The 288,358-nt window shown below is 36.7% G+C and overlaps 18 protein-coding genes, 1 long non-coding RNA gene and 1 pseudogene across 24 annotated transcripts; 14 read left to right on the top strand and 6 right to left on the bottom strand.

Moving 5' to 3' along the window:
• Positions 1 to 2,094: 2,094 nt before the first annotated feature.
• On the top strand, positions 2,095 to 15,643 carry cbwd (COBW domain containing). The gene is made up of 16 exons (XM_051904234.1): positions 2,095 to 2,376; positions 2,665 to 2,781; positions 3,005 to 3,091; positions 3,383 to 3,479; positions 4,160 to 4,251; positions 5,439 to 5,498; positions 5,589 to 5,626; positions 7,425 to 7,471; positions 9,468 to 9,554; positions 11,571 to 11,615; positions 12,304 to 12,360; positions 13,054 to 13,105; positions 14,586 to 14,654; positions 14,821 to 14,886; positions 15,022 to 15,151; positions 15,251 to 15,643. The coding sequence occupies exons 2-16, from the start codon at positions 2,682 to 2,684 to the stop codon at positions 15,322 to 15,324; spliced, it is 1,101 nt and encodes a 366-aa protein (XP_051760194.1). The 5' UTR covers positions 2,095 to 2,376; positions 2,665 to 2,681; the 3' UTR covers positions 15,325 to 15,643.
• Positions 15,644 to 15,719: 76 nt separating this feature from the next.
• On the top strand, positions 15,720 to 20,652 carry foxd5 (forkhead box D5). The gene has a single exon (XM_051903652.1). The coding sequence runs from the start codon at positions 18,161 to 18,163 to the stop codon at positions 19,127 to 19,129; it is 969 nt and encodes a 322-aa protein (XP_051759612.1). The 5' UTR covers positions 15,720 to 18,160; the 3' UTR covers positions 19,130 to 20,652.
• A 718-nt stretch (positions 20,653 to 21,370) lies between these two features.
• Positions 21,371 to 45,709, top strand: pgm5 (phosphoglucomutase 5). The gene is made up of 11 exons (XM_051903651.1): positions 21,371 to 21,937; positions 24,538 to 24,700; positions 25,028 to 25,174; positions 25,268 to 25,393; positions 25,477 to 25,667; positions 26,734 to 26,888; positions 34,138 to 34,253; positions 38,501 to 38,636; positions 39,015 to 39,198; positions 42,629 to 42,766; positions 43,857 to 45,709. The coding sequence occupies exons 1-11, from the start codon at positions 21,680 to 21,682 to the stop codon at positions 43,944 to 43,946; spliced, it is 1,704 nt and encodes a 567-aa protein (XP_051759611.1). The 5' UTR covers positions 21,371 to 21,679; the 3' UTR covers positions 43,947 to 45,709.
• Positions 45,710 to 47,127: 1,418 nt separating this feature from the next.
• si:dkey-91m11.5 (PH_BCR_vertebrate and RhoGAP_Bcr domain-containing protein) lies at positions 47,128 to 96,306 on the top strand. Of its 2 annotated transcripts, XM_051903535.1 has the most exons (24): positions 47,128 to 47,283; positions 47,662 to 49,050; positions 69,237 to 69,415; positions 70,220 to 70,324; positions 70,491 to 70,676; positions 76,207 to 76,314; positions 76,413 to 76,473; positions 76,581 to 76,633; positions 77,970 to 78,110; positions 81,043 to 81,168; positions 81,283 to 81,444; positions 81,547 to 81,666; positions 81,954 to 82,029; positions 82,196 to 82,300; positions 82,407 to 82,481; positions 84,348 to 84,445; positions 84,554 to 84,673; positions 89,325 to 89,384; positions 90,486 to 90,595; positions 91,777 to 91,916; positions 92,081 to 92,215; positions 92,307 to 92,412; positions 93,949 to 94,111; positions 94,255 to 96,306. In XM_051903535.1, the coding sequence occupies exons 2-24, from the start codon at positions 47,682 to 47,684 to the stop codon at positions 94,342 to 94,344; spliced, it is 3,888 nt and encodes a 1,295-aa protein (XP_051759495.1). In that variant the 5' UTR covers positions 47,128 to 47,283; positions 47,662 to 47,681; the 3' UTR covers positions 94,345 to 96,306. The 2 variants fall into 2 exon arrangements, with proteins under 2 accessions (XP_051759495.1, XP_051759493.1); XM_051903533.1 differs by having other exon boundaries at positions 47,159 to 49,050.
• A 2,040-nt stretch (positions 96,307 to 98,346) lies between these two features.
• On the top strand, positions 98,347 to 134,708 carry specc1la (sperm antigen with calponin homology and coiled-coil domains 1-like a). Of its 2 annotated transcripts, none has more exons than XM_051902681.1 (17): positions 98,347 to 98,629; positions 114,274 to 114,439; positions 114,552 to 114,705; positions 115,695 to 116,026; positions 117,009 to 118,307; positions 118,396 to 118,603; positions 120,224 to 120,336; positions 120,754 to 120,929; positions 122,947 to 123,110; positions 123,210 to 123,349; positions 125,251 to 125,341; positions 127,115 to 127,204; positions 128,021 to 128,183; positions 128,384 to 128,486; positions 130,478 to 130,594; positions 130,820 to 130,879; positions 132,668 to 134,708. In XM_051902681.1, the coding sequence occupies exons 2-17, from the start codon at positions 114,311 to 114,313 to the stop codon at positions 132,755 to 132,757; spliced, it is 3,429 nt and encodes a 1,142-aa protein (XP_051758641.1). In that variant the 5' UTR covers positions 98,347 to 98,629; positions 114,274 to 114,310; the 3' UTR covers positions 132,758 to 134,708. The 2 variants fall into 2 exon arrangements, with proteins under 2 accessions (XP_051758641.1, XP_051758642.1); XM_051902682.1 differs by having other exon boundaries at positions 98,371 to 98,629; positions 120,263 to 120,336.
• An 884-nt stretch (positions 134,709 to 135,592) lies between these two features.
• adora2aa (adenosine A2a receptor a) lies at positions 135,593 to 147,441 on the top strand. Its single transcript, XM_051902683.1, has 3 exons — positions 135,593 to 135,915; positions 139,409 to 140,146; positions 143,405 to 147,441. The coding sequence occupies exons 2-3, from the start codon at positions 139,812 to 139,814 to the stop codon at positions 144,393 to 144,395; spliced, it is 1,326 nt and encodes a 441-aa protein (XP_051758643.1). The 5' UTR covers positions 135,593 to 135,915; positions 139,409 to 139,811; the 3' UTR covers positions 144,396 to 147,441.
• Positions 147,442 to 149,722: 2,281 nt separating this feature from the next.
• On the top strand, positions 149,723 to 154,619 carry LOC127517289 (uncharacterized protein C22orf15). The gene is made up of 5 exons (XM_051902684.1): positions 149,723 to 151,219; positions 151,713 to 151,799; positions 153,043 to 153,165; positions 153,256 to 153,327; positions 153,570 to 154,619. The coding sequence occupies exons 1-5, from the start codon at positions 151,195 to 151,197 to the stop codon at positions 153,704 to 153,706; spliced, it is 444 nt and encodes a 147-aa protein (XP_051758644.1). The 5' UTR covers positions 149,723 to 151,194; the 3' UTR covers positions 153,707 to 154,619.
• Positions 154,620 to 155,947: 1,328 nt separating this feature from the next.
• Positions 155,948 to 168,127, top strand: upb1 (ureidopropionase, beta). The gene is made up of 10 exons (XM_051902953.1): positions 155,948 to 156,234; positions 157,127 to 157,298; positions 157,482 to 157,569; positions 159,281 to 159,375; positions 160,593 to 160,754; positions 163,436 to 163,605; positions 163,688 to 163,769; positions 164,315 to 164,357; positions 167,439 to 167,593; positions 167,780 to 168,127. The coding sequence occupies exons 1-10, from the start codon at positions 156,131 to 156,133 to the stop codon at positions 167,861 to 167,863; spliced, it is 1,155 nt and encodes a 384-aa protein (XP_051758913.1). The 5' UTR covers positions 155,948 to 156,130; the 3' UTR covers positions 167,864 to 168,127.
• On the bottom strand, positions 168,047 to 175,056 carry gucd1 (guanylyl cyclase domain containing 1). The gene is made up of 6 exons (XM_051902954.1): positions 174,680 to 175,056; positions 174,205 to 174,286; positions 173,957 to 174,122; positions 173,608 to 173,699; positions 172,619 to 172,860; positions 168,047 to 169,399 (listed from the first exon to the last, which is right to left on the bottom strand). Exons 1-6 carry the CDS (start codon positions 174,684 to 174,686, stop codon positions 169,308 to 169,310), a joined length of 681 nt encoding a protein of 226 aa, XP_051758914.1. The 5' UTR covers positions 174,687 to 175,056; the 3' UTR covers positions 168,047 to 169,307.
• Positions 175,057 to 175,606: 550 nt separating this feature from the next.
• snrpd3 (small nuclear ribonucleoprotein D3 polypeptide) lies at positions 175,607 to 176,902 on the top strand. 2 transcript variants are annotated; one of them, XM_051902955.1, is made up of 4 exons: positions 175,607 to 175,713; positions 175,990 to 176,135; positions 176,393 to 176,585; positions 176,728 to 176,902. In XM_051902955.1, the coding sequence occupies exons 2-4, from the start codon at positions 176,010 to 176,012 to the stop codon at positions 176,790 to 176,792; spliced, it is 384 nt and encodes a 127-aa protein (XP_051758915.1). In that variant the 5' UTR covers positions 175,607 to 175,713; positions 175,990 to 176,009; the 3' UTR covers positions 176,793 to 176,902. The 2 variants fall into 2 exon arrangements, with proteins under 2 accessions (XP_051758915.1, XP_051758916.1); XM_051902956.1 differs by having other exon boundaries at positions 175,624 to 175,713; positions 175,966 to 176,135.
• Positions 176,903 to 177,035: 133 nt separating this feature from the next.
• Positions 177,036 to 183,220, top strand: p2rx4b (purinergic receptor P2X, ligand-gated ion channel, 4b). 2 transcript variants are annotated; one of them, XM_051902952.1, is made up of 12 exons: positions 177,036 to 179,105; positions 180,136 to 180,283; positions 180,401 to 180,472; positions 180,563 to 180,635; positions 180,719 to 180,815; positions 180,902 to 180,982; positions 181,161 to 181,302; positions 182,017 to 182,153; positions 182,245 to 182,338; positions 182,434 to 182,499; positions 182,590 to 182,697; positions 182,776 to 183,220. In XM_051902952.1, the coding sequence occupies exons 2-12, from the start codon at positions 180,236 to 180,238 to the stop codon at positions 182,809 to 182,811; spliced, it is 954 nt and encodes a 317-aa protein (XP_051758912.1). In that variant the 5' UTR covers positions 177,036 to 179,105; positions 180,136 to 180,235; the 3' UTR covers positions 182,812 to 183,220. The 2 variants fall into 2 exon arrangements, with proteins under 2 accessions (XP_051758912.1, XP_051758911.1); XM_051902951.1 differs by lacking the exon at positions 177,036 to 179,105 and adding an exon at positions 179,150 to 179,614.
• Positions 183,221 to 183,363: 143 nt separating this feature from the next.
• On the bottom strand, positions 183,364 to 189,078 carry p2rx7 (purinergic receptor P2X, ligand-gated ion channel, 7). The gene is made up of 13 exons (XM_051902950.1): positions 188,896 to 189,078; positions 188,566 to 188,713; positions 188,354 to 188,425; positions 188,125 to 188,197; positions 187,813 to 187,906; positions 187,504 to 187,584; positions 187,186 to 187,327; positions 186,556 to 186,692; positions 186,388 to 186,478; positions 186,239 to 186,304; positions 186,053 to 186,157; positions 185,829 to 185,936; positions 183,364 to 184,254 (listed from the first exon to the last, which is right to left on the bottom strand). Exons 1-13 carry the CDS (start codon positions 189,012 to 189,014, stop codon positions 183,703 to 183,705), a joined length of 1,788 nt encoding a protein of 595 aa, XP_051758910.1. The 5' UTR covers positions 189,015 to 189,078; the 3' UTR covers positions 183,364 to 183,702.
• A 1,319-nt stretch (positions 189,079 to 190,397) lies between these two features.
• LOC127517631 (taste receptor type 2 member 40-like) lies at positions 190,398 to 193,501 on the top strand. Its single transcript, XM_051903536.1, has one exon. The coding sequence runs from the start codon at positions 190,469 to 190,471 to the stop codon at positions 191,432 to 191,434; it is 966 nt and encodes a 321-aa protein (XP_051759496.1). The 5' UTR covers positions 190,398 to 190,468; the 3' UTR covers positions 191,435 to 193,501.
• A 6,574-nt stretch (positions 193,502 to 200,075) lies between these two features.
• gstt1a (glutathione S-transferase theta 1a) lies at positions 200,076 to 203,528 on the bottom strand. The gene is made up of 5 exons (XM_051904388.1): positions 203,360 to 203,528; positions 202,971 to 203,058; positions 200,903 to 201,053; positions 200,511 to 200,687; positions 200,076 to 200,434 (listed from the first exon to the last, which is right to left on the bottom strand). Exons 1-5 carry the CDS (start codon positions 203,469 to 203,471, stop codon positions 200,234 to 200,236), a joined length of 729 nt encoding a protein of 242 aa, XP_051760348.1. The 5' UTR covers positions 203,472 to 203,528; the 3' UTR covers positions 200,076 to 200,233.
• Positions 203,529 to 209,395: 5,867 nt separating this feature from the next.
• On the bottom strand, positions 209,396 to 211,459 carry LOC127518210 (uncharacterized). The gene is made up of 2 exons (XR_007931497.1): positions 210,728 to 211,459; positions 209,396 to 210,063 (listed from the first exon to the last, which is right to left on the bottom strand). It is a non-coding gene; the product is annotated as an uncharacterized LOC127518210 (long non-coding RNA).
• Positions 211,460 to 226,928: 15,469 nt separating this feature from the next.
• Positions 226,929 to 229,894, bottom strand: LOC127517951 (chymotrypsin-like elastase family member 2A). The gene is made up of 8 exons (XM_051904188.1): positions 229,765 to 229,894; positions 229,433 to 229,521; positions 228,455 to 228,552; positions 228,147 to 228,269; positions 227,914 to 228,050; positions 227,627 to 227,772; positions 227,140 to 227,292; positions 226,929 to 227,017 (listed from the first exon to the last, which is right to left on the bottom strand). Exons 1-8 carry the CDS (start codon positions 229,799 to 229,801, stop codon positions 227,000 to 227,002), a joined length of 801 nt encoding a protein of 266 aa, XP_051760148.1. The 5' UTR covers positions 229,802 to 229,894; the 3' UTR covers positions 226,929 to 226,999.
• A 2,028-nt stretch (positions 229,895 to 231,922) lies between these two features.
• LOC127517953 (chymotrypsin-like elastase family member 2A) lies at positions 231,923 to 242,247 on the bottom strand (annotated as a pseudogene).
• A 257-nt stretch (positions 242,248 to 242,504) lies between these two features.
• ela2 (elastase 2) lies at positions 242,505 to 245,134 on the top strand. Its single transcript, XM_051904189.1, has 8 exons — positions 242,505 to 242,577; positions 242,740 to 242,828; positions 242,992 to 243,089; positions 243,232 to 243,354; positions 244,243 to 244,379; positions 244,474 to 244,619; positions 244,762 to 244,914; positions 245,010 to 245,134. Exons 1-8 carry the CDS (start codon positions 242,541 to 242,543, stop codon positions 245,025 to 245,027), a joined length of 801 nt encoding a protein of 266 aa, XP_051760149.1. The 5' UTR covers positions 242,505 to 242,540; the 3' UTR covers positions 245,028 to 245,134.
• A 1,982-nt stretch (positions 245,135 to 247,116) lies between these two features.
• Positions 247,117 to 261,323, top strand: fhad1 (forkhead-associated (FHA) phosphopeptide binding domain 1). Of its 2 annotated transcripts, none has more exons than XM_051904434.1 (28): positions 247,117 to 247,252; positions 247,405 to 247,506; positions 247,686 to 247,892; positions 248,123 to 248,282; positions 248,839 to 248,933; positions 249,037 to 249,267; positions 249,960 to 250,083; positions 250,760 to 250,890; positions 250,993 to 251,061; positions 251,526 to 251,633; positions 251,718 to 251,783; positions 252,882 to 253,034; positions 253,142 to 253,337; positions 253,490 to 253,560; positions 253,650 to 253,748; positions 254,026 to 254,118; positions 255,189 to 255,543; positions 255,888 to 255,987; positions 257,038 to 257,144; positions 257,233 to 257,392; positions 257,535 to 257,628; positions 258,320 to 258,470; positions 258,590 to 258,687; positions 259,086 to 259,181; positions 259,316 to 259,542; positions 259,857 to 260,025; positions 260,426 to 260,506; positions 261,042 to 261,323. In XM_051904434.1, exons 2-28 carry the CDS (start codon positions 247,411 to 247,413, stop codon positions 261,219 to 261,221), a joined length of 3,717 nt encoding a protein of 1,238 aa, XP_051760394.1. In that variant the 5' UTR covers positions 247,117 to 247,252; positions 247,405 to 247,410; the 3' UTR covers positions 261,222 to 261,323. The 2 variants fall into 2 exon arrangements, with proteins under 2 accessions (XP_051760394.1, XP_051760395.1); XM_051904435.1 differs by having other exon boundaries at positions 254,029 to 254,118.
• A 6,084-nt stretch (positions 261,324 to 267,407) lies between these two features.
• On the top strand, positions 267,408 to 273,062 carry LOC127517968 (transmembrane protein 26). Its single transcript, XM_051904217.1, has 3 exons — positions 267,408 to 267,631; positions 269,459 to 269,603; positions 272,421 to 273,062. Exons 1-3 carry the CDS (start codon positions 267,438 to 267,440, stop codon positions 273,054 to 273,056), a joined length of 975 nt encoding a protein of 324 aa, XP_051760177.1. The 5' UTR covers positions 267,408 to 267,437; the 3' UTR covers positions 273,057 to 273,062.
• The last annotated feature ends 15,296 nt before the right edge of the window (positions 273,063 to 288,358 follow it).

Genomic DNA, 288,358 nt, shown 5'->3' on the forward strand with positions numbered 1-288,358 from the left:
ACATTTCTTGTTAAATGCAGTTATTTTGAATTAGTTTTCTTTTCTTTTTTTTCATTTTAATTTTAGTTTAAAATTAAAAAGTTTGTTATGTGTTTTTTGTCATTTATATTTTTTTATTTAATTTCATTTCTATTTTAATTTTAGTAATTTAGTACTTCAACTTGAACTTATTTTATTTCAATTAATTGTCAAGCAAAATGGGATCATTTTTGCAACCCTGTTACTAACATTTGGGTTTAAACGCCAGTTTTTTTATTATTCATTAAATAAACATCAATATATTAAAATAATTAAGTATTTTTTAGTTAAAGTATTTATTGATCAACTTATATTTTCCAAATATTCAATAAAAATGCTGTACTTATTTTGTGTAAATTAAGTGTTTGGTCCGTGAATACAGGTGCTGGTCATATAATTAGAATATCATCAAAAAGTTGATTTATTTCACTAATTCCATTCAAAAAGTGAAACTTGTATATTATGTTCATTCATTACACACAGACTGATATATTTCAAATGTTTATTTCTTTTAATTTTGATGCTTATAACTGACAACTAAGGAAAGTCCCAAATTCAGTATCTCAGAAAATTAGAATATTACTTAAGACCAATACAAAGAAAGGATTTTTAGAAATCTTGGCCAACTGAAAAGTATGAACATGAAAAGTATGAGCATGTACAGCACTCAATACTTAGTTGGGGCTCCTTTTGCCTGAATTACTGCAGCAATGCGGCGTGGCATGGAGTCGATCAGTCTGTGGCACTGCTCAGGTGTTATAAGAGCCCAGGTTGCTCTGACAGTGGTCTTCAGCTCTTCTGCATTGTTGGGTCTGGCATATCGCATCTTCCTCTTCACAATACCCCATAGATTTTCTATGGGGTTAAGGTCAGGCGAGTTACTGGCCAATTAAGACAGGGATACCATGGTCCTTAAACCAGGTACTGGTAGCTTTGGCACTGTGTGCAGGTGCCAAGTCCTGTTGGAAAATGAAATCTGCATCTCTATAAAGTTGGTCAGCAGCAGGAAGCATGAAGTGCTCTAAAACTTCCTGGTATACGGCTGCGTTGACCTTGGACCTCAGAAAACACAGTGGACCAACACCAGCAGATGACATGGCACTCCAAACCATCACTGACCGTGGAAACTTTACACTGGACCTCAAGCGACGTGGATTGTGTGCCTCTCCTCTCTTCCTCCAGACTCTGGGACCCTGATTTCCAAAGGAAATGCAAAATTTACTTTCATCAGAGAACATAACTTTGGACCACTCAGCAGCAGTCCAGTCCATTTTGTCTTTAGCCCAGGCAAGACGCTTCTGACGCTGTCTGTTGTTCAAGAGTGGCTTGACACAAGGAATGCGACAGCTGAAACCCATGTCTTGCATACGTCTGTGCGTAGTGGTTCTTGAAGCACTGACTCCAGCTGCAGTCCACTCTTTGTGAATCTCCCCCACATTTTTGAATGGGTTTTGTTTCACAATCCTCTCCAGGGTGCGGTTATTCTTATTGCTTGTACACTTTTTTCTACCACATCTTTTCCTTCCCTTCGCCTCTCTATTAATGTGCTTGGACACAGAGCTCTGTGAACAGCCAGCCTCTTTTGCAATGACCTTTTGTGTCTTGCCCTCCTTGTGCAAGGTGTCAATGGTCGTCTTTTGGACAACTGTCAAGTCAGCAGTCTTCCCCATGATTGTGTAGCCTACAGAACTAGACTGAGAAACAATGTAAAGGCCTTTGCAGGTGTTTTGAGTTAATTAGCTGATTAGAGTGTGGCACCAGGTGTCTTTAATATTGAACCTTTTCACAATATTCTAATTTTCTGAGATACTGAATTTGGGATTTTCCTTAGTTGTCAGTTATAATCATCAAAATTAAAAGAAATAAACATTTGAAATATATCAGTCTGTGTGTAATGAATGAATATAATATACAAGTTTCACTTTTTGAATGGAATTAGTGAAATAAATCAACTTTTTGATGATATTCTAATTATATGACCAGCACCTGTAGTTTGCTAAACAGCTGTTCTGATCTTTGTATAAATCAGGGCACACATTTGTTGTTAATTATCACCATATTTAATTTTATGCTTTATTTTATTGAATTGTTTGTATATTAATTTAAATACGTTAAATAAAGCGTGCAAATGTTCAACACGACAGTTTTACCATTCACATCAGGCACATAACATTAAATCCGTTTTTATATAGGAACTCTCACTAAGTCAATGCGCAGGTCGGACCGTGATTACAGACACACAGCATCTCGCCCCTCAAAGAAATATTGCGTTTTTTATTACAAACTGGACGACAGATCTTACTCTGCAAGTCACATTTTATAGGAATACTTCATCTAAAAGCTCTTATTTCGTAAAGTGTAAGTTGTCTTTTATTTATGTTTATAAGCTTCGAAATGAATGCATGGCGCTTGTAGATGTCTAGCGGTGCCAAACCGCACTGTATTGACAGCGAAAATGACAGCACATGTGTCTCTAAGATCAGAGTTCTTATCTGTCAAACATAGTGAAATATAATAATGTCAGATATATGTTCGACCTACCCTGAGTAATCTTGTCACTTAAGAATGAATGTCCTATCATATGCATTTATATATATGCCTCATTTAATCTGAACTCCAATTTGTGTGTTTCTGGATTCTCATTAGTTCAAAAGATCTCAGTAATGGAGGAGGAGGATGAATGTCCGGAATTAGTTCCCATCAAGGAGAAGCCTACCGGACCCACAGCTCAGATACCCGTTACCATCATCACTGGATACTTGGGTCAGCTTTTAAGCAGTGATCATGTCTATATCACTCCACTACTATAAGTGCATAGATAAAGCATACAAAAACCTTTTTTGAACTTAAAAATATGATTTATGTATAGTATTAAATTAAAATTTGCTCTATAATATGCAAATACAGGTTATTATATCCTTGCATAGAAGAAGCCATAATTTTACTCCCAGTGTCTTAATTTTATTTCTCTTTTTTCCATAAACAGGTGCAGGGAAGACGACGCTTTTGAACTACATATTAACAGAGCAACATAATAAACGAATAGCTGTCATACTTAATGAATTTGGTGAAGGTAAGTTATAAAATGAGCAAACTAATAAGAGATCAAAAGACCTCTAGTGTAGTTCTTATGCCTAGAATTTTTTTAATCCGTCCCTCTGGATCATGACCAGAAGAGGGCAGCAAATTCATTCTCTCTTTCCTCAATCAGTGCAGTAGAGTAGTAGGATCTTAATGCTCGTCAAGGACCCATATTTTAATTGTGATTTGGTCTCTTTAACATGTTCATCTCTTTGGATGTTCCATAAATATTTTGGCATATTTTTTGCACAGAAGTTACACAGAGGTTAAATCTCTCCTGCAGGCAGTGCTCTGGAGAAGTCTCTAGCCGTGAGTCAAGCAGGAGAGCTCTACGAGGAGTGGCTGGAGCTGAGGAACGGCTGCCTGTGCTGCTCTGTAAAGTACGCCCGTTCAGACTACCTCCGAAAACTGGGTCAAACTGTCTTTAAAGTATATGGGTGAATGTAGTGGGTGTGTGTCCTGTAGTTATGTGAAGAATAAATATAGTTCCATCTGGACCACACAACTATTGTTGGACTTTTAAGATGGATTAAATATAAACCCACTATTTCTGCTTGTCCATTACATTCCAGTAACTAAACTTTTGTCCTTGTTGTAACTACTCAATTTGATCCGCAAAACAAAATTGAGTTGTCGGAAATACTGGTTAACCTAGGTTTTTTTTTTTCTTCTTCTTCTTCAGTTTTGTGACTTTCTCATGTAGGTTATGAATGAATATACCTGCAAAGTTTTGACACTCTTAGGTGTTGTGAAATGCGGGTACCACATTTCTGACAATTTTGATGTTCGCGGGTCAATTTGTCCCCCAATTTCGTGGTTAACCACAGCTGCACAGACCCAAAATAAAAATAAAAAATTAGATTTTTAATGAGAAAAATTACTTGAGCTTCAAATCGACATATTAGACACTGTGACACTGAAGCATTTTACAATATATTAAAATAGAAAACTTATTTTAAATTGTAACAATATTTACAATTTCCAAACTTTTGAATGGTAGTGTATACTTGCATATGTTAATTTACGTCAGATAATACATTATCATCCCTTGCTTTTACAGAGACAATGGTTTAAAAGCTATTGAAAATCTAATGGAGAAGAAAGGAAAGTTTGACTACATCCTTCTAGAGACAACCGGATTGGCAGATCCAGGTATTTCATGTGCGCTAGCATACACTTCTTTGTAACACGACAAATTTCCTTGTTATGATAGCTAATGCATCCATTGACCAGCTTGCGCAAATGTTGCCATCTGTTATCTTTTTTTCTATGGGAGACTTCTATACGTTACATCCATGTTTACACAGATTTTTAGATTATGCAATATTTTATGGCTTAGATTGAATTAAATTCAATTTTAAGGAGTTGATTACTAGACTACCTTGTCTTAGTCCTCACTAGCATTTAGCTATTAAATGTAACATTTTTTACTTTGCAAGACAATTTAGACATCTTTGTGAATAGGAATTTTTCTCATACATAGCAAAAAGCACTATAAAACAATTGAGAGTGAAACCGAGATCAATGGAAAGGCTGGAAGATTCAGCATCTCTGCAGCCAGCCTGTGTACATGAGTGACAGATGTCAAGGGCCAGTGGCATGCAGGACCCTCAGACCTCAGACACAAGCCCCTCTTCACTGCTCTGCACTGTCATTAGCTGAGACAGGCCTGTCACTCCTGGGGGCCTCAGGGGGATAAGCCCCTCCCCTTACTCAGAAGATGCTTGTGGGCTGAATGGGTTATGTTTCTGATGTCTTTCAAGAACATTGCCTTCATTACACTTCTATCAAATATTTATACTGCTTTCTTATTCTACCTTGACATTTTGACAAAACTCCATTATGTGAACAAGATGGCCTCAAATTGTAACATGAAACTGTGAAATAACTTTTACAGGAAAAGTTGAAAAACATGGAAACAAACAAAATTTACCTTGTAGTTGAAAAATTTTAAGCCATCCATAAAATTTAGTTATGCATTTTAATGCGCATACCTACACCCACAACCCTTTTAAGTTGTGAGTTTTAAGGCAAGAAAGTGTTGAATAACTTGATAAACACGGCTAAACCTATGCTAAAATAAAATAAAACATAGAATATAACCAGATTATTTTTTTTTGCTGGACCTGAGTTCCATGAAATTAAATTTTGCATTATTTTTATTTTAAAAAATGTTAGTAGAATTATGGGATTTTTCCATTGTACTATACATTTACAGCGAATAGTGAAACAATTATAATTAATTATTTCAATTATATATATATATATATTATAATATGTATGTTTGTATATTTGTGATTTTGTACAATTGATTTATTTATTTATGTTTTGTAAACCAGGAGCAGTTGCTTCCATGTTCTGGGTTGATGCAGAATTAGGGAGTGATGTCTACCTGGATGGTAAGAACCCAAACTAATAAATGCTGCATCATTAGAAGTCATTAATGGTGTGCATGTCAAAATAACGCAGTTTCCTCATCTCCTACATAGGTATCGTAACGGTTATAGATGCTAAATATGGGATGCAGGTAAGTTGCTGATCCACACATTAATGCACACTGATGCACACTTGGACTCTATGCATCAACTTGTGTTGCTTTGCAGCCATAAACAGCTAACGCTAGAGAGCTATTTCACAGATTAAAGGGATAGTTCATCCAAAAATGAAAATTCTGTCATTAATTACTCGCCTTCATGTCGTTCCAAACCCTAAATTCAATCTGTTCATCTAAAAGCTAAAAATTAAAAAAAAATTCATCAAGTAAAAACAGTGTCAATAAAAAAAAAGGTAAATAAAAAAATTGATAAATTATAAGAAAACCTTTTAAAAAATGATTTTAATTTTATTTTATATTTTAATGAACACAAAAGTAATGAATCAGCACTACAAATGTAAAAACAAAAATGATAAAAGAGACATTATGATCCAGTTAAGAAGTCACTTTAAAAGGTTTGACATTAAATATCAAAATGTTTGATACTTCTTTGTTTTTAAAATAATTTGGACTAAAATAACAACTTTGGGAAACAACTCTGTATAAATGAATTACGTTGTGTAATACATATATACAGAGTATGTTATCTCTTTGCTTTAAATGGTCCATGTTACTTGAAGGCATTATGTTTGCTTGGACTCTACAGAAAAAAACATTTAATCTTCCAGTATCGTATCCCACTGAAATGTCTCCCCCCTTGCCGTTCCTCTTCACACTTCAGGCCGGGAGCAGGACAGTGGTACTGACACCTGGATAATAGGCTGCTATTTAGTGGTGTCAGTCTTGGCAAGTCAGTCTTTTTATTGCAGAGGTTGCACCTCTTGGCACTGCGGCCCTCTGGGGTTCTGTGAGTGCCTGTTGAGGTGAAGACAGGGGAGGGTTTGATAGAAACCAAAGAAATAATGGATATCAAGGCAAATCACTCTAATGGGCCTGTCACCCTTTGTCCTGATCTTTCATTGTCACTTGATATATTCAACCATATAAGAGATACTTTAGGGTGTGGGGGGCCCAGGTGAGGTGTCTCCTCTCAGGGTTTGACTTGCAGAGACATGCCCATCAGGTGCCCTTGTTTTCCTTGATCTCTGCCAGTCAGTTTGAAATTTGTGCAGACAGATGATGAGGCTTGTCTTGCTCCCAGAGCTCAATGTTATTACATATTGAACACAGACAATGAGACATCCCTCCTTCCAGTCTGCAGAGACGACTGGCAACATGTAGAATGAAATAAATTGGATTGTGTTCAATAACTGTTCAGAAGTTATAATATCATGGAAATTGGATTTCTTTTAGTGAGTTTGCATCTTGTGATCGCAAAATTGTCAGTTTGCTCACCTGCTCTGATGTTATAAAGACATTGTCAGGAAAGAAGCTGTACAGAAAGGAAACTTTTTTTTTTTTTTTTTGCTTTGTTTTGTTTTGTTTTTATAACCAGTGCATTTCTGATATTAAAATTCTATACTATTTTGTCTAAATAAATTAGAAATAAAAAAAAAACTAAAATATATTTTTTTTAATGCTACAAGTGAATTTAGACATCAAAACATTATAATGTGCACTAAGATAAATGGATATTCATTAAGAATGTTATAATATATATATGACATTAAAGATGGCATTTAAGAATGTTATAATATATATATATATATATATATAATAATTATATTCAGCTGAGAACCAGTATGGTTCAGATATGTTGTGCATCCCTGAAATATAATCAAAATAAAATGTATTTATACTATAGAAACTTGTATGATTTGAGACGTTTGTTGTTGTAATAGTTGTTTTGTATGTGTTATGTAATCATTGTCAAATCATTGTCATCTTGTAGCATCTAACAGAAGAAAAGCCAGAGGGTCTTATCAATGAAGCTGCCAGGTAAAACCTTATTTGATTCATTAATATCCTCCTGAGACACAGCCATGGACTTTTGTCCTCTGTAGAGGACATTATATTTTAATGAATTTCTCTGAGACCATACATGTCACAGTTTCAAAGAGCACATTCAGGGATTTTCAGAGATACCAAATGTTGACTGAATGACCAAATTTAGCACTCTTATGGATATATGACATCATTTTGTAATTATCATTTAAATCTGACTAATTTTCTGATTTTTTTTTTTTTTTTGTTGTTGTAAATGAACATATTTCTGTTACGAAATTGGGCATTGATTTCATACATGTCCTCTGTAGAGGACACCAGCACTTACAGCATGTTCATCAGACATTTTGGGGAGACACAACAAGTGAATAGGGAAAGAAATCATACAGTATATCAATAATATTCCTATGAAATATGAGATATTCTTATGAAAATGTTGCCAAGTTAGTACTCCCATTATTACACTTCTTTTTTCATTGCATGTTGCCCCGAGAACACATGAATATAGATGTGATGTATACTATAGATACATTGTACAGAATGGGAATACCCATTTATGGCCATGTTTACACATATATTGTATAAAGTAAAATAGTTTATCAAATCATTCTGTTATATCTTTCATAACATGGTTGAGAATCATCTTTATAAAAAGTTTGGTTAAAAAAATTTGATTGAATGAAAAACAGAAAAAACATTCTGGCTCTCATATATAAATATGATGTTAGTTAGTAGTGCTGGGTAGTAACTAATTACATGTAATCTGAATTACGTAATCAGATTCCAAAAAATAAATAACTTGTAATATATTCTTCTAAAAAAGAAGACTACAGTTACTTTTTTTATTGATTTCATGATTACATTATTCACACAGTGGCAGTAAATATCCATAATTTATTTGACTGAATTTGATTTTCCCTAATTGAATGAATGAATTTGTTTCTCAGTAATTCTTCCTTCATTTTATTTTTAAGAAGTGTTTTCTCAACATTGCACCATTGCATATCAGATCAACTCCTGACGTAATGTAATGTTTAATGCACTTCATGTTGCTGATAACAAAGAATGGTATATATTTTCTTCCTCTTTTTATTTTTATATCAAAATGGTACAAGATTATCCTATTCAAACCAATCTAATAAACAAGGTCAAAAGTAATCTAAAAATAGGAAGTCAGATTATATTACCTAAAATGTGTGATGCAATGGATTACTTTACTAACTGTAATTTTTGTCATGTAATTTGGAATCATCATTACAATAAATAAATCATTGTACATCATACAGTTCTATAAGAATCCAGAAGCCATTTTTTTCCCAATCACACCCAGTTTTTTTGAGCACCTCTTGTGTGGTCTTTCGAAATACTATTTGTGACTGTTATCTCTATTAAACATTACAGCTGGTACTAATGTTTGCGCAAAAACATATCCAATTCCAGCCCAGCTCCCTCCACCTCACCTGCTGCGGTCGGGGTGTTTTTGTTGGGGTTCGGAGGCTATCGGAATGCTCACAAGTGTCAGAGGCCATAAAAACCGCTTCTGCTCTCTGTTTATGTTTTCCTACCTCACAAAATGGTGGCGCCTTTTGAGTATGGCACGAACCATGCCACCCACACACGACTCAACAACAGGCAGGGGGATGGATGAAACACAACAAAGAGTGTTTACACACTTACACACACACATTTAGATACAAAGGGAGAGTGGGACATTGAACACGAGCAATAAAGAGAGTGACAAAAGAGAGAGAGAATGGGACGAGTTGTTCTCGTACTGTATTGTTCTATTGATGTATTATATGACTTTAATCACACATACTTGCGCACAGCAACTGTAGATGCACATAGAAGCAATTTGTTTTTTATGACGAATAATCCATATGCGACCCTCTGAGGTGTCGTCTGCCTTTGTCGTATACAGATTTAGGAAAGATGGGCAGCATTTATCAGGTGATTGTGAATGGGGCTGAATTCTGCTCTCTTTTTTTAGGCAGATAGCTCTTGCTGATTTGACCATCATCAATAAGACCGATCTAGTGAAGGAGACTGAGCTGGTGCAGCTCAGAGATACAGTGAGGTGAGAACTGTCAACCTTTATATTCCTATATGTTCTTATTAGGGATGTACTGATATTAAAATTCTGGCTGATAATGATTTTACCAATAAATGGGTGATATTGAAATTTTATACTATTATTATATTGTTTAAATAATTTAAAAAAATAAATAAATACAATCAAAATCAATCATTTTAAATGCTACAAGTGAATTCGGGCATCACAACGTTATAATGCACAGTATCCCAAAATGGATATTAATTTTGAGATTTGTTAAAGATTGCATTTAACAGTGTTATTAAATTATTAGTTATTTTAAAGATGTGCTTTCAGTGAATGTTGGTAGTACCTGCAAAGGTATAGTACTAATTCTACACTGGCATAATGTATTGGAATAATTAAAGGGTTAGTTCACCCAAAAATGAAAATTCTGTCATTTATTACTCACCCTCATGGCGTTCCACACCCGTAAGACCTTCGTTAATCTTTGAAACACAAATTAAGTTATTTTTGATTAAATCCGATGGCTCCGTGAGGCCTACATAGCCAGCAATAACATTTCCTCTCTCAAGATCCATTAATGTACTAAAAACATATTTAAATCAGTTCATGTGAGTACAGTGGTTCAATATTAATATTATAAAGCGACGAGAATATTTTTGGGTTTTCGAATCAGCTGTTCGGAGCGCTAAAGTCACGTGATTTCAGCAGTTTGCCGGTTTGACAAGCGATCCGAACCATGATTCGATACGCTGATTCATTATGCTCCGAATCTTCCTGAAGCAGTGTTTTGAAATCGGCCATCAGTCGTTATTTTGTTTTTTTTTGCGCACCAAAAATATTCTCGTCGCTTTATAATATTAATATTAAGCCACTGTACTCACGTGAACTGATTTAAATATGTTTTTAGTACATCTTCGATGATCTTCGATCTTGAGAGAGGAAATGTCATTGCTGGCTATGCAGGCCTCACGGAGCCATCGGATTTAAACAAAAATATCTTAATTTGTGTTCCGAAGATTAACGAAGGTCTTACTGGTGTGGAACGGCATGAGGGTGAGTAATAAATGACATTATTTTCATTTTTGGGTAAACTAACCCTTTAATTACTCACCCTCCTGTCGTTCCAAACCCGTAAGACCTTCGTTCATCTTCGGAACACAAATTAAGATATTTTTGATGAAATCTGAGAGGTATATGACTCGTCCATAGACAGCAATTTAATCAACACTTTGAAAGGTACTAAAGACATTGTTAAAGCAGTCGACGTGACTGCAGTGGTTTAACCTTAATTTTATGAGGCGACGAGAATACTTTTTGTGCGCAAAAACAAAACTAGAGTAATGACTTTGTTCAACAATATCTTCTCTTCTGTGTCATTCTTATACTGAGTCAGCGTTCTGATGTAGAACCTGGATGCGCTGAACGTAAACAGCGTAGGAGAATGACACAGAAGAGAAGATATTGTTGAATAAAAATTATTTTTGTTTTGTTTTTGTGCACAAAAAATATTCTCGTCACTTCATAAAATGAAGGTTGAACCACTGCAGTCACATGGACTATTTTAATGATGTCTTTAGTACCTTTCTGGACCTTGACAGTGGTAATTAAATTGCTGTCTATGGAGGAGTCAGAGAGCTCGGATTTCATCAAAAATATCTTAATTTGTGTTCCAAAGATTAATTAAAGTTTGGAACGACATGAGGGTGAGTAATTAATGACAGAATTTTCATTTTTGGGTGAACTAACCCTTTAAAGTTGCTTTTAAGAAGGTACCCGATTCATATCTAGGTACCAGAATATGTTAGATTCTTGAGGGTAGACTCATTGGATTTTCAGAAATGAGTAAAAACCATCCAGAACACCCTGACAACCACATAGCCACATCCTGACAACCAAACATAACACCTTAGTGTTGTAATCTTGACCTTCAAACTTCTCACATTTGCTTCAGAAACTGTAAAAATCTAGTTGTAATGATAACTTTATAGATGTCTTTGAGTTTGTTTTACATGTGCTCTGTCTTCTTCATTATAGATCAATAAATGGGCTCGTAAAGATTTTGGAGACACAAAAATCCAGGTGAGGTGATATGCAGAAACCACCAACACAAAACATGCACTTTATTCTGATCCATGGTAAAATGGTGTGCGTATTGTACCATGTTTTTAAGCCAATTCAAACTTTCTTTTTACTTAAAATATTGATCAGATAAAATACATACTGTCAAGACATTTAAAGCAGTTAGATTTTAAGACCTGTAATCTGATGTGTACACTACTATAAAAAAGGTCGGTAATTTGTTTTTTAATGTTTTTGAAGGAAGTAAAATGACAGTAAAAACAGTAATATTGTGAAATATTATTACAATTTAAAATAACTGTTTTCTATCTGAATATATGTTAAAATGTAATTGATTCCTTTGATGGCAAAGCTGAATTTTCAGCATCATTACTCCAGTTTTCAGTGTCACATGATCCTTTAGAAATCATTCTAATATGCTGATTTGATGCTCAAGAAACATTTCTGAGAACATTTCTCAAGAAACACATCACTTTATTGCATCCTTGCTGAATAAAATTTAAAAAATCTTTCTGACCCCAAACTTGAACACTAAACAATTTCATAAATTGACCTATGAAAAAAAAGCCAGTTTTTAGGCTTGTCCTACCATTAAGATGCTCTTTATCTTCTTACCTATTAATAACATCAAAGACAGACAAAGTAATTATATATAAATACAAATTAAGTGTATTTTCCTTTCTCTTAGGGTTGATCTGTCTCAAGTATTAGATTTACATTCTTTTGATACCAAAGATGGCACAAGGTAAGTGTTTTTGGAAGAATACTTGCAACAATTACAGTACTTGATTCTTACTGAAAGTATAGTGGCGATTCTGTTCACCAGAATTTTTTCCCAGAGGATTTTGTGCATCTGACGAGGATCAAACACTCCATTAGCTCATGCTAATGTTGATGACTTACACAAAAACAAAAAATGAAACACCCTTTTTAAGAGTAATTACAGTGAGACAGAGTAAATGTGAATGGCTCAGCCCAGCTGCAGAGGATTATAGCCGGTGTCCGCAGTAAAGGTACAGAAGCACATCCACGCAGACTGCCTTTCAGCCCCGACTGTGGCCCATTTGCCCCCCTCAGCACAGGCTGCTTGTCTGGGATGACCCCCCTCTGGTCTGCTGCCCGACGAATAATCCACAGAGCTACGTTTGCCCTCCCTGAGGGGTCAGAGCCCGCTCTCCCGCTCCCACACGCGCTTTCTTCTTCTTTCTTTCTGTATTAAGCTCAATCTTACTGTTAAACCCAAAAGCTCCTCCGCATCACACCAGCACCGGGATTAGGGGCTGTCAGTGTAGTCAAACCCTTTGAGAGGTTTTAGCTAAGACTGTACATCTGTCTGATGCATTTGTGTATGTAAGAGGATGTTGTTTATTGAAGGTATTTGACATCAATCAATGTGCTTGTTTCACATTTAAATGTCTTGAAATCTTGTGTTCTGCAGGTTAGCTGAAAAGCTGCAGCTGGTAAAAACAAGCCAACCACATCTAGACAAGGTGAAGATGATTTGTATTATGACATTTTGAATTGGCATATTGAATATTTATCACATCTGAGGAAAAAACAGTCCAGCTTCTCTTTGTACAAGGATCCTCTAGGGGTTTGTTTAAACTAGGAGCTTCATTAAATGTTAAATGTCCTCAACTTCCCCCTATCCTTGAACCAAACTCTCCATAGGAGTTCTTAATATTAGATGGGTCACTTTCCCGCATCCACCCAGTCTGTCCCACCCTCCCCCTTCAGAGCCAAGCTTCACTGCTCTTTTCATGTAAATGAGAGCCCTGTTTTCTCTTGTTATTCCACAGGAAAAAAGGAAGTGTGTAACTTTTAGCACAGACAAACAATGGTTTAAGTATCTGTAAAGGGCCCATGTAACGCCCCAGAGAACTACAGCAGAATGGGCGCTAAAGCAGTGCAAGTGTTTAACACCAAGGGGAAATTCATTCAAGTGTTGTACTGATGCTTTTAAAGATAGAGGCTTTATTAGTAATGTTTAGGTGTACAAACAGAAATGATTAAAATCCCTTTTAAATTTCTGCTGATGATTTTGTTGCCTTTTATGGCATAAAATCCACCCGATAGCACAACAAAAGCAGCATTCTTACACTACCGTTCAAACTGTTTTTTTAAGAAATTAATACTTTAATTCAGCAAGGATGCGTTAAAATGTGACCAGTCATAAGGGTAAATTTTTTTTAAATTGATATTTATACAGCATCTGAAAGCTGAATAAATAAGTTTTCCATTGATGTGTGGTTTGTTAGGATAGGACAAGATATGGCTGAGATACAACTATTTGAAAATCTGGAATCTGAAGGTGCAAAAATAAAAATATTGAGAAAATTTGCCTTTAAAGTTGTCAAATGAAGTCCTTAGCAACTTACAGAAATAGATTTTTTATATTTTTACAGTAGGAAATGTACAACATATCTTCATGGAAAAAGATCTTTACTTAATATCCTGATGATTTTTGGCATAAAAGAAAAATCGATAATTTTGACCCATACAATGTATTGTTGTCTATTGCTACAAATATACCCGTGCGACTTATGACTGGTTTTGTGGTCCAGGGTCACAAATGATCAAAAGTGACTGTAAAGACATTAATAATGTTACAAAAGGTTTAAATGCTGTTCTTTTGTACTTTCTATTAATCAAAGAATCCTGAAAAAAATGCATCATAGCACAACTGTTTTTAACATTGATAATAATCAGTAAATCAGCATATTAGAATGATATCTGAAGGATCATGTGACACTGAAGACTGAAGTAATGGCTGCTGAAAATTCACAAGAATAAATTACACTTTAAAATACATTCAAATATCTTACCAACTCCTAACTTTTGAATGATAGTGTACAGTACATTTGTAATGTCACTTGACTCGTTTGAAAATGTTTGTGATGCTCCTTTCGTATTTGGTGATCATTTCTGACAAATGTTTAATGTTTGGGTTATGTATTTGCTTTATTTCAGAGTATGCTGACTGTAACATTTGAAGTACCTGGCAGTGTGTCAGAAGACCTATTAAATATATTCATTCAGGTACAAATACAGCATATAAAAGCACATAAATAAAATATTTTTTAAAATGAAATATTTACACATTTACACCTTTACAAAACGTCTTGAAAATGTACTTTTTTTTTTTTTTTTTTTTTTTTTTTTTTTTTTAGAGAGAAATGAAAATTTTTTTTTTTTTCTTCTGTAGAACCTTCTATGGGAGAAGATATTTAAGAACAAAGCAGGACTGTCAATGACCGTTATCCGGTTAAAGGTGAGGATACAGTCATCTGTATATTCTTTCATTATGTCAGATGCCAAATAATCATGACTTCTTTGAAGAAGCATTGCCTTTATATATCAACAATATATCATGTGTTCTCAGTGTAAATGATGTGTGTTGTGGCAGGGGATCTTCTCTATCCAGCAAAAACAGAAGAAGGTGATGTTGCAGGGGGTCCATGAGCTTTATGAGCTGGAAGAGACTCCAGAGTTCTGGGCAGATCACGAGCCCAGACTCAACCGACTCGTCTTCATAGGTGAGTTTAGACCGTCTGCAAGTGCTTCCAGATATTAAGATAAATGCCTATATAGAACACTTTGTAAAATGCCTAATGATTAATCTCGTCTTAATTCAGGTCGAAACCTTGATGGCGAGATTCTGAAGGAGGAGTTCATTTCAGCCGTGTCAAATAAAGACAGCGTGGAGTAGATGATGCCTGACTGAAATTGTGCACAATCTACCAGGCCACGTATAAAACCATACAACACCAACAACCTCTAAATCATAAGACATTTGTGAAATCACTGAAAATGCAGCTGTTATTTGCAAACCACAGGGAGTTTGCAAATCTTGCAGCAGCTTAATAGGTGCTTATCATGCTCCATAATGTTTTAAATGAAAAAAGTGGTCAAATCTGACACTTCTCTTAAACGTGAAGAATGTATACTAAAAAATCCTTTAAAGGGATAGTTCACCCAAAAAATGAAAATTCTGTCATCATTTACTCACCCTCAGGTTGTTCCAAACCTGTATAAAATTCTTTGTTCTGCTGAACACAAAAGATATTTTACAGAATGTTTGTAACCAAGCAGATCTCGCCCCCCGTTTACTACCATAGTAGGGAAAAAAAATACTATGGTAGTCAATGGGGGGCGAGATCTGCTTGGTTACAAACATTCTTCCAAATATCTTCCTTTGTGTTCAGCAGAACAAAGAAATTCATACAGGTTTGGAACAACTTGAAGAGAAGTAAATTATGACAGAATTTTCATTTTTTGGGTGAACTATCCCTTTAAGCATCTCTATGCCACATTTCAAACCATGTCTTAAACACAAATTGTAATTTATTTCACATTTACATTATTATTTTTCTCCAAATACATGTCTGGAAATGCATTATATTTTGGAGCTAGCGAAAAACCCATAGTCTTTATTTTAAGAGTATGTTGTTATTTAAACAATTCATTTGGGTGATCAATTACTAATCATTTTACTTAGGCTTTTTCAGAGTGTAAAGTGTAAAATAACAGTAACCAGTAAAATAAATGTAGTCTTGAGTTACTTGGCTTACTCTTCTAAAGTGTTAAATTTGTGTCTTTTTTCAATGTGAGAACCATCTTTATAAGCACCCACTTAACACTTTCTGTGATGAGGTGAAAAATGGCTATTTAACAAACATTGCGAAAATTGGTTGGCAGTTTACTTTTTGTTGAGTGTCTCTAATGCAACATACATTATGATAACTAAGCAAAAGAAAGCTTAATTAACTTATAAATGTATACATTGAATGTAACATAAGCCGCTTTGGATAAAAGTTTCTTCAAAATGCATAAATGTAAATGTTAGTTCTTTACATAAAAAAAATGTTCACAAAATATGCCAAAATATGTTGCTGTAATATGTTATATAACATAATTTAATGATGTGCTAGCAACTGTTGTAAGAAATATTTTAATACAATTAATCACTATAAATTATTTACTGAATCTTTTTTGGTGTTATTAGAAACCTTAACATTCAATACAAACACTATAAGATCGTTGGATTTCTTATCAATGAGTGGTGTAAATAGTTCTGTTAGTTTACACAACTTTCAAGTACTCATACATTTACATGCATCCACTTCCACACCATCCACAGCTGAGGAAGTGGACGGTGGGCTCCGACCTTTTCATTTGCAATTGAGATGACTGTGAACAGTTTTAACACATATCCGCGCACAAGAAGGTTTGCTTTGAGGATTGCTGCGCTCATTCATGCCCTCCAATAAAACTCGCTCCTGGCCTGTAGCCTAAAGCTGCGCCGTTTCCTTTTTGATTCTGATGTTGATAGGCTCGTTTACCGGCATTCTTCTTTCAATGCGGGGAGCCGGGCCATGGCCATTTTCATGGTCACACCACCTGCGGGTATCTTGAGGTGACAAACCAAACGAAACCCAGGGGGTATCGAGGAAAAAATCAGTCTTTTAAACCGGTAGTTAGGCGTGGTGTGAAAATTCACCATCACACGTCCCAGCTCCCACTGCGCAAACCTGCTTCTGAATTGGAGAGGAGTCCTAAAAGATCGAGTAACGTAGCTGTCGTAATAAAAGATTCAATGATGTGACGCTTTTTTTTTTTTTTTTTTTTGTGGTCCGGATCTAAAACTCATCAATTTGATCCAAAAAAAAAAAAAAAAAAAAACGGTTGAAAACGCAATTTGTATAATAAGCATATTTCATTTGTTGAATTACAATTATGTCAATGTGGTTCAACTGTCTGTAGATTAACAGGCTTAAATTAGCCTATATTTAATCATTAGGCATATGTATTAAAATAAGAACTGATTTTTTATTTTTTATTTTTTATTTTTTTTTATTATTGTAAACATTATTTAAGTTTAAAAACAAAGCCAGTGTGGCATAACTAAGAAAAGCATTTTGGTGTCATGTAACAAGAAATGTAACTATAAAATAGACCCAAAACATAAAAACTTAGTTCAGGTCAAATAACGTCACAAAAAATAGGCCTATTAAAAATAAAACATTAATGCTAAAATATATATTGCATATAACATATGTTTGAAAATAATTACGTTATTAGCGTGTTGGCATAAGCATTTTAAAGATGACGTAAGTGCATTTAATATTTCAATTCTGAAGGATAAATGGCTTTTAATATTAAGGATAAAAATGTCTTGAAATCTCATTAAAAGCTCATAAAAGTTGACCCTATTAAAGTAATTAGCTAATGTTATCAAATATGGCTAATAATACACGTTTGTTGCTATACAGTATTAGTATAGCGCCCATACAGATGCTCTAATGGGATGTTTAGGAGCCACATCTCATCTGCGAATTGTTTAAGCAGGTCAAAGCCCCCCACACCTGCCTGCCTATCCTGAATCCCTGCGGTGACACTCCACTCCTATTGGTCTGACCATCGGCGGACCAAAGACAGAATGCGTGTGGCCTCTCATAAATAGCCCTCATTTCCATGAGTCCTGCAAACCGACCACAACCTTCACCAACCACAAGTCGCGTCCAGCACATTTGGGGTCTCCAACCATGACCCTTACACAGGATTACGAAGAAGTGCAGCGTACCCCCGTCTCGTTTGAAGACGATGAAATGAACATAGTTGGAGGAGACCACAGCGATAGCGACCGAGAGTATTTCATCATGCCTTGCGGCGACCCCACGGAGGTGGATCACTCAGGGTCCGAGTCTTCAGGAGAGAGTGAGAGTAGCTTCTCCACCACGTCCGCTCCAAAACAAACCTCCGCCGTCAAGCCTCCGTATTCCTACATCGCTCTCATAACCATGGCCATCCTCCAGAGCCCGATGAAGAAACTGACCCTCAGCGGCATCTGCGACTTCATCAGCAACAAGTTTCCCTACTACAAGGAGAAGTTCCCTGCGTGGCAGAACTCCATCAGACACAACTTGTCACTCAACGACTGCTTCATTAAGATCCCGCGAGAACCTGGAAACCCGGGGAAAGGGAACTACTGGTCCCTGGACCCTGCGTCTGAGGACATGTTTGACAACGGCAGCTTTCTACGCAGAAGAAAAAGATTCAAGAGGAACCAACCCGAGTTCACCAAAGACAACCTGGTGCTCTACCACCCAACGTTAAGTTATCGAGCATATGGGCGACCTTACTGCGTTTCTGGGCCGGTGCCAGCCCAGGCTAATCCTACTGGATATTTGCCAGTGCCGGATGGCATCATGGTGCCCCCTCCATATTTCCAGTATCAGACTCTCAACATTAAGGTCCACGAAGCTCCAGAAATCCAACAAAGGCCCGAGCCCAAGACTCAGAAGTGTTCGTTCAGCATTGACAGCATCATGGCTAAATCAACGGCGTCTCCTCACAAAAACTCTCCTCATCATCTCACACCTGACTACAGTTATGTATTTCCCAGGCCAACGTCATGCGTCACTCCAAGTTTGTTACCGGTGCCAACAAGGACTCCTCTGCTCAAGACTGTTCCTTTCACAGAAACTCTGCGGATGGTGTATCCTCACTGTTGAACTGTCTGGAGGAAAAAAAGAAAACTCTTGTCATTTTAAATAGGATTTTTCTGTCATTGCTCTTATATGATAGTTTTAATGTAAATAAATAAATGGTAATATATTTGCTAGTCCTGGAAAGTGGATGTATTAAAATGCCTGTTTAAATAAACCATCATTGTCAAAATTCAATTATGAGTTCTCGTTATTCGTTGCAATTATCTCGTGTTAAAGTTTTCAGTAGATAATTAAATGAAATAGCAGGGCTAAGTACGTTTTGCTCATTCAACTTTATCTTATAAAGCCAAAACCCTGGCTATTTTTAGATCGCTTTTGGAAAAAGGTTGCCTTTATACTGCAATTCAGTACATATTGGCCTACAGATTTCCCTCTGTCAATGCAAGCAAGTCATTTGCTACCATTTTATGTCCACTAGATGGAGACTGAAGCTTGTGAAATCAGTCGCATTCAATGCATTGATTTGAGTTGAGACGCATGTGCTTGATCGATTATTTCGATTGATTTGCTTTACTTGAAAAATATAGGATAGTAATCACTTTATACAATCTTATAGGCTATAATCTGTCATTTTCAGCATTAACAAATAGTTGTCACACTTGCGTGGACAAGCATGCCTAACCTCCTAAGTATTAGTATTTAGTATTTTTTCATGTCCTTACATTGTTTAGACTGAGCATAAGAAACAAATTGTTTTTTTTTAAATATATTTTATTCATATGTTATGCTATGTCCTAGTAAGTGGACTCCAGGACTCAGTTGTTTAAAAAATAAAATGACATGTATAGGCAAAATCAGTGGGACTTTTTTTTTTTTTTCATCGACCAATCAGGTTTTAGGATGTTTTAACCAAACTTTGTTTAAAGATGATTCTCAACTGTTATGAAAGATTTAATGGAAAGAATTGATATACCATTTTACTTTATTCAATATGTGGGTAAAATGCCCATACATGGGGTTTCCCATTCAATGCAATGTATCTATACATTATCTAATTTGCATATTAATATGTTCTTGGAGCAACATGTAATGAAAAAAGAAGTGTAATAATGGAAGTAATAGTTGGCAACATGTTTATAATATGTAATATTTCATATAGGAATATTGATATGTAATTTCTTTCCCTATTGTTGTGTCTCCTAAAATGCCTGCTGAACATGATTTAAGTCCTGGTGTCCTCTACTGACATGTGAAATCAATGTCCTGTTTTGTAACAGAAAGTCATATTTTGATTAGAAACCCCATAACATTTTCCTGATTTATAACAAACAATTTGAAAATTAGTCAGATTTAACTAATAATTACAAAATATTATCATATTTCCATCATTCAGTCATTTTTAAAGACCAAAGAGAATTTGTTGTCCCGGTGAAACCTCCAAACATTTGGTATCTATGAAAAGCCCTGAATGTGCTCTTTGCAGGACATCCAGACTTAAAACTGTGACATGTTGTCAGAGAAATTCACTAATATAATGTCCTCGTACGATGACAGAGGGATACAGGAGGTTAAAATAATAAGAAACAAAATAATTCATGAAACAATGATAATGCAAAAGGTAGAACACACAAATATGAAACCATTGTTTTGTCCAACAACAACAACACAAAATTTAATTAAAAATGCAACACAGCTTGCCCCAACCTGACACTTATGAAAAATATCCTTGTCCCCAGAACACAGTTTAAACTTTCATCCTTAGGTTACATTTGACTGTTGTTTCAATGTATTTCATTGTTGAGCTATTACGAAACATGATACAGGACTTTAGTCTGAAGGAGTGATTTCACAAAATTATTGTAATTTAAGAGGGTTTTGAATTAGATGTTTGAAACCAACCCACAAACACATTGTTAGAGAAAACACACATACCCTAACTGGACTTTTGACTCGAACCCTACTGAGAAACAGCTCTTGTGCCAACTTGCCCCGCTTTCTCTTATCTGTTTTTGGCATTGGAAACTTTACTCAGTTTATTACTTCTCTCATTCCTTTCTGTCTTGTTTAATGTTACATTTTATGAATGTTATGACATTTCTGCCTGTGATCCAGTGTGAGTCAGGTGAGAGCTGCTGTCCATCTTTGCGCTTCACGTAGATCCAGTAGGCCTGCACCACGGATAGTAGAGGCGTCCGATTACACAGCAACACACTGTCACTATTCGCTCCCCCACATCATGGGCTATTTTTGGCCAGTGCGTTAGCTCATTATATAGAGTTTTCTTCTACCCTCCCTGCCTTTTGGCAAGCAAACGTGCGCGTGACAGCTCGGGAGAAGAGTGTCGGTGAGCGCAAGACCTCTTTCTTTGCCTTTTCACCCGTTTATTCTGTGTTTTGTGCCACTACACCACGGTTTGTCCCGGTGCGATGAGAAGACAGCTGTCGTACACTAGTTTTCCAAAGAAGCGTCACGGGACGCGTCTCAAATAATCCACTCCGACTGAAGCGCACTGCTCGCTGCCTCCGTCAACTTCTTCTGTTGCTTTTGACGATATTTAGAACATTGTATCACACCTCATTAATTTTTTACGAGCCCAAAGCTTTGCAGAAGATCATGGAGACTAACCCTATACCCATTTTGACTATCCAAACGACCCCCTTCGACGACCAGAGACCAGGAACAAATGGACTGCGAAAGAAGACAGCTGTTTTCGAAAGTAAAAAGAACTATCTTCAAAATTACATCCAAAGTGTGCTGTCCTCCATCGACTTGAGGGACCGTCAGGGATGCACTATGGTGGTGGGCAGCGATGGAAGATACTTCAGCCGGGCTGCAACTGAAGTCATCGTTCAAATGGCAGCTGCTAACGGGGTAAGGTGGTGTTTATATTTTTTCAAAGTCATGTATTTGGTTGTATTTCTAGTTCTTTTTTTTTTCTTTTTTTTGGCGCGTGTTCATTTATTTATTTATTTATTTATAAATGTTAGGCCTAGATTTTGAAGTCTATATAAAAATGCACAATTTATTATTTCCTAATATATGTTATAGATTTTGTAGCATATATAATTAAAAATGCATTTATTTATTTATTAATTCTCTAGTCTATATAAAAATGCATTGTTTATTTATTAGGTTTTCTCACTTATATCATCAAAAAGGTAATATACCAGTTAGATTAATTAAAGTCCATTTATTTATTTATTGATAAATGTTATAGATTTTCTAGTCTATATAATAAAAATGTATTGTTTTACTTATTTATTTATTTCCTAATAAATTTTATAGATTCTGTAGTCTAATAAAATGCATTTATTTATTTAATATTTTATTATTTTATATATTATTTCTGATCTATATCATCAAAAAGGTAACATATCAGTTAAATTAATGATAGCCCATTTATTTATTTATTTCTAAATATTATAGATTCTCTGATTTATATAATCAAAATTAATTTACTTATTTGCTTATTTATTTACCAATTGGTATATTCATTAATATTATTGTTGTTGTTATATTTGATTAATATCATTTCAAGTGTCTTTAGTTACATGATATAAGTTCTATCATGATTTGTTGTATGTCTGGTGGACGTTTAGTTTCATGATTCAGCATAAAATGACATGGATTTATACTTCAAATACTTACATCTGTGTTTATATCATGTTCAAGGGTTCTTATATCTGGATTTTGGTATCCCAAAGCTTCGAGATTTGTTGTAAAACCCTGAAAAGAAACAAACTGAGCACATTATGAGAACGTTTCAGAGCTAAATCTCTTTTCTGGCCTGGTCAAATGTATCCTGTGTTATCTGTTGTGCCATCCCTCCCCTGCACACTCTTCCTGAAGACTCGCTGCTTCCCTTGTTTTGACATCTCATGTTCATGTCAGAACTACGGGGGAAACCCAGAACATATGGCCATGAGCCAAGATGCTTCATTAACTCTGTTCATCAACCTTTGTAGCAAATTTTATTGTGCTTCTTCTAATGAAGATATAATGTTTAGTTCAGTCTGAGCATAAAGCCTAAAGTCATTGTTCTGATGCTCTAAATTCTTTTATCCCATTTATATTATACAATACAGCCACATTATTCCTCCCTCAGTAAGTCTCTTTCTTTGTATCAGTGACATTCCTCCATACAAACTCGGTAGCTCTCAGAGACATGATATACAGACGCTGTGTATCCAAAAGCAGCACCTTATATGGATAAGCTGTTCAAAGAGTGCTGGGAATACAGTTCACACTCACTGAGCTTCAACTAAGAGATGCATGTAAAATCAATGGGATAAGCAAAGCATCAGTGTATTTGATTCACATATTACTTAAAAAAAAAAAAAAGGACTAGGGTCAGCGCACTTGCTCATCATTATAAATGCTTGAGTAAGAGATGCCAAATAACTCTCTATTAATAGAAAGTAGCTGATCTTGTAAAGCTTAATGAGTCACAAAGTTGCTGAGATGTCTGGGCTGCTGTCTTGTGAGCTTGAAAGACGGAAATAAGCAGTATCTGTCAATATTCAGAGCGCTTGACAAATGAGGGTGCAATTTATGGAAGCTAGGATTGTATGTCAGGTCTGCTTTGAATACTTAGGCATTGTTAGCCTGTATTGCAAGTAATGAACCCTGTACACGTCTGTTTAGTTTTGTCCCTGAGCCAGCTTGTCAATCCCACAGTAAAGAGCTACCAGACAGATGTAGTTGCTGATCTGGTATGTAGCAGTAGCCGTGACTGGCGCCTCTGAAGGGTGCAGGTTTAAAGCCCACCACATAATGTTATGATGACCCCTAGTGAAGGTCTGGAAGCAAAGAGGCTATTTAGGATCTAAAGTACACTTTTACACTTGTCATTTTGAAAATGAATGGCTTTTGTTCTTCTGTGAAACACAAAAGAAGTTGTTTTGAAAAATGTTTCAACTTTTTTTGTTCCTACAATGAAAGTCATAGGAGTCCAAAACAACACTGGACTCCACTGACTTTCAATGTATGGGAAAAAGTTTTACATTTACACATATACATATCATCTTTCCTAAATTAACCTAAAATATAATACTTTCTTTTAATACTTTGCAAAAATTGTACTTTTAGATGTACAACAGCTTGTTATTGGGACAGTACCCTTAAAGGGACATACTTGTACCTTATTTACCCCTAGAAGGTTCATTGTAGTACCTTAAGGCCACGTGTCCACCAAAGTGGACAAAACCTTTGGTGGACACGTGGCCTAATATGCACATTTTAATATGCCAGTTAATAAATATAAGTATAAATATGTACTTTTACATATTTACACTTGTCATTTCAAATCTGTATGACTTTCTTTCTTCTGTAAACACTGTAAAAGCTTTGAAAAATGTTTTAAAAGTTTTTTTTTTACAGTGAAAAGTCAATGGAGTAATGATTGGACTCCATTGACTTTCAATGTAATGGAAAAAAAAAACACACCAATAAAGCCAAAACTTTGATTTCAGATAGGACGTCTAGTCATTGGACACAACGGGATCCTGTCCACCCCAGCAGTCTCCTGCATCATCAGGAAGATAAAAGCCAGCGGTGGAATCATTCTCACTGCAAGCCACAGTCCAGGAGGCCCAGGAGGAGACTTCGGGATCAAATTCAGTGTCGCTAATGGAGGTGAGAACATTACAAAGCATAGAGACACCCTGCATGAGAGCACCTTCAGAATGATAATGATGACTGTACTTTCATTGTGTAATATATAATATCAGCCTTTAAGGGAATTGCTGTGCCAATGATGTCATGACCTCAGCTTAACGTTACCTTTGTGTAAACTGTCATGAACAACTATTTACAGAAAACACAATGAACCCAAGAGGAAGTATCTTCTATGGACATGTACTCTTAGATCCATTTTATTGTCACCCAACTTATTTTTGTTGGTTTAAAAAAAAAAAAATATTTGATGTTTTGTTGAAATCTGCCACTGTTTCCTGTTTCCAGGGCCTTCTCCAGACACAGTGATAGAGAGGATCCATCAGGTCAGTCGCACACTAGAGGAATACGCCATTTGCCCTGACCTCCACATCGACCTATCCCGCCTTGGCCGTCATGACTTTGACTTGGAGAACAAGTTCAAGCCTTTCAGAGGTTGGCGGTATAAACTTGCTCCAGTGTTTTTCTTTATTGTTATCACAAAGTTCATGTTTACACTCATAAACATGTTCTTTCTCTGTTTTCCAGTTGAGATTGTGGATTCAGTCGAGATTTATTTAAACATGCTGCGGACGCTTTTTGACTTCAGTGCCATCAAGAGCTTGCTGACAGGTCCAAAACAGCTGAAGATCCGAATAGATGCCATGAATGGAGGTAAACTCTAGTGGACAGTTGCAAATACCTATATGCCGATTTATATCTGTATGTAGAGTCAATCTTCATGTCGTCTGTTTCAGTTATGGGACCATATGTCAGAAGAATCCTATGTGATGAGCTGGGGGCTCCAGCTAATTCTGCTGTTAACTGTGTCCCTCTGGAGGACTTTGGAGGCCAGCACCCCAACCCTAACCCAGCTTTCGCTGCACCTCTGGTGGACTCCATGAAGGGGGGAGAGTTTGGCTTTGGGGCTGCTTTTGATGGAGATGGGGTGCTTATCTCTTATTATCTGACATTTACAAAGCACTTACACAAACAGGAAAAAAATGTAAAAACTTGATAGGAATAATAATCAAGAAAAGAGCAAAAGAATCAAGGCTGTTGAACAAAATTACTGATGGATTATTTCCAGCATCTTTGTCAGGGTCTTGTTTTGATTGCACTTCTATATTATTATTTTTTTGTTTTATCTGTTTTTATTCTATTTTATTTTTGCTATCTCTATTTCTAAATATTGCAAACAAAGTGAGAAACAGGAAATGAGAAAAATACATATACACTACTGTTCAAAAGTTTGGGGTTGGTAAGATTTTTTAATGTTTTTGAAAGAAGTCTCGGTAACATTTTAGTTTAGAGTCCAATTCTCACTATTAACTAGTTGCTTATTAGCATGGATATTACTAGGATATTGGTTGTTTATTAGTAATTATAAAGCACATATTAATGCATTATTCTGCATACTTCTATTCTGCATCCCTTAATCCTACCCATTACCTAAACTTAACAACTACCTTACTAATATTAATAAGTAGTAATAAGGAGTTTATTAAGACAAAAGGCGTTGTTAATAGTTAGTTAATACTGAGAATTGGACCCTAAACTAAAGTGTGACGGAAGTCATTCTTATGCTCACCAAGGCTGCATTTATTTATTTGGTGCTCTAGAAACAGTTTTATTGGTTAATATTTTTGTCAAAACTGTGATATTTTTTTCTTTGATGAATAGAAAGTTCAAATGAACAGCATTCATTGGAAATACATTTTTTTCACAAAGTCTTCACTGTAAACTTTAGTTAAATAATGTTAACAAAACTGAAACCTTATTGTAAAGTATTACCAAAAAAAAGTCTTACTGACCCCAAACTGTTAAATGATAGTGTATGTATTCTTCATCATTTTCAAATGATGCAGTGGCTGGTTATTTTATACAACAGATAAGTAAACAAGAAATTAATATCAAGTAACCTACATTTTAGATAAAATAAGATGTTGCTTGTTCAATCAAATTAGAGGACAGAACTAACTGTTGTATAATGGCTATGTTTGTCTCATCTACAGGATCGTTACATGATTATGGGACAAGATGGGTTCTTTGTGAGCCCGTCAGATTCACTGGCAGTGATGGCTGCAAACCTCTCCTGCATCCCTTACTTTAGTCAAAGAGGAATCAGAGGTTTTGCCCGCAGTATGCCAACCAGCACAGCCATTGACAAGTAAGAAAAACTTGCTTATTTACTGTGAAAAATAAACATATTTTTATCTAAAGGACATTCACAGAAATGTTGGTGTTATATGTTTTTGATAGGACTCCTGTAACATGTTCTCATATGATACAGCTGTTATTCACAGACATACCTTAAATTTAAAGGGTTAGTTCACCCAAAAATGAAAATTCTGTCATTAATTACTCGCCCTCGTGTTGTTCCAAACCCGTAAGACCTTCGTTCATCTTCGGAACACAAATTAAGATATTTTTGATTAAATCCGAGAGCTTTCTGACCTCCGATAGGCTGCAAATTTATTACCACTTTCAAGGCCCAGAAAGGTAGTAAAGACATCGTTAAAATAGTCCATGTGACTACAGTGGTTCAACCTTAACATTATGAAGCGACGAGAATACTTTTTGTGCTCAAAAAACAAACAAAAATAACGACTTTAATCAGTCTCCTACGTTGTTGACGTAGTAAACACAGTGCAGCGCTTCCGGGTTCTACGTAAGAACGCCGGCTCAGGATTGGCCAGTTTCTGCGCCAGCATCACACGCATGCGTTGTGGTGCTCACATGAACAGCGTCAGCCAATACTGAGCCGCCGTTTTGACGTAGAACCTGGAAGTGCAGCACTGTGTTTACTACGTCAACAGCGTAGGAAACTGACATGGAAGAGAAGAAATTGTTGAATAAAGTCGTTATTTTTGTTTGTTTTTTTGCTAAAAAACAGTATTCTCATCGCTTCATAAAATTAAGGTTGAACCACTGCTGTCACGTCGACTATTTTAACGACGTCTTTACTACCTTTCTGGGTCTTGAAAGTGGTAATAACGTTGCAGTCTATCGGAGGCCAGAAAGCTCACGGATTTCATTAAAAATATCTTCATTTGTGTTCTGAAGATGAACGAAGGTCTTACCTGTTTGGAACAACAAACAAGGGTGAGTAATTAATGACAGAATTTTCATTTTTGGGTGAACTAACCCTTTAACACATCAATTATATTACCTGTCATCACCAAAAGTTGGTGGTTAAGAACATACTACAAAACCACACGTTGAGCTCTAACTGTTGACTTTAAATTCAGCATGACTTGTACAGCATCGTGAATATTAATTATGTACATGAAAATTAATTATAACTGATTTGCTTGCTTTTATTCAGCTCATTGCCAAAGAAACTGGTTGGTTCTTAGTTTTTAAAATGATTTCACATGCCTTGCAAACATTTCTTTTCTTGACTTTCACTTTTTTTTTTGTCAAATTAAGAGACCATGACATTATCCCTGCAAGAGTCCAGAGCTGTTTAAAGAAAAGCCAGTCAACTCTAAAAATAATTGATAAGCTGATGATCAGGGAGGAAATCATCCATCAGGATCTTTGCACTATCTCAGTTAGTTTTCTTGTGCAAGACACTGAACGGTAAAAGCATTAGTGATGGGGCCAGAGGTTACAGTGTAGAGACTCACTCCCTAAGAATAACAGTGTTAGCTCAACCCTGCGCTCCTGCAGACACCATTCACCCCACTAAAAATAACTTTCAGGGTGCATCATGCTAAAGACCTGCCTGCTTTGAGACAGGATCTTGTGCTATGAGAAATTAATAGCGATTTCATACAATTAGATGATATTGGTTAAATGTAAAGTATAATTCTGGGGGTGTTAAAATATTTTTTCCTGTCCTACGTAGTTTGTAGAATATTTTGTGGCTCTGTGGTGCTATCAAACCATTGCCCAGTCTGACACAGCAACAGCTCAACCAATGGTGTCAGACGGGGGCTGGGTTATGTTTTGCTAACCAATGGGGAACAGGGAGTGTTCAGAAAACCTGTCTGAATACAATTCTAAATTTTTTCAGTTCTGTTTGACAGAACTGGTACACTTTACTGGTACACTTCTCTTCTATGCATTAAGTTTGCAACTTACGGCAATAACATGAACTTGATTAATATGAAATGGCCTTATTAAAGGGATAGTTCACTAAAAAATGGAAAATTCTGTCATCATTTACTCACCTTCATGATGTTCCAAACATGTATGACTCAAAAAAAGATGTTTTGAGAAATGTCTCAGACTTTTTTTCCCCTTGTCCATACAATGGAAGTCAATGGTAACCTTAATGTTTTGGTTATCAGCATTCTTCAAAATATATCCTTTTGTGTTTTTTACAGAAGAAAGAATAGCATACAGGTTTGGAGTGACATAAGAATGAGTAAATGATGACAGATTTTCATTTTTTGGTGAACTATCCCTGTAATGCTGGCAGTCAAATAGGAAGTGATGTTATTTAGTGCTATTTTGCTAATCAGTCATTAAAAACAGCCAGAAAGTGCTTATTGTGTCATAACACCAGAATTAAGCGTGATTTCCTCCCATCAATATTGTTTTTGTTCTGTGACTCATTATTCACTTCCTGGAGGCTTTGCGAGGTTGATTCAATGTCAGTAACATACTGTCAATGAGATTTTAACTACTGGTGTGGCTAAGATAAAGAAAGAGAGGTTGAGTCTGCATTTGGCCTGAGTTTGTACCTTATGAAGTATAGCCATAGCTAAGCAGAGTGTCATATTTTCCATTCTGTAAATGATAGTTAAGTAAGAATGGGTGCTCCCTGCCTAGAAACAGTTCTAGATTGTTTCCTTTCTCATTCTCACTTACATTGAAGTCACCTTCCAAATTTGAGCTGTTGCCTTCCAGGCTAAAGGTGCGGTCACTTTATGTTGCATTGACTTCCATGTGATGGTGGCAGCATGGAAACTGCAGGATATGTGCAATAGTTTTGGTTTTTTGTTGCATACTAAAGTTCAAGTTTTGTGCACTCGGTCCCGGATAAGCAGTGGATAATGGATGGATGGATGGATGGGCTGCAAATTTGTATGGCAAAAAGACTTCTGACCAATATTGGAGTAGTCATAAACCGACTTTTTGGCTCAATAAAAAGAACTACTTCACGTACTTCAAAGCTGAAGTTTCGTCTTTATACTGACATCTAGTTTTATGGATGTAGCATCATGCAAACACAAATGTTTTCAGTTGTGATGCCATTTTAGAAATATGATATGTACTTGATAAGAATGTTTAGAAAATTAGAAACCAATCAGTAATGCTTTGCCATGTACGCCATCATCATATCATTCTACAGCAAAGATGTTAGAAATTAAATTGTAAATTGATTGTAAAAATAAAATTAGACATTTAAATTAATAAAATGTATATATTTGCATTATATTTAATTATAATTATTATATTTTAGTTATTTTTTTATGTTGGGGCCAGTAAAAATGTTGGCAGGACAACTAAATGGCTTGAATGTTAAAAATATGCAATGTTGAGCCCTGCTTTATTAGGCTACTGATATGACTGGAGTCTTCATCTTATGTACATGAACATATATTTCAAAGATACTATCTAATTCTTTATCTGCACAACTGTTAATAAGGATAAACATACTGTTTAAATGTTCACACCATAAGTAAGTGTTCGTGCTGCCTTAAAAGATTATGTTTAGTCAACTCAAATATCCAAGTCCTCACTTAGTACAACTTCACATTTCATGTTGACTAAACTTAAAATTTTAAGGCATCACGGACACTTACTTTTTTTTTTTTACAGTGTATGTACATGAACATATATTTCAAAGATACTATCCAATTCTTTATCTGCACAACTGTTAAGAAGGATAAACATACTTTTTAAATGTTCACACCATACATTTTAATTCACAGCACCACTAGGAAAGAAAGTCAAGTCAGAAAAGGAACTGACCTTATTTAATTAGCTGTTGAAATCAACCATAATCAAGGCATTTTTATATTGTGAGTCCTTAAAAGTCAGATTTCATAGTGCTGGATCTGGTGATAATAACTGTATCCCTAAGTGTCTCTGTTCGTGAATCTGTATCATTCTGTCCAACTAATCTGAACTGTTTTTCTGAGGCATGAATGTCTCCTGGGGTGTGAGTTGTTGGAGCGAGGCGTCTCTGCTGCTGTAAACCTTTTTAGGCGACAAGCGAGCTCTAGGCTGTGGCTGTGTTTATACTATGGACCTCTCAGTAGTGTGTGTTTGTTAAGTGGCAGTGGAGATAATCTACTGGAGCATGTGTGCTGTAGGTCTGGTGTGTGTTTGCAGCTCTTTGTCTTTATACTGTATGTGTGCGTATGACTGTGTTTAAGGATGTAAGGATGGAAAGGAAACATCTGCCATGCTCCCTACACGTGGGAAGAGGAAGAGAGAATGTCCATGCACTGAGGATGAACTGTTGAAATATGGGGAAATTACACATGAGAAAATCCAGTCAAACTGTAATTGCAGTCCAGTGTGTTTGCTGTAACCATATTTTAAACTCATTTAATGATCTGTATGTTACATCCTGGGACTTTTCACAGTTTGTATCACTCTGCTTTCCTGTGTTTGCATATTCAGATAAGCTGTCAGTCTGTGCATTAATGGTTGGGATTTTAAGTGACTCTTTCTGCAGGCAATCGTTACACCAGTAGGTGGCGAAAAGGGACTGTTGAGTAAGTCATTGCGTAATTCACTAAGCTGATTTGTTCAACAGCATTCAGGAGCAAAATAAGCAACTATCTTTATGCATGAATCATTGAATCATTCACTGAACTGATTCGTTTAGCAATACTGATTTATTCAGGGCCCAAAAAAAGTGACCGTCTTTATAAGTCATTGAATTATTCACTGAACCGATTCGCTCAACAACACTGATTCATTCAGGAACAAAACACCAGTCAGGGTACTGTAGTAAAGTGACTTGTGACTTGCTTAATTTTTTTCCCCCCTTTTTGGCTCAGCCAATTTTCGCAATTTCATTTGGTGATGCTAGTGATGCAAAAATTGCACACTTGGTATGAAATTAAGCCGCTTTTCCACTGTCGGGCCGAACGGTTCTTATTGCATAACCGTTCCATTCCGTGCCGATCCGGGCCAGCTGGTACGGTTACAGTTACGGTTACATTTTCCATTGTGGGGCTGATAACGGTCGATCTTTGGAATGTAATACAAAAGTGTCAGTCGTTGCCTTGGTAACTCAATGGTTTACTGATGATATGAGATGTAAATAACGACCGCGTTATGGAGGATGATCAAATATTTCTTTTAATTTTATTATTAATTTGAGTTTACGTCGCTTCACTTTCACTTTCTAATAGAGTGCTTAGCCAGAGAAACTGGTAGCCAGGCAACAGACAAGTGACCAATCCTGAGTGGCGACGTCATTTCACGGATTCTACCAGCAACCGTGCCGAGAACGGTTTGTAATCGCGCAGTGCCGTACCAGGCTCAAGTGGAAACACAACTGGAACTGTTCAGCCCGACGGTGGAAAAGCTGCTAATCTTTCAACTGAAATATGCATAAACAGTGCATTATTTGTATTAAGGTATTCTTTCACTATTTATTATCTGTGTGTAATGCTACTCACTAGATTGGACTTTATAAGGTAGTCAAGTCCTTAAACTATTTGTTTATATTGTAATAAAGCAAGATTTCAAGAACTAATTGGTATTCAAGAACTAATGGGTATTCAAAGGTTCACTTTTCACAACAAAAGTAAGGAGTAAGGAATGTAAATGGAAATCATTTTAGTACAACTGGAGTAGTTTACCAGCTTAATTAGCCTGTCAACTCATGCTGACATTATGCAAGTTGATAAGTGGGTTTTATTGCCAGATTTAATTTATGAAACTGCTGCCGACTTTAAAACTCAGCTGAGCACGTTATTTTCCACATTTTTTCGTTCTTTTATAGACAGAATTGTTAAAATCCAGTCACACCCTAATGAACACATATGCATGCAAAATATTTCCAATGCAAGATTAGAGATAGCGCTGCTTGTGTTGGCCACAAATATGAGAATAAATCATCGAAAACAAGTCAACAGGTCAAAGATTCCAGTTTGCTGTCCGTGTGCCAGGCTTTCCATTCTACTCCGTGTCCCTTGAGTCAATAACACTTGTTTTCCCATATTTAGTAATTCCACCCATGAGTAAACAGCTGCATCATAACTCTCCTCATTTACATCGGTTCCCTGTCATCTGTCCCTTCATCTGATGGGATCTCAGCAACTCATTACCCATAATGCCAGATTGCAGTGTCTGAAAATAGTTATGAATCTAACCAACTATCCAAGATCAACAAACAGAGAAGGAGACTTGTAATTGCGTTCCTCCTCTTGTTTTCTCGATCTCTTTCATTTTCATAGTCATGAAGGATTACAGCTCCCAAACACAAAACTTGCTGTCTTAACAATAATGTAGTATGACAATATTTGTTCAGAAGTAGGCCTATATTTTCAGTTTCTGTCACAGCTCGCAGGAGTTTGACAGTATAAGCAAGTTAAACAGGTGTAGACTACACACCGATGATTAAAGTGCTGTTTGCTCCTCCAGGCACATGGCTGAATCTCAAAATAAATGTCAGCCAAAATGTCAGCATGGTTTCGTTCTGCTTTTTGCCTTATAAAGACACTGGATTGAGAAGACGAAATATGCAGTTTGATTAATGAATCGGTCCAAACGACAGATACTAAATGTACTACCAAAGAATGCGTAGAAAGATGAATGGCAATTACTTTGCTCAGAGTATATCAAATGATCATTACCTCGACATCTATCTTCTTTCACAGTCTATCATATACATATATTACTTAAAAATATACACTACTGTGCAAAAGTCTTAGGCACATCAGTATTTTCACCCCCCAAAAATGGTTTTAAGCTGTTTTTTATAGCTTTTGCTGTAGTGTGCAGTAGGAAATATCAGTTTACATTTCCAAACATTCATTTTGCCATTAATTGTAATAATCCCAGTGAGATTTTTGTATGCACAAGGAGTCTGACAACAGCCGGTGCTCCACACAGAGATCTGATCTCACCATCATCAAGTCTGTCTGTGACTACATGAAGAAACAGATGAAACTGAGACAAACTAAATCCAGAAGAACTGTGGCCGTGTCTCCAAGACGCTTGAAGAAACCGACCTTAGGTTAGGTTAGGAAACCTAATATGTGGTAATATGGCAAAATCTGCCTCTAAAAATTCTGCAAAAAAGATTGACTTTATCTGACAATCTTATTAGATTAGGTTACACCAACAAAAGATTGATCAAAAATCAGGTCAAATATAATGACATAACTAAATTATGCTGTTAGCCCCTGAGAAACGGTCTTTCTTTCAGATTTGATCTTGTCCAAATAAATTCTGAGTAGGATTGGACTGGAGTGCTCATGCTTCCTGTTTGTTTGCAGGGTTGCTAAGGCTATGAAGGTGGCGCTTTATGAAACTCCCACAGGCTGGAGATTCTTTGGAAACCTGATGGATTCTGGGAGGTGTTCTTTCTGTGGAGAGGAGAGCTTTGGAACAGGTGGGTGCCATCAGTGTCCGACTGTGCACTTCTCTAAGAGCATATAAAAGCCCTTCTCAAGCTTTTAGAGTTGAAAAGTCATCATGAATGTTTTGTCATTATATAATTCTCCTTATGTTGTTCCAAACCTCTATGATGTTATTTTTCTGTCAAACACACAAGAAAGCATGTTTAAAGAATCGTTTTATGTTATTGACATTTTTGGAAGTAGCTTTTTGTTAGTACATGCCTTCATGTCTGACATTTTGACCACATCCAAAATGTAGATCTTTATCGGTGTTCTGCTATAAAAGGAAGACAGGCTGGCGAATCATCCGAAATAGTGAGAAAGTGAGAGTGGTCTCTGTTGGCAAAAGCAAACTACTACTTCTCTGCTTTTCTCACAAAAGCACACAGGGCAGGGGGGCACAGAAGAAGAAGGTAAAGGAGTGAAAAAAGATTTATAGGATTGTAGTGGTTTTAGTTCTCTTTCAAAACCTTCATCTGGTCAAGATGCAGTTTACATGAAGTTTGTGCACCATCAGAAGCACTGTCATACAGCGCCTGAACAACCAGACATATTTTTTCAGTGACAGGCACTTTTTTCATGTCTCAGGGGTTTGATTTTATTAAAAGAAACAGAAACTAACAGCAACTAACTTTATGAACTACTAACATTGAAACTGTTTTGGAAATGTATTAAAGGCACAATATGTAAAATTTTTGCAGTAAAATATCAAAAAACCACTAGGCCAGTGTTATATATTTTGTTCAGTTGAGTACTTACAATACTCAACAATCCCAAATGTTTCCAACTATTTGTAAATTGTGAGAAAATCACGATTTTAACCAAGGATACGGGACGTGTACGGGAGTCGCCTGTCGATGGCGCCATATCTGCGTTACCCTCGGTTTCCGGTTTTATTTTATAGAAACCAAACACCAAAGACGCTTTAATATATTACAGGTTTTATTAGACAAGGGAACAACTGTTTGGTTACATAGACAGAAAACGAATTATTGTTATATAGCTCAACACGTTTAGTCTCATTGTTTAAATCTAGTTTTCTTGATTTTCCGAGAGTACCATGCTTTTACCATGCCTCAGAGAAAAACTATTTTGTCAAATGGCTAATATAGCATTTTCTCCATCATACAATACTGCAGTGTGCAACAAGTGTCTCACAGCAGCCGCCGAGCGAACGCACAGAGTAATGTTATAACATCATTTTCAACACAGTCAAATGTATCTAATATGATAAACAGCGCTGTGTTACCTCATACACGACCGGAAGAAGCAAAAGCGGCGACTGCGATCTCCCACTTTACATATCCCTTAACCTACCCGTCTCCGCCCCCTGGATCTCGAGTGTTCTGCAGTGAGGGGCTACTGGGTGTGTCCCGCTCGTCTCTCATTAGGAATCTCTCCACCGGAAGAGCTTAAAATAAAATATGAGACATATTCATAACATATTCATATTTCAAAATCATAATTTCCTCCACAGAATGTAAAATGTTGTGGAAATGACATTTGTTGGTTCAGAAAAATAATAAACATTTCAGTGATATAAGAAATTTTATTTTCTTAAAGGAATAGTTCCCACAAAAATTTGGTCATTTACTCACCGTCATATAATTTTCAACCTCTTTACAGTTGTTGTTTTTTTTTTTTTTGTTTTTCTTTTCATGTTTTTTTTTTTTTGGTTATTATTTAATTACCTCTTTAAGTCCACTAGGCCAAAAGTGCCTATAACTCCCATATGTGAAGGGGAGCCCCTGTCTAGTATTGAATGGTTGTGTTTTGGTTGGCATCTGAATGTGGAATAAGCAACTGGCGCTGAATGATGTTGCTGGGCAGACAGACGCTTGGCCCTGTGGGCGGCAGGGTCGATCTGTAAAGCCTTTGGGGTTTTACACCGTCACAAAGACCTTGAGTGAGACACGAGGCATTGTCTGTAGGTGTCAAAAGAGCAGCCTGCTCATTATTCACCATGATCTGACTTTGCTGTGGGATTGTAGTGCTGTCATGGGTCACTTGTTTGTATAGCGTTTTCTTTTTTCCTTCCTGTCAGTTGAATTTTCACTAAACACTTTCTACTATGCTAGACATACATACATCATTGTACATTTGGTACAAATTGAGTGTGTTTATGGAATATTAGCAATTTTCCCTTTTGGCTGTGAACCAGGTCATTTCTGCGTCACACTTATTGTTTTGTGAGCTGAGGGAAAGTTAACAGATAATAGTCTGACAAGTTGATAGATTTTGAAATCTGCTTTTTGAAGTGAACTTTATTGTGTTTTATTGATTAGGGGTCAAAACTAATTGTACAACAATGTTACATTGGCTTACAAGTGTTTTTGGCTGCTAATGTGATATGCGGTAGGCCTGAGCATTTTTTTTTAGTACTTCAGCATTAGTCACACACGGAAAACAGCTGTCGGATACACTTCTTCTGACATATGATTACATGAAATAAACCAGATAAAAGAGCAAAAGTCATGGAGAAGATGTTGAGCATAAATGAAGCAGATGAAGAGTTGACCAGGGCAGTGAGTGAGGGCTTTCATTTTGTCATTATCATCTCCTGATTGAAATCTCAGTGTAACCTCTCCTGTTCTACGATGAGCAGGATTTGAATCAATGTTTCCTGGAATGGGAGGAGGGTGCGCTAACAAGGACGCTAACCTGCACAGCTCTTTACTAGTTGGCCTCCGTTACACCCACCCCCTAAACCTCACTCCTATCCAGGTCACAGCACCAATGTAACCCCTCCAGTTCTAGTGACATCGCTCTGAGGAGGATTCGAACCAGCGTTTCTAGCATGGGAATCAGGTTCACTAACAAGGACAGTAAAGACCGCAGCCATTAGCGTCAGTCGCTAGCGTGCCTCTTGGGCCAGGGGAGTGAGGTTTATCTGCACAGCTCTTTACTAGCTGGCCTCCGTTAAACTCTTATTCCTAAACCTCACTCCCATCCGGGTCACGGCACCAACGTAACCCCTCCAGATCTACTCACATCACTCCGAGCGAGGTTCAACCCGGTGTGTCCAGCATGGGAGGCAGGCGTGCTGACAAGGACGGTAAAGACCGCAGCCACTAGTGTCAGTTGCTAGTGCGCTTCTTGAGGCAAGGGGAGTGAAGTTTTCCTGCACAGCTCTTTACTAGCTGGCCTCTGTTACCTTCACCCCTCTAAACCTCACTCCCATCTGGGTCACGCCACCAACGTAACCCCTCCAGTTCTACTCACATCACTCCGAGCGGGATTCAACCCGGTGTGTCCAGCATGGGAGGCAGGCGTGCTGACAATGACGGTAAAGACCGCAGCCACTAGCATCAGTTGCTAGTGCGCTTCTTGAGGCCAGGGGAGTGAAGTTTTCCTGCACAACTCTTTACAAACTGGCCTCCATTACGCTTTTACCCCTAAACCTCACTCCCATCTGGGTCACGGCACCAATGTAACCCCTCCAGTTTTACTGAAATCGCTCTGAGCGGGATTCGAACCGGTGTTTCCAGAATGGGAGGCGGGTGCACTAACAAGGACAGTAAAGACTGCAGCCACTAGCATCAGTTGCTAGTGCGCTTCTTGAGGCCAGGGGAGTGAGGTTTACCTGCACAGCTCTTTACAAGCTGGCCTCCGTTACACTCTTACCCCTAAACCTCACTCCCCTCCGGGTCACGGCACCAATGTAACCCCTCCAGTTTTACTCACATCACTCCGAGCGGGATTCAAACTGGTGTTTCCAGCATGGGAGGCGGGTGCGCTGACAAGCACGGTAAAGACCGCGACCACTAGCATCAGTCGCTAGTGCGCTTCTTGAGGCCAGGGGAGTGAGGTTTACCTGCACAGCTCTTTACTAGCTGGCCTCCGTTACATCAGTCTGAAAATCATTGTTTTTTTTTTTTTAAAGAAATCAATACTTTCTTTGAGTAAGGATGCATTAAATTATTCAAAAGTAACAGTAAATATGTGTTACAAAAGATTTCTATTTCAAATAAATGCTGTTCTTTTGAACTATCTGTTCTGAAAAAAATAGTGGTTTCCACAAAAAATATTAAGCAGCACAACTTTTTTCAACATTGATTTAAAATGTTAATATTTCACAAGATTACCGTTTTTACTGAATTTTTATTAAGTAAATGCAGCCTTGGTTACCATAAGAGACTTCTTTCAAAAGCATTTAAAAAATCTTACAGAAGCACAAACTTTTGAACAGTATTGTAGATGGAATATCAAAAATATGAATCTCTTTATATGTCTCTTTCAGGTTCAGACCACATCCGAGATAAAGACGGGCTGTGGTCAGTTCTGGTATGGTTGTCCATAATGGCAGTGCGTAAGCAGGGGGTGGAGGAAATAGTGAGAGATCACTGGGCCAAAATGGGACGCAACTACTTCTGCAGGTGAGCTAAACCCAAATAAACATCTTCCCAAGCAAAAGTTCCTTCCCAAACTTTACTTCTAATATCAATCTACAGGTCTCTTGGGACTTTTCAGGATATTTCTTTGTGTATACATACAGTACCCACCCTCTCAATGGCTTTTCCTTTGAGACTGTGTAGGCAGCATCTCTTTAATGTGTGCCTGGACTGTTTTTCCCTTTCCCATACATGTTTCCCACATTCACCATATTTAGCTCTATTTGTAGATGTCATGTGAAAATCTTGGGAGCTCTCCAAATGGTCATTAAACAAATATTTATTACTGGGTTACATTTGTATTCTTTCTTTTACATTGATGTACTATAGTGTTTGTTGGATTTATTTCTTTATATCTGCCAGGTTTGACTATGAAGGAGTGGACGCCAGGGCAGCGTATTACCTCATGAAAGATTTGGAGGCTGTTATCATTGATAAAGCTTTTACCACTCAAAAGTTTTCTGTGGGCAGCAACGTCTACAGTGTGGAGAAGGCTGATAATTTTGAGTACATCGACCCAGTGGACGGCACTGTGTCAAGGAAACAGGTCAGTTCAACACCTTGAGATAACATGAGAGATGGCCCATCAAGTTACAGTCACATTAAACTGAGTTTTATTTACTTCCAGTCATACACATGCAAACACAGGAGACAGAAATCACTTCTTTATTTTATGTTGTTTATTTGGCAAAATATTTGGCAAAATATTGTGCAAACACGATCATGCTTTAAACTGACTGCACAAAAGTAAATGAATCTTTACAACATGTGCATTTAATTAATTTGAACTCAACCATTATAAATACTTGTGATTTGGAGATAAAAACAAATGTGTGCATCGGTCCCACAGTGCACCTTATTCATCTGAGATAATGGGGAAACGTCAGAGATTTTGCAGCTTAGTCGCTCGTATAAAGAGCTGCCAGGGGTTTGTTGAGTATTAAGGTTTTATGTTCAGCAATTATATGCTGTTTAGTGTGGCACGCGCCCTATTGCGCACACCGACCACCCAATGAACACTGGCTAGAGTGGGATTCCTTGTTTGGGCATATACATTCACACCTAGCTGCTTATGTGTGCACGGTGTACACTGCCTGGTTGAAATGAACAATACACAAGTGCCGAGACTCTGTTAAAATTTTCATTCAGCTGCTCTGTCTCTCTCACTCCTTTTTTGGAGGATGTGCTAAAGCACACGGAGGCGCACATGTGCTTGATAGTAACAGGAGAAGGATGTTTCAGTAGATGCTTTATCTTTATCTGGCCTGGATTTGCTGTACCAAGACGCAGAGCCCTTTAGTGGTCTGTGTCACACACACGTGTGTTTGAAGTTTACCCAGCTGACTCACACTGTTCTGACCAGGAATGTGTGGAAACCACCTTCTCCCTCTCCAAAACACAAAAAAGAATGTAGTTACAGCATCTACCAGCAGGGGCTAACTGGATGCCAAACCTTGACCTCTTGACATTAGCATTCATCCTTTGCCTTTCGTCACCTCATCTGCTTCTCATCTCATTTATATCCTTGTGATTTTTTTTAAAAAAGTTTGGGGTCAGATTTTTTTTATTTTTGGGTGGAAGAAAAATATTAAGCAGCTGTTTTCATTATTGATAAAAATAAGAATTTTTTATTTTTTTTATTTCTGAAGGATCATGTGACACTAAAGACTGGAGTAATGGCTGCTTAAAATTTGAATAATGTTTCACAATATTACTGTATTTTTGATAAAATGTGAATTTAACACATCTGATCTAACCTTATGATTTGGTGTGATTTCACACTGGTGACATGGGGTCACGGCCTGTCGTTCATTCACTGGTCTCCCGTTGACCGTAGTGGCGCAGTCACTTCAGTCATCCGGCCGGCGTCTCCACAGCTGAGTGTGTATTATTACAACAGACATTCCTCCCAGCGCCGGATTGTGTCAGCTGTCCTGGTCCTCTCTCTGCTGGTCTGTGGGGGGCCACCGAAGAGAAACTCAGCTGTCGGAGACCATGACATACGCAGACACACACACCAACACAAATATTATATAAATAACAGTGGTTCTGGTTTTGCTTTGGAATTTTATATTACACATGGACACTGGACATCCTTAAAGTCCCCCTGTAGTCAATAATGTTATCCTTTAAAACTCATCTTTGATCACCAAAATGACATATTTAAAAAATTTTTTCCTGTGAAAAAAAAATCTTCATGCCTTAAAATAGCTTGAATGTAACTCTATACCCTTGTTTCATTAAGTATACGCGGATACATGAATATGCAAATTAGCCCCACCTCCAATCAATCACATGAGCTCAAAATACCTGATCCACGCACTAGGTCAACTTTACTGTAGTAAACGCTGCACAATGGCAAGTGGAAATACTGGTTTAATTCAGCCATATATGTTTGAACTAGAAACTGATTCAGAAGAAGAAGTAGAAGAGTGAATTATACAGGCTCTTATACAAGTCGATGTATCAGAATGGTAGCCTATACAATACATGTGTTTTATGTATCACTCTCTATAACCTTTTACTTGACTATGTTATCAAACAGCTAATAATGTGTTGCTAATGTTACACAAACCACGTTCCCGTTCGCCATCTCGGAGTCAGACAGCTGCCTTCTAACAATCAGTATCCTTACAAACGCTTTGAACAACTCAGAACATCAGTGGAGAAAGGTCTATAGTTCATCTTAACTTGAGACCCCCCTGCTTCGCTCATGACGGGATTGGTTACAACATATTTGTGACGTAGAGAACTGGCTGCATCCAAAAATCGCATACTTCCCTATAGTAGGCGAAAAACAGTATATGACAAAATAAGTATGTCCAAATTCACAGTACTCATAAAAGAGTAGGCAAAAAGTACCTGAATGGCCTACTTCTTCCAACGAGATTCTGAAGTGATACGATGGACACTTTAATATCCCATGAGGCCACGGGAAAGGATTTGTGAATGGCGGTGAATGACGCAACTGGTCACATGATAAGGACAACATGTAGTACATCCAGATTACATTCATACTACACACACTCATACTAGAACATACTTTTTTAGGGGTCATGAAGTAATTACTTATTCAAAATAAGTACCCACTCAAGAGAGTATGCGATTTCAGATGCAGCCAAGGTCTTTGGTTCACTGCAGTTCATGGGGGTTCTTTAAAATTAAAATGTATTAATTTTTAATAATGAATCTATCTATCTATCTATCTATCTATCTATCTATCTATCTATCTATCTATCTATCTATCTATCTATCTATCTATCTATCTATCTATCTATCTATCTATCTGTCTGTCTGTCTGTCTGTCTATCATTTGTTATGTTCATGATTGTTGAGGATGAGTGCATATCTGTCAAATCTTTCTATTTTGGTTGCTTACTGCTTTCAAATGGTAGATTAATAATCCAGCCGAACAATATTACTGTTTGACTGGGTGAACAGCGTTTGACATACACAACAAAAATATGGGGTGTTCCCCCCCTTTTCTAAAATAAGCTCTGTGGTGGTCAAGGGAGAAACTTTCTTGTACAAGCCACACTTTTTGTTCTTTTTTTTTTTCTTTTTATCTAATAAGAATGAAACCTCATCTACTCTTTCATCTTACTTGCTATCTCTTTAGTTATTGTCACAAGTCACTCTGCTGCTGAGCAGTGGATCTGGCTCAGAAAAGAGTTTTTCCTGTCATCTAGTGGACATTATTATGAACTACAAGTGTTGCTGTTCAGGAAGTCCATGTAGTAGAGCTTATATCACATTTTAAAAGAGCTTCTGAGGAATGCGAATGTGTCACATTGAATGTTTTACATTTTCACGTACAGTTTTATTTATGCTTTTTGAAACGACATTATGATATACCGTACTAGCTAATGATTCTGGCTGGTAACTGAAGATTGTAGGTTCAACAAGCAACTTTATGATTAATCAGAATTATTAGCACTATAATGAGCTGGATTTCTATTTCTGTACTTATCCTGCAGGGCCTAAGGATCATCTTCACAGACTCATCCCGAATCATCTTCCGGCTCAGTGGTTCTGGGGCTGGAACAGGGGCCACCATCCGCATCTACGCTGAGAGCTACGAAAGAGACCCAGAGAGACACAACAGAGAGACTCAGGTGAAGACTTCACTCTAATTTTCCTGCTCTTTCAACACAGCATCAGTCACAGCATCACTGCTTTAATGTAGTAGTGATTTGTGTTGAACCAGTACACTGCCAAAGTGCTTTGGAAGAAATAAAAAAGCTTAGTTATGATAACAACAGCCTTAATAAAAGTGTAAGAGATACCTTCCATGTGTGTAATATTTGTTAATCATAAATTGATACATATAGTGCTTTATTGCTGTGATAACATCATTCTAATCTGTTGTTGATGAATTTTTGCCACATATCAGTGATAAGTTACTTCGTTTTTGTTTTGCTTGTAGTAAGTGATATGTCGTCTACTGTATGTGGAAAAGTTAATTTATAACTGTCATTTGACCAATCAGAGCAGATGTAAGCTGTCGGAAAGGAGGGGTTAGAGAGATCAAATCATTTATCAAACTGTTTCAGACACTGTGAGAAAAGATGTGATGCTGCAATGTATATTATGAGAATATTAAAGTGTTTTTTGGCCTTGGATGCATGTAAACCTATTGTAGGATATCTCCGAAACAAAATCAGGAACCTTTAAGATAGCATAATAGGGATACTTTACAGTTACAGTGAGGCACCTACAATGGAAGTGAATGGGACCAAATTTTGTATGTTTTAAAAGCATAAATGTGAAGCTTATACTTTTATAAAAGCATGTAAACTAGTGTATTGTTTGAGATGTAAAGCTGTATAAATCATTTTACAGTAGTTTTAGGTGTTGTCATTGCAACAAATTGTAAAATTGAATGTAACTTTACAGAGAAAAGGTTAAGTATCTTTCACACTAAAATAATGTTGTATATGTCTTCTGGCTGCACTGTTGAAACAGTGAGTATTAATGTTTAATGTTTATGGATTGGTCCCTTTCAATTTCATTGTAAGTGACTCACTATAATTTTTTGCTTTCTTTTTTAAAGAAAAAGAAGTACAAGTATAAATTAATTAATTGTGGTAATCAGCATGGATGCCACAAATGCTGTCGTTTCAGCTAAACCCAGAATGTTCCTTTAATGCAGTTTGCCATGATACTGGCAGTCTGTTTAATATGCACTTCCTTTGACCGTTTTAGGTTGTGCTGGGACCTCTCATTGCTATCGCTCTAAAAATCTCCAACATCCATGAACGAACTGGACGCAAAGGCCCCAATCTGATCACCTGAGACCAATCCAGCAGCACACACCAGGGGCCAAATTCACCTTCCTCACTCACCGTCTGATCCGTTTTGTGCATTTGTGCCTTTTACCCTCAACGCCACAAAGAATGTGCCAACTATTCATTTTGCTGCTCTTTTATCATTTCTCTCCTTGTTTTCCTTTCTACCCTCTCATTTGTCATTACAAGGGCCCCTGTATGGTTTTCTCTTCTTTTGCACATTTATAAACTCATGTAAACCACTAAACAAATCCAAAGGGAGCAAAGCATTTTCTTCATGCTTATGCAAAGACTCCTTTCCTGTGTTTAATTCAACAAGAATGAGGTTAGAAACAGAACATATGTAGACCACTTTGGTTTTGAATCAGCTGCATGGGGTCTAAACCTTAAACCTTGTGAAATTGGTGTAACTGTATGCTTTTGTTTACAATGTGGCTGTTACAAAGAAATGTATTCAATGCAATCAATGAAATGAGGGAGCAATGCTGTTCAATATTTACTTATTTCTGTGGAATTCACATTAGAAACATATCATAATCTGTAGAGCTGGGGCCTCATTTACAAAATGTTGTGTAGAAACCGTCCTACAGTACATTTGAACAAGATCATTTCTGAAATGTGAGTACGTGTGCTTCAGAGAACGAAAAAACGTGCATGCACCTCTAAAAGCATAGAAGTTTTCCGTTTTTAGTTAAAAACGTGGTCGTGTAAAACGGCCCTTATAAGGTCAAATGTGACCCTGGACCACAAAACCAGTCATAAGTCGCACGGGTATATTTGTAGCAATAGCCAACAATACATTGTATGGGTCAAAATTATCGATTTTTCGATTTTTTTTTTGCCAAAAATCATTAGGATATTAAGTAAAGATCATGTTCCATGAAGATATTTTGTAAATTTCCTACCATAAATATATAACAAACTTATTGTTGTGAGTGGATATGCATTGCTAAGGACTTCATTTGGACAACTTTAAAGGCGATTTTCTCAATATTTAGATTTTTTTGCACCCTCAGATTCCAGATTTTCAAATATTTGTATCAAATATTGTCCTATCCTAACAAACCATACATTAATGGAAAGCTTTTTTATTCAGCTTTCAGATGATGTATAAATCTCAGTTTCAAAAAATTGACCCTTATGACTGGTTTTGTGGTCCAGGGTCACAAATGTGTGTGTACGGACGTTTTATAAATGAGGCCCCTTATGTCCAACAATGAACCACTAAAATAATAATCATAAAGATTGTCTTGAAGAACGGTTGTGTTATAATTCTACGTCCAATCTTGTAATCTGCTAACACTGGTATTGATTTGCAATTTTCTGACCACTTTCTGAAATGTCCGCCAGGTGAACTCTGTGGTGTGAATCAAAGTATGAAATGAGTTAAAGGAAAGTTTGGCTATGAATTGTTCAGCTTAAATTATGCTTAGTAGTTACTATTATTTTGTTGATATTTCATTTTTAAAACCCTGCATGAATCAGTTGTTAGTGTGTCAGATGGATTATGTGCATTCCATAGTGTGATGAGAAACATGCCTCTAAGTTTATTATTATTTTTATTATTATTATATAACACTTAAGGATTTTTGAAAATTGTTGATCCCTTAAAAACACTTTACAAATTACAACGACTCCAAGGTGAAAACAAATGCTCCCTTTTAAATATTATTTTGATGGACGATAGAAAAAAGTAAATAAATACAATGGCCTAGCTGTAATTAATTTTGTATCCTAAAACGTGCATAAATAAACTTTATCTTTTGTGTGTCCTGGCTGCTTGTTATTGTCATACAATCGGTGAGTTCGAAGACTCCTACATGTTCTTGCTGTCCATCTTATTAATTTAATTTCAGAGAATTCAGTCAAGTATAAATGAATCCTGGATTATTTATTAGATTTAACAATAAAATTATACTGGCAAAACATAATTTAAAATTAAATAAATGTGTCTTAATTTCCTTGTTTTTTTTTTAGGTTTAAACATAAAGAAATACCATATGCATTGCCATTCAAACATTTAGTGAATGCTCCTCATTTTTCTGATTAAAAATGCTGTAAAAACAGTAATATTGTGAAATATTATCAGAGTTTAATGGAAAGGTTCAAAGGAAGTTAAAGGTTCATCATGGGGATGCCAATATGGATGGAATTATTTTAAATTTAATTAAAAAAATTAAAAAAGTCACAGTATTTTCAATCAAGAGAGGTTTATACTTAAGACAAGAACAATTCTTATATTTTACCAGCATACAAGAAAAATAAAATAACCCTGAAAGTGTAAAGAGAAAGACTTCAGAGCGACTTGATGTAGACTCCTGCACAAATAAAAGCGAAACAAAGCAAGGGCAGAATGAGACGGAAGGAAAGCTGAGGAAAATCTGCTGAAGACTGCAATTCACAACTATTAGCTGGAGGGTGGGAGTAAAAATAACTAAATATGATATTAGCAGAAAGAGCTCATGTGTAGGCCTCTGTGTGTCCGGTTTATGTTTGGAAAAAAAAAAAAAAAAATTCTATTTCTAAATCCTAGAGTCGTTTGAATTCAAATATTAATAGGTGAGAAATACAATACATAGTGTATTTCTCCTGCAAAGTCAAACAGGATTCAGTTGTGAAGTCTAGTTCCATCTAATAAAACACACTGACAGACACACAATATAAATTCATTATCTTCTTTTGAAAGGTGATATGGGGAAATGGGACCAAGACGAGGAAAACTAGTATAGGCCTATATAATCAAAAGGTTTATCTGCTGTTTCATACAGAAACGCTAGATGGAGACAAGTTCACATGACATCCACTAGAAAATTTCACAGTTTACAATCATACTGTCAGGTGTATTAGAATAAGTTTAAACATTTTACAGAAGCGATTTTTTTTTTTTTTTTTTTTCAAATATATTGACCGGGTCTTGATAATGTGAGGTAACTTATATCTGGTTTACAAGTGAATGATAAAACAATCAAATGCGATAAATCCTACACGATGACGAATGTTTCTTTTAATTCGTTTTGGCGGTTGCGGTAACGAGTGAAGTGGAAAATAGCCCGCTAGTTAAGGGTTACAAACAATTTTTGCACGTTTTCTTTATCTTTATTGCTGAATAACCGAGTCTGTGTCTTTAAACTGAGATTTGTCTGTGTAGTCACTATTAATCATGTAGTCGTCTAGTCCCACCTCTTCCTGCAGCAGCACTGAGTGTGTGAGAGAGAGAGAGAGAGAGAGCAGAAACAGTCTGATCATAAGGAGAGACGGACAGCGATGCCAGCGGTAACCCTGCAAGAGTACGGCGCATCTCTGAGAAATATCGACGTTTGAAAGAATAACAACACTATTTTCCGGTAACTTCTTTGGATACATAATTGAAATGAAATTTCAGCTTCTAACATGACTGAGAAGTGAATTTTGTACTCGAAACTGTGTTTGTAAAGGATTTGCAGTCATCGTTTGCCATATAAATGGCATGAAACGCGGATGTCAATAGATGTTTGAAGTGCACATGGATGTTAGGCTACTTCTCTGCATGTTGTGTTTATGGAGAAAATTGTGCGTCTGTCCAAGATCAGTATGTGTTTATCAGATATTGAGATGATGCTATGCATGTACGCAGGACAAGTTATAATTCAGCTGTAGGATATGAAGTTATAAATCACCATGGCTTTGGGTGTATTCTTACAAACAAGTGGATTTTAATGTGTCATTTTTTTCCACTAAAAAAGTAAACCAGCAGTAAGCAATCATGGTAGAACCTGTTGGGTTCGTGGAAGCATGGAAAGCTCAGTTTCCTGACTCAGATCCTCCTGAGATGTCTTTGAACTCTGTTGGAGACATTGAGCAGGAGCTGGAGAAATGCCGAAACTCTATTAGGCGACTGGAGATGGAAGTGAACAAGGAGCGCTTTCGAATGATCTACCTGCAAACGCTTCTGGCCAAAGAGCGGAGAAGCCATGACTCTCAGCGTTGGGGCTTCAGTAGGGTCTCGCAAAGTGAGCATAAGCCGACGTCAGTAGACGTCCATCATCAGAAAGCTGATGGAAGCAGGTGTCCCCCAGCCAAACTGAAGCACATGACCGCAGCAGAGGAGAGTCGTGAGTCTCAGCCTTGTGTTGAGGTGGTGGGATGTGATATTTCAGAACTGGACAGGCAGAAAAACAGAGATGGAGAGACTGACTGGATGTCTCCATACAAAAAAAGGAGTGTTGAAGCTCCACTCAGACCCATTGCTGGACGTGGACCTGCACACCATGAGGCAGATTGCGTTTCAGAGTCTCCACCGAAGGAAAAGGTCACAACGGGGTTGGGAGTTGCTGCACTTAGGTCAAACTTTGAACGCATCAGGAGAGCCAATTCTCAAACATCTAGCGATGGGAAAAGCGAGAAGCCTTACTATGTCAATATGGAGTACCACCATGAAAAAGGTCTTGTTCGGGTCAATGATAGAGAAGTCTCAGAGAAGATAAGTACTTTGGGCAGTCAAGCTATGCAGATGGAGCGCAAGAGGTCTTTGCATTCTGTCCCAGGTAATTTGTCCACTGCTTTCGGGGACGTCCGTAAACCAGAGCGTTCACATGAAAGAGCAACCGAGAGCGGCTACAACTGTGAGTACGAGGAGGCTGACCTGAACCCTGGGTTCCTCAAGGACAATTTAATAAGACTTAATGGAAGAAGAGCACCTCAGCAGAACTGGCAGCAGTCGGACTGTCAACCCTATACGACCGTTTATGTTGGGGGCATTATGGGAGACGGAGAGGATCTACACTTGACATGGCCCAGGCGGTCTTACTCACCTGGGAGTTTTGAGGATGGATACACACCAGATTGCAGCTCCAATGAAAACCTGACTTCCAGCGAAGAAGACTTCTCCTCAGGGCCGTCCAGCCACGTGTCCCCGAGCCCCACCGCCTACCGAATGTATCGAGAAAAGAGTCGCTCTCCATCCCAGCACTCCCAGCAGTCGTTTGAGAGCAGCAGTCCTCCTACCCCACAGTCTCAAAAGCGTCTCAAGCAACAGCTAGCGCTCTCCGAGGCCAATGTTGTTGGTGTCCGCAAGAACTGGCCCACTGACGGAAGCTCCAACAACTTCAGCAACAGTTTCCATGGCGATTTGGGTAAGACAACATTCTTGTAGTGTTTACTTTACTTACTGTTCTGTATTGTCTGTTTGGTTGGCCTTTCATAGGATTTCACTTTCCCACAGTGGGAACATATTAAGAAGAAAAGGCACCAAGATCCCTTATAATGACATTTTATGCTTGTTATTTGTCTTTTAAGAGGTCTTTAGTCGCTGTTGTGCAACCCTGCTAACATGAATCTGATTTTTTTTTTTTGTCATCACAGGGGGGTTTCAAAGTTTCTAATTTTGATGCCAATTATGATGACCCCCTTCTGAAGCATTCCCTTCCTAAAATATATTGGCATGTATATAAATGTTCATTCATAAAGAGTCAGTATATTGTGTGACAAAAACTCACAAAGAATTGTTTCCAATAGGGATGCACGATATATCGGCCACCATATTGGTATCGGCCGTTATATGTTCATTTTTAGTGTTATAGTTATCGGCCCAATAAGAAAACTTGGCTGATATATTAAATGATGGATTATTTCCTTCAGCTGAGACACTTCAGATGCATACTGTTCACCATGATGGTTTTAAATTGCTTGAAATATGATTGCAATCACTTCAAAAAGGAAATTACAGTTCAACATGTGCAGCGCAAGTCTGTCATATATGCTACATAAAATTATAATGAGAACATTATAATTGTGTGCTTGGGACATGACTTTTTATTATTATAAAAAGTCATGTCCCATGTCCCAAGTCATGTTATCGGCTTTCAAATATTAAGAATTATCGGTTATCGGTATCGGCCAAAATTTTCATATCGGTGCATCCCTAGTTTTTCAAAGTTTAAGATTTGGCTTTTATGTTGTCACTTAACTAAATTTAAAGCAAATTGTTAAAATATTATTTAGAAAATGTTATTTTCATTAATTGGATGGTATATATTTTAAATATTAATGCTGGAAAAAAAAAAAAAAAAAAAAAACCCCACTGTCCTCAAGCACCCCTCAAGTTTGAAACCCCCTGGACTGTCAGGCAGATAATGAGGAAAATCCATTTTTTGTTTGTAGTTTTCTAACAACAATACCAATGCTCTATTATATTTCTTCTTTGTGTAAGCTCTCCATGTGGTTTCTCCCTTTCCTTATCTCGCTGTCATGATACGACTGGTCTGATCTGCAGTGTTTGAGGCCAGAAGTGGCCTGAGGCAGTGCAGTCGCTCGCTCTCTGTCCACCCAGAGTGTTTATGCATCAGTTCACATTAGTGTTGTTGTCCTGCCGAGGGCTAATTAACCTAAAGGGGTCATCTAGCATGGTGAATTTAGCAAAGCCTTTTTGTTGGGGGAGGGGTGAAAGACTAATTACAAGAAACAAATTAAGAGAAGGACTGAAGATACAGAATGTCAATTGGACCAAACGATCAGATATCCGTGGTTTTATTGGTTTGAATGGAAACACACAAGGAATGGTTCGTCATTGTGAATGCTAGCTGTAATGCATTTGAATGGTAGCTTTACATTAGCTAATATTCAGTATTGTTTTCCTGATGAATTGAGGGTCACTGCAGTGCAAAGAAGAGGTTATTTGAGTGTGAAGCACTGATGCATTCTTGCGTTTAGAAATAGTTTTGGTTTTAATCATTTCATTTTCACATTCATTCGCACTCTGTAAGTACCAAATCAGCATATTAGAATGATTTCTGAAGGATCACGTGACACTAAAGACTGAATTAATAGCTACTGAAATTTCAGCTTTGCCATTACAGGAATAAATTACATTTATTCAAATAGAAAACAGTTATTTTAAATTGTAATAATATGTCAAAAAATGACTGTTTTTACTGTATTTTAAATAAATGCAACCTTGGTGAGTATGAGAGGCTTCTTTCAAAAACATCAAATCCTACCAACCTCAAACTTTTAAAAGCAAATATATGTAGCATGTTCTCATAGTTAACATTTTAAGCATGTTTTCAAGTTTTGTTTATAATCAATTCTCATTAAATTATCAAAAATCATATAGATATGCTATAGCAAGACATTAACTGAGCCTTACATTCTCAAACCATAAACAGAAAATGAGTGTTAAATGATTAAGCAAGAGCACAATAATGATAAAATCTAGATCAAGCAGAATACATCATTGTTCATGTTGGTTCATATCTTTTAGTTTTGTTATGACTTTACTTCCCCACTTTGCCTACAATTGGAGATTTACTGTCTTATAATATGTGATGATAATGATGATATATAATATAGATAAGACAGTAACTCTTTAAGTTACATTTTATATTTTTATATAAATGACAGAAACCAATAGAAGACTTAAGAGCCAAGAGCAGATTTCTCTCCTTTCAAGCAGAAAAGAGCTCATCAGCTCAGTCCAAGCTGTAGTTACATAAGCAGGCAGAGAGCGCAGAGCTGCAAACTCAGCACGCCACAAACAAATTGCAAATGATCAGTGTAAAGTTGCGTTTTAATGACAAGATCATGATTTACACCAGTGGGAAGTGTAGCCATTCTTCAGTCTGTCTCTAAACTTTCTCCAAATTCTTTTCTGCAATCTTAATCTAATGCCCCCAAGCTGTTCATAAACCGCACGGTCGAGTCTTGCAAGATCGTTTTAACTGTTAGATCTGGTACTCTGAGAGTGAGATCAGAAAACATGATGCACAGATTTTAGTCCTCGAAAATCTCAGTCACGCTCACCTAGTGCCCCTCCCTCGTGTAAACATCAGCGGACAGCGCAGCCACGTGCGTTTGTCAAACAAGCACATGCTGTGCCACAGTCTGTAGTGACCGCCCTGACATTTGTGAAAATCCTCAAGGATTTCATATGAATTTACTATGAAATTAAAGGTACTTATGTAAGCGTTATGCATTGTATATAGTCAAAAAAGTAGCGGTTATTTCGCAACAAGGAAAAGACATCTTCATGGAAATCCCTTGAAGTAACACCAATAATAAAAATGTTTCCTCAGATCTCTTCTGTGGTAAAACAGTTACTTTTTCAATCATGTTTCATAATCCACCTCGTTGTACACAGTATTGAAAGGTGATTGCTGTCATGATCATTCAAAAGTGTTGTGTTTGGTGGGCTCTGAATGGATTGAGTTGGATTTTGTGGGCATTATGCTGACAGAACCAGCCAGTGAATGAGATCAGGTGGTTCTTAGAGTTTTACTGTGTGCCATTTTTCTTAGGAAGCAAAATCTGGCAGGTTTCCCTTCTGTCAACTGGGTGTTAAAAGTCACCTCTTAGGAACAGACCGGCCCTGGCAGACAACCTAATCCTGCCTGTATTATTAAAATAAACAGTCCTTTGTTAAAATCCTCCTCACAGACTCTTGAGTTCCACCATGCATGCAGGCTTGAGCAAAAAAAAAAAAAAAAGTTTTAGAAGATTTTTTAGACTTGTGGGTTTTGCATAGCAGGGTTGGGAAAAATTCACAGTTGAGGAATTATCTATCTATCTGTCTGTCTGTCTGTTGCCCTTCTGTCTGTCTGTCTGTCTATCTATCTGTCTGTCTGTCTGCCTGTCATTTTATCTATCTATCTATCTATCTATCTATCTGTCTGTCACCTGTCTATCTATCTATCTGTCTGTCTTGTCTGTCTGTCTGTCTGTCTGCCTGTCATTTTATCTATCTATCTATCTGTCTGTCTGTCACCTGTCTATCTATCTGTCTGTCTGTCTGTCTTGTCTATCTATCTGTCTGTCTTGTCTGTCTGTCTGTCAAGATTCAAAATAGCTTTATTGGCATGGAGAAAGAAATCTTTACATTGCCAAAGCATTAATAACACTGTACAATAAAAATAAATAAATAAAACAATAATAATGAAGAAAAAAAAAATCTAGCAATAAAATAGCAATAAAAAAAGCAATAAAAATGTTCAATCTTATAATATTTATAGGTGTCTCTAGGCATTTAGTGAGTGTGTTGGTAGTTCTGTCCCACTGGAGGCTCTTTCGTTGTGACAGGACCTCAAATACCTGGCGGCCAGGTTTGAGCTTGCTGGGCTTTCTCCTAACAGGTATGGGAGTTTGCCCATATTTGGTGTCTGTCTGTCGTCATCTATCTATCTGTCTGTCTGTCACCTGTCTGTCTGTCTGTCGCCTGTCTATCTATCTATCTATCTATCTATCTGTCTGTCCGTCACCTGTCTGTCTGTCGTCTGTCTATTTGTCATCTATCTTTTTATCTATCTATCTATCTATCTATCTATCTATCTATCTGTCTGTCTGTCTGTCTGTCTGGAACGTATTTCTGTTAATTGTAATTTTACCTCCTTGCATTCAGATTGAAATTGACATTCTATATCCTCTTTTTTTTACCTCAGTTCAATTTCAGACATTAAGTTGATATTTAAAAGGCATTCTCAATTCACTTTTGAATGGTGCACAACCCTTCTACGTGGAAAGGGTAACAGGTGGTAGTACATTTTATCTTTGGCTTAACATTATTTTTAGAAAATTCTTTATTATTTTGAAAACATTTCAACTTTGCAAACAGAATCTGTGGTCTGCGTTCAGTAAGACTTTGGGAATTGCAAGAGGTATTTGATGGCTCTTATCCCTCTTGTTGTTTTTCCATTTTATCATCTGCCAGAGCCCATAAATCCAACGAAAGCCTGAACATCAGAAATACCGCTCATACAACATCAAACGTGCACCATGTGCGCATAAAGCCTGACAGCAGTAGCGACCGCTGCATGTAATTTGCTTCTTTTCAAACAGTCTACTTATGTGGTCAGTTAAGCTGTAATTTTGCACTACCGATGCCCTAAGACACACTAACTGGGCCTTTTTGTATGTGTGACTGTTTGCATGTCACCTGTTGTCCTGGGGGTTGGACTGTGTAAACGGGGGCAGGGCTGAGGCCAGGCTGGCGTGGGTCCAGCTGGCACGGGCCTCAGAGAGCCCTGCACCACCATCACCAGCTGCAGGGGAAAGCGCAGATCTTTCTCACTGTCGTTTTTTGGGAGGAGCTTTTCTCTCACAGAATCACAAACACATTTGTGTTATTTTATATAGTATAGATGTAAATACAGTACATATATAGGAAGATATGTTTGGGAAGGAAATATTGAAGCTTGTCCTATACTTACTTACTTATTCATTTTGAGTGTCAAATTTACAATTACAATTTGTACTGTTAAGAGGAACACCTGACAAAAGGAAAAGATCAACAATTCTTAAACAGATGTGACAGACACAAGTCTGAAAATTGCAGTCGGTGAGCCACTGAAAAAGCTTTTTTTTTTTTTTTTTTTTTTTCATACAATGTGTTTGCTTATGTCACAAAGGCAGAATAGTCTCTTGATTACAGAGGACGATGTCAGTGACGGAAATAGTTGCAATGGGGCCCTGTTGGCAAGAATAAACAGCATCATCATGAAACTATTCCAGTGGTGTTGTTGCTTCAAATGGACACTGAAAAACTGACTTTTGGATTCTGTTTACGTTTTAATGGGTTTTAAAGTCATTCCCTACCCTTTCCAATTTTATAATTTTTAGATGAAATGAAATATTCAGCAAGAAAATAAACTACCGTTCAAGAATTTGGGGACAGTATGTGTTTTTTTTTTTTTAAAGAAATGAATAGGCTACTTTTATTCAGCAAGGAAGCATTAATTTGATCAAAAGTGATAGTAAAGTATTATAAAAATACAAAAGATTTCAAATATGCTGTTCTTCTGAACTTTGTTTATCGAAGAATCTTGTTGAATCTCGCTGTTTCCACAAAAATATTAAGCAGCACACCTGTTTTCAACATTAGCTATGTTTCCATCCACCTATTTTTATGTGCATTTTGGGATATTGCATAAAAAAAAAACGCTAGATGGAAACACCAAGATGCGCATAAATACTAAAAATGTGCATAAAAAATGTATGCGCTCAATTGAGGTGGATACATTTTGTATCCAATAAGAAAACCTACGATGCAAACACATTTACCAAATAAATCCCTCAACAAAAAACTCATGTGACTTTGCCTCATCACAGATCGGATAACTGGACTAACCAGCGGACCAGTTTCATTGCACAGCATCTCAAATGTTGGTTTGGCCATTCTGAAATGCCTGAGCTAAAGTCTGTCATCAAAATGATTTGGTTTAATTCCCTCCCAAAACCATCTCACACAATTGTGTTCCCAAACACCAGCATCCGAACGCACGAAAACAGTGCTTTATTTGCAAATGTTTTATGCGATGTTCCAATATTACGCATAAGTTAAATTCGCAACTTTGGATGGAAACATGGCTGCTAACTCCAAATCTCTAATAACTAATATGTTACTGATATATTGTGCATCATTTTTCTGAACTATGTAGTTTTTTCTATTCCTGCATTTCTTTATTCATGATTAGCACAATCACTGAATCTTGACAGTGTTGTGTTTCCCCTGAGATCTTCGTCACCGTGCAGTCTTGTTATTTTAGCGTTCTGTACATTGTGTAGTTCTCCTCTTACTCAGCCATGTCACCTCTTGTCCTAATTTTGCACCAGTCCCTCTTGAGGATTGTCTGCTACAGGACCACCCCTCCCCTACATTTCCCCCAGCAGCGTAACCTATCCGACCTAATTTTTTTCTTTGTCTTTCTGTTCTGTCGGATCCCCTGTGATTCACAATAACATCATAACCCTCGACTGCCTCCAATTGATGTTAACCCTGTAAAGCTTGCTGTATCATTTGATATGCGCATTTCTAAGGCCTCTAAATTATCAACATGACTAAATCTTTACTGAAAAACCTGTTGTACACAATGTACAGTACATGCTTTCTGTCGTCCGATTGACAGTTTATACTTTTTGTATAATTCTAAAAATTTCCCTCTATATATAGTCTGCTATACTGTTATAAAGATCTCATTGATTTACATTACAAGCTCAGAATTTCATTTTACTTTTTGGCCATATAAATATTAGCAACTGATGTTTTTTCCTCCTCGAGTATGAACTCAATATTCTCCTATATCGTATATGTGAGACATAAAAGCCTGATGTATCAAATATGATAGCCAAAAAAAAAAAACCCATGCAAACTTTTCTAAAAAATATATCTATATATTAATATTTTTAACACTTTTTAAAATACAGTATAAGCTTTAGTTTAGTATTTGGCTACAGTTTTTGTTTAGTATGCAAGGGTACTAATGTGAGACTTTCATATTTATTATAAGTTTAATAAAATGAGCAAACTAAAAGTAAAAAAAGTACATTAAAATTTAATTTAAAAACAACAACAAATAAACTTTACAGCCAGTGATAATATCAAGCAGACAAGTAAAAATTCGATGTTAAACTTTTTTCAACTACTCCTCTGCTTTGTGCCCTGAACCCCCTCAGGGGCTTACCCAGCTTCCCTGGTGGGACTGAAAGGGCCTTCTGTGCTCGTTCCCTAAAGTGTTTATGGAATGTCTCAGCTGCTTGAGAAGTGTGGTAAATACACGGCTAATGAAATGTAAAGTGGCCCACAAGCACAGGCACTGACCCCTGGGGGCTGTTGCGCAGTCATGTGTGTGGAAAGTGGTTGGTGTAAAGTGCAGCCTGGAGGTCAGATATGTCACCTATAAGATTTAGGATATTCTTCCGCAGTGTTATCGGAAAAGTTTCTTATGTTAAATCTCAGCATGTGATTTACCACCTTTAGAGGTTACTGTTGATACCCTCTGTGTATGTGCTATATAGATGTGCAGGGCTCCAGAACAAAAAAATAAAATCACATCATGAAATATTTAGGAGCCAGAATACTTTTTAGATGACAAATTACCTGTATCACTTGACAAAGCTGGTTGTTCAGCAGCACTTCAGTTCGTTGAGTGCATACATAGCTTCTTACTTAAGCTTTTAACTGCTGTGTGAAGAGATAAAGGATGTTTTAGTACATAGACTATGACAAATTAAGATTTATGTGATTTTGATTTTCTGGTTGAATTTGGTATAAATCTGTTCCAATTTGATGCGGTTACTGTAGTGTTAGTCTAGCGTTACTATTGTTTTTGTGCCATATCAGTATTTGGGTGGGTTCACACTTGCAGTTCGGTTCTCTTGGTTCTTTTGGAAAAAGAAGAAAATGATACATTTAGTCTTGGTTCACTTAGCATTTTCACTGTCATTTTTAAAGGATTAGTTCACATTAAAATGAAAATTACCCCAAGATTTACTCACCCTCAAGCCATCATGGGTGTACATGACTTTCTTCTTTCTGATGAACACAATCAGAGTTACATTAATAAATATTCTGACATCGTGTCAGTTATGCTTTTTCTCGTAAATTGAATATGGAAGGCGGTCTGGCGGAAGCTAGATATTTTACTTTATAACTGGTTAAATATGGATATTTTTCTTACAAAAACATATTGCTTCACTTCAGAAGGCCTTTGTTTACCCCCCAGAGCCGTGTGGGTAAATAAAGGCCTTCTGAAGCAAAGCAATGCATTTGTGTAAGAAAAATATCCATCGTTTATGGATGGATGAATGCACTTTCTTGAGCTTCAAACTCGTTGGCCCCGTTCACTGCCATTATAAAGCTTGGACACGTCAGGATATTTATTAATATAACTCTGATTGTGTTCATCAGAAAGAAGAAAGTCATATACACCTAGGATGGTTTGAGAGTGAGTAAAGATTTTTCCATGGGGTTTTATAATGGGGGTTTTCAATTTATGATAAAAATAAGGTCTGTGGTAAACATAACCTGATGATACTTGAACGTTTTGCTCTACAACATAAATTACACAGACCCATATCGAAAACGTGAATTTTTGAAGCTGTTATTTTTATTTAAAAAAAAAAGTATATTTCTAAAAAGAAGGTTTGTGTGAGTGTGTGCAGTTTACTTTGTAGAAAAAAACATTTAAGTATAATTAAGTTATGTTTACCACAGACCTTATTTTACACACAAATTAAAAGGCCCATTATAAAACCTATAGGAAAATCTTTAGGAAACCAGTGGCGAGTGAGTCGAGCCGCACCATGGTTAATTGTTTGGTGCGTACCAAGGTTTGAATGGTAGCGTTTACACTTATTCATTTATTAAGCTTTGATATACCCTGTTCCCACTCAGATCTATTTAAGCATCTTTAATGAGTATGTTTGGTAGTCCCTCCCTGATTCTCATTAGCTCTTCTCAACCTATCTGATAAATAAAGAGAATTTAATGACTATGGTGTGGTCACTTTGATTCATCCTCCTTCATGATGAAAGCAGACGATGGACGATGGAAGTGTTTTGCATGAGGGAACTGGCCATCAGCCAAACCAGCAGGCGGTTTGTGGTTCAACACATGCCCTCCTCAGGTCCAGCAGAAGTGCCACCCTTTCCCAGGCCCTGAGTTTTTATTTTGATTCAGTATGTGGATGGGATTTGCTTATAAAGTCTGTTTGGGAACTCCAAACAATTGAGTAAATTTGGCCTGTACACTATCCCTTTCCACAGTGCGAAATAAGCAGAAACGTTTTACTGCTGATTTATTGAAGGCTTAAGCTTGAATACCGCAGAGTCTTTAGTTGCCATGCCAACCCCTGGTTTTATGGTCTTACCAATGCTTAATTGCTTAGATGGTCGGTTTAGATATTAAAATGTTGGTCAGACTAATTGTTTTCTTCTATTGGGATGATGTCATTGCACTGAAAAACATTTTGAAGTAACTATAAGATGTGTTGTAGAGTTAAACATTGCCAACAGACTGCGTTTGTTAGGGCTACACTGTAAAAAAAATATTTTTCGAAGTTGTAAATAAAGCACATTGGACTATGTTTTACAAGAAAATACTATTTCATGTTTAATTCAATATGTTTCTTGCTGCTTCCTTGTACTAGCAATTTCTGAGTGAAAATTGTTCCTAGATCAAATTTTTTTTTCAGTGTATGTGCTTCTTCAGAGAGACAGGGAGCGTATTAATAGTGTTGCAGAAAGCCATTGCTATTTTAATTCCTTTTTATGAATATTAGGCCCAGCTATGCTTTTCCACTCCCTAAATTGTCTCAAGCCAGACATTTGGGTGACACAGAATTACTAATAGCTTTTTATGCTAGGAAAAAAACAAACAAGATTGGGCATTGTCCTATGTTGATACTATATACAGTACATAAGGCATCCCATTTATCGACCAGCTGCTATTTTCCTTCAGAATAAATCTAAACAAATCTTGTATTGACCCCTCAACTGGCTGTCCTAAGTGAATTGCCTTTGACGGAGGCTATTTTTTAGTTTCCTCTTGTAGCCATGCAAATGTGTCTGCGTGACTTTCTGGTAAAATCCATTTCCACTCTCACCCGCGTGACCGCCCGCCTCCCCAGTGACCGTGCTGTCGAGAGCTTCATTGATTTACTGAAGAAGCAAATCCTTTTAACACCACGCCACTTTTCTCCTTACTCTAAGAGGCATCTCCGGAAATCGATGTGTGTATATGTGTGTGTGGAGCGAAGGCCAGTAGCCCCATCATTAACCCATCCCGATCAGGTGCTGTTTGTCTGAATATAGATGTCACACACTCTATCTGCTTGGCAAGTGTTTGTGGCAGTAGGAAACAGGGACCAAATATTTGGATATTTTGAAACCCAAAAAAGTTTCAAGTGACAGTAAAAGTGAAGATGAGGTCTTTTTGTTTTAATGGTTTCATTAAGATGAGTTCAGGAGAGTTAATGAAAATGGAGAGTACCAGATTGGTTCATGGTTTGATTTGTTAATAAATAGCTTTAAAATATCCCTCACTCAGGTCTTCATCAGGCCAATACGGATAGATAGATGGACTTAGAAATGGGATTTTTCTTAAATCCAATTTCAAAGCATCAAACAAGTTCTTCAAAGATCTCTGCGAAGATCTTACGCTTTAATTAAAATTACTTAAACACAAAAGTGAGTGTATTTACATTTACAATCTTACACCGATTATGCCTAATAACCTGACAAAGGTCATGTAAATGCCTTAACTGTGTTCTTTTTTTGGGTCACAAGCAGTTTAAGCAAAGCTCATTTGGCACACCTTCACTTGATTCCACTTCGCATATAAACACCTTTACTTAATTTTACTTCAGCGTATGCAGTGCAATGAATCTGTTTATGTCAAAAATAGAGAATAACTAGACAATTTCAGAATTTATTTTTAATAGTCATCTATCCTTTGTTGTACAATGACTGAAAACATTCTTTTCTAAAATGTAATTCTAGATATTTTTTTTTTCTAAAACATTTCCCATCATCCATTTTAGAAAATTACTTATTGTTTTATTTTGGCGCTGTGACCATATGCTACCTTCCACTATTGTTTTTCAAATCTTACGGCAGTTATGAAAACAACTACATTGAGCAAGTCCAGACTTTTAGTCTGAGTCAGTGATTGAAGTTTGGAGATGTGTACAATTCCAGCTTACAAAGAAAGACATGAAGGGGGGGGGGGGTGTTCCCAGAGGCCTGTCATCATGGAATCTACTCCACAGACTGATGGGTTAAATCAGTCTGAATAAATGTGTTCTGTCCTCCCACATTTACCTGGCACTGCCTTTTTATATCATAATGTGAAAAATGAAGATTGAGAGTGTCCAGGAATGTGAAAGTCATATTAAAATGATATGACTTTCATTCCTACAAATAGACTTTGATATGACTTTCTATTCCTTTAAATAGACCTTCTGAAATATATTAAGAAATACCTGTTTCTGTCATTGCCCTCACTTCCCTCTGTGTCAGTTCTGTGTTTTTCGAGAGGAGGCTGGACACGGTAAAATAAAAAATGATGGTGAGCTGAAGTGGATATACTGTAGTTCCAGTAAATGTAACCAAATGCTGTTGGTTCAAATGGTAATAACTAAACAAACATCTCCCTGAGCTTAAAGAAGTTTGTTTTCTATTGACTTTGGATACTGCCACTAACTTTAATTGGGGATCATTTTTCGTTTGTAGGGGAATTTATTTCATAGGTTCCCACTGTCGTTTCGGATTCAGGTCCACACTTCAGACTAGGGAGGAAGAAGAGTATCATACACATATGACTTGGTTCCTCTGTGTAAACATCTTGTTCCTTTTCTGTTGTTTCGTTTGTGGGATGTCAAAGTGTTTTATCAACTTTAGGAACCCTAAATAGCAAAAACTAAATTTAGACTTGGAAAAAGTACTGTATTTCATCTAGTGGTATCTAATCTGTAATGTTGCTTTGGTGTTGATGTGACGTTGTAGACGGTGTGTCATAAACAGGAAGTTGCTTTATCCAAAATAGTAACAGTTGAATGGCTGTCAGTGCACTGAAGAACTTTTTCCTGCCTGCTATATTTACATCGTCTCCCTTCTGAAGGGAAAATGGCCCACCGGTTTGTCTTTGAGGTGTTATGGAAATTTGAGACACAATAACCACATGTTCCAGATAAAACGACTGTATCGACAGGCTTTATACGTAGGCCACATCCTTTGTTTCATAAGGTGAATTTACATGTAAACCTGCCAAAAATGATATTTTCACACAACAGAAATGTCCTGTTGACCTTTTGTTTCCTCTAAGGGGCACACATATAGAGGTACATCACAGCATGATCTTTTTATCTGTGTCCATCTTCATGTTCGACACACTGCTGACATCATAATTGTGTAATCTTTATCTGTGATATAATTAGGGTATTTTTTTGAAAAAACATTACCAAGATGAGTCATGCTTAATTGTTTGGAGCACAGTTGATTTAATTCTATTGCATAATGAACATAAAAATATATATAATTTATAATGATTTCTTTTTTTATATTTATAAGTTAATATAATTTTTTTTATTTATAGTTACTGTATTTTTTTAATGTGTGTGTGTGTGTGTGTATATATATATATATATATATATATATATAATATATAAATAATAAAATATATATATAAAAATTCTAAATGTGAAAAATGTATATTATTATATTATTATTATTATAAAAAAATACAATAAAATAAAAATATATAATAAAACAACTACAAATATATACGTGTATAATACTATATATATATATATATATATATATATATATATATATATATATATATATATCTCACAGAAGTGAGTACACCCCTCACATTTTTGTAAATATTTTATTATATCTTTTCATGTGACAACACTGAAGAAATGACACTTTGCTACAATGCAAAGTAGTGAGTGTACAGCTTGTATAACAGTGTAAATTTGCTGTCCCCTCAAAATAACTCAACACACAGCCATTAATGTCTAAACTGCTGGCCACAAAAGTGAGTACACCCCTAAGTGAAAATGTCCGAATTGGGCCCAAAGTGTCAATATTTGAGCTGTGTGTTGAGTTATTTTGAGGGGACAGCAAATTTACACTGTTATACAAGCTGTACACTCACTACTTTACACTATAGCAAAGTGTCATTTCTTCAGTGTTGTCACATGAAAAGATATAATAAAATATAAATGTATATATTTAATAAAATATTACATTTATATTTACATTTATATTTAATAAAATATAAATGTGAGGGGTGTACTCACTTCTGTGTGTGTGTGTGTATATATATATAATATATATACATATAGTTGTTTTTTATTCTTTGTAGTGTATTATTATATATTTATTAGTAGTGATTGTATCTAAAATCATCTTATTATGTCTTTAATTGCTCATTGTTGCTCACTGATGCTCTCAGCCATGCTGACATGACTTAGCATGCCTTCTTTGTGCTTGGCCCCTTAAAGGGTTAGTTCACCCAAAAATGAAAATTCTGTCATTAATTACTCACCCTCATGTCGTTCCACACCCGTAAGACCTTCGTTCATCTTCGGAACACAAATTAAGATATTTTTCATAAAATCCGATGGCTCAGTGAGGCCTGCATTGCCAGCAAGTTAATTTACACTTTCAATGTCAAGAAAGGTACTAAAGATGTATTTAAAACAGTTCATGTGACTACAGTGGTTCAACCTTAATGTTATGAAGCGATGAGAATACTTTTTGTGTGCCAAAATAACGACTAGATATTCAACAATATCTAGTGATGGGCGATTTCAAAACACAGCTTCATGAAGCTTCGAAGCTTTACGAATCTTTTGTTTCGAATCAGTGGTTTGGAGCGCATATCAAACTACCAAAGTCATGTGATTTCAGTAAACAAGGCTTAATTACGTGATAAGTGTTTCGAAGTTTCAATGGTTCACCATTGGGGTGCGTGACTTTAGCAGTTTGATACACGCTTCAAACCACTGATTCGAGACAAAAGATTCGTAAAGCTTCGAAGCTTCATGAAGTTTTAAATACGTTTTATCTTTAGTAGCTTTCTGGGCATTAAAAGTGTTAATTGTCTTACTGGCCAATGCAGGCCTCACTGAGCCATCGGATTTTATGAAAAATATCTTAATTTGTGATCCGAAGATGAATGAAGGTCTTACGGGTTTGGAAGGACATGAGGGTGAGTAATTAATGGCAGAATTTTCATTTTTGGGTGAACTAACCCTTTAATTGCTGCTTACAGCTATATTTTTATTTATTTATTTATTTTTGCCTACATTTATAACAGATTACACTTGACCTACCACAACATTTTCACTATAGAATTTTCAGATCATCTAATGAGGCCTTGGATAAACTTTGATCCTCGAGTTAAAAAAGATAGTTATGAGCAGCTGGTTATGTTAGAGTAGATCAGTGAATCTGATCCGGAGATGGATTGTTCCTGGCCTTACACATCTGGTGCTTTCCACCCCCTTTGGGATCATATTCAAACACACGGATTAGACTGATCTGTCTGTGGTTTTGTGAGTGTGTGTGTGTATGCACATATTGGTGCAAGAAAAAAGACTAAGAGTGGGGTGACTTTTTTTTTTTTTTTGTGGTATTATCGCAGGATAGAAATGCTGATATTGCGTCATGAGTTTAATCTGCCTCTCGTAGAACTGTGTGACGCGTTTGTATTATCTGCAGCGGGCCAAACCAGCTGCGCTCAGTTGCCCTGTTCATTGCTAACTGATGGGTTGTGATTTTAAGTTCAGGAGTCAAAGCTCTCTGTTAGTATCTTTGCCCTCTTATTTGTGGATTTAAATAGAGTTATACAATAGCCTTGAGTCTTTGTCATTTCAGAAACAAATTCTCAGTTATTAATGTTTCCTTCCAAGGAAATGTAGGTTGTTTTTACTATTTTGTTCCACCGAAGACCTTTTTAAGACTTCCTGGTTAAATCTGTGAGGCTGTTCAACAGTGTGATATGAGAACTACTGCGGATGGACAAGTGCAGACATGAAAGGGCTCAAAGGAATTCTTTACTTTCTAAGCTTTTGACTGGTGAACTTTATGTTGACAGTTGGTTTAGGTTAATTACTTAATAGCATTTCGCATAATCACATATAAAAACCCCATTAATATCACTGAGTAGACATCAAAATATTGTTTGTTTTATTTCCATATAATTGAACATAAGACTGTCACTGACCTACAGTGCACAGCAATCCATTTTGCAATCAAGTTTTTCAATATTTCACACAGTTCCTTTATTCCATCTTGACTTTTTTTTTTTTCTATTTATTGATCTATAAACACAAATATTACACCGTTTTTGTCATTTATTATAATCATTTAACTTTCCTCTAAGTTTAGGTGTTTTAGCATGTTTGGATGTTTGTGTGAATGTGTGTTTTTGTTGGAAAGATGACCTTGCTTCAAACGTGTGTTTCCTGTGGAAAGTTGAGTGTCGTTGTCAGACATCCCTTCACACTTCCTTAATGGCTGATTCACCGTCACGGTGACCAGTTGGTCTGTTACACACACAAATTCCATCGGAAGATTGCCGTTTTTGAACGCCCAATTTAAAGACAAAGTGTTTAAACAAGGGTTTCTCAACCTTGGCCTCGAGGTCCACATCCCAACAGAGTTTTGCTCCAACTCCAATCAAATACACTTGAGCTAGCTAATCAAGAGCCCTTTTTCAATATGCGTTCTTGTTTGTACTTGTATTCTTGTGGACTTGTGAAACGTCATTAGTTGCTGCCCAAGTACTGTTCCAATTCAGAGTTCACATCTAGCCAAGTACAGTTAAAATGGATGTGTTCTTGCTCTACCCCTTTTATCGAGGATGCATCAGGAGGTGACTTGTGCAAACTTGAGACAGCCAGTTATCCTAGAATTCATCTTGCACCAACTAGCAAGCATCAATCGCGCAGGAGAAAACCATGCATCATTTTAAAATTGCTACTGCTATTGTGTCATGAAATGTTGTTTTAAGAGTTTTTCAGGTGCGAATGTAGTTGTTTAAAGCTCACATCTGTGGTTTATTTGTGCTGCAAACCATGGTATAAGCGGGATAATCCATAGCTAGGAGTGCATTACAAAATTTTAATGCACTTTGCGGAGGCTTTGCTTAATAATGCATTGTATAATGCACACCTAGCTGTGGGTTTCCCATTATATTATATTATATTTAACATTTATTTTCCTTTTCAAAACTACACTACCATTCAAACGTTTGGGGTCTTTTTAATGCTTTTAAGTGTTTTCTGCTCAACAAGGCTGCATTTATTTCATGATAAATATGGTAAAAACAGTAATATTGGGAAATATTATTACAAAAAATGAACTGTTTTCTATGTGAATATATATTTTAAATGTAATTTATTCCTGTGATGCAAAGCTGAATTTTTAGCAGTCATTACTCCAGTCTTCAGTGTCACACGATCCTTCAGAAATCATTCTAATATGCTGATTTGGTGCTCAAGAAACATCTTATTTTTATCAGTGTTGTGCGGCTTAATATTTTTGTGAAAACTGTGAATAACAGAAATGACATCAGGACGTTTGTATGGATTCACACTTATGAAACATCCATTTTCACAGTCTGTGGCCTTGGTGTTAGCCACAGGAATTGTTTTGCTCGTGAGCTCAATGCTAGTTGCTAATCACATAGTAACACACGCTGCCCTTTGGCATGGCCCTTCCTTCTACATTCAGACAGCAAAGATCTCTCTCTCGCTCTCTCTCTCTCTCTCGCTATCTCTCTCGCTCTCTCTCTCTCTCTCTCGCTATCTCTTTTTGTAATCCTCTACCTCTTTTCTCCTGCTCTCTATTTGTTCAGGCTGTCTATTATTCAAGCTACATGCCAGGCCACTCAGCAGGGCTGTCTCTGTGTTTCCGGAGTCCTCTCTTTCCTGTTTCTCTCACAGTGAGGTGATTCAACTCCCAGTTTCTCCCATTTTTGCCCACTCTTTATGTCGTTATGCTCCAAGTAAGCCCAATTAACTTTAGATACGGGACACTTGTTATACTGTGGAGCTCTGACTCAAACAGCAATGCTGCTGATGTTCCATCTTTCCATCAAAAACCCCTTTCTCTGCTGTTTATTACAAAGCCAACACCCAATTTCTAGTCTTTTGGGCTTTTTATGTAAATCACACTGTTTGTGTATATAAGCGGTTGTTTTACACTGTTGTGCTTGATGGCTTTGAGTGGACAGACTTGTCCTGTAGGTGTCAGGGAGTGGAAACTAGGTAGTGTGAAATTCAAAGCCTCATCTTCTCCCTCTTTACAACTGGATGCGACATTGACAGTGACTGCAACATTGAGGCTTTGCTTTCTTTTAACCCTGAATCTGAAAAATATAATGAGAATAATAACAGTGTGAGTGAAATATCTAATAATTTAAATTAAAATTTACATTTTAACATTTGTTAACAGTAATATTAATATCATGTTAAAATTATGGTATTAAAGGATTAGTTCACTTCAGAATTAAAATTTCCTGATAATTTACTCACCGCCACGTCATCCAAGATTTTCATGTCTTTCTATCTTCAGTCAAAAAGGAATTAAGGTTTTTGAGGAAAACATTCCAGGATTTTTCTTCATATAGTGGACTTTAACGGGGTTCAACAGTTTGAAGGTCCAAATTGCAGTTTCAGCGCAGCTTCAAAGGGCTCTACACGATCCCATCTGAGGAATAAGGGTCTTGTCTAGCGAAAGTCGTCATTTTCTTAAAAAAATAAAAATATATATACTTTTTAACTACAAATGCTCGTCTTGCACTAGCTCTGTGATGCACATCCATGACTTCACGCATTATGTAGTCCCGTTGAAAAGGTCACGCAGTTTTATTTTTTTTCGAAAATGACCGATCGTTTTGCTAGATAAGACCCTTATTCCTCAGCTGGGATCGTGTAGAGCCCTTTAAAGCTGCATTTAAACTGCAATAATAAAAAATTATTGTATACCTATTGAGCCTTATTTAAAGATGTTACCAAGTTAATTATTAATATAATATAATATTCATACTATTAATATTCCGGTTAACAAATACCATTTTTAACATTTTAAAGGACTGTGTTCATTAACATATTCGTTATGCTGTGGTGTTGAAATTGTTATTGAAATTTCTGTGGTTTTGCTTCTGACTACTGAAGTTTTAGCATCGTGACAAATCTAGTTTAAACATTCTATGCACAGAGCAAGAGCTGTGAGGGATCAATGAGAGTGGATTTCACTATTGATATCCTGGCTCTGTGTGTGTGTGTGTGTGTGTGTGTGTGTGTGTGTGTGTGTGTGTGTGCGCGCGCAAGTGTTTTGTGTACATTTACAGAGCTCTTGACTGTAGCGTTAGACTTTGTCTTATTTGAGCTGATCAGGACACCAGATAAGACAGTCACATAGTCAATACGCTTGCGTCTGTATGTCTCACAGGCGCTGAGCTGTTCAGACTGCAGGAAATGAATGACTGCTTTTAGATAACTTACTCTACAAATACAGACAGAGAGATAACTCACAATTGTCAGGACAGTCTATGAGGATTCATCATGTCTCAAGTCACTGCCGTCTATGAATCACAGCTGACATGAATGATAACCGGCGTATATATATTACACGTCAAATGCACATTATATTGTAATTTTTCCTGGTTAATTTTTCTATATGCGTTTCTTGTATGGAAAAGCGATTTCATTTTTGGGTGAACAGTTCCTTTTAAGCACAGTTGTGTTGTATATTTAGGCAGTATAAAGTGCATTTGTTTGGTTTCAGCTCAGCAGCTGCTCCTCATTTTTAAATCTAAACATGCTCGGTATATTAAAATGGCATCACTAATGCAGCTATTCATCCATGTAGCCCTTAATCCTCATCAATGGTAATTAAAACAAGAACAATGGTGTTGAATTATTCATTGTTATTTGAGTGATTAAGAGGTTTTAGTTTCCGCTCAATGGGGTCTTGTCAGTCTTCTCCTAAATGGACTGCTTTGACTTCAGTTTCATATTTCCGACAGTGAGTTGTCATGTTTCTAACTTACATACTGTCCTTTCAGTGGCAGTAAAAGGGTCTCCGTCAGGACAGAGGCATGATTGGAGTCTTCTAGTCTTTCATTGTTCATTAATTGTGTCAGGCTTGAGGAATAACAAAGAACTGACTCGACTTGTCGCTCTTTTTCTTAGTTAGTATCTGTGGTATTCCCTGGAGGTGTGGAACAAATACTCAGCCTGTCACAGCAGCAACCATATCATATGAAGAAAATGTTAGCTCAAACTTACCGAATAAACTCTTCTTTTTTTTTTTTTTTTTTTCAGAATCCTCTCAAACTAAGGCAATTAATTCTGTTTTATGACATCAAACAGTGCATTATGGTGAACTTATAAAAAAAAAAATATGCCCTTTGTAAGTAAAACATCCAATTCATCTTCATATTGTCAGAGGAAAAATTTACAATTGAATCGCTGCATTTTACTACACACATTTTTAATAATGCAGTTGCAGTGTCATGCATTAATGATGAACAGGAGGCTTAATTGAGGCTGTGATTTAGAGAGATGGTAGATAATGTTTCCAAGAATAAATGTGAAATGGGTGATGAATTCCTAACGGCTTTGGTCGTCTTCGCTTGGCAGGCTTTATCTGTTGCTTTCAATTATATGTCGAGGTCTTTATTGCAAAGAGGAAAAAGCTCAGGCGGTAAGTCTTTTGGGCTAAGGTTTCAGTCCTCTGTGTGGATTACATTAAGAGATAAGAGATGTATGAGACACTCTTTGGCTGGTGAAGGATGTATTGATTATTTCAGGCACTCAAAATTAAGATGGAAAGCTTGACTTGAGAACCCATTTTTGGGTGCTTGCCACTTATTGGCAATGGAGATTAAATCATGTACTAATATTATATTGTTGTTATACTGTATATTACATGTATTTTGAATTATTGATATGATTTAAAAGTGAATAAAATCATGTTACACTTCTTAGTCAAGTGTGTATGACACCCTGACCTCTCTCGTCTCTATTTATAGACATCCCTTTTAGCGGGACCCCGCCTCCAGCATACGTTTATGATGGCGATCGAGGGGAGGACCAGCGTATGCAGCCTGATGTTGCATCCTACACGGATGACTCCCTCTCCTCTCCGCGCCTTCACCTGAAGGGTCGGAGCATTAGAGAGACCTCAGGGTCCCTGGAGTCCACTAAATCAGTAAGGGACATTGATATAAAGAGAACTAGCCTTTGCCTTCATGAAATTGTGGTGTTTACACACCTCTCCCAAGTTTTTTTGCCATTAAAAAAAGTTCAGTTGTGGGTTTTTTTTGTAAGATTATTATCATTAGGGATGCATTTTATATTGTTACCGTATCAGTTATTGGCCAATATTAGATATTGGATATTTAAAGGGATAGTTCACCCAAAAATAAAAATCTGCTTGGTTACAAACATTCTTCTAAATATCTTCTTTTGTGTTCAGCAGCACAAAGAAATTTATACAGGTTTAAAACAACTTGAGGGTGAGTAAATGATGACAGAATTTTTATTTTTGGGTGAACTATCCCTTTAATTATACATGCTCATTGCACATATTTTTACATATAGATTACATTTGCTGTCATCTAATGCTCACTTAAAGTTAATCTTTATTTAATCTCAAAATGAATATCCATTTTTTTCATACTGTATTACAATGTTGTGATGATTCTTCTGCTTCAGGTTTAAGGGTCTTTTAACATTTGTGGTAATGCAAATGTGTGTATGTGCTGAACTTTTGACTTCTGCATTCTTTATCTTTATTGTTTGAGATGTTTCATATCAGTATATTGGATTATGTGGTCTATAGTTGACCGTTGTAAATCTGTATGGGATAGGATTTAGGTTTTTATGAGGATTACCCTGCTGAGGAATTCCTAGGGCCTTTAGACTGGAATGTGTGTTTTTGGCTGAACTCTAAATGTGTTTTTGTAATGGGAACTTTCTTCATTCTTTCCACTCTCACCCTGGACATTCCAAGTCGGAGCTGGATGTCGAAAAAGGGCTGGAGATGAGGAAATGGGTCTTATCAGGGATTCTGGCCAGTGAGGAGGCCTATCTCAGCCACTTGGAGGCGCTCTTACTAGTGAGTAATACAGTCTTGCTAGGTCTGATTTACTGCATGCTTACTCACTAAAGAGGGTCAAAGTTCACTGTTAAAGTGGTGCTGAGCTTTGCACATTACACTGCACCCAGATGGTTACAAATGGGAGCACATGGACCCCCCTTTGACCCCCTGTTTTTTATCACAGCCTATGAAGCCCCTGAAAGCTGCTGCCACCACTTCGCAGCCCATGTTAACCCTCCAGCAGATAGAAACCATTTTCTTCAAAGTGCCTGAGCTCCATGAGATCCACAAGGACTTTTATGATGGCCTTTTACCCAGAGTGCAGCAGTGGAGCCACCATCAATGTGTGGGCGACCTTTTCCAGAAACTGGTGAGCAGTGCTTTATTATATTGTTTAATACAAAACATACAGCATTCATGTTGGATCTTTTGGTTTGCATTCAAGTTAAAAACAAAAAGGAAAAAAAAAATACAAGATTTAGAAGATTAGAAGAAAATTAAAATTAGAAAAGCCTTTCATTTTTTTTTTTTTAATTATTAGGGCATTTGATAATGCAACAATTCAACATTTTGCACACACACACACTCACTCTCTCACACACACACACACACACATATATATATATATATATATATATATAAATATATATATATATATATAATATATATATATATATATATATATATATATATATATATATATATATATATAATATAATATATATGTGTGTGTGTGTGTGTGAGATATTAAAATTCTGTACTATTTTGTCTAAATAAAAAGTAAAACACTAAAACCTAAAATCAATCTTTTCAAATGTTACAAGTGTTTTTACTTAGGCATCACAACATTGTACAGTATGAAAAGTTACAGTATGAAAATGGAAATTTATTATGAGACTTGCTAAAGATTATATTTAACAATGTTCCTAAATTATTAGTGTTATTTAAGATTAACATAGTGAACGTTAGATGACACAGGTAATCTAAAAGTAAAAATGGAAGAAAAGAGCATGCACAATTAAATAATAATAAATTAAGAAATCTCTAATATCAACTGATATCCCATATGATACTGATAAATTCTGATTTTTTTTTTATTATTATTGATTTTGTATTAAATTGAGTTTCCAGCAAAATAAGTATATAATGATATAAACTGCTATATTATATAAAATTGTATCATAATATACGATTTTGGTCATACCGCCTTCCAAAAGCTCTGTTATTGAAATCACTGGTTCATATGTACTATCATCTAATAATATTCCAATGTTACTGTTACTCATTGTAGCATCTGAATTGTGGTGTAACTCGATGCCACGTGCACATGTCTAATTCGGGTAATCCATACATGATGTTTCTGTCAGACCACCCGAGAGAGATCTTTTGAGACAGTTTATAAATGCAGTCATCATCAAAGCATGTCTCTCCAGTCCTCCCTAAGGAAAATTTCCTTTGATAACTGGTTTAGTGAGCTTCACGAGCAACAGCCACATCATTCCACTCGGCACAATTAGCTGTGGAAGCTGAAACTTTACCCCCATCTTTATAGACGCCTGCAGGACTTGACGTTTGTGCAGATGAAAGCTTTCAGAGCCACATGACTGCATGTAAAGCAGCTAGGGGGTCTTGCTCTTATATCGGTGGGGCTGCGGTCAAAAATGCTGGGGTTGAAAGGTACTAGGGTGTTATAGCTGGGGGTACAGATCTCATGGCAAACTTGAAAGTTTCTTTTCAGTATTAAAGGGGGCATGGCATGGATTTTTTTATTTTAATGTTCTTTGAGGTTCACTTATAATGTTAATAAAAAAATGTTGCACCAAAAAACTGTATATGCAGAAAAATTATTATTTTCAACCTTCATTATGACCATCTGTCAGAAATTATCTGTTTTTAAGGGGTGGCCCATTTAATGTCAGTAAATGGCCATGATGGCTAAAGTCATTGCATAGGAAATAGTATAAACGCCCACTCGCTACTGCATGCGAGTTATAAGTGCTTTGAAAACATTGTCCATATAAAACATAATTTACTGTTCCAACAAAACAAAATGCTCTGAACACACATATAATCCTCTGACACGATCGGGGATGACATTAAAGTAAAAAATCATTTTGTTTCCGATGCTGGGATCCTTCTGAAGTTTGTATAGATGCGCAAACAAGCTGCTTAAACTGGACACGTCAAAGCGAACATTCTTTCACTCTTCCATTTGTCCTGTTGTCGACAGATTCAAGCGTGTGGAGTATGTCAGAAACTGAACGCGAATCTGTATAATGTATCCAGTGTAGACAGCATCAGTGATAATGATGGGTTCTTACTTTCGACGCAGTGCTCACATCCAGTTAAGTGACTGAATGCCAGTGGGTGGGGCCTAATGTGTGGTGATGTATAACTCTATGTCGATGACTTGTGATATCACAGATCAGATCCCACAATATCAAACTGATCCATTTTTGGAGCTTGAATAAATAAATGTTTGTTTATAATGTGGAGGACTTTTTAAGTTATGAAACTGTTGTTTCACGGGATGGATGTTGTGATGGTACAAAGACCTCTTATATGTCAAAAGATCAGGGCAGATTGTTTCTTGTATTTTACGACTTTATACACTACCGTTCAAAAGTTTAGAGTCTGTAAGATTTTTTTTTAAAGAAATTAATATTCACAAAGGATGCATTCAATTGATCAAAAGTGACAGTCAAGACATTTATAATATAACAAAAGATTTCTGTTTAAAATAAATATTGTTCTTTTGAACTTTATGAATTCTGAACAAAAAAGTATCACGTTTTTTACAATATATAAAGCAGCATAACTGTTTTTAACATTGATAAGAATAAGAAATATTTCTTGAGCACCAAATCAGTATATTAAAATAATTTCTGAAGGATCATTTGACACTGGAGACTGGAGTAATGATCCTGGAAATTCAGCTTTGCGTCACAGGAATAAATTACATTTTATCATATATAAAAATAGAAAATAATAGTTATTTTACATTGAAATAATATTTTTACTGTATTTTTGAACAAATAAATGCAGCCTTTGTGAGCATAAGAGACTTCTTTCAAAAACATAAGCACAAGTTGGTGCATGTCACCATGAGACTTTTATGTTGCAATGTGAATTTATGTCTCATAATTGTGAATTTATTTCCTTTTTTTAATTTTCTCTTTCATGCGAAATGGGCTTCCATACATCACCTTTGCAACTGTATGAAAAAGTTGTGTAAAAAAAAATTAAAGTAAAATTTAGATGTTGTGAAAACTAATTTCATTACATCTTGTGCCCAGACATTTATGATATTATAAAACAAAACATACAGTATTGAAAACTGTAAATTAATGCTATGAAGTGAACTGCTGCAGGGTGTTGATCTGCTCCACTCATAAATTCTGACGTTTCCACAGGGTTTGAAACGTATTACCATCCCCTCTGGGATCCACGGCCAGGGTTGTAGCTGTGAATTTAGGTGTTGTTTGACATAAATCTCTTCTTTGAAATATAAAGGCGTTAGGGTTGAGGAAGTGTGGCCGAAGCCTGAATTCATTCATCTTTTATTTTGATTGTTAATCCCACAGGGGTTATATTGATAGCTGCAAATACCTGTGGTCATTATTTGAGGCATGTAGACTTGTAGAGTTGAGCATTTTTGTAGCTTGTTTCTTTTATCTTTGTGCATTTAGATATGTTTGCATGGGGGAGTAATTCTAAAGCACAAATATTTGGGGGAATGTGCCATGTTCCTTACCTTGTGTGTGTGTGTGTGTGTGTGGTGTGTGTGTGTGTTATGTGTGTGTGTGAGAGAGAGAAATGGCATAGTTCTCTTTCAGGGTGTGTGTGTTTTACACAGAGAGGGGTAAATAAACAGGAAATCCCACAGGGAGACATGGTCACACAGAGTTTTCAGAGGACAGTGAGTCCAGTGTCTGCTCCGTTTCCCAGAAAGCATTATGTCATAGTGTAGGGCATGTGTATGCCCTGGAAATCCACCCACTGGGCATTCCCTTGCCCTCTCCCTCTCCCTATGGACCGCCAACTCTCACAGCATGGGATTTACTCACCCCTGACTCCTCAGACTAGTTTAGTCCAAAAAATGGGCTCAGATGTTGTTTTCATACTGTAATGGATAAGGCCAGTGTTTCCTACAGAATTCAGTCCACCCTTCACTACATTTATATACTAACCTGTACTAACAACTTGCAGTAAGTGAGTCAGATGTTGATATAGTAACCACTCTGTTCAGTTGAAGGATTTGTCAGATTGATTCAAACGTGTCTTTTTAAACAATTCATTATTTATTTATTTATTTATTTATTTTTGCAAATCGGAATACACTGGTCAAGTTTTATGACTCACTAAAATGAACCTGCTCATGAGAGTCATTTGTTCATGAATCGAGATGGACTGGTTAAGCTGTATGTTTTTGACTCACTAAAATGAACCGGCTCATAAGAGTCATTTGATCATGAATCGGGATACACTGGTCATGCTGTATGTTTTTGACTCACTAAAATGAACCAGCTCATAAGAGTCATTTGATCATGAATCGGGATACACTGGTCATGCTGTATGTTTTTGACTCACTAAAATGAACCAGCTCATAAGAGTCATTTGATTATGAATCGGGATACACTGGTCATGCTGCGTGTTTTTGACTCACTAGAATGAACCAGCTCATAAGAGTCATTTGTTCGTGAATACACTGGTCAAGCTGTAAGTTTTTGACTCACTAAAACAAACCGGCTCATTTGTGAACCAGTAAACACTGGTAGTGTTTACTCAATCAACTCAATCAAAAGACTTTTCCTCACATTATTTCATGGTATTACATTATTTTAAGTGGGGTTTTTTGCATCACTAGAGGAGAGTCTTTAGAAAGTGCTTCCTTTCATTTTAATGGTTCTTTTCACTCTTTTAATGAGTATTCATCTTTTATCAGTGAGCGGAGTTAACAGCACGATGTAATCCGTCTTTTTTCTGATCTCTGGGTAATGATGTTCATATTCTGGATCACTCACAAGTTTCCCCAGTTGCAGTATAATAGCTGTGTTGAAGGAAGTGCTTAACCTCTCTGTCTCATGACTAGCCCCATCACAAGTCCTTCTCTTATTTACCCCAGTGTTGGCAGCACTCGAGATGTTGCCATGGAAAATGCTTGTTATGTGCCCATTTCACAGTTGTTGTCTTTTGAATGGTGTTTTTTCTTTATGACACAAACGCTCATTCACCGGAACATTTTGGCTTCGTTTACCCCAAGTAACTTCTTCTTTGTTTCATTATGCATTCACTCTCTTAATATGGCCTTTTTAGACACTCTCTGGAAAAAGTGTTATTGTGTGTTTAAAGAAGGAAATTACTAAAGGTTCTTTTTGTTTTTCTCTTGTAAGTGACATTTACCTTGATTTTAATTGGTTTTCTTCACAAATCACATGTAAACTTTACGAAAAAACTTTATTAGTTTGATGTGGTGAAATTGATGCCACAGCTGTGAAACGGTTGTAATTTTTTATGAACTTATCAATAATTTTGACACAATAAATGGTTGTTAGTATTAATTTAACTGTATTTTTAGATAATAATAGTTTGTTTCAACTTGTGATAATTATTATTATTATTTTTTTTATAGTTTAACCAATTATGTCATTGTCATAATGTGTCTGTTGTGTTGTGCTGTTGTCTTTGTTGGGTCAGGCTGGTATTTGTTTGTCTTTATATATCAGAAGCTTGTCAACCATGGCAAAACAGGCCATTGTAAAACTGCCTGTTCTACCTTAGTAAGCAGAATTAAGCCGATGTAACATGCATGAGTAATCTGCCTCTAGCACTGACTTTTATCTTTAAACCACCTTCTCTCTCACTCTCACTCTCTCCTGTCGTTTTATCTTCCCACACAGGCCAGCCAGCTCGGCGTGTACAGAGCTTTTGTGGACAACTATAAGGTTGCCGTGGAAACTGCCGAAAAGTGTTGTCAAGCCAATTCTCAGTTTGCAGAGATTTCAGAGGTCAGTTTTAAGGGCGCTTGCATTATACTGTCAAAACAATAGATGATATCTTTGCCTCTTTGTATATTTTATGTATTTGTTCCCCTTTTTGCCTTCAGAATCTGAAAGTCAAGAGTGCTAAAGAGGGTAAAGATCAGAATGCCAAGAACTCTTTGGAAAGTAAGAGATCATGATGCATTGACTAAATCTTCCACATTTACTCTTTTTTTTTTTTTTTTTTTACTACTTAGTATTCTGATCACTTCTTTGCTGTTCTCATTCTTCAGCTCTGCTGTATAAACCAGTGGATCGCGTCACTCGCAGCACCCTAGTCCTCCATGTGAGTGAAACTGAAAGAGCATACGCCTAATCATGAGTTTTTCTCAAGTGAGAGCGTTTAGGGCTTAGTGGCGCAACATGTTTTATTTGAAAGTGCGTGGGCTGTATTGATTTACACATTTTGCGCTATTAGGCCCTGTTGACAGCTGTTATTAAAGGTATAGTTTACCTAAAAATGAAAATTATCCCATAATTTACTCATCCTCAAGTCATCCCAGGTGTACATGTCTTTACTTTTCAGACGAACACAATCGGAGTCATATTAAAAAACATCCTGGCTCTTCTAAGCTTATAATGGGGGTGAATAGTGCCATTTTTTTTTTTTTTTTTTTTTTTGAAGCGCATTCATCCATCATAAATATAATCCGTACGACTCCAGGGGGTTAATAAAGGCCTTCTGAAGTGAAGTGATGCGTTTTTGTAAGAAAAATATCCATAATTATAACTTTATAAACTGTAATCACTAGCTTCCGGTAACAGCCATCCGCACGTTCACAAGAGATTTGAGTTCCGGCGTAGGATGTAGGCATAGCGTAAGCTTAGGTGAGAGTAGACACCTCTCACGGTTCAAACAAATAGGGCTGGGCAACAAACTCAAGCTCCTCCGACATTTCTCCTTAAAAATTCTCATTTTAGACTTTTAATTCGTGACTGGTGTTTTGTTTTGCTCTATCCTCTGCACTTCCGTGTTCGTTAATGCGTCATGCGTCGGGTCATAGGTCACTCTTCGACGGGTACTAGAGTTGTGTACGGCCGTTACTGGAAGCCAGTTATTATAGTCTATAAAGTTATATATATGGATATTTTTTCTTACAAAAACGCGTTGCTTTGCTTCAGAAGGCCTTTATAAACCCCCTGGAGCTGTATGGATTATATTTATGATGGATGGATTTGCTTTTTTGGGCTTCAAAATCTCACCCCCATTCACTACCATTATAAAGCTTGAAAGAGCCAGAATATTTTTAAATATATCTCCGATTGTATTCATCTGAAAGAAGATACATATACACCTAGGATGGCTTGAGGGTGAGTAAATCATGGGATAATTTTCATTTTTGGGTGAACTAACCCTTTTAAGATGCGTTTTGGTCAGTCCGATCACAAGTAAACGAGGGAGACACATTCCCATTTACGCCTGGTGGTGGTCTTTTGTAGCTGTTTGAATGCGTTTTCGACTACCTCTGGAAGTGGTCGAAAGTGGACAAGCTCAAAAGGTTTTAGACCCCGTTTACACCAGTATTTAGCGTCGTTCACTTGTGATTCGGTTGGCCAAAACGCATCTTAATACCAGGAGTAAACAGGGCCTTAGATTAGTCTGTGTGTTTCTTTAAATTTAGGACCTGCTGAAGCACACCCCATCCAGTCATCCAGATCACCCTCTCCTGCAGGACGCCCTCCGCATTTCCCAGAATTTTCTGTCTAGCATTAATGAGGAGATCACACCCCGTCGTCAGTCTATGACAGTGAAGAAAGGAGAGGTCAGTGCTGCCCAACTGTAATATGGCCAGTTTGTATTATGGGTCAATGACGTGACTTTTTTTTTTTTTTTTTTTTTTTTTGTCTGCATCTATCAGTTTATTAAAAAATGCAATGAATACATTTTTTATGACATGAATACACCTCTTCTATGATGAGCATGTTTTTATCTTCTGAATTGAAATGGGGGGGAGGGAATGATAAAACTGTCCTGAAATCATAATAAACTCTTTAATAGTTATTTAATAAATTAATTAAAATAATATTTTATTGAATCTGCTTCATTAATATTTGAAAAACTTTTGTCCATAAAATTAAAAAAAAAAAATAATAATAATATAAATAAATAAATAAATAAATAAATAAATAAATAAATAAAATATCAGATAAATATAAGATAAACAGATAAAATCAGGCCTGTAAGGTTTGCAAGGTTTGAAAAGTCGTGGTGCAACTCCTCAAAAACTTATATTTAAAAGATGTGTACACTCACGTGTTCAAGGTGACCAGGCCAGAAGGAAAATCCTTACTGTTATTCTCTTGTACTGTCATTCTTAGGAATATTATCACAAGTGTACAAAAAAATCATTGGTATGTTCTGGTTGCGTAATCCTACAATGGTCCCGTCAACAATATAATCACCTCCCGCCTTCCTGTTCCCCTTCCTCATTTGTCAAAGATCAATTTTGTGAAATGAGAAGTGTCTCAACACCCTTCCCAGATTCCGAATGAACAAAAAAACATACTGTCCCGACCCCTTTGAACTGTGAATCATTTGACTTTGTACTAGACTTCCCCATAGATTACTGGAAAACTGTGTGGGAAGTGACTCTCTGATTGTAGGCTTGTGGACATGCCAGGCATTTTTATTACAGAAAATACAGAGATTCAATTCAAAGATAGAGATAATTTATTATTTGAGTGATTAAAAGAATGTCTGACAGATAAGCTGGAGAACAATACAGCTCAATTAATCATTCTTCCAGTAAAGATTTGTACTAAAATTAAGAAATTTTTTATCACTTTGCAAGAAATTTATAATAAAAACATCATTATACAATCCTACGAGAAAGTATTCGTCATAAAATATTCTTTTTCAACATTAATCATTACTGTGATTCATTGCCAGAGACCCAAAATATCTCTTTGTATCTCCATTGGGATCCAACTAACAATTTTGTATTAAAGGAATATAATTTTTTTATAGAACAAAGAGAAACTTTAAAGACTGTTGATCCATTTTCCAATTTCAGTGAATTATAACTGAAGCTTTCAAGCTTCAACAATGACTCAAATGCACAAACGTGACATAAAAGTAGCTTATATCTTTTGTGCACTATATTCCAAGTCTATTTTTATTGATTTTGTGGTAAAATATCACCAAAAACAAATGATACATTTTAATTGCATGTTTACATTTTCATTCAGAGCTCTGACAATGGCTGTTCAGAAAGAAAATATTGGATTTTCTTTATGACAGGACATCTTGGTCCATGTCCTGTGTAATTATTGTCTGCGAGATGATGGATTTCCAGTTCATGGCCATGTGTTGCTTCTCATCTTAGGCTGTTTTAGCAGATGTCTCTGAATGTGTCCAAAGTCAATACTGTACCCATATATCATGTGGGCCAAATTCTGATGTAAAAAAAATCAGGTTTAAACATAAGGGATAAACACACACTCACTGAAGCCAGGGTCACAGGTCAGAGCCAATGTTTTGAATGCATCTACACATACACATACGTTCAAGCCATAAAAAGAAGAGCAGATGTCTTTTACATATGTCACACACCCTTCAATTACTGAGGATTCGGTCACTCAAGAGTGCAAATGCACACCCAGTTATAAAGAATGACCTGAGATGGACATCTTCGGGAACATCTCGTACAGAGCTTTTTTGAAATCACTGTTATTTTAAGGACAAAATGAGCTATTTATGTTTTTGTTATTGTTTTTAGTAGAATATATTGTTGTTCATTTCATTTAAGGTTACATTTTTTTTTTTCTCTAATGTGATTTACAGTAAGTAATTACCGTCATATCTACCTTTTGTGAATCATCTCATCCATCACACTTTTTTTTTTTTTTTTAATCCCATCTAGCCATGCTTGTCCGAGGTTGAAACCCCCTGAGGCTGCCATCATTATCATGAAAATAGCTCCCTTGACTCACCCACAATAGCGCAGTTTCTTAAGTGTGTCATGCCTCCGTTTGAGTGAATGAGTCTGAGCCTCTCATTGGCTGCTTTTCCTCCTCACCTACTTTAAATGACCTTCTGCCCCAGGCAAAATAGTGACTTCCTCTGATTTGTGGGGCAGTAAACAATACATGAGCGCCCCCTATTGATGAACAGATGAAACTAAGTGTGTCAATGTTATTTTTGTTTTGAAAAAAAATTCTGAGGGACACTTTTCACATTCCCAGAGTCTTCAGAAGCAGAAGTCATCATAGTTGGGTTAACTTTCATAGAATAAATAAAATAAATTCCACCATATATAAAAAAAATTCCACCATAGCTTTTTTGAGACTTTATGAGGAAATGACCTAAATGAGGAAAAAACAGAGAGAGATTGATTACATTGGTCAGAAGAGTAAAATGTCAAATTTGTTATCACTCCCTTTTATAAGAAACACTCATTAGTAACTATTTTTCTGTAATTTAATGCAGAGGTGATATAACACAAAGTATGGTGTTATGAGTGTGCATAAAATGGAAAAAAAAAAAACCCTGAAATTATTAGAAAAAAAAGTAGATTTCCTATGTGAAAACATGTCATCACAGCCTGTGAAAATGGTCTGTTAGAACTTGTGTTATTATGATGATTATTATCTGGAATTATATAGAAATATATCATAAATAAAAACACGTAGTAGTTTCATTCATGTTTTAAATATATTGTCGTGCATATTAACGTCATCCTAATGTCTTTAAAGAATCGGCAGCTTCTCAGAGACCAGTTTATGGTGGAGGTAGTAGAAGGGGCACGGAAACTTCGGCATGTCTTCCTCTTTACCGACCTGCTGCTCTGCGCCAAATTGAAGAAACAAACCGGAGGGCAAGTCAATCTTTATTAAACTTTTTTTTCTTCTGTAGAAACATTCCACATTTCAGAGTTCATTCTTCATTATCACATATGTGACCCCTGGTTTCTCTGTCTCCCCATGTTTAGGAAGGGGCAGCAGTATGACTGTAAGTGGTATATCCCACTAGCTGATGTCACCTTTCAGACCATTGATGAATCGGAGTCCTCACCGGTCCCCCAGATACCGGAGGAAGAGATAGATTGTTTGAAGGTTAGGATCTCCCAGATCAAGAGCGAGATCCAGAGAGAAAAGGTAAATGAATGGATTAATCATAAATGCGCTTCTACAGCAAACAATCAGCTTGGTGTTAACTGTTCCCCATCTCTTCTTGCTTTCATTCTCCCATGTGTTCAGAGAATGTGTAAAGGAGGTAAAGTCATTGATCGCCTCAGAAAGAAACTGTGCGAACAGGAATCGCTGCTGCTGCTCATGTCTCCATGCATGGCCTTCAGAGTCAGTAACAGGAATGGCAAGGTGAACCAGAAAATCTCCTAAAACTACATTTTTTTTCCCTCAGATATCTGTGTTTGCATTTGCTAAAAAGTTTTTTGACACTTAAAGGGATAGTTTACCCAAAAAGTTCTGACATCATTTACTCACGCTAATATCATTTTCTATTTTAATGTTAATATTAGAATTCTATACTATATTATCAAAAAATAAACATGAAACATACTAACACACCGAGTTTAAAACTGACAATTTAAACAAGCTATTCGCAAAAGTTCTCATTTCTTGTGTGTTTTATTTCTTTATTTCAGGGCTATACATTCCTTATTTCGTCTGATTATGAACGAGAAGAATGGAGGGAGATCATTCGGGAGCAGCAGAAAAAGTGTAAGCGCTGCTATTCCGCACAAAAACCTTCCTAACTTCCAAGAAAATCCCAACAGGATTCCATAAACTGCTCTTTTCCTTCAGAGAGCGTGACTTATTAGTTAAATTCAGATGTTGGTGGCTTCGCTGACCAAGTCTCTCTTGATTTCTCAATGTTCTCTCCTAGGTTTCAAGAGTTTTTCTTTGACTTCGCTGGAGCTGCAGATGCTCACCAACTCCTGCGTGAAGCTACAGACGGTTCACAATGTTCCTCTGACAATCAATAAAGAAGGTTATTGTTTTTTGTTTGTTTGTTTCATTAAGATCTGTTTTGCATTTTCTTTCTTTCCACTGTATCTGAAGCTTGTCTTAACTTTAGTTGCTTTTTCCCCTAATAGATGATGAATCCACGGGGCTGTATGGCTTCCTGAATGTGATTGTCCATTCTGCGACAGGGCTGAAACAGAGCTTGAGTAAGTTGTCTGGTACGGAATGTCTCACCTAGTTTAAGAGACTGCAGCAGTGTGTGTTTTTTTTTTTTTTTTTTTTTTTCAGTGGTTTCAATTAGATGGAGTGAAATCCGGCTCACAGTAATCATTAAATTATTGAATGCCTCCCTAATATGTGCGCACATGCATGAAAACACCTGACATGCTCCCTGCTGTTGTTGGGCAGAGTTTTCTCTATGAGCAGCTGTGGAACGGGTGGATTAACAGGGAACACTGCGTTCCTTCTTAAATCTAACTCTCTATCATTAATTTCCGTCTCTCTTTGTTCTCGCTCATTCATTGTTTCTGCTTTCTTATAGCCTTTGTCCCCAATAGAATCTTCTTTAATGCAGTGTAGGGTTGAGTGGCATGACTGTATAAACCAAAAGCGCTTCACATGCAGTGGGCAATTTAAGAAAAAAGCCTTTAGAGAGGCTGTGTTACAGTGAAGGCTGCTCTTAGGCACGATTTGAAACAGTGTTTAATAAATAATCTAGAGTATAGTTCATTTAGGGTTAGTTCACTCAAAAATGAAAATTATTCCATAATTTACTCATCCTCAAGCCATCCTAGGTGTATATGACTTTATGACTTTTTTTCTTTCAGTCAAACACGATTAGTTATATTAAAAATATTCTGGCTCTTCCAAGCTTTATAATTGTAGTGAATAGTAACTGGTATTTTAAGCCCAAAAAAGCACATCCATCCATCATATATGTAATCCATACAGCTCCAGTTGGTTAATAAAGGCCTCCTGAAGCAAAGCTATGCATTTTTGTAAGAAAAATATACATTTTTATAACTTTATAGACTATAATCACTAGATTTCGGCGTATGATGTAGGAGTAGCTTAATCTTAGGTGAGAATAGACGCCTCTCGATGTTCAAACAAATAGGGCTGGGTAACAAACTCAAGCTCCTCTGACATTTCTCTTTAAAAATTCTCATTTTAGACTTCCAATTCGTGACTGGTGTTTTGCTTTGCTCTATCCTCTGCGCTTCCACGTTCGTCAATACGTCATGCGTCAGGTCAAAGTTCACTCTTCCGGCAGAATCGACTACTAATGAACAGTAGATTGATCAAAAGTGACAAAACAAAGTAAAAGACATTTTATAAGTGACAAAGCAAAGACATTCATAATGGTACTTATATTAAAGATTTCCATTTCAAATAAACACTATTCTTTTGAGGTTTCTTGTCATTAATGAATCCTGAAAAAAATGTATCACGGTTTTCACAAAAATATTAAGCAGCACAACCGTGATAATAATAAGAAATTTTTCTTGAGCACTAAATCAGCATATTAGATTTATTTCTGAAGGATCATGTGACACTGATGAAAATTCAGCTTTGCCATCACAGGAATTACATCACATTTAAAAATATATTAAAGTTATTTTTAATTGTAATTATATCTCACTATTACTGTTTTTACTGTATTTTTGATCAAGCAAATGCAGTCTTGGTGAGCATAAAAGACTTCCAGAGGTCACATAAAAAAATCTTACTGACTCCAAACTAGTGTAAATAAATATTATAGTTAATATTATAAATATTAAGTGTTATACAAAACAGCTGCTTTTGATGGCTTATTTATTTCTGTGATCTTATTTTTTTTTTTTTTTTTTTTTTTTAATGTATTTTATTCAGTAAATTATACAAAAAAATAAAAATATAAAATAAAATGAAATAATGGAATATACTTGATGTCTAAGCTTATACTTTTACCTTTAACTTTAATTGGAAAAGATACTGTGTGTTAAAAAAACTTTAATTTTCAGGGTTTTTTTTATATTTAAAAATGGTTTTATATGTAACCAGCTTGTTGTCTGTTCCCTCTATCACCTCAGATCTGTACTGTACACTAGAGGTGGACTCTTTCGGCTACTTTGTGAACAAAGCTAAGACTCGTGTGTACAGAGACACCACAGAGCCAAACTGGAATGAGGTCAGAACTGTTGAGAAGAAATTACACCCTGCAGCTTTAAATATGAAAAGACATTATAATGCAAGTTGAATGGTGTGATTAAATGGAGGTTGGACTCTCTTTTCACAGGAGTTTGAGATTGAGCTGGAGGGCTCTCAGACCCTCAGACTGCTGTGTTACAGTAAGGTCAAACAGTGCAGGGATGATGGGGAGAACATGGATCGCATCATGGCCAAGGGACAGATTCAGGTATACTTGCTCAGTATGTCCACTCATCACATCCAGGGATACCTTTAAAGGGTTAGTTCGTTTACCCAAAAATGAAAATTCTGTCATTAATTACTCACCCTTGTGCCGTTTTACACCCGTAAGACCTTCGTTGATCTTCGGAACACAAATTAAGATATTTTTGTTTAAATCCGATGGCTCCGTGAGGCCTACATAGGGAGCAATGACATTTCCTCTCTCAAGATCCATTAATGTACTAAAAACATATTTAAATCAGTTCATGTGAGTACAGTGGTTCAATATTAATATTATAAAGCGACGAGAATATTTTTGGTGTCAAACCGCCAAACTGCTGAAATCACGTGACTTTGGCGCTCCGAACTGCGGATTCGACACGCTGATTCATTACGCTCCGAATCTTCCTGAAGCAGTGTTTTGAAATCGGCCATCAATAAATAATTCGTTATTTTGTTTTTTTTGGCGCACCAAAAATATTCTCGTCGCTTTATAATATTAATATTGAACCACTGTACTCAAATGAACTGATTTAAATATGTTTTTAGTACATTAATGGATCTTAAGAGAGGAAATGTCATTGCTCCCTATGTAGGCCTCACGGAGCCATCGGATTTAAACAAAAATATCTCAATTTGCGTTCCGTAGATTAACGAAGGTCTTACAGGTCTGGAACGGCATGAGCGTGAGTAATAAATGACAGAATTTTCATTTTTGGATGAACTAACCCTTTAAATGATACTTACATGTATTAAAGAGCTTTGAGATGGTGAACTGCTCATATAATTTCAGCAGTGGTTCCTCACAGTGATCACAAACCCCAGGGATGACCTCACCAACAAACACCAGACAATTTTTTTTTTTTTTTTTTTTGTTTGGCATTTTGCCTTTATTGTGATAGGACAGTATGCAGACAGGAAGCGAAGTGGGAGAGAGAGGGGGAACAGGATCAGGAAAGGACCGCAAGCCAGAACTCAAACTCAGGTCGCCCAAAGCGCGAAGGCGCCACTTGTCGACGCGCTGCCCACGAGGCTATCGGCGCCGACAAACACCAGACAGTTAACAGCACCGCAAATAATTTTTGAACACTGCAGTTATATTGTAAAATGTTGTTTAGATTTTGGAATTTCTCAGATTTTCTTTCACAGTACTTTTTTGTAACGGTAGTACGTTTTAGTAGGTCTGCAACTAAAATATGTTTATTAATTGATTAATCTGTTGATTTATATCTTTGATTTAATTATTTTATCAGGTAAAAGTTTTATTTCATTGTACTTAATGTCCAGTCTTAAAGCAGAAGGACAAATTAAGAACAAATTAAATTCAATATTAAGTTAAATTATGTTATATAAAATTAAAAATAAAGTATATAAAATAAGGTCATGCCAACATGAAACTAAGCTTTGTGTCCTCAAATGCTTTTTTCCCCATAGAACTATGTTTTTCTACTGTAAAGTGATGTAACTGTTTCTCTGTGCGCAAATTCAAGTAATCAGCAGTGAAATTGTCAATTAATTTCATTATCGATTAGTCATACATCCCAGGATAAAACAAGGCAGTGTATAATCTGCTTACACATAGTGACTAAGCATTTACATTTTTAATGCCTAGTGCAATGAACAGAACAAAGCCGGTAAGTTGTTCAGGTAGATAATCCTGCCATATGCGGTGGTGTGGTCGTGTCACCAGAGAAAACAGCAGAGGGGTGGCCCTAGGGAAATGCTTAGGTGTTGTGCTAGAGAAGGATTAGAGGGACTGTACTATGGATTGTTGTCAGGATTGTTTGGAAGCGCTCCAGAGAGAAAGTGGGACATGACACGCTGACAGAGTCCCAGTGGGGCAGGTGCGAAGTTACGGATGGGAGGATGAAGAGTCTGCATCAGCAAATGAAAGCTTTTGTCTTAATCACATGACTCTTTGTTGCCATGGCAACCATAAGCATTTCCTTTGTGGCAACAGACTGTATAGTTGTCAGTTGTTTACCCCAAACACTCCAAGCAAGATCCTTTATACCTGTTTGTATAGAGTTAAGCTTCAGTTTCTTCTCAAATGATTATGACAGGATATATAACGATTGGAAGCACATAATATTGTCCTAAACTTTGGAAGTGCCACGTTTCAGTGCTGTAACCAGAAAAACACCATTCGAAACACTTGAAATTATCTTGAATATGTTGTTGGTAGGTCAGCTGCCACACTGTAATCATCAGGGTGGGTGGAGATTCAGTAGTTAATCCCAGCGCTCCATCTGTGGAACAGCTCTGTCAGGGGAGCTCTGTGTGTGTGTGTGTGTACTCAAGAATATATCAGACAAGATATTCACAACAACAGGTTCATCCAGACGAGCATGAGAACAGTTATACCAAAACACGCACTGCTTCAGGATGACATGGAACGCCAGCCGGCCGTTGTGCTAGAAGATCTGAATTTGACTGTGCTTCTGTGAGCGGGGAGGGATTCGTGTTCCTGTATCCTGCTGCTTCTTGTCAATAACAGTAGCTTCCTCTGAGGAACCTGAGTAAGATGGGCAATAAGGACCAGATCCAGAATGGTGAAGAGCATTATGGTAGAATGAAGGCTGTGAGCAATAAACTGATGAAGGAAGAGTTCATTAGCAGCTGTGCCGTGGAGGAAGAGGAGAAACAGGAGGAGGATGAGGAGGTAGATACTGGCCTCAGGAGAGGTCCCAGCACTGGGGCTCGACTCTGGGGTAGAGTTCGCAACACGCTGCTCAGGCAGAAGGTAACGAGAGCCTCACTCCCTCGTGAGGAATTTTGGAAATGAGAAACTCAGTTCATTAACTTTCTTTGAGATGATTATTATTAAGCAGGCTGGTTAGGAATTAAGATTGTGAAGTGTTTGATGTGGATTTTACCATCATTCACTGCAAGGACATTTTTCTTTGGTCTGTATTTGTGGTATCGGTAAAGGAGTAGTGTGTGCATTGTTTTGGTAAAACTATATAGCAGAAATTGTGATTTGAAAACTATTAAGGCTTGAGAATGAGTACATAAGACTGCAATGTTGAGACACCCTGGTGTACAGCATGGATTTCATACCTCCAGGGGGCAGCAAGGGGCTGCTGGGGGTCAAAATGTATTTTTAGGACTGTCATAGTTAACCTAAGATATAAGTAAGATATTAAATCTGTATTTAGTTTTGTGGGATATATATCTATATAAGGTACAAGAGGCCGTGCTGTATTGTGAATTAGTCACGGCTGAAGGCCATTGTTAGGCACGACGGGTTTGCTGCAAGGTTTTTTTTTTTTTTTCATTACGAGCTGTCTCGAATGTTGCCATTTTTCAGCACTGGAGCATGATGGTTCATTTTTTCAGAAGTCTCTCCAAATTGTTTTGCAAACCACTCATCAGTTTTTATGCCGCCTAATAGATCAAAATTTACTTCAAACATGTTGGCCTTTTAGTTCTTCCAATATATATGTTGCTAAAGGTGTTGCACAGTGATACACTAAATCGTTGGGTGAAGCGGTCATAGTCGTGCTTTATCATGAATAAACACAGCTATTGACTAATCAACATCAAGGACTGAAACTGTGTTGTCAATAATAATAATAATAATAATAATAATAATAATAATAATAATAATAACAACAATAAGAGTTTTCTTTAGTGCAATGACAATGTTAAAGCCAGTTATTTAATTTTAGAAACAATTGTTGTCTTTATAATAACACATTTTATATTTTTCTGTTGCAGTATGCCTTTCAAAAGTTTAAGGTTCAGTAAGATTATTTAATATTTTAAAAGATATCTCTTATGCTCACCAGGACTGAATTTATTTGATCAAAAAATTAAAATAAAAACAGTAATATTGTGAAAAATTATTACAATTAAAATAACTGTTTTCTATTTGAATATATTTTTAAAATGTAATGTATTCCTGTGATGCAAAGCTGAATTTTCAGCAATACTCCAGTCTTCAGTGTCACGTGATCCTTCAGAAATCATTCTTATATGCTGATTTGAAACATTTCTTATTATTATCAATGTTGAAAATAGTACTCATGTATGATGTATACAAAAGATGCATCTCCTGTATGAACACTTTGGATGTTCCCTGAACATCTGTGTACAGAATATTGCTTTGATTGTTGCTGTAATTTCACCATGTTCTAGTGTACCAGTCGCTTCTCAAATGAGATAAATCAGATTTGTTGGCATGAGTAAAACCAACCAATCAATACAGTTCTTTCGTTTGGCAGCAAGCTGGTAAATTATGTTGTCACAACACCCATAACAGACCACAATAAATACAAACTGACATCCTGGTATTAGAGACACTGGTACTGACAACGGACTACGAGGACGTTATGTAATACTGGGCATAAGACTAGGAAAGATGGGCATATCATAAAGAATGGAAAGCGTTTGGATCATAAGTTTCTTTCGGTTGTGCATTTCCATTAATTATTTTTTGAAAGAGTATTGTGCATTGATCTGCATCATTTACATACTTGTGACAGCTATCTTAATTTGTCTTGGCTCAGCTCTATTGTTTATTTATTTTTTGTAAAAAGTAGATACTTTCCAGTAGCATGTTCACTGAGCTGCCATTTTTAGCAGGTGACTCTGTGTTTGGATCACACTCAGATAAGGATTATCCTCTTGATTGACATTTGTCCCTATTTTCACAGCTGGATCCTCAATCGCTGCAGGGTAAAGACTGGCAGAGGACAGTAATCAGCATGAATGGGGTCAGTGTGGCTCATCCTGCACAATAATAATAACACCTTTACTAATAATAGGAGCAATCACTTTATTAAATGTTCAAAAGTCCATTTAAATAGGCCAGTACACTTGGTTAAGATCATCTGTATATATCTGAGAAGTGAATAATTGATGTTGCTGTGTCATTGCAGAAAACTGTGGAATATATGATGATATAACCATTGCTGATTTTGCAAGATATTTAAATTAGATTGCATAGGAATTGTTTTTGCTTTTATTATTCCCTAAAGCTGTATAAAAGATACATTTCGGTAGATTTCATTTGTCAAAATAATAACTAAAATTGCACAAATTATCCTGTTCACAAATACACTCCTGTTCAAAAGTTGGGTCTGAAAGATTTTTTTAATTTTTTTTTTATAAGTAATCTCACATGTTTAAGGCAGCATTTATTTGATCAAAAATACAGTCAAAAGTAATATTGTGAAATATTACAATTTAAAAGAACTGTTTTCTATTTTAATATATTTCAAAATCTAATTTATTTTTGTGATGGTAAAGCTGAATTTTCAGCATCATTACTCCAGTCTTCAGTGTCACATGATCCTTCAAAAATCATTGTAATATGCTGATTTGGTGCTCAAGAAACATTTCTAATTATTAATGTTGAAAACATTTGTGCTGCTTAATATTTTTGTGGATCTTGATACATTTTTTTAAGTTTCTTTGATGAAAGTTCAGATGCACAGCATTTATTTCAAATAGAAATCTCATGTCAAGGCTTTACTGTCACTTTTTGATCAATTTAATGCATCCTTGCTGAATAAAAGTATTAATTTCTTAAGATTTTAAACACTAATGTGTGTTTTTATATATATATGACACATACACACTACCGTTCATATCCACTTACATCCCCCAATCAATAGTTAACTATTGTCTACCATCAAGTTTTATCAGTATGAAGCAATGATGGATTATCTTGGTCATGTGGCTTGATATTAAGCTGATGGCCACAGCTTACAGTGATTTAATTCTTGATTATTTGATAGGTGCAGAGCTCTTTTGTTCTCATCAGTGAGATGTTTTTGTAAAAAAAAGTTGTGTACATTCATCACTCTTTCCAGATTGAGGTCAAGCTGTCTATGCGGTTTACCAGCAGAGAGTTCAGTCTGAAGAGGATGCCCTCCAGGAAACAGTCTGGAGTGTTTGGGGTCAAAATCGGGGCTGTCACGAAGTGAGTCAACCTACAGATCAGTCTATCCAGTGTATGACTGATAAAAATACATTATATAATAAACAGTATGGATATAATATAGTTTTTTCCTCATTAAAAAAGGTTGTTTTGTATAAAGAAATTAATAAAATTCTAAATTGTCCACTCACATTAAACTATTCCAGTCAAATCAGTAGCCTAATAAAAGCTGTTTTTCTTTACATGGAGCAGGTCTCCTCATGGGGGCTGCCATGTTACGATCACATGACCAGCCAAATATGACTTATTTTTACTCCATAACCCCCCTATTTTTGGTAAATTTCATTGTTTTTGAGTAATGCTTCATCGCCTTTAAGGATTAATAAAGTTGTATTGTATTGTAAAAGTCAATCGTGATTCAATAATAAAAGCAGTCACGTTTCACTCACACATCTCTCACTCCAAGAGCAACACCAGTCAGACGTCAGCCATGTTTCCCATAGTTTAGAGGACACAGGGACCCTTCTCAGTGTTTTCATAGGCCCACATGACTCAAATGAGGGCTCATAAAAAATAAGGAGGGGGACACTTCCTTTTAATAAAGCTGAGGAAAGGTGGTCTCTGTCAGAAGGGATCTTAAAAGCAGAACGGAAAACAGAAAGCAACCCCATTATGGACTTCCTGAGAAACAGGAAGAAATTATTATTAAAGGCAAGGGTTTGCCAAGGGCTTCCCTCAGAGGACTGCAATAAAAACAGAACTGTGGATTTAGGAATTAGACTCTCAAATATGCATTTTTCATAGTTTAACTGCAATGCATAAGGGTGAAATATTGCCCTCTAATAGTTGTTTTTAAAAAAAACAAAAAAAAACATGACAGTTTTGGGATGGATTTATGCTGGACAAAATGTTCATTTTCTTAGGTGGTCTTATTATGATGTTGACTTTGGGATATCAGAATGCTCTGTCAGGATAATGCAGATGTAGGTTTAAATATAGGCTGTGAGAACATTGAGACCACAAAGTAATTTTTCCTTTCATAGTGAACAAATAAACAAGCTTTTTGAATATGCTGGTTATTTTTATACGTCGCAGAAATGTGCCAAAAGATTTCCCATAATTTTCTGTGGTCGTAGAATTTACAGCTTTAATACTGAAAAACTGTATTCAACTGAAATGTATTTTCCAGACGCTGTTGATTCATGTGTGTTTGTTCCTCTCAGACGGGAGCACTCCAAAGTGCCTCTCATTGTGAGACAGTGCGTAGAGGAGATTGAGCGCAGAGGGATGGAGGAAGTGGGCATCTATCGTGTCTCTGGTGTGGCCACAGACATCCAGGCCCTGAAAGCTGCCTTTGATGCCAGTGAGTACTGTAGTACTTCTTGCAGGGATGAACCTACAAATTAAATTAAATTAAATTAAATCATTTTTAATTAAAATACAATTAATACATCTATTATATTATATATTTAATATTATATGCATTTTTGATATGGCTAAAAATTAGTATGTTTTGTGACTTAACAGACAATAAAGACGTTTCAGTTATGATGAGCGAGATGGACGTGAATGCCATTGCTGGAACATTGAAGCTTTACTTCCGAGAGCTTCCTGAGCCCCTCTTCACCGATGAACTCTATGCAAATTTCACTGAAGGCATTGGTCAGTTGAGTTTTTCAAGTTACGATTATTAATAGTTTATATAAAACAGTTCACATTAATAATTTATTCTTGTTTTTTTAATTTCCTTCAGCATTGTCGGACAGTGTAGCAAAAGAAAGCTGTATGCTCAACTTGTTGCTCTCACTACCTGAACCCAACCTGCTGACCTTTCTGTTTCTGCTGGACCATCTGAAAAGGTGAAGACTGTCCCATCAATCAATGTTTAATAATATGACTGGTGCTTGTGAAAACCCGATCCCCATCTAGGAACCAAAATATCATAGAAACCACCTAAACCACCCTATCTACCGCATAGCAGTGCACTAGAAATGTGTTGTTTTTTTTGTTTTTTGTTTTTTCCAAAAACTATATGCAAATTAGGGCTATCAACAGAGTAGAATAATCACAATTAATCTAATAATTTATACCAGTCTTTAATAAGCAGAAGGAAATATTAAACTGTAAATAAATTAAATACATGTATTTTTTTTTTCTTAAAGCTGGTGGCACACTGTACGATTTAGGCTGCGAAAATAAATCAATGCATCGCAAATTGAGAAATGCTTCTGAATCGATTCCGAGATTTTCCGAATACATCACGATTCTCTCTCGAATCGATTCTGAGCTTAGTTTTTAACAGCAGATGGCACTGCGTGCTTTAGAAACAGCCGTACTCTGCTTGCTTCCAGTTCCTTACACACACCACTAAAATAATCATTCATAAAGTTCAAAAAGGTTGAAGCGAATTACAAGGTTGTTTGCAGTGGGCTGTTTACATTAATCTCGCGTCATAAATGCATTCTGAGGTGCGAGTACATTCTCAGACTCCGCTGAACGCACAAGCGCTCTTCTTTGCGAGCATTTGAGCGTGCGGTTAAAAACTAGCCTAAAGCGCCATCTGCTGTTAAAAACTAAGCTCAGAATCGATTTGAGAGAGAATCATGATGCATTTGGAAAATTTCAGAATCGAACCAATAATTGAGAAGCATCGATTTATTGTCGCAGCCCTAGTACGATTTATAACAGCCCTTTACGACTGTTGCTTGTCAGACTGTACAAACATGATCCCTGCTATAAGCCATGTCACACTGTAAGATCTTAGCTGTCATTAACGTCAGACTGTATGGCAGTCAAGATGCGTTAAAAAGGGACGCATGCAAGAAGACTCATCCAAGGTTTTACATCATCAATCCGTAACACGTTCGGTGACTGAGCTGCATTTATATGCAGGATAGAAATGGTGGCAAAGACGTGTGTGTGGAGCAAGTGGTGGTTTGTTGTTGTCTCACTAATTGCGTCATCGGGATCTGCGCTCCCATTGTTTTTTTTTATTTGACGGTTGTCGCAGGAGAAGACACACTGCAGGACGGTGCCTCAAATCTTCTGACACTGCCAGAATTTTGTCGGACGTAAAATTTGATCGCAATGGTCATTAATCGGCTGTCAGCAAACATGTCAAACTGTCGACCAAAGACTTCAGATTTTGGCCTAGTATCAGAGGAATTCACTAAATTTGTCTCAGACAGTCAAATCATGGCCAAAATCATCGTACAGTATGAACCCGGCTTAAGTTAACTTTGACTTTGTTTTTTGTGATGACAAGTTTTTTTATGGGCAAGCAAGCACCATTCACATTTTCTTCAGTTTTACTTGTATTCTTTGAATCATTTCCAATAGTCAGATTTGTTTAAGACCTACATGTTGACTGAAACGTTCTTCTTTATTTCCTTCAGGGTTGCTGAAAATGAGAGCTTCAACAAGATGTCCTTCCACAATCTCGCCACAGTGTTCGGCCCAACCCTTCTCCGCCCCTCTGAGAAGGACAGTAAAATTCCAGCTAATCCCACACAGCCCATCTCTATGTGTGACAGCTGGTCTCTTGAGGTTATGTCTCAGGTAACACATGTACACTACGTTCTGGAGTACTAGAGTTCTGGTTTTGCGGTCTGAAAGCATCTAAATGAGTCATGTACAAAATAATGTTTCTGTTGATATATTGGTTGGATCTGTTGGTCAGTTGTTCCTCTTTGTCTCTATAGGTCCAGGTATTACTGTACTTCTTGCAGCTGGAGACGATCCCTACTCCAGATAGTAAACGTCAGAGTATGCTCTTCTCCACAGAGGTTTGAGAAGAGGCTCAGGTGCATTATGGTGTGAAATGCCCTGGGAATGAAGTGATTCAGCATGTGACCAATGGAGGGCACCAACAACCTACTGAAATCTTCCAAGCGGAGTGAATTCCCAACTGCATCAGTAGCATTCTGTTGATATTTCTGGGGAAATTTACAGTGAAGAATGACAAGTCAGTCTGATATCTTCTAACGGACTCACTGTTACAAGCACTTAGTTACATTCAACAAGCAGGTGATGTTGTTATTTTCTCTGTCATCCAATGTAACATTTCCGACTGAATGGTGAGTGCCAAGCTTCTCGTGGGTTATTGGATGGGGAATGTTATTCTGACATTTTGTCTTGTTCCTTTCAGCACTGTGGGTTTATAAAGAATTACACATTCCAGTTTTCCATGACCGTTTTATTTGATCTGACATTTTGCTCACCTATGATTTATGTCTTCCCGTGGCGAAGGCTACGGAACATCTGAACAAAATCATGAGGAGGAACACATTTATATGGCCCATTTCTGATGGATAAAACACAACGCAGAGAATTAAAATGTGAGATTCTTTAACCAATGTGTGACTATGGTCAACATAGTAGCTGTCTTAATGGTTCATGACCAAAAAGAACTATACAGTATGACACAATTATAGTTTCTACCACTCCCAAGATTCCCAAGAAAATACATTACGTTTGTTTTATGAAAACATTTCTCTGTTTTATGTCACATAAATCCACTTAATATTGGATTACTGAGCCTATATTAAAACAATACAGTACACATGGGTAGTATCACATGACAAAGGACTAGAACACTGAATTTTTCAGTGCTTTTCAAAATGGAAACCTTACATAACTTAGAAAAGTAAAATAGTTTTAAATCTATATGTAATATAAGGTATCGCATGTTATGCTTACATGCTTAACCGTAACTGATGGACCTAATACTGTATATTAAAATGAATATAGGAGTTCTCCATCAGAATAATATCACTGCTACTACACTCCTATTACTGAGCAAAAATTAACTTAATTCAAACACTGTAAATCTTTCTTGTTTAATGGTTTGGGATCATTATATTTTCCTTTTTTTTTTTTTTTGCTGTTCACAAAACTTGCAAGCACTTTGCGATCCTGAACAGTGCCAATACCTTGCCCTGTTAAGTGTGTATGTAAATTGTTTAGTTTATCATGGCTAATATGCATATATCTGTATTATGTTGTTCAGAACAAAGGAGAGGTTGTGTATTGTTAGGATGTCATGTAACATGCAGGCATGTTGATTTGTTTATGACTTATTTTCCTATAGAGATTACCTTTAGTTATTGTACAACACAGAGTCTTTACGCTTGTGTATTTCCTTTTAGAGTAAGGAAAACCGAGACATTCCTGTAATTGTGTTGAAGATCATTGCCTTTCTTTGTTCTTATTCCATTGTATATTCTGGAATCTGCACTTCCTTTATCAAAGTCCTACTGGAATTACAACTATAGCCATTCCTCGTTTTTCTCTCTTTTATTTGGTCCATTACACACTGTACTGATGAAGATATTCCTGGCTGCCATTTCACAACCCAGTCTCCATGATAAGGAAATGTTCTGTATATGGATAAGTATTGCACAGTGTGGATTAAGGAGATGGATCACAATAAACTGCTTCATCCTCTTGTTTCCACAGAGCCGTTGACTGTTCTGTGTGTTTATCTGACCGATGGCCAAGTACATTAAACGTTCCTCAAAAAGAGATAGCATTACTCCCCAGAAGACGTTAGGACAGTGGTTTGCGTTCAGCATTCCTTCCTCTTCTAGAGCACTGTCTGTTGCTGAAACGATAGTCTTTGTTTATTGTTTTTACTGGACAATACTCAAACTGCACAATGCTACACTTGTATGGCAGACCTGTTCAAGTGTGGTCATAATGTGATTCTGTACAAAGTAGATGAATAATAAACATGAAGTTGGTTAAAATGATAATTGCAAATCCTATGTTTTTGTTGATATGTTTTTATAAACAATTAACTAACATAAAATTAACCTAGCATTAAAAATAGATTTTTTTTTTTTTTAAATACAACAAATGTTACTCTGTTCATTTTTTGGGAAATGTAAGTGTACCTAGTAAGTGGCAGCTTAGTTTAGGCTAAATTTGCTACCCTCTTGAAATATTTTATTTTTTATTTTTATTTTTGTACATTTAATGCTAGAAAATGGCTAAATCATACAAATAAGTGTTGTATTTAGACATTGGTAACAGAATTGCAAAATTGCTTCATAGAAAATAAATAGAAAAGAAACATTTAATATAATATTCAGTTTGATGATCCTGGTGGTCAAAGTTTTTAAAAGGTAAGATTTAGGGTCAGCACGATTTAAAATAAGTCTCTTATAATGAACAATGTTGCATTTATTTGATAATTTTTTTTTTTAAATATATTTTTATTAAATATATTATGTTTTAAATGTAATGTATTCTTGTGATGGCAAAGCTGTATTTTCAGCAGCCATTACTTCAGTCTTCAGTGTCACATGAGCAGAAATCATTCTAATATGCTGATTTGGGGCTCAAAAAACATTTATTATTATTGTAAATATTGAAAACAGTTGTGCTGCTTAATATTTATGTAGAATGCTTGATAATTATTTTCTTCAGGATTCTTTGATGAATAGAAAATTCAAAAGAACTGCATTTATTTGAAATAGAAATGATAAATTACAAATGTCTTTTTTTTTATCAATTTAATGCATCCTTGCTGAATAAAAGTATTCATTTATTTTAAAAAATGTACGTTTATTAAAATTAAAGGTGTAAAATTTGGGAGGATCTATTGACAGAAATGCAATATACATAACTATGTTTTCAGTGGTGTATAAAAACCTTACATAATGAACCGTTATGTTTTTATTACCTTAGAATTAGCCATTTCTATCTCGCACGCCACGGGTCCCCCCCTCCATGTCAAGTTGCCATTTTGCGCCGACATGTTTCTACAGCAACCCTAAACGGACAAACACTCTACAGAGCGCGTTTCGTCACTACGTTGTTGTTCTTCTAAATCGTTCGTGTTTTTAGAAGCAGCTTGCATCATCACTACGTTGAATATGCACAAAGACGTATTAGTAGTAGTCTGATTTATTAGAAGTAGAGACCGTTCTTTGTTAGAAGTAAGAAGAAACCTCATTGATTGACTGGCTAATGTACACTCTGCTGTCTCAGACGATGACATCATTGACTTGTGTCGGCCAGACGGCCACCGTAGCTTCTCTATTTTGCTTCGAAAGGGAGGGGTGAGCTGCTGTTGGTTGCAGTTCGCAACCTCACCGCTAGATGCCGCTAAAATTTACACACTGCACCTTTATTTAAAATATTAATTTATTGTAAAAATCCTACTGACCCCAAACTTTTGAACCTCCTTTCAGTGGCTATTTGTTGAAAAAGAAAACGCAATATTTTGAAGAGTTTTAGGTTTCCTACTTTATTTTCTACTTTATTCGTGGAAAGACTCAGTTATCATATCAATTTCACTTTCAGACTTGTGAAGTTCCAGAAAGACTTTGTAAAGTTCTAAAGTCTGACTTAAACATCATTTTATGGGCTTTGGACTGCATAACAGTAGCAACTCACCCATATCACCGGTGTATGCTCAATGATGTCAAAGTGTATTATGACTAACGCTGCTGTATCTTGAGTTGCACGAATGATTAGCTGCAAAGACTAATAAAATACAAAGAATCAAGTGAATGATTGGCAGATTAAGAAGAAATAAGTCAGATTTGTAAAGATGAAAGATTCAAGATAGATGGGGGTTGGAACAGCAGTATTATCGTACATATCTCTGTGCATAACATACTTTTAAGCTACTACTGCGGATTTATAGATATATGAATTAGTATGACATGGTAATACAGGTCGTTTCAAAAGATTTTTTGTGTAGTAATATTATAACTCATAGTACAATTTAAAAAAAAAAAAAACATTTTAATTTTTAAAACAAAAGTTGGTTGTTTTCAGCTAACAAAATTAATATTTCATGCTGCACAGCTGTAATATTGAAACACATGTGGTAGGCGGGCGCAGAGTGAGTGTGCGGTGATCTGATCTACTGTGTGTTTGTCTACTGTCTGTCAGTCGCGCTGTGTTTGCAGTGGCCGTCAGTGTAGCATGAAACGGCTATCTGCCTCTCAGAAACGATGCCACAACTAAAACTCCGGAATACCCTTTATCATCTACCCTCGAACACTACAAAGAAGATCATCTACCCTGACGGGCGCTTATACAGACCGAAAGGAGGGAGCCAAGGTAATAAACGAGACATTTATTTCACCTCGCATCCTATTCAAGTAGCACATCCTGTTAGCATTAGCGGTTAGCCTGTAAACTCACAACCATGCCGTAACAAACACGGGACTGCAGTGATGCATATTTTTGTATTTAGACAGAATTCGTGTTTCTCAGGCTGTTGTGAAACATGTCACGTTTGTAGGGATGGTTACTAGTTCGCGAACTGTATAGTCAAACCCTGTTGGGTCATGGCAATGAATATCTGTTATCTGTCAGATTTATTTGAGGAGAAAAAAACAACGGTTTTTAGCTAACGGTTCACTGAATTGTGTATACTATTGGTAGATTTTTTTCTGAATTTCATCTCATTTAAAACATTCATTCAATGTAATGAATAAACAGTGTTTCAAAACCTAGTAAGCTGCCTACCTAGGGAGCATTTTTTTTATGGGTTTGGTAGACTAATTAGGGATGGTGACTGTGGAACAACAGTTGAAACAATAAATTATTATGAATGTCAGATTGCTTCAAATGTTCAGATTATAACAGGTATCTTTAAAGGCACAATATGTAAATTTTTGCCACTAGAGGTCGCTTATTCAAAACAAAGGCGTAGCTTGATGACGCCTTGATTTCGCGGAATCATTGGAGGTGTTGTCTTCACATCTACAGCCGGTGGAAAAGAATTGGGATGGGTCTCTCGGGCAGAAGTCATGTTCATGAATGAGATTATTAACGTTACTGTAGTATGAAGCAGGGCTGAGTGCTGTGCGAGCAGAAACAAGGCCGCTAGGCCGATTGCTAATGAGAGACGAGCGCGACACACGTCTCGAGAGCAGCGGAACTTTTATTATGCCGCAGTCACAGCTTCCGCTTCTTCTGGTCTAGCGTATGTGGGGTAAAGCAGCGTTGTTTATCATATTTGATACAATTGTGTGTTGAAAGTTGTTATAGTGCTACTCTGCGTTCGCTCGGCAGCTGCTATGAGACACTTGTTGCACACTGCAGTAAGCTAGATCGATATTAGACATGGTAAAACGTACTCATTCTAAATCAAGAAAATGAGATTTAAACAGTAAGACTTACTGTGTTGAGCTATATAACATGAATAGTTTTCTGTCGATGAATGTATCTATGTCTAATAAAACATAATATATTAAAGCGTCTTTGGTGTTTCCATGGATTTCTACAAAATAAAACTGGAAACCAAGGTTAACACGGATATGACGCCATTGATAGGCGTCTCACGGATACGGTCCGTGTCCTGATTAAAATTGCTTATTTCTCTGTATTTAAACATTCTTGGAAACATTTGGGGTTATGTAAGTTACACAAGTCAACAAAATATATAACATTGTTCTAGTGGTTTTTGGATATTTTAATCCAAAAATATTACATATTGTGCCTTTAAAGGGACACTGTTTATGCCAATCTCATGTTTAGTACCTATAGAATAGTATAGAATCCTTCATATCGCCGAAAAGTCTTTAGTTTTATCATATTTATAAAAGATAAATACGCTGTACCGAGTCTTTCCGAAAACACCCGAGTGCCTGGAGGCGTGTTGTGTGAGCGGAGCTAAAGAGTGACGAGCTGTCACAAGCACGCGCAGCTTTTGCGTAGTGATTCTCTGCAAGCTATCAATGGTCAGCTAAACAAATGTATTTAAACACACACAATACACCATCGCATTATCCATGGATAACTTTTGAATCACTATAATGAATATAGCGTATAGTGAATGACAAATAATGAATTTATGAATTCACTACGTTCGTGTTGTTTACATTATATGCACTTAGGCGCCTATTGCCAACAAAACAGGCATTTGATGCAGTTTTACTCACCACCTGCTGTTCCGACTCATGACCCGGATCATTACCACTGTGACTGCTCCATCTTTCAGTTTCAAATGATCATTAAAACCAGCGTAGAACTGGGCCTTGGTTATGAAACCATAAGCACCGATCCTGATGGTTCGAGCAGCCAAGGAAAAACACGAGATATTCTCCATTCATTTTAACCAATAAAAAAGTGATTGCAACTATCAGCACTGGGTTCTTTGGGAAGCAAGGTTATATTTCCCTCGCAACCAAAAACACACTTCTTTGGTGACATTGTTGATTTCGTGGTCTAAAAACAAAGTGACAAATCTTTCTCGAGCAAGTCCTGTGCAGGGCTGCCGATGACTTCTGTAAACCCGAACGAAGCACGTTGATGGGCGTGCTCTTGCTCTCTCGCTCTGGTCGACGTGTGCGCGCGCGCTCTTCCGGGAGAAGTGCCTGTACAAGGAATTCTGACCTTTCTGATGTCACACAGACACATACTCGAGAAAAAAATCCCGAAATTTAAGAGGATTTGGAATAGTATTTTTGACACAGAAATACTCCGTCATACATCCAACTCGTGTTTTGAAAAATGTTGTTTAGCCATGCCATGTTTAGCATGAGAATCCAACTTTTTAACAGTGTAAATAAGTCAGAATGCATGAAATAGCATTAGACCCCCCCTTTAAGTATGATCTTTGGTGGGTCAAAACAGACTAAAGACAATAAGCTTAACTATATTTTGCTTCAATAATATTTTTTTCTCATATATATATATATATATATTCTATTATATTCCCTAATTGCTTATGAGAGTATTTTCAGACATAATTAGTTTTGCATTTGGATATCAAGGACTACTTCATTGTGGCTAATTTGTAAATTATTCTCAAAAAGTAATTGCTCTGTATTTTTGTATTTCCCTTTAATTTCCTGTCGACCTTAGTCAGGGTAGCACCATATTTAATGTTTGACAGGCTGTGAGGAATAGAATACAGTGCATTCAATGCACTGTACTGTTGTTTAACAACATACTGATTGTTCAGCTGACGAAATGTCTTTCCGCAAAAAAAAAAAAAATTGTCAGTATACAAAAACTCCATGGAACAGTTTTAAAAGTTGTGAGTTGTGAAAATTACGTGATCTAGGACCTGTAAAGACTGTAAGTTGATCCTTCACAGCCTCGTTAAATTCAGTGCAGAGTCTAACCTGACTAAAGTCTATGGGTGTAAAACATCCATTTAAGCAGAATATCTCAAATGGATATTGCTGAACTCTAGCTAACTTGTTTGTTTGGCTCTTCCGTGGTGTAGAGAGCGCATTGTGCATGGTTGCCAGATTGCGAATATTAAGCAATAAAAATCTTTTAAAATCTCAAATCTTTTTAACAGAAAAGCTCTGATTGGGGAATTTAAAATGTTGACATCTGTCAACCTCAAGAATGGAAGCTCATAGAGGATTGTTAAAACAGTCTGTAATATTTTGTCTCCTCTTTTTTTCGACAAAAACAAAGAGAGATTTTGGTTACTTTTTTATTTTTTAAACTACATGGTTTTTTTTTTTTCATCAAAGATATTGCGTGTTGATATAATCAGTTATCATTTAATGACGTTGGTGTTGTCTCATCATCATCTCGTCTTAGTCATGGAAAAAAATGTAGTCATTGAACATTTTTCATCATAGATTTTGTTAACGAAATTAACACTACCTCAGTGATTTTGATGCAGAGCAAGACATTTTCCTTCACTTTCTCCACTTTCCGTTTGTGGAAAAATGTCTTCTTCTCAAACTATTTATCACAACTGCAATTGTGTCCAGGGAAAGAGACTTATGCAACAAGAATTACAGCCTGTTTGGGCCGCTCTCGATCCTTGGCTTCAGCAGGACAGTCATCCCAAGTGAAAATGTTGGAGTTCTTGGAGGCCATCCTCTTAAGATCTAATAAACCACCAAAAAGGCCTCCAAACAAAACACATTCCTGGAGCTGAAGCAGTGGGAGGGTTTCTGTTGCAATGTGTGTATAGGTTCACATATAGGAAAACTGAAGGCCTGCTGAGACGTTTCAAAGTGTGTGTGGGAAAAAGATGCCCCTCAGTGCGTTCTTACTGAGCATCATAACCCTTTCTGTATTTGTCAAGTTCAATGGTGGTTTATGTTTGTGTATAAAGGCAAATATTTTTCTCAAATATCTGTGAATATGAATTCAAACTGATTGGTGTTTTGAGAAGATGTGGTGTTGGATGCTTCCACAACTAAAGGAAGGGCTCACTAATTTTATTGCGTTTGAAGATTGCCAACAGATGTGTTGTTGGCGGTTTTGATGGAGCAAGATGTTGTTCAGGCATTTCACAGCGTTTGAAGTTCTTGTGCAATTGGTAGCGTTTCAGATAAAAGATGACGTGGAATATAGGGATTTCAGGAGCTGAACTGTGAATTGTCTGCTTTTTTAACCTACTCCGAAGGTTTGTGGGCAGTAACTTGTTTGTTGGCAGGAAATTAATATATTATTTTATTTATTTTATACAAGGACATATTAAATTGATCAGAAGTTACTGTAAACACATTTATAATGTTACAAAAGATTTCTGTTTCAAATAAATGTTTTTCTTTTGAACTTTCTATTCTTAAAAAAAATTATCTCAGGTTCCACAGAAATATAAAGGAGCAGCAGCACAACTTTTTTGCAACATTTATAATAATAAATGTGTCTTGAGCAGCAAATCAGCATATTAGAATGATTTATGAAGGATCGTTTGACACTGAAGAGTGGAGTAATAATGCTAAAAAGGAAGTGAATTTGAACTGCTAGCCAGAAAGTGTTACTCTCGTTGTGGATAGCCCAGTCATAGTCAATAATGTCAGGCATTGCCGTTTGAGCTGATGCTGAAGAGTGAATGAACACCGGGAAACTGAAGCACTTTGCTAGCGGGTTAACAAACTCAACCAAATGCATCCTATATGAGATTTATCGGATATATAGTCTACAACATACAAGTAATATTGCAACTTCGGCTGATTTGGGCATTAAGTTTGGCTTAAAAAGGAACGAAATTGCACCGCTGTGAAGGAAAGGATGGTGCGCTGGACAGAATGCGGCAGCGGCACAATAATCATTTTATGTTGATTATCTTTATTTCATAATCGTTGAAAGCCAAAATCGAAAATCAATTACAATTTATCGCACAGCCCCACTGCAAAATTACAGCCAGAACAATAAAGACAAGTTCTTCCTGAAAGCTAAAACTTAGAACAAATAGTTTGTAATTTCTGTTGTATTTTCCGGACAGTTGTGGAACTTAAAGACCCCCTGTGGTGAAAATCAAGTTTTCAATGTTGTTTATTTGTCTATGTGGTGTTTTTAATATGCTTTAAGACAAACCATGTGCAAATTCATACGTCAATACCATTGCCGAGTATTTTCTCCTTAAAACTGCAGTGAAAAAAAAGACAGTCTCAAACCCTCAAATCGCTGGTGTCTGTGACTTCACAAACTACCTTGTAACCAATCACGTCAACGTGCCGGCAGGCTTTAGCATATCATTAACAGCGAACTAGCAGGGGACTCTCAGGAAAATCCAGGTTATCCTGGTATGGCGAGTGTATGATGTATATTACGATGTTATGATGAACTAAATGCCTTTCTTCACTGACGTTCTGAGTTGTTCAAAGCGTTTCTAAGGATACTGATTGTTAGAAGGCAGCTGTCTGACATGACGAATGGGAACATGGTTTAGGTAACATTAGCAACACATTATTAGCTGTTTGATAACATAGTCAAGCAAAAGGCTAATCATATTAATTACCGTTATGTGTCCGATGTTGTAAAGAGCGATACCGTTGTGCAGCGTTTACCTCAGTAAGTTGAGCGAGTGGATCTCTGAGCTGGCGTGAGCGTGTGGAGGCGGGGCTCATTTGTGTATTCATTAATCCGCGTATATTAAATGAGGCAAGTAGCATTTATAGAAAAAAACGTTTAAATATGTAATTTTGGTGATCAAAGATGAGTTTTAAGGGATAAAATTATTGACTACAGGGGGACTTTAAGGGATTTTTCATATAACGTCCAATGAACCTCTCCTCATCCGTGTTTGATGTTTAATATTCATGAGGAGCAGGATTTTGATCCAGTAAGTTTTCGCGGTGGACTTTTTACGCACCAAAAGTGTGTTCTGCTTTGAAATATAGCATCACTGACTCACAGAATAAAATATTGTTTATTATTTTACATTTTATCACAGTAAACACCACAGCGTATTCCCACTCCCTGTTTCCACAAGGCTACCCAAACACAAACGGCCTGACCACACCGGGCAGGATTCCAAGACCTCCATCACGCTCTGATGAAGAGGACTAAACAAATAGTGCCATCCCATTGCTCCTGTAACTAACTCCACTGAGACACACATTTCCAAAGAGAAAGAACAAAGAGTCCAAACAAAGATAGACACAGGAGTCAATTCTCAGCACATTGACACCTTTTTTTTTGGCCATTTTGGCTGTGATTGCCTAGTTACTGAAAGGCCGAAACAATTATTATTGTGAATCGGAACAAATGCCGTTATCCAAGTTGGGAATCAAAAACCAGTTATTATTCAGAAGAGAGAGTAGCCTCAGTTCATGTCACGTGTGTCTTTTTATTAGGCAGGGTCCACAGTGTTATGATGACCTCATTGTAGTAATAAATCATATGTGAGCGTTACACATGCAGCGTACACCTCATAATGTGACCTCATCCTGCACGGTCCTGACAGCAAGCAATGTCACGGTCAAGAGGTAAAGAGAGTATAGAAAAAAAAAAAACCTCTAGTCCCACATATGCTTCCTTTTATTTCGTTCAGGCCTTGAAACCTTGGCCTACTAGATAATGGATGTATTTAGCTATCAGTATGCGATACACTCTGCAGAGGAGTGTTAAACCATTCATCTGTTTCTCTGTATGTGTGCAAACGTCTCAGCCATGACTCATATTTGAGGGATTGGCGGGTTGTTTTAGTGTTGAGTCTCTGTCAGCACCTCTTAATGCTCACTCCATAGCAAGGGCCAGCTTGAGGTCAAATCCGGGAGCCGCACTGTACTTACTCATAGCACTGATTTCTGCCATTGTTTTTTGTTTTACATTTATGTTTACAGTAAATCATTTAGCTGACGTATTATCTTGGGATGGGGCTCAAGTAAGAAATGAAACATTTTTGCCTACCAGTCACGGTGGCTGGCGAATTACCAATTTTACCAGTCACTAAGATTTTTTTACCAGACATAATACTTTTATTCAGCAAAGACACATTAAATTGATCAAAAGGGACAGGAAAGATGTTTATAATGTTACAAAGTATTTTTTTTCAGATAAATGCTTTCCTTCCTTTAAAAATGAATTCAAATAGAAAACAGTTATTTAAATTGTAATATTTCACAATAGTACTGTTTTTCTTATATTTTCCATCAAATAAATGCAGCCTTGGTGAGCATAAGAGACTTCTATTAAAATCAATCAATCTTATCGAACACAATGAACTTTTTAACGGTAATGAATAATGATTACATAAAATATTTTTTTATTTATTTAATTATATAGCTATATCTCCATATTATATCACCAGACGGCAGACTCCCAATACAATATTCCACGATATGATATTATTGCGATTTTTAAACATCATAACACATTGTGATTTGTTACCTTTTTTTTAACCTGCAAATGTTCACAAAAGAACTTTGTCCACTTGTTTCTTCTTCGTCCCTTCCTTGTTCAATATTTTCTTTTCTCGTATTTTAGACACGTTTTAATAGAAATTACAGTTGTCAAATAAAAATGTTTGCACACTCAATGCAATGTATTTGTTTTGACAGTAAATATTATTTTAAGTGTTTTTTTCAAATAATAACAAACACCCTAACGAACAAGGCAAAGGTGACATTATTAGGGCTGCCCTTGACTAACACCATGTCTGTGCCAGACGTGACTTTTATCACGTCGTGCCGCAACAGCTAAAAGCTGTCTACACTGAACACGACAAGACGACTGTTGGAAAGCACTTGGGCTACATCAGAAATAGAACGGGAATTCTGTTTACTGTCGGGAATTCGTCGCGTCGCATCCTGTGAAGACAATACCACGGATTATAATGGGTTCTATTGTCTTTCGTCGCGCTGCGTCCGGTGTAGAAACGGTGTAAAGATTTTTCTAGCCATATAAATCATAATAATGAGTCTTTAATTGCCTATATATAATACATAGCCTAATCAGCACTCAAGCGCACGCATAAAGCTTGCCACAGCGCACCGGCAAAAGTAATGATTATGAATGTGTCATGCAAAAAAAAGAAAGTAGACTGTATAAACATTCAAATAATTTATTGATAATGTGTTCTGTGTTTTCGGCTGGAGAGATTAAGTCGCCGCTCTGTCCACAGAAGTGGATGCGCCTATATGCACGTTTCATATGGATTAGATAATATTTGTTTTTCACTTGAATTGGTTGACAATTGCTTGACATTTCAAGCTTTCTATAGATATATTTATTATGTCTGTGTGGCAAGTATACACTGAATTTTGGTTTACTTTTTTGACGCGCTCAAGTTCACAGAGACTGAGACTGCAGAAAGCGCATCCTGTTTGTTTTCTTTATTTTACAAAGACACAACGTTTCCTTGTTATTGTGAGTTTACACAAATAAAAGTAGACCCTTTACAGTTTCGATTGATTAATACCTCATTCATGTATCAATACATCCCCACGCAAAATATCACAATACTGTTTTTTTCACCCCTAAATTATTTATATATATAAAAAAGTACCCACATTTGGCTGGTGGTAGATGTTTACTTTGCATTAGTTTCACATGTGAAACAGCCATCATGGTCAACAGATGGCAAGCATGAAATTCAGGAAGTTATCTGCTGGGAAAAGAAGAACGAGCTAATACAAATAAACAAGCTGACACAACATTTTCCTTAGTCACGATTAATCCAGGTATTGTTAAAAGTAGTGAGTCTTGAGTCAGTGCCTGAAGATTGGGTGGGATTCTACTGTTCTGTAGTGGAAGCTGGGTGTGAGAACAGCTAAGTGCTTAGTCTTGCTGTCATGTTAAGGGTGTGACAGGTCACATGTGTTATGGATGGTCTAAGGCAGGGGTGTCCAAACTCGGTCCTGGAGGGCCGCTGTCCTGCAGAGTTTAGCTCCAACCTCAATTAAACACACCTGAACCAGCTAATCAACATCTAACTAGGCATATAGAAACTTCTAGGCAGGTGTTTTTGAGCTGGTTGGAGCTAAACCCTGCAGGACAGTGGCCCTCCAGGACCGAGTTTGGACACCCCTGGTCTAAGGGGTGAGTCATTATTCTTGAGGTCACCAGATGTAGAAGATGATTGTCTGTTTATTGGCTTGTATGCCAGGGCGTGTTTTAATTGACTTCATTCCAGTAGGGATGTACATTTCATGACTAAATTAAATTTTTATTATTGAATGTACTGTAATGTATATAAAATATAATATTAGAATTAATTTTATATTAATTAGAGTTAATTTTGTCAGCTATTTTTTAATTTAGTCTTAGTCCTGTCAAATGTACTTTTTAGTTTTTATCATATTTAGTCAACCTTGTCCTGTTTTTGTTTAGTCAAGTTTTAGTTGAATAAATGTCCGTGCAGTTTAGTCAATGAAAACTTAGTTACAATATTGTCATGCTGCATAATGGTTAAATTGATAATCACAATTATTTTGCTCAAAATTACAAATCATTTGAGAAATGTTTTACATTTCATCAGAATTATTTCACATTCACCTATAAGCACAAATCGAGAGAGTGTCAACTCATATGGATGGTTTATTTTACCTCATCCAGTTTCCTGATTTATTATAGGTTATTCTCTGACTGTCTACATTATGAAAACTGCTAAAACAAGAAACTTCTCTCAAAAATGAAAACAGTGAAATTCCTAATAGTAATTCCAATCATTCCAAATTACATAAATGTTTTTCTATTAAAACAACAACAGCAAAAAAGATTGTATTGTCACACAGAGGTTGCGTAAGTGCATTTTGGCCTATTCAGCAACCACATTTGCAAACAAAATAGTTGAGATCCATGTTTGGATTTATTACAGTTCATCACTGAGAAGGTTTGATCGCAGATTTAGTCACAGCAAACAGCGCAACCAGCTCGTGAAGGAACACAGACTGGCTGTATGACACTTTCATTTGAGCAGAATATCTCAAGGGATATCGCTAAACTGTTTTCAGATCATCCGCTCTTCTTCTGCAGTGTAGAGAGAGCGTGTACGCATGGTTGCCAGATTGCAAAAGAATAAGTAAATATTGATATAGTCATAGTTATTGTTTAAAGGGGTCATGAACTGCATTGTTTTATTGTTTTATAATGTTTCCTGGGGTGCGCTTATAATGTTAGTATGCTTTTTACATCAAACATATCATAATTTAGAAATAAAAGGCATTTTTCCTACCCTGATTTTAGCCCTCTTATTTGAACGCTCTGTTTAAAGGGGCGTGTCTGCTGTGAGACTTAAGTGTAAACGCCCACTGCTGTGATTGGCTAACATCTTTGCATATGAAATAGCTAAGTATTACTCTCTCAAAAACTTTTAGCACGTTTTTACTATTACAGCTCTCAAGGTTAACTAATCATGAAATGTGTTGATTATAGCATTACATTTAGATCTATGGCATTATATTTAGATTGTGGCATGAAAGGCTGCAATGATTAACATTGTAGCCGATCACAGACATGTTGTTGAGCACATGAAAGCAGTGATCTCATCATTGCAACTAAATTTTTGCACACTAACGAATGCTTTCATCATAACTAACAGTGCAAACACGATGTAACTAAGATTCGTTAAATAAAACGGGAGTTTTGGCACGAGTCCAGTACTCAGTCACTGATAAACTTGCGCTGTTTGATTATTTTCATCCTACTAAGAGAAACAATGTGAAGTTGACCGTTTAGTCACTGGTTTGATTTACTGACACATAGACAAAGATCTGACTGTGTATGAATCATTACATATCAGATCAGGCATTAGAATGAACACAGTTACATGTTGTTGCATTACTGTCGAGTCTATATCGTAAAAGTCTGTTTGCAAAGCCTGCGCCGAAATGCGATTGATTTACCAAAGAATCCACAGTGAAATGTACCAAATACAAATAAATAAAGCTCGACTGAGACAATTACATTGTTGAAAATAAATAACCTTAAGATATTCCCTAAGATCCTTTGAAAGGTAATGTTATTTTTACTCCTGTATCGCTCCTCTCTCCTTGTCTTCTCACTAACATGCCAGTGGGCGGGGCTAACGTTGCAATGATGAAGTAGGCGTTGATTTCCCCTGCGGAGGAGTCGTTTCATCAATCTATGATAGAAAGGCACATTCTGGGAAGAGTCGTTCGCTGGGCCTGGTGTCAATAAAAGCTTTTATTGGACTAACAAGGAAGTTTTCAGTTCTGAAACTTACAGGATATTCTTATAGTACAATGACCTCTCATATATCAAAAGCTCAAGTTGATTTCTCAGTTCATGACCCTTTTAATGTCATTGACAAACATTTTTTGTCATAGATTTTGTTAAAGAAATTAACACTACTGTTAATATAATCATGTTTAATTTGAACACCTGAGGCCTAAGTGTCAAAATATACTTTTGGGCATATTTGGTATATTTACCAATAAATGTAACAATTCACTCTTAATCATTATATAGCCTAGATAGTTTTTAAATTGATAAATAAATAAGCAATTTATATTGGAGAGTTCAGTTTTCATTTTTGGAAGTCTGACTCAGCATTTCTTTCAGGGTAGTTCTGAAAAAATCTAGCCAGAAGTTGTGCTCCAAACCTCTCCCTTTAAGGGAATGTGTGCTGAAGCCATTTTCCATTGGGGGGTCTGTAAATTGGAAATGAGCGAACGTTCTCCCACATCCCCCACCCCCTGCCTCGCAACAGCTGTAACATATTAGGCCTTATTTTCTCTTCCATTGAGAGACAGGAGGAACAGGCTCTTTGCCTTGCTATGATCAGGCTTGAGAGGACAATGGGGATCCATTAAATGAACAATCTGGAAAGATCTGCATCGTCCAATAACAAGTGCAAAGGACTTGGTTGGAAAATTGAAGTTGTGATTCATGCTATCTTTCCAAAAACATCTTGAAAACTACTGGCTAAGTTGCAGAACAAAAACAATTTTACACTTTTTCAGTGGTTTCTCATAATGACAAAAATGTTTGTAATGGTAATTTGTAGAGCCCGACCAATATGGGTTTTTGGGGGCCGATGCTGATACCGATATTAGGGAGTTAAAAAAAAGTCAGATACCGATATATCGGCCAATATTCTTTATGTGTATTTTATAGGGGTGCAACAGTTAAAATTACTCATGGTTCAGTTTTTATCACCGTTTTAGGGTCATGGTTACGGTACGGTATGTGCTATGCTCAGGGAAAATAGGACAACTGTCAAATAAAAATAAAGAAAATAAGAACAAATAATCAAACTACAAGCAACAGCAGGTATTTCAGGTATCTAACAGTAGTTTTCAGGTACAGAAAATTAATAAAATGATCAAATCTAAAATAACTGCATATTATCTTCACTGTATAAATTAAGTAAAGATTAATCATTATTGAAGTTACAAAAGCTATTCAATCAAGAGCAGTGAGTGATTTCTTTGCCATTTGTTGTTTGATAAACATTAAAAACACAGACAGCAGGAATATTAGGCTTCTTTCCCTTTAAGACATAATGAACAATCCAATATAATGTTACACATGCGTTGTATTTCTCAACTGTTATACGTTCACTTAAGACATAGCCGACTATGTTTGCTAGGATACTCGCCAAAATGGGCATGTTGACATAATTTTTGTGTGAATTTGTCCATTCAAGTGCAAGACTTGAAAGAGAACTCAGTATTTGCGCGCTGTCTGAGATAAGCGTGTGCGCGCTTCGGGTGAGCGCACACAAATCTTTTCACAGCGTGCGCAAGTTCACTTTCGTTCTTGCTCATGAATGTTTAAATTGGCAAAGCTTAAAGCGATAGCACCGTGTGCTGTTCAGGTCTCACCTGCTCTCGCACGATATCAACACCCGGGTGATGACGCTGTAAATGACTGCTCATATTCGAGCATAGGGCTCTCAAAGTGAACCAAGTTTACAAACTGATCTGAGTGACTGTTTTGTCCACACTTTTTGATCATCGCTGTTGTAACGTATTGGGAAGCCAGAATGTGTATTCATCAACTGAAACATGCATTAGCTGAACTCTGTCTGTTTGTTTTAGACGTTGCTATTTTCAACAAAGATAACAATATTATAGATGCGTCGTCAGATTTGAGATGAACCGCCGTGCACTTGAAATGTTCATATCGGTAGCATATCTGCGTCATATACGCCAATGCAGATATATCTGCGACAGGCTCATATCGGCCGATAAAATCGGCAGACCGATAAATCGATTAATTTGCATGATTGTATTAAAGTGATAGTTCACCTAAAAATAAAAGTTCTGTCAACATTTACTCACACTCACCTGTTGTTCTAACCATGCAGTACGCAAAAGACTATACTGGCTGCACTTTTTCATGCAATTACAGTAAATGAGGACTGGAACTTTTAAGCCTCATAAACAATGAAAAAGCATCATAAAAGTCCACTATTATATTCCAAATCTTTTGAAGCTGTATGAAGGCTACTTGTGATGAACAGACTGAAATTGAAGTTATTCACTATTTCACTGAATTTTTGTTTCATGTTATTCACTGATTCACTGAATTGTGTCATTGTTTTAGGCTACTTTTTAGGTGATGTAGCCTTTCTAAAATCTTGCTTATATTTAAAGCAATATCATATTATCATAATCAGTTTATATCACAATATTTTTAAACATTTTGATTGATGATATCACAGTAGCCACTTTTTAATGGAAAGCAGCCACGCACATCACAACACCTTAATTCAAGAAAATAAAGAATTATTAAAAATATATGATCTGTTTTATCTGCTAGGCTTGAGGCGAGCACACAACAATTTTGAATGTAGCCTTTCCGCTCAATGAATCAAATCAATGTGCTCGAGAATCAAATCATCATTGAAAATGTCTGACAAATGATTCATTCATAAAGTTATCTTATGGCTTTAGAAGAATATAGCACACAAGTTATATGCATCACTTTTATGGTACTTTTAAGGTATACTGTTGTGTATGTGTTTGTTTTTTAACAGCTCAATTATAATTGCTTGGAAAAGAGCAGTTAGTACAGTCTTCAGAGTTTCTTCTTTTTGTGCTCCACATAATGAAATCATAGTTTTGAATATACATGAGGGTTAGAAAATGCAGAATTTATGATTGAACTTTACTTTAAATTTTATTAACATTGTGCTCTTTGTTGTGCTGTGATCTATATGAGTGGATTGTTTGTGGTGTGGTTAGCTTTGAAGCTGAATAGTGATATAATGAGGCTCCATTAATGCTCTTCAGATGTTCTTTCTGCGATAGAATCTAATAGCTCTGATCTCCAGGCACTATTAGTGTGTGATGCCCAGAATAATTACCCTAGCTTGTTGCCCTCTCATTACTTGAAATCTGTTTCTTTGAACCACATGGGTCTGAGATCATGCTTTCACTCTTTAGTTGGAATTTGTCTATAAAAATAAAGTGAATAAGTTGAAGGTTTTCCTGTTGTGCAGATGGGCAGCTCTGGTATTGTTATGTTGATCTGTTCTGAGCACATCCAGGATTTTGCTGCCTTTTAAGGCACTGTTTTTCAGCAGCATATACAGTAGAGAGCAACACCCCAGCAGACAGACAGCAGGCTCCTCTATGAACTCATAGTGAAGCCTCAAGCACAGCTGATGACAAGCTGTGCTTATACGCCTAGTTTGCCTTGGTGCTTTACCACACAAGGAACACATGTGAGCCCGACCATGTCATTAGAACCAATCAGACCTTCAGCAACAGTCAGCATCATGCTAAATTTGCCAAAAGGCTGTTTCTGATAAACTAGCCTTGGGAAAGATGTGATCTATGCTTTCAGCCTTTAACCCAGTGGTGCAAGTGCTCTTCAGCTGCTATTTTAGTCTCTTCTGCCCCCTGGTGGAAGTAGACAGATATTGACTCTGTTTCCTTCTGAACTTCTGAATCATGACTTTCAAACTAGTCTTTTTTTTCTATGCAATAAAAATAGTAAAGAAAAACAAAACGTTTATAGGTAAAATGACTAGTTTAAAATATTATAATATTTATTATTATAATATTTATTATTTTTATTAAGCCTATATCATGTATGTATCAATGTGTATCATGTGAATTGCAAAGCATTTATACAATTTTCAGCAAAAGTTTTGAAATTTATAATTTCAAACATAAATTTTTAACCATATTCCAAAGATTTTTTAAATCCTTTTTTAACATTGAAAAACATACAATTTTTAACAAAAGTTTTTATTATTTATGCTTTATATTTTTAATTGTAATAGGCTTATTTTTAAACATTTTTTTCAAATAGCACAAGTTTATAACATTTCCCTGGAGTAATATGGTTTCACATGTGAACGCAAATGATTCTGTTATTTTTAAGAGACTCGCTGACCATGAGATACAGTCATAAGGTCCTCTTTTATTTGCTTTTTTCATGTTGGTTATTTTTAGCAAATTTGATGTTTCAAATGTAAGTAATATTTGAAAACTAAACCCCCTTACTGCCTCTTATTCATATGCCAAACTACTTCAATGTCAGCCTTTTATTTCTAGTCCTTTCCATTCAGCAAACTTAGTCACTGTAAATCTATAAATTGTAACTTCTATTCTCTCTCTCCCTCTGCATAGACTGAGGGGTAGATGCATCACCAGGAGCGAGCACAGTATGAAGAAAGCAGGCAGGCCAGTGGGGAATAAGGCAGCAAGTGGAGGAGGTAAAGGTGACACAGTGACAGCTGGAACCTCTGCTGGCAAAAGCGCTGTTAAGAGCCCTACCACAGCTCCGCTCTCCAAGGTAACAACTTTCTTGCTCAAATCAACAACTTGTATTTGAGATATACAAACGAATATTTGAGTCACTCTGTTATTGTTACTTTTTTGGTGATTCATTAGTCTTTGATCAACAGGTCAAAAGCGATGATGATCTTCTAGCTACTATGGCTGGGAGCAGTGCAGGGACAAACAGCAGTGTTGCCAAGGGCAAGAAATCAAACTCTACTCACTCAACATCCTGTGGAACAAACACTAATAACCCTGACACCAAGACCAAGACCAACTCAGGTATTTAACCCTCTGGTGTTCTGTACTTCATTGGATTGGTATGAAATTTGGTAAAGGGTTTGGCACTTGCTATGTGAATACAAAAAACAAAACAAAACTCATGGACGATTCGAAAAGGTTAAATGGTCCTGAAAAAAACAGTCACACTTGCGCTTCTCATGGTCAAAAATGTCCGCATTGGAAATTAATGGGAAACGAATTTCATCTAGTGGAAACGTTTGGTACTGCACCCAAACAAAATCTTACTGAAAGCTCATTTTTGGAGATATTGACCTTACATTTGGAATAAAACTTGTTTAGATTTATGGCTTTGATTTTTTTTTTTTTTTTTTTTTTTTTTTTTTTTCCTCCACATTTTTAGAGTAAAATACGTCCTCGTAATATGGCCTCGTGAGGAACACCAGAGAGATTTTCTTTAATTTAATCAATAACCAAATAGCTATTTAGGCATTGTTTTACATTACTTTTGTGTGTTTCAGTTCTTTTTCTTTTTCTTTTTAATCTTGGTTATATTTAAAGCAGTATAATAAAATATGATATGATGTATTAATCATATAATATGCACAATATTATTAAACATTTAGTTACAATGTCTAATTTTTAATAATAAGCAGCCATGCACATTGCAATAAAACAACTTAAATGGAAAGATAAACAATTATTAAATACAATTTGATCACTTGCCATAATTTTTCAATACAAGCAATGAAGTGTTTTTTTTTTTTTTTTTTTTTTTTTTTTAGCCTTTTCATCACACAGTTTGCCCAATTTCACATTTTGAATGAAGCCTTTGCATATATTTTACAGCATGTATTTTGGTGGCTGTATAAACTGTAAAAGCTTAGTAAAGACATAAAACTTGTAGGTAAATTAACAATTAAAACCCCTTTATGTTAATATGATTCTTAATTTTGAATGGTTGAAGTTTCAGTATTATGAGGTGTAATGTTTTGTTCAATTGTTCACATATTTGTCATTGTCTTCACAAGGCCTATCTGGCAAACGGACATCATCCACAGCCTCCAAGGAGTCAAACACATCACGAGACCGTTTAAGAAACTCAAGAAACTCCAACAGTAAGAAGCAGTCATTCACTGGTGCTTCTGATCGAGCCCAGCCTAGACATTCCCGTGGACTGGCCCAAACCTCGGACTCGGAGAGCCGCATGAGCAAATCGAAGTCTGACGGTCAGCTAAGCGATAAAGTGGCCCTGGAGGCCAAAGTGAAAAATCTGTTGGGTCTGGCCAAGAGCAAAGACGTGGAAATCCTACAACTACGGGGTGAGCTGAGGGACATGAGGGTTCAGCTGGGACTTCCTGAGGTTAGATCAACTTCTTATAATATTGCTGCATGATCATTTTGATTTTTGGTCCTAACTACATAGTAAACAAAACAAGACTGTTTATAACATAGTTTATTGTTTTTATTTTAATTAAAATACAATTTTATTGCAACAAAACTCTTTTGTGAATGTGTCCTTAATGGAATAATGTTTAACTCTCATTTAAAGATCCAGTGAGTCAGATGCATGTAGCCAGCAAAGGCAACACAGTAAACTAGTTTATGTATTGTCTATGAATTATTTTGTGGTACCCAATCTCTTTATCTTATCATATTAAATTCAGACTGCAGTCTCACAACCCAGGTAAAATATAATTTATTTTCATAATGTTCTGTGGCACTGTAGATTCAGCAGTGGCATAGCAATCCAAGAAAAACTGATCCAGCCTATATGCAGTACTACTGTAACTGAAAAATAAAATGATTTTTCATTTTCAAAATCTACTAAAACAAATGGCACAATCAGAAAAAAATGCTGTTTTTGGCAAGCCGAAGCATGTTCTGTTTTACTTTACACCTGCCTCAGAGAAAAAATTAAAAATGTAATTGTGAGCTAAAGTTTAAAATAAGACACAATTATGAGATGTAAAGCCATGCTATGAGATATACTGTTGCGATTACCAGACGGTATTGAGTATTAAGTCACATTGACATTAAGACATTAAGTTGCAATTATGAGATATAGTCACATTGTGAGATATAAAGTCATAGTTACCTTTTTATTCACTTTTTTGTTACTCTGAGGTGGAAAAAGGCTTCCATAGTGACTTAATTAAAAGATATCTCCATGATTTTAACAAATATGGCAAATATTTGGTCAGCTGTATAATCATATTAGAATGTAGATAGTATTTATGTGGTGATACAAGTACCAGTTAGTAGTGTTGGTGCATCTGTAATGTGACAGAACCGATTGTGAATAGACAAAAAAAGCCCTCACCATGATGTTAATATACTCCTAGGAAGATGAGGAGGATGAGAGGCCACCCGAGAGGGAGGCGGCTGCAGTGATCACAGCTGCAGATGTGGAATCAACGTTGCTGCTCCTGCAGGAGCAGAACCAGGCCATTCGTGGAGAGCTCAACCTGCTTAAGAATGAAAATCGTATGCTGAAGGACCGTCTCAATGCTCTGGGCTTTTCCCTGGAGCAGAGACTGGATGGGGCTGAGAAGACCTTTGGCTTTCCCTCCACCAGTCCTGAACTTTCCTCCTCTGGAGGTGGTGGAGGTCATGGAGACTGTGCCACTGTGGCCTCCTCTGTGGAGGGATCAGCACCAGGCTCCATGGAGGACCTCCTTACTGGAGGCCAGCGAAGTGGCTCAACGGACAACCTAGACAGCGAGTCAAGTGAGGTCTACCAAGCGGTGACCTCCAGTGACGATGCCTTGGATGCTCCCTCAGGCTGTGGTTCCTCGTCGTCCTCTGAGTCTGAAGGTGGCGCCCCAGAATGTCACAATTCCTCTCGTAAGGGGAGCAGTGGCAACACCAGCGAGGTGTCTGTGGCATGTCTGACGGAGCGCATTCACCAGATGGAGGAGAACCAACACAGCACGGCCGAGGAGCTCCAAGCCACTTTACAGGAACTGGCCGACCTGCAACAGATCACGCAGGAGCTAAACGGTGAAAATGAACGCCTGGGAGAGGAAAAGGTTCTACTTATGGATTCACTCTGCCAACAGAGTGACAAACTGGAGCACTGTGGCCGTCAGATCGAGTACTTCCGCTCGCTCCTGGACGAGCACGGTGTGGCCTACTCGGTAGATGAAGACATCAAGAGTGGCCGATACCTGGAGCTAGAGCAGCGCTATGTTGAGCTTGCGGAAAATGCTCGCTTTGAGCGGGAGCAGCTCTTGGGCGTGCAGCAACATCTGAGCAATACTCTAAAAATGGCCGAGCAGGATAACGCCGATGCTCAGAGTGTGATTGCAGCGCTGAAGGAGCGCAACCATCACATGGAGCGACTTCTAGATGTGGAAAGGCAGGAGCGATCCGGCATGGCGGCAGTGCTGGAGGAGTGTAAAGCTGCAGTCAACAATGACCAGGCTGAGCTGAGCCGCTGTCGGGCGTTACTGGAGCAGGAGAGGCAAAAGGTCGCTGAGCTCTACTCCATCCACAATGGTGGAGATAAGAGTGACATCCACCAGCTCCTGGAGGGGGTTAGGCTGGACAAGGAGGAAGCTGAAGCCAAAGCCGCCAAACTACAGGACGATTTGGGCCACGCTCGCAATGAGGTGGCATGTCTGCAGGACACCCTCAACAAGGTGAGCACGAGCACTGGTTCAGTTGATTTAAGAACTGTTAGGAGCCTGTTTGAGTACTTAGTCCATCTCTTCTCTTGTGGTGGTCCAGCTGGACGCTGAGTACAGGGACTTCCAGAGCGAGGTGCAGAAAGAGTTGGCCGAGCAAAAGAGGGTTTTAGAGAAGCAGCGTGAGGACATGCAGGAGAAAGAGACGGAGATCGGAGACATGAAGGAGACAATCTTTGAGCTGGAGGATGAAGTGGAGCAGCACAGAGCCGTCAAACTTCATGACAACCTCATCATCAGTGATCTGGAGAGTGAGTTTGACAGATTTTGACACATGCTGATTTTGATCTTCCCCTGACCTAAACAAGTTTATTGCTTGCTGAGCTGTTCAGCATAGTCTTGCAGTATAAGGACTGATCTGTTTGGCAGCTTATTCTGACCAAGAACCACCCACTTACACAAGAAGAGACTATCTAAATCAGTGTTTTAGGTCTGATTTAAGCCCTGTTTACACCTCGCATTAAGATGCATTTTGGTTGATCGGATCACAAGGGGACGAGGGAGACACATACCCATTTCCACCTGGTATTTTAATCAGTCTCTTTTGTCCACTTTCAACTACTTCTGTCCTGATTTCTTCGAGGGGAGGGTCTATGGGCAGGTAAATGTATGTGTTTTTTTTTTTTTTTTTGTCAGATCTTTTGATCTAATGGACAAAATAAGCTTGCGCAATTTACATATGAACGCACCCAGAGGAAACGAAAAACATATATGAAGAGATTTCATTTCTGCTCTGAGAGCCGCAAGACCGGCCGAACGCGGTGAGTGTGTGTTAGAAATCACAAATGGTGAGAGAACATTGTGCTTGGTACATTTTTCGTCTTCAAACCAAACTTTGGTCTTCAGTCAACAAAGTTTAAATCACATCTGGCTAGCGCACTTCCCGAATGCGTTTTTGACTGCCTCTGGAAGTGGTTGAAAGTGGACAAGCTCAAATCGTTTTACACCTGTATTTAGCGTCGTCCACTTGTGACCCAATCGACCAAGTGCATCTTAATACCAGGTGGAAACAGGGCCTCAGACAGTCTCTTCCATTTTAGGTCTTGAAGTATCTACTAATGAGCTGTTGAGTTGATTCAAGTGTGTTTGATTAGGATGAATTGGGGTGCCTCATTACATGTAAAGCAACCAACCAGTTTATTTTCTTACCTGCCAATTATGGACAGGTAAATCTAAAATGGATGATACCAGCACAGGGAAAAAAATTAAATATGGTGTTACAGTGTCCATGAGCAGTTGTAGAGAAAACAGCAGAAATTGTTGGAAATGTATAGCTGTAGTGATCAGAATTTGTATCTGTTCAAAAGTACCTGATTATTTCACAGAGAGAAAACAAGTTTTGCTTGTGAATATCTAGTTTCCTGCTGAAAGACTGGTACCTTTTAAACATGATTTTGTTTCCCTGCCGACTGATAAAAACCTGCGCATCCTGACTCGAAGAAGCTTCTTTGCAGTCAGGTAGTCTTTTCGCACTTGCTTTTCACTTCTGTGTGCAAGATGCATCAGTTAATATAAATATGATTATGGGAAATTCGGGTGCATGTTATGTTCAACACTAGGAGAGGCTGTAATTGGTGTATCTTCCTCATATCACCACATGGTGGTGCCAGTCGTTTAAGAAAATGGTTCACTTATTGTGTTAGTAGTATGAAACAACAGTAAATGAATGATGTTTTTCTAACATCACTTGACTGCTACAGTTCACAAATATCAGTGGAAATTGTAAGGAGAGATTATATCTTTTATGCAGTTGTCACCTTTTATCCTTTGTGGTGACATTTAGAATGTATAATGCTTTTATTACATAATTTCTGCACTGTAGCAACAGTGATTTTCTTTTTTCCCCCCATATGAACCCTGTATGCCCTCAGTTCACATGCTCATTCGCTCTCCTTCCGGTTTCCTGGCAGATTCGATGAAAAAGCTTCAGGATCAGAAGCACGATATGGAGAGAGAGATAAAGATACTGCACCGCAGACTCAGGGTGAGTGAGGGCAGGGATGGCAGTTCATGCGGTCATCTGAGGACCTGGCTTTCACAGACAGTCATTATTTGAAAGGGTGTCCTCAGCTTCTGAGTGTTAGGATAAAACCACAGCAAAATCTTAATTTCTTACTAGAAAAAATTAATCTAACATACATTCTTTGTGGACACTCTTAACCCCATTTTTTTTGTTTGTTAATTATTGTTTGACTTAACCCATTTATGTCCAGATCCTTCATATGAATGTACCGTGCAGTTCTTTTGCATTTTAAATGTTTTATTTTATTTTAAATATACCTTTTTTTTTGCATTACATTGAAATAAATTTACTTTCTTAAAAAAATTAAATGTCTGTGCATGTCTAAAATTATTCTTACTAATCTTATGCCTCTGTGCTTGTGCATTTATGTATGTTCAGGAAGAGTCGGCAGAGTGGCGTCAGTTCCAAGCGGATCTGCAGACTGCTGTGGTCATTGCTAACGACATCAAGTCAGAAGCTCAGGAGGAGATTGGTGACTTGCGCCGCCGCCTGCAAGAAGCCCAAGAGAAGAACGAGAAGTTGGGCAAAGAGCTAGATGAAGTTAAAAACCGCAAGTAAGTGTTAAAGGCTGGGACATAGTGTTATGCTGGTCAGACTGTGCATTATTCAGTGACTCAGTGGCAAAACTTGATACTTTTGTTTTTGGTGGTGAAGTTATTTGTTTTTAATATCTTGCTTCAAACTCTGTTACACAAAATCAATATAATTAAATTAAAAAATATATAATTAAATAAATAAAAAAACTGAAATCTCTCACTTTACCCGCGTGTACCTGCACTGCTATTTGAGCATTTCCTCCCTTGATAGGTGAATAACACTGATGTAGAAGCACCTAACCTTGGTTGTAAGCCTTAACATAAACTGTAAACTTGTCCCTCAAATCTGATTGGTTGATTGGAATGTTGTTCCAGGATCAACAAAGATGTTGATGTATTTGGTGAAATCACGTTCACTGAGCCGACAGGTATATATTAGTAAGTTAGCTAAAAGGATAAAGCCAAATTAAAGGATTAGTCCACTTTCAAATAAAAATTTCCTGATAATTTACTCACCCCCATGTCATCCAAGATGTCCATGTCCTTCTTTCTTCAGTCGAAAAGAAATTAAGGTTTTTAATGGAAACATTCCAGGATTTTTCTCCTTATAGTGGACTTCAATGGTCTCCAAACGGTTGAAGGTCAAAATTATAGTTTCAGTGCAGCTTCAGAGGGCTTTAAACGATACCAGACGAGGAATAAGGGTCTTATCTAGCGAAACGATCGGTCATTTTCTAAAAAAAAATCAAAATGTATATGCTTTATAGGCACAAATGATCACATCACAAGTGCTTCCACCAGAACGCGATTCCGTATTCTTCAAAAAGCTTACGCTGAATGTCCTACGCCTTCCAATCCGACAGAAAAAAAGGACATGGACATCTTGGATGACATGGGAGTGAGTAAATTATCAGGAAATTTTTATTTGAAAGTGAACTATTCCTTTAAACGATTTTTTACCTCAGTCACCTTATCAAACTCAGATGGTGAAAAAGTTCACTTGTCACAAAAGTTATTTTTATTTTGTTTTTATCTTTTTTTATTAATAATAAGAACAAAGATGTAAGTAACAAACAATAGGAGAAATACAGTACAACAAAGACACAAAATAAACAGTGCTTTAGGATTTTCAGGTACAGCAGGTCTATTTAACAGTAGTATTCAAGTAAGAAATAATACAGAAATTGAATTAAAAAATCAAAATGTAAAAATAAAGCACTGCAAAGTATTCATTGTATGAATTTAATATACATTGGTTCTTATTAAAGGTACTAAATTTATTCAGTGAAAAAGAGAAGTGAGTGTTTTTTTTTTTTTGTTTGTTTTATTAACATTATAGATTCAGACAGCAGCAGGTAAGTACAGTATATTAGGCTGCTGTCACTTTAAGACCTAATGCATTAATCTGATTTCTCCCAACTGTTTACATTCACTTAAGTCATAAATGACTGTGTTTATGTGAGTGTTTGCCAGATGGGCATTTTGACATAATTGTGTGTGTATTTGACCACTCAAGCACAATAAGTTGCAAAAGAGATCTGAATTTATGATTGCATGCTGTCTGAGAGGCGGCTTTCTGTGCGCGCACTTCGAGTTTGTGATAGTGCGTGAGTAGTTCTTTTTTTGAGGCTTATTATGCTTAATAACTGTTTTTAACACCAAGCATGTCCCACGCTTTGTTTTCTCATTCATGCAGGTTTCTTTATCACTCTAACGAGTCAATAACTTTAGGCTGTCCTGCGCAGATATATAAAGTTTTGTACAGCCAGTGTGCAGGAGTGGAAGCTGAGCACACTTATTAAAAGCTGTCATTCTTAAAGTATGTTATCGCGATACCATTCTAGTATCGACATATCGTGCTGTTTAGAACAGCCTTGTTTTAATTATCTGTGAGCACTTGTGTTTGGGTTAATTATATTAAGGCTTAAATGTAGCAGATAAGGATCACATAATCATTTAAATTTAATAAAGAGTTTCCTGTCTGTAAGGAGACAGAGTATCCATGTTGAAAATGTGACTCTGTGCTGTGTCAAAGGCAAGACGAGGAACGTGGACGTGTGTATAACTACATGAACGCCGTTGAGAGGGACCTGGCTGCACTCAGGCAGGGCATGGGACTGAGTCGACGCCCCTCCACGACTTCCGAGCCATCTCCCACGGTCAAAACTCTCATCAAAAGCTTTGACAGTGCCTCACAGGGTATCACACCATTGTTAAGCATTGCTATAAGTTTCATGTGAATGAGGCATCTTTAATTTTCACAGAATGTTCATTTAGTCTGTTCTGGTGTGGCCACAGGTCCTGGAGCTAATGCTACTGCAGTTGCTGCCGCAGCCACCGCTGCCACAAACACAACTACGACTGCCCCCTTACCCCGCACACCTCTCAGTCCCAGCCCTATGAAGACACCGCCTGCTGCTGCTGTCTCACCGATACAGGTAGCTCAGAGTTACACAATGACACATAATATATTATGCAGTGCTGCAGAGAGAGTTATTTTCACTGTGAAGGTCAAACAGTAGCATTCTGACTCTTTTCCTGCTTGTTGAACCTCGGAAACCTCTGAGATAGCAGCACTTCCTCCTCCTCTGGGCCTCCTGACAGTTCTCACAGCAATCAGCTCATTCATGAGAACTATGGAATTTCCACTGTGGGATAGTTTGGTTTCCTTTACGTTTTATTTGTAGTGCAGGCGTCACTTCTGATGCATTCTGGATGTCAAACATCCAGCGAGTTTTTGGGTTTCAGTAATGCAAGACTCTGTCCTCCATTCCTCAGTGCTTGATAAAAATCAATTTTTTTTTTTCTAGTTTGTCAAAATAGCTTTCTTGACAGTTTAGCTCTATGCTAAGTTGGTAGGTTAAGTTGTTAGCAGGCTAACTGAAAACCAAAAAGGGAAATGTTTAATTTGTCATAATATATGGTTCTAGCTAATCAAAGGGGCTTTCATTGCCAAGCTAGGAAGCTAAGCTGTTAGTTTGCTAACCAAAGGTTAACAGAAAACAATGGAAGGTGAATTATTTGTCATGATATCTTGTTCTAGTTAATCAGAAGAGCTCTTCTTAAGTAGTTAGCGCTTTGGCTGGTAAGCTAAACTGTTAGCTTGCTAACCAAAGGCTAACTGAAAACACAAATAAAGGGAAATGTTTAATTTTTGGTGACTTTTTTTTAGCTTATCAATTAAATGAGCATTCAAAACACTTTAGTGCTATGCGAAGCTAGTTTAGATTGCTAATTGGAAACACAAAGGAAGGGAAATGTTTAATTTGTCATGATATCTTGTTATAGCTAATAAGAAGAGCTTTTCTTAAGCAGTTAATGCTATGCCAAGCAAGTAGCTAAGTTATTAGCTTGCTAACCAAAGGCTAACAAAATACTCAAATATAGAGAAATGTTTTATTTGTCATATCTTCTAGATATTGATAAGAGGTTTTTTTTAACAGTTTAACTAGTAATCTGAGCTGTTAGCCTGTTAACTGAAGGGTAAATAAAAACACAAAGCAGTAAAAAGAAAGGTAGATTTTGACCATTCATTGGACCATTTTAGCTTTAGTTATATAATGTGAGTAATATGTATTTTAAAAGTAGGATTTTGCTGGGGGGATATGATCTTTGCTTGACAAAGGTAATATCAAAACAACCAAAGCTTACATTGCAAACTGTGCAGTGTATGAAACAATCCCAACCTCATTTCTCACCTCAGTGTAAGGCTTGGTGGACGCAAACGGTTTTTGATATTGACCGCGTATATCAAAATGACACCCTTAAAAATGTTCAGCACTGAAGTTATATAAGGATGATTGTCAGGGCATTATTGAGGTAGTGGGAGGTGAGGTAAGGACAGCAGACAAAGAGGAAATAGATCTAAAGTCATATCCTCCTGAGATGTTAGTTGCAGTCTGCAGCCACTTTTGATTGATGTAGAAATCGAGTAGCGTTCTAGGGGAAAAGAGCAAAGTGGGTTTAACTGAAGCTGGCCACAATCCAGCTGTGAATGTGTAACCTGTCTAGCAGAAGTCATGAAGGGAAGGAGACCTTTTATGAGGATCAGATGCTAAGGTTTATAACAGCTACAGTACTATCATTTTTTCAAGTGCAGAAAAGCGCATGTGGAGCTCTTAAATGAAATGGAGATATGAATCTATCGTGGTGTAGGTTATTTAAGATATTTATCTTTTTGACTTCCTTTCATAATTCTATCTCACATGAAGTGACTCTGCTGTCGTTATTCAGTCACACTATCTTTGTTTCAGATCAGACCAGTTGATGAAAAATACTCTATGTATGCTGAATATATTGATAAGATGGTTTAAATACCGTTTATGTTAATCACCTACAGAGACACTCCATCACTGGCTCCATGTCCGCTGCAAAGCCCCTCTCCTCGCTTACAGACAAAAGACCCAGCTACACGGACATCAGCATGCCAGGTGACAAGCACTATTAAAGTTTCTCTTTCAGTTCTTTCAAATGGAAACTGAAACTGAAATTAACTACAAATAATGACCAATAAGGATATTGGTCATTATTTGTAGTTCATTCAGTTTCTTTCAGTACACTGGTTGATTACCTTTTTGATTTATTGATTTAAGTCATGTCAGCTTTTCATTTCAATAGCAAATGTCTGTCAGCTCTAACATGTTCTAATCTAATTTATTGAATAAAAGTACAAAAAAAATTTGTCATTGAATTTGAGTGATGAAAGGGTAATAAGAGTGTTCATTGTGTTGTTAATGTGCTGTATAAGTTATAACAGTGCAAATCACAGTCACAAAGTATCATAGTCAAAGTATACTATATTGACCCCATGTTGCTACATAAACAAAAAAATTACACACATTCAAACATAATACAAACATAATACACACAATACAAACATATAAATGCATAAACAAACAAACTTAAAATAACACCAAATTTTCACCAAATAGGTGCTTTAGAGCAAAAAATGTATACATGCAAATAAAAAAAATAAAAAAAATTATTAATGACCTTTTATTTAGATGATTGGGTTATATGGTCAATACAATGTAATAATTACACAACTAATAATTAATTAATTATATATAATTAATAAATATCTGTCAAGCTTTTACTTAAACTTAATCAGTCAAGGAATTATTTTGTAGATTAAGGAATTAATTGTACATTAAAATTGTGATTAACAGTACAGGAAAAATGATGGAAACTGATCAAACCTGAAAGAAAGAATAAATAAATAAATAAATAAATAAAAGTAGCCAATGTAATTTTTTTTCTGCTAAAAACTCAGCTCTAAAATATTATATATATTATATAAAATATAAATTATTCTTTGTGAGTGCAGTCTATAAAATGTTTTTTTAAATACTTTACTAATAATCACGTTTAAATGCGTTTGTCAAAAGGAGTGGGAAGCTTGTTGTGCCGCTCCACCCTGACCTGGTGAATGAACAAATGACTGCTATTTCATGGCTTATGACCCATTGCAAAAACGAAAATCGCATGCATAATGTGAATCATATCACCCAGATTTTCCTGTTGTCGTAATCGGTGAATTTCCTAGGATTTAGATCTGTGAGGTAGTTTCCAGTCTCCTTCCCAACACCAGAAGTTTATGACCTAGCAAAAGCAGCTCTGAACTCATGGTGACCTCATATGTGATAATTCGTGCGAAAATACACCAAGTATAAACACATACTCAGGTTTCAATGCCCCCTCCCCACTCATTTTCACCATTATTTTTCTGGAAAGAGCGGCAGTGTGTGTTTGTGAACGTGCAAGAGAGGACATAGAGCCGTTTTGTTTTTGAGATGTTCGGCTGCTTACAGGGAACTCTTATCATCCTCTGGGGAAATGTTATGATTGATGGGATGATTTTCATGTGGGGCCGATTGGTTGCCCCTCTGATCCTTTACAGCCATTGAGATTTGTTGGCTGTCAACTTTAGTTTTTTGCCCTCTAATGTTCCTTTCAATTTTATAGATTGATTTCTTTGATTATACTTGTAATAGCATTTGATTGTCATTGATTCAATGTGCAATAACATTTTATTGTTAATATGTCAAATTAGTATTGTGTGTTTGTAGACTGTACCATTCATTCTTTTCTTTCATTGTGTTTTTTTTCTAGAATTTCCAGAGTTATACTTAGCTCCCAGATGAACTGATAAGGGATATTAAAATCATGATTATGACAATATCTCTGTCTTTCTCTGTCTGCAGCTGAGCATCTACTCAGAGCAGCCAATGGCAGTCGTCCCACTTCAGCTCTTCAGAGGGTCTCAAATATGGACACATCAAAGACCATCACAGGTGAAGCTCAAAGCCATTTAATACTAGTACAAACACAATGCTTATAATAAACCCCCAAAGAATGCACTCATGTAGTCAGTGCTGTAATGTCTTATTCATAAATTCAAATGTGTTTGAGGTCAGTACGTTTTGTGAGGCATTAATCAGCAAGGATGCATTAAATGAACCATAAGTTACAAAAGATTTCTATTTCAAATAAATGCTGTTCTTTTGAACTTTCTGTTCATTAAAGAATCCTGAAAACAATAATGATAATAAGAAATGTTTCTTGAGCACAAAATCAGCATATTAGAATGATTTCTGAAGGATCATATGACTCTGAAGACTGGAGTAATGGCTGCTAAAAATTCAGCTTTACCATCACAGGAATAAATTATATTTTAAAATATATTAAAATAGAAAACGTTTATTTTAAATTGTAATAATATTTCACATTATTACTGTTGTTACTATATTTTTAATCAAATAAGTGCAGCCTTGGTGAACATAAGAGACTTCCTTCAAAAACATTTTAAAAAATCTTACCAACCCAAACTTTTGAAAGGTAGTGTACATTCACTAGGGGTGAAAATATTTTCTCTGACAACAATGACACTATTCATAATTATTTTCATATTCTGAAGACTGGAGAGACAATTAAATGAATGCATCCGTGCAGGTAGTAGATTAGATTTTTAGTAAAAGCAGTTGAAAACATAATACACACACATTGTTACACTGAATTACAATGAATTTTATATCACAAGTATAAACCAAAAGAATAGGGACTACTGTTACCCAAATGATGATCAAGCTTATTCTTTCTCCACTGTTTAGTGTCTCGGAGAAGCAGCGAAGAGGCGAAAAGGGATATCAGTACTCCTGATGGAGGCCCAGCTTCCTCTCTGATGGCCATGGGCTCTGCTGCACCTCCTCTATCCTTGTCTTCGTCCTCCTCCCCCACGGCCTCCGTCAACCCCACAGCACGCAGCCGACTTAGGTACGCACCTGCCTACACACATGCTGTATCGTACACACTTTTGTTTCATTTCTCATATAAATGTAATGGCCATCAATGGACATGCACCTTGACTAGTTCAAAATATTCTGTGCTATGAATCTAAACTGCTGGAATGCTTCTTCTGAGCTGAATAAAACAGGTTGCTAAAACAGTCATTATTGGTTTGTTTATCCATGTAGAGAGGAGCGAAAAGACCCTCTGTCAGCTTTGGCTCGTGAATATGGTGGTTCTAAAAGAAATGCGCTGCTGAGATGGTGTCAGAAGAAAACCGAGGGCTATCAGGTTGGTTCCCTAACATGTAAAACAGAAGCACAGCATATATATATATATATATATATATATATAAAAAAAATTAGTTTTACAGAGGTTTAGTTTTACATGCGCAAATAGCTGCATAAACAACATGAGGATTCACACATCGTCACACCACACACCTGCAGCGCTTCAGTGAATGGAGAAAAATACAATAAAACAATATTTATAAAAGGAATAAATAGGCTTATATGTGATATTTCACTTGCATAATTAACAGATTAACAAAATGAAAGAAAAAAACACGACATGAAATGGCAGAAAGTGGCATCCTGTTTGTTTTCTTTATTTTACAAAGTAAACCCTTTACAGTCTAGAATGATGTCTTACTCTTATCTGTATGACCATAAATGACAGTGTTTTAAGTTGTTTCCACTGTTATAGGGAAAAAATTCAAGGATTTGTTGTGGAGTGAGGGGAACTAAAATAGTTTATAATGTTTGTAAATGTTTTATTTTATTTACATATAATTTTGCATTATTTCTGAATATAATAATAAAACGAGACTTATATGTGACTTACCTTTTTTTTTTTTTTCTTCTCAAAAACACAGTTTTATATATGTAGCCTATTTTTTAACCATGCAGCAAACGTTTAACAATATTTCTAATATTCATTTAACTGATAGTATTAATCAGTCAAAATTCTTACTGTTGGTTAACGATTAACCAGTTAATCATGATCATCTTTAGTTGGCAAATCTCAGATGTCATCTTTGTCCACAGAATAATAGCCCTAATGCTGGTCTGTGTCTCATCTGTTATATAAATTATTTTTTTTCCTCTTGTCAGATTTCAGTGAAATGCTGTTTCCTACTTAAACAAGGTCTTTCTCTTCCACAAAAGCTTGTGTGGTTGTCATAGTCACTGTTTATCAAGATCCTCACCAGGAAGTCCGCTGGATTTCTCTGGCATTTTAAATGGCACTTGACGCAAAACAGGGTCGTCAGCAGCACTTCTGAGAACAAACTCGTTGAATATGCATCATCTGGACATTTTTGTTTTTAAACGAGTACATTTTCCTTATACAACATAGTCTTCAATAAATATATATTTTTTTGGTTTGTGAACAGATGTTTTTTTTCTTCGCTTTCGAATGTTATTGTCTTCAGTAGTTTCATACTACACATTACTAAGTTTGAAAAGTCAGTACATCATAAACAAATGAAGCTTACTGTTACGGTTACCTCGCTTGTTTTCACATATTTTAGAGAAGTAGAGAAAGCATGAGTTTTTTTTTTTTCATGTTTTTCTGGTTGTGTTAGTCAATGTTAACCACCAAGACTTTACCCACATGAGAAACTACGAGCCGTGATCACAACTGATGAAAACTGATGATTATCAAAGTGTAACGGAAGAGGAATGGCATTATGCTTTTGTATTAGATATAAGCATAAAATAATGTAGAAACAAAAGAAGCTGTTTGATTCCTTTCAGAACTCTCTAGTTATCCCTAGACAAGTTGTTCTGGAAAAAATAAGTAATTCTGCATTAAATGTCAATTTGAAAGGTACAAGAACTGATGTTCCTGATGTGTCAGCAGTAGTTCTTGCAGTACAAATGTGAATAGGTGAGCTGGAGAGGCTGAAGGCTCTCTGCTCTTCTGCCACACATTACAGGTGAAAAGTGGACATCAAGACATTGTAGAAGACGTTTGTAGAAATGATTCTGAAACATGTTATTTTGCTCTTTCGAGCACAAATGAGGTTGTGGGAGAAGCGATGAACAGGAAATCTGCTTCACACCACAGGAAGATGAGAAAACTTTGCAATGTGGGGAAATGTTCCATTGAATGTGTGCCACTGAATTGCTTACATTTTATGACTTTAACCTGGGATATCATATTAAAACCCTCTATAATCTGGTTGTAAATGTACTGCATCTTAAATGTCATAATCCCACGTCTTTAGTTAATGCTAATGCAAAGTCCAGGGGCTTATATGACGTTTGTTTGTTCCACAGAACATTGACATTACCAACTTCAGCAGCAGCTGGAATGATGGACTGGCCTTCTGCGCTGTCCTTCACACATATCTGCCTGCTCATATTCCTTATCAAGAGCTCAACAGTCAGGACAAGGCAAGTACACTACTGAGTTCTGCATCATGACTATGCCCAATAACACTAATGGGAGAATAATACATATTCAGATTCCCCAGTATTTGGACAGTTAAAACACACTTTAAAATAACAAATATTAAACCAAGATTTTTCAAGCCTATGAGAACAGATCTTTGTTATTTTTTTAGGTTAATCTTGGTTTATTATTTGTCGTTAATCTCACAACTACTTATTTGTTTTCAGAGACGAAATTTCACCCTGGCCTTTCAAGCAGCAGAAAGTGTGGGCATCAAGTCCACTCTGGTAAGTAGGTATTTTGCATTAGCTTTATTACAACAGCTCATTCAGACCAGCTGATCAAGTAAGTCTGTAGTTTGCACACAAATGGGCATGTTCAATAGTCAGAGAGTTTGCAACGGAGCAACGTGCACAAAGACCTAATGCAGATTTAAGGCACTTTATTAATCATCATTTCTGTCATCCACTCCCATCCTGTAAGCTGACAGCAGGTGAAAAGCTGGAAACACTTAATTATCATCCAGCGCTGTTTACTTATAGCACACAATATGGAATTGTTTCCTTATTGTAAACTGCTTAAACAATATGTTCAGCAGCATTGAAACTCTTAAAGTAAGTCCTAGAAACGAATCAAATATTTAAAATCATGGAGAAGTCATACAAATTTATATACCGAACATAGACTATTATTCAAAAGGTTTTTTTTTTTTTTTTTTTTTAAGAAATAAATTTTATTCAGCAAGGAAACGCAATTGGTCAAAAGTGACAGTAAAGACATTTATAATGTCTAATAAATGCTGTTCTTTTAAACGTTATATTCATCAAAGAATCCTGAAAAAAAGTGAATCATAGTTTTCACAAAAATATTAAGCAGCAAGTGTTTTCAAGGTAATACTTTACAATAAGGTTTCATTTGTTAACATTAGATAACTACAATTACTATTAGTTAACATGAAATATAAATGTAAAAAACTTCTAAAGCATTTATTAATCTTAGTTAATGTTAATTTTAACATTTACTAATGCATTATTAAAGGTGTACATTCTAGGAGGATCTATTGACATAAATGCAATATAATATACATAACTATGTTTTCAGTGGTGTATAAAGACCTTACACAATGAACCGTTATGTTTTTATTACCTTAGAATGTTAAGTCACCGTTTTGCGCCGGCATGTTTCTACAGTAGCCCTAAATGGACAAATTGCTCTACAGAGTGTGTTTGCTTGACTAACTCTCTGCTGTCTCAGACGACCACATCTTTGTCCTGTGTTGGCCACCGTAGCTTCTCTATATTGCAATTCGCAACCTCACTACTAGATGCCGCTAAAATTTACACACTGCACCTTTAAAATGAAAAGTTGTACAGTATGTTAATATTATTTATTGGACCACTGCTATCATGAACTAACAATGAACAGTTATATTTTTATTAACCAACGTTAATAAAGATTAATAAATCCTGTAACAAATGCACTGCTCAGTGTTAGTTAATGTTAGTTAATGCATTATTTACCATGAACTAATAGAACTTTATTGTAAAGTATTACCGTTTTTAACACTGATAAAAATAAAAAAATCAACATATTAGAATTATTTCTGAATGATCATGTGACACCGAAGACTGGAGTAATGATGCTTAAAATTCAGCTTTGCCATCACAGGAATAAAGTACATTTTAAAATATATTAAAACAGAAAACCGATATTTTCAATTGTAATATTAGTTCACAATATTACTGTTTTTACTGTATTTTAATCAAATAAATGCAGTGTAAATTGTTAATGTTATGTTCTGCTCTAAAATATTTTGGATGGAATTTGATAGATTACATTGTTTTTTTATTATTAGAGACATTTGTACACTAGTAATAAGTGTAATAGTTTAAAACAGCCTTGGAGATCTCTGTGAATTGATTTTTTTTTTTTTTTTTTTTTAATTATAAAAGTCATAGAAACTTCATGGAATTTCACTGATTTCTTCCTGCTAATAAGTGATATAATTTTCCTTTTCTCAAATACACTTTAATTTTAAATCACATTCTCTCTCTCTCTCTCACTTTCTCTTTTAGGACATCAATGACATGGTCCATACAGAAAGACCGGACTGGCAGAGTGTTATGACTTACGTCACAGCTATCTACAAGTATTTTGAGACCTGAGTACATGTCCTTTTATAAATTGTCACACCAATGCAACAAATTTCCAGCAACTAACCTGCGTGCAACACTCCACCATATCATCCAGGCCTAACCCTAGCACAAAGTCATATTACACCAATCACATTAGCGTATACTGATATGACATGATGCATTGATTATATCAAGGAAATCCTCTACAGTGGAACTCAGCTGCTAATGCGGAATCAGTTTTCTTTGGCAATAATGCTTCAGCTCAATGTCGGGAGACCCTAACACACTACAGTCTTCACATCTAGTTACTAATTCTTGGTGTGGATGATTTGAGCCTGTGGATTTGAAATCAGTCTTGAGGAACAGCGTGGACCCGCTTACAACCCCGTGCCTTTCGCCACCCTGAGTTCTTGCGTCCAGACAGGCATTTGGAGCAAGTTCTTCACCTTAATTCACAACATGCAACGATGTAACTTGTTGTAAAAGAGCGAGACTTGTGGATTGCTCAAAGCAGTGCCTAACTGAAACACTTCATTGAAGAAGCACTTCAGTAGAGGAGAATTGTACACTAATAGGAGTTATTCACTATAGCACACAGTCAGTGGTTTAACTTTTTACAGGATTGTTTTGAAAGCTCATCGTGGGCGCCTTTGTTACGACTGTGACAGATCTTGGCTTGAAATACTACATATTAAATAGGGAGGACAGCAATAAGCTTATGTAACCTGTTGAGCCATTTCATATGACATTAGTGCTGCTCACCAACAGTAAGATACTGTAGGAAACACTATAACAGATTTGCAGCACATGTGCATGTACTGTCCAGTGTATTAGTCTGAAATAGTATACCAAAAATGAAATATGTCACAATGTCTTTTTGTTTGTGATGCAGTTAAGCTAACTTCCTTCAGTACTAATCAAATGGTATGTTCTTTCTCAGGATAAGAAAGTCTTATCGATATTTATCACAACGAATAATCATATGTGATTCATAATATGTTATGCACACCAATACCTGCACATTTTATAGTTTGCGAAGCACAAAATTCATCTTACATGCACTAATTGAAGTTGTAAATGAAGCTACATTCCAGTGCATTAATATGGATGAATAGAATTGATATATGGAGATGTTCTGCCTGAGTGAGTGAGAAAAATCATAATTGTCACATATATCCTGTTTTCCAGCTGTGCTGAATTCAGGCATCGCTCTCTTTTCATGAGTATGAAAGACTTTGACGTTTCCCACCTGTCTGCTAATAACACTTTAACGGTAATACAAGACATTAAAATAAAAACAATAATGATAACATAGGAATTTTCCATGTGTGCATTTAAAAAAATGTGAGGTATGTCTCTTATTTTCTAAACGCTTTGATTCTTTTAATAGAGTATTTAATTTTTCCGTTCCTGAGGAGCATTTCGAATTGTTTGAAATAATACCTATTCAAATTCCAGTGTGTGTAACTTAGCAGAAAGACAGAGAAAGACTCTGGTAAGCGCTTGAGATTAATTCCAAACTACATTACAGTTTAGTCATTTTTTCATTATGTGCATCTTTGGTTTTAACAGTATAAGTTACTGCACTTTACCTTTGGACCATCATCACATATTCATGACAGATTGATCTTTGTTTGAACCTGACCAAATGTTTTGTTCAGGAGCCTCATATTGGCTTGATTTACTAAATAGAGGCACGTTGAGATGGAAATGCATTCAGTATACATCTGTTTGATGTGCTTCGTCCCAACTTTCATCACATTAATATGAATGTAATACAGCAGAAGGCTTCTCCAGCTCTGTTGCCTTTTAGATTGTTACTTTACGCCAGTATATTTTCTGTTCTTGAATGCTATTTTGCTTCCATTTGTTTTGGTTTTTTATCATAATGAGAGCATTATCTTAATAAAAAAAGGGTAAATGTTTTCCTTTTTATAAATAAATGTGAAGAGCAATCAATATGCTCTTTCTTCCAAATGAATCGGTCGTGGTGTGTATATGTTTATGATTTAGTTATGTTTTTCTTTGCAGTTTTGTTAATTTGGCTTTTATCTATCTTTTTAATTCTTACAGGTTCTGTAGCTCAGCAAAGAGAAATCCCTTTTTGGCATTTTTTTTTATAGAGATAGATTAATTAGTCTTTATGAATCTAGGTGAACAACTTGTGAAACAACAAAAATGAGGTCTTAATTTCCGTTCCAGACTGCTCATTCAAATAACATTGTAATGCATTGTTGTTGCCCTCCCATTTGACTGGAAGGCTTTTCTAATCTTTGTCTTAAACACATTTAACAGGTCACTTACAAACCGGCAAAAGGTCTGAGGAAAGGAGACGATGGTTGTTTATGTGTTTAGTTTTTGCTCTTTATTGTTATAAAGGATGGGTGTTGTGCAGCATGATTAGTGCATTTCTAAGATTAGATATGACGTAGGGAAAAATGTTGCGTTTTGTCCTGAATGAGACCAAATAATTGGCCTGCTTTCCTGCACAGATCCCTATTGTCTGCCACAGTTGATTTTTTTTCACTGTCACATGTGTGAATGAAACCCAGATTGACCTAAATATGTCTGGAATAGCTGTGGGACTTGCTTCTCAAAGAAAGCAAAATGACATTTTTACCATAATTTGTGTGGACTAATATGAAATTACGTGAGTCAATTTAAAGTCTCAGAGAAACTGACTTGTAGATTTTTTTACTGACAGAAGATTTCCCTTTAAATTATTATCTCAATAAAACCTATTAAATTGTCAATACAAAATAGCAGCCAATTTGAATACTGTACTTCTGCCTTTTAAGTTTCCTTTGTTTAATCTCACAAGAGACCTGGCACTCGCAGTTCAGTTGTTTCACTGATACTTGATCGCAGGAAGGAGCGGTATCAGTATCTAAACACTCGACCAGTGTGGAAAGGCCTCCGGCTCCGGATTGGTCAAGCACAGACTCTCATAGGGTTCCTATAGTCTGTCATCTCTCAGTGCTATGAGGGCGCGCGACTCCGACTGTACCGGATCACACAGCTGACGCCTGAACGCGCCGACGGAATAATTAACGAATCATGAACCACTGAGGACTCCAAGCTTTTATATCTCATTTTTCACAGTGGTTGCCTTTTTGTCTTTGTTTATGGGGTGTCCTGTTTGTTTTATTTTTCTTATTCAGTCATTCCAGGAGTTATCAGCCCTGACGGTAAGTTGAAACCATTAACTAATACGTTTAGAGCCCGCGGAGTTTCGAATGAATCGAATTTGTTTACATATATTTGAATTAAATAATTCGTCCACAGCTTGGCTGCATTTTTAACAATGAAGTGAATGATTCAAGTGAAATTGTTTCTAATAGTTAAAAAAATAATTTATACAGTTCTGCTGGTGTCAAAGTATTTTAGCCTCAAAAAAAAAAAAAAAAAAAAAAAATCAGGAGCAACCCCAATTACAACTGTTATTTACAAATAATTATGGAAAACAGCTAGTGTCCAACTAATTAATTGAGAAGAAAACAATTAATATACAACTGAATTGCGTTTAGGCGCAAATTAGTGTAAATGAAACTGCAGTGTATGGCAAGCCGTTTTAGCATTTATTCCTTAAAAAATTAACCATTATGTATTTTGTTGGTAGTACATACTGTTTAAACTAGTGTTTTTAATTTTTGCTATAGTAAGTATTCCAGTAGGAATTAGCATCTTTTTTAATTTTACCACTAACTATTCATTGGATGCTTGTTACTACTTATTTCAACAGTGACTAATATACATTAAATTAGCCTCTGCCATTCATTATTACATACTACTACTTCATTTTAGTCACTAGTTACTCGTATCTATTCCAAATTTACTAGTAGGTACATATTCTTTAGACATACCTGTTTTACACTTTAAAAAAATTGATAAAGAAACCATTTTCACTCAGAATTCGCTAGTAAATAAACAATTACAAGGAAATGGCAAGCAACACACTTAATTAAATGTGAAATTTTGAAGCAGAAAAAAAAAAAAAAAAACTGAAATAGTATTTTCTTGTACAATGTACTCCAGGAATCTTTGTTTACCACTTCGAAAAATATATTTTTTTTACAGTGTATAGACTTCTGTTTATTCCGGTTGTTACTAGTATCATTTGTAATTGAACTATAATGTACACAGAAAAAACGTCCAAAAATTAACACCCACAGTGTCCCACATCAAAGTGTTAACTTTAACACCAATTTTGTGTTGATTCAGCACTCTGTTATTTTATGCATTGCGTGTTTCTTATATATTACCAATATCAACTGGTATAGATGCTGAATACTGGTGTCTCATAAATAGGTATTATTATCTAATAAATAAACACTAGTAAACCTGGAATAGATGCTATAACTATTGTATAGATTCTAATTACTACAAAATAAGTAATTAATTAAATATTATAATACATAGTCATATGAGTCAGAAGTTAATAGTTAAAATCTATAAGATCTTGTATGACAATTACAGTTTGTTACCTGCAATTGGGATAGTGACTACCAGAAAATAAATAAATAAAATAATAAATTACAAAAAATACTTATTTGATAACTGATTGGTAAAATAACATCTAAGAGATACCAGTTAGTTTATATTAAAAAATGTTAAAACTATATTATATTAAACATGGTATGTGTATGTATGTGTGTATAATATATATATATATATATATATATATATATATATATATATATATATATATATATATATATATATATATATATATATATATATATATATATATATATATATATATATAGTTTAAGGAACATTGCAGTGGTTTTGTCAAATGGATCCAGATTAACATGATTTTCTTAAAATTTACTTTTTGCTTCTACTGATCTGCCTTAAATGTATTGTTTGTTGATGCTGGAATACTGGATGCTTTTCTTTAAGGGTTAGTGTTGTGATTTTAGCATGTTTTTGCTGTATTGGAGCATAATTTATATATCTAACTTGACCCACATTTTTCCTTTAACTTCATAACATCAAATAAATCATTGAATGTAAGAATCAAAACAGATTTTCAACTGAGAAATGGAGCATTTTATGATCATTTTTCATTTTATGATCCTATCAATCAGCTGAGGTAAAAGGAGAGTAAAACAGCTATAAAACCTACATTCACACACAGCTGATGTACATCTGTTTGTTCTGAGCTGGTCCTGCTGTTTCATCTGAAATGTTTGAATTGGTTTGCTATCAAACCCTGATATTTTGGATTTGGTTTAGGTCGGAATGAATTGGATTCTGAACCAGATGTAGTTTGTGACTGTGTTCAGTGATGGATGGATGTAGACTTTTCCATCATCCATCCACAAGGGTCCACTGTTGAGTCTGGTGTTGGCACAGGTTGTGGCCCACAATCTGTCTAGTATAGCTTAAACACTGTCTTTTTGTAAACACAAAGCACTGAATCCAGAAGACTTCTTTGGGAAACTGATCAAAGGGTTCATTTCGATGTTATGGAGGCCCATTTCTCTGTTGTCCCATTGTCAGCCCCTAAACTCTCACAGATCCATATCAATGGCTGTGAGGCTGGGCGTCAGGATCTTCTTGTTTAGTGTTTTCTCACCTGTTACAATCATTTTCACCTCCCCCCCTTTCAGTTCTTTTCTATGACAGTCACCTATTCACATTCTTTTCATTTTTGTTCTTTTTTTCCAGGCAGAATCTTGTTTTAAGAAATTAAGCTGTGATTGAACACTCTCAGCATGTCATGAGACATTGTGTTGCAAATATTAGTCCATTGAGGTTGTCTATATGCTGGTGAATTCCTAAAAGTTCACAAAATTTGCTTAAAAAATAAATACAAAAATAAAAAATCCATTGAGGACCAATAGTATTCCCTCTAAAAAGATTGTACTGCATATATTTAAATGCTATTTAAATATATATATAATATATTATGATATTTACATTTTAAATGTTTGTAATGTATATTTGAAAACAGCAGTAAATTTAGCAGAGCAGCTGTTTTCCCATGTCTTTCAGAGGTGAATAACCTCAGGGAGCGTTTCTGCAGCAGTGTAGGAACACTTCTGGGTAAATAGCTCAGACTCTCAGTTAAAGGCTTCAGAGTGACTTCCCATAAACACTAAAACAAAGGAAAGAGCTTCTGGCTATCACTACTGGAGTGTCTGGTAAATGTAAAGTCTGAGATAAAAAAAAAAAAAAAATCCACTTCAAGATTCTTTTGTGTTCACATAATGTTTTTTAATCTTGCAAGGTGTTAGCTTGCCTTTTGTATTTACAAGAAAGGGCTTTGACTCTGGAAAAGCTCAATAAGTCTTGTTATTAGTTAATCCTGATAAAGTGTCAGAATTTCATTGTTAGGCTTTAGGAAAAGGGATAATCTAATCTTAATCACACAGTGTGCTGCTGCTTTACACTGTTTAAAAAAAAAAAAAAAAAAAAAAACATATTGTTGTCAATGTCAACAATAACGTGTTAAAATGATTAACTAATCTCTTTTTTTTTTGTCAGACCATATATCAATCTTATTGTCATAAATCGTATGATAAAATGCATCACAATTAGCAATATTTTATAGAGCATGAAGCATTTATCAATTATCATTGTAATTACGTAGTAATTCGTACTTTTTTGTCCAGTCCTTCTCTTCAGAGCCTAGTTTGCCTGTTGATGACATAATTTCATTTCTTCTTTCTCCAGGGAATGCAGTGGAATACTAAATGTAATAGAAAGAAGGGCAAGCAAGACATGAAACGAGGACTGGACCATCACGTCTAACATCAAAGCATGGGATCATAATGGATTTTAAACAGATTTTTTATTAGTTTTATTTATTTAATGCCATTTTTTTTTTTTTTTTTTTGAAGATCTGAGGTGAAATTCTTGTCTATAAATACTCTTTAAAATTATTTACAAAGTTTTTATTGCTCATTTTTAATTAGCGATTCAACAGTCTGGAACGGTTTTAACGGCGCAACATTCGATTATTCTTCTCAGTCTTCTGGTAAGGCTGACACTAGGCCTTGGTGAGTTGGCTGTTGCCTCGAGCTGCAGCTATGGACATTGAGGTGAGGCAACGTCCTTTCTCCCCAGCAACCTCACCATGCTGAACAATGTCTTCGACGTGATGTACATGATTCTGGAGCTGCTGATTGCCCTGCTCTCGATCCTGGGCAACGTGTTGGTCTGCTGGGCAGTGGGCCTCAACAGCAACCTCCAGAGCATCACCAACTTCTTTGTTGTTTCACTGGCCGTGGCGGACATCGCAGTGGGTGTGCTGGCCATCCCCTTCTCAATCGTGATCAGCACTGGTTTTTGTGCCAATTTCTATGGTTGTCTGTTCATCGCCTGCTTCGTCCTAGTGCTGACCCAGAGCTCCATATTTAGTCTTCTGGCCATTGCCATTGACCGCTACATTGCCATCAAGATCCCGCTAAGGTGAGTTCAGAAAGTTCATGTTTGTACATTTATCATACTTGTTGTTTTTTTATTCCTATTGTCAGCTAGATCGGTTTATTATTACATTTTGTAGACCATATGTTTCATGCCACCAATGTTAAATAGTTTTGGCCTTCAAGAGAAAGTTTTTTACCAGTTATCTACCAAACAGCATGTGTTTTAAATGCTTTAAGTCCCCACAAAGACTCTTAACCCTTAAACGCATATCTCTGGTCTTTATCGACCCAGGACATCATTCATTACCCTCCCCATCATTCGCTTTTTAAAGTTAGACATCAATCTTCTTAGTATTCCTCAATATATTCATTATCAACAATATAACAAGAAAAAAATGATAAAAGAATATCTGTTCTAGGGTCACTAGTGTATAGGGACACTAGCGACCCAAGGTATGTAATAGTGTTAGTATATTTGTTCTGCTCAAATCTCTGATGACTCAGTAAGAGCAATTTGCTTTTATTTCTCAGTGTGGTCTGATACACAATGATGACGTGATGTTTCACTCATAATGCATAGGCAGGCATAAAACAAAAGAACCAGCAAAACTCAAAATGGCTCAGCGATTTACTGCAGAACAAGTACTGAACGCAATCAAATATTAGTGTCACTGTCACTTGATGGTGAATCTGGTGAAGACGCTGTCAGCGATCAAAATATTGGTTTTGAAGACGTTGAAAAAGACAGTTTTGGGAATATGGTTAAGATCTCGAATATGAGCCAGATGCTGAATGTACTGGGGAAATGAGCTCTGACGAGAACAGTGATGATGGTATAAAACATCTGTTCAAACTGAACCCTTCCAAGTTCCAGAAGATAACGAAATATGCTTTATTTTATTATTTTGTCATTTTTATTAAAATATCAGGAGGGTTTTATACTATTGCGACAGTTAGAGATCCATCCGTGTTAGATATAGATCCGGACTGCTAAAGACCCAAACATGTAATGATGATTGGAGAAACATTCATGCATTTATGGGGTGACTAGTTTAACCAGCATTCTGCTTTCTAGTTGACCAGCATTTTTGGAACATCAAAGTAACTAGACCAGCATAACCCTTCTAAAAGTGCACGCTTAAACCAGTCTAAGCTGGTTTGCTGGCTGAAAATTGAACAAAACCTCTCTAAAAACCAGCCTGACCAGGCAGGGAGACCACCTAAGACCAGCAGGTCAACTTAGGCTGGCCTGTTAAGATGTTTTTTAAGCAGGGAAACCAGCCTGGACCAGTATGGAGATTCATGACGGTTTAAGATGGTCTTTGCAGGAAATGAACAGACTTGGCACTGTTCCCATTTGTCAGGCAAGCCATGCCTTAAAACAGGCCAAAATTACTAATATGAAATAAATGTAGGGTTCCAGTAATAGGACACATTGTGTCTTTCCAACAAACATTAGATTCTTGGCTATTTTTGGGTGAATATGATTTAAGAACATAGCAAAGTCTAAACTCTTGATTTTGAGGCTGTCCTTAAGCATAACCTCTCGTAAATCTGATTTACTTTGGAATGTTTTTGCTAATAGTTTGTACAGATTTCCTCAGCAAGTATCCACTTCTGTTTTTTGTCAGTCAGTCTTTTTATCAGAAGCCATTTTTTCCCAACTTTATACCTCATAATGAGCCAATTAGCACTATTCAAAATGAACAGCTAACATGCTAAAGGAGATTAATGAAATGTTGGGATAATTGTGTCTCATTGTGTTTTGGAATGGTCAGTTCTGCTGCATTTAATGAGATGTGTGATAGACCGCGTGCATGTCCACGTCCTGTCAGCAGGTTTTGGGTTGGGGACGGGGATGTTTTCTCTGTGTGGCTCGCTGAACTTCCACATCTGGAGAATGAGACAAATAGAGGCCAAGGAACTCAGCTGTTCTCCCACACTGGCCCAAAAAAGACTCTGAAAATAGATTTCTGTTCCAAACACTGACATTTCTGAGCACATTCTTTCTTCTTAATTGCTCCAATGGGATAGTTTGCTGGAAATACTGTGAATGGATGCTAGGATAATTAGCACTGTGTTAGCTTCAAGGTTGTTCTTATTCTCTTTTTCACGTTGTGTCGAGATTCTAATTATGAGATTCTATTTTGAGCTATATTAATATTCATTTCTATTATATAAATGTATCTGTGATTTTGCTTTTGATGACAGAAAAAAGTCTTTATCTCTACATTCACAAATGTATTCTTTTGCAATAGGCAAAGTAGGTAACACTGGCTATAATAAAATGACAGAAATATGTGTAGATACTGTTTTGAATTTTTGGAAGTTTCAGATTTGAAGTAAAAAAATTCAAATGTAATTATGAGATAAAGTTTAAAATAAGAAATAGAGTTACATTGTGAGATATGAAGTCACAGTTGAGATAATAAAGTCGTGATTGTGAGGTATGTCTCAATCATGAGAAAAGAAATCACAATTGTGCGATATAATCGCAATTATGAGAACTAATCGCAATTACTAAAAAACAAATATTGTAGTTGCGTGATATAAAGTCAGAATATAGAAAGTTACATCGCAAGATGAAGATGCGATTGTGAGATATGAAGTCAGAATTGTAAGATATTAAAAAAAAATCGCAATTATGTGAACTAGTTGCAATTATGAGAAATAAAATCGCAATTGTAAGATATAAACTCGGAACTGAAAAGTCACAATTATGGGATATAAAGTTTGAGAAAGACGCAAAAGGTTTTTACTCTTGGGAAGCTCATAATTACATAATTCGGTCCCCCTTTATATAAGTTGGCCTTAACTACTATGTACTTATATTTAAATTAATCATTTGATACATGTTCTTACATTGTACTTATATTTTAAAATATGCCTGCATGTAATTACATCTGTAAATAATTTCTGTAATTACATTTAGAACACTGTTGACCCATCCCTTACACCTTAACCCACCCTTAAACCTACCCATACCATCAAATCTGTCCCTAACCTCACCCGAATCCCACCTCAGTAGCAGCAAAACTGTTTTGCAATACAGTATGAACACAATAAGTACACTGTACTTATTTTTTTATGGAAGTACATAGTAGTTAATACCACGTAACATAAAGTGGGACCCATAATTCCAACATGATGTAAACAGTTTTTAAGAGGTGTCTAGGTTTACAGCCATGCTGTCATTTGCTTACTTTTGTTAGTACTTTGAACCTTTTAGACAGTCTAGACAATCTGGAACAAACATTTATGGCTTGGGAATTTTAAAAACATGATTTTCTCTCTCTTCCAGATACAACAGCCTAGTAACCGGGCAGCGTGCCAAAGGCATCATAGCGATCTGCTGGGTTCTGTCGGTTATCATCGGTCTAACGCCCATGCTAGGCTGGCACAAAGCCCGCTCAGAGAAAGCCAACAGCACCTGCCCGCCTGGCATGATGGAGTGTTTGTTCGAGGAGGTGGTAGTCATGGACTACATGGTCTACTTCAACTTCTTTGCCTGCGTGCTGCTGCCTTTGCTCCTCATGCTGGCCATTTACCTGCGGATCTTCATGGCTGCGCGCCACCAACTCAAATGCATCGAGTCCAAGGCCGTGCCATGCGAGCTCAAGTCCCGCTCCACCCTGCAGAAAGAGGTCCATGCCGCCAAGTCTCTGGCCATCATCGTTGGCCTGTTCGCTGTGTGCTGGTTGCCGCTGCACATCATCAACTGTTTCACTCTGTTTTGTCCGCAGTGTGAACGGCCACCTGTTCTTATCATGTACCTGGCTATAATCCTTTCGCATGCAAATTCGGTTGTGAACCCTTTCATCTACGCCTACCGCATACGCGAGTTCAGATACACCTTCCGAAAGATAGTACGCTATCACATCTTGGGCAGACGGGAGCCTCTCTCTTGTAACGGGAGCACCCGAACCTCAACCCGAACGAGCGTGGCAGACTCACTTCGGATTAAAGTCAACGGCCTGGTGCGAGAACTCTACACTGAGCAGAGCAGCACCACCAGCAGCTGTGAAAGTGCCGAACCCGGCCACACACACAGACCTGTTGCCACGGAAAACTCCATATTAGACAACCAGCCTATGGAACTCACTAATTCCCACAGACATCCGGCACCGAAGCATCCAGAGTCGCCGCTCACTGGGAATAATGAGCGTGTTGCGTGCAGGAAGCATGCTGTATTTGACATTACAGATGGGAAGGATCTGTCCTCACCACTTCACATTAAATCAGCCCTGTACCTGCAAACAGCCAACTGTATTGAACTCACAGAGGTTTCCTGATAAATAATGCTCTCTGAATGATGGATTCAAATTATTTATTTGCTGCTCCAAAAGAACGATGGGCTAAAATATGAAGAACAAAGTGTATTTTTGCTTCTTTAAGGACTTGACATTGATGTGGACCCAGTAGCAACTCAGAACTGGGTGTGTACAGTTTGACATTGTAATGATTTTAATGAAAATGTAAAAAAATTAAAGAGCAAGACATGGCTGACTGAAATGGGCATCAATAATGAATTTTAGTTCTTTTTTATCAGATACAATTTTCAAACTTAAGAATGTAAAAATTCTGAATTTAAAAGTTGGCTCCTTTTCAGTTCATGAGTTGGAATTTGAACCAGTCACAGGATGTTGAATTGTCTATTATATATATATATATATATATATATATATATATATACATTTAATACATTAATTTTTAGTTTATGGATGATTGTTTAATGGAGGATATGTTTCAAAAACTGCACTTCCATTTTAATTCATAAATCTAAATGTAAATTTCAATTCGACATCCTGTTTGCTTCCTTAAATCAAATTCAGGAATTTAAGGGGAGACACTACAGGCAAAAACACTGTTTTTTCAGGCACCTGTCAATTTTGAGATTTTGCACTTTTTGGCTTTTCATAAGTGTTTTTTCAGACTGGTGGAAAGAAAACATCCAAAATACATTTTTAAGTGTATATCTTATAGCACTTTATCTATTTGCGTCTATAGATTTCAATTACAGTAAATATCTTTAAAGGCCGTTTTCTCAAAATGAGTTTTTTCTCCTGCTCTGAGTCAGAAATCTCCACTTCAGCAGAACTTATATACACCAAACTTTACAGTTTTATTCCTATCTATATTCTGAAGGCTTTTACAGAGGATATGTTGATATATCATTCCTATCCTGAGTTATAGGTTCTTTTACTCAAAAAAACATGGCGAAAATAGATTTTTAAGGCTATTGTCAGTATTCTCTAATTTACTAAAGCACAAAATAAGATATCCAGAATCCTCTCTGTAAAAGCCCTTTCATCTAATATGTCAACAAATAGAACCAAGAATTTTAAACCTGGACCTTTCCAATTTCCAGATTTTGTTTTAGGAAATGTATGCAAATGAGCATATATTTAAGTATATAAGGTTGCATATTAAAACATAAATTTACACAAAACTTGTAATACATTTTTTTCTTATGTTTATGCCAGTAATAAACTGGAGAAGTTTCACAGTGATATCTTCTAATTTTAAAAAAATCCCTATTCACCTGTAGTGTCTCGCCTTTTAAAAGGCATTCTCAATTAGTTCTCATTGGTTCACACCCTAAGACTGGGAGCACATGCTGATCATTTCCTTGTGACGGGCTGACAGCTGAACCCAGCAGACATGAACACAACCTCTGCATCTGCACTGCAACACAAACATGAACCCAAAATTCTACATGCACAAATGTCCACAGTGATTTGTAACTGGGAACTGGAAGAGCATGTTAGTGAAAGTTAGTCAGCAAGACTCTATTCCATAAGCTAGAACATGTATTTGTCCAGCATTGCAACTCATGCCGTGTTGTTTGTCTGCGTGTTTTGTATGCTTTGTAGAAGGTTTTAAGTATTGCTCTTTGACTGTGGTTTTCTATGAGACACTTTCCACCTATAGGATACATTTATGGAGTCCAGTTATTTTTGTTTTTAAATCATTAGAGGGACAAATCCCATGCTTTTTGTTGTGAGAACTATTAGATATATTAGATATCTAACATAAATTTGATCTATCCTTTCAGTCGTATCTGTTTTGATGGTGTCGAGCCAGCAAGTTCTTTTCCGTCCCCTTCTTCTGATTCCACTGACCATTCCCAACATTACTGACTTCTCTAGTGAGTTCGCTCGCATAACATGGCCAAAATTAGTCAGTCATAGTGTCGTGATTTCAGCTTCGAGTGATAACCCTGATTTTATGTGATCCAGTACTATTTGTTTTCCTGGAAGATGATGATTCTGACTAATCTGCTTTTGGTAGTTTGAGTGATATCTTTGCTCTTCCAGATCTTATTCATACCAACTATTGCAGTATGGCCCAGTGCGACCCTGTGCTTGATTTCAGGGTTGGATCTTCCATCTTGGTCAATTTTTGATCTGAAGAAGATGAAATTCTGAACTGATTCAGTTTCTTTGTCATTGATTTTAAACTTAACTTCTCCACTAGCTGCTGTCATCATTATCTTTGTTTTATTTATGTTAAAGGTATAGTTCACCAAAAAATGAACATTTTGTCGTTATTTACTCACCCTCAAGTTGTTCCAAACTTGTATGAGTTTCTTTCTTCTGCTGAACACAAAAGAAGATATTTTAAAGAATGCTGGTAACCAGACAGTTGATGGTAGCCACTGTTTTCCAAAGTAGGAAAAAAAAAAAAAATACTACGGAAGTCAATGGCTACCGTCAACTGTCTGGTTACCAGCATTCTTTAAAAGATCTCCTTTTGTGTTCAACAGAAGAAAGAAACTCATAGAGGTTTGGAACAACTTGAGGGTGAGTAAATAACGAAAAAAAAAAAATCATTTTTGGGTGAACTATCCCTTTAAAGGTGCAAGCCCCATTTTTTCACTTTCTTTCTTGATTTTCAAAATTAAATGTATTAGGTCCTCTTCCCTTTCAGTCAGTAAGTTTGTATCGTCCGCATAGTATCTCAAATTGTTGATGGTTCTTCCCCTGATCCTGACTCCAATTTTGGACTAGTCCAGGTCTAAATTGCTCACAATCACCTCAGTGTAGAGAATGAAAAGAAATGGGGACAAACTACAGCCCTGTCTCACACCTTTGCTGATCCTGAACCAATCTGTATCACCATAGAGTGCTCGTACAGTTGCTTCCTGATCGCTGTACAGTGATCTAATAAGCTTGATCAAATGAACTGGGACACCGAGGTCATGCAGAGCCACCCAGAGCTTGTCACGTTCAACGCAGTCGAAAGCTTTGCTATAGTTGCTGTAGTACACACATTTATACCTTGACAAAGGCTGCTTGTCTGCTGAAACGTTGGTAATAATAAAAATACTTAAGTGAGTGTGCAGTTATACTCTGTTTTTACAAAGTTCATTCCTTTAACTTGTACCTCAAAAGGTATGCACATCAAATGCCTATTCTACTTAAAATATTTTGGCCTTCTCAACTGTAACTTTTCATAGTAACGTTGCTTAGTCATGTCCCAAAGTTGGTAACAGGGTTACAAAGAATTCAGACCCCATATAAAATGAATAGAAAACTGCAAGTGAAAAAACTAAAATGACCTTTTCTGCCTTATTTTGTTCTTGTTCTTTTAATCTGATTTGAACATTCTGTTGCAACAACAAGATATTGTAATGCCAATGTTCCTGAAACATGTGATTTCAAACCCATCAACCCATTACTTGTGATTTTGCGCAAATTCTTGCTGCCTCGTCATAGTGTTCATATATAAGAGATCAGGTCGTGCAGTTTTGGGCCACAGAAATGGCAATGTGGACTAATTTTTCTCTACCACATAAATTACAATTACTCCATTGCATATTGAGGGCTGTTGTCAAATAACCCATTTGATATATACATCATGTAAATACTGTAGAGATAACAGAGTTCTACTATATTATCTGATTACAGCCTAATCATAATTTGTCACAGCAAACCAGTATTGTTATGAGGGAATACCAGCAGCAACCAGACCATATCTGAGCAGGAACAAAACTCATTATAACTTTATAAACATTTAATTTATTTTACAGACTATTATTTTATATTAGTCAGTCCTCTTTTTTTCTGCAGGTTATATTGATACGCCAGTAGGGGGAAACAAGTGAGTCTTTATGAGTGAATCAATGAATCATTCATTCAACTGATTCATTCACAAACACTGATTCATTCATAAACAAAACACCGCTATTGTGTGTTGCTCGGTGTTTTTTTTTTTTAAACCATTTTCGTTGGCGAGCAAAAACAGGCGAAAAAAGGTGCAATATTACTCAATATTAACTACATACATATTTAACGGCTGTATATTCAGCGCTCTTTGCTAGTCTGATATTGCTTAAATATTTAATGTAAACGGTAAATTACATTTAGGCCTACATTTAAATAGTTAACATAATCAGTATATTATTTGGCCAAGTGTGATATAGCTTAAAGAACAAGCTATAAAATGATTTGCGACTTTCCTTCCAAAGAGTCTCCAGACATGAAGTGCTCATCCCGGGAGATTCCTCCTCTTGGGCTGTTGTGCTCGATCACACGCTGAAGACTTATGAATCCTAACATTTTATTTTTCCCAGCCTGCTTCCCAAGTCCCAAGAGATTCCAGGTTAAAAGGCTGTACTAGTTTATCTCAAGAGATTTCTAGAGTACTTTAGTGTAGTATTTTTCTGAACTGAGCTCAACATATACGTAGATATCACATATATACAAATCTAGGAACAGTGTCAAACCAAACGCAGACAAAAATACTGTAATGGATTTAAAAAAATATCAATGGTGGCTTTACTTCAAGCACATCTGATTCAGATTGAATCGTTTGCAGGCCGACTGCTGTTTTACTCATTCATTCATCAGGCGCTCAAAAACTGCTGTCACTCCTGATAGATTTTACACAAAAACAAATAATCCAGCTCGAGTTATTGCAAACAAAAGCTTGTTGTGTGCTGACACAAAAGGATGTTAAATGAATTCCTCATCTGAAAATGCAGTATTCACGCCCATCCTCCTAATGAATTCTGATTATGACTCCTAGGCTAGACTCCATGTCTGCCGGTGGAGCTTTTGGATCTTCTTATCAACAATAGCAATTTGTTCCCCAGACATACAGTATTTGTGCTGCAGTAACTACTTATATCTGCTCTATATGCCTCAATTGGCATACTGTGGGAGTGCAGTGAGTGAATCAGTGTGTAGATGTGTGTATATATATATATATATATATATATATATATATACAGTATAAAAACATGATAACCTTTGGCATACATTTAGCTTTTATTGAGCTAAGCAAACAGGATGATTGGTCTAATCTTTGACATAAAGCTTGTAGAGGGCTTCATATCCCATCTAAAGTTGTGGAAAATACCTGTTAATGAAGCTTTAATGTTTACACACTGATAACATTTTTTTTTTTCCTGAAAAGCAGTGTTGGGTATAACTGGAATCTGAGCTTATGACTGCTTAAGCTTATGTTGTCATGGAGAAGCTGCTGTTTGTGTCTCAACGGCTGTTATTCTGGCCAGAGTTACTGGATTGTGTATGAGCAATGGTGTTATAAAACAGTGGTTCTCAACCAGGGGCCTGGGGCCCACTAGGGGGCCTCAGCAAACTTCCAAGGGGGGGGGGGGAAGTCATGTGAACTAATAAAACTGTAAAATGCCATTGGGAATTTTTTATAATGAATAGTCATTCAAAAAATTGGGGATCAGGAAGATTTTTAAAAGGTTTTTAAAAGAAGTCTTTTATGCTCACCATGGCTACATTTATTTGAACAATAATACAGCAAAAACAGTAATATTGTGAAATTGTGGAAAAACTGTTTTCTATTTTAATATATTTTAGTATGTTATTTATTATTCCTGTGATGCAAAGCTGAATTTTTAGCATCAATACTCCAGTCTTCAATGTCACATGATCCTTCAGAAATCATTCTAATATGCTGATTTGATGCTCAAAACAGTTTAATATTTTTATGGAAACTTAATATTTTTGTGGAAACCGTGATAGCCTACATTTTTCAGGATTCGTTGATGAATAGAATGTTCAGCATTTAATTGATTTTTTTTTTCTTTTGTGAAGGCATATAGGTCTATCTATATAGAAATTGACTTTCATTTAATAATTTGTTAATAATTCCATTTAGAAATTTCCTCTAATTTAATAATGTGTTCTTTTAGACATCAACTAACTATATCATGAAAAAAAAAAAACAAAAAAAAAAAAAAAAAAAACTATATCATGATGAAGAAAGCACCAATCCTGTCTTTGTATGTGAATCATGACCACTCATCACAACAGAACCTGACTTTTTTTTAGCAGAGATAATTGAGAACACGAGTAAAACAATCAGATTGTTGTTGTTTTTTGGATCATCTCACATCCAGCAGCATAGAAGTTGCACTCAAGGTTCATGCAGTTAGAATACATGGACAAAATTGCAATAGACATTTAAATTAATGAAGTTTGCTATCATATTGGTCCTTCAAGACTCATTTCTTATGTCATAACTTTTTTCCCAAGTTAATACCGAAATAGCCACAACTGTGTTGTTCTGTTACTGTTATGTTTAAAGTCATGGGAAAAAGACTATAGATCTGCTTCACACTCAGCTATGTCCCAGAGAAGGACTTCAAAGTATCAAAGAACCTGTCTGTCTGTGTACTAACTCCATGGAGACAAATCAGACTGGTTTGCTTCATAAAAAGAACCCTTTCTCTTCTCCTTTCAAGGGGGTGTGAGAGAGAGAGAGAGATTGAGAGGCAGAAAAAGAGAGTGAGTAGAGAGTGAATAATGTAACCGGGTAATATGGTGCTGTTTATGTAATGCAGATTCTAGGCCAGGAGGGGAGTTCATCCATAGTTCAGTGGTGGCACAGCAGGATAAAATTCTGATCAAATTGAGTCTTGTCTGCCAATTATATTCAGTACTTTAGAACTCTTCAGCATTCCTCATAAACCAGGGCTTTGTCTCTAGGTATGGCTGTAGTCAACAACATTTAACTGTCTTTTATTTCCCTAATGTGTGAACAGACACGTTCATTATTGCAGGCTGAAAGCGTAGTGAGCAGTTTAGCACTTCACATCTTAAGACCGACATGTTCATTACCGTGATATTTGGTGGTAAGTGCAGGATTTATATGCAGCATTCATATATATTTCATTAATACATAGTTGTTGTTTTTTTCCATATTTTTGAAAGAAGTCTCATGTTCACCTAGGCTGCATTTATTTAATCAAAAATACAGGAAAACAGGAATATTATGAAATATTATTACAATTTAAAATAATTGTTTTCTATTTTAAATATATTTTTGCCTGCGATGGTAAGGCAGAATTTTCTTCAATGTCACATGATCCTTCAGAAATCACTGATTTGGCACTTAAGGAACATTTCTTTTTGTTATCAATGTTGAAAACAGTTGTGCTGCTTAACATTTTTGGAAACCATGTTACATTTTTCTTTACAGATTCTTTATTAATCAATAGAAAGCATTTATTTGAAATAGAAATCACTTGTAACATTACAAATGTCTTTACTGTCACTTTTGGTCAATTTAATGCATCCTTGCTATATATTATAGTTTGAATGTTTTCAAATATATATTTCTTACAGAGGGAAGAGAAGAGATACTGAACCTAAATTGCAAGATTATAAACTTCATCCACTGTATAAAAGAAAAATGCAATCTGGATCCCCAAGGTAAATCAAAGTACACTTAAGCTCAGGTCAAACATGGTTTGACAGGGAAGATGAATTCAGTTACTTAAAGGTTTAGTGTAAGAACAATTTCAAAGCTTAAATTAGATTCTTACATGTTTTGAAGTATATATAATTTGTGTTTGCCTGTGTAAAACCCTTTACCATGATGCTAGGCGGTTGCTAAGGTATTCCTAGTGGTTTTTAAAGGGTTAGTTTACCTAAAAATGAAAATAATGTCATTTATTACTCACCCTCATGTCGTTCTACACTCGTAAGACCTTCGTTCATCTTCGGAACACAAATTAAGATATTGTTGATGAAATCCGATGGCTCAGTGAGGCCTCTATTGAGAGCAAAGCCATTCAAACTCTCAATGTCCATAAAGGTACTAAAAACATATTTGAAACAGTTCATGTGAGTTCAGTGGTTCTACCTTAATATTAGAAAGTGACAAGAATACTTTTTGTGCGCCAAAGAAACAAAATAATGACTTTTCAACAATATCTATATGGGCCGATTTCAAAACACTGCTTCATGAAGCTTCTGAGCTTAATGAATCTTTTGTTTCGAATTAGTGATTCGGATCTCCTATCAAATGGCTAAACTGCTGAAATCAAGTGACTTTGGTGCTCCGATTCACTGATTTGATTTGTAAAGCTCTGAAGCAGTGTTTTGAAATCGGCCCATATAGATATTGTTGAAAAGTCTTTATTTTACACTGAGCCATCGGATTTCATTAACAATATCTTAATTTGTGTTTGGAAGATGAACGAAGGTCCTACGGCTGTAGAACGACATGAGGGTGAGTAATAAATGACATTATTTTCATTTTTGGGTGAACTAACCCTTTAAGGCTAATTTGCACTGCACTGACAGACTCCATCCAGTGGCAACAGACACTTTGTTGGGTTCTGTCAGATCAGTGTGTTATCCCTGTTGCCGTTTGTCAGGTCATGGGATGCCTGAGAAGTGAAGTACTGTAGTCTGGTGATTGTCAGCGTTAGTTCTCATCTGTTGATACAGTGTTAGTTGGCCTTTAGATATGCAGTTTCTAGTGTGTTCTGATTGGTTGCTTTCTGGCCTAAAAAAAACAAAACAAGTGAAGTTTTATTCGGGTTTGGGGTTTTTCAACTCCAAGTAACACTAAAAATCAGAAACTCGCTCATAAAGCTTACTAACTGTTGATTTGAAGATAAACAGACTCATCAGTGTAGGAGATCTAAAAAAGAACTGTTCTCTGTAGAGACTGTGGACTTGATGGACAGGACAGGAGAGCTGGTGAACTTGGCAGAGAGAGCGCAGAGCACAGACCTCGTCAGCAGTTTGCTGAAGGAGAGAGAGAGCTATATTCCATTACGTGTGTCAAGTGAGTTTTCCCTTACCCACTTCAAGTACATCAGATACCAAAACAACTGTGAGAAAAGTCAGTAAAAACACTGTATGTTCTCTTGCACAGGAGGTGAAGGCAGTGAAGGTCTTAAGTATTCTGCAGTGTATGACTTTGGCACAAGTTACCCTGAGCTAGCAGGCAATGCTTCTATTTTTTATTCATCTAATTTAGTATAACGGTGTATGGAGAATTTAATATCAAGAAAAACACTAACTGCTTCCTCTTTCCTTTGTGTTGTTCCAACAAAATCGACATGTTTACTAATCACAGCAGTTTTCACAACGTGTTGAAATATTGTTACTGTTAACACTGTTAACATGTCTTTATTTTGTAGTTGTTGGCTCTCTGTGCAATGTAATCTTTCTTTCTGCTAAATTTAGAGATTCTGAGAAAACTGTCAAATCCTTCAAAGGAGAGGGACAGAAAGGGTGGAGCATCTAAAAGGGGAGGAGTCAGTCAAAATCGCATCAAAGCTGCTATCAACTTTAAGAAAGCCATCACAACACCTCGGAACTGAAACAGTGTTCTTTTACACTGTTGTCAAAATTTTACTTAACAAATTCATTGTGTTACTCTTCTGTAATATAATTTCTAACAATATATAAAGAATACATTTTGTTCATGTATATTCAAAATTGTTCAAATATTTGGAGTCAGTAAGTTTTTTTTTTTTTTTATAAGAAATTATAAGTCAATAAGAAATTATTACTTTTATTTAGCAAAATTGATCAAAAGTGACAGAAGGACATTTATAATGTTACAAAAGATTTCTATTCCAAATAAATGCTGTTCTATTCATCAAAGAATCCTGAAAAAATGTCTCACCGATTCCATAAAAATATTAAGCAGCACAACTGTTTTCAACATTGATAATAATAAAAAATAATTCTCGAACATCAAATCAGCATATCAGAGTGATTTCTGATGGATCATGTGACGCTGAAGACTGAAGCAATGGCTGCTGAAAATTTCAAATGTGGGTATCTGCAGGTCAGAAAAATGGGCGTGCCAAAAGGTCTTTACATTTGGTTGCGAAAGCTGCCTGTTAGGGTGTGGGGTAGGGTTAGGGGTTAGTTTCAGCACTGTGTACCTTTCGGCACGCCCATATACGACCCGCAGCTATCCTGGTCTCGAAAATTCAGCTTTGCCATCACAGGAATAAAGTACATAATTAAGTTATCTTATAAAATTATAAATACATTAAATGTATACATTGAAATATATGACTTATATATATTTATAAATATATGTCATATATTTCAATGTATACATTACATTTAATGTATTTGTAATTTTATAAGATAACTTAATTCAATACAAAGATTTGCCCATTCTGTAATACAACAGAAAGAGTTTAGGTTAAATTTTATGAATGTAAGGAAAAGTCTTAAACTTTAAAGGGTTAGTTCACCCCAAAATGAAATTTCTGTCATTAAGGACTCACCCTCATGTCGTTCCATACCCGTATGTCCTTCGTTCATCTTCGGAACACAAATTAAGATATTTTTGATGACAGAATGCTGTCAGATTTCCTTCCATTGACTGCCTTTGGTAACTACCACTTTGATGCTTCAAAAACATCATAAAGAGATCAGAAAACTAATCCATAAGAATCGAGCATTTTAGTCCAAATTTTCTGAATAGAATCGATCACTTGTTGATGAAAGGTTAAGGTAAGGTTACCTTAGCAAGTTTGAGCTTCCGGAAGAGGTTTGCTCTTGTACATTATTCAATTTAGGTTGAGCTGCTGCTTATGTTCTCTGATGAATGTTTACATGCGAGTAAAAGCCTAAATTAAATCTTTTCATCATAACAAGCGATCGATTCTCTTCAGAAAAATTTGACTAAACCGTTCAATTCATATGGATTAGTTTTCCGATCACTTTATGAACTTTTTGAAGCGTCACAGTGGCAGTTACAAGGGCAGTCAATGGAAGGAAATCTGACAGCATTCTATCATCAAAAAGATCTTCATTTGTCCTCCGAAGATGAACGAAAGTCTTATGGCTGTGGAACGACACAAGGGTGAGTAATTCATGACAGAATTTTCATTTTGGGGTGAACTAACCCTTTAAAAAAAGCCCTTTAACCGGTCACCATTTCTTTTTTAGCATTGTTTTGTTCATTTTAAATGTTCATGTGACAAATTATTATTATTTATTTTTTTTATGTGTAGGCCTACCATTTCCACGTAATCTCTTAATGTAATAATTTTAAATATATAGTTTTAACGAATTAGGGCTATAGCATGTCAGCACAGCTGCAGAAATTGCTTGAAAGTAATAACGCCTACAGGGTCTTGTGATCTATGGTTGTTATTCATGACATCCCAGATAGCACACATACATCTGCAAGATGTCTGTTAAAGATCACTTCATCTGGAAAACATCTGCTGTTTACAAACATCTGATAGACATCTTTTAGATGTCAGTTTTACATACATTCTAAATCATAAACATCTTAAAGACATCTTCTAAACGTCTATTTGACATCTGACAGGAAACGTCCAATAGACGTATTCCAGATGAGCAAACATTCTAAAAAATACATCTTCCAGACGTAAACACACACCTCAAATAGACATCTCCAAGATGTACGTGTGCTATCAGGGATGTACTCGTCAGTCTGGTTTAGCGCCGCGAGCCAAAGCGCGAAGGCAGATTTGAATTTAGCAGGTGATGATAGACCGCACTAAACTGTGTGATCGTATCAAATGTAAAAGAAATATTATTTTTTGTCTGTTGGAAGCTGCATTCAATCCATTTGGCTCAAAAATCTGAGGGTGCACGTGCCCTCGGTTTGAATGGGCATGACGCCTCTGACCTGGACCCTCTGTCGTGAACCGATTGCATAAGAAATGGACATGGGCTAGTTAAACAGTAATGCAAAGCGAGGTGAATTCACTCTCTCTGCAAACTGAGCACGAGGACGACAGCTCAAAATGTCTGGAAATGACTTTGAATCGCTAGAGAAGATTTTGGAGGCACATGTACCTGAGGCAGAACTCAGAGACGTCAGGAGACTGCTGTTCGGAAAAGAGCTGAAGTAAGTCACAAACGCACTTTCACTACTAAACGCAGACTACAAGTCCCAGAATTCGGTTGACGTGCGATGACGGCTGACTTTAATTTTATATACCTACTGTATAATGAAACTAGTCTAGGCTACATCTGATAAACCAGTTCAAATACTTAGAGCATGTGTCCAAATGTAAGTTAATGCCAAAGAGCGAAAGCTAAAAGTATGTTGTTGTTTTTCTAGTTTCGTTGGCTCGTAACTAGATTTCATACAGTAAAGGTTGAAACTGAGTAAATGATTTATAGTGGACTTTGGCCACAAAAAAAGCGTCTCAGGGCTTGACGATGACGCCATCGATTTGAATTTGAGGTAAACTCTGACATGCTCTGATTTTATTTGACTATATCGCTCTCATAGATGTAGTGAAACTATGTTTAACGTTTTCACTGGTTTCATTTTCGCATTATTTTAAACAACAACAACAAAACATTATGCACACTTGCAAAACATGACATAGCCTAATAATGTTGAACATTAGGCCTACACATTGTTTGTTCCAGCTAACAAATTAGTATTTTTTCGTATTGTGTAATTGAGAAACGTTTAGGTTTTTGCTCATTAATTAAAAGAATGTTTCTCCAAAAACTTGGAAAATTTGATACTTAACAAATAAGAGAAATACAGTTTAAAATCTACATTACACCATAATTGTTTGGTGGCTCTCTGCACATTCTCCATACTTTGGTCCCTCATTTTCATTCGTACTGAAAAGAAAAACATCTTTTGAAGGAAGAGAAGGAACACAGTTCAAAATGCATTATGCATTTACTGACCATTACAATCATATCTGCTCTTCCCTTTTTCTTTGAATTTTCATAATGTGTAGCAGTTAATCAGCCTTGTAATAAATGCATTTCAGGAAGCTCAGCCTTCCCCAGAGTGCAATAGAAGCTGCGGAGGAGCACGATTTTGATCTGAAGGGTTATGTGTTTGAGGCTTCTCCAGAACAGCTCAGACCACCCAGAACTGTCCGCGTGGGACTCATTCAGAACAAGATAGTACTTCCCACTGATGCTCCTGTGCTTGAACAGGTGAGAGAATGAAGTACGCACTTCATATAAAGGCCAGGTGGCACATTTTGGCTTTGGCAGGCCCCTGCCAAAATCAATTACATGCTACAACAAATTACATGCTACAACAAATTTAATCTATTTATCATTATAAATTTAAATTTGTCACACCCCAAGTTTTGTATTCTCATTCTGCTTTCACAGATCACAGCTCTGCACAAGCGTGTGGGGGAGATAGTAGAGGTGGCGGCCATGTGTGGGGTCAATATTGTATGCTTCCAGGAAGCCTGGAGTGAGTACACAAACACACACACACACACACACACACACACACACACACACACACACACACACACACACACACACAGACAACTACTTCCCTTTCTGCTAAAATTGTTGGAATGTATTTTACTTTTTTTTTTTTTTTTTTTAAATAAATCAGCTCTGAAGTAATTTCAAAAATATGCTGAAACACATTCATAGTTGACAAAAAAAAAATATTTTTTAAAACTTCATTTTAGGTTTGAATGTATATTATTTATATTTAAATGTATATATTTCAGTGTGTGTGTGTGTATATATATATATATATATGTATGTATATATATATATATATATATATATATATATATATATATATGCATACAGTCAAAGCAAAAATTATTCAGACATTTTTTATATTTTTTATATATTTTTACTAGTGGGTGCAGGACACTACAGTTCATTTATGTAAGTGAGGATAGCAAAATAAAGTAAACTGTGACATATTATACCCACAAATTCTTCATACAGTGGACTACCAGTAAAACTGATAAAAATTTGGAACCAAAAATTATTCAGACACTTTGACCTGACCATGTTTTGCTGAAGTGTTATCTGACATAATTCTGAAAAAAATTATTTTTTTCTGACACAGTTTAACTCCGAGATCTTGTCATATTTTATTACCATTTTTTTTTAAAACTATAGTGAATAAACTGTAAACAGAATAAATTTTGGTTTGACTGCATATATATATGTTTAATCTTAAATAATTAAGAATCATTATTAATTTTTCATCTTTTTGCAGTTCAATTCAATAGTCCTTTGGTGTGATTATACAATTTTTTAAAAAATACAAAAATTCCATGTAGTCTCTCAATCAGTATGCAAGATAATAAAATCTACATGTATGGTAGTTATAAATTAATTTAAAACTATTTTACAAATAATTTTAGATAAAATATAGCATGTCACACTGCAGGACACTGTTCGACACATGACCAACTGCCCATGTTCAGTCAGAAATATAAAATTTTTTTATTCCATTGCTATCTATAAACCATTTCCTGTTGTCCTCAAGGCAATTACTGGGCTTATTTATGAACAGATCGTATAGGATCGGAAGGCTTCTTGACCTTCAGTGATGTAACATGCCTGTGAAGACATCAGCAGAATCTGGTTTACATCAGCAGAGCGCAGCAGGGCCGTAGTGACGAAGTTTAAGCTGCGCTCACAGTTTGTCTGTTTGTGTTGGCCGGGTGTGTTGTAGGGATGCATGCTGATGAAAGGGAGTCTCATGCTCCAATTATAAACTTTCTAGGCATTCCAAAGGTCATTCAGTCCCTTTGGGTCCTAATAGGTCCCGTTGCCCAGGTTTGAACCCCCTTAACCACCACCCCATGTAAACCTTTGACCCCTGGGCTCTGATTTCCTGTTTCCATGCAAATCTATGAAGTATGTTTGCTTTGTTAGTAGTCATTTAAAAATGCCATGTAAACAATGATCATTTCATCCCGCTCTAAACAAAACAACAACTGCTAATGAAAAACAGGACCATAAACTTGTCCACTGTACTTCTCATCCTCCCTCTTTGTAAGAAAAACAAAATTTTATTGGACACCAAGGAGAGTCAATTCCGACAGATTAAACTCTCATAAATAAAAATCAGTTCTCGTAATAATGAAATCTTCTAGGGAAAAAAATAAGCATAATTTTCTCTCCTGTCTCCTCTCCACCCATAGCAATGCCTTTTGCGTTTTGCACACGAGAGAGGGATCCCTGGACAGAATTTGCCGAATCGGCAGAGGACGGGCTTACCACACGCTTTTGTATTCAGGTAAGAATTGAATAAATGGATGTCTTCATGTAAAAAGTTACACTCATCTTGATCTTTAGCTATACAGTCAAATTTAACCTCAGTCCCCAAACTGATTATTTGTTCACTCCTCAAACTCAAGATGAGGCTGTATTTCTATAAGCATGGACTGAATCCTTTTATCCCCTTGTGCCAACTGCGAAGGGAGTTAGTTTTATATGGGGCATTTTTTTTTTTTTACTGGTATGGTGCTGTGCAGCTGCATTGAGGCTGGTGATTTGTTAATGGAAGTAGCAGGAGGTTAAACCCAGAGAGGGGACGGGGACGTACTGACCACAGCAAGAGCCACAGACGATGAGCACTGCCGCACGTAACTGTGGAATCTTCTGACACTGAACTCTGAGGAATGACGTAGCCTTTGACTGTTTACAGAGGAACCGCATCTATCCATTCGCAAATATGTCCTAAGATGACATTTTTAGCACCCTTCAGTGCTGTGTTATTACTAGTATTTTTTTTTTTTTTGGTCTTTTTGTACACTTACCTGTTAATATTGTTCAATTGCATTTTTTCATCATGCAGATGCTTCAAGATCACTAGAGATTATGGCAAAAATTGAGAAGATTTTTGTCCAGGTTTATGAATTTATTCAAAAATACATTAAAAATACAGTTTGTTCATAAAATCTCTTCTACGATGAGAATGTTTTTAATTTCTAAATTTAAAAAATAAAATGAATTGAATTAATATTAAATAAACAATATTGAAACTCTTTAACAGTATGGGGAGTATGTTTTTAATTTCTCTATTAAAATTCTTTTTATTTATTTCAGCATTAAAAAGTCAGAGTAATACAACTGTTCTAAAATCATAATGAAGAAAAAAAGCCTCATTAAAATAATGAAATTCTTAAAAAAAGAAAAGAAAATTATATTATATTATATTATAGTAATATTTAATTTTTATACTAAAATATTAAAATATTTTAATGTTTTCTTAATATTTTCTTAATATTCACCCAAATCAAAGTCATGTGGTGCGACCAGCATGCAGAAACATGTAAAATAAAAATAAATAAAACAAGAAATTGTTTTATAGAGATCACAATCAGTCTCTTAAAATATAAGATAATTTGACATTTTTAGGATAAGACAAAGTGATTTCATGTGGGAAAATGTCATGTAGTGCGATCACTCTGCTAATGCTAAAACTATTTGTGCTTGATTTTCATTTTGTAGCTGGCCAAAAAATACAACATGGTGTTGGTGTCTCCCATTTTGGAGAGAGATGAGATCCACGGTGGAACTTTGTGGAACACGGCAGTGGTGGTGTCCAATAATGGCAATGTTCTGGGCAAATCACGGAAGAATCACATTCCCCGCGTGGGAGACTTCAACGAGGTCGGTGTCACCCTCTGCATAACAGTCAAACAACTGTCAGTGTGACACAACACAGCTACAGTGACACTCTATAATTAGATCAATAGAGTGTCATCACCTATTCACATTAAGCTAACGTGAGTTAATTAGGCTGTAAATTAAATATTAATACAGTGCGGTCCAAAAGACCATTAGTGAAAATGCTTCTTTTATATTTTTAGAATTTATTTAAATAAAAAAAAAACTACAAATTATATTGTTATTGTATTAAAATATATTATAGTAAAAGGAAAATATCAGAAGATATATTTGTTTTAATGACAGCGGCATGCATGAATTCCACAAGTTTGTGTAAAATCTGAAGATCATGTTCTCCAGCATTCTTGAGAATGATCCAAAGAACATCTTGAGATTCAATAGAAATAAAATCTGATCATCTGTACAAAGATGTCACAAAATTACTTATTTAATTCGTAACCTATAAATAGTGAAGAATCTCTTATTTATTTTATGTTGTAACATTTCATTATTTATAATTTTTGGAGTCCTATGCTCTTTTTATTTCCAGTTTTAAGTGGTTAAAAAAATCCCAGATTTTCAGACCTTTACTGTACATACAGTTATCAGTATTTTGTGCTGCTGCATGGGTACTGTATGTCTAAATCATATTGGATAACTGAAAAGTTGTTCAGTACAGCCACTATAGAAATTCTTCTTTTCATAGATTTGTTCCAGCATGTTGGGTGTCATTTTTCACCTCCAGGTTAAATGAGTTTGTGTGCGTGTGTATCTGCACTACATGATCTGTGGCACTTTAAGTGGTTGAGAGTGGTTGATTTCTCCCCTGCTGTGCTGTTTATCAGTTGTTCTATGTTGTTCCTTTGATCTGTTCCACACTGATAATGCTCAATACAGGAAATGTGCTCACTCTCTTTTCCTGGAACACAACTGTACCTGTAGGAACCAGATGGCAGAGACAGCTCTATTCTATTGTTTTCAGTAAATTAAGGAGAATTTTGATGGCACTCTGGTCAACATTAGATATGTTTTAAAAGGTTTACACGTAAACTCTTCTAGGAAGTCCTGCTTAAGCCTGCATGGATTTTCATGCTGCATCATCTGCATTAATTTACACTAGCATCACAAACGGTGGCTACAATCCAAAATACAACATACAGCATGTTTTTTTGTTTGTTTGTTTTTTGTAATCTATAGTCTTTTCAGAAGTGGTTTGCACAGATATCACATGCACTGACAATTACTGTTAACACATAAGATTATCTTTCATGCTATCTTTACATAGTTGCTGAATCTTAGACATGTCCTAACACATGCCGTCAATGGCATGTAGTTTAAAAAAATGTGTGCTTTATTTTGTGATAATCTATAGCTGCCTTTCCACTATTTCTGACATTCTCATACGATTGCTGAATTTGTCCCCCTAGTGGCAGTCACACAGAACTTTTTTGCAAAGCAGCCATTATCCTCTGCTTAGTCATCCTGGTAAAATGAATAAATAGTGACTTTATGAATATATACACATAAGACCAGCCATATGTCTGAAAGAAAAGCAGTAGATTTTCTAGGACTGATCAGCCTAAATAATTATAAAAGTTATTTCTGACATGTCATAACCACATATTTTAAGGAATAATGTTTAAAGATTAATGTGTAGTAGAAAAATAGACACAGCTGACGCTGGTAGGTTACATGACAATGACAACATGACGAATGTAGTTGTCCAGATTATATACCTGTAGCTACACGTGTACATATACAACATACTTTTTTTAATGGTTGCAAAGTAATTACTTGTTCAAAAGAACTACCTTCTCAGAGAGTATGTGATTTCAGACGCAGCCAATCACTTTCATTACTGAAAAAAAATCAGTGTGTTTAAAAGGATCAGCTCAGTAAATGATTCAATGACTCACTCATAAAACAGTCACTTTATTGCCACCTACCGGCTTAAAAAGTCACTGAAAAATCTACATTCATGACATGGCTTATCTTCATCTCTGCCTAGCAACATTTACACATTTCTAAAGGCTAAAAATAAAAATACGATTTAAGACCTCAAATGAAACAAATTCAGGATACAGTGTTACATCCAAACTACTGTGGTTGGCCTTGCTCATATTCTTTGACTGTGTTCTTGTTAGCATTGTTCAATTTATGGCAACATAAATTCAGAATGCCAGTAGTGTTATAGTGTTGTATCCCAAGTTTGTTTTGTTCTTTTATTGAATATTGCAGTATTTATTATAAATAATTTATCTGTGCACATCCTTATTTTTTTAAATTCATGTGCCCTTATAATCTTTAATCAAAATAGCTTCCCCTGCCTCTTGCAACATCTCTTCTCTGATGACGTTTACTGGTGCGAGGGCAGGACAACCTGTCACTCACATGACATCACAGAAATTGCAAACCACAATGATCCAACCATCAAATCAATTCCCGATTGACAAACTGAAATCCCTACATTTTTTCTTGTTCGGGAAGCCGTTTCACTCAGATGTACAGTACATCACACAGGGAAGAAAAGACAATCGCAACTTCAGTTTCATGCCGATTTTAATGCACCAAAGAGTTAAAGAAATATAAATGAGTGATACTAATGTATGAAATGTTGCTTTTCTGCATGATACTGATGTTGCATTTCCATCTACTAAACTGACTCTTTTTCATTCTTCCTCTAGTCAACATATTACATGGAAGGCAACACCGGCCACTCTGTATTCCAGACACAGTTTGGAAAGATCGCTGTTAACATCTGTTACGGCCGACACCACCCACTCAACTGGTTAATGTACAGCTTACATGGGGCTGAGATCATCTTTAACCCCTCGGCCACAGTTGGATCGCTCAGGTACCATGTTGTACCGCTGTCTTCTCATGGGAATGACACAGAGCCTGTATTCCCTCATGCTGATGCAGGTTTTGTGTTACAGTGAACCAATGTGGTCGATTGAAGCCAGAAATGCAGCCATAGCAAACCACTGCTTCACCTGTGCCATCAACCGTGTGGGAACGGTATGTGCCACCTGTTGTCCAATAACTGTGCCAAAAAATTGTTAAAATTTACATAAAGACCCAGTAGATGCTCTTGAGTCTAAAATATACACAGAGATTGCCAGAAAATGTCCTGTTTGCCCTAACTATGTGCTGTTTATACTGTGATAATATCACAGCCACAACTGAAGTAAACTATATATATTCTAATATGATTAGATAAGCACATGCTAATAATTTAAACAGGATTATAAGCCAAACTGCAAATAATGTTACATAGATGAAAAAACAAGTTGAGCGGTGCCCTTTTTTTCCTGTGGCTCTGTGGAGTCTGGTCTCTGTTAGTGGTTATAATGTCTTAGAGGGATGACTTTTATTCTCAGAGTTAGATACAGTAAACCAATTATCTTTAAATTGGTTTAAATGGGAGTTATTTGGACAGTCTGTTATGCAGCGTCTCACATGTGAAAGTGTTCAGATATGTGTTTTCTGCTGCCCTCTACTGATGATTTCTGCACAGATGTGACCTGAGCCTTTGAGTCTTGATATAGATCTCTCTTTTCCAGGAGAATTTCAAGAATGAGTTCACATCTGGAGATGGAAAGAAAGGTATCCATTTAGTTTGAGCATGTGCATGTGTCTGCGTATGTAGGCGAGTTTCTTTTATTGTGTGTATTTTTTGCTTAAACCCTTGCTTGTGAGTTTACACAAAGGAAAAAATCCTGGAATCCTGAAAAAAATCATGTTTCACAGAAAAGGTTTAAGCCTAGTGCCAGATTAAAATGCATGTTTGAGCTGTTTTAACTGAAAGCAACTTGCACTGACATATTTTAAAATATGTTTGTTTTGTCACAAGATACACACACCGGTAATGTTTTTTTCCAAGGCATGTTTATAAAAGTTACTTAAATGGATAGTTCACCCAGAAATTAAAATGATCTCATTATTTACTTGCCCTCAAGCCATCCTAGGTGTAATAGACTATCTTCTTTCAGACAAACACAATCAGAGATATATTTAAAAATATCCTGGCTCTTCCAAATTTTATAATGGTAGTGAAAGGGGGGCGTGTTTTGAAGCCCCCAAAAAATGCAAATAAAGGCCTTCTGACGTGAAGCGATGGGTTTTTGTAAGAAAAATATCCATATTTAAAACTTTATTAACTATAATAACTAGCTTCCAGCAGACGGCCATACGCATCGATTTGCGGTGGAAGAGTAACCTCTGACCTGACGCACGACGCAATGACGAACGCGGAAGCTCAGAGGATAGAGCAAAACAAAACACCGGTCACGAATTGGTAACACTTTACAATAAGGTTCATTAGTTAAACATTAGTTAATGTATTAACTAACATAAACTAACCATGAGCAATACATTTGTTACTGTATTTACTAATCTTCGTTAACGTTAATTAATGAAAATACAGTTGTTCATTGTTTGTTCATGTTACTTCACAGTGCATTAACTAATTTTAACAAGTTTTTAATAATGTATTAGTAAACGTTGAAATTAACATTAACAAAGATTAATTAATGCTGTATAAGTGTTATTTACTTAAAATTATTTACTTATTGTAAAGTGTTACCCACGAATTAGAAGTCTAAAACGAGAAATTTTGAAGAGAAATGTCGGAGGGTTTCGATATAAGAGACGAGGAGCTTGAGTTTGTTGCACAGCCCTATTTGTTTGAACCACGAGAGGCGTCTAAGCTTACAATACTCCTACATCCTGCGTCATACATCGCATCAGAGGATTTCTCATTTGGCTCAAGTCAACTTGTGCAGTATGCGTATGGTCGTCTGGCGGAAGCTAGTTATTATAGTTAATAAAGTTTTAAATATGGATATTTTTCTTACAAAAACCCATTGCTTCACATCAGAAGGCCTTTATTAACCCCCTGGAGCTGTATGGATTATATTTATGATGGATGGATGCATTTTTGGGGGCTTCAAAACACGCCCCCCATTCCCTACCATTATAAAACTTGGAAGAGCCAGGATATTTTTAAATATCTCTGGGAAATTTTTCATTATTTGGTGAACTATGCCTTTAAATATCCTAATTGAACAAGGCCTTTCCTGGTTTAATCTAAGCCCTGTCTGTGAAACCAGGCCTAAAAGTTTTATATTGTAATCATTTTTCACAATATCACTGTTTCTGTTTTTGATTAAATAAATGCAGCCGTGGTGAGCATAAAAGACATCTTTCAAAAGCATTACTGACCCCAAAATTTTGAACGGTAGTGTATTCCTTGTCTTCCATTGGTCAAACAATTTAATTTACAAATAGCTTACTTGTAGTTATCTTTGCATAATAAGATGCATATTTTATCTTCCAGAAAATTAAACATTTCACTTTTAATGAACCTAAAATCTGTGTAATGAAGACATTTAGTGAGATCAAGTGCATTTCTCATAAGTCACTCATAGATGGCACTCTTAGCCTAGTAATTCAATTTGGCTCAAAACCTAAAGATCATTACTGCCAGTATACAAATGTGAGTACAGCTGGCTCTTTTCCCATAGCTTAGTGTCGCTATGAGTCAGCATATAAAGGATCTGCATATCTGTCTGTCAATCTAGCATCTCTGTCGGTGATGGGCTGAGGACAAGGGACCTTGTTCAAAGGTGTCGTGTTCCTAAAGCTCTGGTCTGTCAGTCTCTGTTCTCACTTTCAGCCCTCATTACTGTTGCATAAGCCTTCAACCTGAACACAAAATCCCCCTCCGCTGTTTTACATGCATGTACAGCCTCCATGTAACATGACCAGGGTCACACAGACATATGCCACAAACATATACAAGGGGAAGTTTTCCATGAATAGGGTACAAAATAAAGCCTAAAACTATTTAATAATAAACTATTTTTTCTTTCCCAACATGATCAGTGAAACGAGATGCTTAACCTTCAGAAAATGTCAGCCTCGGGGGATGAAACTAGATATTGTATGAGCGGTTTCATTTTCCATTCATTTTCTCTGAGATTTGCATGTTTTGCAACCCTGTTAGCAAAATTTGGGACACGAGTAAATGCAGTTTTAACTGATGTGTAGCTGAGTTAATAAACAAATAAACAGAAAAATTGTTAGACAAAAAAAAAAAAAAAAAAAAAAATTGGGTAATTTAGGATCAAATGTTGATTTGTATGTAATTAATAAACACTTCCATTCATAAGTTTGAGGCAGCAAGGACACATTAAACTGATCAAAAGTGACAAAGACATTTATAATATTGCAAAAGATTTCTATTTCAATTAAATGCTGGTTTTTTTTTTTTTTTTTTTTTTTTAAATACTAAAAAAAAATGATCGGTTTCCACAAAAATATTTAGGTACATATTTTCAACATTGATAATAAGAAATGTTTCTTGAGCAGCAAATCAGCATATTAGAATGATTTCTGCAGGATCACGTGACACTGAAGACTGGAGTAATGATGCTGAAAAATCAGCTTTTCCATCACAGGAATAAATTACATTTATAAAATATATTAAAATAGAAAACTGTTATTTTAAATTGTAATATTTCGCAATATTACTGTTTTTACTGTGTTTTTGTTCAAATGAATGTAGCCTTGGTGAGCATAACAGATCACCAAGACAAATCACTACAAAAAAAAACATTACTGAATCCAAGCTTTTGAATGGTGCTGTGCGTTTATTATATGATTTCCGATTTGCCTCACCCATAGCGCACCATGACTTTGGCTACTTTTATGGCTCCAGCTATGTAGCTGCACCTGACGGCAGCAGATCCCCAGGATTATCCAGAACCCGTGACGGCCTCCTGGTGACAGAGCTGGACTTGAACCTAAATCGCCAAGTTGCAGACAAATGGAACTTCAAGGTGGGATAAAAATCACTACAGTACATGTTCAACAATACATTTCCCACAGAAAGATATCTTATCATCATCAGGAGGAGGTTTATTCCCTTTTGACAAAAGTCCTTCCAGGAATGTTCATGTCCTATAGATATTCGAACGAATATAGTAGCGTCTGTGTGGCATTCATACATGTGAATCTTTCCACAGATGACTGGGAGGTATGAAATGTACGCAGAGGAGCTGAAAAAAGCGGTCCAGCATGACTTCAAACCCAACATTGTTAAAGAGTGATCTTATGAGGAAGATGTGAGTGCCAAAAGCCCCTGAGAGGAACTGTGCTTTCTGCTGAAAGCCAAATGCTGCAGAAGAACCACATTATGTATTAGGGATATGTTCTTGTCTCTCTACTTGAATTTCACAAAATAACAACATAATTTATCAGTTTATTTTTAAGTTCAATAATGGAATGATGCATTTGATTAAAATACAAATCCAATTTTATTCATTTCCTAAATGCAACTATATATTTCATAAAAATAAAGTTTGCCATATCAACATTCCTTATGTTCTTTAAAAAAAGAAAAGCACAAGCTGATGTAATCGGATACCTGATGCAATGTCTTAAAAATCACAAAAATAACATTTTAACATGAATGATCAAAGATTAAATAACAGAATTATGGCTGGTGGAACACCATAGTGCAAGCATTTCATTCGTCTGCCATTTTGTCACGATTGAACCATCTGGACCACTGAGCAGGCGTAGTGTGTTTACAAGCAAACAGCAAAGCATTCACAACACTGTGTTCAGGCCATTTCAAACGGTGCATGACTCTATTCCACAAAACAACTGACGTAAACCTCTAAACGTAGTGTTCCTGTTCTCTCTGAGGAATTAACATAGTGGAATTACACCAACACGTTATAATAATGAGAATTTAACAACAAAATATTGTCATTTACACAGAAATGGTTCTAATACTGTACTAGTGCTATGAGTGAGTTTAAAATGTACTTTATGGACAAGGTTCACAGTTGAGAGTCACCCACAAAGCAGCCAAACTCTCTCTTGCTACTCTACATGAGGTTATGACAGACGTCCAGGTGATTTTGTTTTTGAGGAAACCCCCTGGAGTAAGTGAATCCACACGTATTGCACCTATGAAACATTTCTTTCCTGACAGTGGGATATAATTTAGCATACTGGATTTATCATATCTTACCTGAGTTTTTAAAAACAACCTCTTTCCTCTTTCACAATAATTAAAATCGTTCACTGTATACTCAATTAAGTGGCTTCCAAGAGGAAAAAATAAAATAAAAAAATCATCACAACCCCATGATTTTGCAAGGTTACCCTGATCACAAAATCTCTATCTTTACATGAATGAAAAACATTATGTACACTCCTTCTCTACCTCTTACAGTGGCAGAGACTATATAAATCAAATGTGCTAGATAAAAATATAAGTCCACATCACAATAATGATGAGTTACATATACATAGCATCTCCCTTTCCTTTCTGTGTGAATATTTCATTCTGTGGCCGATGTAGCACCATAGTAATGTTTTGTGCAACGCTATAGCTCTTATGAGGACCATAGCCAGAGGTGACACATACTACCTGCTATTGGCCATCAGCGCTGGTACCTGTTGGCAAAAAATGCTACCCAGCCAACCACAGTGGATGCTAAAGGTGTGTTAAATGCGTGTTCATTCAAAAGCGGTAAAGACTCAATCATCTTTGTAGATGAACAGAATGTCCTCGTCAGTTCCGTAGCTTCTTCTGGCCTCCTCAAAATTGCTAAAGCTAGTGCAGCACACACCTGTCAATCAAAGAGAGGGCCATACATGAGACACAGCTTTAATGTTCCTGTAAATAACCATAATAAATGAGGCGGATGGTTCTAAGATGCAAGTGGCCTCAAAAAAGTATTTGAAAACTTAAAAATGTATAAAGTGCATTAGATGATAGGTCGTTTGACAATCTGCAAGTATTTATATATATGAGCCAAAATATTATGACCAGTCACAGGTGAAGCAAATATAATTGTTCACCTCCTAACAACATATATTATATGGTATTATAGGGCCGCATATTATAGGGTTAGTTCACCCAAAAATTCTGTCATTAATTACTTACCCTCATGTCGTTCCACACCCATAAGACTTTTGTTGTTTATGTTCAGTGCTTCCAGGTTCTATGTCAGAATGCTGACTCATTATTGGCCAGCTCCTGCGTCAACATCACACGCATGCGTTGTGCTGCTCACGTGAAAAGCGTCGGCCAATACTGAGCTGGCATTCTTACGAAGAACCTGGAAGCGCTACGTTGTGTAGGAGAATGACACAAAAGAGAAGATATTGTTGAATAAAGTCGTTATTTTTGTTTTGTTTTTGCACACAAAAAGTATTCTCGTCGCTTCATAAAATTAAGGTTGAACCACTGCAGTTACGTCGACTATTTTAACGACGTCTTTAGTACCTTTCTGGACCTTGAAAGTGGTGGTTAAATTGCTGTCTATGGGGGATAAAAAAAAACTCTCGGATTTCATCAAAAAAATCTTAATTTGTGTTCTGAAGATGAACGAAGGTCTTACGGGAATGGAACGACATGAGGGTGAGTAATTAATAACAGAATTTTCATTTTTGGGTGAAATATCCCTTTAAGGTCTGGTTAGGTTAGATCAGGGGTTCTCAACCTTTTGCAAGCTGGGCCCCCCCAAAGCTGGTTCATTGAGGGGGGGGACTGGGGCCCCAACTCCAACCACCACACCCCATGCCCCCTACACCCCCCACCTATTGCTATAATTGGGAATTGGCACCAGACCTCTGATATTAATTTATGCTTTATTATTGTTATTATTACTAGGCCTTTTAGTAAGCATCATCTGCATTTTATACAGAAGTTTGCAGGTAAAGGAAAGCTTTAACTGTAGCCTATATTCTGACTAGTTTATTAGTTCATATTATATATATTATATATATATATATATATATATATATATATATTATATATATAAAACTAAATACGACCTCACGTTTTATACGTTTGCAGCCTCTGAAACTTCCGTCCGTCATAAAAATTAATTCGGATGGTTCGATTTACTGCATTTTTCGCATCCGTAGCAAATATTTTGAGGGGTGTTTTTGACAATTGAGAGCCACCAAATGACGAATATGAAAAAACAAATACGACAGTTTCGGACTCAGTCAGGGTGCAAGGACCTTAAACTTTTGAGGCTTGCGCAGCTTCTCGAGGAGAAATCAAACAAATGAACGCCGTTTTCTAAAGTCTATGAGCGCAGCACACACAAATAAACTAAATTAACATACTGCAGTTAAATTCCAAAATGTGGTGTTTTCATATTTATAACCTTTGAATACAGTTCAGCAACATACATCACACGACCTGACGACCAAGAGAGCTGACAACTGACCATCACCTCGCGATTGAAAATGTGACACTGATATGACAGTTCAACAAACAAGTTAATAATATTAAGTCACTTACATTTTAGACGAAATAATGACTGTTTTGGTCTATTTTAGCAGCGAAAATAGATCCGATGAATCCAAACAAAGATCACAACATAGCGCATCTCACAGACTCAATCGTGTTTTGAATGATTCAGTGTTTTGAACAAATCGTTTGAGTCAAAGATTCAATGACCCATTCACAAACATCTGTCTCATTCTTGATGAATCGGCCGTTTGAACGAATCGTGAATGAACGACTCAATGACTCGCTTAATAAAACCGCTTATCACCTCCATTTGCGCTCACTATCGACAAACCTCAAATTTGTTCAAAACTTTTTTTTTTTAATCAGTCCAAACACATTTTAATTTTATTCAGGAGTTATGTATATACAAAACTATAACTTTTTATGACAGTAGTTTAGTGATAAAAAAAAAAAGTGCAATTTTTTTTTTTTCAGGTTTTTTTCCCTCCCATCCTGTAGCCTACTCGCGCCCCCCCAGGGGTTGAGAACCACTGGGTTAGATGGTAAACAAACAATCAGTTCTCGTAATCAATGTGTTGGATGGAGGAGAAATGGGCAGGAATAAAGATCTGAGCAACTCTGAGAAGAGCCAAATTGTTATGGCAAGGTGACTAGGTCAGAGTATCTCTGAAACAGCAAGGCTTGTGGGTTGCTCCCAGTCAGCAGTGGTGAGAATTTACCAACAGTGGTCCGACAAACCACAAGCGACAGGGTGTTGGGTCTCTTTCAGCAGGATAGTTCACTCTGCCACACTACACACATTGTTCAGGAATGGTTTGAGGAACATAATGAAGAGTTCAATTTGGCCTCCAAATTACCCAGATCTCAATCCAACAGAGTATCTGTGGGATGTGCTGGACCAACAAGTTCGATCCACAGTGGCTCCACCTCGCAACCTACAGGACTTGAAGGATCTGCTGCTAACATCTTGGTCCAGATACTACAGGACACCTTCAGAACCAACAGCATATTAGGCAGGCTGTGTTGGCTCATTGGTATTATATATATATATATATATATATATATATATATACACACACACACACACACACACACACACAGTAGACCTTCTGTTGGCTCAGACCAGACGCCTCGTGCATCAGTGAGCCTTTGGTGCCCAACACCCTGTCACCGATTTGTGGTTTGTCCCTCTCAGACCACTTGGTAAATTCTCACCACTGCTGAATGGGAGCAACCCACAGGCCTTGCTGTTTCAGAGATATTCTGACCCAGTCGCCTCACCATAACAATTTGGCTCTTATCAGAGTCGTCTTGGTGCCAGATACCACAGAACATTTTATATGTATATATGTATATATGTATGTATATATATATATATATATATATATATATATAATGTTCTGTGGTATCTGGCACCAAGACAACACACAGAACATATATATATATATATATATATATACACACACACACACATACATGTGCTGTCCTTGAAAATGGTTTGATTTTTTGCTAATTCAATTGGTTTAAGTTTCAAAAGCAAAACTGGTGTTTACACTTATCCAAACTTCTCAATACGTACGGTCCGAGTAGGCGGGATTGTTGTAGAAGATGCTGCTGGTATTGCGGTTAAATCCACACACCACCACGAAATGGCCCTGGTAATCTGGCTTCCTGCAGAAGCACTTCTGACCCACAGGGAGGAAACAGCAGTATTTGACAGGCGTGGAGCACAGCTCACACACCAACACCACTGCGTTGACCAGCACGATGGCCACATGACCCTGCTCCAGGTGGCTCTGAATCTCCTGAACTGTAACAGAGCTACAAGAGACAGACGTGATCAGATTTCTTCATGCACTGCACAGGAGTTTCGGGTTAGTTTCAGCTGACATATACTTTGATAAAATCTTGTAATGAAATCTTGTAAATTTCAGATTCGATGGAACTGGAAATCTATATACACAATAAAAGGCTGAAATTTGATACTATTTTGTCTAAATGGAATTCAAATCAAATGTTTTCGATTAATTTTAAGCATTCCTGTAGTAGCTCCATCTGTAGAACTTAAACAACGCCATGGGGAATGGGTTTGATTCCCAGGTGAACGCATGAACGGAGAAAAAAATGCCTTCAATGCAATGTGAGTTGCTTTAGTAAAAATAAAAGAGGAAATGTTTATGATTAAATGCATAATTAAACACAATAACACCGATAGCAATAAATTAAAGTCTTCGATACGGTCCAATAACTGATATATTGTGCATGGCTATTTTTTTGACCAATGAATTGCCATGAGTTTTCCAGTCATGTTTGATTACAGCATAAACATTGTTTTATATTCATATAATAGAGATTGTATCAGCTGGATCAAATATTTTAAAGCTGAGCATAACTTGACAAACTAGAAATAATATAAATTTGTATTGTATATACTTTTTCAAGTCGTGAAAAAAAAAATTCCCTGATATTTCTAGGTTTTCCATGACGGTGGTAATCCTGTAAATCAATCACAAAGTGACAGGATGCTCCACAGAACAAAACAATCTGACAAATGTGGAAAAACCTCACCACTTCTTCACCAGGACTCCTTTGCTTTCAGCCTTCATAAAGAGTTCATTCACCCTGTCCTCCTCCGTTTCAAAATGCTTTTTGTAGAAAGACTGAAGCAGGAGAACACAGGAAATGGAAAAATGATTCAGATGCCAAGGTGTCAGTTATAACATCTGAGTCAAGACTGATCCTTTGACAAATTACAGCTCCTCAATCATAAAAACTAATGCTTTAACATTGTCTTTTTCTTGGAAAAATGAACTGAATCATCCATTATTTTCTGCACTGCATGTGACACAAAGCTTGAAATCTATCTATCCTCAGTGATCATGACTGTAACACACAACACTGACGACAGCTCATGTACCTGGTTCCTGAAGCCCTTGTCCACGCCGAGAGTCTGTGTGCAGAAGCAGTGTCTGACCCCCAGCTTACACATGAGATAAGCCAGGTCAATAGTCCACACACTCTCTCTGAACTCCAAGTCCAAACACGCTCTCTGAAATTCCTCCTCACTTACTGGATGTAAATACCTGCACACACAAAGAAGAGTTTAAGTATTTATCATTATTGTAATTGTTGCAGGATAATGCATCACTTAGGATTCATACTTACTCCAGGACCATTCTCGAACAGGCCAAACCACAATCCCAGTGGTACAGCTGCCGGATGACCGGTACATTTAGCATCACATCATCTGGCAGAACAAGGTCAGAAAAGAAGCTGGTAATGTCATTGTGCCACATTGAGCAGCTTTTAATCTTTTCACATCATCATAAGTCAGGTTGTATTGAGGACAAATTACTTTTGGTTGTGAACTGAATTATATCAAGCCACTCATTTTATTCATGTAAAACATAAACTATTTTTAAAAACAGGTAAATGAGAGTGAATAACAACTTAGAGTTAAACACAAGCAGCTTCAGGACAATACATGAACTGCTCATTTTAATTGAATATATCCGGGTTGTGTATTTCGTCCAGTATTGTATGTCAGAGAAGGATCATGATTGATTATAATGCTAGTTGGGTTAAACAGTTACCAGCCATCTAAGACGTTGCATTTGAATATCATTTAACACAAACTCACCGTTCATGATGCAGTATGTCTGTCTGTGTGTGTGTCTCTCTTTATCTCTGTTGTTGTTTTTCAGTGATGTTTAATATCAGGACTTGATTCATGAAGACTGTCCGCTAGCAGGGTTAGCCGGACAGCCGTTGCCCTCCTGTCCTCTAACGTTACATCAGACACGCTAAAATCTGTCCATCTTCAGCTCGGTGAAAGATGCTGAGAGGCTGTTGGTGAAAAGCGGTAAAACAGTTACAAACTCGACTTGTTTAACGCACGCCTTGCGGTCATTCCCAGGGATGAACGTTTCACTTCCTGTCAGTCCAAATACAAGTGAGCGTCGGCGCATTGAGAAAAGGGAGAACTGCGTCCTCTGCTGGAAAGACGAGAAATGACAGCAAGGCGCCACCTTCAAACTAAAATGTATTTATTTTATGCTTATGTGGCTTATATTTATACAATGGTGGAAATGGCCTATATTCACTAGGGGGACCCTAGTTGGGGACGTATTTCTATTTTATATTTTAAACATGCAGAAAATCCCACTATTTATGTATACAATTTGCATAGCGTTTGGAGGCTATTATGTTGATAAAAGATGGAAATCCTATTTTGAACAGTCCGCCATTGAAATTCACCCACAGAGAGAGAGAAGCATAGTAATAGAATTAATACATCTAATTACTTTTTTTTTTTTTTTTTCAAACCGAGTGAATACTATACAGGCTTATGTATGTACGTATGTATTTTTAGTCAACATCAATAAAAAGACGAACCAGAATATTTATAGAACTTTTAAACTTAATTGATTTATAATTATATTCTATTTTAAGGAACTTATAAGCATATCAAATTAAACAAAAGCTGAGTGAATACATGTATTTTAATCTTTGGATACCCCCTGAAAAGCTAAATTAAAGTTTGGTAGTAAGAAACGTTTGTTCCGTCATTCAGTCCAGTAGGTGGCAGTGCGTGTCTCCAGTACAATAGAACCCCCGGAAATTCTGCTGAACGCCGAAGACAAAACTGTTTGTGGACGTTTGTTGCACGTTTGGGTGAGTTTTTATTAATTTCACTGGGAAAAAAGGAAAACTGGAACGTGTCTGTCAGGAATTATTTGTAGATTTATATTCAAATAATTAGCTCTAGTTGTGTGGGTTTTTTTCTTGCTTGTTTACGAGAAACGTCAAGATCTTGTGTCTGATTCATTCATTTAGGCTATTCAGTTTCCATTAGCGTTCTCCTCCTTGTAATACAAAGATTTACCTTTTGTCGAAGTTATTTCTCATCTGCCAAATGTTCTGCAGGGTCTTATTTTCGCTCTCTTACAGCTCACAGATAACTTGTTAAGATGTCGATTGGAGTGCCCATCAAAGTTCTTCATGAAGCAGAGGGACACATAGTCACCTGTGAAACCAACACTGGGGAGGTTTACAGGGGCAAACTAATCGAGGCTGAGGACAACATGAACTGCCAGGTACTTTGCAAATGTATTGCAAACTAATTTTAATGCGTGAAAAATAAATGCATACTATCTAAAAGATGCTTTATTTTCCCCTATAGATTTTATCCTCTAAGTAGAGTTTAGTTTGTCGTTGTTTTATCAGTCTTTGCATTGGATATTATTCTTTCAATTCATAATAAGGTTTGCACAAAATGAAAGCACACCTCTTGTCTGTTGTCTTGTTGGAAAGTTTGCCTTATCCTTTATTTTCTATCTTCAATTTTCTTCAGATGGCAAATATCACAGTCACATACAGGGATGGCCGTGTATCTCAGCTGGAACAGGTGTATATTCGTGGCAGTAAAATCAGGTTCCTCATCCTGCCCGACATGCTGAAAAATGCTCCTATGTTAAAGAGTATGAAAAACAAAAATCAGGCAGCTGGTGCAGGTCGAGGAAAAGCCGCTATTCTCAAAGCCCAAGGTATATACAGCCTCTTGAACCCAGTCCACATATCTTACAGAAACATGTTTTTTGTTTGTGTTGTTTTTATAGAATTAATGAGACATTATTTATATTTTTTGTTATAAAATGACAAACTTTGTTTGCATTAATGTTTTTGCAGTGGCTGCCAGAGGACGTGGACGTGGTGGACCAGGACGAGGGAACATATTCCAGAAGAGACGCTAGTTTTATATTGATATCCCCTTTTTTTAATAATTTTACCAGCATTTCGGTTTGATCTATTTTATATTGTTCATTTTATGCTTTGGATAATAAATGGGTGATTTTTGCTATTATTTTGATTGAATCTGCGAGTTTTTCTGAAGTGGGGGTGGTGTGGTCTTTTTTGTTAAAATGTTTTTAATCTTGTATGCTGTATTCATCGGTAGAGTTGGGAATACTCTGACTAAAAATGTTCCCGAATCCAGGGATTCTGTGAAATATGCTCGGAATTGTCACTGGCCAGATTGTGTCAGTACTGCATTGTCACGAAAGGCAATCTTTCGCATGTGTTTTTCAGTCTTACCTGTTTATACAGTCAAGTCGACACTTGCAAGCTGTCTAAAGCCCGGGATACACTGCACGATTTTTGGCTGTCCCAGACGAAAGATTGCCATTGTGAAACAATAGTGGCGATTTCTGTGATTGTGGCTCTTAATCGGTGGTCCTATGTCGTACAGTGAGAGAGGTTCAAAGACAGCTGTTTTCCCAGTTTTGCGACCAAAGATAGCATACGATCATTTTCTGACAGTGTCAGAAATTCAGCATGATCATTGCACAGTGTGTTTGCTGCTACGACCTACGTCTACTGACCAGCCAATAAAAATGCGACATGAAATCAACGCAACGCTAAAAATTAAAACTGCTTACCTCAAGCTCTTTTCCTTTCTTCTTTCGCCGCTTCATTTTTTTTTTTCAGCACACATAAAAACTACAACTGCCAAAGTGTGATTCAACATTGTCTTTTTGTTAACTATTACCGCATGCTGATGTTTTATTCTTCTATAGAAACTTGCATCGTGGCCTAGGTGTCATCATCCTGTAGCCTACATGCATGTCGAATCCAAGTTTAATAGATCTATTTCGCACAGTGTGATAAAGTAATGATCTTATAGGTTTGCTAAAATCGTGCAGTGTATCTTGGGCTTAAGATGAGCTTCTGTGTGACACACTCGTGCTCACAGAAAGCGCCTATCGGTCAGCGCGTGAATGCCAAATTAAATTTTCTTTCGCGTCTCATTGTGCTTCTGTTCACTTAAAAACAAACTGTCAAAATACCCGTCGCAGTGAGTATTCATGTAAACGGTCAGTTATGACTTAAGTGAATGTAAACAGTTGGGAGAAAATCGGATGTCAGTATATTGGATCCGTGCATTAGATCTTAAAGTGACAGTAAACTAATAAATCTGCTGTCTATGTCTTTAATGATAATCATAAAACAAAAGAAAAATAATTATTCAATGCTCTTGGCTGAGTAACATTAAATAATGATCATTTATATTTCATGCATAGAGTGAAAATTGGGGTTTATTTTAAGTGTCTGTATAGGCTATTTCTGTAGTAGCCTATACTATAGACCTACATGAAACAGTTTATTCAATTGTATTTTTGATAAATATATTATTTTTTTTGCTTGAACTTTTTACTTGCATTATTTAGGCTAATAGTTTTTTTTCTGTTGTAATGAAATTACTTTAAAAAAACAAAAAAACATGGTGACAGCTTCTAGTTTCAAAGGAAAAGGATGTTTCTAACATCTTTTAAGCAGTAGTTTACATGGGTTGAAATTCAGAAACAACAGAAAATCCCTAGTGTTTTATATACTAATTACTATATATTTCCGTATTTACCATAGTTAAAAGCTATAGTATTTATAGCTTTTAACTATGGTAAATACGGAAATATATAGTAATTATATGCAGGTATGGCTCATCCACACAGTAAACTTCCAATAATGTAATTTGTTAATCATAAATGCATTCAAAAATTAAACAGTTTTGTGTTGGCCCTGAGTTATGGAAATTACATGTAGGACCTTTATACACAGTGCATGCCATTGTAAAGACTGTACTTCTGTCCCCTCTTCTATCCTCTTATCACTGCATTTTCAGCTCTTCAGGTCCCAATAGGCTATTCCCATTCATTAAGCTACCCCGATTACCACCCCTGCCTTAAATTTATACATCTGTACTGATGAATAAGTCAAGTCCCACCCTATAGCCTTTTACATTCAAAAAGCTGTTTCACTCAGAAATGTCACAATACAGAAATCAAGTCATAACTTCCATTATCCATTACATGACTTTAAGTTTGTTGAGCAGAATACTAATGATGTGAAATGAAAATGGCAAGATGCAATAGAGGTTTTGTTTAGTTAGACTCGACTTGGACTTTGCCCCTTTCAGACTCGGACATGACTCTGACTCGACTGGTGGACTTGAACCCAACGCTATTTATCGGTCATATTAAATGAACAGTCAAGTACTAAGACATACTACAGTAAGGACATATTTTAGTGTATTTTCTGTTATAATTATAGAATATGAGGTGTTCAGGAGCTGTTGGTCATGCATGGCGGAGAGGATTTAACCGCTTGATTTACATGGGTTTTACACGGTTATAGACACTGGCTTGCAAATGTGCTGAGTGCAAATGCTACTGGGTGTCTAACGGGCGTTTAACCAAATACATGCAGGTGGCTATCAATGCATATCTTAACACTTCCATTATTCCTGTATGATAAGAAATTACATTCAAAGCATGTGTAAATTCTATTGAGAAGTGTAGTAGATGTAAGGCTTCAGGAGGACACAGTGTTCTGACCTTACATCAAGTACTGTGGTTTCATAGTGGACAATTTCTTCAGCAATGGGTTGTAAGGACTGCTGCAGTGCTTGCTTCCACTGTTTTTTTGATTATGAAACACCTGTAACGCTGGTTATTAGTAGCAAAAGAGTTGGAGCCCTCTTCAGACTAATACAGTTATTGATCATCGCCTATGTTGCCATGTGAGTACATTTTTAGATAATTTTAAAAGAAATTTTGATTGCATCTGCTGGTTGGAGCTAAACTCTGCAGAACAATGGCCCTCCAGGAGCAGGTTTGGACACCCCTGAGAAGCCTATAGTTGTCTATTTCAGTGGTTCCCAACTTTGGTCCTGCTGGAGTACCTCCAACACCACACATTTTTGATGTCTCTTATCTTATACACCAATCTGAGGTCTTGGAGTCTTTACTAATGAGCTGATGAGTTGAAGCAGGTGTGTTTGATAAGGTAGACATCTAAAATGTGCAGTGCTGGGGGTACTCCAGGATTAGGGTTGGGAACCACATGTCTTGACTAAATAAATATCCTCATTTTTGTATTCCCATGGGTATGAAAATGGAGAAATGGCTTGTTTATTAGGGACTGAATTTAAAGTTACGATTTATATATATTACTCCCACATTTAAGTGTGTCATATTCTCAGTGAAATTCAATGCAGTCTTAACTGTTCAGTTTAACTCTACATCTGTATTATACTTAAAGATATGTCTGCTGGCAGCAGCACGCTTACCAGGACCAAGACTCAGTCATCAGCTCTGTCAGTACAAAGGTGAAAGGAAACATTTTGACCAATTCATCCATTATGGGAGTTCATGTTTGGGATGTATCTGAATATGTCATCCCACCCCAGGTATCTAATTTATTTGACATAAACCCACTGCAGAAGAAATACAATGGTTTCTCTGAGTTGTTTTGTTTGTCCAACTGACATATGACATATTCCAAATTTTTTTTTTCTTTTGGGTAGGGAGAAAACTCTTTCTTTGTGTTAACAAATATGATTGTCACTCCTGGCCAGACACAGAGCAGCTGTCCTGAGGTACGATAAAACAGACTTACATATGTCGTGTCCACTCTCACACATGAAGTGACTGTTGCATGTTGTATTATGAATGATTTCTTTTTACAGATTCCAAGTGAATTCACTAACTGTGAATCAGACAGTGATTGTAAAGAGGGATTTAATGAAATCCGTGGCAATGGTGAGTTTTCGTGTTCTGCATAACGTTTGCAATGTAAGACGCAAGTCAATGCCACAAAGCAAACTCCATAATCCTCCTCGCAGGTGTTCAGACTGGCCGATGTGTACAATACTCTGATACGATCAAAACCTGTGAGGTGGTGTCATGGTGTCCACTTGAAAATGACACCATCATTCCAAAGTGAGTGTCTTTAGTAAAAGTCAACAAGTATGATGCCATTTGCACAACTGAACCTGGGGATATTAATATAGTTTGTGATCGTACAGACCTGCTCTTCTCGGTGCAGCAGAGGACTTCACAGTGCTCATCAAAAACAACATACAATATCCAAAGTTCAGTTTCAGAAAGTAAGTTTATTCATTTGTAGATCATGCATTTTACTCTTACGATGAACAGAAGCACCATTATGGTGATCAATTAAATCTAAGGTATTCAATGATGACTGGTAGAGAGAGAAACATTATTTTGCAATCAAATGTAAATTTAATTTGATCCTTTCAAAGTCATGTTTTGTGTTATTTCTAGACGAAACATTCTAAGTCACATCAACTCCACATACCTAAAAAACTGCACGTTTAATCAAAAAACGGACCCACACTGTCCCATTTTCCGTCTGGGGGACATTGTAACCGAGGCCGGAGAAGACTTCGGCATCATTGCTCTTAAAGTCTGTATCTTCAATAATGCTATATATCTGTATTACTTTATGTACACTACTGTTCAAAAGTTTAAGGATAGAATTTTTTTTGGGATACAATATAATGTATCATTGCTTTTATTGAGCAAGGATACATTATATTGGTCACAAGTGACCGTAAAGACATGTTACAAAAGATTTCTATTTCAAATAAATGCTGTTCTGTCATGACGGCTCTCTGAGTGTTTGGCATGGTAATGGATAAGACAATGTTTGGTCTTGGCAGAATAGATCTGCTACGCTGCTGATTTGAGTACGTTACTTGCTACTGCTAATACATACACGACAAGCTGCTTTGAGCAAGTAAGACATGCTGCTGCTGCAGTACAATTCATACATGAATTACCTGTAGCAGATCTATACAGGCGGAGCTGGGGAAGGTGGAGGGTCTCTGAAAGTGTGCTGCACTGCTATAGCAAATGCTGACCAAGTATTTGAAGGTTGAGCATGCGAGCTCATTGGCCACTAAGACAGCAGGAACCAATCAGCTGTGCCCTATAGAGAATGATGTGATTGCAAGCAAATTGAGTTAAGGACCTATTAGCCTGCGCCATCTAGAGTTTCATGACAGAACTTTGTATTTCTTTTGAACTTTCTATTCATCAAAGAATTTATTTTACTTATATATTAGTGAAAGTTCTATGAGTTATTTATTGTAACTGACAGTGTGTTTTAATGTTAAAGGGTGGTATTATAGGGATTTTCATTGACTGGAGTTGTGACTTGGACTTCTCAGAACGCTTCTGCATTCCCAAGTATTCTTTCAGCAGACTGGACAACAAAAATCCTGAAAATAACGTTGCCCCTGGCTACAATTTCCGGTATACTGAAAAATGTGATTTTTGATTGTAACATTTTGTATCTAAAGCTATCCTTATTTCTGTTGGGTAACAATTTTGTTCTTCCCCACAGATACGCTAAATATTATAAAAACAATGAAAATGTTGAAACACGGACATTGATAAAGGCCTTTGGAATCCGCTTTGATGTGATAGTGTTTGGGACGGTTTGTCTGCTAGTCTCTAAGAGTATGACATATTAATCGGCATCTATTTAGTCAACATTCAGATTTGTTTACTCTGTATTGTTTTGTCTCTGTAGGCTGGTAAATTCCATATTGTGCCCACTATTGTGAATCTTGGGTCCACTCTTTCTTTTCTTAGCTTGGTAAGCACTAGTTAGGTGTTTTTTAATCACCCATTTGAGTGAAATGTCTTTGAATCAAGTATTTTCATATTGTTCCTGAACTTCTCCCAGGTGAATGCGGTTTGTGACTGGTTCATGCTTAATTTTATGAAGGACAGTGACTACTATTCCAAACATAAATTTATTCACCTGAACAAAAAAGGTGACTGTGTGCCACTGGTGAGTAAAAGTCACTTCAATTTTTCTGAATGATTTATTTATTGTTTTGCAAAATTATATAATTTTATACTGTTATAGAGCTCCATGGAGACCACCTCATATGGGACTCCATGATGGAATTGGACTGGACACTTTAAGTGCACTTAAAACCATCAACATCAAATATGTCCTTGTATTTTTCATACACTACCATTAAAAGTTTGGGGTTGGTAAGGTTTGTTTATATATATATATATATATATATATATATATATAATTTTTTTTTTTTTGAAAGAAGTCTCATATGCTCACCAATGCTGCATTTATTTGATCCGAAATACAGAAAAACTATAATATTCTAAAATATTATTACAATTTAAAATAACTGTGTTCTATTTTAATGTGTGTTAAAATGTCATTTGTTCCTGTGATGGCAAAGCTGAATTTTCAGCATCATTACTCCAGTCTTCAGTGTCACATGATCCTTCAGAAATCATTCTAATATGCTGATTTGGTGCTCAATTTCTTATTATTATCAATGTTGAAAATATTTTTGTGAAATATTAGGCAGCACAATATTTCGATCAATTAAACTGCTGAATAAAAGTATTCATTTCTTTAAAAAAATCTTACTGACCGCAAACATTTGAACGGTAGTGTATACTAAATTTGATCCATCACGTCTGATTAATATACTATAAAATACTTTATTTATTACAGTTTATGAGTGTATCAGTGTAAATCATTAGTAAACCAGTTTGGCTGTACATGCTTGACCTCTGGATTCAATTATTATTTTTTTTAGTTCAAAGGCATCTGTGTTAGTAAAAACTTAATGACATGTTCATGTTTCTTCAGGTTTTTTTGTGGTTGATATGATACATTGTTTGCTTTACAGGTTAAAATTGTAAAAATGACCTATGATATTCTGTATTTTTGATTGTAGTTAGTATCATTCCCTTTTATGCATAAACATAAGGCATTGTCATTCTGATTGAATTTCTAAAAACGAATAAAGTCTGTTATCTATTGAACTCTGTTGAACTCTGGTATGGCCTGATAGAGTCTAAGGCCACTGTATTTCCCATCAGTGCTTGGATATTCTGCTCTTATCCTCCATATACAGCAACTGGGTATTACTGGAATAGCATCTCTGGGTGTGCTGTCACCAAACCGCCATCTAATGAATTGAGCATAAGCCCAGTGGCGCAGCTGAGCCCCCTCATGCAGCTCTGCTAGGGGATCCACATAGAACAAAGCAGTCTCCAGGACGGAGCGACCAACAACCAGTGTTGAAAAGAGCGGGGAGGAGGTTATGCAGCGCCCTTTTCCTGATCGACAGCACAGCTGCTCCTGCAAAATATCAGAAGGCCGGCAGCAGCCACACTGACACCAGGCCGGACACCCAGACTGTGACGTCTCCAATAATGGTGTATTTGTGCTCTGTCCACTGCTGTGCCTTCTGGGAAGGTTTTCATCTACCATAAGCCCACCGCTCTGGCCATTCTGTACAGGCTCACTTCTGCTTTGGCTACACTGCAGAACACTCATCAGAGTCTTCATGCTCGCCAAATCATTCTGATAAGAGAACAGACCAGGGCTGTTATAGTTAACTAAGGGTACATTTACAGAGATGTACTAAAAAAACTGAAAGGTTTTTTCCTTTGCATTTTTCACATACAGATGACAACGTTGTCAAAATGATCCCCATTCACATGGATCCACAAAAATGATTTAAAATGCTGTATTATGCATACCAGGCCAGTAGTTGGCGATGTCACTTTGTAAAGAAAAACTACGTGCCTACAGACTGAACACGTAATACCTTCTGAGGAAGAAAAAAAAGTTTACCAAGATAATAAAATGGAAAATTGTAATTCAAAAAAAAAAAAAAAAAAAAAATCTAAGGAATGTTCAGGAATGTCCTGAGTTTTTCCTGTTCCTTTTTTTTTTTTTTCATGCATGCGCATGACATCACAGTTTTCACAAATTTGCGTTTTTGTAGTTTACAAGGTGACGATAACGGTATAGTTTTCAAAAACTTGAACTTTGAAACCGTTTTCAAAATTTTGGATTTTCACGCCATTGTCGTGTAAACTGCCAAACCGCATAAAAAAAATTCAGTTTTTAGTTGAAAACTGTGTCGTGTAAACAGCCACTGAAACGAAAACAAAATAATAATAAAAAAAAAAAAGTTAACAGCGTTAACTGACATAAAATATGAAAAATATTTATTTTATTTCAGCTAGTTGGAGAGGCAACATTTCTCATTTTAATTTAGTTTTACTTGTAATGAAATAAACTAAAACTGAAATAAAATGAATATAAACTATATAGACATTAAAAAACTAATTCTAATTAAAAAATGACAAAAAACAACATTTCTGAAAATAACAAACTAGAATGAAAATGGAATAAAAAAAATAAAAACTAATTCAAAATATTATTAAAAATGAATAGTATTTTTCACTGATTGATTTTGTGATAATGGAATGCCAAATAATGAATCCGACCAAAAAATTAAAATTCCTTGAAAATGAAAGTCATCATTTACTTACTCTAACATTGTTATAAACCAGTTTGACTTATTTCTTTTAAAACACAAAAACCTAGATAAATTAATTAATTCAATACAATGTCAGTACATATTGACTCATAAAAGCACTAAAGCCGGTCAGCAAAATGGTACATGCTGATTATTTTCACAATATTTAAACACCATTTTCACAAATTTAGCAGTAAAATAATGATGGCAAACCAGTGTAAACGATTCATTGATGGTGCAAAGGATTTTACAATTTTACAACATTATTGCTTAAATAACAGGTTCTTTTTCCCAAAAAACAAATTCTTGGGAAAAGCACCTGGGAAATAATGGAGTACTTGCTGACACTTCTGGGTGTTTTATTAGTGTTAAAGTGAGTCAGAATGTAGTTGCCATTGTATTGAGTTCATTGCGTTCTGTAGAAGAAAGTAGGTCATACAGACTTGTAATGACTTGAGAATGAGTAAATGATGACAGAACTTTCTTTTTTTGGGTGAACTAGTCTTTTAGTATAGTTTTATAAACCTAGGATAATGCTTTATTAAAGATTTAACAACAAGCATTAATTTACTGGCAAGTGTGTGACGATGTAATATGAGGATCTTACTTTGCGCTGGTGTAAGGAAAGGGGTTTCGTCTCCTGAAGTCTTTTCTTTCTGGATTTTTTCACCACCCTTAACTTGTCCTCATCCACAAATGACACACAAAGGAAGCACTGCAACAGACACATTACTACAAGCTAGATTCATACATACAGATTGTGTAAAGCATTAACAGTGTCAAAACTCTGCCACACAACAAACCGAGTCAGTGTTTTTAATGCGTATTCACCTCTTCCCGGTCCTGAATGGCCTCAAACTTCCTCTCTGTGTAGTTCTGCTTTGCCTCTTTTGAGTAACAGCCAGTCCCAATAAGCCAGTCCAGGAATATTGTTGTCTAAAGAAAAATAAATAATTACCATTGAGTTACTGCAAACTGTTTTCTGAATCGCCATCTGAGGGCTTAAGGGTTACTTACGATAGCATAATACGAGAGCGTGGATCCAATGTAGATGATTAGCTGAATGATGCTAAACTTTCCAGCCTGTGAAGAATATAGAGAACTTTTTATGTCTTAAAATCTAAATTAAACAGGCAAAGTTATGACAATATAGGATATGATCTCACCTTCCCAAACACCATCACATCAAACCTAATGCCATACATTTTAAAGAGCGTTCTCTGTTCCACTCCATTCACTGTAGAGTACCTCGCAAACCTACAAAAGATAATATCTTTAAGAAATGACTGTTTAAGAGTTCACATACTTTTCAGTATGATTTCAGTTGTTCACACCTGAAGTTGAGCCCAGGGTACAGGGTTCGGTTGCTTTCTTTTTCGTCCAGGCGACGGAACGAGTATTTGGGCAGACAGCTGTGAAAGATGCGGTTCAGGTCACAGTCCCAGTTGATCTGGATCCCAATCACACCACCCTGTGAAGCAGATACTACCAGCAATTAAAAACGGACAAGGCTATATTGGCGTGCTTTATAACTAAATTACACAAATACACTACCATTCATAAGTTTGGGGTCAGTACAGTTTTTTTTTTTTTTTAAAGAAATTAATACTTTTAATCAATAAGGATGCATTAAATTGATCAAAATTGACAGTAAAGACTTTTATAATGTTACAAAAGATTTCTATTTCAAATAAATGCTAAACTTTTTATTCATCAGAAAATCCTAAAAAAAATTGCATCACAGTTTCCATAAAAGTAATAAGCAGTACAACCGTCTTCAACATTAATAAGAGTACAAAATAGTTTTCTTGAGCACAAAATCAGCGTATTAGAATGATTTCTAAAGGATCATGTGACCAGGGTTATTATTGCTAACTAAAACATTAACTGAAATTAAATAAAATATATAAGAATTATATAAGAATAGTGTATGTTCTAGTGTGCTTGGAAAGAAAGGCATTTACCTCCACTGCCATCTCTGAAAAGTTCTCCTTGGCCTGACTCACAATGTCTCCCAAACGAAAAATGGGGCAGTACGGATTTTTGTAGCTGTTATAGATGCAACCTTTAAGGTCAGTGTCCTTCATTTCAGGCAGGATGTTTCTTCTAACACAAATAGATAAATGGATGCCTATATTATTAGTTTTTGAAAAAAATGAATATTACCCTGGGCTTTCTTCTGGCTAGGAATTTACTTTAAATACTTCACAAATAGTTCACATATGCTTAACGAATGTTAATTTGTGCTGTAAATGGCATAGCATTTGCAACTTATGTACTACCTTATGTAATTAAAGGCTGGAAATCTGATGTTATTCTTGATCATCACAGTGAAATTTTCTGCAGATGCTAAAAGAGCAGGTCTGGGGAAACAGAAATGAAAAAGCCTGACATAAGTAAACATCCGTATACAGAATCTCAGTTTATATCAAAGTGCTAAATAAAAGTGGATGTTCCTCAAACAGGTTCCTCAAACATCTCTATGGCAGCACTGGTAAGTCTGAACTGCAGTGTCAACTCTTTTACTCATTTTGTAACTTGTGCAACATCACAGCAAGTTTATTATAAAGTAACACTGCACATTACAGCACCTGGGATTCTTCTTGTTCTCAATGGGGCACCAAGTTGTAACTTCACATGTTTTCCTTAGTACGTCCAACTTCACACAGGCACCTGTTTGTACACCTTAGAGGCGAACACAGGAACAGACCTCAGATCATGGAAAGACTTTGGATAATGGTTTAGGCTTTCGTTGAAAAAAAAAAAAAAAATGCAGCTTGGGTAGTATTATTCAAATATTTAAACAAATGATTGATTGAATGGTCTGGCATTGAAATGTCTCCTCTTAAGCTAGATAACAAATCTGCAGCTAGGACACAAATTGCAACTTCATATAACATTACCATGGCTATGTTGGTCAAAGAACCCTTTCTCGCAGTCTTTATCTGTTCGACACAGCTTTCCATGTGGTGGGACCTGAAGTAGAACATACAAACATCTGTTGAATGGATTATATTTGGCTTATAAGGACAGTGGGGGGTGAATCATCACTTAATATCATGGGCCACAATGGAAATAAATCTTAAGATATATTTCATTTTTCACTTCAACAGAAATCAAAATAACACTTACCTCTGGGCAGTTACCTTGTTTTTGGTTCTTTGTGACTATGACATTCGTCGCAACAAAGAAAGAGTTTTTTCCCTGCCGAAATAAAACAAGAACAACATTTCATAACTTATTACCTTGTTTTCAAGTGTTATTGGAATACAAGCCTAAATCTGCTTAAGAACTAGCTTATTTTTTGTGGTATGAAAAATAATAATAAATGGTGGTAGTGTTACCTGAGATGGTCCACTGTAATCCACCACATCCCACACAACTTTTCCAATGTCTGGTATAGATATCTCTGCCACTCCCTTAACCTTCGTGGTGACAGAACTGACCACTAGATCATACTCTTGATATTCTTTATTCCATAACATCATGATACTGGAAAGTAAAGACATAAGACTGAATTGGGACTCTGAATGAAGAATCTAGTTTCATCAGTACATCTAAACACAGCATAACAAGTGTAAATGACACAAACTATCACATGAATGAGCTCTTGTTAAATGATGCGGGGGCGAAATGCATGAAAAACAGCGGAGACAAACTACTCAACTACTTACCAAATAAACATCAAGATCACTGCGTTTAAGGTCCATTTCAGCGACCCAAGTCTGACGCTCTTGATTTTGACGAGTTTTTGTGTATCATATTCACAGAGGTTCAGCAATATGCAAGGCATGGCGGTGATTTAGTAAACACTGGGGAAGAATGACTGCGGAGTGCAGCTATACTGAGCTCGCGCAGAAGAAGTAGGTCACATGGTCTTCTGGAAGACAGTTATATACACTCTTTCTTAGGACGGAGAAAGAATTTAACTGAGACAAATGTATTCAACATGATTACATATTAATATCTATTTTCATTTCGGAATTATTCCGCAGTCTTTAAAGAAAAAAGATCATTTAAATACATTCTCAATAAATATATTTTCATTCCCTGTTATGCAATTTCATTCTCACATTCAAACTGTAGCCTACATTTTAACTTAAATAAAACATTTACTTTATATTTTAATATATATTTTTTTTGTTACATTTTCATCTCACTTTACCATTCACAGTGGCCCTAAAAATGAAACAAAACATTATATATTAGTACATTATACTGTTTATATATATTTGAAATAACTGTTTTCTATTTGAATATATTTTAAAATGCAACTTATACCTGTATTGACAAAGCTGAATTTTCAGCATCATTACTCCAGTCTTCAGTGTCACATGATCCTTCAGAATCATTCAGAATCATTCTAATATGATGATTTGATGCTCAAGAAATATTTTTATTATCATCAATGTTGAAAACAGTTGTGCTGCTGTGGAATCCTCCACAGTCATTTTTATGGATTCTTTGATGAATGGAAAGTTTTATTTGAAATAGAAATCTTTCATAACATGTTTTTACTGTCACATCAATTTAATGCACCTTTGTTGAATAATTTCTTTAAAAAATCTTAAAAAAAAAAATAAATGAACGTAGGCCTAAATGAATGTTACTGAACTTGCTATGAAATTATAGATCAAATCTAATTTAGCTTATTTAACACCATACATAGAAAAATCTAAGTTTAAATTTTGTTTTTCTCCTATCAAGCCATTGTCCCTACAGTATGTGAATGACAATGAAGAGACTTTGACAGTGGAAAACTCAAGTCCCCACATCTTGTAGGACATTTGAATAGTAAAATTTTACAAAATGCATTATATCCAACATATTCCTAAGTATGTCTAAATAGCAAACAAACAAAAATTTGAATAGGCAAATTTTGAACACCAATAACATTAACATTCAATAATGATTGTTGCATTTACATGTGAAAACAAAATAGTCTCAATGTGTACATGACATGCATGAGTTGTGTATATTTACCACCAGTGAAGACAATATAATAAATTCTGTTGTTTAAATTTTGTTTTGTGTAAGCTGAACTGTAATGAATGCACCATGCATTTCTCTCATTATACCTAATTTGTGTTTTCAGCTTTGAACACAGCCTGCTCTGGTTCACTCACGCAAAGCCACTTTGCATATGAGATTCATTCCCCGTTTCTGTGTAAGACAATGCGCATCTCACCAGATCTCATATCAGTGCAGGACTCTGGTTTGAGTGTTTCCCTCTCTGAACAGAACATCATGACCTTCATTGGGCACGTTCTTTTTTTCGTTGGACTTGTGTTTGTTGGTGTTTCTGGAAACATATTTAACCTGATTTTTACTATACAACAGCAAGTGAAGACCAGGACCATTCAGACTGTGGGTTTGATCCTAAACGTCATCTCCATCAGCAACATTATCTTAGTACTTGCCACCTTCTCATTGGTGATGGATGTTTTTCAGAATCCCCAAATTTGGTGCGTCACACCATATCCTTTATCTATCCGCATTGAAACATATCTAATGATGACTTGCAGCTTCAACAGCTTCTGGGCCATTGCATGGCTGAATCTCTTCTACTGCATCAAAGTCGTGAGTTTCTCCTCCGAGTGCTTCCAAACACTGAAGAAGAACATCTCTCCTGTGATCAACGCTGCAGTGCTGCTGAGCTGTTTGTTCTCATCCTTGTTTTTCACTCCTATGTTCTCACTTCACATCGCGGATTCAATGGATAAAAATTACAACGTGAATGACAACGCTAACATGACCTGTCCGCAGCCCTCTTTTTCTTTACAGATGGACGCAAATGCATACGCAGCTGCTATCATTTGTCTCCTCTGCCCGATCCCTCTGATGATCATGCTGCCGACCTCTATCAGAATGGTCGTCCATCTGTGCGCCCACACACTGGCACTCCAGAAGAATGAGACCCAGGTGAAGGGTTCTGACTCGTACCTCCTGGTGTGCAAACTCACCATCTCCCTAGTGGGAGTTTATCTGTCTACTCTGAGTATTGTGTTTTTGTTCATTATTATAAGATTAATAGGGCAATTTATCACCTACTACACTTTAGCCAGTGCCTTTAGTTTTTACGGCGGGATGACTTCTTTACTTCTGACAGCTTCAAACAGGCATCTAAAAGACAAGCTCTGGAGTCTGTTCTGTTGTAGGAAGGCGAAGGAACAATCTAGCAAAAGCCAGACAGTTGAGACAGGGGATGTTTAATATGATAAGGGCTGCTTGCCAGGTGACCTGATTTATAGACAACTAGCACTTTTGTAATATTTTTCTGATTTAGATGAATGCTGAAGTCACTTTGGATAAAAGCATATTATTAACTATATTAGCATCAACACCAATTCTGTTTATTATAAGCAGGCACTGCAGTTTTGTCATCTGCCACTTTAATGCTTACCCACTAGATGAATTCTGATTGGTTGTCAATGTTTTTATCATTCATCAGCTGGAAATTTTTTTTGAAAGTGATTCCAATGACATTGTTCCTCTGTGTCATTATCATTTTAGTTGTGGTGTGGACTCTGCTATTCTTTTAAATTTAGAACCATTTATAGAAAAATAGACAACAAAAACTAGGCGTATATCTTTATCGTTATTGTTATATCATCCTTGGTGTGAATGGGCTTTAATTCATTTGAATTTGTACAACCTCATAAAATATTTACATTTTCCCATGAAACTGGGTTGTAATAACTAGAAACAAGTTAGTATTTATATTTAATCTGTAAATTGTTCTAGTGATATTGTGTAGAGTAATGAAATTGTTATTTTTGTCTTGGTGATTTAAATGTAGTTGTGAAAAATATCAATAAAATTTTATGGATTATTCATATGAATACTGTTCCTGAACAGCGGAACATGGCCAAACACTATATATACAGACATGTTTCACTCATATTACTCATATTTCACACATACTGTACACTGTAAAAAAAAAAAAATCGTAAAAAAATGGTCAATGACTGTCAGCTACGGCTGCCAAACAAAAACCTTAAAATTAAAGTGAAATATTCTAATTTAAATAAAGTGTAAAAAACTTTAACAGAAATTTTCATTAAAATTTTTCTACAGAAAAACAGTCATTTTACAGGTATTCCCTGTATTATTACAATAAAACACCTTCACTGCAAAACAATCTTAAAAAAAAAAAAAAAACAGTTAAACAGTCAAACAGTCAACTTTCAGCAACAGGCTGCCAATCAAAGTCTGTAAAATAAATGTAAAATATTCTAATTTAAATAAAGCGCACAACACTGTTGTTTTATACGTATATCCTGAATTGTTACTAACAAAACACATTCATTGTAAAAAGTGAATCTCTTGTATTTAACCAGAAAAAGCACAAATGAATGAATGAATGAATAAACGAATATAACTATATGTTACTGCCTCTGAAAAAAAGCAACATGCAGTATAAGAACAATGTTTTCTGGCTCATCCTGGACTTAAACACAGGCTCTACTCTCCAGCAAATGGTGACTCACAAAACACACGATAACAGATCTCTCAAGATCTCAGCATCTTCATATATTACAATCCAGACTTTATTTCATATTAAAGTTCTTATTGAGAATTAACAGAGGTTTAGATGTTGATGTTTTATTGAATAAAACATTGACTCTTTAACATTAGTATTTCTCTGACTGCTTTAACTGTGTGTTTCTGATCTGTGTTTTTTATAGCAAAAAAAATAAAAATAAAATAAAATAATAAATAAATAAAGCAAGAAAAACTTAGATCAGATGATGCTGGTCACTTTTTAAGTGACGGTGTAGCCATCAGAAAGTGAGTTGATTCACTGATACCAGAGTCCGGTCTCTGATTAAATTGTTTAACATTTGTTGTAATTTCACATACTAATCCTACTACAGTGCTGTAATACTATAAACAATTTTATTAAATCATTATGCACAAAACGCTTTGTCAACATCATGCAGACTCACACAGACATCAAGAATCAGCTTATGAATCTCAACAATGGTGACAAAAAAAAAAAAAAAAATTCAGATCAACTCACAATGTCACAAAACAAACAATTCATATGTTGATTATTGATGTCTCCCAAAAAAAAAAGAAAGAAAAAAAAGGCTGAAAACATTTCCTGCATAATGATTTAAAAATCAGAAAACCAGGTTATCATAATATGATTCCACAATATCACAGTAACTCGTATGAAACTAACAGTTAATATTCTCAGAAATTTGACACTATGTGATATCAGTGAAACAAGCCACTTCATGATAACTATATCATCAGTAAGCAGCTAAAACCATCCAATCAGAGATTCTCCTGCATTATTTAAATTAGGATATTTTACTTTAATTTTACGGTCTTTATTTGGCAGTCGCTGCTGCCAGTCATTGACCGTTTTTTTATGATTTTTTTTTTTAAAGTGAAGGTATTTGATCGTAATAATTCAGGAAATACCTGTAAAATAACAGTGTTTTTTGGTTTATTTAAATTAGAATATTTTATTTTAATTCTACAGGGTGTTTTGGCTGCACAGCAAAATCCCCAGTGTTAAATTAACACTCAAAGTGTACATATGAGTCCATCTTGCCAGGTGTTAAAAGTAACACTGAAGCAGTGTTAAAGTTAATGAGATAATTGATTGATGATTGAGTGATGATTGACAATTAGTGGTGACACCTGATGATAATAAGCAGAATCATTGAAGGAAAGAGAGAAAAAAGGTGTTATTTAATGTTTTATGGAATGTTTCATTTCAAGTCACCATGAAAGAGGTCAGCGTTTGCTTTAGTTGGGCTCCTGACTCTTTACCTTTTTCTTTGGCTGCTCCAACTTTGTGTTTGTAAAAAACATTTGTTATGGCCAGGGAAAGTATGATCTGGTCACAGTATGTTTTGGTGATGATATTATCATCATACAATGGCCTGATGCCGTTTAGAGTCTAAATCTCTGACTGTATACTTGATGTGTAGCTTTAGTATTAATGATTGTAGTCCTGTGATTTTACAGCTTGAGATCCAACAGCAGTATGAACAAGAATTGATTCTCAAGTATGGTGACAATAAATAAATACAAAATACTGACAAACAGATCAACTCTGAACATCACAAAACAAGCTACTGTCACAACAAAACAACAGCAAAATAAAAAAGAAAAAAAAAGAAAGGATCAATGAAAATTACATGATGCAATGCATGATGGGAGCCATGGATGAGTTTTGATTGGTGGCTCCCATCATGCACTGCAACATGAAGCACTTTGTTTAACTGTCACCATTGTTGAGGTTCGTATGCTGATTCTATATGATCTATATGACCAGTTAATCTATGTGATCTGTATGACCAGTTAACAATATTGGATGTCACCAATGAATCAGGCCATTTCACAGTGAGAATATTATCAAAACACAACCATTATGACTGTGCTTAAATTTTATTTATCTTGGCAAATAGGAAGACTGAGCGGCATGGCTGGGAATACAGATCAAGATACAGCTCCAGTGGCATTTTGGCTGGGAAGTGTCCAAGAATAGAGTGATTCGCCAACTTCTCATCCTCATATGTTCTGTGTTTATGCTCCACCCTCCAGGGGTCAGTAGTACACTGTTCAAAGTAAAGTAAGTTGAAATTACTTTTTAAGGTGTGGAGAGAAGCTTCAAATATTGCTAATACATGCACTTCCCCCCCAAATGTAATGGTTAACTCGTTGTGCGTTTTGGGGTGTGTGTCAAGAAGGATTGCTGTAATAGGCCAAAGTCTAATCACATTCACCCCATCCATAACAACTCTTGTCACTCGTGTGCAGTTTCATGAGTTAATTCTTAATCACTTAAAATATTAGTCATCAAAATAGTAATTTGCATTTGTATTGGCATTTGCATATTTTAAAAGTATTATTATAGAATGATAAAAATAGATTTAATTAGACTTAATTTTATGAGCAAAACCTGTTTATAGTTTAGATTTCTTTCCTTTTTTGTGCAAGCATTCCTAAAGAGCTTGAAGTAATTCAATCATCTTTTTACTCCCACTGCTAGAATTTTCTCTTAAAGACTGTAATTTCAGAAATGCAGATGGAAATCCATATGTAACGCTTTCATGCTTAGTGTTCTTTTTCTTTTAGAGGTAGACCTATCTTTCCAGCATCAAAATCTGCTTCACATAAAAGGATAATTCAATCTATGTAACTTGATGTTATCTGCTATATAGAGAACATAAACATGTTTCTGTGTAGCTGGACACATTTACTTTTAGACATATCAGCTTGGAATATGTAATAAGTTAAGATTTTTTTCTGTTTTAGAAATTTGTATATTTTATAAAACCCCTCTTGGTTTAAAGTGTCATGACTCATGTGCACCTTTAATGCCAGGTCAGAAAGAAATGAAAACTTATTAAAATTTTCATCATTTTTAATTGAAAAATGTTGCCACATGATGGCGCAAAAACACTTCTAAAAAAATGGCTCCAAAACAAAGACTTAATGGATTGTTCTAAACCTATATATCTTTCTTTATCCTTGGATGGAAAGTTATGATGAATATTTAGTCTATTTATATATAAATTTCTCAAGCTCTAGCAGAGGCCCGGTTCCAGAATCAAATCACTGAGGGTGCTTCTGAAATTAAGGCTGCTCTAGTAAAGTGCATGTAATGTTTAAGCAAACAGCTCCACTACAGCAAGAATAGCAATATATATAGTGAAACATTTCAGATTATTTACAAGTCATTACTTTTACAAATAATTGGAATAGAATATTTTGATACGAAAATTTGAATACATTTAAATGATCAAGGCTAGTCTGCATTTGCATTGCATAATGCATAGATTTTAACAAGTCATATATTTGTCCTGTGATATGGCAATGTCATTGAGATCTCATGACTGAACAAAACCGGCCATCATTAAAATCTTATAACCCAGCAAAACGACCGTCATTGAGATCTCGTAACCCACCAAAACCTACCATCACTGAGATCTTGTAACTCACCAAAACCGACTCGTAACTGAACAAAACCGGCCATCATTGAAATATTGTAACCCACCAAAACCTACCATCACTGAGACCTCGTAACCCACCAAAACCTATCTTCATTGAGATCTCATAACCCAGCAAAACCAACCGTCATTGAGATCTCGTAACTGATCAAAACCGGCTATCACTGAGACCTTGTGTCCCACCAAAACTGACCATCATTGAAATTTCATAACCCAACAAATCCAACTGTAATTGAGATCTCGTAACCCACCAAAACCTACCATCATTGAAATCTCATAACCCACCAAAACCTACCATCACTGAGACCTCGTAACCCACAAAAACCTACCATCACTGAGATCTTGAAACCAACCAAAACCAACTCGCAATGGAATAAAACCGACCGTCTTTGAAAACTCATAACAAAAAAAAGTCCGTCTTTGAAATCTCAAAATGAAAAAAAAAAAAGACTGACACTGAAAACTTACCGTCTTTGATATCTTGTAATCCACCAAAACCAACCATCTTTGAATTCTCATAACCCAACAAAACCGACCATCATTGAAATCTCATAACCCAGTCTCAACCCAATCTCATAATGCATAGATTTTAACAAGTCATATATTTGTCCTGTGATATGGCAATGTCATTGAGATCTCATGACTGAACAAAACCAGCCATCATTGAGATATTGTAACCCACCAAAACCTACCATCACTGAGACCTCGTAACTGACCAAAACCGACCATCATTGAAATCTCGTAACCCACCAAAACTTACCATCACTGAGACATGGTGATCCACTAAAACCTATCATCATTGAGATCTCAAAACCCAGTAAAACCAACCGTCATTGAGATCTTGTAACTGATCAAAACCAGCCATCACTGAGACCTCATATCCCACCGAAACCAAACATCATTGAAGTTTTAAAACCTAACAAAACCAACCGTAATTGAGATCTTGTAACCCACTAAAACCTACCATCATTGAAATCTTGTAACCCACAAAAACCTACCGTCACTGAGATCTTGTAACCCACCAAAACCAACTGTCATTGAGAACTCGTAACAAAAAAAAGTCTTTGAAATTTCAAAACGAAAAAAAAAGACTGACACTGAAAACTTACCATCTTTGATATCTCGTAATCCACCAAGACCGACCATCATTAAAATCTCATAACCCAGCAGAACCGACCATTATTGAAATCTCATAACCCAGCAGAACCGACCATTATTGAAATCTCATAACACAGCAAATCTGATCGTCATTGAGATCTCGTAACCCACCAAAACCTACTATCATTGAGATCTCGTAACCCACAAAAACCTACCATCACTGAGATCTCGTAATGCACCAAAACCAACCGTCATTGAAAACTCATAATGAAAAAAACCTGATTCTCTTTGAAATCTCTTAATGAAAAAAAATGACTGACTTTGAAAACCTACCATCTTTGAGATCTCATAACTCAGCAAAACCGACTGTCATTGAGATCTCATAAACGAACAAAATCTACCATCACTGAGACCTCGTAACCCACCAAAACTGACCATCATTGAAATTTCTTAACCCAGCAAAGCCGACCATCATTGAGATCTCGTAACCCACCAAAAACAACCGTCATTGAGATCTCGTAACCGAACACAACCTACCATCACTGAGACCTCGTAACCCACCAAAACCGACAACCGACCATCATTGAAATCAGCTTATGAATCTCAACAATGGTGACAAAAAAAAAAAATTCAGATCAACTCACAATGTCACAAAACAAACAATTCATATGTTGATTATTGATGTCTCCCAAAAAAAAAAAAAAAAAAAGGCTGAAAACATTTCCTGCATAATGATTTAAAAATCAGAAAACCAGGTTATCATAATATGATTCCACAATATCACAGTAACTCATATGAAACTAACAGTTAATATTCTCAGAAATTTGACACTATGTGATATCAGTGAGACAAGGCACTTCATGATAACTAGATCATCAGTAAGCTTTTTGCTATAACAAACATGCGCTAAAAACACACATATAAAGCAGTCAGAGAAAAACTAACATGAAAAAGTCAAGGGTCAAGAGCCCAACTAAAGCAAAAGCTCACCTCCATAATGGTGACATCAAGCTTTTTTTTTCCAATCAAACGTCATCTAAACCTCTGTTAATTCTCAATAAGAACCTTTGTTTAAAAGAAATAAAGTCTAGACTGTAAGAAGTGAAGATGCTGAGATCTACCTGTAAAATAAAAGTATTTTTTAACGTTTAAAGAAATTTTTTGTTAAAGTTTTTTGCACTTTATTTAAATTAGAATATTTTACTTTAATTTAATGGTTTTTGTTTGGCAGCCATAGCTGCCAGTCATTGACCATTTTTTTTATTTTATTTTTTTAGGATTTTTTTTAAAAGTGAAGATAATAATTCAGGAAATACCTGTAAAATAACTGTTTTTCGGTTTATTTAAATTAAGATACTTTACTTTAATTTTACGGTCTTTATTTGGCAGTCGCTGCTGCCAGTCATTGACCGTTTTTTTATGATTTTTTGTTTCTAGTGAAGGTATTTGATCGTAATAACTCAGGAAATACCTGTAAAACAACAGTGTTTTTGGTTTATTTAAATTAGGATATTTTATTTTAATGATCAGTATGACCAGTTAACAATATTGGATGTCACCAATGAATCAGGCCATTATGCTTCCCAAAGCATTGCAAACCTAAATTGATCAACTTTGGCTTACAACGCTTTCAGGAAATGCAGCCCAGATCACAGTTTCTCTGGCCATAACAAATGTGTTCTACAAACACAAAGTTAGAGCAGTCAGAGAAAAATGAACCTTAATAGATAAAGAGTAATAGATAAAGAGTCATCATGCCATTGCATGATGATAACATCATCACCAAAACATAATTTCTCTGGCTATAACAAATGTGCTTTACAAACACAAAGTTGGAGCAGCCAGAGAAAAACTAACAATAAAAGGTAAAGAGTCAAGAGCCCAACTAAAGCAAACGCTGACCTCTTTCATGGTGACTTGAAATGAAACCTTCCATAAAACATTAACACCTTTTTTCTCTCTTTCCTTCAATGATTCTGCTTATTATCATCAGGTGTCACCACTAATTGTCAATCATCACTCAATCATCAATCAATTATTTCATTAACTTTAACACTGCTTCAGTGTTACTTTTTAACACCTGGCAAGATGGACTCATATGTACACTTTGGGTGTTAATTTAACACTGGGGATTTTGCTGTGTGCCATTCATTTGACCGTTTTATCATTTAACTGTTTTGTTACTGTTTAATTACTGATTATTTTTGTAATTTTACATGCATTTGTTTGTAATTTAAGAAAACAGAAAAAATACTGTATAAAAAATACAGTAAATTTTCTGTAAAAAATATGTGAATTACTGTATTTTTTCATTAATGTCATAATACATAAAATAACACATACTTAATTTACATACATTGTTTGTAATTTTACAGAGTTTTGAGTATAATTTAAAATAAAAGAAAATGACCGTAAAAAAAATTCACAATTATTTTCCATAAAATTAGGATTTTTTTTTACAGAGCAACTGCTATTAGAATATTGGGATTGCGTACGCGCATTAGCTTACTGATTTGAAATGTGTTATTTAAACGTGTGTTTGACAAGCAGTTTTTGAAATTTCTGTACTTCTTCATTCAAGTAGATACAAGTTGGTACTGCATGCCCAAAATAACTGCCTGGAGGTGTTGCAAACATGGCCATAGTGTGAAATGACTTTCCTTGAGAGGGATTTTAGCATGGCACTGTACCAGTGCCAAAGGTCATGGGTTTGATTCCAAGGGAGAACACACTGAAAAATGTATGAATGCACTTCAAATTGTATAAATGCATACATGTAGGCATTGTTTTAATATAGCATCTTTATTTTGAATACAGTGATTTCACTATTGTAATATTTTCTAATCCATATTTGATCTGGTTCACCATATGACTGCACAGAACTTGATGAAAAATGAAAGTTTAACCGTAAATCTAGACTATTAGTCCATGCAAAGCAGACTCAGTTAAACATTTTCTGTAGCCTTAGCTTGAGAAACTCAGGTAAACCCTTGTTTTCAAAGGTTTGTGGCAGCATATCAACATTCATTATAACCTTATGGGCTTCATCGAAGACTTCCACACCGATCTCCTTCTTTACTTTGTCTCTCCAGGCACTCAGAGCAGATCTGCCTTGAAACACATCTAGACCTGTACCGACCGGCTTCAAAACACAGAAACAAAATTGGTCAATATGTCATGTTAAGGTGAATCATTAGGAAATCAAGTACAGAATGTACCTGCATCATCTCCACAATGGCTACAAGATCAGCCAGAGATATTTTCTCTCCAATTATAAAAGGTCTGCTCTGCAGAAACTTGTCCTCAAAGGTTTTCAGAGAAACATTGAGGTCCTCCACGGCAGCATCCATCTTCTCCTTGGGCACCGGGGCGCCTGTGACTGCAGGCAAGACCCCCTAGCATTGTTGTAAAATGTCAGTTACAGCCTAACATCTGATTAAGAAAAGCATTTTGTCAAATATGACATATAGAGACAGTTGCATACTTGATAACTAGATAATATATGCATTAAAGATAGTAAGTAAACAGCAAAAAAGAGGTTACATAATCACAATTTACTCAATACACACAGACACAACCAGTGATCTAATGTTTAAACAGTGAATCTTACCCTGAACCAGAAGACCTTTGACCCATGAGTTCTTATGTTTGTGTGCTGCCAGGAGAGAAACTCGTCGACTCGTGCACGCTTCTGCAGATCAGCTGGATACCAGTGGTCAGGAGTGTGATGTTTTGCTGCCAAGTACTGCAGTATAGCTGTACTATATAGAAAGTATGGTAGCATTTTATTTTACAGTCCTGTTCCCCATGTATATACTATGTACTTATTAATAACAGGGTAATAACTAACCATGAGCCTAACCTTAACCCATGTAGCTACCTTATATTACCAGTACTTTGTTGGGTAAGTACATTGTAAGTACATGTAAGTGCATGTACTGTAAAATAAAGTGCAACCAAAAGTATATATAGGATTGCTTAGTACACAGCAAAATCCCCAGTGTTAAATTAACACCCAAAGTGTACATATGAGTCCATTTTGCCGAGTGTTAAAAGTAACACTGAAGCAGTGTTAAAGTTAATGAAATAATTGATTGATGAATGAGTGATGATTGACAATTAGTGGTGACACCTGATGATAATAAGCAGAATCATTGAAGGAAAGAGAGAAAAAAGGTGTTATTTAATGTTTTATGGAATGTTTCATTTCAAGTCACCATGAAAGAGGTCAGCGTTTGCTTTAGTTGGGCTCTTGACTCTTTACCTTTTATTATTAGTTTTTCTCTGGCTGCTCCAACTTTGTTTGTAAAGCACATTTGTTATGGCCAGAGAAAATATGTTTTGGTGATGGTGTTATCATCATGCAATGGCCTGATGTCATTTAGAGGTTAAGTCTCTCTATTAATGATTGTAGTCCTGTGATTTTACAGCTTGAGATCCAACAGCAGCATAAACTTTTTTTTTTTTTTTTAAATACATTATGCACAGAAGCTCCTGCGTTTTGACACACACAGACATCAGGAATCAGCATATGATTCTCAAGAACGGTGACAATAAATAAATACAAAATACTGACAAACAGATCAACTCTGAACATCACAAAACAAGCTACTGTCACAACAAAACAACAGCAACATAAAAGCAAACATGAACAATCTACGAAAATTACAGGACAATTCAGATGCATAATTTATTCATGCAGCAAAGCATGATGGGAGCCATGGATGAGTTTTGATTGGTGGCTCCCATCATGCACTGCAACATGAAGCACTTTGTTTGATTGTCACCATTGTTGAGGGTCATATGCTGATTCTTGATGTCTGTGTGTGTTTAAAAAAAAAAAAAAAAAAAAAAAACTCAGATTATAGAAGCTCTGCTGGATCTCAAGTGGTAACAGAGATTTACTATAAAGAAATAATATAACATCTGTATGATTGGTTAACAATATTGGGTGTAACCAATGAATCAGGATATTTCACAATGAGAATGTCATCAACAAAACACAATCATTATGAAAGCATTGTAGACCTAAATTGATCAACTTCAGCTTACAACACTTTTGGGCTTACAACACTTTTTTTCACCATCATGGTGAAACTAAACTTTCCTTAAAACATTAATATCTAAACATCTGTTAATTCTCAATAAGAAGTTTTGTTGATGTATTACAGAAATAAAATCAAACTGGTTAATAATAAGTGTAACAATGTTTAATGCAGTGGTCTCAAACTCAATTCCTGGAGGGCCACAGCTCTGCACAGTTTAGCTCCAACCAGCTCCAACTCACACCTGCTTGGACGTTTCTAGTAATCCTGAAGACCTTGATTAACTGGATCAGGTGTGTTTGATTATGGTTGGAGCAAAACTGTGCAGAGCTGTGGCCCTCCAGGAATTGAGTTTGAGACCACTGGTTTAATGGCTGGAAGTCAGTTGTAGTTGTCGTGTCTCTCTCTTTTTCTCTTGTTGTTTCTTCAGTGATTCTGCTTATTAACATCAGGTGTCACCACTAATTGTCAATCATCACTCAGTCATCAATTAATTATCTCATTAACTTTAACACTGCTTCAGTGTTACTTTTTAACACCCGGTAAGATGGACTCATATGTACACTTTGGGTGTTAATTTAACACTGGGGGTTTTGCTGTGTATTAGGAAGAAAATTCAAGGTAACAACATACCTCTCTGTGAGAATAAAATCTCCATCTTTGAGAACAGGAACTTTTCTTATGATGCTGACCTTGCCAAATTCATCTCCATATTGTTCACCTTTGTGCACAAAGAAAAAGAAAAACAAGATATTGTAGTGATGCCTATATAATGCAGAATATACAAAACTATTTCACTGAAACCAAATGCTTTTGCATGCACACTGGAATATAACATTAACCTAAAAACATGCTTTATATAAAATGTGTTTTTCAAAAAATATTCACTGTATCAACCAAAATACATTATGTTAAAACAATAAACTACATTTAAGGGTTAGATAGATCAGGTAAAACAGCTTACATCAAGATTCCAGTGCACAACTCCATAAAACAGCTAGATTAAAACAAAAATTAATCACCTGCAGATAAATCCACGGCTTTGAATTCAAAGGGAATTTTATTTATCTTGGCAAATAGGAAGACTGAGCGGCATGGCTGGGAATACAGATCGAGATACAGCTCCAGTGGCATTTTGCCTGGGAAGTGTCCAAGATTAGAGTGATTCGCCAACTTCTCATCCTTATATGTTCTGTGTTTATGCTCCGCCCTCCAGGGGTCAGTAGTACAATGTTCAAAGTGAAGTAAGTTGAAATGACTTTTTAAGGTGTGGAGAGAAGCTTCAAATATTGCTAATACATGCACTTCCCCCCCAAATGTAATGGTTAACTTGTTGTGCGTTTTGGGGTGTGTGTCAAGAAGGATTGCTGTAATAGGCCAAAGTCTAATCACATTCACCCCATCCATAACAACTCTTGTCACTCGTGTGCAGTTTCATAAGTTAATTCTTAATCACTTAAAATATTAGTCATCAAAATAGTAATTTGCATTTGTATTGGCATTTGCATATTTTAAAAGTATTATTATAGAATGATAAAAATAGATTAGACTTAATTTTATGAGCAAAATCGGTTTATAGTTTAGATTTCTTTCCTTTTTTGTGCATGCATTCCTAAAGAGCTTGAAGTAATTCAATCATCTTTTTACTCCCACTACTAGAATTTTCTCTTAAAGACTGTAATTTCAGAAATGCAGATGGATCCATATGTAACGCTTTCATGCTTAGTGTTCTTTTTCTTTTAGAGGTAGACCTATCTTTCCAGCATCAAAATCTGCTTCACATAAAAGGATAATTCAATCTATGTAACTTGATGTTATCTGCTATATAGAGAACATAAACATGTTTCTGTGTAGCTGGACACATTTACTTTTAGACATATCAGCTTGGAATATGTAATAAGTTAAGATTTTTTTCTGTTTTAGAAATTTGTATATTTTATAAAACCCCTCTTGGTTTAAAGTGTCATGACTCATGTGCACCTTTAATGCCAGGTCAGAAAGAAATGAAAACTTATTAAAATTTTCATCATTTTTAATTGAAAAATGTTGCCACATGATGGCGCAAAAACACTTCTAAAAAAAACCTCCAAAATAAAGACTTAATGGATTGTTCTAAACCTATATCTCTTTCTTTATCCTTGGATGGAAAGTTATGATGAATATTTAGTCTATTTATATATAAATTTCTCAAGCTCTAGCAGAGGCCCGGTTCCAGAATCAAATCACTGAGGGTGCTTCTGAAATTAAGGCTGCTCTAGTAAAGTGCATGTAATGTTTAAGCAAACAGCTCCACTACAGCAAGAATAGCAATATATATAGTGAAACATTTCAGATTATTTACAAGTCATTACTTTTACAAATAATTGGAAAAGAATATTTTGATACGAAAATTTGAATAAATTTAAATGATCAAGGCTAGTCTGCATTTGCATTGCATAATGCATAGATTTTAACAAGTCATATATTTGTCCTGTGATATGGCAATGTCATTGAGATCTCATGACTGAACAAAACCGGCCATCATTAAAATCTTATAACCCAGCAAAACGACCGTCATTGAGATCTCGTAACCCACCAAAACCGACCATCATTGAAATTTCATAACTCAGCAAATCCATCCGTCATTGAGATCTTGTAACCTACCAAAACCTACCATCACTGAGATCTTGTAACTCACCAAAACTGACTCGTAACTGAACAAAACCGGCCATCATTGAAATATTGTAACCCACCAAAACCTACCATCACTGAGATCTCGTAACCCACCAAAACCTATCTTTATTGAGATCTCATAACCCAGCAAAACCAACAGTCATTGAGATCTCGTAATTGATCAAAACCGGCCATTACTGAGACCTTGTGTCCCACCAAAACTGACCATCATTGAAATTTCACAACCCAGCAAATCAGCCTGGTCTCATTGTTAATACGTAGGTATTAATACGTAACTTTCAAAGACACAAAATGTACATTTTTGTACGTTTAGAAAGGTGCTAAAACGTACAATATTGACGTAATTATGGCACTAAAACGTAAAAATACTTACGTTTTTACAGCGAAAAAAACGTAAAATATTTACGAATCTTATCATGTCTTAAAGATATATGTATAATTTCCCTTTTATCGTTTTGTAGATAAATGTAAGATCCCTAAACCCCATCCCGAACCTAAAAACCTACCCATTTTATACAGAATGTTAAAAGAATAAAACATAATGGGCAGAAATGTGTAGGAAAATGACAATTTTAGTAAAAATATAACATTAAAACGATATTTTGAGCCACTAATCCTACACCTACCCCTAAACCTACCCATAACCATTTCTTTAAACGACCTACTAACATAAATAAAAGAGTGACAGACAAACAAGCGTAATCACAATAATTTATTTTTTTGCGAAAATGTCAAAAGTGGTACCAAAAGTAGTTCAAATGATGATGAGTTCCAGTCAGTCTTCTCTGGCGGTAATAGTTTTTATAGGGTACAGAGCAGAATTTAACTTATTAATCCATGAAAATATGATGAATCCGGCTTCTCTCCGTGAAGGCGCGACACTCATTTCAAATGTCAATCCACTGAAACACGGCATGTCGCAATCTGTGACGAAGCAGGTGAGAACCAATGAGCGTTTGATATCAGTGCCGTAAACCATGTCGTAACGCTTCTCGAGGGTGGCGCCACTTTCAAATTTGAATCATAACGAGCGTGAGCTTTGACTGTGATGGTCGCTGTTGCTGAGAATGAAGATGAAGATCGGTGGATAAAGGGCTGAATTTGGATCTGTTCCTTACAAACATATGGATTCTAAAGATTGGGAGTACAGCGAACAAATAAAATTGATGTGATTTGTGAATTTATGTTGTGTTTTGGTGTATCTTATGGTTGTATTGTCAGTCACTGCATAGGAGAAAACGCCTTCTGTGTCGCACAGCAAACACACTAAATATTATAAAATGGTTAAACAATTACAGAAAATTTATTCATAAGGTTTTAAATTGTAGTCTTGTTTAACATTATGCAATCCTCTGAAACGAGCAGCACAAGTCACGAACAGAAATGTTATTTCATATTAAGTAGATGAGTAAACTGCTTTCAATAAATTCGACTAAAAACAAAATTAAATCATTAAAGCCACGATTTTAATATTAATACATGGGAATTCATATACATTCACACTTTACGTTACATGATTTACGTTTTTATTGCTGTTAATACGTAAGCATTTTTACGTTTTAGTCCTCTAAATACGTCAATGTTGTACGTTTTTGTGTGTATGAAAACGTAAGTAAATGTACGTGTGGTAGAACCACAATTTACGTAAAAATACAAACGTATTCTCATGAGATCACGTTGAGCAAATCCAACTGTAATTGAGATCTCATAACCCACCAAAACCTACCATCATTGAAATCTTGTAACCCACCAAAACCTACCATCACTGAGATCTTGAAACCCACCAAAACCAACTCGCAATGGAACAAAACCGACCGTCTTTGAAAACTCATAACGGAAAAAAAAAATGTCCATCTTTGAAATCTCAAAATGAAAAAAAAAAAGACTGACACTGAAAACTTACCGTTCTTTGATATCTTGTAATCCACCAAAACCGACCATCTTTGAACTCTCATAACCCAACAAAACCGACCATCATTGAAATCTCATAACCCAGTCTCAACCCAATCTCATAATGCATAGATTTTAACAAGTCATATATTTGTCCTGTGATATGGCAATGTCATTGAGATCTCATGACTGAACAAAACCGGCCATCATTGAGATATTGTAACCCTCCAAAACCTACCATCACTGAGACATGGTGATCCACTAAAACCTATCATCATTGAGATCTCATAACCCAGCAAAACCAACCATCATTGAGATCTTATAACTGATCAAAACTGGTCATCACTAAGACCTCGTATCCCACTGAAACCGACTGTCATTGAAGTTTTATAACCCAACAAAACCAACCGTAATTGAGATCTTGTAACCCACCAAAACCTACCATCATTGAAATCTCGTAACCCACAAAAACCTACCGTCACTGAGACATGGTGATCCACTAAAACCTATCATCATTGAGATCTCATAACCCAGCAAAACCAACCGTCATTGAGATCTTGTAACTGATCAAAACTGGCCATCACTGAGACCTCGTATCCCACTGAAACCGACTGTCATTGAAGTTTTATAACCCAACAAAACCAACCGTAATTGAGATCTTGTAACCCACCAAAACCTACCATCATTGAAATCTCGTAACCCACAAAAACCTACCGTCACTGAGATCTCGTAACCCACCAAAACCAACTGTCATTGAGAACTTGTAACAAAAAAAAAACGTCTTTGAAATCTCAAAATGAAAAAAAAAGACTGACACTGAAAACTTACCATCTTTGATATCTCGTAATCCACCAAGACCGACCATCATTAAAATCTCATAACCCAGCAGAACCGACCATTATAGAAATCTCATAACACAGCAAATCCGATCGTCATTGAGATCTCGTAACCCACCAAAACCTACCATTATTGAGATCTCGTAACCCACAAAAACCTACCATCAATGAGATCTCGTAACCCACCTAAACCGTCCGTCATTGAAAACTCGTAACAAAAAAAACGTTTTTGAAATTTCAAAACGAAAAAAAAGACTGACACTGAAAACTTACCATCTTTGATATCTCGTAATCCACCAAAACCGACCATCATTAAAATCTCATAACCCAGCAGAACCGACCATTATTGAAATCTCATAACCCAGCAAATCTGATCGTCATTGAGATCTCGTAACCCAACAAAACCAACCGTAATTGAGATCTTGTAACCCACCAAAACCTACCATCATTGAAATCTCGTAACCCACAAAAACCTACCGTCACTGAGACATGGTGATCCACTAAAACCTATCATCATTGAGATCTCATAACCCAGCAAAACCAACCGTCATTGAGATCTTGTAACTGATCAAAACTGGCCATCACTGAGACCTCGTATCCCACTGAAACCGACTGTCATTGAAGTTTTATAACCCAACAAAACCAACCGTAATTGAGATCTTGTAACCCACCAAAACCTACCATCATTGAAATCTCGTAACCCACAAAAACCTACCGTCACTGAGATCTCGTAACCCACCAAAACCAACTGTCATTGAGAACTTGTAACAAAAAAAAAAACGTCTTTGAAATCTCAAAATGAAAAAAAAAGACTGACACTGAAAACTTACCATCTTTGATATCTCGTAATCCACCAAGACCGACCATCATTAAAATCTCATAACCCAGCAGAACCGACCATTATAGAAATCTCATAACACAGCAAATCCGATCGTCATTGAGATCTCGTAACCCACCAAAACCTACCATTATTGAGATCTCGTAACCCACAAAAACCTACCATCAATGAGATCTCGTAACCCACCTAAACCGTCCGTCATTGAAAACTCGTAACAAAAAAAACGTTTTTGAAATTTCAAAACGAAAAAAAAGACTGACACTGAAAACTTACCATCTTTGATATCTCGTAATCCACCAAAACCGACCATCATTAAAATCTCATAACCCAGCAGAACCGACCATTATTGAAATCTCATAACCCAGCAAATCTGATCGTCATTGAGATCTCGTAACCCACAAAAACCTACCATCACTGAGATCTCGTAATGCACCAAAACCAACCGTCATTGAAAACTCGTAATGAAAAAAACCTGATTCTCTTTGAAATCTCATAATGAAAAAAAATGACTGACTCTGAAAACCTACCACCTTTGAGATCTCATAACTCAGCAAAACCGACTGTCATTGAGATCTCATAAACAAACAAAATCTACCATCACTGAGACCTCGTAACCCACCAAAACCGACCATCATTGAAATTTCGTAACCCAGCAAATCCGACCATCATTGAGATCTCGTAACCCACCAAAACCGACCGTCATTGAGATCTTGTAACCGAACACAACCTACCATCACTGAGACCTCGTAACCCACCAAAACCGACCATCATTGAAATCTCATAACCAAGTAAAACCAACCGTAATTGAGATCTCGTAACTGAACAAAACCGGCCATCATTGAGATATTGTAACCCACCAAAACCTACCATCACTGAGACCTCGTAATCCATTAAAACCTATTATCATTGAGATCTCATAACCCAGCAAAACCAACCTTTATTGAGATCTCGTAACTGATCAAAACCGGCCATCACTGAGCCCTCGTATCCCACCAAAACCGACCATCATTGAAGTTTTATAACCCAACAAATCCAACCGTAATTGAGATCTTGTAACCCACCAAAACCTACCGTCACTGAAATCTTGTAACCCACAAAAACCTACCATCACTGAGATCTCGTAACCCACCAAAACCGACCGTCATTGAAAACTTGTAACAAAAAAAAAAAAGAAAAAAAAAAAGACTGACACTGAAAACTTACCATCTTTGATATCTCGTAATCCACCAAAACCGACCATCATTAAAATCTCATAACCCAGCAGAACCGACCGTTATTGAAATCTCATAACACAGCAAATCCGATCGTCATTGAGATCTCGTAACCCACCAAAACCTACCATCATTGAGATCTCGTAACCCACAAAAACCTACCATCACTGAGATCTCGTAATGCACCAAAACCAACTGTCATTGAAAACTCATAATGAAAAAAATCTGATTGTCTTTGAAATCTCATAATGAAAAAAAAAACGACTGACTCTGAAAACCTACCATCTTTGAGATTTCATAACTCAGCAACTTAGCAACTCGTAACTGAACACAACCTACCATCACTGAGACCTCGTAACCCACCAAAACCGACCATCATTGAAATTTCGTAACCCAGCAAATCCGACCATCATTGAGATCTCGTAACCCACCAAAACCGACCGTCATTGAGATCTTGTAACCGAACACAACCTACCATCACTGAGACCTCGTAACCCACCAAAACCGACCATCATTGAAATCTCATAACCAAGTAAAACCAACCATCATTGAGATCTCGTAACTGAACAAAACCGGCCATCATTGAGATATTGTAACCCACCAAAACCTACCATCACTGAGACCTCGTAATCCATTAAAACCTATTATCATTGAGATCTCATAACCCAGCAAAACCAACCTTTATTGAGATCTCGTAACTGATCAAAACCGGCCATCACTGAGCCCTCGTATCCCACCAAAACCGACCATCATTGAAGTTTTATAACCCAACAAATCCAACCGTAATTGAGATCTTGTAACCCACCAAAACCTACCGTCACTGAAATCTTGTAACCCACAAAAACCTACCATCACTGAGATCTCGTAACCCACCAAAACCGACCGTCATTGAAAACTTGTAACAAAAAAAAAAAGAAAAAAAAAAAGACTGACACTGAAAACTTACCATCTTTGATATCTCGTAATCCACCAAAACCGACCATCATTAAAATCTCATAACCCAGCAGAACCGACCGTTATTGAAATCTCATAACACAGCAAATCCGATCGTCATTGAGATCTCGTAACCCACCAAAACCTACCATCATTGAGATCTCGTAACCCACAAAAACCTACCATCACTGAGATCTCGTAATGCACCAAAACCAACTGTCATTGAAAACTCATAATGAAAAAAATCTGATTGTCTTTGAAATCTCATAATGAAAAAAAAAACGACTGACTCTGAAAACCTACCATCTTTGAGATTTCATAACTCAGCAACTTAGCAACTCGTAACTGAACACAACCTACCATCACTGAGACCTCGTAACCCACCAAAACCGACCATCATTAAAATCTCATAACCAAGTAAAACCAACTGCCATTGAGATCTCGTAACTGAACAAAACCAGCCGTCATTGAGATATTGTAACCCACCAAAACCTACCATCACTGAGACCTCGTAATCCACTAAAACCTATTATCATTGAGATCTCATAATCCAGCAAAACCAACCTTCATTGAGATCTCGTAACTGATCAAAACCGGCCATCATTGAAATCTCATAACCCAGCAGAACTAACCGTTATTGAAATCTCATAACACAGCAAATCCAACCGTCATGGAGATCTCGTAACCCACCAAAACCTACCATCACTGAGATCTCGTAACCCATCAAAACCAACCGTCATTGAGATCTCGAACCTGAACAAAACCGACAATCACTGAAATCTCATAACCCAGCAAAACCGACTGTCATTGAGATCTCGTGACCCACCAAACCCTACCATCACTGAGACCTTGTAACCCACCAAAACCGAACATTGTTGAAATCTCGTGACCCAGCAAAACAGACCATCATTGAGATCTCGTAACCCATCAAAACTGTCTGTCATTGAAAACTTGTAATGAAAAAAAGAAAGACTGTCCTTGAAATCTCATAACGAAAAAAAAACAACTGACTCTGAAAACATACCATCTTTGAGATCTCATAACCCAGCAAAACCGACCGTCATTGAGATCTTATAAACAAACAAAACCTACCATTACTGAGATCTCGTAACCCACCAAAACCGACCATCATTGAAATTTCTTAACCCAGCAAATCCGACCGTCATTGAGATCTCGTAACCCACCAAAACCTACCATCACTGAGAACTCATAACCCACCAAAACCAAACATCATTGAAATTTCATAACCCAGAAAATCCAACTATTATTGAGATCTCGTAACCCACCAAAACCTACCAGCATTGAGATCTCGTAACCCACCAAAACCGACCGCTATTGAGATCTCATAACGGAACAAAACTGGCCATCCTTGAAATCTCGTCACCGAATAAAAACATTAAACTCTTGTAACTGAGTTTAACAGACCATCCCTGAAAACTCGCAACGGAACAAAACCGACCGTCATTGAAAACTTGTAAAGAAACAAAACCGAACATCTTTGAAATCTTGTAACCTAGCAAAACCGACCGTCATTGAGATCTCGAAACCGAACAAAACCGACCATCACTGAAATCTCAAAACCCAGCAAAACCAACCGTCTTTGAGATGTCATGACCCACCAAAGCCTACCATCACTGAGACCTTGTAACCCATGAAAACCTACCATCACTGAGACTTCTTAATTCACCAAAACCCATTATCATTGAGATCTTGTAAACCACCAAAACCGACCATCATTGAGATCTCATAACCGAACACAACCTACCATCACTGAGACCTCGTAACCCACCAAAACTGAACATCATTGAAATCTCATAACCAAGCAAATCCAACATCAATACTCTCATTGAGATCTCGTAACTGAACAAAACCGGCCATCGTTGAGATATCGTAACCCACCAAAACCTACCATCACTGAGACCACATAACCCTCCAAAACCGAGCATCATTGAAATCTTGTAACCCATCAAAACCTACCATCACTGAGACCTCGTAATCCAACAAAACCTATCATCATTGAGATCTCGTAACCCACCAAAACCGACCATCATTGAAAACTCATAACCCAGCAAAAACCGGCCATCATTGAGATCTCGTAACTCACTAAAACCAACAATGATTGAAATTTTATAACCTAGCAAATCCGACCGTCACTGAGATCTCGTAACCCACCAAAACCGACATCTTTGAAATATCAAAACAAAAAAAAGACTGATACTGAAAACTTACCATCTTTGATATCTCATAACCTAGCAAATCCGACCATCATTGAGATTTTGTAACCCACCAAAACCTACCATCAATGAGATCTTGTAACTCACCAAAACCTACCATCATTGAGATCTTGTAACCCACCAAAACCGACCGTCTTTGAATGCTCATAACCCAGCAAATCCGACTGTTAATGAGAACTCGTAACGGAACAAAACTGGCCATCCTTGAAATCTCAAGCCACTAAAATCTTGTAACCGAACAGACCTTATCTGAAAACTTGCAACGGAAAAAAACGAACGTAATTGAAAACTCGTAACGAAACAAAACCGAACGTCTTTGAAATCTTGTAACCTAGCAAAAAAGGCCGCCATTGCGATCTCAAAACCGAACAAAACTGACCATCGCTGAAATCTCATAACCTAGCAAAACCAACCGTCATTGAGATCTCGTGACCCACCAAACCCTACCATCACTGAGATCTCGTAACCACAAAAACTGACCATCACTGGGTTATGGCCATCATTTTCTGACCATCAAATCCAACCGTTACTGAGATCTTGTAACCCACCAAAACCTATCATTATTGAGATCTCGTAACCAACCATAACCGACCATCATTGAGATCTTGTAACTGAACAAAACTGGCCATCATTAAGATCTCGTAATCCACCAAAATCTATCATCATTGAGATCTCGTAACCCACCAAAACTGACCATCATTGAAGTCTCATAACCCAGCAAAACAAACCATCAATGACGTCTCATAACCCAACAAAACCGTCACTGAAATCTCGTAACCCAGCAAAACCAACAGTCATTGAGATCTCATAACCCACCAAAACCCACCATGACTGAGATCTCGTAACCCACCAAAACTGACTCGCAACGGAACAGAACCGACCATCATTGAAAACTCGTAACAAAACAAAACTAACCGTCTTTGAAATCTCATAAAAATTGACTGACACTAAAAACATAGCATCATTGAAATTTCATAACCCAGCAAAACCAATCATCATTGAGATCTCGTATCTGAATGAAACTGGCCATCACTGAGATGTCGTGAGCCACCAAAACCTACCAGCACTGAGATCTCATAACCCACCAAAACCGACTGTCGTTGAAAACACGTAATGAAAAAAACCTGACCGTCTTTGAAATCTCATAACGGAAAAAAAACCCCGACTGACTCTGACAACTTACGTCTTTGAGATCGACCATCATTGAAATCTCATAAAACAGCAAAACCCACCGTCATTGAGATCTCGTAACCGAACAAAATCTACCATCACTGAGACCTTGTAACCCACCAAAACCGACCATCGTTGAAATCTCATAAAACAGCAAAACCAACTGTCATTGAGATCTCGTAACTGAACAAAACCGACCATCATTGAGATGTCGTGAACCACAAACCTACCATCACTGAGGCCTTGTAACCCACCAAAACTGATCATTTTTTAAATTTTGTAACCCACCGAAACTGATAATTATTGAAATTTTGTAACCCACCAAAACCAGTTGTTACTGAGATCTCGTAACCAAACAAAACCTAACATCATTGGTATTTCGTAATCCCCTAAAACCGACTGCCAAAGAGATCTTGTGACCCACCAAAACCTAACATCATTGAGACCATGTATCCCACCAAAACTGACCATCATTGAAATTTCATAACCCAGCAAATCCAACCAACATTGACATCTCGTAACCCACCAAAACCTACCGTCATTGAGATCTCGTAACCGACCATAACCTACCATCATTGAGATCTTGTAACCCACCAAAACCGACCGTCTTTGAATGCTCATAACCCAGCAAATCCGACTGTTAATGAGATCTCGTAACGGAACAAAACTGGCCATCCTTGAAATCTCAAGACCGAATAAAACAGATGCCACTAAAATCTTGTAACCGAACAGACCTTATCTGAAAACTTGCAACGGAAAAAAAACGAACGTAATTGAAAACTCGTAACGAAACAAAACCGAACGTCTTTGAAATCTTGTAACCTAGCAAAAAAGACCGCCATTGCGATCTCAAAACCGAACAAAACTGACCATCGCTGAAATCTCATAACCTAGCAAAACCAACCGTCATTGAGATCTCGTGACCCACCAAACCCTACCATCACTGAGATCTCGTAACCACAAAAACTGACCATCACTGGGTTATGGCCATCATTTTCTGACCATCAAATCCAACCGTTACTGAGATCTTGTAACCCACCAAAACCTATCATTATTGAGATCTCGTAACCAACCATAACTGACCATCATTGAGATCTTGTAACTGAACAAAACTGGCCATCCTTAAGATCTCGTAATCCACCAATATCTATCATCATTGAGATCTCGTAACCCACCAAAACTGACCATCATTGAAGTCTCATAACCCAGCAAAACAAACCATCAATGACGTCTCATAACCCAACAAAACCGTCACTGAAATCTCGTAACCCAGCAAAACCAACAGTCATTGAGATCTCATAACCCACCAAAACCCACCATGACTGAGATCTCGTAACCCACCAAAACTGACTCGCAACGGAACAGAACCGACCATCATTGAAAACTCGTAACAAAACAAAACTAACCGTCTTTGAAATCTCATAAAAATTGACTGACACTAAAAACATAGCATCATTGAAATTTCATAACCCAGCAAAACCAATCATCATTGAGATCTCGTATCTGAATGAAACTGGCCATCACTGAGATGTCGTGAGCCACCAAAACCTACCAGCACTGAGATCTCATAACCCACCAAAACCGACTGTCGTTGAAAACACGTAATGAAAAAAACCTGACCGTCTTTGAAATCTCATAACGGGAAAAAAAACCCCGACTGACTCTGACAACTTACGTCTTTGAGATCGACCATCATTGAAATCTCATAAAACAGCAAAACCCACCGTCATTGAGATCTCGTAACCGAACAAAATCTACCATCACTGAGACCTTGTAACCCACCAAAACCGACCATCGTTGAAATCTCATAAAACAGCAAAACCAACTGTCATTGAGATCTCGTAACTGAACAAAACCGACCATCATTGAGATGTCGTGAACCACAAACCTACCATCACTGAGGCCTTGTAACCCACCAAAACTGATCATTTTTTAAATTTTGTAACCCACCGAAACTGATAATTATTGAAATTTTGTAACCCACCAAAACCAGTTGTTACTGAGATCTCGTAACCAAACAAAACCTAACATCATTGGTATTTCGTAATCCCCTAAAACCGACTGCCAAAGAGATCTTGTGACCCACCAAAACCTAACATCATTGAGACCATGTATCCCACCAAAACTGACCATCATTGAAATTTCATAACCCAGCAAATCCAACCAACATTGACATCTCGTAACCCACCAAAACCTACCGTCATTGAGATCTCGTAACCGACCATAACCTACCATCACTGAGATCTCGTAACCCACCAAAACAGACTATCATTGAAAACTCTTAACGGAACAGAACCGACCGTCTTTGAAATCTCATAACGAAAAAAACAACTGATGTTGAAAACATACCATCTTTGAAATCTCGTAACTTACCAAAACCGACCATCATTGAAATCTCGTAACCGAAGAAAACCTACCATCACTGAGACCTCGTAACCCACCAAAACCGAACATCACTGAAACTCTAACCCAGCAAATACAGCAGTCATCGAGATCTCGTAACCCACCAAAACAGACTGTCATTGAAAACTCGTAACTGAAGAAAACTTACCATCACTGAGACCTCGTAACCCACCAAAACCGACCATCACTGAAATCTCATAACCCAGCAAATCCAACAGTCATCGAGATCTCGTGACCCACCAAACCCTAACATCACTGAGATCTCGTAACCACAAAAACCGACCATCACTGAAATTTCATAACTCAGGAAATCCAACCGTTACTGAGATCTCGTAACCCACCAAAACCGACCATCATTGAAATCTCATAACACAGCAAATCCAACCGTCATTGTGATCTCGTAACCCACCAAAACCGACAGTCATTTAGATCTCGTAACCCACCAAAACCTACCATCACTGAAACCTGAAATTTAATAACCCAGCAAAAGCAATCATCATTGAGATCTCGTATCTGAACAAAACTGGCCATCATTGAGATGTCGTGAGCCACCAAAACCTACCAGCACTGAGATCTCATAACCCACCAAAACCGACTGTCGTTGAAAACTCGTAATGAAAAAAACCCGACCGTCTTTGAAATCTCATAACGAAAAAAAACCCGACTGACTCTGAAAACTTACTGTCTTTGAGATCTCGTAACCCACCAAAACTGACCATCATTGAAATCTCATAAAACAACAAAACCAACCGTCATTGAGATCTCGTAACCGAACAAAATCTACCATCACTGAAACCTTGTAACCCACCAAAACTGACCATCGTTGAAATCTCATAAAACAGCAAAACCAACTGTCATTGAGATCTCGTAACTGAACAAAACCGACCATCATTGAGATGTCGTGAACCACAAACCTACCATCACTGAGGCCTTGTAACCCACCAAAACTAATCATTATTGAAATTTTGTAACCCACCAAAACCGATTGTTATTGAGATCTCGTAACCAAACAAAACCTAACATCACCGGTATTTCATAACCTGCTAAAACCAACCATGATTGAAATTTTATAACCTAGCAAATCCGACTATCAAGGAGATCTCATAACCCACCAAAACCTAACATCATTGAGACCACGTATCCCACCAAAACCGACCATCATTGAAATTTCATAACCCAGCATATCCAACCAACATTGACATCTCGTAACCCACCAAAACCTACCGTCATTGAGATATCATAACCGACCATAACCTACCATCACTGAGATCTCGTAACCCACCAAAACAGACTGTCTTTGAAAAATCTTAACGGAACAGAACTGACCGTCATTGAAAACTCGTAAGGAAACAAAACTGACCATCATTGAAATCTTGTAACCCAGCAAATCCAGCAGTCATCGAGATCTCGTAACCCAGCAAAACCGACTGTCCTTGAACACTCGTAACCGACGAAAAACTTACCATCACTGAGACCTCGTAACCTACCAAAACTGACCATCAATAAAATCTCATAACACAGCAAATCCAACAGTCATCGAGATCTCATAACCCACCAAAACCGACTGTCATTGAAAACTCTTAATGGAACAGAACCGACCGTCATTGAAAACTCGTAACGAAACAAAACTGTCCGTCTTTGAAATCTCATAACGAAAAAAACAACTGACACTGAAAACATACCATCTTTGAAATCTCATAACCTACCAAAACCGATCATCATTGAAATCTCGTAACCGAAAAAAACCTACCATCACTGAGACCTCGTAACCCACCAAAACTGACCATCACTGAAATCTCTTAACCCAGCAAATCCAACAGTCATCGAGATCTCATAACCCACCAAAACCAATTGTCATTGAAAACTCGTAACAAAAAAAAACTGACCATCTTTGAAATCTCATAACGAAAAAAAAAACCCAACTGACTCTGAAAATATACCATCTTTGAGATCTCGTAACCCACCAAAACCGACCATCACTGAAATCTCGTAACCCACCAAAACGACCGTTATTGAGATCTCGTTACGGAAAAAAACTGGCCATCACTGAAATCTCATGACCGAATAAAACAGATGTCATTGAAATCTTGTGACCAAATTTAACAGACCACCATCATTGAAAACTCGTAACGACTGTCTTTGAAAACTTACCATCTTTGAGATCTTGTAACCAAATGAAAACTGACCATCAATGAGATCTCATAAATGAAGAAAACCTATCATCGAGATCTCGTAAATCACCAAAACCGACCGTCGTTGAAATTTCATAACCCAGCAAATCCGACCGTCATTGAGATCTCGTAACCCACCAAAACCTATCAATGAGATCTTGTGAGCCACCAAAACCTACCATCACTGAGACCTCATAACCCACCATAACCAACCATCATTGAAATCTCATAACCCATCAAAACCGACCATTGTTGAGATCTTATAACTGAACAAAACCGGCCATCATTAATATCTCATAATCCACCAAAACCTACCATCACTGAGACCTTGTAACCCACCAAAACCTACCATCATTGAGATCTCATAACCCACCAAAACTGACCATCATTGACATCTCGTAACCCAAAACAAAACAACCATCACTGAAATCTCGTAACCCAGCAAAACTGATAATCACTGAGATCTCGTAACCCACCAAAACTGACTCGCAACGGAACAGAACCGATCGTCATTGAAAATTCGGAACAAAACAAAACCGACCGTCTTTGAAATCTCATAACGAAAAAAAATGACTGACACTGAAAACATACCATCTTTGAGTTCTTGTAACCCACCAAAACCTCCCATCATTGAGATCTCGTAACCCACCAAAACCTACCAGCACTGAGATCTCGCAACCCACCAAAACCGACTGTCGTTGAAAACTCATAATGAAAAAACCTGACCGTCTTTGAAATCTCATAACGAAAAAAAAATGTCTGACTCTGAAAACTTACCGTCTTTGAGATCTTGTAATCCATCTAAACCGACCATCATTGAATTTCGGTAACCCAGCAAAACCTACCATCATTGAGATCTCATAACCCTGCAAAACCGACCGTTATTGAAATCTCATAACACAGCAAATCCGACAGTCATTGAGATCTCGTAACCCACCAAAACCTACCATCATTGAGATCTCGTAACCCACCAAAACCTACCAACATTGAGATTTCATAACCCACCAAAACTAATCATCATTGAAAACTCATAACAAGAAAAAACAATTGACTCTGAAAACCTACCATCTTTGAGATCTTGTAACGCACCAAAGCTGACCGTCATTGTTCTCTTGTAACCCGCCAAAACCTACCATCTCTGAGGCCTCGTATCCCACCAAAACCGACCATTGTTGAAAACTTATAACAAAAAAAAACAGACCATCTTTGAAATCTCATAACGAAAAAAAAAAAAAAACCTGACTGACTCTGAAAACTTACCATCTTTGAGATCCCGTATCCCACCAAAACCAACCGTCTTTGAATGCTCATAACCCAGCAAATCCGACTGTTATTGAGATCTCATAACGGAACAAAACAGGCCATCCTTGAAATCTCATGACCGAATAAAACAGATGCCATTAAAATTTTGTAACCGATTTTAAAAGGAACAAAACCGAACGTCATTGAAAACTCGTAACGAAACAAAACATTTTGAGTTCTCGTAACCCACCAAAACCGCCCATCATTGAGATCTCGTAACCCACCAAAACCTACCAGCACTGGGATCTCGCAACCCACCAAGACCGACTGTGTTGAAAACTTATAACGAAAAAAACCTGACCGTCATTGAAATCTCATAACGAAAAAAAAATGTCTGACTCTGAAAACTTACTGTCTTTGAGATCTTGTAATCCACCAAAACCGACCATCATTGAAATCTCATAAACCTGCAAAACCGACCGTTATTGAAATCTCATAACCCAGCAAAACCTACCGTCATTGTAATCTTGTAACCCACCAAAACCTACCAGCACTGAGATCTTGCAACCCACCAAAACCGACTGTCGTTGAAAACTTATAACGAAAAAAACCTGACTGTCTTTGAAATCTCATAACAAAAAAAAATGTCTGACTCTGAAAACTTACCGTCTTTGAGATCTTGTAATCCACCAAAACCGACAATCATTGAAATCTCATAATACAGCAAATCCGACCGTCGTTGAAAACTCGTAACGAAAAAAAACGACTGACACTGAAAACATTCCATCTTTGAGATCTTTTAAACCGACCATCATTGAAATCTCGTTACCCGAACAAAACCTACCATCACTGAGACCTTGTAACCCACCAAAACCGACCATGATTGAAGTTTCATAACCCAGCAAATCCGACCGTCATTGAGATCTTGTAACCCACCAAAACTGACCGTCTTTGAGATTTCATAACTGAATAAAACCGGCCATCATTGAGATCTCGTGAGCCACCAAAACCTACCATCACTGAGACCTCGTAACCCACCAAAACCAATCGTCATTGAAATCTCATAACCCAGCAAAACCAACCATCATTGACATCTCGTAACCCACCAAAACCTACCAACACTGAGACCTCGTAACCCACCAAAACCGACCATCATTGAAATCAAGTAGCCCACCAAAACCGACCATCACTGAGACCTTGTAACCCAACAAAACCGACCATCATTGAAATCTCATAACCCACCAAAACCAACTGTTATTGAGATCTCGTGATGGACAAAAAACTGGCCATCATTGAGATCTCATGACCAAATAAAACAGATGTCATTGAAATCTTGTAACCGAATTTAACAGACTATCCCTGAAAACTCGTGACGGAACAAAACCGACCATCATTGTAAACTCGTAACGAAACAAAACAGACCATCTTTGAAATCTCATTATGAAAAAAAAATTACTGACACTGAAAACATATAATCTTTGAGATCTCGTAACCCACCAAAACCGACCATCGTTGAATTGCCGTAACCCAGCAAATCCGGCCGTCATTGAGATCTCGTAGCCCACCAAATCCGACCATCAATGAAATCTTATAACCCAGCAAAACAGACCATTATTGAGATCTCGTAACCCACCAAAACCAACCATCACTGAAATCTCATAACCCACCAAAAGTGACTCGCAACGGAACAGAACCGACCATCATTGAAATCTCATTACGAAAAAAAATGACTGACACTGAAAACATACCATCTTTGAGAACTTATAACCCACCAAAACCGACCATCATTGACATCTCGTAACCGGACAAAACTTACCATCACTGAGACCTTGTAATTCACTAAAACCAACCATCACTGAAATCTCGTAACCCAGCAAATCCAACCGTCGTTGAGATCTCGTAACCCACCAAAACCTACCATTATTGAGATCTCGTAACCCACCAAAACCGACTGTCATTGAAAACTCATAATAAAAAAAACAGACCATCTTTGGAATCTCATAACAAAAAAAAAAAAAAACTACTGATTTTTGAAAACTTAATGTCTTTGAGATCTCGTAACCCACCAAAAACTGACCATCATTGAGATCTCATAACCGAACAAAACAGACCATCCTTGAAATCTCATAACCCAGCAAAACCAACTGTCATTGAGATCTCGTAACTGAACAAAACCGGCCATTGAGATCTCGTAACCCACCAAAACAGACCATCATTGAAATCTCGTAACCCACCAAAACCGATCGTCATTGAGATCTCGTAACGGAACCAAACTGGCTATCATTGAAATCTCATGACCGAATAAACCAGATGTCACTGAAATCTTGTAACTGAATTTAACCAACCATCCCTGAAAACTCGTAGCGAAACAAAACCGACCATCTTTGAGATCTCGTAACCCTGCAAAACCGACTGTCACTGAGATCTCATAACCCACCAAAACCTACCATCACTGAGATCTCGTAACCCACCAAAACAAATTGTTATTGAGATCTCATAACCAAACAAAACCTACTATCACTGTGATCTCGTAACCCACCAAAACCGACTGTCGTTAAAATCTCATAACCGAATAAACCAGATGTCACTGAAATCTTGTAACCGAATTTAACCGACCATCCCTGAAAACTCGTAGCGAAACAAAACCCACCGTCTTTGAAATCTTGTAACCCAGCAAAACCGACCATCATTGAGATCTCGTAACCGAATAAAACTGACCAATATTGAAATCTCATAACCCACCAAAACCTACCATCACTGGGATCTCGTAACCCACCAAAACTGACTGTCATTAAAACCTCATAACCCAGCAAAACCAACGGTCATTGAGATCTCGTAACTGAACAAAACTGGCTATCATTGAGATCTCATAACCCACCAAAACCTACCATCACTGAGACCTCGTAACCCACCAAAACTGACCATCATTGAAAACTCATCATGAAAAATAAACGACTGACATTGAAAACGTACCATCTTTGAAATCTCATAACCCAGCAAAACCAACCAAAACTGAGATCTTGAAACCAAACAAATCCGACCATCATTGAAATCTCATAACCCAGCAAATCCGACCATCATTGAGATCTCGTAACCCACCAAAACCTACCATCATTGAGATCTCTCGCAACAGAACAAAACCGACCGTCATTGCAAAACTTGTAATAAACCAAAACTGAATGTTTTTGAAATCTTGCAACCCACCAAAACCAACCAACGTTGAGATCTGGTAACCCACCAAAACTTACCGTTGTTGAGATTTTGTAACCAACAAAAATTTACCATTGTTAATATCTCATAACCCACCAAAACCAACCATCATTGAAATATCATAACCCAGCAAAATCGACCATCATTGAAATGTTTTAACCCACCAAGACCGACCATCATTGAAATCTCGTAACCCAGCAAAACCGACCATCACTGAGATCTCATAACTGAATAAAACCGACCGTCATTGAGATCTCATAACCCACCAAAACCGACAGTCATTGAGATTTCGTAACCAAACTAAACTGGCTGTCACTGAAATCTCATGACCGAATAAACCAGGTGTCATTGAAATCTTGTAACCGAATTCAACCGACCATCCCTGAAAACTCGTAACAAAACAAAACTGACCGTCTTTGAAATCTCCTAATCCAGCAAAACCGACCATCATTGAGATCTCGTAACCGAACAAAACTGACCAACATTGAAATCTCATAACCCAGCAAAACCGACCGTCATTGAGATCTCGTAACCCAGCAAAACCTACCATTACTGCGATCTCGTAACCCAGCAAAACCAACCGTCATTGAGATCTCGTGACTCACCAAAACCTACCATCACTGAGATCTCTCGCAACCATTACTGAGAGCTCGTAATTCAGCAAAACCGTACATAATTAAGATCTCGTAACCCACCAAAACCAACCGTCATTGAGATCTCGTAACTGAATAAATCTGACCATCATTGAAATCTCATAACCCAGTGACACCAGCCATCACTTAAATCTCATAATCCACCAAAACTGACTGTTATTGAAATCTCATAACCCAGCAAAACTGACCGTCATTGAGATCTCGTAACCCACCAAAACTGACAGTCATTGAGATCTCGTAACCGAAATAAACTGGCCGTCATTGAAATCTCATGACCGAATAAACCAGATGTCATTGAAATCTTGTAACCGAATTCAACCGACCATCCCTGAAAACTCGTAACGAAACAAAACCGACCGTCTTTGAAATCTCCTAACCCAGCAAAACCGACCATCATTGAGATCTTGTAACCGAACAAAACTGACCAACATCGAAATCTCATAACCCAGCAAAACCTACCATTACTGAGATCTCGTAACCCAGCAAAATCAACCGTCATTGAGATCTCGTGACTCACCAAAACCTACCATCAATGAGATCTCTCGCAACCACTACTGAGATCTCGTAATTCAGCAAAACCTTACATCATTAAGATTTCATAACCCACCAAAACCGGCCGTCATTGAGATCTCGTAACTGAGTAAATCTGTGGTTTTTGTTATGTCTTTTAGTAACTTTTTTTGGTCCAGAATAGCATTTTAGTTTTTCAAACAGGTTTCTGCAAAATTTTGAAAAAAAAAAAAGTAGAAAAAGTTGAGAAAATGAGATCTGGTTACATTTTACACCGATTATGTATATTTGTATCTGTATTTTTATTAATATTGTAAGACTTGATTTTCCTGCTAAGACAAAAGCTGAGAACAAGCACCCTGCAATATAACTCATCTGGAGAGAAGATCTCAAAGAAATAGGACACCGCCTTGCCCAAAGTCTCCTCACTCAGCCCCCACCCCTCTTCCTTCCTTTCCCTTTAATTCAAGTCACTAAAAGTTCTCCAAGAATGCATATTCTATGTATGTTGTATCTTGTGTATCTCACTTTCTTGTTTGGTATCATTTTAAATGTCTCAGTTCAATTGGTGAAGTGGTCTTAGTTTCACAGCAGTCATTTGAATTATGAGAAAGATTGAAAACCAGGAGAATTCTGTTCTCCTTTTGGGTGGTGTCTCTCCAAGATATCTGATAACCTTCTTCTCTCCCCCAAAACCAGGTGTTGGTGTAGTAAATATTTACAGTCCTTTTGTTCTGGTCTGGGTATTTAAGGGAAAGAGCAAGCAGTAATGTGGGATCTTCTGTAGACAGAAACCCCCATGCCATGATGGGCGAGTGTCTGAAGACACTCACACACCACTGTGTGTATATGCATTTCTTACTCTTAGAGTCATCTTTGAGCAATTAACGTTATGTGTTTATTATTTGAATTGGCTTCTAATTGTCTAACTATGTAATTGACATGATACATTTTTACCTGACAAATAAATGTTATTCTTAATTTATTCTGCATTATTCTTAATTCGTTATGTCTAATAGATTAAAGCGAAGGTATTACAGCAAATTTGTGTTCAGGATAGATCATACGGGAGGCTCAATGAATGGAGCATAGGGCACATCATTTGAGACCATTTCGATTTCTAACTATCACTGCCTTAGTATGTTGCAGTTTTCGTAAATATATAAAAACTATGCTTTTTGTTTCGAGTAAGCAGAGCGCGACCGACTTAAAGGTAGATATTTACCTTGCATCCTCTGTCTAAGATCAGAACTGACTAGTTTGTGTCCGTGAAGAGCACTCAGTCGGCCGAAGTGACTTTTCAAAGCGATACCGGGACCGCAGTGAGCGAATAATTGAAAATATAAGGTAATCAGAATAATCAAAGATCTAAATTAATACATAACCAATGATTAATTTCTAATTGAAAACGCTATATAAGAGTAATAATCATTTGAAATTGGAGTCAGATTAAGCGGGCAGCTAAACTAAAATTTAAACTAAATTCTAAAAATTAAAGTGAACTTCACAGGGGCGCTGAAAAGATATACACGCATTACACCTTCGCCCAGGCCATCAGATTCCATTTTTGGGCCGATGGGGGGTTCCTTACAATGTTTTATGTTGGACAGAGAAACTTTTGGATGTCTGGCAGGAGGTTGGACTACCGCTGAATGGACCGGCTATGGCCTCATGCACCTTCTGTGAACGGCCTCTCCATTTTGACCTCATGAGCGAATGGGAGAAGTCCTACTTTGGTAAAATGGAGTGAGTTTCAGCAGATCAAGACGAAGATCTGATTTATCATGTTCGAATGAGTCTTCAAAAAAATCCTCTTCAAAAATGCAGAATATTGTCATGGTATCTAAGATAAATGTAGAAGGTGCTCAAAATGTCCTAAATCAATTAAAGCAATGTTTGTGGCAAAAATAGTGTTTCTGTATTGTTTTCTATGACTGTTAATGATGCAAGAAGAATTTGTTTTCACATATTCATGTAAATGTACCACTAAAATTAGATATTAAGACTTGGCTAAATCCCACATTAATTGTGTGTCCCCTCTGCATGACAACAAACCTGCACATGGGCACTTTTTGGTAGTTTACTATTATTGAATATATGTACTGTATCTCAATCATTGTTTTCAATAATACATCAAGATGTTATTGTATGTAGGCTATACATACGCATGAACAATCATGTTTAATAACAGCTTACACTGAGACTATGCCACATGTCCCATAGCTGTTTTGGACTGTTTTACTCTTTTGCACTCAAATTCACGAATTTAAAAATTCAATAAATATGGTCAGTTCCAACAAAATGCCTTTGGTAACTTCTTACAACCACTTGGTTACAAATACCAACCAAAGCAGTAGATATTTGTACTCTGAATCTGATGTATTTAATTTTAAAGTGAGAACAAACAAACACTAACAAACATCAACTTTGACTTAAAATTAAAACCATAAAATTGGCGTACTGAGCTACGAGATCTCATAATTTTGACTAACACCACTAACAACTTTGTACTAAAATTACTAAATCATGTGTCATAAGAGCATTTCAATCTTGTATTTATAATGTTGTAAATAATGAAAAAATAAATTAATGTATAGTGCAAATGCATTTACACAACTTTTATGTGTTGTTTAATATTTTTATTGTTCAAGGCATCGATGATACAAAACCCATTTTTCTGTTTGATCTTTAATAGGTGGCCATGTTCTGTAAGAGATTAGAAAGGGAAAAGATTTTCAGTAGTATCACAGTATTTTCCATAACGACAAACACTATCCAAAATGACATTTGCAGGTTATTTAGCATGTTTGTTCATATAAAACACTTACCTTGCTGATCCAGTCAATGTAGGCACTCACACGAGTGAAAACGGTGGGCTTCTTGGAATAGTTGCAGCTCAGGCCTGAACCAAAGCTCACAATACCATGGACCTCCCAAGCGCCGTCGCTACCAGCACAATTCAGGGGGCCACCAGAGTCGCCCTGTGTTGTGTGACAGGGGCAGTTTTAATTAGCCTATTGATGTTGTTTCCATCACAGTTTTTGTCTTTTGACAAAACTATCCTTTACATTTATTCAACATTTCGTCATGTCTTTCACTTTTTATATGACATGAAAGGCTGGAATACACTACACAACCTTTGCTCAGATTTTAGCCCAGATTTAGTCTGGACGCGTTGATGATAGTTGCCGAAAATTAGAGCCAGTCTGCAGGATTGATTCAACATTGTATGCAATTGTATGCAAATGAAAGTTATTTATACTTCAAGATTACAAGTCACTTTTTTTGATATGTAAGTCAGTATTATCTCCTTACATTACATCCAGCAACAACACCATCTCCACCAGCGCAGACCATGCTTTGTGTGACCTGAGAGCCCCACCAGTCAGACCTAGAGCAGGTGGCATATTCCACCACAGGCAGGAGAGCCTGCTGCAGGGTATCAGCAAGGGGTCCATTGGCTAGTTATTAACAATGAAAAAAGTTGGATGAGAGGAACAGAAGAAAAAATGTCTAAAATGTGGAAATTTTCTATGATCGCAATGCCTGTCTCAGTTGAGTTCAAAATCACAACTTGATCTATACCCATCAGCATTACTTACTGTAGAGACGTCCCCATCCAGTGACGTAGCAGGGAGCATTGTGGGGCAGAACAAGGCCATTCTCAGGAAGACATCCAGGTGTGATCTTGTCACTAGCGGTGACAGGACTCTCCAGTTTGATCAGGGCGATGTCATTACTGCGGTCCAGAGACAACATTAAAACTAAATTTCATTGCACAAGTGTTTAAAATACGCATCTCTGTTCTTTGTGAGGAGTCTTTTGGCCCCTGTACCGGATAGTGAAGGAATTCCAGCTCTCATGGACAATGATCTTGCTAGGGGAGATGGCGAGAGATCCGTTCTCCTCCGTGCTCAGGCTATGTTTTCCCAGATACACTCTGTAAGTTCTGCTACTGCTGCAAGGCCACAAGAGAAAAACAAAGCATTTCAAAAACACTTACAAGTGCTATCAAATGGTAAGTAATACCATGGTACTTTGATATATACCATGTAACTAAATTGTATTGTAATGTAAAAATAGTACTTTTTTATTTACAACTAGGGCTTCGTTTAAAATCCTCAGCCTATTCTCCAGACTAACCTGATGCAGTGAGCAGCAGTCAGAACCCACTCACTGGAAATAAGGCTGCCTCCACAAGTGTGGTACCAGCTAGTACCACTCCTGTACTGGAGGGAGATCTGGATGAAGAACAGTACAGGGATCAGTTGACTTCCTTGTGTCCTTTTGCTTTTTATATATGTTGGACAAAATCTACTACATGCCTTCTGTTGTCTGATTGATAGTTTATACTTTTTACCAAGCAAAAGGCCTTTTAGTATAATTCTAAAAATATTCCTCTTCAGGTCAAGTAAACAGGAAAAAGTTTTATATTGTTAGTAATATTTCAAGATGAGCACTCACTGGACTGAAGCATCTTAGGTTTACTTGATTAACTATACATGATTTTTTTCAGAAAATGTGTCAATGTCAAATTTATATCTAGAGCACAGTTTAAAACAACTGAAAGTTGATCAAAGTGCTTTACATCAATACAAATATAACATAATTCAAAACAAAACAATAAAAGAGATTATATTAATCTCTATAATACATTGAAGCCAAGGAAAGCAAATGAATTTTTAGCTTAGCTTTAAAATCAGAAAGTGTTTGCACAGTTCTAACACACAGTAGAAAGCTATTCCACAGTTTAGGGGCAATAACAAAAAAGCAGGATATCAGAAAAGGCATTGTGCATTGCATTATATGTTTTTTCTCCTCCAGTATGAGCTTCGCATTCTCCAGTATCATAACATATGAGCCATAAATGCCTGATGTTTGATGTCTCATATGGTTAAGAGCTGATTTGCTCGAAACATCACATGCTATTCTGGTGAGCTTTAATAATAATAATTATATATATGGCGGGAGCAACAATGTGCTGATTTTGTTTTGCATTTTCAAATATGATACTCAACAAAAAACAAATATGCAAGCCTTTTTTGTTTTTAGATTTTTTTTATATATTTTGTCTAAAGGTTCAATAAACTTTCCCATTTCAAAAATGGAATGTGCATTTACCTGCCAGGGCCAGCTGTTAGCGCGGGCATCCACGCCCCCCACAACCCTCGACACAATAGGAGGGTAGGTGGGCAGCCCACATCCGTAAGCTGAGGTCAAACATAAAACATCATGCTTTTTTAATAGCAATAATTATTAGGCATTTTGAAAATAATATAATTGTTTAAACATTTTTAAATATTATCAAAAATAAAAAATAAAAATAATAATAAAAATAAATAAATAAAATGTAAAAAATATAAAGTTTTATTCTTTGAATGAAAATTAAGAATGATGCTGCATGTCATTACCAGACCGTTAAATTAGTATATCAATCTTTAAAGGCTTCTTACCTCCAACAAACAGAACAGCCAAGACCAGAAACTTCATCGTGGTTTTATCTTCGAAGTAGTGCCCTCTCCGCTGTGGCTTGTATATATACTGGCCAGTTCACTTTCAACGTAATCATTTGGAACAAATGTCCTTGACTGCTTTAGGAAAAACAAATGAAATAGCCCCACTTTGGTACAAAGATACACTTTGACCTTGATATTTACAGGGAATAATCTAATCATTTGAAGTCATTTTTGCTGTTTATTAACACATTGAACATTTGTTATGTTCTCACATTTAATTTCATTATAGAACCACCTTTTACACAGTTTCCCCCTTTTATTTGCACCAGTACTTTGGATAAATGTATTTAACTGAAGACCAAATCAAAAAGACATGATATTCTTTACATTTTATTTATATAGGCCTCTATTTTTGTCACAAGTTCTTGTAAATAGCTAATTTCCACTCATAAGATTCAGCTAAAAAATCAAATATGTTATGAAATGTATAGCTTGTTAGGCACTGCTTTGTGCACAAGGTGTTATTGTTCATATCAGCATGTCATCTGTGCATTTCACAGGCCACATACATACAGTACCAGAAGATAACTGATATTTTGGGATGTTTATCTACACTGTAAAAAAATAAATCGTAAAAAAAATGGTCAATGACTGTCAGCTACGGCTGCCAAACAAAAATCTTAAAATTAAAGTAAAATATTATAGAGTCTGGTCTCTGACTAAATTCTTAACATTAGTTGTAATTTAACATGTCAATAGTGATTCTATAACAGCTTTATTAAACCATTATGCAGAAAATGTTGTCAAGTTCATGCAGACTCACACAGACATTAAGAATCAGTGTATGAATCTCAAAAATGGTGACAAGAAAAAAAAATTCAGATCAACTCACGTCACAAAAAAGCTTTGTTGATTGTCACCATTGTTGAGATTCATACGTTGATTATTGAGGTCTCTGTGCTCCTCAAAAAGAGCAAAAAAAAAGATATGGCTGAAAACATTTTCTGCATAACGACTTAAAAATCTGAATACCAGGTTATTGTAATATGATTCCACAATATCACACATTTACTTTAAGTCATAAAAACTTAGTCAATATACTCAGAAGTTTGACACTGTGATATCAGCAAATTAGGCCACTTCATGATAACTATATCACCAACAAGCAGCCAAAATCATCTGGTCAGAGCTTCTCTTGTACTTTTTGCTATAACAAACATGCATTAGAAACACACAGTTTAAACATCAAGAGAAAATCTAACATGTAAAAAGTCAAGGGTCAAGAGCCCAACTAAAGCAAACGCTCACCTCCATAATGGTGACATCAAACTTTTTTTTTTCAATAAAACATCAACATCTAAATCTTTGTTAATTCTCAATAAGAACCTTTGTATAAAAGAAATAAAGTCTGTAATAAGTGAAGATACTGAGATCTTGAGAGATCTGTTAGTGTTTAATGTTCTGCTGTTTCCAGTCATTTGAATCAAATAGGAAATACCTGTAAAATAACAGTGTTTTTTAACATTTAAAGAAAATTTCTGTTAAAGTTTTTTGCACTTTATTTAAATTAGAATATTTCACTTTAATTTTATGGTTTTTGTTTGGCAGCCCCTGCTGCAGGTCATTGACCGTTTTTTTTACAATTTTTTTTTAAAGTGAAGGTATTTGATCACAATAATTCAGGAAATACCTGTAAAATAACAGTGTTTTTCGGTTTATTTAAATTAGGATATTTTACTTTAATTCTACAGGGTTTTTTGGCTGCCATTCATTTGACCGTTTTATCATTTAACTGTTTTGTTACTGTTTAATTACTGATTATTTTTGTAATTTTACATACATTTGTTTGTAATTTAAGAAAACAGAAAAAGTACTGTATAAAAAATACAGTAAATTTTCTGTAAAAAATATGTGAATTACTGTAATTTTTCATTAATGTCATAATACATAAAATAACAGCCGAGTTGTTAATTTACATACATTGTTTGTAATTTTACAGAGTTTTGAGTATAATTTAAAAGAAAAGAAAATGACCGTAAAAAAAATCACAGTTATTTTCCGTAAAATTAGGATTTTTTTTATTTTTTATTTTTTTTTACAGTGTATCTATGATGTTAATTTGAATAGAAACATTTTGATTTTTGATAATTTTATTGTTCAAGCCATGAATGATACAAAACTCATATTTGTTTGCTCTTTAATAGCTGGCCATGCTCTGTAAGAGATTAGAAATGGAAAAAATAGTATTTGTTTAAATAATAACAAAAGAACATGAACTTAATTCAGGGTTCCTATACATTTTCCATTTCAAAATTCCATACTTTTCCAGATTCCAGTTTCAGACCATATTTAACATAAATGGTTCATACGGCATTATTTTCAGCATATGTGGTATACAGTACAGTCATCTGTAAACATTTTTATTTTTTTCAGGTTTTTTAATTGATTTTCTTGAAGTGATAACATGCATTTATATGATGAGAAGAAACGTCTCGGTTACGTATGTAACCTTAGTTCCCTGAAAAGGGAATGAGACGCTGCGTTGGAAACACTGTGGGAATGCCTCTGCGTGACAGTCCAATAGAGTGACGGAACGTCATAGGCGGGTGACGTCGCTGACCAGGAAACTATAAAGCCTACCCGAAAACACATTCATTCAGCTTCTGAAAAACTGAAGCAAGTCGCTTACGGGCATGCTGGGAGTATGGCAGGGCGACGCAGTGTCTTGTTCCCTATTCAGGGAACTAAGGTTACATATGTAACCTTTCAAGGGAACTCGAGCTGCGTCGGTAACACTGTGGGAACGCTAATACCCACGTCGCCATATGAGCAAGTGACCGTCCGTGTGAAATCAGAGCACACACTAAGACGCGAGCACTTGCGCCCCTGGAGTGGAGCCAAGGTCAAGTTCATAGAACCTCACAAACGTATGCGGCAAGGACCAGCCTGCCGCATCACAAACTTTCTGGAGAGAAACTCCTGACAACAGCGCTTTAGAAGCGGCCATACTCCTGGTCGAGTGAACTCGAACAGCCAAAGGTGATGGCTGGCCAGCCGACTCATAAGCAAGTGAGATGGCCTCAACCACCCACTTGCTCATCCTCTGCTTAGATGCAGGGTAACCTTTCCTAGGTGACCTGAAACAAATGAATAGCTGTTCTGATTTTCTCCACAGGGCAGCTCTGTGGACATAAGCATCCAACTCCCTCACAGGGCAGAGCAGATTCAGATTCTCCTGGTCTGACGTCCGAAAGGGAGGAGGACAGAAGGCCTGCAGTACAATAGGTCCTACAACATTAGTAGGGACCTTTGGAATATAACCCGGTCTAGGGTGAAGGAAGGCCTTAACCATACCAGGTGTGAATTCCAGGCACGAGGGAGATACCGAGAGGGCTTGAATGTCTCCAATCCTCTTGAGAGAGATGAAATAGCAAGCAGAAAGATGGTCTTTAGGGTGAGAAACTTCTCAGGAACTTCTTCAATAGGCTCGAAGGGAGCCATAGACAGGCCTTGCAAAACAATGGCCAAATCCCAGGCCGATACCCTCGTGCGAACTGCAGGTCTAAGTCTCAGAGTGCCATGGAGGAAACAGGTGATAAGAGGGTGTCTCCCCAAAAATACACCATTCAAAGGAGCGTGGTAAGCAGCTAAGGCCGCCATGTACACCTTTATTGTGGGGGGGATAGCCCTGCGGAAAATCTTTCCTGCAGGAAGTCCAGCACTGCAGGCACCGGGCAGTTAACTGGGTCTCACTGGTGATTTTCGCACCATGAAGTGAATAATTTCCACTTCAGGGTGTAGAGTTTCCTTGTGGAGGGAGCTCTGGAGTGGAGTATGGTCTCAACAACCTCAGTTGAGAGACCTGAACCTAGGAGCTGGGCCCCCTCAGAGGCCAAGCCCACAGTTTCCACAACTCTGGGCGAGGGTAAAGGATCGACCTGTTCGCCTGAGAGAGAAGGTCTGTCCTGATTGGAATCTCAATCGGAGAGGCATCTAGAAGGGACAGTCCTCGGGTCTGATTTGTGACACGATCTGTTTGACAGTGAGCATCTTGAACTTGAGCTTTGCTACAGAGCGGTTTAATAGGCGCAGATCTAAAATTGGACGCAACCCCCCATCCTTTTTTGGGACAATGAAGTACCGGCTGTAAAATCCTAACTCCCTGCTGGGAGGAGGAACCCTTTCTATAGCCTCCTTTCGCAAGAGAGTCTCTACTTCTTGTGCCAAGACCAGAGCCTGCTCGGGGCTCACCACCGTGGGCAGAACCCCGCTGAATCGACTGCAAGCGTTGCCCTGTCTCCCAACTCCTTGGAGGGGGAGCACGGGTAGTAACGCTCCGCTTCTGCTGCGCCCTATGTGAGGAGCTCGTACTCGGCTTCGGTTGCTCCCGCCCAGCAGCCACAGAGACCTGGGTTCGGCGGGGGAGAAATTGCTGAAGTGCTGCCGCTTGCTTTTTTGACTCTAAAAACCTCTCGGTGACAGATGAGTACGCTTTGCCCACCAGCGCTGATGTAGCTTTAAGTGGCTTGGTGGGCAGTGTCGGGGCTTTGAGGGACGATGCAGCTTGAGGAGAGAGATGGCTCGCGAGCGTTTCTTCCTCCTTTGGCATCGCCCTCATAACCGTGCTTTCTCATACCTAACACATTGCTGTATGTAGATGTTTGTGGTGTATAACTACGGTATGAGACTGGTTTCTTCCATGACCTCCACACCGAGGTGTGGAGGTCGGGAAAAAACGGTAAGCCCCGACGTGCAGGTTGAGCTGATCTAGATGGAAGAAAATGTTCATCTAATTTGCTCTTAGTTTGGAGCTCTTGTTTCTCAGTTGGCCAATCAATGTTTAATTTGGCCACAGCATGAGTTAAAGCCTCCATAAGCTCCTCACTTGCAGGAGACTGAAGTGATGAGTCTTCTACTGTTGCTACACTAACCACATTTAAATTCCTCAGAACTGGATGCCATTAATGCAGCTGCCTCAAGTGGGCCGGGAGAAACCGCAATGTGTGCTTCCTGACCCTAAATTGAGACACTAGATCTGGCAGGTGAGGGCTGAGATAGGGCAGAGCCCGTCCATCTGCGAACCCCACGACAACAGGTGCCACTCTGCCTCAGCAGAAGCGGGACCCGCACCGCGAGGTACGCAAGCTGAGCCGCTCTCATCAAAGAGGGCTCGGCGGGAGCGCAGCATTCTCAATGGGAGAAGATCACAATGCTCACAAGCAGCTCCCTCAAGAGCTACTTGGGCATGCTGCACTCCCAAACAAACAACACACATTTGGTGTGTATCCCCACCCGTGATGAAACGAGGGCAGGGATGAACACACTTCCTGAACTGTTGTTTGCTCGCCATAATAATGTGCTTGCGTACTGAGACAGACAACAATAAATAGGACACACGATTTCGCATAAGGCGCTTGCTGAAGGCACAGAAGCTGAATGAATGTGTTTTCGGGTAGGCTTTATAGTTTCTTGGTCAGTGACGTCACCCGCCTATGACGTTCCGTAACTCTATTGGACTGATTTCATACGTGCTTCACGACGCAATCACGCAGAGGCGTTCCCACAGCGTTTCCGACGCAGCTCGAGTTTCCTTGAAAGGGAACCTAAATTGCTTAACAAACAGCAAAGTACAGTCTGATTTAGATGACCGTTTGCTCCGTTATTTGTTGCTGGTTTGAGTGGCATTTGAGTGAACTTTCTTTTAGTAAAGTTCACAAGAGACTCGCTTATGGTAAAGACAAACAGTTTTGCGTGATGAAAATGTGCGCCTTGAATTCATTCAGTCGTGTTCGACAATTATTAAATGATCACTAAACTTTTGCAATGAAAAAACTCCAAGGGCAATAGTCTGAAAACACAAATATTTTTCCATAATTACCCAGCCCTAAAAATTACTCAAATCAAATTCCATACTTTTCCAAACTGTGTAGGAACCCTCTTAATTTGTTGTTTGCTGTCATAAAACACAAACCTTGCTGATCCAGTCAATGTAGGCGCTCACACGAGTGAAAATGTTGGGCTTCCTGACATAGTTGCAGCTCAGGCCATAACCAAGGGACAAAACACCATGGACTTCCCAAGTGCCGTCACTACCCGCACAATTCAGGGGGCCACCAGAGTCACCCTGTGTTATGACATAGAGGGTCAGAGTTTACATTTATTCATTCATCAATACAAAGTAAAACAATACATCATTTTGGAGTAAAGACCGTTCACACCAAGGACAATAACTATAACAACAACAATAAAGATACAGTTTTAAAAATGTTAAAGAATAGCAGAGTCCATACTACAAATATAATGATAATGGCACAGGGAAATGATATCGTTGGAATCGTTTTTTTCCCAACTGATAGACGATAAAAACATTAACAGCCAATCACAATCCATCATGATTTAAAGTGCGAGCATGCTTGGGATGGCCCTGGATCCAACATTCTCCTTTTGAAAAACATTCAGTGTTGAAACATGAGAATATTGGTCTAATCTTGGATGCACACTTCTACAATTTAATTGTAATCAAAGGTTAAATATTAGACATAAGCCAGCAGTAGTATCTTCTTACATTACATCCAGCGGCAACACCATCTCCACCAGCGCAGATCATTTTTTGTGTTACCCGAGAGCCCCACCAGTCTGGCCTAGAGCAAGTGGCGTAATCCACCACAGGCAGGAGAGCCTGCTGCAGTGCACCAGTAATGGGGCCAATGACTAGTTCATGATATTCTAAAAAGTGGGTGAGAAGAAATACTGAGAAAAGTCTAAAAAACAGTTTATGAATGTTTATTCATAACCATTATAATTACTTACTGTACTGACGTCCCCAACCAGTGACATAGCAGGGCGCATTGTGGGGCAGAATATACCCATCCGTAGGAAGACATGCAGGTGTGATAGTTTCACTTTGGGTGATAGCAGTTTGATCAGGGCGATGTCATTACTATCATAACATAAAAATGAGGATAAATAAGTACATTCACTGCACAAGTGTTCAAGACACAGGTGTTGAATAAACTACAGTAGGAAGATGTGTCCCGCTCACTTTTAATAAAACTAATATTGATCCCCAATTTCATGAAGCAAATATATTTACGTTCTTTAGGTTATTACAAAAAATCCTCCCTGCAAAATTCTGGGAATGTTATTTTATGGTTAAAAAATAAAACCTTATTGTACACTTGTGTATGTGTAAATGCATATGTTCAGCTCAGTGGTTGAATATCGAGATTGAAGGCTCAACCGCAAATGTACACTTTCAGTTTTTTGTTTAATAAAATTTCTTTAGAAAAATGTTATAGTTTTTATTTTTCAGTTTATTTAAGAAATTAAATTTATCAGAAGACCCCGATATATAAGCTGTTGTTTTCATTTCCTTCTTTTTATTTTTGTATATTTCTGCTTTGTTATTTGGATTCCCTTTTTGTAATTGTGTTTTTGGCAATTAAAAAAAAAAAATGCAAATGTGGATTGGTCAGTGTTGTTGTCATGTTGTGGCCTTTGCACTTTACAACTGGATATGTGAGTGACACACAACTGAAGTGACCCAGAGCAACACATTTAACTTTTCCAGTTTCCAGTTATAGTTATCCAGCCAACAATGACTGTGTCTTTGCTCTTTTGTTGCTGCCAGTATCCTGTAGTTTAATCAAAAATGTTTACGAAGCCCAGCACGACATGCTGACAAAAATATATACATTCACCAGTCACTTTATTAGGTACACCTTGCTAGTACCAGGTTGGACCACCTTTTACCTTCAGAACTTCCTTAATTCTTTTTGGCATAGATTTAATGAGGTGCTGAAAACATTCCTCAGAGATTTTGGTCCATATTGACATGACAACATCACGCAGTTGCTGCAGATTTGTCGGCTGCACATCCATGATGTGAATATCCCGTTCCACCACATCCTATTGGATTGAGATGTGGTGACTCTGGAGGCCATTTGAGTATAGAGTTATACTCACTGTCATGTTCAAGAAACCAGTTTGAGATGATTTGAGCTTTGTGACATGGAAAATTTTACTAATCATGTCCATCCCTTTATGACCACAGTGTACCCATCTTCTGATGGGTACACTGTGGTCATAAAGGGATGGACATGATTAGCAACAATACTCAGGTAGGCTGTGGCATTTAAACGATGCTCAATTGGTACTAAGAAGCCCAAAGTGTGCCAAGAGAATATCTCCCACACCATTACACCACTAGCAGCACCGTTGATATAAGGCAGGATGGATCTGACCCTACCATCTAAATGTCGCAGCAGAAATCAAGACTCATCAGATCAGGAAATGTTTTTCCAATCTTCTATTGTCCAATTATGGTAAAAAAAAATTGTGTGTTCAGAGATGCCAGCAGCCATATCACCCTTTAGCCCAAGACTGGTTGCCCACTGAAGCTAAGCAGGGCTGAGCCTGGTTAGTACCTGGATGGGAGACCTCCTGGGAAAACTAGGTTGCTGCTGGAAGAGGTGTTAGTGAGGCCAGCAGGGGGTGCTCACCCTGTGGTCTGTGTGGGTCCTAACATCCCAGTATAGTGATGGGGACACTATATGGTCAAAAAGCACCGTCCTCCGGATGAGATGTTAAACCGAGGTCCTGACTCTCTGTGGTCATTAAAAATCCCAGGATGTCCTTCGAAAAGAGTAGGGGTGTAACCCGACATCCTGGACAAATTTGCCCATTGGCTTCTGACCATCATGGCCTCCTAATCATCCCCATATATACTGATTGGCTTCATCACTCTGTCTCCTCTCCACCAATAAGCTGGTGTGTGGTGGGCGTTCTGGTGCAATATGGCTGCCATCGCATCATCCAGTTGCTGCACATTGGTGGTGGTTGAGGAGATTCCCCCTTCCATATGTAAATCGCTTTGAGTACCCAGAAAAGTGCTATATAAATGTAAGGAATTATTATTAATTATTATTATATTAGAGATTCCCTTCTGCATACCTCGGTTGTAACAAGTGGTTATTTGACTACTGGTTTTTTGACTATTTCACTGTTGCCTTTCTATCAGCTTGAACCTGTCTAGCCATTCTCCTCTGACCTCTGCCATCAACAAGGCATTTTCACCCACAGAACTGCCCCTCACTGGATACTCTCTCTTTTTTGGACCATTCTCTGTAAACCCTAGAGATGTTTGTTCATGAAAATCCCAGTAGATCAGCAGTTTCTGAAATACACAGACCAGTCCATCTGCCACCAACAACCATGCCATGTTCAAAGTCACTTGAATCAGCTTTCTTCCCCATTCTGATGCTCAGTTTGTTCTCTCCTTTTAGAAAATCGTGACCACAATTTACTAATTTGTTCACTCATTTTAGTTAAATCGTGGTTATGAATTAAGAATTTGTTCCCATAACTTATTAATTCATGGTCATGGCTACGTTGAACTAATTTGTTTCCTCATTTTGATTTAATTAAAACAAGGGAACAAATTATTACAACTTGGCTATGATTTCGTAAAACGAGGAAACATTTAGTTTTTGTGCACACGATTTACTTAAAACGAGGGAATGAATTTGTAAAATGTGCAGACAAATTAGTAATTCATGGCCATGATATACATATTTTTTTCCCACATGTCATGTGTAGGGCTCTGTAATTTATTAATTACCCTGTAACTCCGCACCCCTCTTGGTGAAATGATTTCTACATCCCTGATTAAATTCTGTTTTAAAGTCTCTTTGGCCATACTGTAAAGTGGTAGAATCCCAGCCATAATGGATAATGATCTTGCTAGGGGAGATGGCGACAGATCCACTCTCGTTCTCCATCGTGTAATGTTTTCCTAGATACACTCAGTAACTTCTGCTACTGCTGCAAGGAAACAAAAGTAAATACAAAACAGTTCAGAAACACTCCAAGTATGACAAATTAATTTATAAAAAGTACTGTGGTGATACCACTGTGTAGTAATGGTATCATCAAGTGATAACACCACACTCTTCTATATAGAACCTTTTTTAATTCATTTTTATAAATTAAACAACTTTTAAACATACATTATAAATAAAAAAAATGAAATAACCTATTAAACATAAATGTGTTACGCAATCATTTAAGACATTTTTCCTTATATAGAACATTGGCATAAAGTGTTCTTTAAAATTGAGTTAAGAAGAACCCCACCGAACCTTTTTTTCTCAAAGTGTGGTACTTTGGTATATACCATGATACTAAATGATTACCATATTCATATATTATTATATTTACATGGCACTCAAGTTACTTAAAAGAATACCATAGTATTATGTTATTTTTATTTTTAACTAGGGCTGGCTTTTAAGATTCTCAACCTATTCCTCTGCCTTGCATCAGACCAAATATGTCGGCTCTGGCCCACAAAGCAAGACTTACCTGATGCAGTGAGCGGCAGTTAGGACCCACTCATTGGAAATAAGGCTGCCTCCACAAGTGTGGTACCAGCTACTACCACTCCTGTACTGGAGGGAGATTTGGGTAATAAAATAACAAGAATTTCTTTTGTTTGCAAGTGGGCAAATATTAAGTTTATTGTACACTATTGTAAGTGATGTCACTGAAATAAAGATATGTGCATCTACCTGCCAAGGCCAGCTGTGTGGACGTGCGTCATTACCCCCCACCACCCTCGTCAGAACAGGAGGGTAGGTGGGCAGCCCACATCCATAAGCTGAGGTAAAAAATATTATTTTTGTGTGGTCTTCTGTCATGTGTTTGTTATAAAAACAATAATTTTTTGTTGTTGTTGTTGTTAAAAAATACTATATGTGCTAAGCCCAAAACCCATAAAAATGGATGCTCATTGTTTTGTCCTATCTACTAATTTATTCAAAAAATAAAATAAAATAAATAAATAAAAACAAATGAAATTCACACTTACTATAATTAGCATTTTTTAACATTTCTGTATTAAAATTCTATTTTTTTTTTCTTCAGGGGAGAGGGGTGTTACAAAGTCAAAAAATAGAAGGGTGATGCAATTGTCCTGATATAGTAAAGAAAACAATTAATAGTTCATTATGTTTGTAAAAAATACGTTTTACATAGAAAAATATAATTATAATGTGTAAATTCACATGTATTTAAGGTGTAGGAATATGTTACAACCTTTTATCTTAAGGTTGCACCATGAGTCATTAAATTTAAACATTTAAAAAAAAAAAGGGTCCCACTTTATATTAGGTGGCTTTACGTGCTTACATTTAAATTAATCATTTGATACAATGCACTTATTGTGTAAATACATGTTTTTACATTGTACTTTACATTGTTTTACATACCTACATGTAATTACATCTGTAATTACATTTATACTGTTGACCTATCCCTTACACCTTAACCCACCCTTAAACCTACCCATATCACAAACCTGTCTCTAACCTTACCCGTTTCCACCTCAATAGCAGCAAAGGTGTTTTGCAATACAAAATGAACAGAATAAGTACGTTGTACTTTTTTTATGTAAGTACGTAGAAGACCACCTAATATAATGTGGGACCAAAAAATGAATACAATGAGTGCATTTCTAAGAACTTGACACATGTTCTGCACTAGATTTTAGTTTAAAATCTCCTTTAAAAAGATTCCCTTTATCATGCACACTCTAATTTGTCATTGACCATATACATTTTATGATAATTAATAATTATATTACTCTCCTTATGGTTACCATAAATAAAATAAAAATATTAATCAGACTATATTATCAGTTTTCAAGACTTCTTACCTCCAACAACCAGAATAGCCAAGAGCACAAACTTCATGTTTATATGCTGAACAATTCACTCTCAATTCGTCTTTTGAAACGAATGGTTGCTTTAGAGAAAAACCAGTCAAAAAAGTAGTTTTCTGGTGCACCTTGAACTTAAAATTTCACAGGGTATAATCTAATCAGTTAAAAGTTTTTTTTTGCTGTTGATTAACATGTTGAAGGTTTGTTCTCACATTTATTTTGACTGCAGAATCATCTTTTTATAGTTTTTTTCTCTTCCTTTAATGTTCACCACTTGCATGTATACTCACTGTTTTCCAATCAAGACCCAATCCAAAAGACATGACAAATGTATATACATTTTGTCACAAATGTATATTAATAGTTAAATCCCAAAACACTAAAAAAAAAAAAGAAAAAAAAAAGAAAAAAAAAGAAAACCACTTTAAATATGCTGTGTTTGTGAAGGACAAAAGGCCATCCGGCTTTGGCAAGGTATTACTGTTCATATCAGCATGTCATCTGTGCATTTCACAGGCCGCATTTATAAAACCTGTAAGATAACTGATATTTTGGGATGTTTATCTACAAGGCTAAATGATACTGGGAATGCTATCGGTGCATTGCTACAGGAATTGTAACTGCCTGTAGTGCTGTGCAGGTCCAGGTTAGTTGCTGTCAGGGTTGCCAGGTCTGTATAACAAAACTAGTCTAATAGCCAATCAAAAGTAGCAGAACACTAGTCCAATGATCCCATCCCAAATATCAAAACTCAAACTATGCCACACCCATACCTAAAATACATAGTTTACAGTCACTGTGTGCCCTTCCTCGCAAAACACATCATACTATATAGCACAGATGTATCATTGTTAGAGTGTAAAATGGGTAAAATATCTCAATACAAGCATTTCAGTCAAATAAATCTTTAACCCGCTGCATGGGGGGAAAAAATCAACCTGCGGTGTCACATTAAAAATAGCCCAATCCTGCAGGAAAACCATGGACTTGCCAACCCTGGTTACTGTATATAAGTGAGGGGTTTTTGCTTGTATAGCCACTCCAATCAGGCATCATGAAACTGTTGATCTTGGCTCTGTTCATTGCTGGTGGTAAGATGATCATTTGTCCACTCTAAACTCTAAAAAGAGTTCAGAAATTCTCTTTGGTTCCAAAGCATCAGAATGAGAAGGGATATCTTTCACATTCACATGCATTGCAGCTAAAGAAACTGAGCAGACATGTAATTTATCATTTGTGTTGTCTTGAAACAGCCTACGGATGTGGGCAGCCCACCTATAAACCTCTTGCCTCAAGGGTGGTGGGTGGAACTGATGTTAAAGCAAACAGCTGGCCATGGCAGGTTTGTGAAAGCTATAGTTCATTAATCTCATCCTATAATGCTCTGCCATCAAATAGTAATTACAAACACAGCAATGCTATTTTTTTTAAAGAATTCTGACTGTATATCTAAATGCACTAAAAAGAGCTCCAGCTCAACACTCTTTACCTCCTCAATATTTTAGGTGTCTCTCCAGTACCAGAGTGGCTCCAGCTTTTATCACACCTGTGGTGGGACCCTGATCGCCAAAGACTGGGTCTTGACCGCTGCTCACTGCATTGGGTACGTTGGTCCTTCTGTCACGATAGGCGTCATGAAACATAATGAGCACTGTTCTCTTTGGCATAAAAGGGATGCAATGAATGTTTCCTTAATTTGCATTGTGAGATGGACTAAAACTATGTCTTAAATTTTTGCCAAGCAGCAGCCGAACTTACAGAGTCTACCTGGGCAAGCACAACCTGGCCCTTAGCAGCGAGTCCGGCTCTCTTGCCATCTCTCCTTCCAGGATTATCGTGCATGAGAACTGGGACTCCTACAATATCCGGTTGGTCCTCCTCATCAATTTTAATGTACACTACTGGTCAAAAGTTTGAAATAATTAATTTTTTTTTCATTTTTTTTAGAAAAAAAAGTTTTTGAAAGAAGTCTCTTATGCTCACAAAGTCTGCATTTATTTGATCAACAATATATTTTAAAAAGTAACTTATTCCTGTGATGGCAAAGCTGCATTTTGAACACCCATTACTCCAGTCTTCAGTGTCACATGATCCTTCAGAAAATTTAAATATGCTGAGTTGGTGTTCAGTTATTATTGGCACTCATTTATTAATAATGGTTCTTATTATTATAAGTGTTTAAAACTGTTTTTGCTGATTAATATTTTTGTGATATATTGTGATACATACATGATACATTTTTTTAGGATTCAGCATTTATTTCTAATCTTTTGCAACATTATAAATGTTTTAACTGTCACTTTTGATAAATTTAATGTGTTCTTGCTGAATAAAAGTTTTAATTTATTTCTTACCCCAAATTTTGAATGGTAGTGTATCACAGTTTCCACAAAAATATCAAGCAGCAAATATTGATAATAATAAGAAATGTTTCTTGAGCACCAAATCAGCATATTAGAATGATTTCTGAAGGATTGTGTGACTGAGGACTGGAGTAATGATGCTAAAAATTCAACTTTGCTATCACAGGAATAAAAAATACATTTTTAAATAATAAAATACATTTTAAATTGTAATAATATTTCACAATATTACTATTTTTACTGTATTTTTGATCAAATAAATGCAGACTTGGTGAGCATGGGAGACTTCGTTCAACATTAAAAAATCTAAGTAATTCAAAACTTTTGACTGGTAGTATAAGGGATCAGACATCTAATCTAAGAGTGTTTTTTATGCATTTGTGTGTTTCGCAGCAATGACATTGCCCTGATCAAGCTGTCAACTTCAGTGACTTTCACCGACAAGATCTCACCTGCTTGCCTGCCTGATTCTGGCAGCACCCTGCCTCACAACTTCTCCTGTTACGTCACTGGCTGGGGACGCCTCTGGAGTATGTGCCTTTCCACTGCAATGCTATTTACTTATTTTCAAGCAAAAAAACAGAACAAAACAAAACAAAACCTTTTTGCTTTCTCTCTCTTCAGCCAATGGTCCCATTGCTGATATCCTGCAGCAGGCTCTGCTCCCTGTTGTGGACTACGCTACCTGCACTAGGTCTGACTGGTGGGGCAACCTCGTGACCAGCCTCATGGTGTGCGCTGGTGGAGATGGAGTTGTGTCCAGCTGCAATGTGGGTTTGATGCACACTTTTTATTTATAGTGTTTGCCATTGTCCCTAATGAGTGTTTATATTTGATTTTCATTATAAATACAAACCAGTATGTGTGAAAATGCACCCTAATGATGTAAACTTTTGGTACTCACTGGTGCAGGGTGATTCTGGTGGCCCTCTGAACTGCCAGAGAAGTGATGGCACCTGGGATGTTCACGGCATTGTGAGTTTTGGCTCCAGCTTGGGCTGCAACTACCCTAAGAAGCCCTCCGTCTTCACCCGTGTGTCTGGCTACATTTCCTGGATCAATAATGTGAGTACACTTTACAAAACTGAGCAGACACCATCTTTTTTGTTGACATGAATTTAAGACATATTAGATATTTAAACTGGTCTCTTATTTTTCAGGTGATGACCTCTTATTAAAGTGTGGAAAGTGTTGTTACTTCAAAATCATCATTATCATCATGATTATCATCATCATCAACAACAACAACGAAATATGGATTCAATAAATTTATCTTAAAAAACTCTTTCTTTTGACTCTTGGCTTTAAGTAAAAACAAAACAATACAAAACAAAAAAACATTAAAAAGCATTATTTAATCATCTTGTCGTGGTTATGTTATTATTGGCCTAATAAAATACATTTTTTTCCAACTAAATATCTAATTTAGATAATTCATCAGCTAAATGTACTGTGGGTCGAGGTTAGCGGATTATAACGTTATAAATGCGGAGGTAACCACAGCTCGAGCGATTTGCGTTGACAGTGCACAGGTCGCATAAACAGAAGTACTGTATCACTTCATTATAGATTTACAATTCACAAATATTTCACAAATGTGTTTTGTTTAAAACGTGTTTAAAATAGTTACCTCACACCAGTGGCGTAGCCTAGGCCCCCTCATTAACATATAGGTCCCCACAGATTTTAGATCGATTTGTTATTCTCACGTTGATTTGTTAAACTGACGCATGCTGCGCGGTAAAATGCAACAGCTGTTTTTAGACTTATTGGTTTGATTATTTCACGTGTTGCGCGTAGCCTCTGCTCTTATTATCTCTGCGCGTTAGAGTTCATTATTATGCGGTGAGTGGCAATGTGAAGCGACACACGAAGCTTCCCGTTTCCTGGACGCGCATCTCAATGCAGTGAAATCCGGCGGGTGCTCGGGCTCACTAGATACTCTCCATTCATTTTAACCAATAACAAGTCGTTAGAGAATCAAGAACCTCTGACTAAAGCGCACACAGCTTTCTTCTCGTCGTTATAGTTCATTTGAGGCAGTTTACGTGGCGTTATTTGCTCTCGCTCAGATATTGAGTGTGCGGCTGTGCGCGCTCAAAGTTTGTTCCATGTAAATCAAACATGCTTTTTCTCTAGAATTGTCTTCTCTCCTGTATTTAATGTTGCTAGAAGCTATCAACCATCAAACTTACATAACTGACTGTTAAAATAACACCTATAAATTGTAAAGAAATTAAGTATCTTTTTATGTAATAACTCCATGTACAAATTATATCATTTTCAAACTTAGCCTACTTTAGTCAGCCAGTTCTCTAGATATTTTTATTACCTATTTAATATATATATTTTTAAAGTTAAGTGCTTATTGTAGCCTAAATAGATGCTTATTGAATTATTATATTTAGCGAACCACTACTGATCACCAAATAGGACTATATCAGCATGAAAGTAATCAAAATGGCTCGGGGAATTTATGACTCTGGATAATCTGTATTTTTTAGAATAGAGATCACGGTTTTTCCACGATTCAAAAAGCAAATTACACAATCAAACAAAATAATATGTAGGGCTAGTTTACGTGAGGTTCTGACAAAATGTTTTATATAATGTTCAAAATTAATTTATAAATGTCTATACTGTTATAGTTGAGTCTAATACATTTTTTATTATTATTAATTTAAAGAATTCATTATGTAAAAAAAAAAAAAAAATTGAAATTAATGAATGAAATACATTTTAACAGTCACTAGTCGCCACCTACTGGCATAACAATATAACAGATACAATGTTTATTTAAAGCTTAGTTTCAAAGGTCGTCTACTCTTTTTGATTGCGGCTACCGCAGCATCTGTATAAAGTTTACTTTCACATAAAAATACAGATAAAAATTATATATAGCCTATATATATATATATATATATAGAGGCCCCCTCATTTTTAGATGAATAAAAATAAATAAATAAATAAAATTCTGGCTAAGCCACTGCCTCACACCGCCAAAATACATTCGCTTTCGGGCGACAGAAAATTAGTCTGACAGAAATTAAGTCGAACCAACCTAAAAGCCAATAAATATAATGTTATCATAAAACGAGATTCAGAAATAAAATAATAAGCGCATAAAATATATATTTTAAAAAGGACTTAAATACAAAAATTCTATAATTTATTTTGACAACCTACATTCAAGCACCAGCGCGTCTCGAATGTTTCCACGGGGGAAGACTGACGTCTGCTCACCCAGACAGAACGGACTGCTCGCTGTGTTGAAGGCGGGGCTCCACGGCCCTTGAAGTTACCATGACACTCGTACACAACCTAGTCAGAGACAGCAAGTAACATGCCCATGAGAAGCAGGGTCGTACACAGTTTGGACGAATCCAGATGAAAACTCATACTGGTGAGTTGTCAAGACAATAATTGCATTTTACATTATAAAAATGCAGGCGCCTATTATGTTCTGCATGTAACCGAGTTTTTCACGGATACGGAGACATTCAGTAGCCTAAAGGTTTAGTGCCAGTTAAACTGAAAGTTTTCTCTGCACTTCAGGTTGAAATGAGGGGTTACCTCAAAACTCTAAACTGGGTATTTAAACTCCAGCCCAAAAGAACTACTATAGGAAGACACAAAGACTCTGACCTCTGTCTACAGGTATTACACTTTATTGCTTTCCAAGGTGTGTCCACTTAGTTCACTGGGTTATTGATTTGACTTTCAATTATATTCCCTGATGAGATGATGATCTGATAGTGGATATGACATTCTGACTCCTACTAGACACGTCACTAGAAATGACATTTTTAAATGTGTGTCTCATCTCATCTACTCAGAATAGTGGGGTGGATGAGTGTCATGCCACTATTGACTGGTGTGAAGCGGACAGCTGCTATGTTATTTGTGACTTAAACTCTGCCCACGGGACCTACGTCAATGACTGCCGGATACACAATGCCACTGTGCGCCTCTCTCCGGGAGACCAGCTTCACTTTGGCTACGGAGGACCTACCTATGAGCTCTCAATTGACAGCGAGAAATCAGTAAAATTTTGATGTGTTTAAACAGATAAGAGAAATGACATTGTGTCTTTTTGTTTATGCTGTATGTTTCAGTAGCATTTTATATTTACTTAAGTTTAATCATCATTAATACAACCTGCAATGTAGGCCTACAGATTCAAGTTTATATTAAATAATAATATAATAAATATCAATCTTTAAAAAATATTTATATAAAATATATTTTTTTTTTTTGCCTGACTCCCATACAGTTTCCTCTTCTGGCTGCCCAGTCTCCCATTTCCCAGGCCTGGGTACGAGCTCAGACCCCTTCTGTTTCACCTCACCCTCCCACCAGACCTCGGCCCATGAGTGCTGGGTCAAAACGGGGTCCAAATACACCTGATCGCAAAACCCAATCTAGCAGACCAGGTAGCAGTTAGTCTTTTTCAGACCGCATTTTTTTTTTTTTTTTTAAATAGTAAAAAATTAAGTATTACCTTATTTTTTCATGATCCCAGATAGGAAGATAATGGCCAAAATGTACCAAAATAAAAATGTTGGTTTGAAAAGATTAGATTAGACATTTATTTTAAGTTTAGAGGCTTTCCCAAATCAGGTTTATTAATATGCTTAACTATTTAAAAGTTAATTTAAATAATTCTGAAATAAAATAAATGATAAATATTGGATGAAAAACATACAAACGAAAATGAGAAGATTTTAAATTAGATGACTAAGATGACTAACTGGAAATAAAAATAAATCTAAATAGTAATATTAAAAACAAAAACTAATAAAAATGACAAAAGCACAACAAAATGACTAAAAATTAAGTTAAAATTAAAATAAAATATAAAAATTCAAAATATTAATAAAGGTATAACTACTACTTATATAACTACCACTAAAATAACACTGGACCAAATTGATGGGAAAGAGTTCAGGCAACAGTTTATTTTAAAATGAATACATTTATTTTTTGCAGGAAGCTGGAGTGGTAACACAGGGAAAGGATGTTATCTAAGAAGTAAGACACAGCCTCACAATTCTCAAAGCATTAACTCCTTGCCACTGGAGGAGGTGAGCGTAACATCCTGTTAAAAAACACTATCCATGCTATTGTTATGCCATCTCACACAGGACTAAAAGGCTTAAGAAATGCACTGATAATATTCTTTCTCAGGAGGAGAGGTTGCATCGGCTTGGAGAGGGACATCTTCGTGTGTCTGTGTGCTTTGAGGATGAGTCCCAAAGGAAGGATGATGTGATCGTGGCCCTGAAGGAGGAAGTGTCAGCTCTCAAGCTCCAGCTGTCTCAGAAGAAGCAGGGTGATCCAGATGTCACCCACAGACTTCGCTGCCTGGAGAGTGACATCAAAGAGAAGAAAGATCAGATACAGCAGCTAAAGGAGCAGGTGTCTGCTTTGTTACTTTGAACTTTACATTATTTTCTGTTTTGTGACTGTTTTGTGTAACGGATAAAGCATCAGCCTCAGGAGCGGGGGATTGTGGCTTCAAGTCCCACCTGGATCATGCCTACCTTGAAGGAGTGTAAAAATAATTTACGTATATCAGCCTTCTAATCAACTAATTGCTAGCAGCATATTCAGTCATATACAAATACAAAGACTGCAGGATTGATTTCATGATACAAATAAAGTGCCTTTTTCTTGCTGTTTGACTTACAATTTAATTAATATTGCAGTAAATTTACATTTGCTAAATCTGGGATTAAGACAAGACAAGAATGTGATTACAGAAAACATCTCATCTCCATCTCTAAAAAGAAACAGGAAATCTCTTATACATACTGCAACCACCCAGGTGGGACTTGAACTCACAATCTCCAGTGCCATATGCTGAAGTCTTACCCCGAAGGCCACTGGTCCATGAGAAAGCATGCACTCTGTAGCATAAATACCAATTATTGAATGTAATATTTCAAGTTTCATTATTTATTTTATGTTTTAAGATTAATTTAAGAGAAGCACATTTATTTGATGAAGCTATGTCTTCTCTCTAAAAAACCCTTTGAAAATCTTAAATGTACTATTTAATTATTAACTGCCATGCACTATTGTAAGATTCATCTCTTTAATGGATGTAGATGCTGGAACTTCAGAGATGTTCTGGAGAGATGCTCGGACAGGCTGTTACAGAGAGAGATCAGAAGATCAGGAGTCTATCAGAACAGATGAATAAACTGATGAATGAAAAAAATTCATCTACAGGTATGATGATGATATTATAGGGGTGACATATGTGGATCATACACATTACTGTAATGTGAAAAGAATAATGATATATTGGTAATTTTTCATGATATATGATATATTATGATATTGTTATATATAATTTGTATGTGTAAAAGTACAATTTTAAGTATATACAATAGTATTATTTTTTATGCTGTCTTTGATATACACTACTGTTCAGTGCTGTTCTTTTAAACTTTCTATTAATCAAAGAATCCTGAAAAAATGTATCACATTTCCACAAAAATTATTAATCAGCAAAATGGTTTTCAGCATTAATGATAATAAGAACATTTTCTTGAGCACCAACTCAGCATATTTGAAACATTTCTGAAAGATTATGTGACACTGAAGACTGGAGAAATGATGCTGAAAATTCAGCTTTGCCATCACAGGAATACATTAAAATAATAATAATTTAAAAAAACAAACAAACAAACAAACAAAAAAAAAACCTGTTTTACTGTATTTTTGATTGGATAAATGCAGCCTTGATGAGCATAAAAGACTTTTAAAAATATATAAAAATTCTTCTGATTTATGTTATATTGTTGTAGTGAAATTATCAATAACATATTTGTTGTGTACAGGCACCATCCTGTTAGATCTGAGCAGTTAGTCACTCTTTGTTTTATTTCAATTTCTGACTCAGCATTGATTAGCAGTTTGCAGAGAGACGTGTCTGCTCGAGAGAAACAGGCTCTTAAACTAGCAACTGAGGTGGACAAGCTCAGACAAGATGTGAGACACAAAGAAGCCAAGCTCACAAGCATGACGGACAAGGTTCCTGCATCAGCACTTATGTTTTAATGATGCTGTTTTGATGGTTTAAAGTTTTTTATAAATAAAAATAACAATTTCTCTTGTTTGGTGCTATTGTAAAAGTTGAAAGACACCCAGAAGCATCAGAATGAACTACTTGCCAGGCAGCGTGAGGCAGAATCCCTCAAGAAAGTGAGTTTTTGGTTTCACTTACACCTAGTACTGAACTCCACACAGTGAGATTAGCGACTTTTCAGACCGTTTTTTAAAAACGCTACTTGCAACAAATCTAGCAACTTTTTGGATTGCTGGTTAACGTATAGTCAGTCACTATCATACACATTCTGTTGTCTGACAGAAAATTGTGTAAATGAGAACAGCTTTATTGGATATACGGCTATATATTATATTAAAATTACAGTATGTAAGCACGGATTAGGAGAGGAAACAGATGTAAACTGCGACAGTTGGCGCATTACATCATCTAGTGACATTTAATGATATTTTGAGCAGACTTTAGCTACTTTCAATTGAAAATAGTTGTCATGACTGCTTCAGAGGCTGATGTCTTAACCATTAGACCACTGGGTCAGGTAATGCCAGCTTATGAAATATGATGCCATGTAGTCTATGTTCATGTGTGATGTGCACTGTAGGAACAGGCTTCTCTGCTGGCAGAGATAGACAGACTGAAGCAGCTTCATGAGGAGACACAGCAGAGAGAACAAAGAGTATTAGCAGAACTCAAACACACACAGTCAAGGGTAAGTGAACTCAAGACAGGAACAGCAGTCTGGTAAGGCGACTCTGATGTCTATTACAATAACGTATCTGAAATTTCTTCAAAGTTTGGCAGTTTTCGCGACCAGATCGTCAAGACTGTATGTGCTTCTGACAGAGAATCAGAACAAAAGGTAAGAAAATATTTCAAGCTAATCAGAAGCCAAATTTCTATCCAAAGATTTTTTTTTTTTGTTAAAAAATTATTAGACATCAACATGTTTACCGATATAGGTAATGGAAATGCTAATTATCGATACATTTTTTAACTTAGGCATAAATTCTATGTTGATGCTTCAAATGTCATGGAAAACTAGTTTGGAAACACTTTTTAATGTGGTGTCACATGACATTACACATGCATACCCTTACAAAAAAGAAGTTCATTACTTCTCAAGAACTTCATTAAAACTAAACATAAGAAAGTATACTTTCAGTCTACTTTTTATGTACTTCTCAGAAATATACTTAAAAATACACTTAATTATACTTGACTCATACTTACAGAAAAGTGTAGTGTACTTCGTAAACTAGAAAATGTGCTACAAGAATTTAACTAGCAAACTGTAAGTTCACTTGTAGTACAGTTGCAGTACAAACAAAAATGTAGTTGTAAATTAGTTATGTACTCAAAGTTTACTACTGTTACACTTAAAGTATACTTAGCTAAAAACACTTTTTTATACACTAAAAAGTGGGCCAATTTAGTCCCAAGTAGTATTGAAATAGTACACTTACAAGGATACTACTTGTATACTGATATTAGTATACTTACTACATGAAGTATACTTAAAATATACTTGAACTTTACTTAAGTACACTTAATAAAATAAACATATAAATAGTATACTTATTTTTTGTAAGGGTAGAAATGAATTAGAAATACATCCGAGAGAAGGATATAATTGAGTCAAGTCAAATCACCTTTATTTTTAGAGTGCTTTATACAATACAGATTGTTTAAAAGCAGCTTTACAGTGAACAACAGGAAAATAATGATTCAGTGATGCAAATATAATTCAATTTGGCTGTAAAGCAGCTCTAAAAAGAAAAAAGTGTCATTGAGAAATAGATATAGTCGGGTAGACCACATTTATGATTTTTTTTTGTGTTCCACGGAAGAAAGAAAGTCATGCAGATTTGGACAGTCATGTCATGGGTGTAAAAACTCTTATTTTTTTGTTGTTGTTGTTGTTGGATGAACTTGTTTATGTTTGATTCCGATTTTGGAGGTGTTGGACTGTTTATCAGAGCTAATGGAACAGAATGAGATGTACAAAACCAAAGTGCATGACTTTGAAACGAAATTCAAAGAGGAAGCTCACACGCAGAAGAAAATGTTGGCTGAGACCCAGAAATTTCGAACCAGACTGCAAGAGTGTCAGGTATTAGGTGGAAACATTGATTATGCCATGTAATGTTGTATGTTTGTGTTACAGCAATGCATAACATGTTGCACAGCTATATAATATCTCTTTGCATTTGTATATAGAGTCTAGTACAAAATGCATGCATTGCGGACACAGTGCAGATGGAAATATCTAGGCTGCAGGATATGAATTTGAGTCCTGCGCTCAGCTGGGTTCAGGAGCATTCACTGATTATACTGAAGCTCTTGCACACAGTACTGCAAAATGCTGCTCAGATGTTACAGACAGCAGGGGTTGATGTCTCAATGAAGACTGGAGGTAAGACACAGAAAGGTTAGCAGAACTGGGTTTGACAAACTAAGTGATGTTGAATTCACTATATATTATTACAAAATGTTAAAACTTTATTGAATTTTGATGCATTTTACAGAAAAGTAGTCTGAATTATTGTTGTCATTTGTTTTGTCTAGGAGTATCAGGTGCCTTACAGATTTTATGCCAGGACCACAAAGACATCCAATCAGAGCTCACAAATCTAAAGGTATTGCAGCAAAATCAGTTAAATAATCAGAAAATGAGCAGTTTCATCATTTTTAAGAAACATGACTGTCTTTCTTTCCTGTACTAAAGTCTGAGATGCAGAAGCTTCAGGAGACAGAGATGCAGAACAGAGATCTTCACAGCAGGCTGGAGTTCATGCAAAAGCAATTTGAGTTGGAGAAACTTCAGGTGTTGCTGCCTCTCTCAAAAACACCAAAATGTAGTCTCTGAGGCACGGACCTCTTGAGGGATGGTCTCAATTAGATTGTCATTTAGCTTTTTCAGTTATAATTAGAAGTGAAACTCATCCCAGTTCCAGTGGAAATTCATATATTATTGAAAGTGTTTCAGAGAATTGACTCCAAGCTAATAGACTAGATTAATTTAATGAATTGAATTTACTATCAAATTCTGTTTTACTGTTTCTGTTTTGAAGTTTCTCTTGACCTTTGACCTTTTAATAAAGCAGGCAGCTGAGGGACAGAGAGAGATGAAGAACACACTAATGCGACAGATGGATGAGGTCAAGGCTGATCTACAGTTAGTGAGACAAACTGAGGTGAGTTAAAAATAAGAACTGAATTAATTCCCTAAAATGAAATAACACTGACCTTAACTCTCAACACATGTCACATCTCTATATTTGATCTGGTTTCTAAGAGTCTAGTTTCCCAAGTATTTATCCATATGTGTTAGTTCCCAGCATATAGCCATATTGGATATTTGCTTCTCCCCTTGACACAAATTGAAACCTATTTCCACCACATAAAAAATAATAATATCATAATTACATAAATATTGGTTAATCATTGTCAAAAAAGACACATTTATTTACCTTTATTTAATTTATAATTATGTTTTTTTTTTAATCTCATAATTTAGACTTTCTAATGTCATAAATATGACTTTCATATCATAATTTTGACATTTCTTCTAGCACATGACCATATTGGTAATTTAATTTTAACTCATAATTAATACTTAAAAAGTTGAAATTATGAGATATTAAGTCATAATTAGGAGATAAAAATCAATTGTCAATAATATTTTGTTAATTATGTCAATTATGACATAAAAAGTTGAAATTATGAGGTAAAAAGGTCATAATTATGATTTTAATAAATAAAATTGCCTTTGATGTCATAGTTATGACTTTTTGTCATAATTCAGACTTTTTATCTCATAATTATGACTTTAAAAGTTGAATTATGAGATATTAAGTCATAATTAGGAGATAAAAATCATTATTATGACATTTTGCCAATTAGGTCAATAATGACAGAAAAGATGAAATTATGAGTTAAAAAGGTCATAATTATGACTTTAAAAAGTCATAATTATAAAATTGCCTTTGGTGTCATAGTTACTACTTTTTTGTCATAATTCAGATTTTTATTATGACTTAGTATGTCATAATTTTGACTTTTTATCTCATAATTATGATTTACCAAAGCGTTTTTATGTCACACATGGGATGATGAGGATTAAGAGAAAAAGCATTTTTGGTAAATTTAAAGATTTAAATTTCAGATTTACTTTTTTTCTTATATGATGGAAATGGGCTTTCATGTGACATAGAACCACACTGATAAAAAAATTAACATGACTATTACTTAATTGCCTTCCAAGAGTTCCTTGCGCAGGGAGATAGAGACACGCAAGGCTGACTGGCAAACCAAGATGGAAGAAGCCAAGATACGAGAGGCAGAGTTGAAAGAAACACTATGTGAATTGCATCTCAAAGAGGAGGAGAGGAATGAGAAGATGAAGCAGTGTGAGGAGAGAGAGGCGAAGGCCCTGCGGAGAGGAGCTGAAGAGGAGAGAGAGAAACACAGGGTCGAGGTAGAGGAGTACAGGGAGCAGGTGCGACAGCACGCATACACCATTGTTGCAATGGAAACACGAATAAACAAAGCCCAACAGAGTGAGGAAAGATGGAGAGAGATGGAGGAGGAAAGAGACTCACTTAAGGACCAACTCAAAGGTGAGCACAGCCTGTTATTCATAAACACGTCCAAAAATATTTATAATTTAATTGAAACTCAATTTAAAAAAATAAATTAAACAAATAAACATTATGATCACTAGATCACTATTTAAAATAAGCAAATTTGTGGCATCTGGACTGTTTGCCTTAGCTCAAGCTCAAAGAAACACATTTATTTTACATTTTTTTGATATGCTGCATTTTTATGTGTTACCCATAGAGGGGAGCTTCTCAAGAGCCTTAGGTTCCTAATTAGAACTAATTTGTGCAACAGATTTCATGTGTCCTACATGTGTTCTGTGTTCATTATCATGTGTACCGTTGTTGTACTTGTCCCACAGAGGCGCTCGATAGACTGGAGGGCTTTGAAATCAACAGCACATCTTACACACTAGAAAAACAGGAAAATGAGGAACTGGATCAAACCATAACATCCCTCCGGTATAATAGAGCTCCCATTAATACCATCACTGCATTACCCATCATCCAAAAACTATGTTGTATATTATTATTCTAAGTATTTAGACATTAGGCCTGCCCTGAAACCAGTTGCAACAGCTCTGTGTATGTAAGATTGTAGCTTAGCGGTTTATATATTGCACATTACTTTGTAAACCAATTTCCTTACGCTGTCGTCACATTCACTGTGAGCAGGATAATATCCATACAGTGTGCTCTTGTTAATGCATAATGCATGAAGTTCATTATTTATTCATGCATTATTTATGAAACTCTTGCTCAATAACTAATTACAGAGCCCATGTCTCTCTCTTTAAATCATCTCATAGATCAGGCACTGTTAAATTGTAGAAGCAAATATGTCTCTTTTTCTACCTCCTTCCATTTTTACTATCCAATTACAGTCAAAATCCTAAAATCTTCTAAATAAAATATAAAAATAACCACAGACACATTATGTATACTTTCTTATGTTCTTATGTTTATGTATACATATTTGTTGTTATTATTATTATTTATTCATAAAATATTGTGTTTATTATTTCAATGGGAGTATTTTCATTAAAGGTATCATGAAATGAAAATCGACAATTCCATATTTTTTTTTTTTAAATATTGCAGTAGTTATTATAAATTATTTATATGTGCAAATCATTTTTTTAATTCATGTGCCCTCGCAATCTTTAATCAATATAACTTCCCCTCCCTCCTGCAACGACATCTCTTCTCTTCTCTGATGATGTGTTTACTAGCGCGAGGGCGGGACAACCTGTCACTCACATGACATCACAGCAATAGCAAACCACAACGATCCAATCAAATCCCGATGGACAAAATCAAGTCCCGCCCTACATTTTTTCTTGTTTGAGAAGCTGTTTCACCCGGATACATGTCACAATAGGGAAGAAAAGACTGTTGCATGCGCTTCATGCCGACTTTAAACAATCTATACTGTACTCTATACTCATACTCAATCTACTCATATTCTTGTATGTGAGAAATCAATCATGCAGTATCTAACTTGTCCTGCAGGGCGTCTCTGGTCTCATCCCAACAGGAAGTCGTCAGTCAGAATGAGATCATCAATGCCTTAAGTCGTGACCTGGCCCAGGCTCATGCTCGACTCTCTGACATGACAGGTTCCACAAAAGCAACACAATGCGAGTACAACTGCATTCTCTGTGTGTATTAGTGTTTGCGTTTCTGACCGAGTGTTTGTCTGTGCAGGACAACTAAGTGAACAGCAGAAGTTGGAGTTGGAGAGTCATAAAGCTTTAGTTGTAGACCAGAAGATTCAACTGAGCATGCTCACACAGAAGCTTACCATGATGTCACAACTAGTGGAACAGAAAGATGAAGAAACAAAGAAACTGGGAGAAAAACTGAGGTACGACCAAAAAAATGACACATACAATGGCCTCAAACTTATCTTTGCATTATAAAACAAAAAATTATCAAAGTAATGTCTGCTAAATGAATCCACAACATGTGAATGTGTTTCTAAGTAGATATTGTTCTATTTTTATTAGACAAACTGAGGAGGACCTGAAAAGTAAAGCAGCAGCATACAGAGAGATGGAGAACATAAGCCTTGTTCCACTTCAAACCTCAAGAAATACTAGAGTGAGATTGGCAACAAACTGGACAAACATTACAAAACTGAAATGATCTATACTTTAGACATGTTTTATGGAAAATCGAGACAAAAGAAGATAAAGAAGATATGCTCTGCATAAAATATGCTTTGTTTGAAAATGATTGAATAATACAGTAATAACATTGAAACATAATGGCTGAATGAGTCTCATAGAAGCACAGAATATTCCTGATATTAGCCTAAAAAGCACATCTGGATATATTCAAAAGTTTGGGGTCAGTAAAATTATTTTAAAAAAGAAAATAATGCTTTTATTCATCAAGGATGCATTAAATTGATCAAAAGTGACAGTAAATACATCTATAATGTTACAAAAATGTTCTATTTTAATTTTGTAACACTGAAGACTGGAGTTGTGGCTGATGAAAATTCAGATTTGCCATCAGAGGAATAAATATAGATATATTAATAATATAATAAAATCTATTAAAATAGAGAACCGTTGTTTTAAATAGTAATAATATTTCACAATATTCCCTTTTTAACTGCATTTTTAATCAAATAATTTACATTTAAAAATCTTACTGACCCCAAACTTGGAATGGTTGGGTACATTCACCAATAAAAAGAAGAAGAAGAAGAAAAAAAGCCAACAAGGAGAATAAGGGGTCACACATGGACACTTTGCTAACTGTTATATGGATGTTGTTTTCTCAGGATGTGGCACTCATGACAGCTCCTAATGATGTCATCAATCAGGGGTCAAAACAGAAAGGTCATCGCCGTGAGGAAGCGATACTTCAACAACAGGAAGGTTTGCGTGACATGAGGGAGCGAATCAGAGCTCTAGAACAGAAGTGGCCTAGCAGTGAGTCTTACAATCCCTTTTAACTAATGATCAAACCTTTGGATGTGGTGATCCTGATCTGATCTAATTTCAGGCCAACATTAACCTACATTATCAATTTTCTTCTGTGCGGTTTACAGAGCGTCTGACCCAGCAGGGGGAGCCAGAGAAGCAGGGTTGGATGAAGGCTCAGAGGCTTCAGAGATCTGCAGCTCAGAGAGGATCCATCAGTTCTGTGGTAGTAGTTTCACTGATATATATTTCAGTACTGAATCCAGATCAGTCATGGAAAGTAAAGCAAAAATACTTATGAGATAGTATTCAAGAAATATTTAAGATTCTGCACCATTTCTATGTCATTAATCAAATAAACAAATTTGTGACACTGACCATGTGAATCATTTTGAACAAAACATCAAATGTTCTTGATTCCATTGAAGCGCAAGATGCTTTTTGGATCATTCTCAAATCATGCTGGAGAACATAATCATCAGGTTTTAACCAAACTTGTGGAGTTCATGTAGTTCAAGTGCTGCTGTCATTAAAGCAGAAGAGGGACAAATTCTAACATTCTGACTCTGTCATTCATGTTAAGTTTTGTGTTTTGAGTGTTTAAGTGTGCTTATTTACATGCAGAGTGGTTTTGCATTCCCTGAAGCTCTGACCGAGGCTGCACGAGAGCGTACAGCCAGACTGGACATGTCCGATGCTCTGGAGCTCAGTGAGAAAACAGTGAGTGACACACGGCATGTACGAATTCAAACTAAATTGTGTGAAAAGCGCATCTGTGGCCCTGCGATAGTGCTCTATTTTGAGTTTGTCTTAGTGAATCATTAATGAATCATTATTTATCATCTTTCGTTTAGTATCTGGAGCTAGTGCAAGTGCTGCGTGAGGCTCTGGAGCTCGGTGATGGTGACCTGTCAGGTTGTGCTAGTTTAAAGCACCTACCTCCTGATGAGAGACAGCACATGGTCTCTATGAGACAAACAGACCTGGAGTTTGTGAGAACCCACTTTGAACTACAGAACAGCCAGAGCCAACAGCAACAGCTACTGCTGCAGGAGAACCAGAGAGAGATACACACACTCAGGTGCAAACAACAGAAAAACACACACTCATGACAAATAATTATCTCTCTCTTTCTCAGTGTATTTTCAATACATTTTAAAAAAATGTTTGATGTCAAAATAAAATAAAATATGTATCATGGTTTTCGTAAAATTATTAAGCAGCACAACTTGTTTTTATTTATTATTGATGAGAGTAAATGTCTTTCTGGGCACCAAATCATATTATATGGATTTGACTGGAGTAATGGCTTTATATATTATATTATATTAAAAACTGAAAATTAAAGTTTATATTTTGCTTTTGTTTTGTCCGTCTGTGCTGTCTTTCTCTCAGAGAGAGACAAGTGCTGGGGTCCCAGACACAGGCAGAGCTTGAGAGTGTGAAGGCAGAACTGGAGGCTCAAAGACAAGAGACAGACCAGCTTCGCCAGGCTCTACAGGAAAGCATCAACCAGCTGCAGAGAAACCAGCAGGAATGCAGTGTAACCAACAGGAATAATAGGGTATCATACATACAAGCTCAAATAGAAAGTGAGAAAGTCTGACTGACACTAACTCTGTGATAGAGAGAAAAAAAAATAAAACAACATGTCTAAAAGTTGCTCTTCACCAAACTTACATGTAGCTTGCTGTTGATTAACACAGAAAACAATTCAGATTTTTCCCTAAGTTTGTAAAAACAAACAATCCAACAAATACAATGCCAGTTAGAAAGTCTGTGGTACCCTGATGCTTTTACTTATAAGTTAATTGGTTTATTTACTCACTGTTGGATGCCTATTTTAATAGGAATTTTCAACATTTCAGACACACCATCTCTCTCCTGTCTCTATGTAGAGAGCCACCTTTAAGTGGCTTCATATCTCACCCAGGTGCCGTCTATAATAAATGCTTTCTCTACAGGGCCTTAGTGCAGAGAGAACGGGCAGAAGGAGTGGAAGAGTGGGCCATCACAACTGTATACCAAATGAAAGCTATGAAAAGGTACACTCAGTGGCAACAGTGGATTAGTTTTGAATCAGTGACTTGATAAGTAGAGTGTGTGTTGTGTGTTTGATCTTGAGAACATATGTATGGTGTAACTCCATGCTGTCTGCCACAGGCTGCCTGGGGTTTTACAAAGAAATTCCACACTGTGCAATTAATAGATTTTTAGCAGCACCAACAAATTTGTTCTTTCCTGATCTCATAATCTTAGTGCTATAAACGGAGCATGAATCTGTGCCTGTTTGCTTCATGTTAGACCTATTAAAAATGCAGACAAAATACAAGAATGCATCTATGTGATACTTAGTCTGCTACAATAATGTAATGTCTTTGAATTATCTTCATTTGAGGGCGTTTCTTAGCAAATATTTACATACTAAATTTATACTATACAGGGGCCCTCAGTGGAGATCATTATGGATCCTACAGTCCCCCTTTTTCCCTGATATATATTAGGGCATAATTGTGTAATTATTTTATTAAAATGCAATCGTTATTTGACAGCACTAGATTTTACTGTGTGTGTTCACAGGCCCCAGCAGTGAAGAAACGGATCTCACAGAAGAAGCTGAAAAAGAGAGAGAGTGAGCTGAATAATCTGAATAAAGAAATGGGGCAGAAACAGCAGATCTGTTCAGTGGTCTCTGATATGGCCAGCCCTCTGCAAGCCCCAGAGAGCTCCCAAATCCCCCTGCTCACTGAGGCCCATTGACATGGACACAAGTTAAGACCACTCATAATTATGCAACTGTGCATTATTCACACTTGGGTACAGGGATCAAAAAATGTTAATATTAAAGGATGTTATAATGTTTCTTAATTGTGTCATTTTATTATTATATGTGTGTTTATACAACAGAGTGCTACAGTCAGTCTGTGCATTAGTGGTGTGGGGATTTCAGTGATTCTTTCTTCAGGTTACATCTTTTTTTTTACCAGTAGGTGGCGACAGTTTATGAGTGAGTGATTTGAATCATTCATTCAACCAATTTGTGACAAAGGCTGCATCCAAAATCACATACTCTCGAGTAGGTACTTATTTTGAATAATTAATCACTCTGCAACCTCTAAAAAAGTATGTTCTATATAGTTTGAATGTGTATAGTATGAATATAATCTGGACATACTACATTTGCCATATTGTCGTTATTATTTGACCTACCAGTGTCAGTTGTGTCGCTTCACTGTCATTCACAAATCCTTTCGCATGCACATTTTAGAATCTCGTCCGAAATAGTGCGTCTTTTGGGTAAGCTACTTTTTGCCTACTCTTTTGTGAGTACTTTCAATTCATACTTATTTTTTGTCACATACTGTTTTCACCTACTACCAGTGTTGGGGGTAACGCATTACAAGTAACTTTATTTATGTAATCAGATTACTTTTTCAAGTAACTTTTTCAATTTACAACAAAATATCTAAGTTACTTTTTCAAATAAGTAACGCAAGTTCACATTTATTGACTGACAGAAATAAAGTGCAGAGGCATTTTGTGCGCTGTGATGGTTATTGTAGTTCTAGACTAAATGTGAACAGGCATTTACTCATCTCATTTGCACAAAAACATTCAGTATTCCTCAAAATGAATAAAAACAGTGAAATGCAATCTCACAATTTTATGCAAACCTGTAATAATTGACTATATTTAATTACACAAATATACTTTATGTATTTAATCTCACTTTAATAACCAATGTCTTGGTTGACCTTCAATGATCTAATTCAACCATACTAATAAGCAAAAATGACTTAAGGTTAGATTTAGAAATCAGAGTGTTGAACGTTTGAGCTGAGCCCTCTACTGTACAGGTGCAAATATGCATTTCCTTCAGCCCGAGGCTTATTCATAGCAGCAACATCCATTTTTATTACAGATAGTTTGTGCTAATTTCCCAGAAAGTGATGATTTTGTTCTCTTTAACATATGGGATGGAAACTGCTTTATTCACAAATGTTTTATGTGGTTGTTACACATCACTTTTCATCATTCATCATTTTTAGCACTTAAAACTGCAGTGGTTTGGCATTATATCAGTAATGTCACCAGAAATTTGGTATTTCCAATGAGTAAATCTCTGCATATCTCATTTTAAAGACATATAATATCTAAGGTATTAAAAGACATTCATGTGCCATCAAATGAAAGAGAGCAAAAATCTGGTGTATAACAACAAACATGCCTTTGGATTTAACTTTAATCCATTGTATGGGATCATTTCCCAACCGTTCTTCACATAGTCTCTCCTCTGAGGAAGAATTACCTTAGTACTTTTTTGTTCCTCACATCTGTTCCTCATTTGCAGAGCCATCTGACAACAGCGTAGAGATTCGGAAAAAATGGTGATATATTACGTTAATTAAATACACTCAGTGCTGTGTAGACAGGCATCAAGGGTAAGTCTCCTCTCATCGTTTTGTCTGAATTACTGTCACACAACTCTGTTTGCTTGTTGTGGGTAGATGAGAATAGAAGAACATAATGGACAGTTTTCAATAAAGGAAGGCTCCTGGAAGTGATCATTAAATTTCATTATACAAGCAGATAGGATCACATTAAACCATCTGAAGAACCCAATTTGCATTATCTATATTTGTTGACTTTTTTTCTTTGAATGTAGAATCAGATATAAGAAAAATACCAGTGGCCCCACATAATATTTGAAATGATCCTCATCTTCCTCATTAGTGCTGATCACTATATGAAGTGGGTGGATGAATTCCAGCTGGCATCTTCTCCATTCAGACTGCTGGCTTCAATCCAGCCCATTAGAGGATCAAGAGAGAAAAATCAGTTCAATTATTGAAAGAGGGTCCAATCCTTTGGTCATGGTAATTCAAATAGTACAAGCAATGCTGAGCTCCCCAAACTGTCTCCTTCGATTAGAGACTGCTTCCCTGTGGCAAAATGTTGGTATTGCATTATCAGATGGTATTATACTTCATGCTCATCCTGCCTCTAACTGTATCTATTGAAATACAAAAAAAGCCCACACATATAACATAATCAATATTAGTAATTTTCTTTTTAAAATGATGACTAAAAGATATTTAGTCATTTTCTGGTTGTCAAATATAGTGAGACTCCGCTAGGACACCTTGGTAAAAGACTTTATACATCCATAAAAATGAAATTATCTTGGGAATATGGTTAAAAGTAATTTAAAAAAATGTGATATTAAAGGTAAAGTATCATTCTTCAAAAGCCACTTGTGTGATTTTTAGTTTCGAATGCAGTGCAATACTTTATTTTTGAATCTCGCTTTATATATAAATGCATCCCATGTTTTAATTTTATTAACACAATATACATTACTGTAAGGTTGGGTTAAGTACTGGACCAATAATTGATTAACGCATAACCTGTTTCTGTCAATGTTAGTTGTTGTCAGCTGTGTTTCTTTGACTGGGTGCTCTGTGTATACATACATTCATGTACATCCAAAAATCGAACCTCTGATGTTTTTATCTCATAGCCTATATAAAGACACTGACAGCATCCTACATCACAGACAGCCTCTGCTGAGGAGACTATAAAGGCAACTGAGTGCTGATGGATCATTTCTTCAAAAGCTATTCTATCATTCACAGATATCCAGCCCTCCCCTGAGAGAGATCTGAAAGTGTAGGCATTTTCCCATCCTCTCCCTTCATGAAAATGCTGATGATTTCATGAAGGAGAATGACAGAAGCACTCTGAGAGGGTCCATAAATAGCAGTGGGTAGTGAGGTTGATGGGCCTAGCTAGGAGTAGGGATGGATTTCTTAATGACCAAAATAAATGGCCACTCAATCCATCCACAAACATAGTTTGTCTTCACCTGAATCCCCCCCCCGACAGCCTGTCCTCCCTAAACAAATGTTCACTTCTGATGTAGTGTGTGCCATGCTCTAGATTTATTGTGTGGTGTGATGGAGTAAGTCTGTCTTGTCATAGACATTTCATTCCTGTAGGTGGCACCACATAACACATAGACTGACACTAATTAAGCAGAATACATTTGATTTTGGTTCCTAAACAGAAAAAAAGTGTTAACATAATTAGCATTAACAACTCTCAATTACAACATACTGTACTAAATATACAACACAGTACAGTTCTACCAGAAAGACCCGGGAGGCAAGATAACATAATGACATTTATTAAAAAAAAAAACAGCAAATGAAAGCAAAATATTGTACCCCGTCAGTAGCTCACATTCTGAGGGTTGCAGACTCTGCATTTCCTGCTTGAAGATGAAGGCAGGGGCATAGCCGACCCCCCCAGGAGGTATGGACAGGGACCATCCTGGTGGTGGTGGGAAGGATGGGGGTGAAAGTTGGCGTCATCATCTGCGAACTCAAACATGTATAAGTACCGACCTTTTATACTCCAAGTGTTAGATAATGATTGGTTAGATCTAAACGTAATAAGTGACGTAACATTTGAGTCTTCCTGGCAGAACTTATGCTAGAGTTTTCATTTCTTGGTTCATTTCATGTTAAACATGACGTAAAAGTAAGTTAAGTGAGTCAAATTAATTAAGAAACCGCTCCAGAAAAAAATCCAGAGTATTGTAGGCTATCTAACAGATGAAGATTGTGAAGATCAGAGTTTTGGGATAGAAGGACACAAAAGAGTAAGATATTTGCAGAATGAAAGGAGAGGAATGCAGGAGCATTCAGAAGCAGGAGAAGCAGCAAAAGTGAAGAGCAAAATAAGAGACAAATATTTTGATTGATTAAAAAGGACCTGGTCACACGCGTTCGGGAATTGAAATATATTGGTAGCTATATATTTTGTGATATAGATTCAACGGTTTTGAATAACGCAATGAACAGTGTCATAATATTTGAGTATGGTGTTCAGAGAAAAAACTTATGTTTGAGAACCTTTAACGAAAAGTCACATGATCATGTGTATTTAATCACACTTGCGTATAGGGGAAATGTTTTTTGCCTGGACAAGTTATATGATCTGTAAAATTATTATTAAATAATGCACTACTTCATAATTATGTCAGTATGATAATAGGCATGTTCATCGGAATGCTATCTACTAGTCGCCACCTACTGGTGAAACGATGTAACCTGCACCAGTAGGTGGTGACTAAGGACTGTCTTTATGTGTGAGTCATTTGAGTCATTTGAATCATTCATTCAACTGATTCATTCATGAACTAAGTAACTGTAGGGGTGTTTCTCATTTCTTATTTGTGCATCCTCGTTTCTTTGCCTTGCTTCCTTCCTTCTTGTCCCTTAGGAAGCGAGGAATGGATGCAAGGGAAAAAATGAAGGTGGATGAATCGAAGGAAATATTAGGCCTATTTGTAAGAAAGACTTCTGCATGCATCTGTGTATTCTTGAAGCTTCCTCACTCCTTGTTCCTAGCCTCCTCATAGTGCAACTATAGAATTGAGATGTCCTTCATGCTAACTTTGATCAGTTTCAGGGTCACAGGATGGAGGATGGAGGAGCAAGGAAACGAGAAAGCCTCCATTTGAGTGTTGAGAAGCACTTTTAGGACTAATGAGTGAATCATTGAATTATTTCCTCAACCAAGTCTTTCAAAAACATGAATTAATCCATAAATAAGACAAGTCTGTGTTTCTGAGTGAATCATTGAATTATTTCCTCAACCAAGTCTTTCGAAAACATGAATTAAACCATAAATAAAACAAGTCTGTGCTTCTGAATGAATCATTGAATTATTCACTCAGCAGATTTGTTCAACAACTCATTCAGGAAGGAAGGAAGCGCAATTACTGTGTGTTGCTTGGAGACACGCAACAGGTTTGCTGTTTGGAACTATTTTAGTTGATGGTGCAAAAACAGACAAAGTCACAACTGTCTAAAATGTATGTCACTCAGTATTATGTTTATTGAACTGTTGCAAAATTATAGTTACAAAAACATAGCCTATGTACAAGTAGTTAAATAAAACATGAAGACTGAGAATTGTGACAGTGTCAATTATTAGTCTTTTTGTATTGCTCGAGAAACAATATAATCACAATAACAGATTGGCAGCTGTAAAGGTTGCATTACCCATGTTTTTCTGTGGAGGTGTCTTATCACTGCCCATGATTTTGGGTGGTACTACTGTGGCATGGTGAAATCAGGGTGTGTATGTCTGAAAATGCCGCCTGAAAGACTGGCTCCTCATTGGAGATAACTTTGTTCTTGGGGCCTTAAGGATGACATCATAATGGATGATCATACACAGGAAGTGTTATCTGTGACATGTTCAGTCACAATAACCTCAAAATACACACAAACACTCATTTTCAGGCGCACACACACCTTCCTACTCTTTCCTAAAAGACTGCTTTTTATCTAGACAAGATAGACACACACATACCCATTCACATCCACTCACAGTCCCTGAAACCTCAGGGGGTATAAGTTGTGTTTGCAGTTAAAAGGACTGTCTCCAACTTAGGGGTAGACAGAGGGTTGTGGATATGGTAGAAGCTTTTGTTTTGGTCATCTGTGAAAGCAAGCGGAATATATTTTCTAAAAGTCACTTGAGAATTTGAATCTGGATCCTTTAGCTGAACCCACTCAAAGTAAGTCTGATACAATTTTATATTTCTGCATTGACATTCAAGGAATTTTCATCAGTAAGTTGTCTTATTGGTAGAGTGTGACTTGTCTAATATTAAGCATTTGTTTACACTGGGTTTTAATGGTGTACAATCCTGATTAATTCAGTAAGAAACTTTCAGATGTGTATTTAATTTATTTACTTATAATTTTTTAAAATTTATATATGAAATGACAAATGAATGAATAATTCAAAATTGAATAATGCTTTTATAATGTTTTAGGTGTACACGTAATATTTTAAATATTTCATTTATATTTCAGACTAAAAATGCATCATATTAAAAAATATATATTCTTTGACCTTCAGTTCTGCCTGCATGGTTCAGACTGCATTGACTGGACAATGTGCCGGGTTCTGAACATCTTATTGGCTCTTCTGAGTCGCTTCCTGTTCGCGGTGCATGGCGTCCTGACGGTGTGGCGTGTGGTGGAGGTGACAGGTGAGCCCTCCTATTGGCTGCTGCTGACGGGTGTGGCACTGCTCGGGGTCGAGATGGCAGTCACAATCAAATACACACGTAATGCGGAATGGAAATGGTGAGGTTACTGTATGCTATCATAGTTCTATCACAGACATAACATAAATTTATTCAGAATTCTACAGAAATGTTAGTACATATTGCCATAAAATACAATTCTATATGTTGCAACATTTTTTTTTTTTTGACTTATTATTTAAAAAAAAAAAAAAAAACTAATAGAACTGTTATAAAAAAGATATTTTTGTCAAAATGGAGTCCAGAAATAGGCAGGCTACACTGCCGTTCGAAAGTTTGTGGTCGGTAAGATTTTTGAAAAAAGTCGCTTATGCTCACCAAGGCTGTTTATTTGATCAAAAATACAGTAAAACTGTAATCCTGGGAAATAATATTACAATATAAAATATCTGTTTTCTATTTTAATATATTTTAAAATGTAGTTTATTCTTGTGATGGCAAAGTAGAATTTTCATCATCATTTCTCCAGTCTTCAGTGCCACATGATCCTTCAGAAATCATTCTAATATGCTGATTTGGTTTTCAAGAAGCATTTCTTATTATTATCAATATTGAAAACAGTTGTGCTGCTTCATATTTATGTGGAAGCTTTAATACATTTTTTTTCAGGATTCTTTGATAAATAGAAAGTTGAACTGAACAGCATTTATTTGAAATATAAATATTTTGTAATATTATAAATGACTTTACTGTCACTTTTGAACAATTTACTGCATCCTTGATGAATAAAAGTGAATTTCTTTAAAAAAACAAAACAAAACAAGCAAAAAATCCTACTGAGCCTAAACTTTTAAACAGTAGTGTAAGATAAAAATGTTGAACATTAACAGCAAGACAGTCATGTATAAACAGATTTTTCAGTTTTTTGACCTGATCAACGATTAAAAAAGGTATAATTCACCTAACAATGAACACTTTATCATAGAAATAACATCTTTTGTGGAAGAAAGAAAATAATATTAGCTTGAAACAACATGTGGGTGAGTAAATGATAACAGACTTTTTCCTTTTTGGTGAACTATCCTATTAAGGACTCTTTTCACTGTGTAGGACATGTTGTGTTTGGCAAAAATAGCCTTGCCAATTGTCTTGACACTCGCAGAAAAAAAAAAGAGAATCTGTTTTGCCTTTTTAAAATAACTTTACTGATATACTCCAGACGTTCTGGTATAAAAAGACACGAGGCTTAGAAGCAGGGTGCCATGATTAACGCTAACGAGAACGTGGGAAATTACATTCTCGTTTCTTCAAGCTCGGCACTTCAGTCTGTCTTGCGGGGACGGGTGATAATAATAACCCTTTCTCTCAACACAGTGACGGAGAAAAACTACCTTTGTCTTTGCAACCTTTGCATTCACACAGAGCAGCACGTGATCGTGTTCAGTCAGACTTTAAGAAAAGTATGTACATTGAGATTGCTGTGCTAGGAAATTTATTAATGAGACTCTACCCTCCCACTGACATGGACGGAGGACCTGCTGAGAACATCCTCCCTCCCTTCGTCTTTCTCATCATCCCCTTCACTCTACCATGATCTCCATCTGAACCTTTCTAACTCTCTTTCTCTGCCGTATTACTTTTCTATGCATACTATCTCTCTCCTGCACACTACACTTTGAAGTCTCTGTGCTCTTTAGAGAGGCTTGCCTGTGTCAGTGGGGATTTGCATAGCTAATGGGAGTAATTTGCAGTCTGCGTTGGGCTGGTGTGCCTGCAGCACTGGACTCTGTAGTGTGACCCAGCTTTACCACCCAATCAGATGCATCTGACACACATAAAACTATTTGGTGTCTTTACTAAGTAGAAAGTAAAGTATAAGCAAATGAATCCTATCCATTAATGTGATGTTTCTTTCACTCTTCTGCAGGTTTTCACCTATGGTGTTTCTCTATCTGAGTACTGTGATTCCATCAGTCTGGTTCCTGGAACTGAACCTCCTACAGTCCAATCTGCCCATCAACTCGAGCACAAACTCTGACCCGCAATTCTTCTCTCAGATCCCGCTAACAATGGTGGGTGGAAAACAATTGTTAACAATAAAACTCAGACTTGACCAGTTAAAATAAGTTCAGCTTTGAACAAAATCACTTAGAATCTCTCTCTCTCTCCTCTCTCTGCTGCATTGGATGTTTCAGTACTCATTTTTCTGAGAAAGCAATAAACATAAAATGCTTGGATGGAAATTGATTCATGCCTGGAAAGCAGACTGTTTTCTGTAAAATGTCTGCATTCTGAGGGAAACAATTCATGTAGAAGATTAATAGATTAGGAGTGGTAGGGAGCTCAGTTTCACCTTTGACCTGTGTGAATTGTACAAAAATGACAAACCCACACACTAATAATCATACCACCATGGATCTGAACATGGCAGTTTCCTGTAACACTGACTTATGAATAAATGAGTTATCAGGGCCTATAGGGAAAGATTCAGGCACAGATTTTTAAACATCTTCATTGCGAAATTTGACTCTAAAAATATTACGGGCACAGGCACTGAAGCTTGTCCAATAACTTCTTTCAGGATTATAATCTAGATTATAAACTTTTTAAGAAAAAAAATCATAAGAATGAAGTAAAAGTTCTCAAATATTTTCTCACATCTTAATTTTTGTTTTTACGGAACCCCAGACATGACATGCAGGAAAAAAATAGTAGGCTAAATCGTGCGCACGATTTATTAATTTGTTCCCTCGATTTACTAAAACGTGCGCACGATTTACTATTTCGTTCCCTCGATTTATAAATTATGCGCATGATTTATAAATCGAGGGAACGAATTAGTAAATCGTGCGCACGATTTAATTTTTTTCTTGCATGTCATGTGCGGGGCTCTGTACGTTTTAGAAATAAAATGACAGGGTTTTATGTTGTCTGACTGTATATTAGCCAACTAATGGCGTTGTTGTTCAATACTGATAAACAGTGTTGCCAAGTCTGCAGTTTTTCCTGTGGAATTGGGCTACTTTAACGCTGTTACCGTGGGTTGTTTTTCATGTCCGTGGGTTGAAGTGACCCCAAATAACATGATATTTAGCCTCTGGAATGCGAATTTTACCAGGGGAACCCTCCCAAAAAGGGGACCGCCCTGAAACGCGATTGGGCTAGTTTTGGGCTAGTTTTGAGTAGCAATTGGGCAGGTTTTGTTGTGAAAACCTGGCAACCCTGCTGATAAAGTTTAACAATAAATTTAATGACAGCTGTCTTTGCTGAAATGCTTAATATTCGAATGAACCCAATAAATTACTGAAATATCTTACCTTTAAGATAAGGCATTTAATCAAATTTACTATCATTTGTATGGAAGTTTTTTTTTTTTTTTTTTTTTCACAAATTTTAATTCCTGAAAGTTTTTTTCTTAAGAAAAAAGATAGAAACATTTTTTTAAGAAATATTTTTGGAAATATAAAATATTCTTAATTTCTTAAGTTAGAAATAAATTGTAATAATAATAGTAAGAATAAATTGTTAATTTAGAAAAATAAAGAAAAGTTTTATTCTTAATAATGTGTTGCGAGATCGGCTGCAGTTTTATGTCACTACCATTTATCTATCTACCATTTACTACCAGTATTTCAACTACTAAAACAGTGGGACGTTCTAAAATGCTTAACATGAAAAACTACTAAAACGTGCTAAAACAGTTTTAATAAAAGATCAAATTCAGTATAAAACTTAATGAAGATGCATACTTAAACAGGAGAGCAGATGAGCGCAAAATATGAACTTACACGCTAAATGGTTAAGCGGATTCTTTATATGCTAATGGTTTTCTATGGAAAAACGTTAACAAGAATCTGCGCATTATATTCTGGGTTCATCTTCTTGCGTGTACGTAGTATGCATCATCAATAAGGTGTATACTGAATTTGGTCTTTTAATATCACTGTCTTACTACATTAGTACTTAGCACAAATCTGGTAAAAATGACTGGCGGGCAACAAAACCCGCCCAATTGCTACTTAAAACTAGCCCAATCGCATTTCAGGGGGGTCCCCCAGTAAAAATCGTGCTCTGGGGGGTAAAATCCGCGTCTTTGATTGGATTCCCCTGGTATAATTTGCATTCCAGGGGCTAAATATCATGTTATTTGTGGTCACTTCAACCCACAGACATGAAAAACGACATGCGGCAACAGTGATAAAGTAGCCCAATTCAGCAGGAAAACTGCAGACTTGGCAGTACTGCTGGCGGGAAATGGAGGAAAGCCTTGTTTTGCCCTCCTGGTGGGCGTTCCTATAAGGGTGTGACGTCACATGTAAACTATGAATTGCTAGTTTTGTTTGGCTATGTCAAAGTAATCTTAAACTTACTAGAGCTCATGTTATTAAAAATGAATATAAATGATAGTTTTTTTTATATCCCGGCTCTAATATGCTGCATATAATTGTAACTTGATCCTGTTTTTAAAGATTCAGACTTTACCTCCATATCCTCCTGACAGCATTAAATCTGAATATTTGTAATATTGACAATTGTAATATTTTCTTTGTCTTGAGTTCAGGTGGGTGGAAAGCTCACAGGATATTTTGTAAGAATATGCTGCAAAAGCTAATCAGTGACTTTACTGAAAAGATTTTTGGGAAACCATATCATCTCAGTTGTCCTCTTTCATTAAGTTAATCCTCCAATGGATCTTTTGTTCAGGCACTCCAATGAGTCAAAGCAATCATTTTTTTTATAAACTGTTTGAACCTTTTTAATCTGGTATTACAATAACATCTTAACAACATTTTTGATTCATCCATTCAAATTATCACAGTCTCGCTGTGTGCTCTCACAGTCTGGTCTGTTTCCATGGTGATTAGCCTATTTGTGTGTGTGTGAGACAGGGGTTGGCGGAACTTGATCCTGAGAACTGGGTGGAGGCTCTGGAGCAGACCATGTTGATTGTTTTGGTTCTGGGCCGCTGGCTGATGCCGAAGGGTGACATGTCACGTGACCAGCTATCCCAACTCCTCATGGTTTACGTGGGGCTTGGAGCTGATATCCTGGACATCTTTGACACTTTTAAGGAGCCACAAGTGAAAACCAAGAAGGCTGTGATCATTGTTGGGCTAAGTTTGTTCTCCTGGGCCTTGATGCAGTTTCCTCTTGTTCTTACCCAGACCAGCCATCCCAAGGCCCAGGAGGAAAATCAGCCAGAGGCCGCCCAGCATGGCAGAGCTGGCTGGACCGTTTCCTGCTGCTCTAGTGAAGTCTGGAGCCTTCTCCTAACAGTGGGTATGCAGGATGGACCTTTCCTAATTTACCGTCTGTACCTCATGATACGTGAGAATGTTCTCAACCAACTGATGATCTTCTTCACATGCAAGAACATCCTCATTGTTTTGCTGGAGGTCTACAGGATTTGTGTTGTCCACTTTGAGCGGAGCAATCCAGGGGGCAGAAGTCAGTCATGTGACCCATCTCATGGACACTCAGAATGGACTGATGGAGAGGCTATAGAACCCAGATGTCAGGAATAGATTAGATTCACGTTGACTGAAAAGACTGAGCTGAGTTTTATCATCTATCTATCTATCTCTATCTATCTATCTAATCTGTAATTCTGTAATTCTGTCAATATATGTGTGTAGACAGTATTCAAACAAAAAGTGCATTGTAAGATTAAAAGTTTTGGAAGATTAAACTTACTTAACATTCATCCTTATCATAAACATCATTCTTTTTGAGATTGTATTATTTAAGAATCTTTGAGCCAGCATGGACAGCACTTACAACACAATTGGTAGTATTTGCTGTACCACTTGAGGCCAGCAGATGGTAGTGTGAACAAACTCATTGTAAGGGCAGAGCTATGATAAAAATTCGGAAATTGCTCTGGAGATCATGACGCCTCTTCAACTGTATCCTGACACACACCCTCTGCACACAGCAACCTGTGACATTTTGCATCTAACATCAGATCAATAGGTAACAAATCAGTTCCTGAGTGCTTCCTGATGTTTGTGAATGGTTTGTCCACGGCTGTCTCATTACTCAAAGTTCAAGCCTTCATTCTTGCTCAGAACTCTTGGATCTTTTTGACAGTGACATGTTTGATCGAAGTACTGTCATGAAGACTAAAATAGCATGCTAAAAAATCTGAGAGATTGGGATACGCAACTCCTGTCAATCATGGGATTTAAAGCAGTAAACCCGACCCGGGCTTGTGGTTCATTAGAACGGCAGCTAATTAGGATATCAGTCAGAATAAAAACACACATATCATGTATTGTCGTGATTATTGTTTGTTTTGACAGGCTCTCAGAGAAAGAGAGAGAGAAACCTGACAGACGTGAAGAGAGAAAGACAGAGGGAAACACCTCAAAGAGAGCTCTGTCATTAGTGCTGTTCTGTCACAAAATCTTTCATTCCTGTGATGGCTGACAGTGCTTGTGACAAAAGAACTAGACAAAAACAGGGCAACAGACTTTCTTTTTTCCCCTTCTCTCTCTCTCTCTCTCTCTCTCTCTCTCTGTCTGTCTTTCTCTGTACCTGGCTCTCCATTATAATAAATCAGAAACAATTAAAGTCCCCTGACAACAACGTAACACAATGAAACTGTCCTGTATCTTTTTCGGTCACCCTACTGCTCCCCAGAATGCACTTTCTCATTTTCAAAGTCCTCTCCCCAAAATCGAGTGCACTGTGGAGACTGTAATATACTGGATACGGCAAGGATCGAGAGTGAGGGAACGGGGAAGAAAAAGGTAAAGAAAGGAGAGTGAAGAGCAGATTGTTGGAGGAGAGAGATGAACTGCACGCTTTAATGAGATTTGAACTCGTGGGAGGAGACACACAGTCAGCTGATCAAACGGTTTAACAACGACCTGCCCTAGATAGACAGAAGAAAAGAGGAAAGGAAAGCATGCAGTTCTGTTTTGTTTGAAAAGGTTCAATTCCAAAAGGGAAGAAAGTTCATTTTTGTTCAAAAGGTTTGGAAAGGTTCAGAATGGAAAGGCAAGTGTTACCTGTATGACAGTAACATACTTTCTTTTGAGGAATACAAAAGATATTTTAATGGATGTTCTAACTTTTTTTGCACATCATGAATGCCAGTGAGATCCAAAACAGCACTGGACCTCATTAACTTCAGCTGTAAGGATTTTACATTTTTCAAAATATCTTTTGTGTTGTGCAGAAGAAACATCTCATACAAGTTTGGAAAAAACTTAGTTATGAGTAAATGATGACAGTATTTTCATTTGTGGGTGAACTGTCACTTTAATAGAGAAATAGAGAAAACACACGAACCCCCAAATAAATACTTAGGTGAATAGAAAATCTTCATTTTCTTTCATATAACATACATATATTATCACATGTAATGATTTGCTATAAATGAACAGGTGCATATCTGTAGAACAACACCTGACAAGAATTATATGCAATTTTTTTCTCTGAATTCACACCACACTCACCAGCAACACATAGTGTATGTGAAAAAGCAGCTTTGAAACTGCAACAGCAGGCTCACATTGTGCCGTCAATGTGAACTAGGCCTAAAAAATCCACTCACTGTCTCAAAACTCCATCTGTACTATAAGAGATTTGATCAGCTCTTGTTACTGTCAGTCCTTTTTACCAAGATATAGAGTAGCACTTAACTTGAACTATTTTATGGCATATTTATGAATGATTGAAGCTGCATGTTTGCGACCGGGAGCACAAAGCACCAGAGTGGAGCAATGTGGCAGCTATACATTACAATTTCTATAAGTAATCTGACACTAAATGCAACTGTTTTTGTATTACATTTATAAAATACATTTATTTCTCTCATATAAAATCAAATTCAACTTTCTGCCTATTTTTTTTTTTTCCCTCGAGCTGATCTAAATCGTCTGCAGTCATCACACATGTATTTTGCATAATTTAAGGCTCATACATCATGAGCTGTCCATCAGTTTTCCTGGGGCTTTTTATCAGATGATTCACATATGACGACATTAACTCTCTTTTTCCGCCCCCTCTGATGCTCACCCACTGCACTACACTCACCCACTGCCACTGCAAGGGCTAAAAATTAGCAGATATTTTGGAAATTTATGTCATTTATAAACAGACAACTCTCACTCCGGCTAGGGATTGACAATAGTCCAAAAGCCTGTGACAGAACACGTTTTTGCATTCCACTGTGCTGTTTTTCTATAGTTTTTCTTTGTGCTAGAGTGACTAGTTTGGCCATTGTGCTTGAGTATTTTGCAATGTCTTACGCATGACACAGCCTTCTAAAAACATGGCACTCAAGAAGATCTACTTTAAAAACATGTCAGCTATTTATTATTCTGGATTGTAGAAGAACAGAAAGCAGGAGAGGAAAGTTCACTCATATTTCAGTCATTTTTATATAATGACTGAAAGTCCTCTGGAGTCCTTTTCCACTCCTCAATGATGACATTGCGGAGCTGGTGGATGTTAGAGACCTTGCGCTCCTCCACCTTCCATTTGAGGATGCCCCACAGATGCTCAATAGGGTTTAGGTCTGGAGACATGCTTGGCCAGTCCATCACCTTTACCCTCAGCTTCTTTAGCAAGGCAGTGGTCGTCTTGGAGGTGTGTTTGGGGGCGTTATCATGTTGGAATACTGCCCTGCGGCCCAGTCAATGAACTGTAGCTCCCCAGTGCTGGCAGCACTCATGCAGCCCCAGACCATGACACTCCCACCACCATGCTTGACTGTAGGCAAGACACACTTGTCTTTGTACTCCTCACCTGGTTGCTTGACACCATCTGAACCAAATAAGTTTATCTTGGTCTCATCGGACCACAGGACATGGTTCCAGTAATCCATGTCCTTAGTCTGCTTGTCTTCAGCAAACTATTTGCGGGCTTTCTTGTGCATCATCTTTAGAAGAGGCTTCCTTCTGGGACGACATTCATGCAGACTAATTTGATGCAGTGTGTGGCATATGGTCTGAGCACTGACAGGCTGACCCCCCACCCCTTCAACCTCTGCAGCAATGCTGGCAGCACTCACACGTCTATTTCCCAAACACAACCTCTGGATACGACGCTGAGCATATGCACTCAACTTCTTTGGTCGACCATGGCGAGGCCTGTTCTGAGTGGAACCTGTCCTGTTAAACCTCTGTATTGTCTTGGCCACCGTGCTGCAGCTCAGTTTCAGGGTCTTGGCCATCTTCTTATAGCCTACGCCATCTTTATGTACAGCAACAATTCTTTTTTTCAGATAGTTCTTTGCCATGAGGAGCCATGTATGAGAGAGTGAGAGCGATAACACCAAATTTAACAGACCTGCTCCCCATTCACACCTGAGACCTTGTAACACTAACGAGTCACATGACACCGGGGAAAGAAAATGGCTTATTGGGCCCAATTTGGACATTTTTACTTAGGGGTGTACTCACTTTTGTGGCCAGCGGTTTAGACATTAATGGCTGTGTGTTGAGTTATTTTGAGGGGACAGCAAATTTACACTGTTATACAAGCTGTACACTCACTACTTTACATTGTAACAAAGTGTCATTTCTTCAGTGTCGTCATGTGAAAAGATATAATAAAATATTTACAAAAATGTGAGGGGTATACTCACTTCTGTGAGATACTGTACATATAGAATTCTGCATTAAACAATTTCGTAAGGGGAAAAAAATAAAAAAATAATAATAAATCAACTCCATAGCGGATTCCAAGTGATCAAGGGCTTAGGACGTTCAAACTCTGCCCATTGCAAATGTTCCACCAGTAGTGGGCACTAATGCAACGTAAGCAATGACGTACATCCGATGGACCAGATGGTAAATGGGGACCCACAGTTCATCAGCACCTACTCCACAATCTTCGAATATTCCCAGAGGACCATCACTGGGCAGGCATGCCTTGGTGTGTTCGTTTTTGCTGGTCAGGTAGAAAACGCGCAAGGAGCAATCCGGGAAGTTCGTGAGGCAGAGATGTTCACGAGTCTTTTATCTGTAGTCCGAGTCAAGTCTGAAGTCTTTTATCTGTAGTCCGAGTCAAGTCTGAAGTCTTTAAGCTGGAGTCTGAGTCAAGTCTGGAGTCTTTTGTCACGAGTCCGAGTCTCGAGTCATTAAAAAAAAAAAAAAATTCTCATAATCAAATCCTATTTTTTATCCTAACGTTAGTTGTATTATATAGACAAAATAATATGATCTTTCTATCATCTGTTTGATTTGAAATTAAGGTCCTATGATGTAAGGGATAATGTACATCCAGCTTGTTACTTTATAATCCATTACAATGTACAAAACAGTCGTCTGGCAACAAGAGTAGTCATTTTCAATACAGTCTGTAAGTGGACGCAAGATGGCGCCAGTGAGTCACGGTTTGTTATACAGCAGTTTGTTATACAGCTTCGTTGTTATTGACGACAATCATTATCAGAAAATATTAAACTTCGGAATGTTTAAGAATGTCAATTGAAAACTTTACACATGCTGATTGCGATACGTTAAAATATGAGCTTTAAGTAATAAATGGATTAACATATTTTTCTATCTCTCTCTTATGGACACACATTAAGAAAGAGAAAAGCTGCATATACTACGAAAAGATTGATAAAACGTAGTGCTAGGTTTAAAGTCTAGATTTTTTTGTTCATATTTTAACAGACTGGCAATCCAAATGAGCCATGCAGCTACACCACAGTATAATAGCTAGCTGTTTGAGTTAAAGTGACTAATCTTTGTGGATGCGATGTCTCATAAAATTTGATGGTGTTGTTCCGGTGTCTTTAATTGTTTTCCCGCATTCTGTGCATCTAGCCGATCTGACATGATAATAAACCCAAACGAAAGAACATATGGCATGCTGGCTCCTGTCATGTTTCATGGGACTCTTATGACATTTCAGAGTTTACGCGCAGTACACGGACATACGTGATCAAATTCTATGACAAGAGTCCGATCTATCACGACACGTAAGGAAATATATGTGACGCAGATATTATAAAACCATTTAAACACAACACAAATTCTTCATTTATTATATAAGTAGTTAAGAGTAAAAGACTTGAGTCGTTTTTAAAAATATTCACGAGTCTTTTGTGTCGAGTCGAGTCAAGTCTTAAGTCATTTCAGGTCGAGTCCGAGTCAAGTCTGAAGTCTATTAAAATGCGACTCGAGTCCGAGTCACTAACTCGAGTGCCCATCTCTGTCGTGAGGCATGCCATAAGTAAAAATCCTCTGGTGTTGTCCTCAAGGGATTGCTGCTCCTGCTCCAGGCAGAGCAGCTGGACGACCAGCAGGTCAGTTCATCACACTTTTAGGTCCGGTATTCTGTCTCGCTAGAGTGGCTGCAGAAAGTGCATGACGCAGGAGAATATAACAAATAGTCTTTAATAATAATTCCAAAGGGAAACACGCAGGAGAATAACAAGGTGTAAAACCGATACCGAACCAAGAACAGACAGAACTGTTTGTTAACTTTCATTAATTTGACACAGGTCTGATCATGCCAGCTCCATTGCCTTCACAACGATTGATTGTCGTGGTACTTCGTCACAGTTTGCATAGTTGTGCTTAACTTTTAATTTCTCACCGAAAATAAGTTTCTGGTTGTTTTGCGACTGCAAATCACTGTCTATGTAAAGAACACAACAACAGTAAAAAAAAAAAAAAACAAGTTGTCTCAATATCTTTAAAAGAGAGCTGAATTCTTAATTTTCCTGCTTCTCAGAGTTTTCTCTTGAGAAAAATACCCCAGTCACCTTGCATGAGTTTTAGAGACCAAAGTCTGCAATCATCACTCAGAGATTTCAGTATGAACTCACATCAAAAGCACCAGTGGAGGTCATACCCAACACCCTTTAATTTTTGATTGATATGAAAATTGAGAGGTCATTTAAGTGTCCTGAGATATGAAAGAACATCCTCTGAGCAATTTTGCTCTGGGCATGCACTTTCACATTCAGTAAAAAGCATTTCCCCAAACTCCCACAGTCTTTCCACACATTTTCGTGGCTCAAGTTCATGTGTCTAAGGTCTATAATTTCCGGGCAGAGGGCAGACTTGTGGGTGGACAGTATCCTGAATCTTTTCACATGAATTAGTCAGAAAACACTGAGCATATTGAAGCCATCAACCTGATGACACATAAGATCATCCAAGAATAATGATGAGATGACTTTGTGACATACTGAGAAATTTGTCACAGTAATTGATGAAACATATTTAGCAAGAATCACATGCAATCATAAAAGTTAGATGACATTCTGTCACTAGATAACAAAAATCACAGTTCATATTTATAAACTAAATATTTTGTAGCTGCTGCAGTCTACTGTGAACAACCTTTCTCTGCATGTACGTATTAAGAGTCTAGATACTGATTCTAGAAATAAGTCTGACACATTTACTTGTTGGATCTATTATACTTGGCTTATTTACAGGTAGGCCTACATCAGTTCTGAAGGCGAAAGGGGGCAGAGAGGTTTTTAATTTGAGCCAAGGTGGCACAGTGGAGCATAATATCCTGTGATTCAATTGTGTAATTGCTCATCCATGTACAGAGAGAGTTTGAAGTTGTTGACAATGACTTGTATGCTGAATGTGTGCTTTTGTGAAATGAGACACACTGTACTTCATGTTGGATTTTGAAGTTGAATGATTTGTCTTTTTATTTTCTTTAAAGGGTTAGTTCACCCAAAAATGAAAATTCTGTCATTTATTACTCACCCTCATGGCGTTCCACACCCGTAAGACCTTCGTTAATCTTCGGAACACAAATTAAGATATTTTTGTTGAAATCCGATGGCTAAGTGAGGCCTCCATAGCCAGCAATGACATTTCCTCTCTTAAGATCCATTAATGTACTAAAAACATATTTAAATCAGTTCATGTGAGTACAGTGGTTCAATATTAATATTATAAAGCGGCGAGAATATTTTTGGTGTGCCAAAAAAAACAAAATATAACGACTTATTGTAGTGATGACCGATTTCAAAACACTGCTTCAGGAAGCTTCGGAGCGTTATGAATCAGTGTGTCGAATCAGCTGTTCGGAGCGCCAAAGTCACGTGATTTCAGCAGTTTGGTGGTTTGACACGCGATCCGAATCATGATTCGACACGCTGATTCATAACGCTCCGAAGCTACCTGAAGCATCCTGAAGCAGTGTTTTGAAATCGGCCATCACTACAATAAGTCGTTATTTTATTTTTTTGGCGCACCAAAAATATTCTCGTCGCTTTATAATATTAATATTGAACCACTGTACTCACATGAACTGATTTAAATATGTTTTTAGTACATTAATGGATCTTGAGAGAGGAAATGTCATTGCTAACTATGGAGGCCTCACTGAGTCATCGGATTTCAACAAAAATATTTTAATTTGTGTTCCAAAGATTAATGAAAGTCTAACAGGTGTGGAACGGCATGAGGGTGAGTAATAAATGACATTATTTTCGTTTTTGGGTGAACTAACCCTTTAAGCAGTAGTCTGGTGTAACTTCACTAGCAAACAAAGTGCATGGGATGAATTAAGCGTTGGCATCATATAGTCCATCCAACAGTGTTCAAAACTATCTCCTTACCTTAGCCCGATTCACAACGGTAAGCTTGTAATAATGTTTTCGAATTCGGGTGGTACTGGTAGAACAAAAGTGGCAGATTTGTTACTTACTTGTTCAGATGACAATCTCCGTTGAAAATTCTTATTTTGGTCATATACTTCCAAGACTACAATATGAGATTCTGAAGTACCTGTACTTTATCCACCGGTGCGGTGACTGACAGCCACACATTCTCCTCAAAACATTAGATTTATCCGCGCCGAGGAGTCGTGCTGATGCACAACCTATGTAAGGATGATAATTCCGCAAATAACTGCAATTGCAGGTTTCGAACAGAGATGGCAACAAAGAGGCAAAACTTATGGATTAATAGTTTTATTCAGGATGTATTAAATTGATCAAAAGTCACAGTAAAGACATTTATAATGTCTTTTATAAAGTTCTATTTCAATTGCTGCTCTGCAGAACTGTCTATTCATCAAAGAATGCTGAAAAATCTATGGTTTCCACAAAAAAATATTAAACAGCTTTCAACTCATGTGACTGAAAACTGGAGAAATGGCTGCTGAAAATTCATCTTTACAATCACAGGAATAAGTTTTAAAATATAATAAAATAGAAAACAGTTATTTTAAATGATTTCACAATATTTTTTATCTGTATTTGATCAAATAAATACAGCCTTAAGCATAACAGACTTATTTCAAAAACATTAAAAAAAATCTTACAGACTTTATACAATATTAGTGCATACAGTATAAAATCTATCATGTAAATGATTCATTAGTTGAGTAAATATGATTCATTAGTTGAATTAATTATTCAGCTCAATCCCCTGATTGTGGTTCATTCTGTCACACTGAGAATCCAGTTGGAAAACAGCTTCATTTCCTCTTCTCAAGAGTTAGAGTGTGTGCAGCTCCTAAACTGAGAGAGGAAGTGTTATCTGCGCCCTGCACTCTGCCTCCAGACAGAGTCAGTCAGTCAGTCTCAGACTGAGTGCGGAAGGGCTTACCGAAGCCTTTTCAGGGGTGTCGAGTCGGGGATGAAGCTATCTGTGAGCAGCGCTCTGGAGTTTTCTTAAGGAAGGAGTGCAGCTTGTGAGATATATATGTGCGCGCTCTCTATCACGCACACACAAACTTGCACACAAAGTTCAAACATCTTCACTGGCAAACAGGAAGATGTGTGTGATAATTTGACTTTAAAAGCATTCCGCTTCCAGAAACGAGTGGAAATATCTGTGGCAGGCCTGAATCTGAGCTCTCAGAAGTATATGCGCTGAATTAATAAGCTCTGCTCGCCTGTGCGAATTTATACAGACCTACACAAACTACAAATAAGGAATCAATAGTAGAAGTACCTATCTTATACACATAAACACACACATATGAGATGGATACAGGGTATTTGAAATATATATGGTTAGATCAGAGAATGAATATTCTTTTGATATCATAGCTGCTTGGTAGAAGATTATGGACAATTTTTGAGACTAAAGATCATCTGTAAGTGCCTTTAAACATTTAAAACAAACTTAGAAAAAGTTTTCAGTTGCACTTTTGCAAGATTACAGAAAATATAAAGGCCATAATGCATAGCAAACGTCACACTGCAGCTGATCTATATCTGTGCCCTGAAAAACATTCATCCCTGACAGTGAAATTTGCTTTGTTGAAAGTGAGGGAAAACAACAGCACAAAACTGTAAGGTTATTTATCTTTAAACTCAGCTTTCACCTAGTATGCAAGCAGCTTTTCTGAGATAGCCTGACCCTGTCAAGACTGACAAGAATGTCAAAGAAGCAAGAAACAAATCTTTCACTGAATACTGGAGTCTTCCTGCTCAACAAACTCCTATTTCCAAACTTGTCAGTTTGCTGTATGTAGAGCTGAGCAGTATTTCTAGTGCAAGTACTTTATATGTTTCTGAAGAGAGACCTCCTCCTCCATCTAGCCATCTGACCATTACTGACTCTGCAGAGAGCCTCTAAATTTAATTTTCGTTTTCAAGGTGTAACATGAATTATACAGAACGGTGACTTACCAAAGAGCATAATCAGAATAGCCTCATCCCCCCAAACTACCACTTCAAAGTCACTGCTCATTTGCTTTTATCTTAGCTGGTACAGCTTTCTCACACATGACCTGTGGTAACTTTTCTGATGTGGTTTTCCCAAAATGATAAAAAATAAAAAATAACAGTATAGGGGTGGGCGATATGATCTAAATCTTATATCACAATATGAGTAATTTTATTTCACGATAATGATATATATCACAAGATAGTTATTTTTGCTTTAAATAAGGTTTTTATATTACCAACATTTTTGATACCATTGAAATTTCATAATTCTTGTCACCATTTTCAATATTACAAAAAACTAATACTAGCTTAAGTAAAAAAACAAAAACAAAAACCTCAAGTTTACTGAAGTAAACAGTGATAAAATAAGAACAACAAAAATACAAGCATACAGTATAGGAAAACAAACTACAAAACAACAAAGACACAAATTAAATACAACTACCTGTAAAACTTAAAGCACCAGACAAATTACATTTATTCTTATTAAACTTACAAAAGTGATTCATGATTTTCTCTCTTTTTTGTTGTTCGATTAACATTAATGACAGACAGCAGCAGGTTTATTAGGCTGCTGTCACTTTAAGACTGAATGTACGGATCCAATATACTGATTTACATGCGTTCTTTTTCTCATATGTTTACGTTCACTTAAGACATAAATGGCAGTGTTTAGGGTTATATTTGCGAAGATGGGCATTTTGGCACATAAGTATGTGTATTCATTACTCACGCATTCTCTCTACTCTCTCAGACAGCGCACACATATAGCTAAATGTACGGAGCCCCAGACATGACATGCAGGAAAAAAATAGTAGGCTAAATCATGCGCACGATTTACTAATTCAGTCCCTCGATTTACTAAAACGTGCGCATGATTTAGTAAATCGAGGGAACGAATTAGTAAATCGTGCGCACGATTTAGTAAATCGAGGAAATGAAATAGTAAATTGTGCGCACAATTTAATTTTTTTTCTTGTATGTCATGTGCGGGGCTCCGTATAAATGAGATCTCTTTCACAGCTTATTGCTCTTCATAGGATTAATAGTGACACCTGTTGGAATGGATGTATAAGGTTTGTTTATTAACTTGTGCCCGACACCAAAGCTGTATGCTAACTGTTTGTTTTGTTAATTTTTGTTTTTCTCTGTCACATACTACAAACATCAACAAAATGGACTTTCTTAAATTCAATCCCAAAACATTTTCATGTATTTCACGTGGCTGGAATTATGCTAGACTGACATTGCTGCAACTGATGTCCCTGTGTTTATCCTAAAAGTGATCCAAAATAAATGTGTTATTGTTGTTGTGTTAATATTACATATATTACCTGACATGACATGGCTGGAGTCTCATGTGGATGTGCATATTTTTATTCACATTTTCCAAAATTTCTGTTAATTTGCTTATGTGTAAAACTTTTTTAAATAGCAAAAAATTACTGAGTGCACCCCAGTAAATATTTATAAGACAATAATGGGAAAAATTATGCAATGGAAAGACTGCTCATGTGTGATAAGAGTTTGAATATGAAAAGGCAACAAATTAAAAACAAAACAAAAAAAACAGCATATTTTTCTTATTTTAGATCAGCGTCCACAGCATGACTATGATTATCTTTGGCATATGCTCATTTCTCTGCTTAAAACTAGGTGCACTAAAGCAAGTCATCTTGTAATTTGTTTACTGTAAGGTCCTCCATCGTTAATGTGAATCATGGGATATTTTGGGATACATTTGGCATATCCACCTGCAGGATAAACCAGAACACATGTGCCAGCCTAAAACAGACCTTAAATAATTACTCTCCTATCTCATGATTATTCATCAAATATTTTGGACAGACTGATAGCGTCCATTCATCTGAGCTGCATAATATAATTTAATTATGCATTTTCAAGTCACACTCAAGACAATCTGATAAAGACATTCAGATGCTCCCGCTGTCTCTCCACCATTACAAATTCATCATGTGGTCCACATGCACGCTAACAGTCACACTTGTTTTTCCATAAATTCAAACATAACTCTGGGCTCGTCAGTAGGATGAGATCTCCCGAGACGACAATCAGAGGAGCAAATTCAATTATGAGCAGCATGTTGAAAAATCCCATTCTCACTTTGACCCAGACAAGCTGTTGTGCTGCCGGAATGAACTTTGTAGGATAACTTCAGCTGATTTGATAATTGGTTTTTCAGCCATGAAAAATAAGGATGACATTTGTATCAGGGGCAGGAGATTGCGATTAAATGTGTTGGTATTTGCTTCACTAGTAGATCCCGCTGGGAAAATTTCTTTTAAATATTGCGCATGAAATAAAAAAAAAAAAAATCACTTTTGGGTAATAAATAAACATATAAATAATAATCAAGGACTTCAGCCATTATATGAAATATGGTGAAAGTATTTCTGTCAGTTTTAGTTATAAATAAAATGTTGCAAACTGCTTATTTTCCCATTTCGTTGCACTGTGGTCCTGTCACCTGTAGACAACACCATCAACAGTAAAATAACTGGATAATCTGCTGTATGCTGAAATTCTGAAGAGAGATTCTATCCCATAAGGCCACAGGAGCTGAGGAGACTTGAAAGTTAAAAAAGAAGATAAGCATCTTCTTTTACTAATAAAAATACAAATTGTTATGTCATTGTAGGATAAATGCACCCCTGAGCGTTACTGACAGACTAGAAAGAGAGGTGCTGCAACAATGTAAAATATGTGAAAAAATATGTGTTTTTTGAACATTCAAGTGTGAAAACCTGTTCTAGCAGAGAGCAAAAACAAAATCAAGAGCATAATAGGTCCTTTAAAAAGCACATGAATACATTATTTTTATGGTTGTTAGTCCATCATAGGTCAAAGTACATAGATTGTCATAGAACAGTGGTACCATGGCAGATATACAGGAATGTATTTAAGCATCGAATTCAGAACATTAATTTAGACGCAATAATGACACAAATAATGTTGTTTATTCATAAAAATTAATCTACTTCCTTTTACCATTAACCCACTTCCTGAAATAGATCCTCCCCATTCACACTCACAAGTGTTCCAAGGAGAGATATTGCTTCTGGCGGCCAGTGTCCTACATTATGCCATTATGTAAACGCAAAAGATGAGGAGGAGATGAAACAGATTTAAATGAATGAAAAAAAATATATATATACATACAGGATCATATACAAAAATGATAAATGACAGCAAAGCAAAGCACCTGATAAGGGCCCACACAGAAAGGATGTGATGTCACAGATGGGTTTAGGTTTCATGATTGCCCATGAATATTTGAAATCTGCCTTTGGCAAAACCAGACCTCAAAAGAAATTTCAATGATGGAATACTCATTTTAAATTTTTGGAAAAAACTTAAAAACCCTATCACTTATAGCCACAATCTATAAGCCAAGATTTTGCATGGCAACTGAATATTAACCATCATTTTTCACAATTCACCCTCCTCACAAAATGACTTTTGTGGTACTAATGTATTGAACAGTTCAAATAGAAATTTATAAAATTTGTGCATTTGCGATAAATTAGCCTGCTACTCATTTTCTGCTAAGCAGATCAAATATTAATATTCATAAAGCCATCATTCATCAACATAAAATAATGCTGAAAATGAGCCATGAGAATGAGAGGCTCAGTGAGGCTAAGTATCTCATTCACTCACTCAGACAGTTCTGCAGTGGACTGAAGCTGCACAGCTCATTTCCACAAACCACTCTCTGCCTCCCCTTCATGGGCCGGTAATTGAAAGTGAGAAAAATTGTTTTTTAAAACATTTCTTTTACTGTTGACAGACAGATAATCTTTATATCTTCCTTATAAATCAGTCCCAGCTCATTAAAACGTTATGATCAGACACTTTCCTGTTGCAGAGGTGATTGGAGATGTGTCCTGTCAATATATTATATCAAACATGCTGATCTGGAGGAAGCACTGGAATTGAGGTTTTGAGGCACAGATCAGACAGGATGAGAAATAATGTAGCCTAATAACATCTGGAATCACATAAAGGATAATACATTCAGATGCGGCTGCTTGCGTAAGTGATTTATGTATTCACTCTAAAAATCAGAAGTTGAGAAGTTTAAGGCAACCAGTAGACTTTTTTTGAGTAGGCTATATTCAAAAATTAGTTGTATCAACTTAACAAACTAATCTGTGCTTTCATCAAACATAATAAAATAAGTTCTATAAACTCAAAACTAATCATAATTTATGCACGTGGATCCAAGTTCAGTATGCTATCATTTTGAAGTTAAAATGACTATTTATAGGCAGCGGCTATTTGCACTTAGTGTAAATAGCAATAGATACTATATACACTAAGGGCAAATAGCAATAGATGCTATTTACACTAAGTTAAAATAGCAATATATTCTATTTACACTAAGTGACTATAGCAGAATTTTCTTAGCGATATGCTGTTTACACTAGGTGAAAATAGCGATGATTCTGTTTACACCATGTAAAAGTATCAGTTCTTTGCAATAAGAGTAAATAGTAATTAGATGCTATCTATACTTCACCTCAGCATTTTTGTACATTAACAGGATGAAATAATATCATAGTGTAAATGATTAAAATAATTAAATGGATGCTGCCTTATTGGGAGAATAAAAACCCTCCCTACACCTTCCCCTAACCCCACCTGATAAATACTTTTAATATTATTAAACACTCGTTAGGTAGTTTATTTCCACTTTTAGAACATTATTTTAATTTTTATTGAAAATAAATGCCTTTCTGATGTTATATGTGATGGGAAAATAGAGAAGAGCGAGGTTGGCAAAAGGCGGATTCAAACCCTTTCGTCAATCGCGTTAAAAGCCAGGTCTGCGAGCACCACGTTTACACCGGACGCAACCGATGCGATGCGACGTGTCAAAAGACAATAGAACCCATTATAATCAGTGAGATTGTCTACACTGGATATGGTGCGGCTCGACGTGACAAATTCCCGACAGTAAATGGATTCCCCATTCTATTTCTGACGTAGTCCAAGTGCCTTGCAACGGTCGGTCTGTCGCGTTCAGTGTAGACAGCTTTTAGCGGTTGTGGAGTGGCGACAGTCTTGAATTCCGCCTGTCTTAAGACTTGAGTGGCCCAATAACCAGACATGGGTGGGCGGAGCTAGTGTAAATAGCATTTGTCAACAAGGGACGCTATTTGCACTTAGTGTAAATAGACA

This window comes from Ctenopharyngodon idella, chromosome 8 (assembly GCF_019924925.1).
Source record: "Ctenopharyngodon idella isolate HZGC_01 chromosome 8, HZGC01, whole genome shotgun sequence".
Taxonomy (NCBI): Eukaryota; Metazoa; Chordata; class Actinopteri; order Cypriniformes; family Xenocyprididae; genus Ctenopharyngodon; species Ctenopharyngodon idella.

Bases quoted from the DNA above. Each gene is read 5' to 3' on its own strand.
- adora2aa (XM_051902683.1), top strand. From the start codon at position 139,812: ATGCTGAACAATGTCTTCGACGTGATGTACATGATTCTGGAGCTGCTG. The intron at 140,147-143,404 runs GTGAGTTCAGAA...TCTCTCTTCCAG, and splicing joins GCCATCAAGATCCCGCTAAG to ATACAACAGCCTAGTAACCG.
- LOC127517951 (XM_051904188.1), bottom strand. From the start codon at position 229,801: ATGAAGTTTCTGGTCTTGGCTGTTCTGTTTGTTGGAG. The intron at 229,522-229,764 runs GTAAGAAGCCTT...GTTTGACCTCAG, and splicing joins GGCTGTTCTGTTTGTTGGAG to CTTACGGATGTGGGCTGCCC. The intron at 228,553-229,432 runs GTAAATGCACAT...TTCTTCATCCAG, and splicing joins CTAACAGCTGGCCCTGGCAG to ATCTCCCTCCAGTACAGGAG.
- gucd1 (XM_051902954.1), bottom strand. The intron at 174,123-174,204 runs GTAAGTATGAAT...TTGTGTGTGCAG, and splicing joins TGTTCGAGAATGGTCCTGGA to GTATTTACATCCAGTAAGTG. The intron at 169,400-172,618 runs GTACGTATTGAG...TTTGATTGACAG, and splicing joins CAATCCCGCCTACTCGGACC to GTGTGTGCTGCACTAGCTTT.
- pgm5 (XM_051903651.1), top strand. From the start codon at position 21,680: ATGGAGACTAACCCTATACCCATTTTGACTATCCAAACGACCCCCTTC. The intron at 21,938-24,537 runs GTAAGGTGGTGT...CTTTGATTTCAG, and splicing joins AAATGGCAGCTGCTAACGGG to ATAGGACGTCTAGTCATTGG. The intron at 38,637-39,014 runs GTGAGCTAAACC...TATATCTGCCAG, and splicing joins GGACGCAACTACTTCTGCAG to GTTTGACTATGAAGGAGTGG.
- LOC127517968 (XM_051904217.1), top strand. From the start codon at position 267,438: ATGTGCCGGGTTCTGAACATCTTATTGGCTCTTCTGAGTCGCTTCCTG. The intron at 267,632-269,458 runs GTGAGGTTACTG...ACTCTTCTGCAG, and splicing joins CGTAATGCGGAATGGAAATG to GTTTTCACCTATGGTGTTTC. The intron at 269,604-272,420 runs GTGGGTGGAAAA...TGTGTGAGACAG, and splicing joins CTCAGATCCCGCTAACAATG to GGGTTGGCGGAACTTGATCC.
- p2rx7 (XM_051902950.1), bottom strand. From the start codon at position 189,014: ATGCCTTGCATATTGCTGAACCTCTGTGAATATGATACACAAAAACTC. The intron at 185,937-186,052 runs GTGAATACGCAT...TGTCTGTTGCAG, and splicing joins CCATTCAGGACCGGGAAGAG to TGCTTCCTTTGTGTGTCATT. The intron at 184,255-185,828 runs GTAAGATCCTCA...TTCTCTTATCAG, and splicing joins TTTCCTTACACCAGCGCAAA to AATGATTTGGCGAGCATGAA.
- LOC127517289 (XM_051902684.1), top strand. From the start codon at position 151,195: ATGTTCATTACCGTGATATTTGGTG. The intron at 153,166-153,255 runs GTGAGTTTTCCC...TCTCTTGCACAG, and splicing joins TATTCCATTACGTGTGTCAA to GAGGTGAAGGCAGTGAAGGT. The intron at 153,328-153,569 runs GCAATGCTTCTA...TGCTAAATTTAG, and splicing joins AAGTTACCCTGAGCTAGCAG to AGATTCTGAGAAAACTGTCA.
- si:dkey-91m11.5 (XM_051903535.1), top strand. From the start codon at position 47,682: ATGGTAGAACCTGTTGGGTTCGTGGAAGCATGGAAAGCTCAGTTTCCT. The intron at 69,416-70,219 runs GTAAGGGACATT...GGACATTCCAAG, and splicing joins CCCTGGAGTCCACTAAATCA to TCGGAGCTGGATGTCGAAAA. The intron at 76,634-77,969 runs GTGAGTGAAACT...CTTTAAATTTAG, and splicing joins GCAGCACCCTAGTCCTCCAT to GACCTGCTGAAGCACACCCC.
- p2rx4b (XM_051902951.1), top strand. From the start codon at position 179,475: ATGGGTTGTAAGGACTGCTGCAGTGCTTGCTTCCACTGTTTTTTTGAT. The intron at 182,339-182,433 runs GTTTGTCTGCTA...TTGTCTCTGTAG, and splicing joins ATGTGATAGTGTTTGGGACG to GCTGGTAAATTCCATATTGT. The intron at 182,500-182,589 runs GTAAGCACTAGT...AACTTCTCCCAG, and splicing joins CTCTTTCTTTTCTTAGCTTG to GTGAATGCGGTTTGTGACTG.
- ela2 (XM_051904189.1), top strand. From the start codon at position 242,541: ATGAAACTGTTGATCTTGGCTCTGTTCATTGCTGGTG. The intron at 242,578-242,739 runs GTAAGATGATCA...GTCTTGAAACAG, and splicing joins GGCTCTGTTCATTGCTGGTG to CCTACGGATGTGGGCAGCCC. The intron at 243,090-243,231 runs GTACGTTGGTCC...TTTGCCAAGCAG, and splicing joins ACCGCTGCTCACTGCATTGG to CAGCCGAACTTACAGAGTCT.
- fhad1 (XM_051904434.1), top strand. From the start codon at position 247,411: ATGAGGGGTTACCTCAAAACTCTAAACTGGGTATTTAAACTCCAGCCC. The intron at 247,507-247,685 runs GTATTACACTTT...TCATCTACTCAG, and splicing joins ACTCTGACCTCTGTCTACAG to AATAGTGGGGTGGATGAGTG. The intron at 251,634-251,717 runs GTAAGTGAACTC...ATTTCTTCAAAG, and splicing joins TCAAACACACACAGTCAAGG to TTTGGCAGTTTTCGCGACCA.
- gstt1a (XM_051904388.1), bottom strand. From the start codon at position 203,471: ATGCCACTGGAGCTGTATCTCGATCTGTATTCCCAGCCATGCCGCTCA. The intron at 200,688-200,902 runs GTAAGATTCACT...CAACAATGCTAG, and splicing joins CAAAGGTCTTCTGGTTCAGG to GGGGTCTTGCCTGCAGTCAC. The intron at 200,435-200,510 runs GTACATTCTGTA...TGTGTTTTGAAG, and splicing joins CCATTGTGGAGATGATGCAG to CCGGTCGGTACAGGTCTAGA.
- LOC127517631 (XM_051903536.1), top strand. From the start codon at position 190,469: ATGACCTTCATTGGGCACGTTCTTTTTTTCGTTGGACTTGTGTTTGTT.
- snrpd3 (XM_051902955.1), top strand. From the start codon at position 176,010: ATGTCGATTGGAGTGCCCATCAAAGTTCTTCATGAAGCAGAGGGACAC. The intron at 176,136-176,392 runs GTACTTTGCAAA...AATTTTCTTCAG, and splicing joins AGGACAACATGAACTGCCAG to ATGGCAAATATCACAGTCAC. The intron at 176,586-176,727 runs GTATATACAGCC...ATGTTTTTGCAG, and splicing joins CGCTATTCTCAAAGCCCAAG to TGGCTGCCAGAGGACGTGGA.
- upb1 (XM_051902953.1), top strand. From the start codon at position 156,131: ATGTCTGGAAATGACTTTGAATCGCTAGAGAAGATTTTGGAGGCACAT. The intron at 159,376-160,592 runs GTAAGAATTGAA...TTCATTTTGTAG, and splicing joins CCACACGCTTTTGTATTCAG to CTGGCCAAAAAATACAACAT. The intron at 163,770-164,314 runs GTATGTGCCACC...TCTCTTTTCCAG, and splicing joins CCATCAACCGTGTGGGAACG to GAGAATTTCAAGAATGAGTT.
- specc1la (XM_051902681.1), top strand. From the start codon at position 114,311: ATGAAGAAAGCAGGCAGGCCAGTGGGGAATAAGGCAGCAAGTGGAGGA. The intron at 118,308-118,395 runs GTGAGCACGAGC...GTGGTGGTCCAG, and splicing joins TGCAGGACACCCTCAACAAG to CTGGACGCTGAGTACAGGGA. The intron at 120,337-120,753 runs GTGAGTGAGGGC...ATGTATGTTCAG, and splicing joins TACTGCACCGCAGACTCAGG to GAAGAGTCGGCAGAGTGGCG.
- cbwd (XM_051904234.1), top strand. From the start codon at position 2,682: ATGGAGGAGGAGGATGAATGTCCGGAATTAGTTCCCATCAAGGAGAAG. The intron at 3,480-4,159 runs GTACGCCCGTTC...TTGCTTTTACAG, and splicing joins TGCCTGTGCTGCTCTGTAAA to AGACAATGGTTTAAAAGCTA. The intron at 7,472-9,467 runs GTAAAACCTTAT...CTCTTTTTTTAG, and splicing joins CTTATCAATGAAGCTGCCAG to GCAGATAGCTCTTGCTGATT.
- foxd5 (XM_051903652.1), top strand. From the start codon at position 18,161: ATGACCCTTACACAGGATTACGAAGAAGTGCAGCGTACCCCCGTCTCG.